The sequence below is a fragment of the Stegodyphus dumicola genome, chromosome 9 (assembly GCF_044657685.1).
Source record: "Stegodyphus dumicola isolate Sdum_Otavi_A_Nest chromosome 9, ASM4465768v1".
In the NCBI taxonomy this organism is placed as follows: Eukaryota; Metazoa; Arthropoda; class Arachnida; order Araneae; family Eresidae; genus Stegodyphus; species Stegodyphus dumicola.
Window position 1 is genome coordinate 126,994,268 of NC_140776.1, and position 211,475 is coordinate 127,205,742.

General features: G+C 33.0%; 1 protein-coding gene across 1 annotated transcript; it reads left to right on the plus strand.

The window, feature by feature from the left end:
• Nucleotides 1–6,841: 6,841 nt before the first annotated feature.
• LOC118204019 (uncharacterized) lies at nt 6,842–181,102 on the plus strand. Its single transcript, XM_085824543.1, has 4 exons — nt 6,842–7,146; nt 149,116–149,262; nt 172,531–172,731; nt 180,694–181,102. The coding sequence occupies exons 1-3, from the start codon at nt 7,074–7,076 to the stop codon at nt 172,683–172,685; spliced, it is 375 nt and encodes a 124-aa protein (XP_085680669.1). The 5' UTR covers nt 6,842–7,073; the 3' UTR covers nt 172,686–172,731; nt 180,694–181,102.
• The last annotated feature ends 30,373 nt before the right edge of the window (nt 181,103–211,475 follow it).

The window sequence follows — 211,475 nt, forward strand, 5'->3', positions numbered from 1 at the left end:
CGGCCGCACCAAATGCATATATATATATATATTTAAACAAATTTAAATTTAAATTTTAACAAACACATATAAAAGTAAAAAAGCAAATTTAAAGCCAAAATTAAATAAAAATGTGCAAACATATAAAAGATTTAATTCTCGAACTAATTTACAATATCATTTAAATTCAGAAGCATAAGCAAATCAAGTGCAAATCCAATCCATGAAAATAAATTACTAATTTAGCAAATTAAAATTAATCCAAACAATTTTTTAAAAATGCATAAGTGAATGACTGTTGAGTAGGCAGGAGACAGACTTATCAAGGAGAAGTTGCCTCCAAACTTAACTCTCCAATCATTCAATTCGTGTTTCGTCATTCATGCAGGCAAGGGTAAAAGTCAAAACCAAAAGTAAAAAGTGAAGAATGTCCAAAAAGAAATACCAATAAAGTGGTACCCTTAGAAATTAGCATTTAAGAATTAAAGTTCTAAAAGGAAAATACTAATGAAGTCTTTTGAGAAACAAGCAAGTAAAATCAAGTATTAAAGTAAACTTTTTTTTTAATTAAATTTTTAAAAAATTAATTTTTTATAAAAATAAAAAATAATCAAGAAACCAATGTATTTTAGAAACCCTTGTCTACAGAAACCTCCCCGACACGAATATGCATATTAATAAAAAGAAACTAAAAAAGAACTAAACATAATCCATATCAACCAATAAGAAACAAAAATAACTAATTTACAATTTTTAAAAAACAAATATATACTTAAAAATATAATTTCATATTTAGAAAATACTTAAATACTACATAAAATTTAAAAAAAAATACTTAAAGCAAGTAAATTGTAAGTTTTAATTCTAACTTACCTAGTATATGAGTGTTGGGGTCTGCAAAAGTGTTTTAAAACAGAAGTAAGTGTGTTCTTCAAATTAATTATATAGATGGCGCTTATGTAGGTAACGTTGAGTGTAAAGCTGCTATCTTTGTTATATTAAAAATTTTTTGCAAACATTAATTTTAAAATATATAAAAATAAATCTAGAAAAAATTAAATTAAAAATTAAAAATCCTAAAGGTATGTAATTATCAATTATTTAGTGAGTTAAGCCAATCAAGAGATTTAAGTGTTTGAAGTAAAATAAAGTTAAGTGGTATTGTGAATTAAAAAATGTAAACTGTTTGTAATGTGAAATGTGTGTTCTGTTGAAAAATTGTGTAAATATTGTAAAAAACGTTAAGTGAAAAATTTTTTGTGTAAAAATTGCAAATAATTAAAGTAATTAAGTAAAACTGAAATGTTTTAAAATTGAAGTTTTAAAGTAAAATTAAAAATGTCTAAAATTTTCCAAAATTTTTTGAAACGAAGTCCTTAAAAAACCTCTATAAAATTCCCAGAAATTTCACAAAAATTTCTTAAGGAAGTTAATTAAAAGTTATATTTAAGGAAAGAAAATATTAAAAGTTTAATGAACTTGATTTCAATTGGTAAATCATAACTTAACTAAATATTGGCTAAAGTATGGAAAATTAAAAGAAGAAGATTAAAATCTTCACTCAATTCGGGCTATAATTGAGACTTGCGAAAAGAGTTGGCTCTTTATTAGTAAAAGGAAAGAATCCAGTATTGATTAAATACACATATTTACAAATTTATTTACAATAAAAATACACAAGATAATTTCTTTACTCTTCTATATCCTTCAGTACCTTCCAGCTAAGGTTTAAGGTAATGTTATCATATCAAAAAGAGTCAAAAAATTATAAACCCACTCTGTTACTCGGCTCCGTGAGCTCAGTTTTTTTACTCTTGTATGTTGGTAAATTGTGGGTTTGTTTTACTTTAAAAATGGTTGAATTATGTTGCTCTTATCCTCTAATTGAGGTTTTTATGCCTTTAGTTAATCTGCATGCAATATTTGTAGAATTATCAACAATTTAAAAGTTGTTTAAGTGCGGCTAAGCCTAATTTTTTCACCATTACTGTCATATTTGTTTACATTTGAAACTTAGAAAAATAGTGAATTAAGTCAGCTTATGTCTCTTAAGTGGTATTTTGCCGACTGGGACCAAAAGTAAACTTTCAGTTTTGTGCACCGAAAAATATGCCTTTGTGCACGCTGGCCGAATTGCTTGTTTTTGCGTAAAAACTCTAATTTTAATTGTAAATTTTTAAAAATTGTTTTAACTGTATTTGGTATATTAAACTTTTCTATATTTTTCAAATTTTGAGTAAGATATTTTGAGGTTCTATGCATTTTTGCCTTGCGGCGAAGTGAGAACTGAATTAATTGAATGAAAACTATATCTCTAATGACATTCGAGGAAATAAGTTTAAATGGAAGGCAGCAAACATGCGTATAATGTAATATTCTGTGCAAGGAAGTCATGGGGTGTACACAACAGATTTGTTTTCATAACGAATGTAAAACTTTCACCAAATATAACTGTAGGAACAGGGAGACGACATTTAAAGTTGTATTTCGTTGTCTGTCGAAAATTAATTGTTTTTTAAAATTTGATGTTACAAAACATCAGTACTTTCCTCACTTAAAAATTTCCGTAAATGGAAGTTTTTGAAAATAAAGGCTGGATAAAAGCTTTTAACCTTAGTAAGGGGCAAGGGTATGTAAATATAGATAAATTATCTGATAAGAAATATGAAATGAAATTTAGAAAGCTAAGTTGCAGTATTCTTCATATTCTTTATTAAATTAAATATTGTCTTTGCAGAAATAGCCCAGGATTTTACTTTATAGTCCTTTTAAATAAATTTTAAAATTCACTTCTTTTAAAGTTTTTCTTCTTGTATTCCTGTATATATATATATATATATTAATATAGCTGATTGCAACAAAACAGGGAGATGCACAACTAGAAGTTATAATAGTTCCACATATAAAATTTCATAGTTTTATAACTAATCGTTTTTGAACTATGCGAAATACATACGTACATATCTACGAACAAACATGAAGGAAAATCCCCTTTGAATATGTTTATACGAATTTTGTACTTAGATAGGTAATTTTAGTAGAATTACGTAGGTCAGTCAAAAAATTTGCTGCTACTGCGTAAATCCAAATATCGAAAGATGCCATATGTACTTTTTATGTTTCCAGAGTGTAAATATACGTTATTTGTTTTTATGAATTTTAATAGTTTAGAATGATAATTTGACAATCGTAAAAATTCATTAAAGCCGAATCCTTTTGATTTTTAATTATTGAAAATAATATTATGATTTAGCTACGTACCAATAAAGAACCCTGCTTGTATTTTCTAGAATAGTTTTCTATAAAATTCTGTGAAAAAAGATCTGAATTTAGAAGGAATAAAATCTAAATATTTTTCTCAATAATCTGCATAGCAATTACTAATCTCTTAACGTCAAAAACCTTTTTCTAAACTAATACGTTAGTGACGTATTATACAAATACAAATGCTTCTCTCTTCAGTTTGCGCATGGACTCATCATCCTCGATCTTAATATCAAATTTCTCGGTCAATTTTTTGGTGTTTTCTTTTTTTGTAACGAGTATAACATCTTCCTGAATATAAATACATGGACTGGAGGAACCTGTAAAATGTTAGGTTTCATATTTCATACAATTTTTTTAAAATTGTAAAACACGAATCTTTGCGTCATTTAAAGCATTTTCATATTTGGAAGATTTTGCCTACGACCAACAGTTTCAAAAAGAAAGGCCAGTAAAGATTTTTGTGAACACAATGTAGAGAAACACACAGTTCAGGAAATAAAACTTCAAGATCTTTCCTAGAAAACCGTAAAAGTTTAAAGAAGAATGTTTCAAGATGCCGGAAGTTCCGAAGAAACTTAAGAAACTTCTGACAGATATATTGCCATTGTCTCTGTTACAAATTTCTCCTAATCTCCACGAATTTCAGAACTCTATGTTGGACCTCATATAACGAAGATGAGATTTCTAAAGCATTTAAGTTCTTTCAAACTCAGCGTGACCTTCCTACCAGGCATTTATGTCGACAATGGACGTCTCCAATTCACACATCAAGCTGACCTTTCTGTTGTTCAAAACTTTGAACTGTTTGCGCAACCAAGCATTTCTTTTCCTTGACATGCATTCAACATTTAAAATCCATAACGGAATGCGTGAAAAATTTCACAAAGACAAGCTTCTATGACACGGAATTTAGAGATTAACAACCGTTTGCAATAAATAAGCTTGAAGCGTGGCATATGGTGTTACACGCTAGATCAGACTGTATTAGAACACTACAAGTTAAATGACTGAACTGAGTTAAATAACACTTTCTTTGAAACTATATTTCATACTGATATTCTGAATTTACTGAATTCTGAGTTTTCATACTGATATTCTGAATATGAAATGTTCTCCGATGCTGTGGTAACATCACCATTTGATGAGTTTAATGAAAAGGATTTTAGTCAACTTACAAGGAATTATAGCCTTCCTTTGTTCGTGCTCTCATTGCGTAACTGACAGCATGTCTTTCTAAGCAATCGGAAGGTCTGTGGTTTGAATCTCTGCAAAGGCACTGCTGCTTTTGCACGGTCTGCTGTGTCTCAGCACAAAAACATAAAAGCTTTCCAGTAGCGTCCTATTAAAATGGCGTGGACGATTATTCATCACCTGTTGAACTTGGCCGAATGGATCTCGTTGTTCTCTCCCAGATCACCATTTTAATGGAGAAAAATATAAGGAACTAGGTGAATTCCTCTCCTTCCCTTTGCTTGGGCTTCACGCAGAATGAAGAGTCTTCATTTAGGGTAGGTTTTTCAAAATCTCAGGTATACAGTGATTTTACTCTTATTTTAATTCGAGCTGAATTGGGCAAAATTTTACCAAGCTGGAATAACACCGCAAAATAGTGAAGAACTAACATGACATATATAAAGTTTAGTGAAAACTGGTACTTGCCTTCTCATCGATTACGTCTTTTCAGCCCAAAGGGCTATTAGCCCAGAGGGGCTATTGATTTCGTATTAAAGGGCTATTAATTAATATAAGGCTTTTAATTCCGTTAGCCTAGAAGGGATATTAATTTCGTTTTGACATTTTGTTTTGATTCGCTAAAAACGCCGAATCACATTTTAAATTGTTGCCACCAAATATTACTGCCCTGTATTACATTGAAAGAAGTTAAATAATGAAGAATCTGAATAACTGTATCTATGTTCCTCGCACTGTGATAAAACGACAGTATCTAGAGCCATTAAAGTTTGAATAACGTACGTCTCCACCCGAATATGGGTATCTGGAATGCCTATTTTGGAATTTGTTTTATTATCTATATCATATTTTGTAAATCATTTATGAGTTTATGATTTAGAAACTCAATGATTTCAAAGCGAGCAATGGCAACAGTGTACGGAAAAAAAAGTATTTTTACCTCCAGCGCACGAGACCGTGCATCGGAAATTCTAAAGGTATGCTCTTTTAAATACTTTGTAATATTGCTGTTGAATTGAATTTTATGGTTTAAGTGCGAAAACCATGATATTTAATAAACAAAGGTAGCACACTAAACGTTAAAAAAAACGGCCTTTTGGGCGTAATATAAAATCTGAACACCTTCAGATTTCTTTCTTTCTTTCTTTTTTTTTTTTTTTTTTTGTTGTTGTTGTTTTGAAAATCAGCTTTCAAAAAATCACCATCCACTTTAGACGATTTCCTTTTCGTTTTAGACATACCCGAGAAAAGCTAACAGAGAGTTCACTTAAATTGTGATACAAAGGTTCTACACTGTTCTAAAGAGTAAACGAATATGGCGCCATCTGACAGTTTTAGAAAGAGTAACTTCAAAATTGAAACTGTGTAAAAATATTAATATTTATTTTTTTATATAAAAATTATAAATTCTTGCTTAGCATGTATGACTTCCACTGATATCTGAAATGCAACAATGGTGACATGAATTTCACGCAGTGGCAATACACTGCTTTAGAACATGCAAGTTTGTTGATTAAAATTGAAAGGTAAATTCAAGATTCGGACTTTGAGGTGCACATATCGGGTAAAGGAGCTTAATAGCTGTAGGTGTTATCTTTTTCCATAATGCGGGGAATATATATACATACTGATTCTTCATTATTTAATAAAGGAGATATTAAATTCAAAATGTTTATGACTGTACATTTATAAACAATCGTCACCATACATTTATTTATATAAAAGACTAATTAATGCAAAGATAATTTCTTTTAATGAAGAATTTTTAATTAAAAAATGTCTAATAATATTTATATAATTATTATTAAAAGCTTACATTTCTAATAACACTTACACAGTCCACAGCGAACAGGAATTAAAAAGGATAAAAAAATTACTTCCTGAAATGTATTGCCTTTGCAATTCTAGCAACTGCTCCTTTATCTAAAGAAGAATCGACGACTGGGCTCACTGAATTTTTACACGTCTTGGTATAGATAATGATAAGCAACAAAATGAAAATTTAATTAAACTTTGTATTATCTATAAAAATGGACTCTATCTCGTGCAAAAGAATAAAGATACAATAACAAGCGATGTTCCTCCTTAAATACTGATGGGTAAAAAAGTATTATTTATGCAATTGAGATATACTTCGGGCTAAAAAGGGATTAAGAGAATTGGCGTGTTAATGATGCCACAGAAGACGGCTCATAGAGAAATTTTTGAGGTCTTGTTTCGAAATTTAATTATTAATTGTTAAGAACAGTACTTTTAGAATCCTTCTGACGGGAAAGTCGTGGGTGTTGATTTGCATTCCGTCACCAGATGGCGGAGTTCCTCCTACCTGCACCTCTTGACCAATCGGACAACTGCGCTTCGCCCACTTTCACTAGCCTCGCACCTAAGAGCTTTTAACGGTAACCGAAAACTCCGGTCTCTTAAAGTTTCGCTCCCAGCGTTTGCGGTCCTCTCTGTTCTTAGTGCTTCCCGCATTCGTTACAATTCTAAAAGAATAACAGCAGACGATTTACTCTTTTCTCGTTAGAAAATAAAGTAATTCGAAGTGCTGTTTGGAACTAGTGAAATTACACTTCAGTTTTAGACGTAATTTCTGCTCATTTTCTTGCAGAAAAACAGAAGGTTGTCTTTAGAACATGCAGACTCGAAAGAAAAGTGGAATGGCTTGTTCTTTAGCCTTCTTTTTCTTAATTATCGTCCAGCTATCCGGTGAGTAGTTGTAGTTCTTAAAATTATTAATAAGTGTTAAGTACAATGTTCTGTCCCGCATGGCGATGCAAAACCTCACTCACATCACACAATAAAAATGTTATTATGAGACTGAAGGATTTCTTAACGAGAAATCGAGAACTTATTTATATACTGAAAATATATTCTTCTGTATTTAATATTATGTTTCCAAGATCAATTTTCTGCATTTCGGTCAATATATTATATAAATAAAAGGCAAGGAAGAAATTCAATAGAAACAACGCAATATAAAATGGATAATAAAACACACAAAGCATAGATACATACGATAGTATTAATATATAATAATGTGTAAACGTAGATCACATGGTAAATACATGCTTTGTAAAATTATTCCTATAGGAGCATTTCTGAAAATATCAGCTGTTTATCTCCATCCCCATTATTTAATAATGAAGAATCTATATGTATATAGGTTTTCATTATCTATATGTATATAGGTTTCAATGGAACCTAGAGATACTTCATTTTGAATATATATAGTCCTCCACCTGGACACGTGTACTTCGAAGCCCGGCAAGTTAACGAATTTAATGAATTTTTGTTTATCAAACTCAGATAATTAAAAGCAACAGCTGAGGATAAAAATGTTTTATTTCGGACAGTGTTGCCACTGTCCGAAATAAAACATTATAACATTTCAAAAATTTTGGAATACTTGAGTAAATTACAGAGAAATTAATGATGAAGGAATTGATAGATATGTAATGTTATAAGCAAATATCTAATACTGCGTGCTGTTTATATTTTTCCACATAATTAGAAATAATTCTACTCTATAAAAATATTTAAATTAATCTAATTGTTTAGAAATTAGAAAAGCAGTCGTTCGTTTAAAAATCTTGAACTTAATACATAGTACATCTACCTAACATCAGAATACATCCTTTTTATTATTATTAATAAATTCTATCACTTACCTCATTCTCTATCCCATTCATTCTCATTACAGATATTTCTTTCATACATCAAGTTTAGATGATTATCGGTTGATTCATTTTAAATTGTGATCGCTTTTTCGTCACCTCAACAGCATTATCTCTGTTTCAATATAAATAATGCAATAACATACAGTGTTCCAAAGGTTCTTAGCCTTTTTAAAAAATTAATTGTAAAAAAATATATAGGCTATAGAAATATGAAAACTGCAGCTTTTTCTGCGGAATTGAAAACATTTTTGAGATTTAGATCCACGTTACATAATGGAAAAACCGCGAAAACCAGTCATGCAGTCAGACCATTTGAATGGAATGGAAACCAGGTCGAACTACCGTGGTTAGCGGCTTTACCGCTCGGCCACTGGTGGGCTACTGAGAGAATAAGACTGCTAAATGTAATTATTAGACACGAATTCGAATCATATGGAATGGTCTGAAAGCACCTGGGTAAATCGTAGTGCTTTCGCCATGTTTGCCCACGAATACACTCTCCCTCTTAAGCAGAGATCTCACGTGTGTTTGGCGTATTTACTAAACAAAACATGTCTCATCATTTTGATAAATTTGGCAAGATTATCGAAGCGAAAAATTCTCCAATAGACAGATATGGAAAGATGGTTCATTCTCATTGACAATTCCGTTCCGAAATAGTACTTATTTTGAAATGTTCCCGGGAAAGGAGTTGTCAAAGACAAATTGCACATATTGCAGATGGAAAAATTATAGACCTCAACACAAAGTATGTGGGTATACGTCATTAATTCGTTCCCGATACTTAAATATATACTAGACCGGATGTATATCAAACGAGCTTTTCCAACAAGAAATAAAGAGAAAATAATTAATTCGTTCTTATGAAGAATTCCTGTTATTATAAAACTGTTAATACTAAAATATAAATGCCATGCATGAAATAGATACTGTATATAAATAAAATACTGTGCATATGTTGTGCATAAACTAAATACTGTTCGTAATATTGTACCTAAATGGAATACTATGCATAATATTGTACATAAGTGAAATATTTGTAGGATTTCATGTTAATTAACCAGTTATTATGATTTGAAATTTTATTTTAAGTTCTTTTTCCCGTAGTCCTCATTAGAATGCAAATTAGTTGTACAGTACTTAAGCCAAGGGTTCAAATGTTTTAGAATTAGAGCTGTAATATCAGTTGTAAGATTCTGTCCTGTGTACTTTTAAGTTACAGTTGAAGAATCTTAAGAACTGATCAGCGAATAATCGCTTGAATTCGTGAGATAGAGAGCAACACGTAAGAAGGGTGATATTACCCTTTATTATACCAATACAGTTTAACAGAACTCCATCTTGGATTTACAATAAAGCCGTCACTCGGGCTTGAACTTAAAAAACTAAGAACTAAAAACTTAACAAATCTTAACTAAAAAGATATAGCCGAAGCTATCAAGATTCTAACAGAGTTGGCCCCTTAATGCGGAATAACGGCGAAGCTATCAAGGGCCTAAAGTACGGCCGAGCATGATATTGGCTTAAGAGAGAACAGCCTAAGAAGGCGAACGCGCGCTAGTCAGAATCACTGGTTTTCTCTAATGAAGTCAGTAGAACTTCACGGTTAAATACTTATCCTCATTTGCATTGAAACGCGATTCTAAAACTACGTTCTGGGCGGAATTTGTAAGTTGAAATTTAGGAAGACAAGAAAGGAACTTCCTGAACTCAAAATTTAACTGTTAGATAAATTAACATAATCCTTATTCTGGTTTTGAGCCATTTTGCTAGATGACTTTAAAAGCTCGCCGTTAGTTATTTGAGCCGGCTTTAGAAAATTCTGTGTGTAGCCTCAGACTACGTTGCTTAATTTAAATTTTCAATTCAGTATTACTTTAAACACCCGCAAGTAGGAGAGTTGTATTTCGTAGTACTTGTGGTGCCTTCTCTTACTTTAGAAAGTTCAATGAAAAGGTTATTTAATATTAAAAACTTAAATATTAAAGACAGTCATCTTGATTCAGACTGAAGTCGTTTGATAATTCAGTAGGGTCTGAAGGACATTGATTTGAAATTTTATCAAGCAGAACCTAGATAAATGAAAAACTGTACATAAATGGTTTCTATTATCTAAATCAAAAACGATTTCTTACCCTGGCGTTATGTTTCTGATATTTATATGGTAATTCATTTCACCCTCTTTGTAAAGTTATCGGATTTAATAACGCTTTTGTTTTTCACAATCACATTTACCTTCGTTCTTGCCATAGAGTATGTAATAGTGTGTTTGTTTTCATAATCGTAGACACCATCGAACTTGGCATACGGTATGCAATAGCCAGGTTCCGGATACGCATGCTATTTTCGTATATTTAAAAAATCTATTATTTCATCGCCTTTAGGGATCCTAATAATGTCTTTCGTTGCTTGACTTTTATCATTAAGTTTCTTAAAAGTCACTATTAAAAAATTTACGAAACATATAGGAGAAATAGTACAAAATGAAGTGAAAATTCAGAGTGATAGCGCGGTTTATTTACTGAACAGTAGCTGAAGGCGTACTAACATTCACGGACTGTCGTAGCAATGTATTTAATAAGGTAGTAAAAGATAATGCGTGCAGTTGTGACTCATCAAATTCGAGTCATATTCTAAACAAATATCGTATAGCAAACAAAAATTTTCGCATCCAGACAGGATGCATATTAAGTTGAGCTTACTTCAAAGCGGACGTATACCGAAGTGCCACTGTTTATGCATAAAATCAGACAAATGAAACTGTTTTGAAATCAATACTGGTGTGAATGTGAACTAAAATTGAGTATCATTTAGACGCGGATTAGGAAGTAATCTTACAGTGAAATCGGGTAATGACGTGATTAAATATATTTTAGTTATTGTAGCAATAAATAGAAACTCATATGTATATTATTTATACTATTTTTTCATTATTAATGAAGAGCATGCTGTATGCAGTAAACTGTTAAATAAAAACATAACTGTACATTTAAAAGAAAAAATATTTAGTCTTCCAATGATATAGTGTAAAATAAGGCTTGAAGAGAACCTAGAATTGTCTTAGATTTTAAATAAAACTCTACAGATTTCGATTGCCAACTGATGTTAGATCCGTCTCCAGGAGCACAAATATACTTATATACTCGAAAAGGAGTAATCTGTGTGAGAAAAGAGATGATTTTGCTCCTGAAGAAGAGGAATATACATCAATTCGCCTTCGAAATGGCGTAATTTAATTTAGAACTTAGGATAATTTAAGCTTCTTTTTATAGATTAATTTTATAATGGTGTTTCTGTGCAAGAGTATAATAATTGCCGCAGTGAATTTTAAAGATATTTTGAGTAATTATAAATAAATTTCGAATAATTTTATTTCATATACTACGAAATTAGTCTTAATGCAGCATCTTATTTTTCTTTTTTATAGAAAAATTACATTTGAGATTCTTTTAATGGAACCACACACAACACCCCCTAATTTTCCCTACAAAGATATATGCACCAGTTTGATACTTTTAGGAAGAAATTGTGGTTTCGTCATCATATATTTCGACTGTGGTAATATTTTTAAACATGTAAAATTTATCTCTTACATCATTTAATTCACTAAACAAAGAACGAGTTAGATGGTTACACTTTAAAAAATAGTTGTCAGCACGTACTTTGAAGGCAAAAAACACTGGCATAAGGGATCAAAAAATATATTTAATGTAACAGTGACCAACAGGTACAGTTAGCGCATATACATATATTTCTGTAGAAAATTGTTCGCCGCGCGTGGTCCTATAAGGAAAAAGGCCCATCATACATTTAAGCAGGAAAAGAAGAAAAAGAATGTTGTTACAGAATTTTTTTTCTGTTAGGCCAATTAGAAATTTGTTGCAAATATTGACAAAACTTCTTAATCATATAGTACTGAAAGGAAGTGAAATAAACCAAGTGTTAGTGACTATGAACGTACATCTTGCATAAAAAAATAGGACAATTCTATATCTCCCGTTCTACTGGACCGATTGTCAAAATTTAACATGAGTTTCCCATGTCCCGAAAGCGCAATTTTGTCGTAAAGCGCTTTCTGGACTTTGCGCTTTTGGCGCTTTCGAGACATGGCGAAACGCAAGTTAAATTTCGACAATCGGTCCAGTAGAACGGGAGATATAGAACTGTTCCCCTTTTTGTTTTGTTCAATGTGTACATCATTTTCATAATCTAAGGTTACTTAAAGAATATCTTGGACGTCGAGAATTAGAGATTGCTTATCGAGTCCTCCACGGTAAATTTGAAGGCGGCCTTAATTTCATTGTAAATTAATTTCCTCTTGTTCATGTATCTTATGCTGTTCACATAAGAGACTGATGATAAATTCGAAATAAATTTGTACTGTGATTTAAGCTTGTTAGTTATTTTACAAAGAAATGTTTCAGCCTGCTCTTATAAATTCAAGGTTTAACAGCAGAATAGTTAAATATAGCTTAGAGTTCTACACCCGCGTAGCTCTCCTAGAGAACCATACTAAAACATACAATAATAGCACTGCATTTCCTCGAGATTCCCCCCCCCCAGCCTTCTGGCATTAGGTTTTAAAAATACAAAAAATATTCGCATCCCTTCCTTTATTCTGTATAATTTTCCCTCTGAGGGTTAATTTAATGGAAAATTGTATTCCCTTGATTATATTTATTTTATTCAATACAGTCAGTTTGCATTAGCATTTCATCAAATTTATATTTCCTTGAATTTATTATTTAAAACATATTGTGTGCGGATTCTTCGTTAAGCTATCTAGATTTGCCAGGTATTCTCACATTTAAGAAATGTTTCAAACATGTGATACAGCTAATTTTAGCCTTATCTACTGTTGATGCGTTTAATCTTTACCAGTTTGGGTGCTTCGTTCGCCTCCTTCTCTGCTTCATTTCTCCGCTATTCCTGTTGGGAACTTCGGTGAAGACTCATTCATGTAAGCTTCCTGTGCGTCTTTGCATAGTACCTGAGCAAAACCTGTTGCGCGCGACTCAATATCCGTCGGATATTGTAATGTTAACACTAATATGTGTTCTTATTAGAATGTAGGCTTCCTTTAAAGAAAAAATATTGTGATAGTTGCCAATAGTTTGTCCATGACTACTTTTCATTTGTTATGCTCTTACTATAACCGCGTTCTTCGGAAAATGAATTATTTGCATAACTTTCTCTTCTCGATTTTACGAACGATAAAATGCGTTTAAAAAAGAGAAAATACAGTATATAACAGAAGCGGCTAATTTTCAGTGCATAATTTGGAACCATGTCTCGTAAATTATGTTTCTTATACCTAACTTATACTAACCTTCTTATACCTTAAGAAAGATCTTATTATGAAAACATGGGTTCCTTCAAGATAATATCAACATGTTACTTCAAATTCTTTGCTCAAAGCTTTGCAAGTTAAAAAAACAGAAAAATGAATATTTGAGAGAACTATTATGTCCTTAAGCTTTAAGACTTAAAATTTTTACGATTATATTATGGGCTATGGACGTATATTCGAATCAGTTAAGTTCACCGAAAGTACTTTTTTGTTATGGTATTTATATTTTTGAACAAATCCTGAAGATATCCTCTAAAGCGGAATATAGCATTGAAGTGTTTTCAAAATTTTTCAACATCCGGATATCTCAGCATATAACTTCCACTATCCGAACTCCATTCATCCGGAACTACATTTATCCGAACTGCTTTTCTTTTGGGGACCATTTAAAGTTACAATTTTAATTTATTCCTGCTTTTTTAATTTTATCGTTGATTTAAACAATGCTAAAAGTTAAAGAGATAAAATAGATATTTTTCAGACGATATTACATCTAATTTTATCTAAATTACTTCTTTATGCTTATTAAAATAACTTATTGATATACCAATAAATATTTTATACATTCATCTCATTTAATTCAGTAGTATATCACTCCATATCAATCAGCAGATATGTGATTTTCAGGAATATGTTATATATATTTTGCAAAATACATATTTTATAAAAATAATAGAAAAAAATTAAGTATTAGGCGTACTGTTCCTTAGTTTCTTCTCAAATGACATCTTGGCTCAAAAATACGCTTCTTATCCCAAATTAAGCTAAGCATTTACGGTTGCGTTAAGCATTTAAGTTAAATCTTTCTCCACGTAAATAATTTTATTTTGCATTATGCTGTGTAACTGCATTTCGGTGTCTTCTGATTACTTTTTTATATATACGTCGCAATGTTTTGTCGACGGCGAAGTATTCATGACGGTGACATTTTCTTCAGCTTGAAGGAAAATTGGCGTTGTAATAAATTAGATTTTACTGTAAAATATTTTGTTGTAAATTTGCATTTCGCTTACACAAACTGACATTATATTGTGACCCACACTCTTAGACTTACTCTAAAAAATATAAAATAGAAAGGAAAGTGAGAGAAGTTCTTAAAGAAAATAACGGGAAAAAAATTCCTCAAACGAGTCAGCTTTTATCGTCGCAGCAGAAGGCTTGTTAATTATTTTTATGCTCGCGTTAAAGCTCGCAGTTTATGACTCACTCAATCTGATACAACCTTTTGTTTTTTTCTTTTTGTAATTTAAATTTTATTACTAAACATCGTTTTCTTCGTACTTATACCACATAAAATTCAACAGCAAAATTTAAATTAATTCTTTAAATTTTTCGATATTGTGCTACGTGTTTACCATACTTTTTTTTTAACTATCCGCTTATTATAGAAGTTATTAATCTCAAACCTCTGATTTTTCTCCTTATCACTTTTCAAATGTTGTAACTAAATGTATTATTTTCACAGAAATAATATAGAGGATATAAAACATGTATGGCAACAAAAATAAAAGAATATTCCACCAAATGTTATTGCCACGTATTATTTTTTAAAGGATGGTTGCTTCATGAAATGCTGTCATGAAATGCTTTTATCGAGAATTCTAAAGATAACCTATATAAAATATTTTTAACTTCTATGTGCTATATTGTTGCCATTTGGTGACGTTAAAATACTTAATTTTTTATACTGATTAACAAACTAACAATTTAAAAGTAATCAACGCAGTTTTTTATCCACTTCATTAATTACTAACTGGAGCCGTAAAGTTGCACAAGTTAGATTTATTAAAAGCATATTATATATATATATATATCTTTGGACTGTCTTTCTTCCTCTCAAAATCTAAAATCGTTGGCGAATGTCAGCCAGAACAACTTGTACTCCTCCATGCAGCAGATTCAGGTGACGTTCATAAATTAATTTTGTCACCAATTCATGATCTAAAGGCAAAACAATTGGATTTACGAAGTTTTCTTCACTTTCTCTTCGAATAATTTTTATTTTTAACCTAATCAATGTATCATTATCTAGAAAAACATTAAGGATTTTTAATTTTTTACCCGTTTCCTTTCCATTGAAAGCTTCCCTTTGAACAATTGTCATGAGTATCTTTACTGCTTTAGCCATTCTGGTCCCTTCCACCATTTCGATGTAAGGAGAAATTTTGGATAACAACCCTTTGGATGAAAGGTCCGCCGGATTATGACTGCCAGGACTATGTTTCCATGAATCCACTGAAGTGATACTTAGAATTTCCTTAACTCTATTTTTAACGAAAGTACCTAACTATAGGTTAGGGCTCCCACATTCTTGGGGCCGTTACCAAGAATTGTACCATATCGCATATAAAAAAATGTCTCGTATAACTCATAAAGGGCCCCATATCTCAGATAGCTTAGCATCTCGTGTGAAATCTAAATTCGGTCCTGGTATGGCAAGATTTTATGCTGCATCAATTAAAGATATGTTTTAAAAATTTTGTCAAATTGCTGTTGTTTTATGAGACATAAGTGAGAAGAAACTAATGGCTAATGATGAAGTTAAAAAACGTTTGTGTCAGCTGGATTGAGTCCAACAGCAGATAATTACAGGCTCAACAAACCACTCTAATGGTACTAAAATGATGATAAAGAAATAAAAGTAATTATTTAAATTAATTGAAATTATAAATTATGATATTTCATAACATGGCAAAAGAAATAAAATTTTGAAACATTTCGCAACCAACCAGATACTGTCCCCGAATAACGACCAAAACTTAAGTCCATCTATGTCGTAATATTCGACCTATCCAAAGAAAGCTGAAATAATTTTCTTTTTATTTCTTTATGTAGATTAGTTCAACATGATAAAGACACGAGGGCAATTCTAAAGGAAACTGTCTCTTATGTTACATATGGGAAAATCACGAAAACCAACCGTGCAGCCTACAGTTTGCTTAACCCGTGTGGAACTCATAGCATCCAGTGATCTTAACTACTTCATCACTAATTAAAGCACAATAACACGCCGAACAAATACTAATTCAGAAGTCAAACAACAAAATTATGTCATCCGACTAAACTAAAGTTAGCTTCATTTTAGTCTTATGTTTTCCGTGCTCTTCAAGATTGCTCCTCCAAACTATCCCTTGATGAAGAACTAAATTATTTAAAAGCAATAGCTATTGACAGGGGCTTTTCACCCAACATTATTAATCAAGCAGTTAAAAAATTCTCATCTCAACACACTAAAAGGCACACTCTTGTTTTAGGAGATTATAAAAATTCTGTTGTCATTCCCTTCTTTCCATCAATTAACTATAAAGTTGCACATATTTTGCAGAAATTTAACTCTCGGGTCGTTTAGTCTCCCATCAATAAAATTCCGAGTTCCAGACTCAGAGACCCCATTCCGGATATGAATTCCTGGGGTATTTATAGGATTCCTTGCCAGTGTGGTTTAATTTACATTGGCCAAACTAAGAGAGCCTTAAAATTTCGCGTCAAGGAACATGAGACATATGTTAGAAAAAGGAAACACAGAAGTCTTCTGTTGCTCAATATTGTTGGTCCGAAAATCACACTTTTTATTTTTCTGCTGCTAAAATTATTCAAAAAACATCTTCTATTGGAGAACTGGATTTTCTAGAGGCATTTCACATTCAAAAAAAAAATTTCTGTTCTAGTTAACGATCCTAATTCCAATCCATCTTTGCCTTCGGCCTTTAAAGAAATTATGTTTTAGTTCTGGTTTCACCAATAGATGGCGCCACTTGCTTATTCTTGTCCAGGCTTTCTTATCTTATCTAATCATTATTTCCTATCTTGTTCATTTACGGTTTTGCAGTTGAGGATGGTGATTCGGTAAAACCATCGAAACTAGTCCTGTGAAAATTTTGAAAATATAACGTAGCTGATTTTTGTTGTTTGACTTCTGAATTAGTACTCCACCACTGTCAAGCTAATTTAGCTTCAAGCTTGTTTATCAGGTTTAGCAGTATGGTCTTTAATTTACAAGTTAGGCTAGGTTAGATTTAGACAAAGCTGTAGTTTAAATAGCCTTGAATATCGTTGTAAACAAAGCCAAATATAAACCAGTTAGGAAAGAATCAGTAAATTTCAATTACATTAAAATACAAAGTTGAATTTGATTCATTAAATGATTTTACTTATCTCGGTTAAGAGTAGTTAGTTTCGAAACTGTATGGTCTAAAGTAAAAGTATGATAACTATGCAAACTGATGAAATATTTTATTAAAAGTATAGAGGGTAGGCTGGAATAATGATATTCGTACGTTAGAATATATATCGCTTTCGGAGGAAAGTTTACCAAATTATAAATAAAAATTTAAAACAAATAATACTTATAAAAACACAGAAATAAGCCCCCCAGAAATTCAAACAATTACCTATTTACTGTTATATGTCTTCCCTTTGAAACTGCTATTTTCCAATTATTTTAGGCTAAATTCAACAGAAATTTCGGGTTCTGTGTCCTGCAAAGTAGCATATGTTGGTAGCAAAATGTATAATTTAAAAAAATAATATTAAATGGAACACTTGTAGCTAACTACTAAACAATATGGAATACAGCAGTATTAGTATATTTATTCACATCCACATTTTAATTTCTTTCTTTCTTCTTCTCTTTTCTCAGAAGAAAAATTCCTCGCATTTCGTCCTGGACTTTGAAGATACATAATTAGTACTATTAGAGGGAAATTCAAGCTCGTAAACTCATTTCATATTATTATCCTGCAGGCACGTTAGGAACCAATGCAGTTTGCTTCTAACTTCAAGCGTTATATTATTTTATAAAGATAATCTTAACAGCGAGTCATGCGTGAAAAAGCAACTGTAGATACATCCTGACCTTGAAAGAAAAATAAAAAAAAGACATATAAAAACATAAATCTCTGTGTCTGGTACCCATGCGTTTGTTAAAAAAAGGTCATAATTTTGTATCTCCGTTACTTAAGTGTGAAAAGATCCAGATTTCTGTCATCCGTGCAGAAAATATCTGTAATGTAATCTGCGATATAAATTTTGTGTGGTGTCAAATTCTTTGCTGTTCTTGAATGCAGAGTAAACTCTTTACAGGCCCTGATTCCCAACAAGAAGATCCAGAAGACTCGCAAAAGAGAATATTTCTCTTAAATGAAGCAATAATAATTAGTATTAATACAGAGGAAAAAGAACAGTTTAGAAATCAATTTTTTTAAATCTAACGCCTAACAACTAACTAGAACAAAATTTTAGATAATGTTGTTCTGTCTTAACTGTGTAATACTGTTTACTCAAATTCCTTCAAACCCTATTATAAACTATCAAGCTAGTTATGTCTCGTCTATGTAAATATGACGAAATTCCGTGAAAGTTTTATGTGAATATTTTAATTGAACTCAAATTTAAACCGAAAGCGCCATTTGTGCGAATAATAAAATCTGTGCCACTTGAGGGTAGTAAAATAACATAAAGTTGAATTTAGAGATTAAAAGTATAGTAGCCGCTACACAAATTTCGCCTAATAAAGCTGGCTCAATTTTAATTGCGCGATTTAACATTGGTTAGTAAATGGCTAATGCCGCAAAATTAACTGTTAGATCTGGGCGGTAGTAAGTAAAGCTGCAAGCGTTGCTGCCAAAAAGCTATGTGCCTAAAGCATTCAAAACTCTATCCTTTTATACTCTTTAACTCATTTGCATCTTGATGATGGCTAACGGAAAGGAAAAGTTGTACAGTCAAAAGTTGTTAACCCGGACTCGTCGGGACTTCGGCGATTCCGGATTATCGATTTTTCCGGATTCTAGATCATCAGTTTAAATCTCGTAAGATGGCATGCAGAAATTATAAAATTAAAAATATGAAACCGTAATTTATGAAATAAAGAACAATTATGATCTAAAGGGTATTAAAATTTACAAAAAAAAAAGCTTAATATTTATTTGTTTACTTTATTAAACATTTCTTTCAATGTAAGTTGCTTCGTTTTATGTGATAATACTTTCTCTTTAATTCTATAAACAGACATAATTTCTTGTTTAGTTACAAAGTTCGGCTGTTCAAGTCCCGTTAATTGCTGTGCCGAGAATACCGATTAACTTGTCAATCGAAATTTTTTCGTTTTCACTAACCTCTCTATCACATTCTTCATGTCTTTATCCATTTTTTGCAGCAATTCCACTTTTTGTTTGATGAACATCGAAACATACTTTCGTTTTGTACGATCCTTTGGGAGCTCCAGAATCGGAAATTCTATTTGACATAATCGAAAGTTCAAGTTTACTTTTATAGTATTGCTCTTACAGTCTGCAAAAAATAATAAGCCGGATCCAATACGAAAATTTAGGAACAACGCAATCATCAACATTAACTGAAATCGATAATTAGATCATTTTAGCTTATACCGTCCGTTATACATAAAACGCGCACACGAAAACGTATTCTGCGCTTGCGCACACTCATATGCGCAGTCGTAAAAGGTCTTACGCGCACGCGTAAACGCCTATGCGCATGTGTCAATGCGGCGCATGCGCAGAAAGATTTTAGCTTTGAGGTCCGGATTATAGATCATTCCGAATTATGGGTGTCCGAATTAACGACTTTTGACTGTAGTAAAGATCTAAATCATAAAAAAATGTTTAACATAAAATATTTTATAATATTGACAAGCTCTTGATGAGTTACTATACAAGGTGTTTCAGCACAGCGGTTACAAACTGTTAAGAAAGCTAGAATACGAAGGGAAATCACATAGCAATGAGTGGTCGAAAAGCTTTCCTGGCGAGGTAGTGACAACAAAAAACACAAGAAAGGAAAGATACGAATAGGGTGAGAAAACATGTTTATTATGCTTAATGCAGCAGAAACCAAGAAAGAAGACTATAAACAGACAACAATCGTCATCAAAGACGTTCGAAATTACTACCCCGGGCCATGATGTAGGCCTCCCATCTCCAGTGCATGGAAAATCTGATGCTCTGGAAATAACAAGGCGTGTCCCGGAGTTCGCTATCAGTTGCCACGATGCGTGCAACAAATTTCTCAGCGCTGTTAATTGGAAATTCGTAGTGTCTTGACGTACCCTAATACGAAGTAGTCAAAGCAAGTCAGATTTGGCAATTTTGCTGGCTAATGCACTGGACATCCCTGCCAATCCAGTGTTGAAGATACTTTGCATTCAGGTGGAGACGCATATCAAGGCGCATGTGAGGGGGCTTCACCATGGAGAAACCATATAGCACAACATGTTTCCTCATCCTGTTCGTGTCCTTACTTTCTTGTGCTATGTGTCATCACTTCCACTTCAGGAAAGCATTTCTGATCATGCATTGCTATGTGATTTTCCATCGTCTAGTTGTAAATGGTAAAGTAAAGGTAATGGTATGTTATCTCTCCTAATGGTTTAATGGTATTTCTCCTGAAATTCTATAACCGCTATCCTGAAACATCCTGCATATATAAAAAATTATAACAAACACGTATGATGCTGCAGGGTTTCTGTTGTAACTGGAAACTAGAGTTAAAAATTCTGCAGACCTTACTAGACACTTAGCGAGTTATGGATACATCTTTAAAAAACTCACAAAATACGGAAATAGGTTAAAATAATCTTTCCTTATTTAATCTCAATGTAACAGAGCAGACACAACTTTTGCTACAGACTAAACGTCTATCGCTTGTGAATAGTTGAGTTAATATAAGAGCCAAATAAATCTAAACGTTGATAACGTAGTCTACACATTAAATACACTAAAAATAAACTATCTCAGATCTTTTGCCAATGCGTATTTATAACATCGTCTAGTGAGAATGCTAAAGTCAAAATATAAGTCTTTAGCAGAGCTGGCGAAATATACTAGCAGCGAAATGTGGTTGCCGAAGGAACTAATCTAAAGATCCAAAACCTTCAGCTTAAATACCCACAAAACTAATTTGCATTACAGTGGAGAATACGAAAAGGAGAAGCTATAGTAATGATTTAATCATAATGACTGGCTAATAAGCTTAAACTACTTAACAATGTGCTATAAAAATGAATAAATATTGTTCTAGAAAATCAAATAGATATTCTCGCAAGAAGTCACTTACCGCCCGTGAGGACTTTTTAATGATATTTTTTTTTAATATTTTATTTATTTTAGAAATTTTAGGATTACTTTCTTTTTACATTTAAGTAAATTTTGTACATACAAAACGAAGGCATGATGGGGAAAGAAATGAATTTAATGATATGTTTTAATTATTTTAATTTTGTAATAACATGGGATTACCTTTAAAACGGTTTAAAATCACAGTGAACTCATTTGAACGAAACATGTCTGTTGCCCTCATTAATCAACTTGGTTTAAGGCTTCAAAACGCTTTTCCGTTGACAAGTTCTGTTTGAAGCATGAAACAGACCAGGATTAACAAAATTTTCTTGTTTTGGGTTTTAATTGTATTTTTTCCCGATTTTTATAGTTTGAATGTAAATTTTATTTGGTATGTTTCTTAAATTTGTGTTTCACTAATTTAATTGTTTCACGAATATCGACCTTCAAATATTTTAACGGTATTATCTTTTTCATTTTAAGTTTTGCGTTCTTGAATAATTAAATTTAGCTGCACAATTTTCTGTATAAATTGTTTTTTCGTTTTCTAAATGCGTTTTAAATACTTTATATTTTGATGTATCTCTCTCCCCCCCTCTCTCTCTATATATATATATATTACGAAGGAGTAACTAACTACGAAGGAGACATAGAAATATCGAAGAAAATAAAGTTGTAATTGATTAATAATATACGTTGTTATTATTGTTGCGACCTAGCTCACCTGTCTGACAGTAACATTCGAAAAAAAACCCACGAAATTCATCATGAAAAGGAGTGCAAGATAGCGCCTGTCGTTTACAAGAACCTTACGTCCTTAAGGTCAAAGTCGTAAGCTTCATAGTCAAAGCCGTAAGCGAAAAATGTTCAAAGCGTCTTAAGACGTCCTTAACCTTACCTACAAGAACCTTACCTTATTACCTTAAATTCTTCCTTGTCGTTTATAAGAACCTTGATCACCATACAGGGGACAGTAGGACTTTGATCAATTCTGCCTCCAATTTTGAAGGAAAGCATTCCAGAGGGAACGGGTCCGAGGGTCTCCCAACTCTCTTCCTTTACAATTAACCTCTCGAGAGGACTTTCAGCTCGCCGCATATTTAGAGTGCCCCCATGCCATACAGATGCTATACATTTACAGAAAACCATGCCTTCTCATGGATTCAAACCAGAGCCATTCGAAACGGCAGTCAATGTCGCTAACCACTATCCTGGTTGGGCGGCATTAATAATAAATAAATACGAATAATGGATTAACTCAGTTATCCATCATGTGGATAAACTAATTGAAAATTAATTGGGTGGAATTAATATTAAATAAATATGAATAATAAGATTCATTCAGTTTTCAGTCACATTGGTAAATTATTTGAAAATTTAAATAAATGTAGAAAACAAAACAAAATATATTCGCATATCATTTCACTCCTTCAATGAAAATTGTTTCAGAACACAACCCATGTTTTGGGGACGACTGTTCTAATTTATTCAGTGCTTGAAATCTGCGTTTCCAGAAAGGAAGTTAGGCTGTTTTTTTAAGAAATGCAGATGCGCAGCTATACGCAAAAAGCTGGATTGTATAAACGTATGACAATCAGTTTCAAACGAGAAACTGATCTTCAGTTTGTTCTGCTTTCTTACCGTGCTGCACTGTTATGAAGATTTCTGTCTTTTCGGACAGCGGCAACGTTAGGAAGCGTTCCCCTGATATTATACATATTGTGCTAATTAAATAACGGTACATAATTAGAATAATATTAAAATTTCGCTAAATATTGTAATACTAAATATTCACTGAGATACAAATTTTATAAATGGTTTCCACCACGCACTTTGCGTTAAACTAAGCAGACAAAATGTGTTTCCAGAATGCAACGAATCTGAGAAGTTTTCAAACATTTTTGCTATTCCTTTTTTCCAGCAGAAGTACCTTTTGAACTTTTGCAGTACTCACTCACTTCTTACCATTTAACTCAAAGACTTCTATATAGAGCACCTGTACAGTAGCAACTATAGAATCGAAGAAAGCAGCTCTTTGAATCCGTATGCCCTTTGAATCGAAGAAAAGCAGCCCCTTGAATACATTTTTTTTATATTTATAAAAATTTAGAAAACTGAACTAAGTAAAATTTAAAACATGTATATGCATTAAAGCTTTTTCTCTGAAAGCTAACATAATTTAATTCTACTTTATATACGCAATAAAATTTCATAATGACAGGATGATTGATGTTTCATTCAATATGTCTTATTTTTCAACGAATGAGGAACTAACTTTGAATTTAGTACACAAATTTTTGAATTTTAAGGAACTGAAGTAGTGTCAAACTTTAGCGATATTAAAACGTATGAAGTGCTTCCTAGTAATGCGTCATTTTTAATAGAATTTCAATACCAAATATAAATTTACATATAGTTTTTCATACCTAGCAAGTTAGTGTGAAGCCTCCTTTTAATGCACACCCTGAGCTATTAGCTATAAAAACTTAACATTTCACTTCAGTTCATAACTAAATTTCGGCTGTAAATAATATTTTATAACAGAAACTAGAATTCATTTATTCATATATATATGGCGAACACCGTTGCTATTCGCTTATTTCCTCCCTTCGTTTTCAGCATACGATTTAGAAATTTGAAATTTATGGTAACAAAGTAAAATGCATTCACAGATAGGAAAGTATGCTATGTAAGTAAAAAGAAGATTTTTGAAACTGATATGTCCTTCGAAATACATTATATAATAATATTAATGTGTTTTTACGTGGGCTTTATAATATCTTATGTTATCATTTAAGTCGTCTTTTCAAAAATAGTGTGTAACGCGTCATTTTTCCCTTCCCGTTTTTCAAGCGATAAATTTAGTAAGAATGAGAGTAAAATCGGTAATAATTTCAGTATACAAATATAGCAGACCGTTTTAAAATTGTTTTAATCGAATTTTACGTTTATTGATTGCGTTCGTAAATGTAAACCTTCAAAATTCCCTCAAGCAGGCTCAAGCATTCAGTCAAGCATCCGTAGACATTCATCATGTGCTTTGCCATAATCGATCAAATAATAATAAAGAAACCTTAATTGGCCAGCGTTGCTAGGCGTTATTATACATTCATTAGCAATTCTGGAGCAAAATACACTATTACTATGCATTACACATTCCAGCATGGAAAGCAGAGAAAGTTATGTTATTTCAATATGGCAAAGCACACAAGGACTATCATCCTAACGGGAGGAATGCCTTCGAAAAACTACTCATATATACGTTACATACGAAGAAACCAAACTATGCAGTCAGCCCGTTCTCCTGCCTTCCAACCCGATTTGAAATACTAGCATTCAGCGGCCTTTACCACTCGGCCACTAATAGGAGCATAGTTAAATAAGAGCACAGCTAATCATATTGTAGTTTTGAAAGCTTTTATATTTACATTTTTTTCACAGATCAGTGCAACTGGCTGGGTGTTTCATATCGCAATGTGTACAATAAGACTCGAATTACTTAAGAAACGTGTTGCGTGTATCATTATGCAACTCGAATTTTACATAAGAAAAATTTGTAAATTATTTATGTTTTAACCATGATAATAATTATATACACTTCTGGCCATTAAAATTGCAACACCAGGAAGGAACTATCTGACAAACGTCAAAATCGCACGAAGAGAAAAAGTTGAGATATGCAAATGATTAGTATTTCAGCGCATTTAGACGATGCAGGAGGGAGAAACGACATATGAAGCACTGCATAAAACGAAAGTTGTGTAGTGGATTTCTCATTCGAAAAATGCATTGTAAAGTTGGAGTTTGCTCAGAATGTCGTGTTATGCCTCGCATAAGAAGAGGAAATGCTTACCAGCAAGTTTAGAAATTCATTAAAGGCAGGATAGTTGCCTATCGAAAGTGTATATTATCGTTCCATGATATCGCTGGTCGCACTGGTGGACATTCAGCCACTGATATGCAAATTTGGAATCAATGGTTTGCTGAGGATCATATTGAACGGCATGCAGGATCTCAACGCCCTTCCACGACTAACGCCAGAGAGGAAGACATATTGTGAGGTCCGCCCTGAAAAATCGTACGACCACATCACGGACCATTAGCCAGGAAATGGGCATGCTTGCAGCACGCCCAGTATCAACTCATAAGCAGCGTGGATTATCAGCAGGGTGATCATTGCTTCGGCTTCCCTTGATAATGCAGCACAGAGAGAGACGGCGACTCTGGTGCACCAAACGACAAAGCTGAGTACAGGAGAGGCAAAATGTTTCCTTTTAAACGAATCCTGGTTCTACGTGCAATATTCTGATTCTGATGGCAGTATACGTATCTGGAGTGTCCGAGGAGACCATACGTCGCCTGCTTGCATTCGATATCGGCATAGGGGCCCTGCCGACCTGGTGTGACGGTTTGGGCAGCCATTGGGTACACGACACGCACATCTCTAATTCGGATCGACGGTAATTAACCTTTTGAAGACGGGATGGCCATTATGGTGGCCATAGAGTACTCTCTTTGAAAAGACGGGGTTGTCCACTTTAGTGGCCATGTCTTTTTCCTCCATTTTCCAGGCTGAAAAGTGGGGTGAAATGTCAAATTTGACGTCCCTGGGGTTTTAACCACTTATCTCTTTCAAAGGTCTTCCTTTTGTGACATAGATGCACCCCTCTGAGAATCCATTAAACTACACACAAGAATCTTTGTTGCAAATAGGAGGTTATTTCTTAAAAGGGGGTAAGCATTCGGTTCAAGATTCCCCGTCCTTTGGTAGCATTTAGTGCTACCAAAGCCCCGGCCTCAAAAGGTTAACGCAATTGGGTACATTTCTAACATCTTACGTTCAGTCGTTGTGCCCTATCTTCGAGGCCACCAAACGCCATGTTCCAAAAAGATAACGCCGGATCACATGCTGCACGTCGGGTTCTGAAATTCCTCGATACACAGGGTAGCCCATTGCTGCCCATGCCTGCACGGTCTTCAGATCTGTCACCCATTGAAAGCATCTGGTCATGGGTTGCTGAGAAATCCTGTCCGCAACCCCTCTCCAGCTAATGCGGTTGATTAAGTGTGGCATAGACTTGAAGCAGCCTAGAATGAGTTTCCCATTTCCGTCCCATCCCAGTTTGACTCTATGGCTAATGGGGTAAGGGCCATTAAATTCGTTTTAGCAAAATATTTGCATTTTTGATACCTTTCGAATAAGAAGAGAAGCTGCAAGCAATAAGCAAAGAAACAGAAGCGAATTAACTATTCTCTAAAATCATTATTGGCTGAAAGCACACGTTAAGTTATTTTCGTCAGAGTTATGTAAAAGTCATGTGATATATATTAATTTAGAAATGTTCATTCGTCATTATGGATCATGGTCGAACTTGTCTAGGTCTTCCCGATATTAGATCCAGTGTCCTGAAACTGTTTTCACAAATTGCAGACAACACTGGGCGTTACCACAACACTGGGCGAAATTACTACAACACTGGGCGAACTCTCTAGACACATGCGTTTGTGATTGGTCTACCTCCAATTTGCCGGCAATTCTTCATCTCATTCCGTCATCCATACGTTCGCGGTTATTCATTTGACCTGACACCTAATGAAAGTTACCCAACTCTTGCGAGAAAGACGGTGATGTCGTGAAGAAATACAAACACACAAATGGCAAAAAACCTAGGCGCGCTTATAGACCGTCCACAATCACAGCTTCGTAGACATGCACGTGTACGCTTACGTATTCTATTCTGAACATTTACGTAGTTCTTCGGGAACATAATTAGTAATTTTGTTTCAATACATTTCGAAACAATAGACATAATTTGCAAATTCTTAATTTTACGTGCGAGTTTGGTTTTGCGAATAACAGTCGGTTTTGCTTTTGGAATTCAGTTTCAGGGTTAATAGGGTAGATACAAAACGAGCACTAATAGTGATAATAAGTGACTAAACTAACGAGATGAATATTATTAGATTCTAGGACATGCGGGTCAAGTAGACAAAACGTTTTTACGGAGTATTTATTTATAGCTAGTAGGTTTCAGTTTGAATCCTGCGCACTTACTTAACTGCGAATTTACGTAAAGTCGTGTATTATATTAAGTCTCAAAATACCTGTATCTACTTTTTCGTTAGTTTACTTTACTATTATTACTCTTATTATTTAAGTTTGTAAGAATTTAAAATGATGACCTGGAATTAGAGAAAACAGAAAGAACGCGTCAACTATTGAAAGGAAATGCTAAACTTTAAAATATATTGTTACGAATTTGGTATTTAAAAAGCAAATGTTAGTTCAATTATAAATTAAATGGTTTTATTTCTCGCGCAGTGCAGCACGTGACGAATATTAAAAGAAAGCTAAGCCGGAAAAATTAAAAATACAACAGCGCGTGCGTTAAATAAATAAATATCTCTTTTTGATTTTTAGAAAGTACTGGAAAATTCTAGCGCGTGATTTTAAAATCTTATAAAAGGAGGAAAACATCTCAGTTTGTAGTAGTTGCTTAGTTTGTTGTTGTTTAGAAAACTACTGTTGTTGATTGTAGCGAATTCGCGGATTAGCGTTCTTTAGCTGTTTTGAATTACGTTCTATTGGACATTTGAGTAGTTAAAAGAAAACTACTGTGAGATATTGTAATACTGCGTGATAATTTGAGAAAATTTAAGCATTTTTGTTGTGATAATAATAAATTTTTGTTCATTTTTCATCGGACATGTGCATTCATTTAGTAACGAATCCGTACGCACGCAACAATTTTTGGTGTCAGGAGTGGGATTTGAATGCCAATAACAAGAGCGATGGAAGAGCAGTTAAGGCAATTGATAACAGCCTTTGCCTCGTTTAAAGAAGAAATGAAAGAAGAGATGAAATCTAGCCAAGGAAAGATGGAAGGGGCCGTCAACTCTGTTAAGGACGAAATGAAAGCCGTTCAAGCTGGTCAAGAAAAGATTGAAGCAGGTCAAGAAGAAATGAAAAGAGAGATTACCTGCATAATAGAAAATAAATTTGAAGCTATGGAAGGCAGAATTGACACAGTTGAAAATAAAGTTGGACTAATTGAAGAAAGAGTTTCTTCGGTGAAAGAAGAAATAGAAGAAAGAGTTTCTTCTGTAAAAGAACATATAGAAGGGAGAGTTTCTGCTGTGGAGGAACGAATTGAAGGAAGAGTTTGTGCCGTCCAACACCAAATCGAACAACAAATTGATGAGAGAGTTTCTGATGTTGCCAAAGAAATGGAAACGTTAAAGAAATTCGTAGCGACGGCAGGGAGCAAGAATGATGATTTTAAATTCTTACCGATGCCTGCTCGTCCACCTCTGAATCTATCCACATATGATGGGAAGGCATCCTGGGAAGTGTATAAGACCCAATTTTCTATAGTTGCGGATGCGAATGGATGGGATTCCCAAGCTAAGGCCTGTCATCTCGCCGCTTCTCTGCGAGCAGACGCAGCGGATATACTGCAGACGCTTCCCGAAAACCAAAGACTTGACTTCGAAGCTCTATCCGGCGCATTGGAGCTGCACTTTGGCGAGAAGTGTTTAAAAGACTACAGCAGGCTCCAATTAAAATCTCGTCAACAGAAGCCTACCGAAACACTTCAGGAGCTCGCCACGGATGTTGAAAGGCTGTCCCACCTCGCCTTTTCGGAGTGCCCGACAGAAACAAGAGAAATCCTGTCGCTGCAATATTTCATCGACAGCATCCGAGATCCTGAAATACAGAAAGCTCTTCGAATGGCAGATGTAAAGGACATGAAAAGCGCTCTGTTGTACGCCATGAAGTTCGAGGCAGCCCAGCAAGCAACTAGTAGAGATCGCTACCCAGTTAGAGCTGTGCGAGTCCATGAGCCAGTGGATCAACTGATGGCTCGTTTAGATGATTTAGCCAGACAAGTCGACGCTTTGATACGGAGTAGGAGGGAGAAGAAAGTGGCTCTAAGGTGTTGGAGATGTGGTAGTGAAGGTCACCTAAGACGGAATTGCAGAGCACCCCAGGGTACGGAATATAAAGCAGATGATTTTACCAGACAAGTCAGTGGCTTGAGACGGAACATATGTGAAAAGAAACTAATTCTAAAATGCTGGAACTGCGGAGTTGAAGGCCACATACGAAGAAATTGCAGAACATCCCGAGGTACGGAAAATAAGACCATTTCCCAGCAACGACGCAGTAAACGAATTAGTGACCATATCGAGGAACGGAGGTTGTCAGATAATGAAAAACCTTGTTTTAAAGCGCTTAAAATTTATACAGTGAGTGGCAACAGTAACGGAATGTCCATTAATGGGAATATCGATGGAGTTCCTTGCGATATGTCATTGACACAGGAGCTAATGTTACCATCATTAGGAAAGATTTAGCTGAACAGTTTAAAGACAAACTTATTTGGACGCCATCCTGTGTTACCCTTCAGACTGCGTCTGGTGACAAGATCGAATAACTGGGAAGTTAAACGTAAACATCACGTTTGGAAATGCCGCCTACCATCACACGGCTTATGTGGCGGATATCACAGATCCATGCATACTCGGATTGGACTTTTTAAGGAAATACAATTTTTCCTTAGACTTCAAAAACAACAAACTGCTTTCAGCATCTGGTGACATGACTATCCATCCTCAGAAGAGATCCTCACTTGGAAATGCCGACGCCTTGTCCGAAAGACCCAGCTCGGGAAGCCGCCGAAATCATACCGGGGTCGAAAAGAAACGCAAGACTACCATCTATTCTCCATCTCAGAAGCTCTCCGGTCGAGACCTTCGTCTGCCTTGTGACCACGTGTTTGATCGCCATACGGATGCGCCTTCATCGCCTGAGGAACACATCCAAGACGCCCAGGCCCGGTTTGAGGGGATGCACCGTTCTGCACGAAAGCGAGTCAACTTGGCGACGGAGAAAATGAAGACCAGATGCGACACAAGAGCTACTAGACATAGATCCAACAAAGGAGACAAGGTGTGGTTGTGGAACCCGATTCAACGAAAAGGACTGAGTCCTAAATTACAGTCACCTTCGGATGGTCCATATACAGCGCTGAACACGAATGACGTCGTGGTTCGGATCCGTGAGTCTTCGAACTCTTACGACAGGTTAGCTCGTTACTATGGCCATAGTACATAATGTAAATAATTGTAAATAGTATTAGACCATGGTCCTTTTTGTTTATAAATGTGTATTTGATTTGATTTGTATTTAGTATTTGATTTGCATTTAGTATTTGATTTGTATTTAGTATTTGATTTGCATTTAGTATTTGTTTTATATTTAGTATTTGATAGCATTTGATTTGTTCAAGTTAGTTATTGCATTTATTGTTCATGTTGTTTGATATTGTAATGTAATGTTTATGCCTCAGTTGCATTTATGCCACAGTTGTAAGTTTAGCTTCCTATCCAGGGATTGTACTGCCCGGGACGTGCAGTCCTTTGGAAGGGGGCAGTGTTACGAATTTGGTATTTAAAAAGCAAATGTTAGTTCAATTATAAATTAAACGGTTTTATTTCTCGCGCAGTGCAGCGCGTGACGAATATTAAAAGAAAGCTAAGCCGGAAAAATTAAAAATACAAGAGCGCGTGCGTTAAATAAATAAATATCTCTTTTTGATTTTTAGAAAGTACTGGAAAATTCTAGCGCGTGATTTTAAAATCTTATAAAAGGAGGAAAACATCTCAGTTTGTAGTAGTTGCTTAGTTTGTTGTTGTTTAGAAAACTACTGTTGTTGATTGTAGCGAATTCGCGGATTAGCGTTCTTTAGCTGTTTTGAATTACGTTCTATTGGACATTTGAGTAGTTAAAAGAAAACTACTGTGAGATATTGTAATACTGCGTGATAATTTGAGAAAATTTAAGCATTTTTGTTGTGATAATAATAAATTTTTGTTCATTTTTCATCGGACTTGTGCATTCATTTAGTAACGAATCCGTACGCACGCAACAATATTTATAATGGAGAATCTGTGAATACCGGAAAATGTGCTTGAAACGATTAGAGAAGAAAGTGGAAATTTATTCAAGATCTAATTAAAAAAAACGGGAAGGTGCTAAGAAACAAAAGGAACCGGGAAATCACTGAAGGCCGAATAAGGACTTTTAAACCGTGTAAGTGGGTTAGATGTGGGCATACGTTTGCTACTGCTGATTGCAATGAAAACGGGAGTTGCAAAACTAGGTATTAAAGCAGTCCCACATACAAAATTTCCGCGTTCTATGGCTAATCGTTTCGCCACGAAAAATTCCATTTTGAATTCTTTTAATTTCATTTTACAATCCGTTTTCGAAAAAAGAATGGTTTATTATTAGAAATGGATATTTACGTTGCAATATGATACTCGAAATTCTTCAGGATTGTAATACCTTCTTTACTTCGTACCTGTAAATAAAAATGTCTTTCAGATTGTTAGACTTTGTTTTCAATAATATTTAATTTAATTGTCAGAAATTATAAGGAGTATCGAAAGCAGACTATAACTGCAATTTTAGAAGTTTTTTTCGAGAATTAATGAAGCACGAGTTGGTATATATGGATTCTTAAGTGGCTCAATTTCGAGAAAAGAAAACTAACAAGCCAAACATTTCAGAAATTTAGGTTAAGTCTGCTTGGTTTGAGATACTAAGCTCTGTACATTTGAGACAGTGGCTCTATTTATTTTGTGTCAGTTACAGTGAAGTTGCCATTATCCTAATGCTATTAGGGTTAAATTCCACAGAACATCTGGATATTCGGAAAATTGAATTAAGTGTTGCTTCACTTACACCTTCATACGGTAAAAAAGAAATTATAAATGATTCTGCATTGTAATATATGAATACATCATTTGTTAATTTTTTTACAGTTCAGTGTTAACTGATTTCTGTAGTATAAATTTTAGATGCTATGCTATTCAGACAAATATAACACACAATGTGAAAACACCTACCATTACATTTCAAATGCTGGTAATCTATTACGTCCTACAAAATAAATTAGAAGTGTTCATACATTATAATGTATTGCTACTTTATTAGCCCAAAGGGCGTTAGCCCAGAAGGGCTATTAATTTCATTTTGGCGTTTTGCGTTGGCTCACTATATAAGGTATTTCTCCCGCTTTCCAGCGTGCCTTCGTGGTGTAACAGTAGCACGCTCGGCCGGTATTCCAGAGGTCCGTGGCTCGATTCCCGGGGAAAGCGCTGCTAATTTTTCCTCTCTCCAAAAAAATACCTAATGTCTCTACAACTATAAATGTTGGTTCACGTTTCAAATTGTTGCCACCAAGTATTAGAGCACTGCATAATATTTAAAGAAATTAAATAATTAAGAATCTGCATAAATATATGTATGTTTCTGGCATTGTGATTAAACAATGGTACCTAGAGCCAACAAATTTTGAATAACGTACATTTCCACGCGAATATGGTTATCTGGAAGCCCAAATTTGGAATTTGTTTTATTATCTACTTCATATTTGTAAAACTGTAACGAAGTTTTGATTAACAAACTCAACGATTTCAAAGCGAGCAATGGCAACACTGTACGGGGGTAAATACCTCTGGCGCGCGAGACTGTGTGTCGGAAATTTTAAAGATGTGCTCATTTTAAAATTATTTTGCGATGCTGCCATTGAGCTGAATTTTATGTTTTAAGTGCGAATAACATGATATTTAATAAATAAAGGTAACACACAAAACGTTAAAAGAACGCCACTTTGAGCGTATTATTTTTTATTAGCTTTTATCAATTCAATTTTTATTCAGTTGGTTTCAGCAGAATCAAATTTATATCTGTAGACAAACATGACACACAATTGGTTACATACCATTATATTTCAGTTTCAAACTCTTTTTACTTACAGTTTACATTTTATTACCTAAATACTTGTTACTTTAGTTATTCTTTAGTATTAAATAAACTTAAACATATACACAAATTGATATTTATTCAATTTTATATTTTTAATGCCCACCATGTTTTAATACTTACGGAAAATTGATTAATTAGATGCATGAAGCTGACATTTTTATTAGGCTGTGTGATATATAAAATAAAACGGTGCTCTAAGTTTAATAAATCAAAATATAATCCATCAAATAACTATGTTTTGCAAGTTTCTAGTATCAGCATGCTGCCAAACGTCTGCATTTACAATGGATAACGACACTGTGTGAACATTACACAATTTTGTCTTCACATTCATTCCATCTTTTTGATGAACTACCACTTTCACAGTTGTTCTTTATTTCGAAGCATAAGACATAGGTTTTCTAGAGATAGTAGGTATTTTTGAAGTTGGAGACGTGAAAAATGAGCTATGCTCTCGCCGGGGCTCGAGCTTGGACCTCTCGAATATGCACCGAGTGTGCTGGCCATTACATCACGAAGGCATGCAGAAAGGAGGGACAGAATACCTTAGAGTTTCTGCCATGTGAAACTTCCAGCATGCATGTGTTTTGATTTTTAAAAATAGATCATAAACATACCCAAACGAAATTCGTTATGCCACTTAATGCAAACAAAGCTGAAAGCAGTTATTATTGCCAACAAGGGAAAAATAACATACATGTTGACGTTCTTACAGAAAGAAATAAAAGTGAGTTTATTTACTGAATGTGCACACAGAATCTGGAAAACAAATGTGTCTGATATTTAAATGCCCTTTAAAAGAATTTTAATGTCCGCATCTATAGCGAATTCCTTAGAAAACGCTTAAAATTGATAGCATTTGAAAAACCAAAATTGTACGTATATGACATTTCGAAATTGTGAAGAAAATTTGGGAATTTTAATGTCTTTTGTTCCAATAGGTAAGTAACAGTGTCTCTCACCAAGAAAAAGATTCATCGTAGACACTATGAATATTATGGTCATTCTTGAAGACAAATCCAATTAAAGCTATCGTATAACACGAATAATCAGATAGAATACCGGAAGTCGTAATGATACTCAATTAGAATGCAAGTTTAATCTCCATCGCTAGAAATCTGTCACGTAATCACCTGGCCTTGACACCACGGACAACAATAATATCACCAGACTAATTCAGACAGCAAATCGCTCCATCTTCAGCAAGAAAACCTGTGTCTTTCTTCAACAAGAAACGCAGGTGGGAAATATCTTCCCAGCTTTAAAATAGGTCAAATAGTATACTTTTTAAAAAACAATAACAATCCATTTCAGCTATTATCATATTGCTCTATGAACCTTGTCCTCGCTGCATAGAAAAATTTTGATCTTCTACCTAAAATTTTATATCAGTGAAATCTAAAGCGGCTTCCGCCTACACTGTGTTACTTTGCACATCATCCAATCCGATTTAAAAAAAATAGAAAAAAGCAATAAAATAAGCTAGATAATAATAATTGAGCATTACTTAGACATCCACTGTGCCTTTAATTCTCTTTGGTGACCATCAATGCTCCATATGTTTAAGGAAGCGAAAAGATAGCATATTTCTATTTAAGCACAAAGAACGGTTTTCGAAACTAACAAGTACCGTTATTATGAGCAATACTATAACAGACAGAAAACAAGAGACAAGCTGTCCTCTGCTAATGCGTTGCACCGATTATCTTTTTAACCTTACATTTAACAAAATAACTGTGGCCATAAAAATGGCCATTCTAAATAAACGTAGTTGCTTATGTGAAAGACATCATCCTTGCTGTTCATGTCATATTCAAGAAATCATGCAAGAGACCTGTGCAAACCCTAAAACAATGCAAACATAAAAACCAGAGATTTTCCTTCTAAAATCTTACAAAAATAAACAGTAACCAGAAAATGATACTAGAGAAATCAATAGACCAATGGTAACAAATATTAAGTCAAATCAAACTCTCGCATTTAAGCGTAAACGATCAAGTCTTCTGATAGCTCACCGTAACGACTAAAAGAATGATACAAAACCCCTTGTCAAGGAAATGTCATTGTATGCAGAGTTTAAACCCGGACAGAAATCTTCAGATTCAGGAACTAGTAGAGTTCTTATACTGTAATAGAGGAATTGACACAGAGTGATAGATTGGATACTGTTATATGCAGGAGTAAATATTCGGATCCCCTCCCCAGTACCCTCGAGGACGAAATAAAGAAGGTAAGTTTTTTCAATCAAAAGGTCTTTAAATATCAGCATTAAGGAAGAAAGGAATTATTCCACACCAGGCTTCATTTTCTCTTCTCAACCATTGAACTTTACATATCAACAGCCAAGAAGTAGTGATTTTTCAACAAATAAAATATCAGAGTCTTTCCTTTTATCACCAACATCAACCTTTTGGTAACCTCATACCGAAAATTAGTTTTCCTGTTTCAGCCAACCGTGGAGCAATCCTCAGCGGTTAAATTGTTTAGCGCCATATGTCAAAAGTGAAATGGTTACATCAAAGTGTTTTCCGTCTCCCATTCTTCTTTTGTATGATGTATTGCTTAGGACATTAAATGATTAGCATGGAGGTATTTCACGTGGGATATGTCATGCCTATGGGATACGCTATGCATCTTTTAAACTACAGACTATACATTTTCGGTGTCCAAGTAATCTGGAAAGTAAATCTAAGAAACAGATATCCTTTTCTTTACTTGGAATATTAATTACAGACATTTTCTAAAAGTCAGTGTTTTTGCCCAACTGTCTGTTTATCTGGTAAATGGATTGAATGTTCACGATGTTTCTCTGCGGATAAATACATTATCTGTATGAGCAGTTACCGGATACAAAACATAATAGTTACAAAGCAATGAAAGTCATGTTTTATGCTGCTAAGCTATAAAAGGTTACGATATAAAGTGCATTTTTGTTATGTCCCCAACTTTTGAAACTAAAGTTATTAATCAAATAATGTAGGGTAAAGCTTCCCATTATTATTACTAATATACATAATGCTAGTTGGACAAAAATTGAAGGAATGTGATATATGATTCCAGAAGGTATTTAATTTTTCAGGTAACCGGACAAATAAAAATCTTAAAGATAATGATTATCACGTGCGTCTTTTTTCAGTTTTTGCTTAACATTTTATAAGGTTCTAGTTTCCCCGTTTCCGGCGTACGCTATCCATCTTCTACGAAAGCGAAACTAAATGGCAGTTGATCATGGTTACACTGTAACCGCCGCGATGTTAACCATCATTATTCAGCTCAGAGCTATTACAGTGTTACCTGATCTGCATGAGAAAGTAATTCATACAGTTTCGCCGAACAGGAAACGAATCACAGATATCAATGACCTGTTATTTGGCTTGGTACGAAAAGCTAATTTCCATTTATGAATGATTGATCTGCATTTACCTTTTCGGTTTATATAATTCATTTCTCAAAATTACTAAAAGGTGGCAAATTGTTTCGTTGTTTTATTTAGTTATTAGAAAGATGATTAAAATATGGAATTCACTGCACGATTTTTGCGTTGCACAACAACTATAGAAATGTGGTAGTTAACTCATACTTTTCCCAGAAAATTGATACAGTAAACCATTGCCGAACGTGGGGATTACGTCACTAAGATACTGCGCGTACTGTAAAATCATATTCCGCAAAGTTACTTTTCTATGGAAAAATGTATTAGATATAATTCCGATAAGAAAGTATGTATAATATAAACAAACGTACATATTTTTGTAATTAAAAGGATAAAAACGAAACAATTATTAGCTTGAATGATTTTATTAACGTTGTGCGTGATAAAATTATGTTCTTGTTTTTTTAAGCTGTTTATTTTTGTTTGGAACATTTGCTTAGACTGATGCTCTCTTTAAAATTTTCGCGATAAGTAGCGTAGAGATTTTTGATACTACTCACGAAATATCCTCTTCTTTCCTTATTTGGATTAACCTTCATTGCAAAATCAAAATATTCCAGTGCCCCTTTTCCGTTTTGATAATTCATTTAACTTTGCGTAAGTTTAAGGCTCTTTATCTTCTTTATTATCAGTGTTTTCACGGTCGGTTTTTTTTATATATACTGTCCTCTTTTTTTTCCATATATATATATATATATATATATATATATATATATACTGTCCCTTTTTTGGGGGGGACGCCGATCTACTGGGGCGTTAGCATATTTGCCGGAAGACCCCACTGGTATAATTATTGTTATGGATTTAGTATTTAGTTTGCTATTTTTAGTAAAATTGTAATTTAATTATTTCATTTCCCCGTGCAATGCTGCGCGGAGTTTTAGAGAAAGCTACGCCGAAAAATTAAAAATACAGAAGCATGCGCACTTAATAAATAGATATATCGTAATTGTACTCTTTTGCTTTTCGCCAAGAAAATGCCAGAATGTTCTCGTGAACATTTTAAAAAGCTTATAAAAGCTGGAAGAAAATATCTGAGTTCAGTTGTTTACTTAGTTCTTGTTGTTGATTGTAGCGAATTCGCGGTGAGATCGGATTAACTTTCTCTGAATTAAGTTCTATTTAACGTTTTAGTAGTTCAAAATATAACTACTGTGGGATATTGTGATATTGTACGAATATCTCTTAGAAAAGTTTAGCATTTTGTTTTATTTCTTGGGATAATAAATTTTATTAACTTTTTATCGATTTGTGTATTCAATCCATTACGAATCCGTACGCACGCAACATTATTATGTATTTTACAATGCCTAGAATACACATCCTTAGAACAGAGTCACTGATGGATACATATGCACTCCAAGTGTCGTAAGTAGAGTAGGTGACTGAACAAGATAGTAACAGATTTCTGACAATGATCGAAAAGGCGGATGAGCAAATACAACAGTTGTAAATAAATAAATGCATGAATAAAATTTAAAAAAATTTTTTTTAACTGTCGACTGGTGTTATAACATCTTTCGATTCATCATTCGCCATTTCTGGAGTAATTCTGTAACTTACTCTTTTTTTCATGTCTAAAAAGCTTTTGCAGTTTTTATGATTTCCTTGCGTTGTTGTCACTCAACGGAAATCCTTTAAAATTGCTTTTAACTTCGAGCCAGAGCTGATGCCAGCAAGCATTTAATGTTGATGAATGAACGTTGAACCGCATATCAACAAAATTCTAGTATTGGATAAATTAAATGGAAACAATTAAGGTAATGCGTATATGCGAAATCGCTCTCCGAAAATCCATGCTGGGCAAGAGTTTATCAGGGGCGTAGCTAGAGGAGGGCAAAGGGGGACATCTGTCCCCGGGCGCAGAATCCAAAGGACGCCAAACTGATGTTACGACATTTTAGAATTAAATGTTTTCCATCCTTGGCAAGCAGTAGGGGGCGCGAAATCTTCAGTTGTCCCTGAGCGCTGAAAACCCTAGCTACGACTCTGGAGTTTACTGTATAATTATACATAAGAAATTGAAAATCCCGTGCACTGTGAAAATTTTTTAAGCTTTTTAAATTTTTTAAGTAATTATAAATAAATTACAGCACCGATAACTATCTGCCAAGGAAGAAATGTCTTCGGGGAGCACTTTCTAAGAAAACCTTAATTGTATTTTTATTATCCATGAGAGAAACCACAAATCAAAAACGCCCATGTAAATCTGCTCGTATAGCCGGCGCTAGAATTCTCCGCGAACTACCAAAATTTAGCCCTTGTATCTACTCAACCATTGATGGGCCGTCAGAAATTTAGTGAGAACATAATAAGAAAATACTATTTTAATAATAAAATATCTGTGTTTGAATATTACAGAGAATTGATCTCCAAAAGATTGAATCGTGCTGCTAAACTAATTTGTACAGTTCTTGTTTACAACTGCCTCGTAGTTTTTAAATGCAGCAGTTTGAAAGCAATACTATAACTTAATAACCTTTCACGGAGTACTGGTTCTGGCTTCACCACATTCTCAACGATTTCAGACTATGCAATTATTTTAAATGTGTAAGAAATAACCTTGAGAAATAGAAACATAATATCCCCATCATCTAGCAATATACAGTACTTTCCAATTTTGAAAATTTCTGAATGTAATAAAAATTTGTAATGTAGAAATTTAAAGTGAGGGAAACTTTTTATATTACTTTCGAAGAAAATTGCTTACATAATTAATCACTTGTTTAAATAACGTATTTTTTAATTCAAGTTGATTTGAGGCGGAAAAATTAACTATCTTCATTAATACTTTCAATAACAATCTGGAATAGGTAAGTAAGAAAATGAAATGTGAATGTCATTGAAACTTAATAACACTCCAGTGGTTCGTAATTCTAAAGCAAATTTTGGGAAAAGATGAAGATCATCAAGCGTGGTGGAAATATTCTGGCAAAAATTATCATATTTATTAACACCAGGTCAATTATTTAAAATATTACTCATGCTTTAATTTACTTAATTCTTGCCCGGCCTTTATTTTAGCAACCGTTGGTCGTAGACATGTCATTCCAGTTGCAAAAGTATTTTTAATGACGTAAATTCATGTTTTTATAGGTTTAAATTAGAAAACATAATTTTTTATAAAGTGCGAAATCTATATTTTAACATATTCCTCAGATCCCTATATTTATTTTTAAGAACGTTTTGTTATAAAAAAAAATTACATAATGTTTGACTTCCGTATATGACAAAAACCGACCGAAATAATTACTTTCAGAATCTGCGATATTTGATGTCATTTTGAATTTGCATTGAGAGATGCGTAAATAAATAGATCATAATAATTCTACACTGATGCTTTTCTCCTTAAATGTCATTCAACGATATTCTTTTGTAATGTACTAATGTTTTTATTTATAATTTTATTACATTTGGTATGCTAAAAGAATTTTCCCTCAAGTTATTTAAGTAAGTTGTTGCGCTATTCTTATGAAATAACTTGTTTGCTGAATTTGCACGTTCATAAACACATTTTAACTTCTGCCATACTTCCTTTGCATATTTACTAGGCAAAACATGGATAATTTGCAAATCTGAAATGTTTAGGCATATTAAAGCTTTACGGTCGTTTTTCAACCAAGTATCAGAAACAGTTTCTGGTTTTTCCTGGAATACAATAGAATACAACAGCTATACCTAAGTTGTTCTATTTTAAACTTCCAAGCTGAATAATTTTCACCGGTTAACTTCTCTAGCATATAAACTGATTCTTTTAGAATAGACACAATTATTCCTTTAAGCTTTGCAACTAGTTTTTTTCAACAACAATTTTAAATACTTTATGCCCCTGGAATCTTATCACATTTCAGTTCTAGAGTTTAAATTTTTAGAATCATTTGCACAAGGCATCATTCCACAAGTTTTCTCAAACTTATTAACTTAATCAGTCTTACATTCAACTGTTGTATTGTGCATTAGGGCTTAAGTACGTTTCCTCTGTTTAGCCCAGTTTTAATCAAAGAATCATAAGCCAAAAGGAAATTTTACTTTCAATAAGGCAACCAAATTTGAGTATAATGGCAGGCGCACACATTGGTTAAATTTGGTATAAATACTAATAACTGGTGCTGCAAGTGTTTAGCGCTCTTTAACGCTCGGTCGTAGTATATTTGCATTCCTGTGAAAGGGATAGTTAGTAGCAGTCGAAAATTATCCAGATATATGCAGAATATAACAGGAAAAATCATCTCAGTTTGAAAAGGGGTAGAAAATGGAATATGAAAGAGGAATGCGGAAATAAACTGAGTGCGAATATGAGAAGTTGTAATAACGGATATTTAAAAGAAACTACTTTGGATGTTTACAAGAATTATTCAAATGAATGACCGTCAGGTGCAAAATATGCAGCGCGTAGACTATGGAGTGATTAACATACAGGTTGGAAGGTACTAGGCATGTCACGTACTTCTGCAAAAAAAAGAAGGCTGCCAATTCTGGGGACAAAATCTTCAGGACAGTCAATCTGTGTCTGGTAAACAACACATCTCAGATCTTCCCAAACACCGAAATCGAAACAGTTTGTGTAAGTACTGTGATTAACCACGGATATTTACAAGAATAATAGCTTTTAATTTTCCACTTGTTTCGTATTTACTATTTTTGCGCGTTCACATTTCACACTCCACCTCGCACTACAGTAAGAAAATCGTTTGTTTTATCATATTTTATGAGCTCTTAAAGTTAAGACCTTATTCCTTGTTACACAACGAATATATATATGTGTGTGCATGTATTAACACCCCATGTGTGTATATGCATATATACCATATGTACAAGTGTCTTTATCCGGTTTTTATTTTCGCAACCTTTGGTCGTAGATATTTATTTCCTTTTACAGAAATGTTTTAGATGGAATCGCTGTATTGCATCTTCTGGTCTATCATCCTTGAAAATTGCAGATAGTAAATATGTGACTAAATCTGTCGGTTTCTTAGCCGTTGGTTGTATTTGAGAGAGAAGAGTAGTTGACCGATAGATCTTATTCGTAGCTACATTAAAAATTGATCCAAAAGAATATTTTGTATTTTCACAAAAGTTGCACCAAGAATTTTGCTTTGCTTCTTTTATTTGTCGCTTATAATTTGCATACGACTTTTTATAATGAACGAATAAAGCTTGACGTTCAAGGGAACGTCGTAGTTTGCGTAAAGCTGTTCTTTCTTTTTACAGTTTGTCTGTCCACCAGAGAGCCCTGGATCTATTGCGAAATGGTTTTCTTTTAAAGGATCGTTGACATGCTAATTGACATATATTTGTGAATTGATCATAAGCTTCATCGAGATCTGCTACAGTACGGCAGTTTTGAAAACATTGAGTGAGAGACTCTATATAGGGACTAAAATAAATTCAGACCACCAAATGATGTTTTAAAGCGCGTTTTCGTCAAAGTACTGACTGTAGTGCTTAAACTAAATGTTACTGCTACATGATCACTTAAACTAATATAATCTGAAGTCGCCCAATCTTGAATTAAAGTTGCAACTTTAGAATTGGCAAGTATAACATCCGGCCAACCCTGTGCCCTCACGGTGTTAAACGTTGGTGGAGTAGTTAAATTAACAATCAAAAGATGATTTGATTCAATGAAATCCAAACGAAATGCCGATCGAGAATCTTCATAGTCCCCAAGGGGGACTTGAGGCGTGGAAGCCTTCTCCAAGTATAATATATCTGAAGCAAAAATGCTTAATATAGTCGATTTCAAAAAGCAGTGTGTCTATGTCTTTACTTGGTGGAAAGCATATTGAGGCAATTCAGAAACTACCTTCCTCAGTGTCTAGTGCGATTGAAATGGTGTGTTCTGTAGCTTTCCAAACCACGGGGGGATAAGGGTCCAGTATACACTATTATAGCCAAATAATTTAATGAAAAGAAGATTTTACTATTTGAACCAGCTCCTATTAATAATGTTCTCTTGTGACATAAGGCTTTTAATAGAGACTGAAATCAGAACCTATTTCTAGTTGTCTATGGATCGTGTGGCTTGTTGCCATTGACGAACGCTGTAAATTACATTGTATAAATGTGAAGTTTTTAATGGTAAGTCTAGGGTGTATAGCTAGAACTGATTTGTCTTTGTCAGAAGTGGTATTCCTTTAAGTTCCTTTTTGTAGCTGGGACATTTTTTCGAGTTCGCAGGATGATGACAATCCAAGCTTGTGACACTAGTGTTGTTAAGATTTAGTACAGTTGATTTAGTACAGTTGATAGGGTTTATTGACAATTACTGACTGCAGTATTGTCTGAATGAGAGCACTCTCCAAATGCCGGAGACTCCTTGCAGTTGCGGTTTATAACAACGAGGAAGCTGGACGTATCTTCGGTACGGGCAGGAGTTAAATCCTATAAACAAACGACTTAGTGATCCGATTTTATGGTAGTAGTCCCGATCTACGTTTACTGTCCAATTGTTACAGTTGTCTGATCGATGAAGAGAAGTACGTGGATGGATGGCACTTTCCTTATCAAGTGGAGAGTGTGTTAGAAAATGCTGAGACTAAATCGTCAGCTGTGTAATTTGAGGGTACTTCGAAGACGATGACGATTGTTTCGCTAAGTGTCTTTGGTACTCTGATGTTGAAAGACTTATTTAAGGTTTGCTCAGATGCTATAGAGTCGTCCTTTAGTTTTATAAGATGCTCTTTGCACAGAGAATGAGAAGATCGTTGGAACGCGTAGACCTAATTTCTTCAAATGGAATACCTAATTTCTTAGGATTTAAACTAGACGGTAAATATTGTTGAATAAGTTTGGGACTGCTATCTTCTGATTTAGACGAAATAATAGGGAGTAATCGGAGGGTTTTTTCTTGGGTTGTATTGGTGACTTCTTACTTTTATGTCTATTCTGTTACTTCCGTGGGGCCCTTGCCGTTTATCTCTTCCACCTGTTCCCTTTGTTCGAAATCTCCTTCTTTCAAAGAATCAAGGTTTTGTCCTATGACTTGTGCAAAGGTGCGGTTGTCAAGTTGCTGCTTCAATTGAAGAATTTGTCCTTCCTGTCTTGCAATTAATAATTCTTGATCAGATGCAATATTAAAGATCTCCTTGGTATATGTTGTAGCTTGCTCATGGTCAACTAATTTTATCTTGGATCGAACTCGACACTCTATCCAAAACTGGTAAGTTGTAGTGTAAGAGATTGAATAGATTCCAGCCTAGAAGTTGTATTAGTCAGTCTGACTGGGCTAGTAGGCCTAGAGCTTTCTGTTAGAATAGATCTACTTGGGGAAACCTCTCGTGATCCCATTTAAAAATCTCGTAAGAAGTATAACTATTGATAAAGACTAAATGTAATAAATTCAAGTCAAGCTGGTTCCAGATGTAAACAATTTGCCTCCACGTTAGTGTTAGTTCACTTGGAATATTAAAATGATCACAGAACTTATAAATCACCGTGAAAGTAAAAACAAATCACCTAAAATTAAAGTTCTACGCGAAAACAGCAATTTAAGTCAACTGGCAAAAAGTCATCAGGTGGTGCAGAACCTAAGGCTTCAAACGTAAACAAACTGCCGCCACACTAAGCCTAACGCCTATTCCGCATATAAAATCCAAATATTTTTAAAAGTACACAAGCTGAAACCGCAATTTTTGATATGTAAGTATCAAAACTAGTATGAAATTCAATTAAATGAGCAAAAGGTATTTACACAGCATATGAAAATTATAATAAAAACAAACTCACTTTTAGTATGCAAATAAAGGCGGCCAAGAACACGGAAATAATAAACAATCTTCTTATCTGAATAAACACGCCTTGTAGATAGAAAATAGGCTTGAAACACACAATCGGAATAAAGATATTTTCAAAATACCGTACTTTAGCAAGCACAAATGATATAATTACTCAAATAGTTTAACTTTTCTAAGAGCTCTCAAAACACACAAGCATCATGGAGAGGTGAGAGGTCCAATGTATCATTTGTTACCGAGTAGCACATAGCCAGAACACAGAGTATTACAGTCTAGAGAGCGATCAGCTGGAACCGTCGTTCACCATTAGTCGTGCTCTGACTGACTGCTCGCAGGTACATTGATGACATTTCGCAGCCGTTCGTACTGCCTATGCTACTAGATAGTATACAGGTACCGTTTTCAAGCAAGAAGAACGCTCGACCACATATAGCACTACTTTCCTCACAATATCTTTGACTGGCCTGCGCGGTCTCCAGACCTGTTACCTATCGCTATGATGAGGAGGCACCTCGACCTTCCTTCGGACTTTACGTTGCCTAAGATCTTTTTATGGGCTGCACCAGAGAAATCCCCCCCCAAAAAAAACAGCCAAAAGCCCTAACAAAAAAAAAAAGTTAGAAAAACATAATAAAAAAGAAATCATAAAATGCAACTCAAAGGTAAGGTCTCTAGTTTCCCGCACTGATAAAAGAAAGCAGGAGGAAAACGAGCGTTATAAACTAAACCAAAAGAAATGAAAAACACTCAGAGCACTAATACAAACACGCACCCACATGAAAACTAACATATTATGTCTATTTTCTCTCTATATTGATCTGTTCTTGCCCTAATTTTCTCTGCAATACTTTTCACTGTTACACTATTGTAATTCAGTTTAAAATCCTTTGTCTGCTTCTTTTGTATCTCTACTGATAGCACACTCTTCAACAAAATGACGAGCGTAGTCAATTACATTGCACAACTTGCATTTGTTATTACGCTTTGACTACGCTTGAAGCTCAAACCTATTAAAATGATAAGGAAATCTTCCATGGCCGCTTATAATTTGATTAGCATCTATGCTTTATATAGATTGTGTTATTTCTTTTAATTTTAAAATTATGTAGAAAATATTTTACTTTTATAGAATCCTGCCATAACATATCCCAGTTCTTGAACAAATTATTTAGCATAATTCTCATTGAACATGTCTAGGATATGTTGGACAGGCAAATACAGCCGTGTACGTCCAAACGTACGGCTTTACAAATATATAATATACAGGCAAATATGCCCCAACATTGTGGCTAGTTGCTCCATTTATGGAACATTCTACCGCAGAGGGACATTGGCAACTTAATTGACTCCAGTGCCAAACCGAGTATTGGCTAGCGTAGCTGCCCCAGGGTGGCTTAACCGCTTTTTACTTTCTTTGTACTGCTTCACGTAAATAAAACGCTTTTTGCCCCAGTTTTTGTCATTTGTTTATCTACTTTAATACTATACTACTGCCGGGTTTCGCAGTTGTGGCTCAGATCTTTCTTGGCGCACATGGTTTTTCGCAACAGAGTATATGTAAACTAAATACTTTAAAACGAATACCAGAATTTAATTTCCTTTTATATCATTTCTATAGAATCGACAAATCTGAATTCGTTTTGATCTGCCCATTCATCGTCGCGATATTTAGCTATCAGTAAGCAATGGTTGTTATTCCTTGGAATGATAATTGAATATTGACTGCCGTGCGTTCCGGGATCAGTAAGAAGACATTTTCTAATCTTCTATTTGATTTTGTTCTTCGTCATCGTCAACAGTTCAAGAAAATAACAAGTGCATTTTTCGGCAAACTGCTCTCATTACGGGAGTTTTGAAATTCTGCAAGTTGTCATAAAAATCATTCTCTTTTATAGCTTCATAATACCATAATTTACTTTTTTACGAAAATCTATTCAGAACTCCAAGTAAAGTATTAGTTCTGGTTTATCTAATATATTTATATATATATATATATCTAATATATCGAAATCTAATATATTCTTCCCATTGATATAAAAGTCTTAAATACTAAAATTGAAGCGTTTTAGATTGTATTTTAATATGGGTTTTCATTTGAAAATGTAATGGGTTTCATATGAGTACCTCTTCCAGTTGTTCATTAAAAACTGTTATGTACTTCAAGGTAAAGTACTATTTCCGATTGCCTAGTTTTACCCAAACCTAATCAAATCTTAATATCAATACAGAAAATTTAAATACGAAAAACAGAAATTTATGGAAATTTAATATAAGAGTCATTGTGTGCGAAGATTATCGCCACAGATAGACGGAAAACATTAAAAAAATAATTAAAGTGCATTGGTTGGGACTCCATAATCGGGCTTGCTCTGAACTCTTTATCGAATTTTTGGACCGATATCATTACTTCTCTCACCTAAATATATTAGTTGGAGGGAGGTAAAAATGAATCAACTAAAGGTAGGTACTTATAATTACTGCAATTTAGTAAAATATCAGCGGTAAGGAAGAATGCACAACACTTTAAAGTTACTTAAACTAACCGAACTAGTGAAATAAAATAACAAAAACATTTTCATATACTCTTAAATAACGAAGTATAATTAACAAAACCCTTTCGATAAGTACCGTAGACAAGTATTACTGAAAGAAGTATTAAGTTTCGGAATGCAAATTTCTGAAAGGTAATTTTTATGTTTAACAGACTTTCATTCAGAAGCAATTATAATCATTTACAAGAATTATGTTCTAAAGTTCGAGATTTTGTATTTAGTGAAATTCAGATTTGTTAGACCTCTTCATTTTTTCTGTCCTCTTCTTTTTCAGGTAAAAGGCGTTTAAGTCGTATGCTTTTGCATATTAAAAAGGGAGTTCTTCTGTAAATGGCTGGTGCTTTTGTAGTCAGTATAGTGGTTAGTGCTAACTGGGCTGAGGTTCGAATCCGGGAGGCATGGATCTTTGTAAAATTATAGTGTCTGCGCGGCAGAGGAGCATTGAATATACATAGTGAGCATAAGTTTTACAATATTAGATTCACTTTTTGATTTGAGACCATGAATATACAGACCATGGACTACTTGTCTAATTTCTCATGAATAGCTTTTGTATTAAGAAGCTTGTATTTTAGAAGTAGAATTGAGTATATTGCATATTTTAGAAGTAATATTTTTCTTAGATAGCAAGCGAGCAGACCTCAAAGAATATTGAAATAAATAGTCGAATTCTTTTGCTCATATAGCACCATAATTTCAAAAACATATAACAAGGTCCACTACTATCTCATATATCATCGACACAGCCTACTAATTGGCAGATATTTGTTTCCAATCTTGAGTCAGAAAATCGTTAATTGATCTTTCCTATTGAATAGATCTATAAAGTGATATATGGTTTGGTTTGTTTGATTACGACAAAGCCCACGAAGGCTATATGACTAAGGGAAAGGGATGGATGCTTTCGTGGTGTAAAACCACAAAAATGCCCCTGCATCCAGCCCGCTCGTCTGGAATCAAAACCAGGTCAAACTTCTAGTGTTCAGTGACTCGGCCGCTAAAGTGCGTAACGTAAGTCAAAAGTGAAAAGCGTAAAAGTATAAATTTTAAGTAAAATGAGCTTTCGTTTTCGTTGCTCTATCATGAAAAATGATTGTGCCCATTTTTCGAAGACAGAGGAAAATGAAAAGAGAATTTTCGACTTGTTCTTCAGTCAAAGACAGTCAAAAGGAAATCAAACTGTAAAACTGACTACAAAAAATAACTTCAGTTTCTAAATCCACACTAATTAAATATTTCTTAAAATAAATCTTTGGAAAAATTAATATTGATCATGAAATGCTTAAATTGAAAATATTCTCTTTTCTTTCCGGCTATAAATGGTTCATTGAAACGTAAAATATATTTAAAAGTTTTATCTAACTAACTTACTGAAAATATCGCAGAAAACTTTCACTTTGTTGAAAAGCAAAAACTATCAGTTTGTAATCGATCACTTTAATATCACTTGTACAGTTTATATTTTTATTCTGTTTAATACGACATATAAGAAGGTTCAAGATAAATATGATACTATTCAACTTCCTCCACGTATATCATCAAATTGTTCATAATTCTTTCTTAGAAATCCTCTCCCCTCAAATATCTAACATTGCCCAAAACTTTCTACGTGAAAAACTTATTTCAAAATATTTCCTTTGATTCAAACTTTTTTCCAAATTTTCTCCGAACGATTTAGAAGTAATATTTTTCTTAGTTTTGGCCGGATACTTTTCGTATTCCATCATCATCTCACTTTGAGTATCACGTACAATAACAATAAGTTCTTAAGGTGTGTTTCCAATTTTATTTTCCAGTAAGCAGACGTATTGTGATCATGAAATAATGTCTCTTAAATGGCATTACTCGAATATCTTTGAAACTGAAATAGATATTTTTGAAATGAATACAAGCAACAGTTATTGACAAAATTGTTGAAAGAATGTTCTAACAATTTAAGTTCTGATTTTCTCACAATTGTCTAAACGAAAAGTTTTATACTGGTACTTAACATTAATAATTAATTAATTAATAAACCAGATTTCCATAAATTCAAAATCGTAGGAATTAGTCAAACGGTACGAAATATCACATCTTGAAAATGAATAAGAATTGTGAGATAGATACGGGACTCATTTGAATTTAAAAACTCATTATCGGAGATTAAGTTACGTCATGCTATATGCGATGTATATTTCATGCAAACTGATAAATGTAATCGAGCTTATATTTCTATCGGCCATTTTCGTACGCGTTCTTTTTATGATATGTCGAGTTCAAACGGTTTTTATAGATAAATCACAGTATTTGTTACCTTCAACTCAATTTTAAAATATCTTTTGTGGAATTTGCTAGCAATAGAAAAACAGCGGTAAATCATCTGCAGGAACACAAAATTCTGATGCAAACTCACTGACGGAAATAGTGAATAGCGTTTCGTAAATAACAGATGCGTATTGCCGAATTTATGCAATCTTCTAAATTTTTTTAAGCAAAACAGATCCTGTGTATGTGGACAGTAATGCCGAGGTTTTGCACAATGAGTCGGAAAAATCATCTGATTTTTTAAGCGAAAAAAATTTCTGTACACTTGGAGAAAAGAATATCGCAAAAAAATTACAGAAAGATTTGGAAATGAATGTAAATAATTTATTTTTTAATGTATTACAAAATTCTCATTTAACAACTAAAATTGGCATTTAAATTGCCAAACTATATTGACTTTTCATACACTGATCATGTTTGTCAACTTAGATAAAAATCGATAATTTGAGAATCTCTAAAATATGTCCCGCAAAAACCAACATGTACCTGATAAGTAGTTTTTACCTTTTCATCTGTAAAAAATCGCCGTATTTCCCCAAATTGGTTGCCGTTCTACGTAAATACCGCAAGGTTATCAAGAATATCTATATTAATTAAATTCAAAATTGAGAAATTATGTGTAATTAATTCTTTTAAGCCTAGTTTATATTTTTGATGCGCTCAGTTAGAACCGAGATATTTAACAGGTTTTCTATTTAAAGTAGAAATAAAAAGAATTTTTTTAATATTTTATTTCATTGTGTAATACTATCAGCACATGAAAATAATATTAAATACTCTTTATACGATTTTCCTTGTAAATAACAAAGGTTTTAAAATTTGATTGACGACTGTGTGAGCATCGCTGACGCTGACTCTATATGTCTACGACCAAAGGTTGCGAAAAAAGAAAGCCCAGGTAAAGACCTTGCGGACACGGTGCATATTGCTACAGTTATTTTTAACATTCTAACATACTTTTCCAGATAGTTCTTTAATCAGTTGTCACTCTAACTAGATGAAGCTCTTTCGTTTTAAGTATGCAGACATAAGCTTAGATATTGTGGCCTTTGATACATCAAAACGAATTGCTGTCTCAGTAACAGATACACCAGCCAGATAAATATCAGCAAATTCCAGCTTTTAAATTCCGATATTTATGCTCCGGTTTGTAATTTTTAATGTTTGAATTTGGAAATCATAATACCATTGAAGGTTCAAACTTCCCCCTTCATTATAGTTGATAAAATTCTAAAAATCAAGATTTCCAGTCAGAAGTGGCTTTAAATATAAAATGTTATACTCCCCAGTGTGTTGCAATTTCAATGACCAAATATTCAGTGTCCAAAAAGTTGCAATTTCAATGATCGTGTAATTGTCTAACAATGAGAATAGTAATTACAATAAGGCCAATCAGCCATCTTATTCAAGCACTGGGAATGAAGCCGAGTCAAAAGAAATGTCAAGTGTTGCCTTACTCATGCTATGGCTAGGTGTCATTTTATATGACAGAAAAGTTACTACGTAAGTGCTTAATTTAACCCAAAACGATATAACAGCATATTAAAGTCATAAATTTACCAGAACATATGGTCTCGAAATAATCCTGTCTCGGCACAAGCCTTTGAAAGAAATTTTCACTCGGAGATGTTGTTAAATATAGAGACTGCATGAAAGTGTCTCAGACTGTTTACGGTATAATTTGGATGACATCTTCGGTCGGATAGTATTATTTCGGCATAATTTTACCTATACTTGTTACTCGTACCCTGAAGAATTCTAGACAATCAACTCACATTCTAATCAGCCCACTGCCTGTTCGCAACATGCAATTTACTCCCACACTGTAGTTTTTAGCATTTGTAGGTGGCATTAATTTAGGCTTACTTCGAAGGATACGCTTTCTTATTAAATGTTACTAAATTTTAATGCTTTAAATTCATTCCGTTATGTAATTTAATTTGTCAGCAAACATTAAATGTAAATTCTGTACGTACATGCAGTAGAGATACAGTAGAGTACATATATGCGGATTAATAAAGCCAGATATATTTGAAAAGTCCGAATAATTGGCTTGTCGTTTTTTTTTCTGTAGACAAAGAAATATTAAATTTAATGGAAATGAAGGACAGTTATTTTTTAATTCTCATTTGTTTCAAATAGTAGTATGCAGTTCAGAAGAATAAAATTTATTGTTTCTTTTTAAACATATCATTAAACAAGCCAAAAAGAAAATACTTGTTTCCGGCAAAATTGAAGCATTATTATCGAAGAATATTATTTTATTTGCTTATGCATTTTTTCATTTCAAGTTAAAAAAATAATTAATTTTGCCCAACGTAATTGTTTATATGCAGTAACATGATGCTTATATTATGTAATTATATTTTATGACAGCTTATATTTAAATAAATTATTACAAAATGACTGACGGAAAGTAATAAATAGATACTATGGTTCTAGAAAAAGAGGAAGTAAATTATAATTTAAGGTCGAAAACAAGTATTTTATTACTTAAAGACTTTCTCTTATGCTTCAACTGGCAAAGAGATTTTGAAAGAAAACAGAACATATCCATATCATTAGTACTGTAATCGTAAAATGTACCTGTCAGTGATATTTGTTTACTGTCAGATATCTAGTACTGTATTATCTGCTGAATAGTGTTGCGTCTGTGTCGAAAGATATATTTACACTTTGGAAAGTTTTTGTTTTGTTTGTTTGTAGTCACGCATATATGAAAATTACCCTTTTATATTTTAAACAAATTTAATTGAGAATAAGGAATTTCAGAATAACGGGTATCTCCTAACCCAAAAGCGATAATTGTTTGGCCCATTTTAAAATTTTGCTTACATTTGTTGTTCGAGAAGAAAAGAAAGGAAATTTAAGTTGAATTATTATTTAAAGCTTAATTCGAGCAATGCATTGCATAAAAAGTTCATCACTCCCGTACATCGACTGAAGGCTAGTCTTTTTCTTGGCTGGTGATTCCGGCGGCCGCTAGGTGGCGCTCGTTGAGCCGTGGGGTTACAGACTTCCCCCTCTGGCTGGTAGGACGTCTCGGGGAAGAGCCAGAAATATGTTGGTTTGGTCTGCCTTGTCTGTTATACTCTATTACCTGGTTCGTTAGACTTCGATGACCATAATATATTTTTGTGCTTTTCATACTCTTCAAACGTCACTGAATCAGGATGATTCATTCATAATTTCATAGAATCAAGATGATGCCCTCCATACTTCATTGAATCGGGATGATTCTCTTCAAACTTCATTAAATCCCGATGATTCATCGCACAACACAGAATCAGGATGATACTCTTCAAACTTCACTGAATCAGGATGGGATTCATTCAAATATTTCTGAATCGGGATGATTCACTTCAAACTTCATTGAACCGGGATGATTCATCACACAACACAGAATCAGTATGAGTCTCTTCATACTTTATTGAATCAGGATGATTCACTCGAAACTCCATAGAATCAGGATGATCCTCTTCATACTTCATTGAATTGGGATGATTCACTCTAAACTTCCTGAATCGGGATGATTAACTTCAAACCTCATTGAATCAGGATGATTCATTACATGGGGTTGGATTTCTCCCTGGTTCCAAGCAGTTCTCTTGAATTTTTGCAATACGCGATTTAGTTGAGTACGCCGTTTTGTATGTAGATGTTTACCTTCGTCACTTCGAAGATTCATTCAAGTGGATGTTTCAAAACTTTAACTTAATTGGAAATTTATGTATTGTTTTGTCTACGTGCGTAATTAGCTCTTTGAATTGAATCACTTTCAAATTATCTGAGACGGGCAGACACAGTCCTGTGTTTAACACTTGCACATCCTTTTTTCTCGTTAGTCCCAAAAATGCATGTTATCGTAGTTCAATGTCCGTTGAAAAGTTCAATATTTGTTTAAAGAAAAATTATATGTTAAGAAATTTTAAGAATTAAAATTTTAATTACCCTTAACAATTACATAATATTTGAAAAACAACATCGAACAAGATCATTAATCTGAGATTACTTTGAAAACGAAACTAACATTTTACAAAGATTGGTACATTTGCCAATGGACAACAAATGCACAAATTGAGTAAACATAAAATCCCAAAAATAAAATTTAACTTTGATAAATCTTCTAGTAGTAATGCCTCTGATATATACAAAATCCTAAATGCTCTAAGAAATTGATTTTTGACGTTAGTTCTCTTTGAAAAACATAATTAGATATATAAGTTTTCCTCAAATATTTCGAAACAATAATTTATAATTTTTAACACACAATTCGAAAATGCAGCAAATATTAGAATGCATTTTCAGAATAATGGTAAATAAAACATTAATTGAAAAGAATTATTCTTATTGCATAAAAACAAAACAGTAGTGGCACAGTTTAAATAATATATTAGATAAAACCTTTTAAATCATTTCTATTTTCAAAGAGGATAAGAAAATATCCGTTAATATTATTCATAAAATAAAATAAAACAAAACATACAACTCATTAATTGATAGCAATACAGTTATAAAAATACTAAAAGAATAATGCACACCGGAAACATTTATCAATCAGAATAAAAATAATATTTTGTTACGTAAGCACTTTTCGTTCAGAACCGAAACGAAATTTTACTTGTGTTGACTTCTAATGAAAAGAAAATTAATCTTCATTTAGAACATAGAATTAAAACACGGGAAATTCAAATAAAAATCAATTACTTAAAACAATGTAAGACAATATAAATTCTTAAAGTGCAACATATCTAAAAGGAAATATCTAGAGCTTATATATAGTTTATATATGATTATGTTTCGTTTTCAACGACACATTTTATTCCATATCATTAAGTATTAATGACATTATAATTAGAATTTTATATTGTTTCAAGTGAAACTGTTATCTCTTTATTAAAGTAAATGCTTATTAAGTGAAAATCTTTTTCTTATTAAGTTAAATGCTTATCTGTTATCTTCGGGTGAAGATGAAACCATGCACTGTCCAAAATAGCCTTCGGGTGAAGATAAAAACGATACTTCGTCGTGCAGTTTCCAAATAATCTTCGCTGGAAGCAGTATACCTAAAACGGGGAAAAGAATATGAGTCGATGTTCTGGAATCTTGAACATGGTTTTCTTCTCAGCTGGATAAATCATTCGAGCCACACGTTGGGTAGCTAACTATAGCCAAAACTAACATAAACAAAAGACTCACTTGTCCTTTTAAATAGTTTTAATTAAATAAAACACAATTAAGATAAAACATTACAATTAAGGGCGTTATAATTATACATTTAAGTTACAAAGTAAATCTCGGGGAAAGAGTATGCTTAGTTCATGACTCCCGTACATCGGCTGAAGGCTAGTCTTTTTTTTTTTTTTTTTTTTTTGTTGTTGTTGTTTTTTATTAACCATTCTAACATAAGACTTAATTAAATAGCCATGACGGTCGCGACAATTAGCCGACAGGACATTTAACCAACATGTATATGTAGTTCACATGGACATTTAGCCGATACGGACATTTAGCCAACAGGACGCTTAGCTGACTCGGGATTTAGGAGTTAGACAATTCCCGGAATTCAAATCTTAATTTAATATGTTTCATATTAAAGCTTCATCTCGTGAATGTATATGTATATCTTTCTTATTACCTAACTCCTCAAGTGCATATTATTTATTATGTAATAGTAAGACATGTTGTGCTTGCAAAAGAATGCATTTTCCGAATTCGCTGACAAAACTGTGGAACACCGTAAAAGCATAAAATCGATTTCGAATAAATAAAGTATTACAGTAGAATCCAGCTATAATGAACCCCAAAATACCGAAAATTCGGTTCGCTATATCAGATCTTATGGGGGGGAAATTGTAAAATCTCACGAAGTACTTTAAAAGTGGATTGATGAATCCACACAGAAAAGTGATTATCACTGACATGTCTCCCAAAGATGCTAATAAAAACTTAAAAAATAATTAATTAAAAAATTAATTAAAAAAATAATTAAAATCATTATTACGTGCAATTACTAAATTTCTTTTTCGCTGTTTTTCAGTTTCATCATATGTTAATAATTTTACAAGAAACATTACTTGGCATAAAACACATTATTTAAACACCTCCCGTTACCACATTTCCATCTACAATACACATTTAAAGTTTTGAATAAGAATCAACCTTGAACGAAACACTGATTAGGAGATCAATCAAAAAACTCGAATGGAGTCAAAGAATTGATACAAGTTCCTTTTCTCAATGGATCATTGGTTCGATTTGTGACATAATAAGGTCTTTTGAGGTACAATTATCGCATATCCTAGTTTACCAAATATTGTGTGCCTTTTGTTTGTAACACACAGAAAGGTGGCGGAGGGGAATGAAAAAGCAACCTAGAGTTATTTTACGTTATTTTAATAACCTAAACACGATGAATTTAAAGATCAGTTACTTTTTAGTTGAAATTTGCAGAAATTCTGGGAAAAAGTTTGAAAAATGCAAAAACTAATACTTACGTCTTATCCCATCGACTGTTGGTGGAAATTTCGACAACGGTCATTAATCCTTACTGAAGAATTCTAAAAGACACAGTCATCCATAATTGGCGCTAAATCACGCTGCTTGGCCGGTCTACGGGATAGTACGTAAGTACCGAAAAGCTTATTTTTCATCCAAGATACCCATAACGTTTGTTATATAGATGGTTTTACATTTGGAAGTTCATTATAGCAGTATAATACTAAGCCTATGAGAATTAGGACGGAACCAAAAAGGTTGCTCATTATATCCGAGGGTTCATTATAAGGAGCATTTGACATACGTGGGCACTATAAGCGGGATGCCACCAAATTAAAATTTTAGTATTTTAAGCAAAGAACAGAATTTTAAGCTTACTATATGCAGAAACATATCAAGACTTTTCTCGGAACATTTATTAATTTTTGGCGCCAGAAAACACAAAAAGAAAGATTGTGTTTAAATTCGATAAAAAGATCATTATCGATGATCGAATGATTAGGAGATCGAATGATTAGGAGATCAATCAAAAAACTCGAATGGAGTCAAAGAATTGATACAAGTTCCTTTTCTCAATGGATCATTGGTTCACTTTGTGTGTTTAAATTCGATAAGGAGATCATTATCGATGATCGAATGATTAGGAGATCGAATGATTAGGAGATCAATCAAAAAACTCGAATGGAGTCAAAGAATTGATACAAGTTCCTTTTCTCAATGGATCATTGGTTCAATTTGTGACATAATAAAGTCTTTTGAGGTAGAAAGATTGTGTTTAAATTCGAAAGATTGTGTTTAAATTCGGTAAGAAAGATTGTGTTTAAATTCGATAAGGAGATCATTATCGATGATCGAATGATTAGGAGATCGAATGATTAGGAGATCAATCAAAAAACTCGAATGGAGTCAAAGAATTGATACAAGTTCCTTTTCTCAATGGATCATTGGTTCGATTTGTGACATAATAAGGTCTTTTGAGGTACAATTATCGCATATCCTGGTTTACCAAATATTGTGTGCCTTTTGTTTGTAACACACAGAAAGGTGGCGGAGGGGAATAAAAAAGCAACCTAGAGTTATTTTACGTTATTTTAATAACCTAAACACGATGAATTTAAAGATCAGTTACTTTTTAGTTGAAATTTGCAGAAATTCTGGGAAAAAGTTTGAAAAATGCAAAAACTAATACTTACGTCTTATCCCATCGACTGTTGGTGGAAATTTCGACAACGGTCATTAATCCTTACTGAAGAATTCTAAAAGACACAGTCATCCATAATTGGCGCTGAATCACGCTACTTGGCCGGTCTACGGGATAGTACGTAAATACCGAAAAGCTTCTTTTTCATCCAAGATATCCATAAAGTTTGTTAGATGGTTTTACATTTGGAAGTTCATTATAGCAATATAAAATAATACTAAGCCTATGAGAAATAGGACGTAACCAAAAAGGTTGCTCATTATATTCGAGGGTTCGTTATAAGGCGCATTTGACATAAGTGGGCACTATAAGCGGGATGCTACCGAATTAAAAGTTTAGCATTTTAAGCAAAGAAAAAAAATTAAGCTTACTATATGCAGAAACTTATCAAGACTTTTCTCGGAACATTTATTAATTTTTGGCGCCAGAAAACACGAAGAGAAAGATTGTGTTTAAATTCGATAAACGTAAAGCCTAAACATATTAACGGGAACACACAAAAAACATTCTTTGAGTCCGTAACTCAGAATACATTTCTTGCTTTGCTGAGAAAATATTATCTCTTGAGAACTATAACAACAAAACAGATAGTGTTTGATCGCTTGTTCTGTTTTCCTTCATATCTTATTAAGCGGTAAGAGGTCGACTCTAAAAATTTGGGGGGGGGGAGTGTATCAACAAAGGCGTTATGGGAAGAAAATGTTAACTTCCTTCTTTTCCAAGCATTGCAAGTTTATCTTTTGTTTTATTTCACGTCAGGGAAATATCATGAAGAATTTTGAATTACAAACGTATGTTTATTTAACTTTTACAATAATTATGAAAATAATGAAATGTAAACTAAAAACTGCAATTTGATTCTCGATATTTCCCTTATATTCTCAAAACGATATTTTCTTTCGCTTCAAAGTAAATTTTTTTTTAACATTTTAACTTGAATCCACTAGCCACAGACTTGATAATACTACTGAAAGTTTGCTATTCGCCATGTGTTGATTCCACCTGTTAAACAGATCAACTATTTACGTTTTCTCTATTTTATAACGCTAGTGCCAGTTAGTTAGGTTAGGTTATTTGAATATGGAAGAACTTATGAGGGCTGTCTATCTAAGGAAAAAGAAGCTTTCGTGTAGGACTTCCTAAGGAAAATTTTCTCGTATTGACGTTACACATGGGGAAAAAGCATTACATATATATTTATTTTTTTTTTTACAATAACTACTTTAGGTAGTTGGCCGCAGTAGCGACGAGTAACGAAAATAAATATATAACGTGAAATAAATATCTGATGAAAATAAATAAATTGTTTCAGTAGCATCAAAGAACAAGCATTCTAAATCCTAATCAAGGAAACGGATATTAATTTATCGCATCAACTTAATTGAAAGTGGAATTAATTACTTATGTGATATTCGATGCTTGTGTTTCCACGAGATTTATTTCAAACGAATGATATCCGTGTTATGTCATCAATCTAAAGAACTGCAGAAGTCGGAAGTGGATAATTAACGACTTAAAGGCAAATTGTTGTCATGTTGTCTACTGACGTTAAATCGGTTTTGGCGCTTCATCTACAAAGCTTATTTCATTGGAAGTTAAGACACATCTCTTGACACTTCTTTTTCTGAAAATGGAGTAATTTATTTATCGGATTTTAAGAGTGACATTAATCCGTTTCTGAGATAATTGAAATCGCGGAACACATTAGAGCTTTATTGGACCTTGTTAGAATTGCACAAAAGCGCAAACATTTGGAGCTGTAATTAAAATTGTTTACTCGTATAGTGTGTATATTATCTCATTTTGCGTGCATAATAAAAGAGTAATTATAATACAATGATTTATAGCTCGTCGCATTATGTAAGACGAGAATGCGCGTTGAATCCTAAACTCCAATAACTATTCGGTTATTTAGCTTGTTTTAATTAATTTAACTCATAGTGAAAATAAATATCATAAATCCCCTTGATCTTTTATTTACAGAATTTATCCGTCGAATAAAAGCTAGTATGATTCTCCAAGATATATAGATTATAGATATATATATTAGATCTAAGATATATAGATATAATAGATTTCTTGACAGACTGAAATTTGTGGTATTCAACGTAATGATTCTTTTGAAAATTTTAAAAGAAATTTTGCATGCAGTCAACTACTAGTTCCACACGTTTTTCTGTGATAAACTCCCTTTTAATTTGCTATTCTAAGCAGTAACACTTTTCTTTAAGGGATTTGACATTAACGTATCCCCACGTATTTCCTCAATTTCCTCTCTACTCAGTCCGAGGGGATGGATCATTCTAGTTTCTATTGCTTTAGTAGTCTTCGGTAGTAGGCATTCAGGCCGTTGTGAAATAGATAAATCCGTCAGCAGCGCGTAAGTGGTTAATATCTACAAACAAATCCCACTATATCGTATAAGGTTTATAATGAAAACCCGGAGATAACGACTGAACGTTTTCCTCCAGTCCCATTTCCTACAGGCTTAATATTATTTTATACGGCTATAGGGAATGTCCATTCTTAACCATGACTTTTATCTAAGTAATTCTTCGTGTAAAATTATTAATGAATAGCGAAGCCGAGAAAAAAACGAAAACAAAATTTAGTAATTGCAAGTAATGATAACTGTGTATTAATCCTTAAAATAAATAAGGAGATAATTTTAAATGACGTTTTATTAACACCTAAAAACAACATACAGGAAAAACAATCAAACGGAAAAAGGAATTACATTAAATAGTTGTTAAGTTCAGAGCGTGTATTCAAACAACCCTATCTCACTGCAGCTCGCGTACTTTGAACTGAGCAGTTTTTCTATATCGTCGGTAGAGCGCGTTGCCGACGGTATTCATTTGTTACAGTTGTAATTAACTTTTAATACTTTTTAAATTAATGCTATTAGTAACGTCTTTTGGAGATGTGACAATACGAATTATTCTTTCTGTGTAATTTATCAATCAATTTTTACTCTATTTTACGAAATGATTCATTTTTTTCTCTTTTCAAATTGTATATAGTGAATCACTGGACAGAATGTTTGGTGCTTTGAAATTCGCTATAGCAGGTTCGATTGTACTGTATTAATGAATCAGTTGTTATACCCATGGTGCAAAAAAACAGCAGTTTTAATATTTCCTTTTGTCATTAAAAGTAGTCATTTGAACAGCCATTGAAAATAGTCGAACGTTAACAGTAGTCGTTTTGCACCGCAGGTGTTTGCTGTAGATCTACTCACTAGGCTCATTTATTAATTTTCTGTCTATTGAAATTTCTGAGAAGAATGCTTGCTGGTGGTAATTTCTTCTTTGTGTCTAAGGACGGACAGAAATCTTCACCTTGTACCTATTCGTCAGGTAAGCAACAATTTTACGGTGGCGCAAACTTCTGTGTTTGTTTAAACAACTTTGAGGGCATTTTGAGATTTTGCGAATATTATATAAATATATGTATTACAGATTTTTCTGCTTTCTGACATTTAAGTGTATGTTGAATTATTTTACTTGTTTAATTCCTTTTAATACCTGCAGAAGTGTTGTTACTAAACGTAAAAACATGTTGTAGGACATATTCACGTTACATTGGTAAAGAAAATATAATGTAATGCCGCAAAACACCATTCAGTTAAATATGAATCTCGATTTCATACAGTGTTGTGATATCGATTATGGATGTACTGGCTTACGATTGCAGGTATAAGTTTAAAAACTTGAAATATAATGTGCCATTTAGCTACATGCTCGTTATTTATGGTATTATTTCATAGCTGGGAGACATCCTTTGGAAATATTTGTGCAAGTCCTTGGTGTAAAAGTTTGATGACATTTTTAGTGTAATCGTAGACTCCGAATTCTTAGAGAATTGTTAGTGTAAAATTTGCAAAAGCGATAATTGGAAATCTAATTTGCGAAACTTTCTCACTGCCCTTTGAATTTAGGCCGTTTTCTGCAATAAATTAACTCTATCTATTAGAAACACTAAAGCGAGAACTCACTAATAAATGCAACCATGCGTTTCTTTTCGTTAAAAATATGATTTCCGAGGCAGCTATCAGGAAAAATTATTTATGTTTACAAACAAAACTCAGTTATGTTAAAGCATTCAATTGTTCGGGATGCTAGATACTTCCTTCCGAATATTAACGGGTTAAAACATAAATTTCTAACAATATTCTTACCTTATGCATTAATGACTTATTTAGATTATTCACTTCATAACCAAAACTTCATTTAATACCCAGTAGCAATTTGACTTAACTTTTCCTCAACTCGACACTCTACGTTTATGTTGCTTGTCCTAAACTGTAAAACTCGGATTCTTCTACAACGCAGATGTTCTCTGAGGGCGTAATTCTTACAACCGGCGTTTGAAGAAGTTCATTACTCTTTGCAACATAGTATCTAAGGTACTGATGAAGGTGGTGGAACGACATCCTCGTGCACCACACATTCTTCTGATCGACGTTGGAAACTGCTCATTACACTTTTTTTCAACGTATATCTCTTGCAGATCAGGAAAAAAGAACTTAGATGTCTGTTATTCGCAAGTTCGAATGCTCTCATTCAGTCAAATATAAGAGATAATACTAGTATATTAATGGTCTCTAATTTGCATGGTTATGAGGATAATGAGATCGGTCATCCTGTAATTAGCTTTTTTATTATTATTACAGTTTTCTGGCGTTATCTGGTCAATTAAGTAATGAACAAATAATGCATTTTTTTTAACAAAATCCCTGAAGTTCATGTTCAGTTCTGTCCCAAGTTTTGAAAGTGAACAGTAGTTTATTATAGTGATCGTGCCATAGAAGACTTGCAATTACTAGCTGAAATGTAATAACAACATCAACAGTTCCACGGTCTGAAGCTCCAGAAATAAATTGCCTTGAGGAAATTAAACATCCGAAATAGAGCAAACTATAATATTTTCAAAATTATGCGAAAAGTTAAATCTTTTCGAAATGAGGATCTTTGAAAACGTCAGTCTAAATTTAAGGATGTAATTTATTTCTATCTTCAAAGGCTGTTTCACCGCAAAATTATATACAATTACATAAATTTGAGAATATTAATACTCTCTTTCATGCAAAATTGCTTTACATTTAAATTTAATAAAAGGTTTTAATTTTAATTATGTTCTTGATATAATTTTCGTTAAATGCAAATAAATAATATGTACATTTTGAAGAAGAAAATTAGTTTTCTGACAAAAGCCTCTCAATTTTAACATTTTAAACATGAAAATACTTGTTTAAACTTTTATTGAGGATCTAGGAACGAATTATAGCTGCACCTTGGTTCACGAACGTATTTTACAAACAAAATATATCTTGGATGACGAAAGAAGAAAAGAATAAAAAAAAAAAAGAAAAAAAAAAAAAACTTCAGAAAGACAGCAGCTACTTGATACTTTTGCAGAATAGGACTTCCCTTTCAAACAAAAACATTTTTTTTTTCCTTTTCTGCTTATGCCGTCAATTTTCCTTCGTAGAGAGACGGTAAAATTTAAATTGTCCCTACGTTTTTACACGTGTTTGGTTAATTTTGTGTTTAATATTGTGTATGTGATAAATGTAATGGATTTTTCTGTTTTTGCATTGCAAACTTACATACAAAGTACTGTTTTCTAAACAATCATTTGGGATTCGGGAAATCATTTTACATTAATTTCTGTACGGAAAATTGTTTCGGTTCATGGACTATCTTCAGGAACGAATTAAGCTTATGAACGAATCTTTCACTGTACTATATGTCTTCGAAATATTACCGTACTGTTTACTGCACTAATTATTGCAATTATTAATAATTGCGATATAACTGTATTAATACTGTTATAATTCTGATTAAATAAATAGGGTTTTTCTCACATTTCTAAAGACTTTTTAACTTGCTCTTAAGAAAAATAGCGAAAAACCCACTAAAGTTTTATGATAGATCTCTCTTCCTCAGGGGCAAAACAAAAATGTGTTTTAGTCCTAAATACTTACACCATTCGTCTTCAAAATTACAGCATTTATATCGATTCTCTGTTAATCTCTAAGTGTTTTTTCCCGGCGTTTTCTTTCAGATCGTATTTCACAGTAACTAGTTCTTTGCTTCTTTCAAGAATACAGCGTAAAATGATGAATTTGATGCTAAAAATGCGCGATTAATATCAGCAACAAGTCAAATAGAAGCAAAGCGCAATGCAATAAGAATGTCATTCACATATCTTCATATACACGTTTAACACACTCTTGAAAGAACATATCAAACATGTAAATATTTCTGAAAATTGTCTTTCTTTTGGCTTGAAAACTAAAGAGATAATTAAGTAAAATAGTTGATATAAAATACGGTAAAATCACATAAACATCTTATCCTAAATAGCAAAAATAATATCTCTGAAAAGCAAAATAACTGCAGACATGAAATTAACATAATTTTAAAAAAATCTCAGAATACGTATTGAATGTTATTGAATTTTCGTGTTTAAAATACTTCACATTTTTAATCATGAGAAGAAATAGCTCCTCAATATTTGTAATGAAAGGCTGGTAAATGCAATATCGAAGCGCAGCAATGTTGAAACAGCTAATCTTAATTAAATAGCAGTATTTAATGCAGAGGTTTGATAAATTTAGCAGATTTTAATTTCATTCAAAAAAAAAAAAGTAAAATCCATAGACTGGGTAAAAATATAAAGTTATAAAAACTACAGAGGAATTTGCTGTCCTTTTTATGATAAATCGCAATGAATAAATTTTCCCGCTTTATTAAATAATCTGATGTTAAATAAAGTGGGAGAACCAAATTATTTCTAAAATAAAGATCAAACTTTGAAAAGTTAACTTTTTTCTAGTATAAAAGATTTTTTTTTTAATTTCAGGAACTGATAGCAATTGATGAATGAGTCGTTTCATTTATTGCAGCGAAGCAACGGGTTAGTTTCTTCCATTTTGTAAGAAACTGTGTAGATAATGTAGAAAACAGCAAAGAGCATGATAATCAGTCTGTTGATTTTATAATACTTTTTATCATTAAATGCTGTATTTTCTAAATTGGGCAATTTTCATTCGGATTTATTTAATTTACTTTGCACTAGATCGAATATCTTCAATCAAATACTCTACAACTAAACAAGCTTAACATGAAATAAAAACATAAAAAATAGCGATATTCAAAGAAGAAACTTCAAATTTATATTGATTTTCTGTCTGATATCCAAAGTTTGGTACCTGCAAGGAATTTTGTGGAAACTTTCTAATCCAGATATACTGACAGTTAACTATTATAGTTTCAGACAGATATTTACCGTATTTTTTGGCCTACTTCATCCTTTTTTCTACTGCAAGATACTGAAAATTAAAAAAAATGTTCGTTTTATTTTTCCCTTTCCCATAAAGTTCGGAGAACAAGCTCCCCTAAATTTTAAAATGGATTCGTAAGCGTAGTGAATATTTTCGTGTTACGAATAACGACACACATTTTTGCAAATTACCTGCGATTGTCACTACAAACCTTTGCCTTTTAACTTTTGAACTTAATGCCAGCCTAATGCAAAAACAGACTCATATCAGCGGAGCAAACACGAATTGACATTTAGTGTAAACTTTCGCCGAGTCAGCTATTCATTCACCATCTCTAATTATTTATTGGTGGTTTGGGGCCTGAGAAATAGTAGAAGCAACAATAAGAATAGTTACGATTCTAGTGACAGGGAAGTAGAAATGAAGATATCTTATTAGATATTGGAACATTAATATTGCCTTGTAATGTTGTGTAGAATGTAGATTTATTTTAAGGATATAATCATGAACTGATCATAACAATAATTATCCATGAACACTTTTCATTTGTTATGATCTTACTGTAAACGAGTCCCGCAGAAATTTAGTGACTCTCATAACTTTAGATGGGAAATTATGAGACGATAAAGTAAGCAAAAAACAAAAAGTTTAAATGTGCGAGGAAACACAATATTTCAAATATTTGTAATTTGTTTAATTAATCATTAAATAGTTAAATTTAATTTAAACTAAACGTAAACAAATTATGAAATCTTCACAAGCGGACCAAAACTTGAGAATAGATAATGACAACATAGTCTGTTTCTCTCATTTATTAAATACTTCTTCGACGCACAAATAAAAATCCGTATATTTATATGTAAATAATCACAAATTTCCTAATTTCTAACTGCATATGAATACCCGACGGCATTTTGATTGTAGAAGTTTGTCGCCTTGGAGTGAAATTATTAGAAATCGTCTTCATCACGAATTGTAGATGCTCATCGTTCAATATATTTCTTTTCTTAGATACACTGATTTTCATGTGCGGAGAGAAACATCTCTGTATGAATATGCTTCCAAACAAAGCGCTCACTTTTATTATAAAAATTCCTGAATGGGAGTATTTATATTTTGGATAGGTACGAAAAACCGTTTATCAAATCTGTACGCTCAAAATCTTTGAATAAGAATTATATCACAGTGTAAACTAATTAGCTCCATTTGTGGATATTCTAAAATGTTACTCACGTTCGTTTATGATATGAAATTGGACTCTAAATCATTAAACATTTTCTTCAAATTATTGTATTAGTCATGCTAATTAATTTACGGAAAAAGATATTCGCAGGCCGTGCAAAATTGCTTCGGGGGCTTCAAGAGGATGGTTAGCGGCTAGTTAGAGATCGCTGTTTAGACCGTTTATAAAAACTCACCGATATTCATTTTCGAGAACTTAATACTATAAAATTTGCAACCTGGGATTTATTTAAATTAGACGGTAAAAAATTAGCTAAGGAGAAATGTATATTTATCTCAGCTATGCGGGATTGCAGTTATTTCATATGACAAAAATTAATCGTATGTAACTTTATGGCTATGAAAGTGATAAAAGTTAACTTTATTCAGAAAGCAGCCATTAACGCCGCTTGATGACAAGTCACATAATTAACTTCCTTGTTTTACAATGGTGTCCAACCAACAGCTAATCTCTAAGGTATTACTGAAATTTACGTTAAGGGTGAAATTATACGAAACATGCGACTTGGCGGTCAATTTCTACCACGTTTCGTATAATTTCACGCTGTGCATCTCCCAGATCATTGAACCTGAATACTTAGGTAAAATTAACATGGATTAACATTAAAACCTCAATGATGCTTTTCAAAAAGTTCATCGGGTCTAAGATTTTTGTACCGTGTATACAATTAAGCTGAAAAACGCACGAGAAATATAATGACTTTGTTTTGAATTTTTCAGGTAATAATTTTCGTTTGTATGAAGTTTGCTAGAAATATTTAGTACTTCGTTTTCTGTCAAACAACTAGTTATTGTTTTCGAGCAAACGTGTAACGACTAACTTTACTCATACCTGCATTTATCGATCAGACAGACATAATAATGTACGTCGCGAACTTAGAGTCTCCGGATATAATGCTCACCGTTTCAGCCAATGCTGCCCAGACGGGACAGCTATAAATGACGCCGACTAACATACATAAAGGTTTGGGTTCGAATCTTGGAGAAGGTATAGAGGTTTGTAAATGAATAGTACCCGTGCGGCATGGTTGCATTCAGAATATACAGAGATCTGGAAATCTTCGTGAGTGGTTTGGTGATAGGTAAAGAAGGATAGAAAACCCTCGGGCTTTGGTGCTGTGCTCCAAAATTAGGGCGAAATTGAGCAAAGTCTTACTATCACTTATATTGTTCTCAAGGACTTATGCCTCTCTTATATTGTTCTCAAAGCCAACGACAGACGTAATCTTGCATGCTTTACTACGATTAAATTTGTAGGCTTATCCTAATTACTTCAGAAAAATGGAATTAGCCAAATCAACAATATTTCAGCGAATAGAAACGGAATACAGTCAAGAACCCCGTCACACTATAATTGTATACTGTAATTTGTACAGTGATATTTTATACTGCTATATCTCAGTTCCAAAGATATGAAAATCAAATGTAACGAGCTGTATGAATATTCCTCGATTAAAACGTTTCTTATATTTTTCATACTTTTTTCGGAATGTCGGTATGTTTAAACGAAAACAATTAGTAATCTATAAAACCAACAACATCCAGTATGCTAGGATTCATATTCCAGTTATAAAGGAAAACATCTTTACGTTACTTTTTTTTATGTTCGTCGCCACATTTCTCTGTTTTCTAAACAAAGATTATGCGAGATAGGTCTGACACCCAATCTTAGGAGAGCGAGAATACAATAGTTATATTTTAGGACACGATACGCTGCATGGTGATCACTGAATTAAATAACATGAATGAGTTGTCTTATACCATTCAAGCTCTTTGACTACGTTGTTAGATAGAGCTCTATTAAAGGCTCATCTCTATGATGGAAATTTAAAATGTTCACTATTCGGGTTAAGGAAACTTAAGAGTTTGAGGTTATAAAGTTGATTCGTCTTTTAGGGAATAATTTTTTTTATCTTTATCGATTTGTTTAGTTTGAGTATAAATACGATTTAAATGAGGTTTCTGCATTCTTGTCTTTTGCAAATCACAGGATATTCTTCCCAAGGATTATTAATTTTTTTTGAAACCATAAATATGTAACGCAAAGGTAAATGATTCAGTAATTTGTCTTATTCGTTTTGATCTATATATAAAAATACTGCTTTCATATTTTTTATCAATAAAGTAATTTATACATGTGATAGTTATAAATATGTAAATCAAGAGAAGGAATTCTAGGCATCATTATTTCTCGAATTAGATTATTAGAGATTATTTGAGGATTAATTTAAAGATCATGGTATTTGTCCTAAGTATTTCAACATGTAAAGTTATTAACGTTCGTGAACACTGAAAAAAAAAAAAAAAAAAAAAAAAAAAAAGAATAACAAATTTAATAACTGCGCCAAATAATTATTGTAATTAAGACTTAAATTTTTAACTTAGATTTTTTTATTTACTTCTTTTAGTAAAGGCTAATCAGCTTTTTTTATTTACTTCTTTTAGTAAAGGCTAATCAGCTTTTTTTATTTACTTCTTTTAGTAAAGGCTAATCAGCTTTTTTTATTTACTTCTTTTAGTAAAGGCTAATCAGCTTTTTTTATTTACTTCTTTTAGTAAAGGCTAATCAGCTTTTTTTATTTACTTCTTTTAGTAAAGGCTAATCAGCTTTTTTTATTTACTTCTTTTAGTAAAGGCTAATCAGCTTTTTTTATTTACTTCTTTTAGTAAAGGCTAATCAGCTTTTTTTATTTACTTCTTTTAGTAAAGGCTAATCAGCTTTTTTTATTTACTTCTTTTAGTAAAGGCTAATCAGCTTTTTTTATTTACTTCTTTTAGTAAAGGCTAATCAGCTTTTTTTATTTACTTCTTTTAGTAAAGGCTAATCAGCTTTTTTTATTTACTTCTTTTAGTAAAGGCTAATCAGCTTTTTTTTTAAACTCAAAAGCGGCTGCTAGTCTCGAAATAGGATATTGCTTTGCCTCACTATAAACTGAGTATCACTTGTTAGATTGTTACCATTAAATATTATTGGTCGGTATTATTTTTTTAAAATTCAAATAATGAAGAATCTGCATGTATGTTTCTCGTATTATTAAAAGCGACTATACCTAGAGCCATCAAATTTCGAATAACGTAGTCTTCTTTCGAACATGGGCACTTAGAAACCCGAATTTTGAATTTATATTTTGTTTTACTATTTATTTCAAATTTTCAAAATTTTAATGAGTTTTTGATTAATAAAGCGTGATTAAATAAGTTATAAAGCTAGCAATGGCAACACGTTTCGAAACAAAATATTTTTATCTCCAACTTGCGCAGTTGTTGCCATTTGCAATATAATATATTTATCTTTCTATTTTAATTATTAAACTCGGCTCTATGAAAGCAATGTGTTGCCGCGGCCGGAAATAAAATACTTCTATCTTCCGCGCGCCAACGTGTCGTTATTGAATAAAGCCTAAGGTATTATCAAATTTAATCTGAAAGGTTACTGAGTAATAAATTAAACAATTTAAAAGTAATAAGCACAGTTCTTAAGAATATTTTTTCTGCATTTTAATGTGGTTGATGTAAATAAAGACGTAAATTTTAATTAAAAATATTCAATATTTTTATGGAATTACACAATCTGGACTCATTAAAATCAGTGGTAACTGTTTTAGGCAGCTAGCTGCTCGCGAGTCTGGTTTTTAAGGAAATAATATAGCGAATATAAAAATATGTATGGCAACCTCCAATACTCTACCCGGCATTCTAAAGATGTGATATTTTTAAGTATTCTGAGATTTTGCTGTTGAATTGAATTTTATGTGGAGTAAGTGTGAAGAATGTGATATTTAGTAAGTAAAGTACAAAAAGTTAATAATAAAAAAATAAAGTCTTTTGTTATCCACCTTACTATGAAAACTGAATATTGATAAGACGAAATGAAGAAAGACTGAAAAAATACAAAATTGTGTGCCAACACTTAATTTTTGTAATTTTTCTATTGAATAAGTGCGAAGAAAACGATTCTTAATAATAAAGCTGAAAAGACAACAACAACAAAAAAAAAATAGGCTAATAAGAGTGAATGTAACATCAGACTGGTAGACTACGAGCTCAGCGAGAGCGTTAAAAACCTTAACAAACCCTTTAGGGAGATTACTTGGGGGACTTTCGGGAGACTTTTGGGAGGCTGAAACCTTCCTTTTTTTTCCCTACTTTTAGGTGCGGTTCTTAGGTGGCTATGAACGTGTCTTTAATATACAATTTACTGTCTCATTACATTTAATAAATTTTTTCTCTCAAAAATATTTCTTCTCAAGAATTTTTAATTATCCGATCCATGAATAGCTTCAAAACAGAGTTCTCTACTTTAACTTCAAATTAAAGAAAATTTCTTAAAGAAGTTTTAAAAATATTAAAAATGTATTATAAATGAGCCAATCAAATCCTCTCTTCGTACATGCATCCTCGTGCTAGGATTTCGAATTAAACACTACGTCATATAAAGAGAGCTATGCAATTATATTATTAGTGACAATTTCTTCTATTTTTAAATGCAATTAATTTTGTCCCTTAGCTTAAAAAGTTTTAAAAAAGAAAAGGCTTGAGGAAACTAAGAATAAGATCGCAGTTAATGACTATTGAAATTTCACTTCTGAAAGAAATTTGAAGTGTAATCGCCTTACGGATACTTTCACGATCATTAAAACTTACCTATGTCTTTTTAATCTCCTTGACACATAAAATGACTCCATCACAAAAAGTAGCAAATGTCATTCTGCTAAGACATTATCGACTGCGAGCAGAGGAATTACTTTAGTTAAAACCTGCGGAAGAAATAATCTGTAGCTAAAAATACCGAACTTTAATAGATGTACATTCATTCTAATTCTGATCAAACACGGACAGGAAAAAGCTTTTAATATTTGTGTTAATTCTGAACATATCAGCAATTGTGTAAGCACCAAAAGAGGTAAAGATCCTTTTATTTGAATTGAAGTGTTGAAGAACGCATCAGTCGGCTCTTTAGTGTTTATTTATTTCAACGAAAGCATTGTGACAAGCACCGCTGAGGATGGCCCCAGACCCCGGTATATTTCCTGTTTCCGTGCGAAACATGCTACCAACTCAACAAATATCAACCGCTGTCTGTCAGACCACAGCCTCGGGGCCAGTTTGACAGATCAGGCGACATTTATTAAATCATGTAAACACATATTAAACCACATACACAGATTAAAACCTAAATAAGACAAAATGATATCATAAAATGAGCGAATACTAAATATAAATGCAGGATGTGCATATTAACGCAGAATATGCATAGGTTACAATGTGTGGAATATTTTAAATTTATAGCGGCGCTCGAGCCAATTGTTATGGCAACCCTTCTTTCTTGCTCAGAATGTCTTTTGACGACAGAGAGCAAGGCTGCTGATAGAATTTGAGTATCGTGAGCATATTATTTTGGCACATAAAATTGTTCATATGAATGTTTTCATTTTAGAGTGTAGTTACGGTTTTCTTATATATTGTACATAATTTTATACAATAAAAAATAAAAGGATTGTGAGGACTTCAGTTTTGAAGCCCGAGATATCATCACCATGTAATACGAATACTAGATAGGCATATATAATATTCAGGATACGTAAATACATAAACACTCTTACTACTAATTACAAATGAAAATACTAAACACAAATACGGAAAAAGGAATTCCACTTCGAATATTTTCGTTCACTAGGCATATTTTCTGGTACAGACATCTATTATAGCTTTTAATTTCTAAGCAGCTTTGTTATGTTTCAGGTTCCGAAACCATTATAACCAGAAACTATGTTTGGCTGTTTTTATGATATTTCCCAAATATGAGCAAGAGAGTGGTCTGGAAACGTGGTCTGGATGACCCTCCTCCCCACACTAGCAGATTCTATCTTCTCTGCGGTTAAAGCATCTTAGATAATCAAGAAACCACCCATGTCTCTAGATAAACTACGACAGATAATTGCTCATTGAATGAGGTTCCGGTGATACTTTGGGAAGAAACTTATAGACCACAAGTCCTCTGTTAGCCTGGTCCCATCGCTCTTGCCATTTAGAGGCTATTTTTGAAACGTCTGCCTCTTCAGGGATGCGATCCGCTTTGTTGGAACGTCTTTTAATGAATTCGCCGTTTATTTGGCAGGAGTGTCCGCTAACTCATTGACTGTAATACCTGTGTGAATAGGAATTCAACAAAGAATGTTTGTTCATGAGACTGGCATTTGCAAACAGGATGCTTCGAATGTTCTCTATTATTGGATTCCTGGAAATAATCCTGACGATCGCTACTAGGTTCCAGGCAAAATCGATGTAAATGTTCTAGACGGTTTCGTGATGCACGTGAAATTGTTGCTGACTAAGCAATGCTTGTCATTTACTTCTTCCAGGGGATGAAACACCTGAAAGTAAAAGGCAGTTAACCTATACGATTGATACCTGTATAGCCCAACATCAACTGTATTTTGGAAGTGTTCGCATACTCCACCTAATGTGGACAGAACGGGTAACAAAATCGCAGATCTCGAGTTATACGAAAGAAGGAATGCGAGATTAGCAATTAATCATTTTCAAACAATAAGCACCTCGAAGAGCAAATTTTTAATTTCGCATTTTTTTATTTATTTCATATTTTATACGAATTTAACGAATCTTTGTTTAACAAACTTAGTTACTTGAAAACGAGAGAAGGCAACACTTTTCGAAATCAAACATTTGTATCTTTAGCATGCCAGACCATTCGGCAAAACATAATATATTTATCTTTCAGTTAACCTACAAATTCGGCTGTTTGAAAAAAATGAGTAGCCACTACTTCAAATAAAATACCGATTATCTCTACTAACAAGCGTGCTGTCATTCAAATAAAATGTAAGATATTTAACATTCAAATTTATTCTTCCTGTTACTGAGTAGTAACTCAAGCGATTGAAATGCAACTAATGTAGTTCTTAAAATTATTTTTCTACTGTTTAATCACGTTGATTTTTTCATTTAAATCTAGTGTCTAATAAATAAAATTCTTATTAGATACATTAAATATATTTATGAAATGGTACTAGTTGGATTCGTTAAAATCTTTTAACACATTTGCCTTTTTTATGTTAACTCTTTTAGGCGGATGGCTGCTCCAGCGGCTACTTTGGCAAGAAATGATATATATATAATATAAAAAATGTATATATAATATAAAAATCAAGAAATGATATATATATAATATAAAAAATGTATATATAATATAAAAATCAAGAAATGATATATATATAATATAAAAAATGTATATATAATATAAAAATCAAGAAATGATATATATATAATATAAAAAATGTATAAAAACCAATAACACTGTATCGGTAATTCTAAAAAATTACTGTTTTTAAAAAATTTGTGATTTTTCTCTTGAACTGTATGTGGCATAATGGCGAAGAAAGCGAAGCCTATTAATAAACCTAAAAGGACAAAAACAACAACTGAGTTACTGTTAACAACAACTGTTAACAAGACTGAGTCCAAGAACAGACTGGTCACCTGCGATGCTCGGTGAAAGCATGAAAATTCTTAATAAATCCCCTGGTGCGACATTAAAATATGAATCTTTAAATATTTTCTTTCTTTTATTAATACTTTCCTCTTAGTCTTATCTCTTAAGGCATCCAACTACATTTCCATTATAATGTTTATTTGTTTTCTTTTTCTTCATTCGACATTTTTATTTGCATAGACAACACAGCTCAAGGCTTGTAAACCTGGATATAAATTAAGAAAATCTACTCAGTGAACTAGAAGTTTAGCTTATGATAGGACACAGCCATAAACCTCCAGGCAAATCTGCTAACGACTAGCGACAAAAAGGCATGTGATTGGTAATCGACATCGCCCACCTGACTTTCTTCGGCGACGTTGCTACTGACAGAAGAAATGGGGTAGATTGGAATTTCCATGAAAAGAACAAAATTTGTCACCAGATTAGGTGTATAGTTTCCAAGAAATTATTTAACAGAGAGAATGAGACAGAAAGATCAAAATTAGAATACCATAAGAAATCTTCGAACAAAGCAGGAAAGTACAAGGATATTGATACTGATAAATACATACTGTAATTACAATAATACATTAATTAAACTATACTCATAATGTTTGCACCTTATAAGTAATGTTAGACATTACTACAGTCTAGCTTTTAATCAACTGCCATTATATTTCAGAGATAATTGTCTGAAAGACTATAAAATGTGAATTTCACTTTTACGGAATGTTGAGTAATCAGGAGTCGACTGTTATGTTATAAAGACAAAATGAATTACTTTAAATTCATTCACTGCTGAACAGAAATTGTTTCATATGACATAACTATTAACATATCATTTTGTAGTTCTTTATTTCTCCTTTTTTTGAGTACCGGTGGAACATGAATCGTTTAGGTGATCTTTACGAGTATAAACGTATTTATGATATGTGAAATAAATTATTGTAATCTTGTTCTTGCTTGGAGAGCAAAAAGTGCGATGTCCTTTCCCGAATGTTTTAGATATTTTGCAAGAAAAGATGGCTTCTTATTTTCTTCTGATTAACCAGCCGCTTGCGTGACCAGGCACCTAGAATAACTATTAAGAATGTATTAAATGCTACTAAGAATTATTACGAATGGTATTAAGAATTATTATGATTTTAATCATTATAGGTAGAGTAATTTTATAAAATAGTTAATATTTCTGATTACACATCTCATTATTTAAATTCATTTTTACTTGAATCAATCAGATTAAAAAGTAGAAAAAAATCTTCTTCTTAAGAATAGCATTTATTGATTTTAAATCTCTTAGTTTGTTATATTACAGTAAACAGATTAAATTTGAAAGTTAAATATTGTATGCTTTGCGCAATGGCAACCTATGCTTGGAAGAAAAAAAGTATTTAATTTCAGGTAGTAGCAATTGGACGTTTTCTGAAATGGCATGCCAATTCTTTTTCTATATTTCGATTCTACGACTCAAATTATGCCTAAATATTAAACTTTGTAAAATTTGGTGAGAAATTAAAAAAACATATCTTGGCCCAATTTTTCAGTTTGCGCCAAGAATAATTCACTTGGAGAACGTCTTAATTTATAGCAACCTATTTTCCTTTCCTTTGTTTTATTGTAGACGACCGGAAAAAAGTCATCGTTCATACTTTCAAGTAAGTTTAACAAAGTGCGTAAACCACATTTGGCGTTATTATTGCTTATAACAAATATGCCAGATTTCGAAACGCGCCAATATGTAAATTCACTTATATCCTAGGAAATTTTGAATTAAAACTTTAATTTTTTGCAGGTATGCTTAGGAATACATTTGCCTTAAGATGATGGTAAACATTTTATAGGTTTTAATTCAAAATGTTTTTCGGAAAATTTATAAAAGTGATTTAAAAATATAAATTTAAAAAATAAAGCATAAAAAATGGGTGAATTTTATTTGGAATGAACCTAAATTTTGAAATGTGAAAGGAAGAAACAAAGGAATTCAATAAAAAAGGAGATATTAATAAATATATACAAGATTCAATTAACATGGAAGAGCTAAAGTTTCGAGAGCTAATTTTTTAAAAACTACTCGTGCGATTTTTACAACACTTAGCATTTTGGCATAGTCTGAGTCATAGAATCGAAATATGGAAAATAACTGATATGTTATTTCAGAAAAAGTCCGATTTTGTACCGTTTATTATTTGATTTGAGAGATCAAAATACCTATATTATAACAATGCTGTTTACAAATCTAATACATATACTAACTCGCGATTTCAAGACAGGAAAGACGCAAGTTGCATTTCGTCAATCGGGTCAGTAGAACGGAAGTTATAGAACTGCCCCATTCTTTTTGCTCTAGTGTATATATATACATAGATATGTATTCTTTGTAGAGATGGAGACAAAGTACTGCAGATGTATAGGTAAGACAGTTGTAAGAGAGATTTTCTTTAAATTATCATTCACCAGAGATAGAACTATATCCTTGAAATATTTCGCATGCGTTGCTTTAAAAATATAAATTCGTATATTTTACAATTCTCTGAATCATAGAAATGGCGAAAAATAATTCTCAATTCATACTCTGCGTTTCTACAATTGTCGTTAGCCTTTCGGTTTCCAGATGCTGTAGTGTGTACACCATTTTAAGTAGTCTTTTCAATTTTTTTCCTGTTGTGCAGGAAGGTTTTGAAAATGCGACTCATTTTAGCTAAAGGTCCTGCACAAAGGTATCCGTCCCTGTACGCAGATAGCCCTCGAGTATTTGCCATAGTTAAATAAACCAAACCAAAACCGTTTGAGCTATTTCAATGTAATCACATTTATTATTTCTCAGAATCATGTTAAGGGATCAAAGCATTTATAGGGGTTCTGAAAATTCTACTTTTAGTTACATACGATAAAGGATAATAATTAAATAATTTTTCTTTTACTTCTAGTGCCTTTATTTAAAAGTATTTAAAAAGGATTTTATATATTTTATTTTATACTTTTAATCTATAGAAAGGTAAATGATAAAAAATTACCATCTTTTAATATAATAATACTATGCCTTCTAATTATCACAGAAAAGAAATATACAATCTCATTTTTCTTTCAAAAACCTCCGATTTATCTGGAGGTATAAGATTACATAAAATTAATTTTAATTTCTCTTCGAAAATTTCTTTTAAGAGCCATGTACTGTAGGCAGCTCATATATCGATTTTGTAAAAATTGTCAGAGCGCAGCAAATTGGGTTAGAGATTCTTAACAATTTTAATTCAGAATATTAGTTTTACGATTAATTCGATTGTACAAAGATAGAAATTCTGCAATGATTAATTTGATCGCTAAGCGAAGATACTTGCGGAACATTCACAAAACATTGCTTCAATTTTATAATCAAAGTTTGAACGAAGCTGTAACGTATCATAAGTATTAAAATTATGTATGAGTTTAAAATGCAAACGTTTTTCGGGAATACGTCTGTAATTAATTTTAAAATTTAATATAAGCGGAATTGACAAATTAACAAATAAGAAAAGTTAAGTAAAACAATATAAAAAGGCAGGAGCTTAATACTAGAAATGTTCGTTGAATTCATAGATAAATGAGAAGACCTAACGATTATTATCTAGAAATTTACTTCTATAGTAAAATCACTGAAAGGCTTTTCACAAATATCGTCGAAAGAGACATTTATTTCATTGTTCCATTTCCTTTGCCTGTCACACGTTTAAAGTCTTGTCTCTATCATCATAGGTAATTCCTTATCATCCAGACAGAAATTCTGTAAAGATCGAACAAATATTAGTTTTAAATGATCAGCGGGAAATAATTAGTTCGAAAAATTCCGACACAAGAATCCACTTTTGCGATAAGTTTACAAGGCATTTTTTTTCTTCTTGCCGTTGTGTACACGTTTGATCCCGCAAACGCAGTTTTAAATCAGTGTTTGAAAATCTACAAACCATTTAAAAATAACAAAAGCCCAAGTTTTCCTCTATGTTTATTTGAAATGTCATTTAATCTCTAGACTTCTCTTCTTGATTCTCAAGAAATCCTTTCTTATTTCTTCGTGGAATGACTAAGTAGTTAAGGCCACTGAACACACTGTGATTCAATTGTGGGTCGAACTCTGGCGAATGATTGGCTGCATGGGTCATTTGGAAGATTTACGTATGTTTTAAAATTTATTTATTACGTCCTCTGCCATTAGGCACTACACGGAGACGAAAGGATGCCCAGTGGATATCTTTTTATGGAAAACTTTTTACGGGCATCTCGTATTCATGTTACACAAGGAGAAAGCCACAAAAATAAACATGCATTCCCTCTTTCGTCGGTGCTCAAATCCCGGAATGAGCTATCAGTGTTCAGTGGCTGTACTGCTAGGTCGCTGGTGAGTCTTTTCGTATGTTTAATTTGCCAAATTGCTTTAGAAATTCCTATACGAAGGCACTGTTCCCTTCTACAAATAACCCTCGTTTAGTTTGACATATTCAAATTATCTACTCAAAACTTCACTGTGAAACACTTTTTAACCAAACTTCATTCAGACTAACTTCTGTTAAGTTGTAAATGCTAAATATATGAAGTTAAATCAACAAGACCAAAAAAAACCAGCCAAAGGCCGAATGGAGGAAATCGATGAGCTCTGATACTTCGATCCGAGTTCAAATCCCGGCAAACGAATAGGCTACAGAAACGTTTTGGTGGCTTTCCTGAAATGTTACGTAAATATAAAGCAATTTCCTTCTTACTTGAGGCCCACCAGCGGCCGAGCGGTAAAGACGCTGAACACTGGTAGTTCGGTCCGAGGTTCGAATCCCGCGAACGGGCTGGCTGCATGGGCGTTTTCGTGGTTTTCCCCATGTGTAACGTGTATACGAGCCAGTTTCCCTTAGAAAGTCCTCCACGAAAGGCATCCCTCCCTTTAGGCAGATAGCCCTCGTGTGCTTTGCCATAATTAAATACACCACCACACCACACCTTCTTACTTGAAGGCATCTGCCCCTGTATGGCAAAATACGCGAAAGCTACTTGCCTGAGGGGACGGATACCTTCGTACCTTCGTAGATGATGTTTCTAAGTGATACTAGATCATATTCATGTTACATAGAGTAAACTACGGAAACCAACAATACCTTGTCCAGCTGAGAGTAGATTCAGACTTAGCTTAATACCAGATTATAGACAATACCAGATTATAGACGCCAATTGATCTGGCGTTAGAGTGGTACTGCTTCAGAAAATATATAGGAAAGAACCGTTATCCGACATGCAGTATAATGATATGTAACGGCACTATGATCAATAAACTCACGCTCCTGCATGTAATTGCAACTGGAACTAATGTTAGCCAAAGATACATTAACGATGTTCTGCTGCCTCATGTTCGCATGTTTTGTGCTGCTCTCGGTGATAAATTTGTTTTCATGGACGACAACGTAACATGTCATCGAACAGTCGCTGTTCCGAGAGTGTCTAGAAAGCGAGGATATTCAACGCCTTCTATGGTCAGCACGTTTTCCAGCTCTGAATCCCATTCAAACTGTTTGGGATATTCTGGGAAGGAGTCTTGCTAATTGACAATGCTCTCCAATAAACATGGACATCGTCAACCGTGTACTGACCAGGTAATGGGATAAATTACCCCAACAGCTGTTGGATAATATTGTGCTAGGTATGATAAGACGTGAGGAATCTTACATCCTCCTATCTTGAACTGAAATCTTACGCCAGAATGCTTGCGGACGGTAATTGCCACCTTTATGTATTCAGCAGAATATGACCATTTTGTCCTTTGTACACTTTTCAAAGACTTCTAGATGCCCAAGAGCATATAAATTGTGTTTATTATAATCTCTTAGTATTATGGTGTAATTTTATTTCACTTGGAATCCAAATACACTTACTTTATAACGCGTTATAGAGCCGTTTGTGGTTCGTCCTTAGCAATTGTCTACTGGTGTATTTAGTGTCTTACCAGCTTAAGGTTACTGAAAATACACGGCGAGCTAAAAGTTCTCTCAAGAGGTCAAGTGGCATGGGAAGAGGGGTGAGAGACTCTTGAATCACTCGCTCGAGGGTTCATTTTCAAAATTTTGACGAAAATGTGCAAAAGCATGTTGTCACCTATATGCTTCCTTCAGATGAAAGCTTTCCGGTCAAAAAAGGTATAATCCACCAGCTTCGTTGCAAGTATGAAATAATTGCATCACGTCTGTATCTGCGTAGAGAATACAGAACTTCTTTTTCCAAAACACATTGTAAAATGGATTCCAATTGGTTTTTTGGTGATTAAAAAGAAGCAAATTCCGCTCTGTTAAAGTATGTGCTATTAATATTTTCTAGCAGTTTAAGCATTCAGTTTTCTTCAAATTATCACGTACAGTAGTTTATAGAATATTTTTTGTCTAACAGTTCCTGAACTCCATAACTTGAATTTTCAGCAATGACTTCTTTTAACGGGTTCTTGTTTACACAGGATGGTTGCCCAGAAACGGCATCATCTTCGAGGCTAAAATTGCCGTGCTTCTCAAACACCCTTCAAACTGTGTTATCAAAAACAGCACTTTTTCCACATGTAGCATAAATTTTATGAGTAGTCTGACTAGTATCTTTTCCTGTGTTTAAAATAAAAGGTCATAATATGCCGAAAAGGAACTTTTGGTTTCTCTACATTTAGCATTGCATTGAAACAGAAATTACACCGTAACGCATCTAGAATCATGCAACGCAAGCAGGAAAGACCGCATTTAAACATCCGCTTCAATAAAGATTACTCTGTATTAGAAGTAACAAAATAATTAGAAGAAATCCCTCTTCAATTTGAAAAACTGCAGAACTGTTTGGATGATCCTATATTTTATTTATGAAACAAAAAAGGACAAGAATTGTCTAAACAAAAGCCAAAAAAAAATTCACTGAATAACCGATTTTAAAAGTCAGAAGCCAAGATAGTTTTTTGATTGACAGGGAATCATTGACGTATAATTTTTTCTGAAGGATAAGCAACAAATTCCGCCTTATACCATAATAGCAATGGCAATAAACTGACTTTAACTCCTTACGCCAGGAAAAGTTGGATCAGAGAAAACTCCCATAATGTAATTAATTACCACCAAGTAGTTAATTCAGTAGATTGCCGACCTACCAGCGACCAAGCGGTAAAGTCGCTGAACGGTCCGGTGTTCGAATCCCAGCGAATTCCCACGAGCGCTATACCATAATATAATAAACCAACCAAGAGACTGTTAGATTTACATATGAAGACTTTTTCCGTTCTGCCAATTTAAATCTTACCTTCAAGGTCAACCTCGTGAACTCATTTTGGGAAACATGAATAAGAACTTCGATTAAATTTAACTGAAAGAACATTCCTCTATGTTGACTTTTGTAAGACTTGCAAAAGTTCTGTTATTTATAACTGATATTGTTTCATAAGTGTGGCCTCGTAATTGGATTGAATGCATACAGAACCGATGATAGTTCTAAGAAATTTATTTTACCAATAGAAACAATTACATTTCTGAAATTTTCCGCAAAAGTGTGACAAAGCACAATCAGTAGTCACCATTTGAAACTGTTAAGAACGTTAAACACAATTGCAATGCAAAGCTCATCCAAACAACGAAGCCTACATGGATATCTCTGAATACTCGAAAATCAGGTCGAATATTTAAAAACTAAGAATTGACGTTCTCTTCTCTCTTATAGAGTTTTCCGCCGGGCGCCGAGAATTTTCCATGCTTATACCACTTCTCAAAATTACTGGGAGATTTATGTGGTTAACGTTACATATACAGTAAATTATTTAACTAAATTTTGCATTTTCTATTGCATCGAGAATTTGGGGAAAGAAACTTGGGAAAACACAGTTTTAACAAGATTTTTAACTCTTCTGCTTTCACTGATAAGAGATTTCCGGTTGGGGTGAGTATAGGTTTGCAGTTCGGCCTTCGCAGATGGTTTTGATTTGGCGATCTTTGGTGAGGCGTGAATTTGTGGTTAGTTTAACGCCTTGAAAAAATGAGAAATTTTACAGTGCGTAAGGCGGTGGTTGAAAAAAACTGGTTTTTTCACAATTTCTAGTGCTTGTTGGCAAAGGTGGCAGTCTCTTCATATCTAAAAGAAGTTGGAGGCGGGAATTTCGGTCTCTTTTGCTCTTACACTCTTGCTCTCCTTATCTAGCTGGGTTCCGGCTGTGTTATCTTCGTCGTTATAACGAGGGGCAATTCGCTCCCTCAGCCTTCAGCATGAAAATGCTTGATATCTCTGATCCTGTTCGGCGTAGAATAACTTTTAAGATGTAATATCCTGGTTCTTCCAAAAAACTGCGATTCCTCATCTTCGAGAAAATGGTAGCTAAAACATGAGCATAGGCCCACCAGCGGCCGAGAAGTAAAATCCGCTGAACACTGGTAGTTGGTCTGGGGTTCGAATCCCGGAGAACGGGCTGGCTGCACGGGCGTTTTCATGGTTTCCCCCACGTGTAGCGTGGATACGAGCCAAAATGATTATGAGAACAATATTTAAAATCTTTTCCTGATAATTCCGATCATCATGAAAGCGAGGCGGACGAGTTGCGTCTCCTGATTTTTCCGCCCATACCGGTTCTTGAAGAAGTTTACGACATGTGTGGCTTCCCCGTTCTTCTTTTGCGGTCCCATCTCATCCAAACTTTTGCCCAGTGTACCAACTACATCTTCGACTAGAAATTGGAAAATTCTTCCTGACTTTCCTTTGGGACTCAGTTTACTGGTTCCACCTATGATCTGCCGGCCGTATCGTCCTTCCAGTGATCGGAACGTCTCACGAGTGAGGACAGCTTGACAGTTTTTTTCCAGAGACCCAGCTATTAATTTGATAAGTACCATTTTATAATTTTAGAGCTGTTATGTATTAAGTTTCATCAAATAATAAGATTTCAGTCCAGTAAAGCTAAAATATTTTATATACAATTTAATGGCTGAATTGTCGTTTAAAAAATAACTAATTTAATCTATAGGATCCCGATACTTGATGCGTTTCAGCATTCCCGATTAGTGTTAATAGTTACAATTAACTAGGGAAAAGCTTGAATGTTAGGCAGACAGTAGGTGACCTTAATTTTTGCTAAATCTCTGTTTTTGATTTTATTTTTAATGTGCAATATGTTGGTTAATATTTTAGATTCTTCCTTCCATAAAATAATTTTAATATTTTAAATGATTTAAATGAACTAGATCAATAAATTTCATGCATTTCATTGGAGAACACTTGTATGTTTTATTTACTATGTAAACATGACTTTCACCGGTTTTAATTCGAAATAAGGGTTGTTCCATTTTTTACACAACGCGAAATGTTAAATTTAGGTTAGACGGAGGAAAATTTAATTTGTGTGTGGTGACTCTTAAAAGCACCACTACCAATTACACTACCAATTGCATTTATACAGGGACCAGAGCAAAATGTCGCCAAATGGTAGCCATTTGGCGAGATATACAGTAAAAATCCTTTCCTTATTTCAATATAATGGATATTGAATCTTGTAGCAAGAACAAAGCTAAATTTTCAGAATGAACAAAATACTTTTATTTCAATTTTAAAAACAGAACCAAAAAATAAACGCTGCAGCTCTTAACTATCAAAATTTTAAACTCTTAACTACTACAGTTAAAACTCTTACAACTATTAAAATACTAATAACGTAAACTCTCTAAACGAAATATATAAAAATCTTCCGAATCCTCTTCTTGTTGCCACACCGTAAAATGCAAGTTCTTGTCCTATTATTTATATTTCACGTTCTCTTTAAGTCACGATCTTTACAAGTCCCCCCACAAGAAGTACATTCGTCACCGTAGAGACAATGTTGCTCAGAGTTCATTGAGAGAGAAAGAGTTAACATCTAAACTTGACAAAGCATCAGCATTCCCATGTGAACTTCCTTTGCGGTATGTCACAGTCATGTTATACCGTTGTAACGCTAAGGCCCAACGAGACAGCTTAGCACCATGAGGGGCGCTTTGGGTCAAGTAGGTGAGGGGATTGTGATCAGGCACAATCTGCACCGAAAATCCATGTGTCAAATTTTTTCAAGGCTTCGATGACACAAACTGCTTCTCGTTCGAAGGTTGACCATCGTTGTTGACAGGGCGTTAGTTTCTTGCTGAAAAATGCTATGGGCATTTCTTTTATAAATGGCTTATCTTCATTATCATTCTCACCTATGGTAGGCAATCCTAGTAGCTGTTGTCCCTTATCATCTTTCTTCTCTTCTATCTTTTCAATGGCTTTGTCGAGTGGCTCATACCATTCATCAATTGTTTCAGCTTTATCAATTTCTTCAAATATGGGATTTCTGTGCTTGGTGAAAGTCCTATAAACTAAAAAAAAATCTCAGCAATTTTTTTCTTTTGCTTTTTCTAATAATTCTTCATCAACATGATGTTGATCGTCTACCTCGGGCTCGGGCTCTTCTATTAATTCAGCAATTCGTTCCGTTTCTTTCTCGGCTTCCAGTTCTTCGCTGTTATCCGAATAACTTTCTGTTCAATCTTCCATGTTTTCACCCTTGAACTTGAAAGGTTTCTGTGGTTTTCAGTTTCATTGTGGATGACATTTTCGTTTTCAGTTTCAACTTTTGTTGTATAATACACACTTTCTTTTTCATCTCCCATTTCAACAGTATCTATGCTGTCCTTATTGTACTTTTTGTTTCTATTATCATCCAGAATTAATTTCTTTTTCAGTAAATTGTAATAGTTCACTGTTATCTGCAAGTTTATTTTCAGTCTCAAGATCTGCAGCTTCCGTGTGATTTACATTTTCATTTTCAGTTACTAAGTCAGCTTTCACACTTTCCTTATGGATTATTAAGTCATTCTTTTTATCATCTACTTTTTCCTTCTCGTTTCCAATTTCAGCATTATATTCTTTCTCTTCTATGTTCTCATCATCAAGATTTACTTGAGTTTTATTATCATCTGCAATTATTTCTTTTTCAGCTGCAGTTTCAGCATCATCTGTATTTTCTGTTTTGGTTACTGGCTTCACCTGAGTTTCACTTTCATTGACAGTTTCTTTTTCAACTGGGATTTCAGTCTCACCCATAAATTCGTTTTTACTTTCAGGTGGAATAATTTCTACATCGGTTATTTTGCTGTCAATTAACTTTTCCTCTTTGAGTTCATCTTCTGTTTCTACCCTCTTAGTTTCTTTAGTTATAATTTCTTCTTTCTGTGCTTCCTGTTCAACAATTTTATCTTCTATCATTTCTGTTTTCTCTATTTCTGTAAAGGGCAGTTCTTTACAACTTTCACAGAATTTTTTAACATATTGCTTAATAGTAGGCCAAAAGAATGAGTACTTGATTCGTTGAATTGTCTTTTCCTCACCGAGGTGGCCGGTAAGAGGGATTTCATGTGCCATTCTTAGGACTTGCCTTCTTTTTTCTAAAGGTAACACAACTTGCTTAATATTTTCCCCACAGATATATTCGGAATGAAATAATATGCGATCATCGAAAGTATATGAATTTTGATTTTTATTTGCCCATTCAAAGCATTTTTTCAGAGTTTCGTCTTGTTCTTGATGTGTCTTGAATTCTAGTCTTACTCTGTTCGTTGTTTTCAGAGACTCTATGTTTTCTTGGGAAATCTGATTAACAACAGCCAAATTTGTAGTATTGTCTTCAACTGGTGAGGGTTCATCATCTGTCTCTTTGTACTCTAAGGGGGATGCATCCCAATGACGATCACAGTTCCACAGTTCGATATTTCCACAGAGTGTTTCATAAGCTGAAGAACTCAATAGCAAGTCGGTAACTAGCTTTTTTGAAACAGCACACGTAATAGACACTCTACCGTGAAAATCATCGTCAATTTTCATCTGGAAAATCTTTAGTGGAGTAATTTCGTTTTCACCAAAAGCAGAAGATATCTCTATTTTACTTTCTCCTTCGCAAGGTATGTTGTCAACCCATTTCTCACGGACTACTGAAATTTGTGCTCCCGTGTCTACGATTCCATTTAGAATAATATCTCCACATTTAACTTTGACAAGTTTTAATTCATCTATGTTTCTAGATACGTCCACTGATTTTGAGACAGGAATAGAGATCTTGGCAGTTAGCACTTCTGGTTTTTCTTTTTCTACAAGGGGTGCTTGTGTTTGTATTAAGTTGTTTTGTGCTGTTGCAGAAGAACCTCTTGGGATCCGATTTTTGGTACATAACTTAGATGTATGACCTTCTTTTCCACAATTACAGCAAGTTAGTTTGAAACTAGGCTTTTGTGGTTCGTCACTCTTACGGGATGGGTACACTCTTGGCGTGTTTTCAGCGGACAGCGATTTATTTCTGAAAGCTCTTTCTGGAAGTGGAGAATGAGGTTGCCATTTTTTATTAGTTCTGTCTGTTGATGGATTACCACCAGTCCGTTTTGAGGTATTACGAACACTGTCATATTCGTCAAGTTTATCAGCTAATTTGGTTGGAGAAATGAACTTCGCCCAGTCATCAAGAAGATGGTCTCTTACTTCATAGGGTACTCTTTTCTTAATTTGGTCAGTAATAATCAAGTCTTTTAACGCGGCAAAATTTGTGATTTCAAGACCATTGATCCATTCTTCAAAATAACTTGTAATTTCGTAACAAAAATCTCTCCATGATTTTTCAGCGCTCTTTTGGTGCATGAAAAATTTTTTTCTAAAGATTTCAGGATTTAATTTAAATCTCTTCAATAAAATGGCCTTAATGTACTCATAATCTTCAAAATTTTCTTTAGATTCCCTACCCATTAATTGAATGATTTCAGATGGCATTAAAGTCAATAAACATGAAACCCAATCTTTAGGATCAATCTTTGTCCTTTTAGCTTGTCTTTCAAATAAGGATAAATAAATCACAATATCATCGTGTCTTAAATTGAATTTGGGAATAAGCTTAATTAAATTAAAATTATGATGTCCATTTTCATTTGTTGGTGGAGTTTGTGTTAATCGAACACGAGATTCAATTTCGAGTTTCCTCAATTCAAACTCCATTTGCTCTCTTTTCTGCTGTGCTTCTAATTCTTCTTTCCTTCGCTGTTCCTCAATCTCTTCTTTCCTTCGCTGTTCCTCAAGCTCTTCTTTCCTTCGCTGTTCCTCAATCTCTTCTTTCTCCTTTCTTCGCTGTTCCTCAATCTCTTCTTTCTCCTTTCTTCGCTGTTCCTCTTCTTTTCTTTTCCTCTCTTCAATAATCGTTAAAAACACTTCTTTAGCAAATGCTTCATCATATGTATTACTTTGAATTATTTCATTTTTTATCGCCACGATTTTCATACTTGGATCTACTTGAATTTCTAATTCAGCAGCTAAAGCCAGCAAATCCTCTTTTTTCCCACGTCCCATAAAAGCCATGTCTCGATTTTATTCAGCCAATAGACTCTTAGTTTTATAAAAAAAAAACAATTTTTTTTCTCTTTTCTTTTTCTATTTAAATATAATTCACAATGAATTTAATTTTATTCGGCACGAAAATCAATCAGTGGAATAACTTAATGTGTTGTAGACCTACTCTGGCGAGTCAAACGAAATTACATTTGAACACTGGCGTATTCATTACTTTGACAAGTAAATAAACTAAGATTCCGGAATGAATAATCAACTTTTCATAATCTTAATTAATTATTTTACGTTTACAAGGTAAATTGAGGTCTCACCTGAGTTATTTTGGTTCGTAATTATATGCGGGGAAACCCCGATCCTGCCGACTGCGCCAGTAAAAATCCCTTCCTTATTTCAATATAATGCATATTGAATCTTGTAGCAAGAAGAAAGCTAAATTTTCAGAATGAACAAAATACTTTTATTTGAATTTTAAAAACAGAACCAAAAAATAAACGCTGCAGCTCTTAACTATCAAAATTGTAAACTCTTAACTACTACAGTTAAAACTCTTACAATTATTAAAATACTAATATCTTAAACTCTCTAAACAAAATATATAAACATCTTCCGAATCCTCTTCTTGTTGCCACACCGTAAAATGCAAGTTCTTGTCCTATTATTTATATTTCACGTTCTCTTTAAGTCACGATCTTTACATATACATTTCTCAATGTTAAATGGAACTGCTCTTGTAAGCTTATTGTTCCGGCGGAGCGTCGTTCTCCTGAGTAATTTCATGTTACATTATACGAGATGTATTATAGTTCTATGTATATCTGCAGTAAAATTATTTACATATATACGAAATTTGTAATAATGTAGTAGCCTTAAGTATTGTCTTCCAATTACGGTTTTTTAAGAATTCATTGCTGAAAGTTTGCATATGCTCTGCGTACATCAAAGCTTTAAATCAACTGCTATTTTGTTTACGCTTAAAGGAAAAAATATAATGGTGAATTTACTGAAACTTAACTAAGAGTTTAAGTTTATTTTAATTAACATGGTAGTTTTGCGTTAATTCTTTCCTGTTGCTTCTATTTCTTATGTCGTGCACATTAGAATGTAAAAAAGGGGCGATTTAAATAACGCTGGGGTTTGTGCTTTTTAGACGTCTAAGAATACTTATTAATCTTCTTGTGTTCTTTTTAAATCTATTTACGGTGCTGCATACATTTAAGTTTTTAGAAGCAAAGGTGATATTAGCCTCAAACCTCTCTTTTTTAGTCTGCATCACCTTTCAAATATTGCTGCCAATTTCTTTGCCATTATTAATTTTTCAAGAAATGATATAGCGAGTATAAAGATTTACACAGTAACACAAGTAAAAAGATATTGCCCTTAAATATTATTTCTATGTATTATTTTTAAAGGAATATAGTAACTGTAAAAAAATATATTTCAATGCAAATAAAAGGTTGTTTTCTCCCAACGAATGTTATCGCCATGCTTAAATTTTAAAGAAATAACATAGCTAATATAAAAAATATATGGCAACATTTAACACTTTATCAGGAATTATAAAGATACCCGACACAAAATAGTACTTTCAATTTCGACGCCACGATTTGTTGCCATTTGGGAAGCGTAAGATATTTAGTTTTTCTTTTAAATTTAATGTTCCTATTATTGATTAATAAACTAAACGATTTAAAATCGATAAATGCTGCTCTTTATCTCATTTATCAATTAGCAGCTGGACCCGTGAAAGAACACTAATTGGATTTATTAAAGTGTTTATATATATATTTTTTCTTTTTTACAGTAACAATTTTAGGCGGTTGGCTGCGGTAGCTTCTAACTGTTTAAAAAGTGAAGAGAACAACAAAACCGATTGCTAAAAAGTGAAATTCGAGCATAATAGGAAAACGCCCTTTTGCAGTAAAACGTGTAGGCAACACTTAACATTGTATCGGGAATTGTAAAGACTTTAAAAAATTTCCTGATTTTACTCTTGAGTTTTATGTGGTATAAGTTATGTGTGTTTAATGTTAAGTGATGTTTAATAATAAAAAAAGACAAAGTTTTATCAACAGGAGTAAATAAATTGCAAGTTCAATGAGAGCATAAAAATGTTTAATAGACCTCTGGAACTGAGTTAAAATCAGATTTCCTTTCAGATTTTGTTTCTTTATTGTTTCGCCTATAAGGGCTATCTGCCTCGGAACATGATTTTGTGTTATTGCACTTTTCATTCGAGTCTGTTGCCATTCGAAAGAAATTAAGATATTATTATTTCATATCTAATCTGTCTGTTATTAATTAACAAACTAAACCATTTAAAAGCAATAGATTCAGTTCTTAAGAATGTTATTTTTTTACTTTTTAATGGGATTATGCATTTAATTCATGATATATCCAATTAAAAACATTAAACATTTTTTTTTCAATTTTTAAGTATACAAAAGCTATACAACGTTCCAATATTAGTCTAAGCGCACATTCATCTAATATCCTATAACATGTTTACCTACTCCACCTGGTCCATCTCTATCTATAATCTCTGCTGACAACCATATTAAACTTTAAAAGAGACTTCTTGGGCTATAGTTAAAATCTAAATTCTTCCAAATTATTACTATTTTTTTAAAGAATTTACTTTGGTGAAACATGTAGCTCTGTGGAAATGATAAGCGTAAAATTAAATTAGGAACAGTTAAATAGGCAACTAAGTTTACAAAATCTTTGTTTACAATTCAACTACTACTATATTCATTGTTCTGGCGCGATCAATAATAAAACTACATCTAACGCAAAATACACACAGTGACAATACACTAACTGCGACGGCACTTCCATCCCCTGAAGATGGACTAGAGGGAATTCCATCTGCTTTCCAGATGATAAATACAGCAAGGATCAGTTGAGTTTGCATTGCGCTCGAATTTATGGATCGCACGAATACTATCTTATTCCTCAGTTAGCTAATTAGAACCCTAATGGCCGCAGGGTGATGATGATGCTAGAAATGGACTGGAAAAGCCGTTATCAAGGATTCTAAATCAGCTGACCAAGAACAAACATGTCATCAATAACGTATATCAATGATGTATCGATGGCTAATACTTCGATAGCATTAAACAAACTTCTGAAGGCATTTCTTTAGATGATTGTATTTGGAAAGATGCTAATTTAGGATACCGTCTACACCTTTCACCTTAAAGTGAAAAATATTGGTCCATTGTAAATTTCACTGTGACTGTAAAGTTTATATTTTCACTGTGAAGTTTATATTATCAAGTTTCAATCCATATTGATGGTTCCCGAATCAGTTTCGACTAATTTTGCTTGAGATCTGTACGCACAGAAAGAAGAAAACATTGTTTATTCCTAAAAGGATTGTAAAATGGATTCAAAAAAATTTTTTTCGTGACGTTTGCACGTACGTAAGTACATATGTATCTTGAATAACACAAAATAACACAATCTGTAGAATGCTGAAATTTTGTATATGGGACAGCTATACATCTAATTCTGAATGTATCTATCTATCTGTACCCTTTATTTTCACAATCGTTCGTTGTAGTCATATGCTTCCAATTAAAGAAGAGGTTTAAATGACGGAAATATTCATGTTTTGGCAATGCCAAATTTAAAAAAAAAATCTGAAAGGTTTCGGATTTTAAATCAAAAAAGTTTTTTTTAACATTTTGTGTGTTACCTTTATTCATTAAATATCATATTCACTTAAAACATAAATTTCACTTCAATACCTCAAAATAACTTTAAATTGAGCATATCTTTAGAATTTCCGATACACAGACTCACGCGCTGGAGATAAAAAAAAAAAATTTCTGTACAACGTTGCCATTACTTGCTTTAAAATTCTTGAGTTTGTTAATCAGAAATTCGTTAAAGTGTTACAAAATATGAAATCGATCATAAACCAAATTCCAAATTTCGAATTTGGCCTTCCACATGCCCGTATTCGCAGTAGGATTACGTCATTCAAAATTCAATGACTCTATGTACCGTTGTTTTATCACAATGCGAGAAACACACATACATTTATGCAGATTTTTCATTATTTAATTTCTTCAAATATACTGCAGGACTCTAACATTTGGTGGCAACAGTTTGAAAAGTGAAACGGACATTTATAGAGAACCAACGCAAAATCGCAAAACGAAAACAACAGTCCTTAAGGGACAAAGCCCATTTGGAGTAAAAATCACTTTGTTCAAATAATGAAATCTAACTTTTAATGTTGTCTCTTGGCTCCTATACTTACATTTGGGAAAGTTTCATATTTGCTATAAAAAATAAAAATACAAAATTGACTCCCGTACGGCAAAAACTGGACCGGGATATTTAATTTCAAATTGCAGTTTTTGGTGTCATTTTTAACTTGCCTTCAGGGATCATTTAATTAAGTTAGAATAATTAAGTTCAATAAGTTTAAATGAAAAGCAGCAAAAGATGCACATAATTTAATAGGCCGTACGAGGAAGTCATGCGATGTCCACATCAGATATTTTTATATTTGAGTATTATATTGCTGTATTGGTTTTAGTTATACTTCTAATATTGAACTAAGCAACTGGTATACTAGACTGACTTTTCCAGCATTGATAGAAATCTTTAGAAGCCCAGATTTGGAATTTGTTTTATTATCTATTTCATATTTTGTAAAACTTTAACGAATTTTTGATTAACAAACTCAACGATTTCAAAGCCAGCAATGGCAACACTGTACGAAAAAAAAAACATTTTTATCTCCAGCGCGCGAGACTGTGTATCGGAAATTCTAAAGATATGGTCGTTTTAAAATTATCTTGCGATATTGCTGTTGAACGGAATTTTATGGTTTAAGTGCGAAGAACATAGCAGTAATAAATAAAGGTAACACACAAAACGTTAAAAAAGTCCCTTTGGGCGTAATGTCAAATCTGAAAGCTTTTAGACTTTTTTGTTGCTATTTTTCGTTTTTTTACTTATTTATTTTGAAGATGGAGGGGTATTTACGTGTAGTCGCAACCACCTTAGCAGAAGTCACCATTTTTTCAGATGAGCCAAACTCTGTCAGCTATGTGTGTAATCATTGTCAGCTATGCGTGTAAGCATTTGAGAAGAATAAAGAAAATGCTTTTCTAACTCACTTCTGGTAACAATAGAAATGTCAAGACACACTTGCGTCAACTATATTAATCACGTGATATTATGATATCCCATGATCCTCTTGTTCTATTTGTTTCTGTATGAGCTTGTATTAACACTAATGTATTTGTCGCTCATATTATTTTAGTTGCAGTAGAATAAATATGTTACAATTGTTTAAATCTGCATCGTATTATATCCTTCATAACACCTCTTAAGTTTCGGAGTTTTAACAGAGCTACTGAGTGCACAAAAGGTAAGCTGAATTTGCCATATTTATTCTTCATGGATTATTGAGACTGATATCGTTATAGTACATTCTCAAACTAAAATTTAAACTGTGCATATAATATATAAACTTTCTGAAACTGCAAAGTAAGAAGTAATAATGGCAAAGTCAAATCTTAAAGATTGTATGCAAATAACGAAACTGAATTACGAAAATTACGCTACTTGGAAATTCAAGATTTAGTTGCTTTTAATGCGTGATGTGATTGGTTAGATAATCTTCTTTATTCTGCCCCACCATCTAAACCTGATGATGAATATTTAAAGAGGGATAAACACGCACGAGCTATAATAAGTCTATGCATTGACGACTGTCAGATTATTTATGATGAAACGACTACCGCCGGTACATGGCAGAAATCAAAGTCGGTCCACGAGCGCTCCAATTTGAGCAGCAAATTATATCTTCTGAGAAAATTATATTCAATAAAAATGGCAGAACACGGTGATATGATCGCACACATCACTCATATGATGGACTTAGTCGAAAGACTGAAAGCTATCGGTAAGAACATTCCGGATCAGCATGTAGCCGCACTTTTGTTAGTTTCGATTTCCGAATCGTACAATAATCTCATAACTGCCATTGAAGCTAGAGAGGAAACTCTTATAACTACAGATCTTGTAAAAATGAAACTCACTGACGAGCACAACAGAAGATTAGAACAACAAGCAGATCGAAGTTCTAATTCAAGAACCACGTTTAAATCTGCATTAAATGCAAGAAACTATGGTAATAATAGACAAAAGAAATTTTGTACCTTTTGTAAATGTAGTGGTCATTATAAACAAACTGTAATATTTTTTGCCTTAATTAAATTCTCTAAGGGAACGAACTTCTCTGACTTTTTTTAAGAGAAACAGAGCTTTTATTCACTTCAGTTTAATCTTTTAAAATGCTGAAATTTCAGTTGACATCTAAACTTAACAATAAACTTAGATGCTTCATACTCCTCTCCAGAATTGAGATTTCGTGGTTCACTCTTTTTTGGGGAAATTACTGGGGATTGAAATAATCTGGTATTTTTTTTAAAGTATGTAGTACCTTCGGTAGATGAAGCACTATAAAAAAATTATAAACTTGGAGATCAGTGGTTGCTGAGCTATTTATTTATTTATTATTATTACTTTTATTTGCGATTCCCCCGATCAAGCAGATTTCGGTATAGTGAAGTTCATAGTACACAACATTTCTCAAAATAAGTTCGAAAATTTTATAAGAACAGTTATCATACCATTGATATAAAAGTTCTCTAAATATAAAATGTAACTGTCATACAGTTTGTGTAGACTCCTTCCAGTCAGTAATATATTCATTATTCTTAAAAAGAGTAAACAAGGTAAACTTTATGTCCAAAGTTCCTGGATACATTGTGGCATTGTAGATTTTAATTAACCAATTTTTCTTTTAATTTGCAGCTTTGCATTAGGCCCCATTTCGTCACTTACTCATTTATTGCAGGGAATTACGCAAATGCGATTGACAATGGTTAAGTGTAAAGTTAGGAAAATAATTTATAATTATATATATTATTATTATATAGTTCTTATATTGGCTAACATTTGCTTCCCGATATTTGCAAATTTTAAATTCCTTTTCATAGATCTTGTACTAAATACTGAAACGTAGTCGTCATTTCTTTACAATACATTATTTTTTTTCTAATTTAAGCCTTGCTGTAGCAAAATAAATATCATCAAAATATTCCTCGTAATTTATTCAAAAAGTGGGATCAGTAACAATGCAATCGGTGTAATACTAATCAGTAACTCAAATAATAATTCGGGAATTCGAAAATTTTGTTCGTTTGTTTTAGGAGACTATGCTTTTTGCCATAACAAGAATTAGCGTCTGCACTTGCAAATCATTACTTTCTTAGCAGAATAAAGTGATATTCACTTATCTAATGTGAACATGACAAGACGCTACAAATTAACTACAATCTCTGTTAAAAATTTAATCATTCATAATTTTTAAGGTAATAAAAGTATTCGATTATCCAAGAAATTCTTGGATAGCAATTATTTTTGGTATTCTAAAACAATGTAAATAGCATGGAACTTTTAAAAATGCACTGAAGTCCAAGCTAAAACACGTTCCAAGCTAAAACCAAGGAATCGGAGACTTATCAAGAGAAAAATCAGATAAGTCTGAAGCTATAATTCTTGCATATTAATTATTTTTGGTATTCTAAAACGATGGAAATAGCATGAAAATGTTACAAATGCACTGAATTCCAAGCTAAAACCAAGGAATCGGAGACTTATCAAGTGAAAAATAAGATAAGACTGAAACTTTAATGCTGTAAAGTTTGCAATGGATTTAGAGGAACGATTTGCAATGACGATTAAGCTTGAAACTGTTAGAAGATTCGTTAGAGGACAAGATACAATGGACGATCAGGAAGAAAAAAATTCTTCGGCAAGAAGAAAACAAGTGGAATACCCACAGCGTTCGCAAAATCCATGGTTAGCAAAGCTTTATCATACTGAAATAATGTTTCAGACGACTCAGATTTAATTTACTTGAATGTGATGGGATTTAACAGACTTGGGCAAATATGAATTACTGTGTAGTGAAAGTCAAATGAAGAACTGAATTTAAAACCCTATGGCCTACTGTTAAACACAAGAGTGAAGTCATAATGGTTTAAGGATGTTTCGGTACCTCTTAGATGAAAAATTTAGTTTTACAGAAAATAATGTGGATGAATATAAATATATAAAATTTTTTAATGAAAGCATGGAAGCTTCTGCAAGAAAACTTTCAAGTTCTGTTAGGATAAAGATCCTGAACATGCAGTCCTTAAATGTTCGTTAATGTTCTTAAGTCAAATGAAAACACCTCCATATTTGTTCATTATATCGTATGGAACATGTATGGAGTGAATTAGAGAAAAGAATAAGGAAATATGCTATTTATTTGAATTCTCTACTAAAAATAAATTCTAGCTAACGCATATCCAACAAAAAATGCATCTTCCATTATTTTCATATTTTTTATTAAATAAAAACAAAATATTTATTTAAAGTGTTCGATTACTTAAGTGATTTCTTTTTCAGAACTTTCGAAATAAATTAATTATCAAAAATATTTTGAATTTTTTCTAAATATTTGAAAGTTTTAGATAAGATGCTAGGTAGCGTATGTGAAAGAAAAATATTTAGTAGCTGGTATTTTCAAATAAAATTGAAAACCGCAAGTGTCCGACAACAAATGTGAGATACTGAGAATATGCACTTGTGTGCAAAATTAAGAGAATTTTTCAAATTTTGGGTATTTTTAATAAAGTATTAAACCAATAGTACTAATTATGCCATCGCAGAATTGTGTAAATATTCAGAGCTGAATATGTAAGCGTAATGTGCATGTCTATAGCGCTGTGATTATGCAGGAGGATATGAGAACAGAACGGATTTTCAGCGAATTGTGTGCTCGTACTCCTTCATGACACCTTAACTCTATGTAAAGTTTCATCTCGCCATTTCCTTCTGAGAAATATCCTGGAGTTGAAAAATACTTTGCTACAGGTGTGAGGTCGACTGCTATAGTTACGCATCATCTCTCTCCAGTCCACTATATCGTCACGCTGCGCAACTTGTCTGGCTGTGAGATAATATTATACCCATATTAGACTCATTTTTCGTTCACTATCACAACCTGAAATTTGGACATCATTGCACTGTTAGCTTTACTGATAAAATTGCCTACATAAAATGACTTTTGAACGGTACATCCCTTCCTTTGTTACAAATGTGTATTCATACCAAATTTCATTAAATTTTGACCATTAGTTTTTGAGATAATCGATATAATGTGAAAATTCTCTTAATTCTGCAGACGAGTGTATATGTAACAAGGGTAGCCTAAGCATAAATCTGCATAAAACGAAACTGGAAAACTGAGCAAAGCTTTAGGGAACATGGAAAAAAGTATCGATTTCAAAAATAAACCTTCCATTGACAGCATTAGGAAACTAACCGAGAGAGCATTTTAAAATAATTTATGATGCTGATATTTTTATTTCTTGCTCTTCTAAAAGTTTAAGAAAGCCTTCACGTACATCTCCAGAGAATTTTCATCGTACAGCACTCTTCGATTTACAATGATTAAATTTCGATTAAATCCCAATGAATTCTAATCTTTAAATGATATTTTATAGCTCTGACGATCAAGAACTTCCTTTTAGATAATGATCGCATGCATTTAATTAAGATCTGTACGCAAGCGTTGTGCCATTTCTTCAGAATTCTCAGAAGCTAAAGTTGCTGATTTTTCTAAGAAAGCTTTTATTTCCGGTTACTTGTAGGATTGCAAAAAATAGAGCTAATGAAGTAACAGAAAATCCTGAAAGTTCTGCGTTAGCACAACAAAAACAAAATTTATATGAAATTTATTGAAATTACGAAATTTTATTGAATCACATAGGCACCATTTTGTTCTATGACATTTTGCCATTTCTCTGACAGCTGGAAAATTCCTCCTTTAAACTGTCATTAGGTATATTCATAAAATTATCGAAAAGTTCTTTGAGTGCCTATAGAGAGGTAAACTCTAAGCCGTTCACAGAATATCGAAGCTATCTGAAAAGAATTATCATGACGTAAGACTACACCTCGATCATTTGGCCACTTTGTTTCGATTTCTGCATTTAGAATGTCATTTATAAATACTATTCCTTCAAATTTATCTTTTGACTTAGTTCCAAATTTCATAGTACATATAATTCCTTTGTAGCCTCACCATATATTAAGAATTACCTTTTTTGGGATGGAGCTCTTTCTGGATATCACTGAATGAGGTTCTTTTGGATTATTCCATGATTTTTTTTGTAATGTTTCTGCTTAGTATCCATTTCTCAAATCCACTGATAACCCTCTTCAAGAAATAAACTCCTTTATTTTTTTTTCAGCAAAGAATCATATGTTATTACTTTAACACAGCAGAAAACGCTCGGGTAAGCATTTTCTTCTGTATTAATTCAGGGAGTATCCATACATCATAGTAGCTTATATACTGAGTCTTCTTCAATTGATAAGGTATAACACTTTGACCATATACATCACAAATTTTATGAGCATTTAAAATAAAAGAGCATAACATGACGAACATGAATTTCTGGTTTCTCCATTCTTACCATTACACTGAAACAAAAATTACGCCACATCACATAGTAGAATTATGCAACCTGAGAAGAAAACCGTATTTTAACATTTGCCTCGATCAGTATCTCTTCTTATCGGCAGTAATAAAGTAATTAGAAGAAAACGTACTTCGGCTTAAAAAAAACCACAGAAATTTCCGGATTACCCAATAATATATTTCTTTCAGTAAGAAGACGTTTATCATTCTATTTGACGATTTGGCAATAAAACAGAACTTTAAAATTAATAAGTAGGTTACGCAAATCATATTTGATAATCATAATTTACTTAATCATGCTGTAAGAATCCTAAGTTTTACTAACGTTTATTTTATTTTAAATCTTTACTATCACTTCTTATTTTCTACTTCCGGTCAGAATTAAAAGCTTTTAACTTATTTATGCAAATTTGTCTTGCTAACGCCAAGTACTTAAGTTGTGGCTTTTTGCCAAGCAAGAGAGAGGAAGGAGTTATTAGAAGCAGGCCGCTTGCCATAGTAGTTTTACTCGGTTGCTGGTTGCCTTCAAGGCCAGAGGTTTAATCCTCGTGATAATTTTTAACGTATGGTAGTTTTAGCAGCTCTCTGTACTACATACGGCTTTTTGTTAATTAACGGCCAATCTTGGAGTTAGGCACTTGTTTATTAATCCAAAGTTAGTTTAGTTAGAGTTTTAGTTAATATTTTTATATTCTTACGTTCAGACCACAAGTGGTTGGTCTCTGTATTCCGAAGTCCGGAAATCTCTGTAAAGATAGAAAAATAAAGGGTTTCGTATACCCTTCCTGTGTGTATTGTCTGCTTCACAATTTATCGAACATAGCTTGAGTAAGCTCCCTGTTCCGAGTCAGGACAGTTAATGTTTCCAAAGCAAGTAAAGAGGAATAGAGTCCTGATAATGCTTCTTAGTTTATTCCGTTTTCGAGTGTTACATATTTCTATGTTCAGCAAGTTCATGGAGAAGATTTATAATTATTATTTAGTCGCTTTCTAGATAACATCCGTACTAGCCTCTGCGCTTCTGATACTCCAATAATAGAACAAATTTTCTCTTCTTTCCCTTTTCTCTCTGTTTATATCTATTTACCTATTTATTCTGGATGAGTGTTCCATCGAGTCGCATTGAATTGGGTTCCATCGAGTCGCATTGAATTGGATATATTATTATGAATAAAGGTTACTTGGTATACAAGATATGCCTTTTCCTACCAAGGTCAACCATCGTGGTGACGTTTACATCCTTGATTCGTTTCTATTAGTGCTGTTCAGATGCGTTCCAGTGTCGTTCCCAATCAACAAATGAATTGATTTTGATTGACATCTCTGATACGATGATGTCACCATTTTGAGAGTCAGAAAAAGAAAGAACGGACTTGAAAGAGAATTAGCTTGTCTATTTATTGATTTCGCCTCGAATTATCGGAAGCCTTATTTCCATGAAACCATATTGAAAAGACAAATTTTCAGAGACACACGTTTGGAAATCTCCAAAACAAGGTAGTTGCAGTGTTACGGAAATTTGTTTCTGATGAAAAGAAACCTAATTCCTTGGGCATATGCCCTTTGCTGAATAGGGTACACTATTAGTCGCATTGAATAGGATGTACTATCAATTAGTAATCAAGGTTACTTCAACGAGGTATGCCTTTCTCTATCAAGGTCAATCATCATGGGGATGTTTGCAATCTTGGTTCATTTCTATTAGTGCTGTACAGATGCCTTCCAGTGTCGCTCTCCAAATCAATGAATGAACTGACTTACGGATATTTGTTTCTGATGAAAGAAACCTAATATTCCTTGCGCATATGCTCTTTGCTAAAAATAGAAATTGGCCTGAATGGTCGAAAATTGCCTTAACTCCACTGACATTTTAACACGAACTACGCCATCTGAAATGATGTCTCACCTCATACAGAATAAGCGGAATTCCTGTAAAAGTTGAACTCAAATATTGCAGAGTTCACGCATGTAAAATGAATTTTACTCCCATGTTTCGAGCATTTATTTCCTATTCCTTGAATGCGCTCCAACACCACTTCATCCGCTGAAACGCATTATATCTGTCACCGATGACACACTGTACCTGCCGCGTTATAAATTTTAGTTTGCCACCCTAGCTGAAGTACCCGTCGTTACCCGGGATTTGAGCAGCGTGAAGATTCTTCATTTATGGGGGATGGAGGGGTAAATTTTTTGAATGCAATTTACTTAAAATAACAATGCGTATAAACATTCAAGAAAATTCTATATATTATAAAACATTAAAAAATGTATTTATTAATTTACTTGGAATTATTTTGTTATCAATTTGTATAAAAGAAATACATATAAACGTGAGGAAAATTCATTTTTATAAACTCTTTCCGATGGCCACACTTCAGCAATTGTTATTAATAATGCCTCAAACATCAACTATAGCTTCCTTTCCGTGAATGAACAGTTTAAAATATAGTTGACAGTGAAAACTTGCTATATTGGCACACTGCAATTACGAAAAATCTGTTGGATCGTTTACCATTTGTTTCTTGTTAATGTGGAAACACGCCAAATAAACTTTCTTAACAAGGCCGCTACAGGAGACAAGTACTACCCTACTTCTATTTGCCTAAGAGGAGAAATGAATTGGTGACTGATATTTTTAAGGGAAATTTGCTTATGTTTACGTTACACATGGGAAAAAACCCATAAAAAACTCAAAAGATAGTCCGTTCTCCGGATCTGAAATCGGGTCGAACTAACAAAGTTCAGCTGTCCTATTCGGTCAGCCACTTCTGTGCCTATAAACTCTTAAGAATACCTTCCACAATTGCTGTCAGTACTTTAGCAACCTGTCACTTATTACATAGTCACCTCAATGAATATGCATTATATATAGTTATGAGTATTTTATAATTTCAGAGCTAATGAAACATATTACAAGACACAGCCTTCTTTTCATAAATCAAATAAATGAATGCTCACTTTTATGAATAATGATTTTTTCATCCCATGCGAAGCAAGGCTGAATATGAAACAAAGAAGATGGAAACAACCGGATTTCAGCAAAACAGTATTAAGGATGTTCTCACTACAAACTAAAGAAACAAAAACGCACTTTGCTTTTATTTTAAAATGGCATCTCTTTCAAACAACTTGTCCCATAGAATTCGGACATAAAAATCTCTCAGAAGAAACAAAAAAAGGACCAAAAATACCTCTCATCCTTTCACAAAAGCGAAAGATTATTGCACCTCTTATTTTATTATCTACTTCGGGACGGAAAAGGATTGACGCGATTGCGTTCGAAGAAGCGAGGCATAAACAAGATTCGAAAAGAAGGCGTACTCTCAAAAATATGACAATAATTTCCGTACGTGAAAGCATTCGGCGAAGGAAATCGAAAAGTTTTCCTTCGAAACTTTAGGATGGAATATGAGCTCTCGCCGACGATGGAATAAAATAGTTATATGCATGTTTTTCTATATACGCACTAGGATTATTACTGTATAACTGCTCAGTTATTTCATAATAAAATGCTAGAAATGTTTCATAAATTTTAAATAAAAATTATACATAAAATTATGTATCATTAATTATTAGAACCAGCATAGTAATTTTATTGCAAGGTGAGGGGTAACTTGGGAAACAGTCATCATATAGTTAGTGAAATTTTGTAAGAATTTCGTGTGTAATCGCAGCTTATAAGATTTCTGCTACGAATTTATAGAAAATTTGCTCATAAAAGGATTTTGACTAACAATTTCAAAATAGTTTCTTCATTAATAGAATTAATTTATAATAATAAATTCGCAATGAACACTTTATCCAGATTAAAAACATTTTTCTCCTGAATTTAATTCCTCCTCTTAGGCAGATATTCTTCCGAGCTTTGCCATAATCGAATAACCTCACTATTATTAGTTCAAAGGGGGAATTTGCCCAGAAGGACTATAATTTCGTTTTGGCATTTTGCAGTGGTTCACTATAAATGTCGGTTCACGTTTCAAATTGTTGCCACCAAATATTAGAGTTCTCTATTATAATTTTAAAAAAATTAAATAATGAAGAATCTGAATAAATCTATGTATTTTCCTGGCATTGTTATAAAACAACGGTACTTAGAGCCATCCAATTTTGAATAACGTACGTTTCCACCCGAATATGGGCATCTGGGAGCCCAAATATGGAATTTGAAATTTGTTTTATTATCGACTTCTTATTTTGTAACATTTCAACGAATTGTTGATTAACAAACTCAACGATTTCAAAGCGAGCAATGGCAACACTGTACGAGAAAAAAACGTTAGCTCCAGCGTGCGACACTGTGTATCGGAAATTCTAAAGATAGGCTCATTTTAAAATTATTTTGCGATATTGCTGATGAACTGAATTTTATGATTTAAATTCAAAACCCATGACATTTAATAAATAAAGGCAGCACACAAAGCGTTAAAAAACGCACCTTTGAGCGTAATGTAAAATCTGAAAACTTTCAGATTTTGTTTTTCTTTCTGAAGTCTGTTAGCACCTATAAAATATATTTTATTTATAAAGTACTTAACCTATTAAGTAAACGAATAAAATTGGGTTCTGTGCACGGGTAAATTTATTTCGTCTTGCAATACTACGATGCAATAAACTTTACTGTAAATAATTTTCTAGAGTTTTGATTCAAACGTTGTCTCCAAATGCTCTTTTAATTTTGATGTTATATTATTATCGTTGGTATAATGCTTTATTCGGTGCTTTTCTGAGAACTGCACTCATATTTACAATTCCTTTCCATTTACGTTGAACATTTATTTTCATCATACCGGGTTAAATTCGCAAAACTGCATGAGAATAAAAAATAGTATAATCCATTTAATAATCTCGATGCCATGCTTTGCATAACCAAAAATGTTTCGCATTCAGTACAAGTATTTTAAATGAAGAATATTATGGCGCGTTCTGCACCATTTAACTGCACCTAACAGCTATTTTTAACTGCAAAACTATTTTTAACCGCCACGAATTAGCACACGAATATTCCAAAAATAATCGTTCCAGATTATTTATGGACTCAATGAATAAATTCAAATCACGTGCCTTCCATAACAAAATGAGTTTACCATACCCTATGCACACTTTTTTCTCACGAGCAGTTGTTTTTCCTTCTAAACCATTCCTTTCATATTTTTATTCTAAAAGCAAAGAATGTGCTCTTAAGCTCTTAACAGCGGTTTTCATAGAAAACTTACTTCAACCTTTCCAAAAAAAGAAAAAAATAACCTTTCATCTCGTTCTGTTTGCAAATATTTGTTTTGAATGTAAAGCGTTAAAACATTTGAATAGAAATGATATTAGATGTTTGCAGTGGCTTTACAACGATGATGGAAAAAATTCAGACATTTTTTACGGAAAGATAATCTGTTATACGTTTATCAGAGAACTGTAAAACTTCAATAATATTAAATAATACAAACATGTTTTTAACACATGTTTTAAATGGATAAATTACGCAAACGGGATTTATTTGTTAATTTTATGAATCCTACAAGCGCAAGATTGATAACATACAGTAACTCGCATTTTTTTCGGACACTTGCAGAATTCTTGCAGAATGACTTTATTTTTTTATATATACTACTGATCCTCTGTTTTAAAACATGTTTCGTGAAAAAACATTATTCAAAATGTTTTTGGTAAAAATAATATTTTATTCAAAAAATTCTGAAAATGAACTTGCGACATTGTATTCGACATTGTGAATGAACAGTATATGTGTAATAGAAACATAAAAATAACGAGACATCCAATATTTCGTTGGGTATATTTTAGCTAAAATTACACTTTTCTTGCGCTTTAGTATGGATTGAAGTAATCTTTTCGTATAAGAATGTTCCATTTTGTTCCATTTCTCCGTAAGAATTGATTTTAGTATAGAGTTTTCGATGAAATTTCTTGTTTCCTTATTCTTGTCTCCACCTTATTCGAAATATGTTCCATAAGCTTTGAAACCTCAAAATTTGGAGAAGTTTTGATTGCTTCAGAACAGTTTCATAACAACCACAAGCAGACACTTAGCTACTTAACTATGTATTTAAGATTGTTATCCTGACAGAATTTGAAACATACTTTACATTAAGCTTTCTTGGAGATTATTTTCTCTGATTTTCATTATCCTAATCCCTATTATTTCGACCAACACAAATTTCTCATTCCAAAAGCAGAGAAATGTCCCCAAACCATTATGCCTTTACCGCCTTACGTAACATTAGGCAGTAAATTTTCCGAATTCTATTCTTATTTCGAATTTTGCAAATATTAATTCGCCTATCGGACTCGAATACTCTGACTTTTCCGTAAATATAATATTGTTCCAATAAGATAAAACTTTGCCTTATTATAGATTTTGCGAATGCCAGGTATATTTTCTGTATTTTCCTGTTGACGAAGAATTTTTTTCCTAACTGATCGCCCATCGTATTCATGTGCCCTAAATGACTCCTCAAAAAACTTCACGTTTAACTTCTATTAAAACCGTTCTTGTAAATGAAATGAACGTTTTTCAGTATTAAGTTTTGTGTTTTGTTTGATTTTTATAGAATATACCTGCGATTCCTTGGTGTTAGTTTGGAATGTGATCCAGACTTCAGTGAACTTTCAACATTTCCACACAATTTCCATCATTTTAGTATATCAAAGATAGTTAAACACTTTATATCAAGGATTTGGTTACTGTTTCCAATACATTTACCATTTTTAAAAAGATGAATTATGAAATTTCTAGCAAAACTTGTCGTTGATTTGTAATATATTTTGCTGAACTGCTAGAAACTTCTAAATGCAGATGACGTATTTCATTTAAAAGAAAAATTAGCAACAAGAAAAACTGTCTATCAATACATTTCAACAAACCTTGGAATTATTACGTGAGTTACTGATTAACACATTTTGGATATTTTATTACAAGGAATATCTTGATGATATTTAGTTTACAACGGACAAGGCTTAAAACAGAGAAAATATATCAAATTAGAAAAGCATATGAAGTCTGCGTTTCGATGTTTAGTAGAAGATCTATACAAATAAATTTCAAAAATGCAGGTGTCCCAAAATAAATGTGAGTCACTCTATGTATGCACGTACCTCGCACTGTAAAAAAATCGAAAATATCTAGAACAACCAAAATTTGAACATAGCTAGTCCTCCACCCTATCACATGCACTTCGAAGTCGGAATTTCGTAGTTCGATTTTTCTTATTGATTTTATATTTCATATAAATTTAATTATTTTTTGACTATCGAACAGACTGATATAGAAGCGAGCAGTAGAAACACTGCTGGAAATAATACATTCTTTCTTTCGGCGCGCCAGACTATTGCCTTCTAGCAAAATGTAATGCATTTATCTTAACCACCAAAATCGGCTATTTAAAAGCGATTATTTTATTGCGACTGATTGAAGTAAATTATTTTTATCTTCCAGTTGCCATTGTGTTATCATTCAGTAAAGTATAAGGTATTTAACTTTACTTTACTGAATACTTTACTTTACTAACTAAACTTTACTTTACTAAATTTAATCGGTCTGCTATGGAATAAAAATCTAAGTGATTTGAGAGGAGAAAAACGCAGATATTCAGGGGTTTTTTTTCATTTATTTCACAAGGTGTTTAAATGAAAATATCAAATATGTTAGAAAACTTATGTTACATGTATTCATTAAAATCATTATATATATATGGGGAAGGATTGATGATAAGCATAACTACAACTCATGAAGTTAAACTAGGATTTATTTATTTACATTAGAATGAAAAGAAAAGTAAAAAGAATAATGGTCAAAACATTTTGGACACGTTTGTCCTCACTATCGTTCACGTCTCATCTCATCTGACCACACCCTAATCTAGATGGCGCTCTTACGTAATCGTAGTTACAGTTACAGTTCCCACATACATACATACATATATATATATATATATATATATATATACATTTCATTAATTATTCTAGGCGGTTGGCCGCCCATGCGGCTAGTTAAAAAAAGGCTGATGTGAACATTACATAACTCCCTAGTACGCCTATAAAATTAAATATATTTTATACTATATTTCATATAAATTATACGCATTTTTTTCATTTATATCTTGCATTTTATTTAAACTTTATTGGATTGAAATTAAATGTACTTCGCCGATAGCGCATAAATCACAATAGAATAAATGCACTATTTAAAATTCACTATATTTGTTTACCATAGCGACACTCTGACACTAGGTTCACTTAACAGCGTTACATTCTTATTCATTTTATATCTTGGATCTTGGATTATAGCTTTATTGCTGGCTTTTAGCTAACAGGAGCTCTTACGAATATATTAAATTCATTTTATAACTCAGAATGACAAAATTTATATCATCTGAAGAATTATCTAATAGTTGCCATAAGTTCTATTCAAATACTATAATGAATCTTAAACGATGTATAAAAAAGTTCAATGTTGAATTCAAGTACTATAATAAAGCTAGAACGATGTATGAAAGAAATTAAGCAAACAAAACGGAAGAAACAGCTTTTTACAGACGATTCAGTATTTCTCATTCAATTAATTCAGTTCTCACTTTCCGACAGGGCAAAAATACATAGAAACTCAAAATATCTATATTAAAAATTACGAAGTAAATCTTAAACACTTATTTCCTTGAATAAATTATGGATTAAACATGATTTAATTCGCAATAATAAAAGAAGGCGTTATCTTTGTTGTTGCGAAGCTTAGTTTCTCTAGATTGGCAACAAATCCGCTATTTTTTCAAGTTTGAAATGTAAACGAACATGCCCGCTATCGAAAAAGTTATTAGGCTTAGCCGCACTTAAAGAAATTTTAAATTGTTGATAACTCCACAAATATTGCAAGCAGATTTACTAAAGGTATAAAAACCTTAACCAGAAGATAAGAACAACATAATTCAACCATTTTAAAAGCAAAAAATGCACAATTTACAAACATATAAGGCTAAACAAACAGCGCACTGAGCCGAGTAACAGAGTGGATATATGTATACAGATATTTATATATTTTGGTGAGGCCGATTGCAACCAAAATACGAGGTGCACATCTACATGTTATAACAGTCCTACATACAAAATTTCAATGTTCTGAGGCTATTCGTTTTTGAGTTATGCGAGATACGTACGTACGTACAGACGTCATGAAAAATTCTTTTAAGAATTTATTTTAAATCAGTTTTATAATTTTTTTGGGGGGGAAAGAGTCCTTTATTCTGTCTTTACGTACAGATGTCACGCAAACACATCGTTAAATTGCATTCGATAGCGGTCAAAATGGATATTTTCATTGAAATATGATACCCGAAATGTTTGGCGATTACAATACTTCTTTTTTACTTCGTACAAGGAAGTAAAAAGGATGTGCACAACTATATGTTACAGCAGTCCTATATACAAGATTTGAACGTTTTCGGCTAATCGTTTTTGAGTTACGCTAGATATATACCTATGTACGTAGGTACAGACATCGCACAGAGTCTATTTTAAATCCATTTGACATTCCGGTTTTGAAAATATGTCCTTTATTTTGTCTGTATGTACAGATTCCACGCAAAAAAATCGTGCAGATGGATTCGGATACTGTCAAATTGGATATTTCCGTTGAAATATGATACCCGAAGCTTTTCGCGATTACAATACTTCGTACAAATAAAAGTGTAGGCTAAACATATAGTTATTGAAAAGTGTCAAGTAACCAATATTATTGAAATTTGATATAATTGTTACATTATTCGTTTATCTTCTTTAAAGGAACGTAAGTTAGCAACCGACCATTTAAAGTATGTATAGCCATGCATATGTTTTTATATGACTTGTATAATATAATAGCATGTGAAATTAAACTGAAATTAAACCATAAAAATAATTAATGAAATTTTTATAAATAATGTATTTCCTTGAAGATATGAAAATAAGTTTACGATTTTTCCAGTTCGTGAAGAGAAAATAAATTTTCATTTTAAAGGCAAAGGCAATTAAATTAAGCAGGCAAAAAGTAGTATTTAACTGAGGGTATTATTCCGTACGTCTGTAGTATTCAATAGTAACATAACAGCAGTCGTTATTTTCTGCATTGAGAATGGTTATTGCGTCAAATTTAGAAGAAAAAGTATCGAGCAGTGTTTGGGGTAACAAAATTTGCTAAGAGAAAACTACCACTATTAAAAATAAAAATCTCCTATTTGACATCATATATTAAATAAAAGCATTAATAGAAAATCGAAAGAGAATACGCTATGTTTACTATCTATGCATATAATGATTTTACACTTCATTAAGATCAAAATGAAAAAACATTCTCTGTTGCATAATGGGAAATAATTCTGATTTCGAATTTGTACTTTTTAGCGAACTTTCTAACGTGTTATTTAAATATTTCTTAATAAAAAGCAAATGTGAAACATTTCACTGTCAGATTTTTAAATCCTTAGGATTAACTCCATACTAATATCAAATAACTGAATGAAAGAATAGTAAAATGCGGTATTTTCGTCTGCGAATTTCGAATGCTGTCGTACTCTATTCAGGAATGTTTCCCCCCAAAAAAGGAAAAAAAGTAAATTGGGGAGGATTTCAGTAACGTATTTTGTATACAGCTTTCAACGCTGTAATTCTATACATAAACTTATTCTACAACCTTTCTAACAAACAGCTTTAAAAAAAATTAAGAAATTTTGAGACGATATATCTAATCCTTTTACTTAATCTGATGAAGCCATGAAAGTAAAAAATGTAAAAGTAGGGTTTTAGATCTAAATAAACATTTATTTGGAAACATTTTTCTCAAAATAAATACATATACTTATATATATATATATATATATATATATATATATATATATAAGTATATGTATTTATTTTGAAAATGGTATATATATATATACCATTTTCAAAAAAGTCCTTAACTAACCTTTGTTTTCATAACAGGTGACGTGCATATTTACTGTCACTTAGAAAAATGTTTTAAAGAGCTCGAATATTTATGTTTTGGCATTTTTAAGATTTAAACAAATAATTTTTATTAAAATTAATAAATCTAGTTTTTGATACGTTCCTCCGATCCCCATACTTATGTTTAGAAAAATGTTGTACTATTTATTATGTAATAAATAAAAATAAAAGACAAAATGTTTGACTGCCGTACGAGAGAAATCTATAATTAATATATATTCATTTCATTCCGAGATATTTAATTTAAAAATTTGGGATATATGATGTCAGATCCACTTTGCGTTGAGGGGTCGATTAAGAAATAAATTCAAATAATTCGAGATTGATTCCTTCCGTTCAATGATATTCTTTGACAATTTACTGGTGTTTTTAACTTATAATCTTGGTACATTGAAAAAAGGAAAGAATTTTCATATGAATAATTTTTAGTTTTACAGACTCTAAAAATGCATTCCTGGGAAAATTAAGAAAATTTGCATATTATGTCAAAATTCTGAAAACTAAAGGTCATATTTTAATGAAATTTATTGTGAATACTCATTTATAACAAACAAAGAGATGTAATTCAAAAGTCATTTACGCATGATTATCAGTAAAGCTAATAGTGGTGTCCAGAATCCACATTGTGATATCGAACAGAAAATGAGTGTAATACAAGGTATGATTCCCTCTTACAACCAGTCAGGTCGTGTAGTGTTACACCATGCTGGACAGGAACTTTTTGAGGAGTTCCTGTGGCAGTTGATCCCACTCACACAAGGCAGCTTTTAGTTCCGGGATGTTCTCAGAGAGGAATGACGGTAAGAAATTCTCCTTGCAAGAGCGTTTAGGTCAGAAGATGTGACTGAATAATCCATGCAGCGAATATCTTCACTAGGTAATCGTCGACCATCTGAATCCTATTTAGACGAGCATTGTCTCCATAAACAGGAACCCAGGATCAACTGCTCCCCTGAAAAGTCGAACATAGGGCTCTAAGATCTCACCCCTATATCTCATAGCAATCAGGGAGCCTTTGTCAAAAAAAGCTGGAGTGTGGGTCCGTCTAACATAATGCCTCTCAAACCTTTACACCTGTATCACCGTAATGATCCCTTTCTCTGATGAGGGAAGAACGGTATCGTGTAGTAAAATCTAAGAATCAGAGAATCTAAGAATCAGTGTCCAGGCTGAATCTCGACTTATCTGTAAAAAGGACCGTGGTCCACTGACGTCTGGGCCAAAGCGCATGTAGTCTGCACCATGTTAAACCCGCTCTTTTGCTTGCTGATGTAAACTGTTCTCAAACAGCGGGTGTTCTGACATACAGCCTTATTTTATGAAGTGTTCGAAAGTGCAAAATAACGATTCTCGTTCGTCGTTGTCATACTTGGGATTCATACTTGTTTTATGTCAGTGTTCTTTTCGTTCGTCATTTGTTTCGTTCGGTATATCTTCGTGATTTATGATATAGTATAATAACAAATATGAAACGAACTGATGTAAAGTCGGGTCATACATAACAAAGAAATTGTGCAACGGTAACTATTATTATAACTTCTGTTAACAGATAAACTAACAGCCCTTGTCCTATCCTTTCTGGGTAATATCAAAATAATTCACTGAGATCAGAAGTTTATCTAAATTTAAGACATCACTAAGAGAAGATTAAACATTACTAGTGCTTAACTGAAGCTTATGCTTCTGTAGAATTATCACAGACAGAATTACGACTGGAAGCACTCAGTGAGGAACAGAGATCGTTCCTGAGCTGTTACAGTTAATGAATATGAGAGCTCGCCCAGGAATTAAGTGGTGCTACTAAATTACTTGCTGGTGTAAACTAGTCCAGATGTCTCATCACGACATCGTTTGGTTGATTTTGCTCGTTGAAAGCAATGTTTTGTTTTATACATTATTTTTAACCAGAAACATTTACTGTTGAATTTATGGATTTTGGTCAATTGACATTCCGTTCTTTAGAAATCTCATTTATAGCGCAGACAATACTCGCAATTATTTGTGTTATTAAATGAGGAAGATTCTGAACGCATATATGTGTCTGTGTGTTTTCCTCGTATTGTGAATAAAAACGACGACACAACCACCGAATTTTTAATACGCGAAATGCTCCGAAAAATATGGGCACTTCGAAGTTCAGAAATTTTAATGTCGAAATTGTTTTTATTTGCTTTATATACGATACTTATTTAATAAATTTTTCCTTAACAAACTCAGTGATTTGAAAGCGAGTAGTGGCAACACTGATCGAAATAAAATATTTTTATTTCCATTTAGAAACAAATTTAATCTGTCTATTACTGTGTTACAAACTAAGAGATTTAAGCGCAATAGACACAGTTTACAAGAATATTTTTTTTACATTTTAATCTGAATGATTTAGATAAAAATGCAATAAAATCATAAAATGTTTAATTACAAATATTAAATTTCATGTAATCCCATTAGTGGGACTCAATAAAATCATTATAAATTGTTTCGTTTTCATGATAAATGTTTTAGATGGCCGAGCAAGTCAAAATATAACAATATAACACAATTCGAAATAAGTATTATATACAAGTTTGCAGATCAGTGACACAAAGAAATAGTTAAGGTTAAAGATAAATTGGGGACTTCACAAAATTTATTAAATATCTGAGAATTTTTAAAAAGTTACCAAATTGCATCAAATTGTCCATCAACACGCTGCAGCATTAATAAGGTAGTTTGTCAATTACGGAAGTCTTTTTCAAATAAAAGTGTTTAAAACCTAAAAAACAATGAGTAAACACTTAGATGTATCTGGTTGTAACGAAAGTTTTCTGCAAAAACATTCTTAATAAAGTTATAAAAAAACATAAAAAGCAATATCTTTAGTGCAGGCAATAATCACCACCCAAATCTACGGTTTTTGCCAACATTTTGGGAGTTTTTCAAAGCCTTTGGCCCAGAAACTTGGTGGCGTGAATCCAAAAACAGATCAACCTAATTTCGGACGTTCTGAGCACAATGGAAGATAGCATCAGCAAGATGTAGCTACAGGTGTGAGAAAAGGTAGAAGTCCGAAGGGATAACGTCGGGGGCTATATGGTGGGTCTGGCAAAAGATTCCATTCGAGACGGTATAGAGTCCAGCCGGTGAATGCAGACACATGTGTTCTGCACTTTCATTATCTTGATGGAATATTACCTTTTTGCACTGGAACTCAGTTCGACGTTTTTCCTTGACAGCAGAGTCAACATGGACTAGCATCTCTCTGTCGAGGGTTTTACCTTTTCCCAGATACTCTTTATGGATAATACCACCGCAATCCCTCCAGATAAGAAGCATTATTTTTTGTAGTCAAATTACGCTTTGCTATGCTGCCGATAGGCTCCCCGGGCGCAGACCAACCCACGTTTTGGCCTGTGTTGTTGAAATAAATCCACTTTTCATTCCAAGTGACGATTTGGTCCAGAATTTTGTCCTTCCGTTGATATTCAAGCAGAATAGCGCAGGCCCAAAAACGTCTGTCCTTATCTGCTTGAGTCGGCTCCCGCGGCACCCAGCGATTGAAATTTTACGTCCTGTTAATGAGATGCATAGCGAGACTAATGGACATGGCACTATCGTCTGACTACTTAGCAAGCTCTAGAGTGGTTGCATAGAGATCTTTCACAATTTCTCGTAGGCGGGCCTCATCAACATCAGTAGGCCGGGCAGAGCACTCTGCTTCTTGAATGTCTTGGTCCTTGTTTTTGATCTTTCGGTACCAAACCTCCAGAGTGTCGTATGATACAACATTAGTGTCTAAAGCTGTACAAATGATTTCGTGATATTCTATATCTGACTTTTGCAACAGAACTGTAAGTAAATGATGGTTCTAATCTGGTAGCATGATAGTTCCATTTCAGACACCTTGTATTTAATGATAAAGATTTTTTTTACAAATTTCACAACAAAGTGTTCTAAAGCTAGTCTTTCTCCTTCAAATGTCAAAAATCCTTTAATTAAATATTTTTTGTGCAGAGCATATTTGCGGTGGCGGGAAACTTTCGTTAAAACCTGATCTGTGAAGTAAAGTTTTGCAATCGTAATATTCTTATTAGATTAAGATTTCAAAAGCAGTACTGGGTAACTTCACTGATCAGAATTAACTGTGACTGCAACCTTCCATAGAATATGAGCATGGGAAGCCCTAATTTGAAATTAAAATATATTCTATTATGGATTTCATATTTTGTAACACTTCAACGAATTTTTGATTAACAAACTCGACGATTTCAAAGCGAGCAATGGCAACATTGAACGAAAAAAAAAAAAACCTTTATCTCCAGCGTGCGAGACTGTGTATCGGAAATTCTAAAGACATGCTCAATTTAAAATTATATTGCGATATTACTCTTGAACTGAATTTTATGGTTTAAGTGCGAAGAACACGATATTTAATAAATAAAGGTAACACACAAAATGTTTAAAAAACGCGCCTTTGGACGTAATGTAAAATCTGAAACCTTTCAGATTTTCTTTTCTGTTTCTGCAAGCAAACTTAAATCTATCTAACTATATCTACACATTTATCTATATTATCTACATTTATCTATCTCTGTATAAAATGCTTCAAACTTCATAGTGTATGAATAAAATCATACCCTACACTAAAAACAATTTTTATTTACTATTTTGTGTGCAAATAATGAAAAGGAATTTATGGCCAGTCTCTTTTACAAAATAATATGTATTGGTATCCATGTACATTTTTTCCTCGCATTGTTGAAATGATTTTAAATCGCTTCATTTGTCGATCATTACACATAAATTAAATATCAAATTTAAATAGCTGACGTTTCGCTTAATGGCAACATACTGGCTCATGCGGAATATCAAAATATATTATTACGAGCTGTGGCAACATATCTCTTTGAATATTCGGTTTTGCTGATTACATTTGGAAATTAACTATGTTACATTGTGCCGAATAGCAACACACTGGTGAAATGAAGTTAAAAATATTTCATTTCGGAGTAGTGCCTATATATTTCTTTTCAACCGCTAGTGTCTGCTAATCAAATCCATTCTATCCTTGCAAAATGCAATAAATTCAGACAAAATTTGAAATAAATTAGAAGTAAAATTTGAAATTCGGTTTTGAGCTGCACATGTTCAAATAGAAGATTAGTTTGTTGAAAATTTGGTAAATTTAGGTGAAATACAAAATAAATAAAAACGTTTAATAAATAAATAATATTTAAATAATAAACAATATTTTCAATAAAATATATGACAATACGTTTTAAAATAATGTAGTTTTTTAAACGTATTAAAAACCACTAACTAGGTTTTCTAATAGTAAAAAATTATTCCTTTTAATCACAACAAAGAATTATGTTTTTTAATAACAGTATTTTTCCACAATTTAGCTAAAATATTAATAGGCTAATTTTGGAAGTCCGAGAGATGAAAAATTAGCAACTGCCTTCGCAGGGAGTCGAACCACAGACCTCTAAAATACCGGCCCAGCGTGCAGAGCCACTACACCACGAAGGCACGCTAGTAAAGCGGGAGAAATACCTTAGAAGATATTTAAATAAATTTGAATGTAATGATTAGCATATGTGTTTTGTATCTATACTGTAAGTTTTGCTGCTCATATTACAGCTCTTTTACTTTTTACTTCCTTGTACGAAGTAAAAAGGAAGTATTGGAATCGCGAAAAATTTTAGGTATCATTATTTCAACAAAAATATCCATTTTGACGGCTATCGAATGCAATTTAACAATGTTTTTGCGTGACATCTGTACGTAAGGACAGAATAAAGGACTCTTTTCCCCAAAAAAATTATAAACCTGATTTGAAATGAATTCCGAAATGAATTATTCATGGCGTCAGTGCGTAAGTACGTAAGTACGTATAAATGTATGTATGCATCTCGCATAACTTAAAAACGTGTAGCCTCAGATTGTTGAAATTTTGTATATAGGAATGCTATAGCATGTAGATGTGCATCTCCTATTTTGGTTGCAATCGGCCGCACCAAAAGTATATAAATATATGCATATATATATATATATATATATATATCCACTCCATTACTCAGCTAAGTGATCTCTATTTCTTTATTTCTTTTAAATTATTTTATTACATGTTTGTAAAGTGGGCATTTTTTGCATTAAAAAGGATTGAATTATATTTTTCTTATCTTTCGGATAAGGATTTTATGCCTTTATTAAATCTGCATACAACATTTGTAGAATTATTTCAACAGTTCAAAAGTTGTTTAAGTGCGGCTAAACCTAATCATTTTTACTATGGCAGCTATGCTTGTCTACATTTGAAACTTAGTAGAATACTGGATTTGTTCCTAATCTAGAGAAACTAAGTTTCTCAATAACAAAGGTAACGCCTTCTTTTATTATTGCACATTAAATCATATTTACTCCATACTGGAATTTATTCTAGGGAAAAAGTGTTTAAGATTTAGTTAGTACTTTATAATATTGTTGCGTGCGTACGGGTTCGTTATGAAATGAATGCACAAGTCCGATGAAAAATAAACAAAAATTTATTATTATCACAACAAAAATGCTTAAATTTTTTCAAATTATCATGCAGTATTACAATATCTCACAGTAGTTATCTTTCAACTACTCAAATGTCCAATAGAACGTAATTCAAAACAGCTAAAGAAGGCTAATCCGCGAATTCGTTACAATCAACAAGAGCAGTTTTCTAAACAACAACAAACTTAGCAACTACTACAAACTGAGATGTTTTCCTCCTTTTATAAGCTTTTAAAATCACGCGCTAGAATTTTCCAGTACTTTCTCGAAATCAAAAAGAGATATTTATTTATTTAATGCACGCGCTCTTGTATTTTCAATTTTCCGGCTTAGCTTTCTTTTAATATTCGTCACGCGCTGCACTGCGCGAGAAATAAAACCATTTAATTTATAATTGAACTAACATTAGCTTTTTAAATACCAAATTCGTAATACTGCCTCCTTCCCAAGGACTGCACGTCCCGGGCAGTACAATCCCTGGACAGGAAGCTAAACTTACAACTGTGGCATAAATAAGCATAAGCATTACATTACAATAATAAACAACATGAACAATAAATGCAATATATAAAACAAATCAAATGCTATCAAATACAAATCAAATACTAAATGCAAATCAAATACTAAATACAAATCAAATACTAAGTACAAATCAAATCAAAGACACATTTAAAAACAAAATGGACCATGGTCTTATACTATTTACAATTATTTACATTATGTACTATGGCCATAGTAATGAGCTAACCTGTCGTAATGACCGACTTAAGGTTTAGAGTTCGAAGACTTACGGAGACGTCATTCAGTCTGTTCCGCACTGTACATGGACCATCCGAAGGTGACTGTAGTTTAGGACTGAGACCTTTTCGTTGAATCGGGTTCCACAACCTCACCTTGTCTCCTTCGTTGGATCTATGTCCAGTAGCTCTCGTGTTGTATCTGGTCTTCACTTTCTCCGTCGCCAAGTTCACTCGCTTTCGTGCGAAGCGGGGCATCACTTCAAAACGGGCCTGGACATCTTGGATGTGTTCCTCAGGCGATGAAGGCGCATCCGTACGGCGATCAAACTGGCGGTCACAAGGCAGACGAAGGTCTCGACCAAAGAGCATCTGGGCTGGAGAAGAGCTGGTAGTCTTGCGTTTCTTTTCGACCCTAGTATGATTTCGGCAGCTTCCCAAGCTGGATCTTTCGGACAAGGCGTCGGCATTTCCAGGCGAGGATCCTTTTTGAGGATGGATAGTCATGCCATCAGATGCTGAAAGCAGTTTGTTGTTTTTCAAGTCTAAGGAAAAATTGTATTTCCTTAGAAAGTCCAATCCGAGTATGCATGGATCTGTGATATCCGCCACATAGGCTGTGTGATGGTAGGCGGCACTTCCAAACGTGATGCTTACGTTTAACTTCCCAGTTATATCGATCTTATCACCAGACGCAGTCTGAAGAGTAACACAGGATGGCGTCCAAATAAGTTTATCTTTAAACTGTTCAGCTAAATCTTTCCTAATGATGGTAACATTAGCTCCTGTGTCAATGATCATATTGCAAGGAACTCCATCGATATTCCCATTAATGGACAGTCCGTTACTGTTGCCCCTCACTGTATAAATTTTAAGCGCTTTAAAACAAGGTTTTTCATTATCTGGCAACCTCCGTTCCTGGATATGGTCACTAATTTGTTTACTGCGTCGTTGCTGGGAAATGGTCTTATTTTCCGTACCTCGGGGTGTTTTGCAGTTTCTTCGTATGTGGCCTTCAACTCCGCAGTTCCAGCACTTTAGAACTAGTTTCTTTTCACTTCTGTTCCGTCTCAAGCCACTGACTTGTCCGGTAAAATCATCTGCTTTATATTCCGTACCCTGGGGCGTTCTGCAATTCCGTCTTAGGTGACCTTCACTACCACATCTCCAACATCTTAGAGCCACTTTCTTCTCACTCCTACTCCGTATCAAATCGTCGACTTGTCTGGCTAAATCATCTAAACGAGCCATCACTTGATCCACTGGCTCATGGACTCGCACAGCTCTAACTGGGTAGCGATCTCTACTAGTTGCTTGCTGGGCTGCCTCGAACTTCATGGCGTACAACAGAGCTCTTTTTATGTCCTTTACATCTGCCATTAGAAGAGCTTTCTGTATTTCAGGATCCCGGATGCCGTCGCTGAAATATTGCAGCGACAGGATTTCTCTTGTTTCTGTCGGGCACTCCGAAAAGGCGTGATGTGACAGCCTTTCAACATCCGTGGCGAGCTCCTGAAGTGTTTCGGTGGGCTTCTGCTGACGGGATTTTAGTTGAAGCCTGCTGTAGTCTTTCAAACACTTTTCACCAAAGCGCAGCTCCAATGCGCCGGATAGAGCTTCAAAGTCTAGTCTCTGGTTTTCGGGAAGCTTCTGCAGGATATCCGCTGCATCTGCTCTCAGAGAAGCGACGAGATAACAGGCCTTAGCTTGGGAATCCTATCCATTCGCATCCGCAACGATAGAAAACTGGGTCTTATACACTTCCCAGGATGTCTTCCCATCATATGTGGATAGCTTCAGAGATGGACGAGTAGGCATCGGTAAGAAGTTAAAATCATCACTCTTGCTTTCTGCCGTCGCTACGAATTTCTTTAAAGTATCCATTTCTTTGGCAACTACAGAAACTCTCTCATCAATTTGTTGTTCGATTTGGTGTTGGACGGCACAAACTCTTCCTTCAATTCGTTTCTCCACAGCAGAAACTCTCCCTTCTATATGTTCTTTTACAGAAGAAACTGTTTCTTATATTTCTTCTTTCATCGAAGAAATTCTTTCTTCAATTTGATCTTTTACGGAAGAAACGTTTTCTTCAATTTGTCCAACTTTATTTTCAACTGCGTCAATTCTGCCTTCCATAGCTTCAAATTTATTTTCTATTATGCAAGTAATTTCTCTTTTCATTTCTCCTTGACCAGCTTGAACGGCTTTCATTTCGTCCTTAAAGGAGTTGACGGCCCCTTCCATTTTTCCTTGGCTAGATTTCATCTCCTCTTTCATTCTTCTTTAAACGAGGCAAAGGCTGTTATCAATTGCCTTAACTTCTCTTCCATCGCTCTTGTTATTGGCATTCAAACCCCACTCCTGACACCAAAATTGTTGCGTGCGTACGGGTTCGTTATGAAATGAATGCACAAGTCCGATGAAAAATAAACAAAAATTTATTATTATCACAACAAAAATGCTTAAATTTTTTCAAATTATCATGCAGTATTACAATATCTCACAGTAGTTATCTTTCAACTACTCAAATGTCCAATAGAACGTAATTCAAAACAGCTAAAGAAGGCTAATCCGCGAATTTGTTACAATCAACAAGAGCAGTTTTCTAAACAACAACAAACTAAGCAACTACTACAAACTGAGATGTTTTCCTCCTTTTATAAGCTTTTAAAATCACGCGCTAGAATTTTCCAGTACTTTCTCGAAATCAAAAAGAGATATTTATTTATTTAATGCACGCGCTCTTGTATTTTCAATTTTCCGGCTTAGCTTTCTTTTAATATTCGTCACGCGCTGCACTGCGCGAGAAATAAAACCATTTAATTTATAATTGAACTAACATTAGCTTTTTAAATACCAAATTCGTAACATTGCCTCCTTCCCAAGGACTGCACGTCCCGGGCAGTACAATCCCTGGACAGGAAGCTAAACTTACAACTGTGGCATAAATAAGCATAAGCATTACATTACAATAATAAACAACATGAACAATAAATGCAATATATAAAACAAATCAAATGCTATCAAATACAAATCAAATACTAAATGCAAATCAAATACTAAATACAAATCAAATACTAAGTACAAATCAAATCAAAGACACATTTAAAAACAAAATGGACCATGGTCTTATACCATGGTCCTCTGTGCGATATGCATCTTATTCTTGAAAGCAAATGTTAACGTGGTACAAATATTAATATACTGGTCAAAACTCTTAGAAGTTGTATACTAGCAATAAAGTGACGATACCTGATATTATAAAACGAATGAGATGTAACGCTGTTAAGTGGACCTAGCGCCAGAGTGTCGCTATAGTTAACAAATATAGTGAATTTTAACGAGTGCATTTATTCTATTGTGGTTTATGCGCTATCGAGTGAGTAGACACATCATTTCTGGTGTACACATCAGATTTTTTAGTATTTTGATTTTAGCGGGATGTTTTCTATAATAGTGTGATTTCAGTGTACTCTTAATAATAATTATTATTATTATTGGTTTTACGGTTTGGATTGTGGTCATATACTAGCCACTTGCACGACTATACTCTTAAAATAATTATTATAAAAAAGAACAAAATATATTTAATGATTTTTAATGAATGCGGCTAATATAATTTCACGGGTTCAGCTAGTAATTTATAATAACTGGAAAACAAACTGAGTATATTTCTTTTAAATTCTTTAATTTGTTAATTAATAACAGAATAAATTTAAAAGGAAACTTAAATATCTTACTCTTTTGCTGAACGACAGTACAGTGCCACATGGAAGATAAAAATATTTTAATTCCGATACTGGTAACACATTTCTTTTAAATATCTGTGTTCATTGAGGAAATTTGAAAGAAAAATATTTTGAGTTTTACCAACTGGCAACACACTTCTTCGACATCGAAGTTTTCTGATTCAGTTTGAAATAGTTTTGATTTACCAAATGGCAACACAAAGTTTTTAAGTAACTGAGTTTGTTAATAAAAAGTTCATTAATTTCAGCTAAAAGCGAAATAAATAGAAAACAACCGCGAAATTAAAAATTTGGGCTTCGAAGGACACATTTTTTTGGGTGGAAAACTATGCCTAATCAAAATTCGGTGGCTGAAGATGCCGTCGTTTTTTTCACAGTACGAGGATTATACATACATACGTACAAAATCTTCATTATTTAATAGTAAAGAAGAGATAACTATTTTAGGTGCGCAAGCGTGTAATGTTTGAACATGCCCTCTGCCTAATAATATCACCGCATACAATCTTCCAAGCGACTTTGGAAACTGTCCATTATTGTAACATATCGCGTGGTATATTGGCGACGGCAGCTATGATAAGGTCCTTCATTTTCGATATTACGTTGCTATAAAAGTTTCTGCAATTTTGAAATTAGTATACAAACGGCTCGTGTACTACCATCCTTAGGGGTTATAGTGACGCAAGGATGTCTTAGGTGATTAATTGTATGAACGATTTAATTAAAACTGTGCAGCAGACATCTGATTAATCCCGACTCAACTTATCCGGACAATCAGTTATCTAAATTGCTAGTTCTTCTTTCTAGAGAGATTAAACTTGCTGTTACTTTATTTCCGTATTTTAAAATTTTTTCATTGATTTAAATGTAAAGCAGAAAAGAATGTTATTATGACTTTTCATCATCGTTAACTTATAGATTACTAGAAAAACGTAAGTTCGGCAATAAAAAAAGGCGAATCGTTCAAAAAAATTTCAGAAATGAGAATTACTCATTTATTCCTCAAAATAAATAAATAAATATATAAATGTGAAATGAATGGAAAAACGAATATGAGAAGATTTAGATTTTAACGTCGTACCAGAGAGTATCGTCTTTTGACTGCCCTCGCAATTTACCAATCAGCTCTTGGACGTACTTCTGTTAGCAAATTTTTTTTTTTTTTTGTCTTTTTTAACAATATTATTAAACACAGTTTTTAGCCTCTATGCAACAAAAATATTTACTAAAACCCCCAAATTTTTAAACGTAGCATATTTTTTTAATTTCTGATAGACTGTAAAGTGTTGCCATGCATTTTTAGTCTTGCCCAGAAGGACTATAAATTTCGTTTTAGCGTTTTGCGTTGATTCACTACAAGCATTGTTTCATTTTTCATATTGTTGCCACCAAATATTATCGCCCTGTTCTATATTTAAAGAAATGAAATAATGAAGAATCTGCATAAAAATGTATGTATGTTTCTCGCATTGTGATAAAATAACGGTACCTAGAACCATCAAATTTTGAATAACGTAATCTTCCTGCGAATATGAGCATCTGGAAGCCCTAATTTGAAATTTGGAATTTGTTTTATTATCGATTTCATATTTTGTAAATCTTTAACGAATTTTTGACTAACAAATCAAGGTTTTCAAAGCGAGCAATGGCAACGTTGTACAGAAAAAAACATTTTTATCTCCAGCGTGCGAGACTCTGTATCGGAAATTCTAAACCTATGTTCATTTTATAATTGTTTAGCGATATTGCTCTTGAACTGAATTTTATGCTTTAAGGGCGAAGAATATGATATTTACATAATAAATAAAGGTAACACACAAAATGTTAGAAAAGCGCCACTTTGGATGGGATATAAAAATTTGAAATTTTTCATTTTTTTTTCTATTTTTTTCGGTTTTTATCAGTTTATCATGTCAATATTCAATTTTCTTACCAAAACTGCATTCGCAACATTTTTTTTTTTAAATTTTATGATTAATCATGACATTTTTCACACTTATGTCACATAAATTTGAACAGCAAAATCACAAAACTTTTAAAATGAGTATGTGATTAGAACTCCTAATACGGCACTAAAGTGTTACCATTAATTTATTTTTCAGTCTTCTTAATAATGTTCAATTTTCTTAGATGACATACCCGGTTTTGTTTTCATCTTTGTTTTTTTTTGGGGGGAGGGCGATATTTTTATTTTCGAAACATCATTCTCGCACTGACTCTACATAAACTTTGACGAAAAAATCAAAAAATATTTAGAAATAGCATACCTTTAGAATTCAAGACAGAAAGTGTTATCGTACTCTTTTTTATATTCCCGACAATTTTCTTTAAAAATAATATGTGGCGATAGCTTTTGGTATCAACATCCTTTTATTAGTGTTGTTATACATTTTGTTTCAATGCCCGTAATATTATTATTTTAACCCTTTCAGCGGCAAGGCCGTATATTTACAGCCTAGAATATTTTTTGATATCTTTAAAAACGTATATATACGTGCATATTTAAAATATGTCAAAGAAATTGAGGCAATATATGAAAAGTACACAAATCCAGGTATGAAATATTAGGAGAGTTTTTACATTAAAATCAAAAAAATAACTTGTTCTCATAGTAGTTTTGGGAAATTTGTGCTTTCTTAGCAAAAACCCTGGCCGCTCAGAGGGAAATAATAAGTGACGATAACAATAGGTGTCAAATCCTTTTATTAGTGTTACCGTACATTTTGTTTTTATATTCGCGATATTATTTCTTTAGAAATAATACATGGAGATAACATTAGGTGTCAACATCCTTTTATCAGTGTTGCCATACATTTTGTTTTATATTCGCGATATTATTAAAAAATAATACATGCATACATAAATAATACATTAATATACAATTAAAAATAATACATAATAATACATACCCACTTAATCGCTGTGGGCCTCGGATCGGTTCATTTTCCTTCTTTAACTCTTTGTTGCATACAAATAATCGAGATGGGAAATTGATGGGAAAAGAGAAGATAGAGACTAGCAGCACGTCTGCTGTTAATAAGGATATGAAAAATATAAATAGCTGTTTCTGTAATCAAATTAAAAAACTGCATATAGGATATAATGCGAAATCCATACGAAAGAGTACGAGAAGGTATGAAAAAAGATTAATTACATGATTCAATCAGTCATTGCAACTAGTTGTTCTTCTATTGCTTCTTCCTTGGAATACGGGTAAAATGGCGTTTACGAAATAATCAAGCGTAGTTTAGTGTTACAATTCTTGCAGCCAAATACTGCTTTTCAATACATTTTTCCCATATCATACCCTTTTGTAACATTTTTTGCATTTAAAAACTACTTGCAATCAGGATTGACGCAGGGCCGGTGCAACCGCTGTAGCCGCACTGAATGGCGGAAATTAGGGAAGGCAAAATTTTTAGAAGAACTGATAATCAAAATTTAAAGATAGCAAAATTTTTGAAATTTAGGGATGGTACTTCGTAGCAAAATTTTTATAATTTAGAGAGACACCAGGCGACAGAATCTGATACTCTCAGAGGTTACATTAGTCGGCAAAATGCTTACGTCAGTCTGCCAATAATTTCTGTCCTGCCGCTTAATCGCTGTGGGCCTCGAATTGGTACACTTTGCTTCTTTAATCCTTTGTTGCATACAAATAATCGAAAGAAGTTAAACGAAAATGTGTTTATTTTTCTACTTAAAATAACCTTAGTAATAATAAAAAAAATAATTTTATTCAAATTTCGTTTTAAATAATTGCTACAGTTTGTTCATTACAGTGGACAGCATGCATATACATACTTGCATACAAAATCTCTTCCCAACGATCTACGATCATTGCATTTGAAATCATTTCTGGCCTTGTTTGCAGTGATCATTACCATCTTCTAAATGGTAAATCTACAACTGACATGTACATGCAGATCCATCAAAATACCTTCATTTCGTCGACTGTGACTGAATTCATTTGGCTACGATTTTGTAACCTGCACCTATAGGATTCAAATGTCAAATGTTCTAGAAATTCCTTGCCAAACATAAACATTTCCAGTGGTGTTTTGGCTTGATAAGCAGTACATTTGGGTTTCAATTCACTCTTTTCGGTAGATCTTTATCTACCCACTCCACAATTTTCTCAAACTGACATTTAAAATAAAATGTCTAAAATTACAAATTATGAATAAAAAATGGCAGTATAAGAAAATGTAAGGAATATTATACATTTTTTACTATGAGAAATTGTACTAACTTGGAAACAGAAGTAGCAGCCATTTTCGAAATAGCAGTGCCTTACTTAGTGATGCTATACAGCCATCTATGATCGACAGTTGAAAGTTCTAATAATATAGAATGAATGAACACAGGAACGGAATCTGTTAAGGCATTTACAGAAGAATAAACAAATTTAAACTTTTGTCTACTAAAGTGGACAGGATGCAACAAAGGGTTAAATAACAAACATTAGGCGCAACTACTGTAAAACGTCTGCGTTTTCTGTCATCCTGCATGAATATTATAATATTTATACTACTTATGTTAGTCAAATATAAATCCTCTTGTGCAAACTCTTTATTTTGACAACTATTTGCATTTTATGGCGAATCACACTGATAAAAATTTACGATCTCTAAGTTGACCTCTGTATTTAGGAAACGATACTAAATAATCTCGCGCTTCTTCTCCAGTTTGTGATACGATTGAGCTAGATGAGCGAGATATATGGCACGGGCTAGTGTAGTAGTAGTACGTGTAGGAGGGAGCGGACCGCCACAGGCCTTTGATCAGGTGTAGCCTAAGAAAAACCTAGGTTTTTAAGTACATGTACCTACATGTAAGAATATAATAAGGAGGGAGCTAAAAAGTGGTCTTCGTTGAAAATGTTAAAGTTTATTGCTGAAATTAAAGAATCAGTACCAAACTTACATTTTGGCAGAGTCTTTTTCAATTGTTTCTTATGAGAGAAACGATTCAAATGTGGAATAGATTGAAAGCTATCTTCGATCAAGAAAATGAGCCAATACTTGATGATTAACAATCCCTTCAGTTGAAAAGGAGGTAGACGAAACTATTCATTTTGATGAAGATATAAAAGATTTTTCAGTAATGAGAGCTCGCAAAAAATAGTTTTAACATTTTTACTGACAGAAAAGTTTGCAAAAAAATTTTAAACATAAAATCCCGCAGATTATTCAGCTTTTCTAAATGTTTAATCTCCTAGATGTACGTTTCTTCTTCTTTAAAAATAAATTTCTTATTTTCCAAATCATTATATATCTTTACTTTTAATTATATAAATGTTAATTATATGCTTGGGTTGACGTTTCGTGTTGTGGTCATTCCAATAAGGGGGACATTCCAAAAAGATGATTTCCCCTCTGGCCTCAAAAGCCATATACTTGCCACTGGGAGGAAATCACAGACACCAAAGTACATGCAAACATCAAGCAACTCGCTTGGTTAAGAGTGTAACGCAAATTAAGCAATTTTACCTTTGACTACCTATTTTTCAGTTATTTTCATTCAAAAGGTTCTTAAGCAATATTGAGCAAGGATTGTAAAATGGGTTCAAAAAGGACTTCTTCTTGATTTCCGTACTTATGTACGCATCACGTATAACACAAAACCAATTAGCCGTAGGACCTTGAAATTTTGTATATGGAACTCCTCTGATATCTAGTTGTGCAACTTCCTTTTATTGCAATTGGTAGTACCAAAAGTATATATATATATATATATACATATGTTTAATGTATAGTCTAGTCTCTCAGCAGCCCATGAGCAGATAATTTCAATGGGTAACAGATCTAGAGATCGTGCACACCAGGGCAGCAATCGAATAACCTGGCGTATCGAGGAAGCACAGAACACGATGTGCACAGAACGAGTCCTCGAAGATAGGGCTCAACCACTGGACGTAAGATGTCAGAAATGTATCGATATGCATTCTAATTACCGTCGATCCGAACTAGAAATGTTCATATAGGGTACCAAATGGTTACCCGAATCATCACACCAAGTGCAGAGCCCCTATGCTGATATCGAATGTAAGCAGGCAACGTGCAGTCTCTTCGGAACCTCCAGACCTGTATACGGCCATCAGAATACTTGCACGTAGAACCGAAATCCGTCTAAAAAGACGATATTGTCCCCACTCCTGTATCCAGCTTTGTCGTTCCGCGTAGCAGAGTCGCCGTTTCACTCTGTTCTGCATTGTCAAAGTAATGGTCGCCGTGCTGATAGTCCACACTGCTGCAAACGTCCACGCACCGTACCAGCGGATACTGGGTGTGATGCAAACATGCCGATTTCCTGACTAATGGTCCGTGATGTGGTTGTATTTTTTTGCAGGGCTAACATCATAAACTATCTGTCCTCTCGGGCGTTAGTCATGTGAGGGCGTTAAGATCCTGCATGCCGTTCAGTATGACCCTCTTCAACCTATTGATTCTATATTCACATGACAGTGGTTGGATGTCGACAGTTTGCTGGTAAGCATTTCTTCTTATTATTTGAGGCAAAACATGATATTCTGAGCAAACTCTGACAATCCAAACCGCTTTCTGAATGAGAAATCCACTACACAGCTTTTCTTTTATGCAGTGCTTTAGATGTAGTTCCTCTCTCCTGCGTCGTTCCAATGCACTGAAATACTAATCATTTGCACCCCCCAACCTCTTCTTCCTTTCAAGTTATTTTGACGTTCGTCACATCATTCCTTCCTAGTGTTGAAATTTATGTCCAGCAGTGTACATTATTTTTAATACAGCTTAAAAGTGTTATAAAAGTAAAATAATATGTTTGGATTTTAGGTTTTAAGACATAACTCTTTTTACGCATCTATTAGTTTTAATTCCATAAACCGAGATTTACACTGCGTAAGACATTTAGGGATTGAATCAGCCAGCAAAATTAATGGTCGCCTTCTAGAAATCATTAACTTTTCGAAACCAAGAAATGAGATAAACCAACTATGCCTTCGCCAGGATTCTAATCACGCATCTTTCAATTGCTATCTGAGCAGAAGAATGAACCTAACAACAGTGTTTATGAAGGGACTAAGAAGAGACTCTTGTAACTGAATAATGTCTATTATTAGAATGTTAAAAGCAAGGCCATCCTGGCTTTAACATGCCCGCAAAGAGCAGATTTAGATCCAAGCCGAGAGGGGATAGTTACTGGTGTTAGTACTGTAGTGGTCTGTACTGTACTGTAGTTAGTACTGTTATGCTATAGTGCGAATGACATCAGCAATCTGTGACCCGCGGATAACAGAGTGACCTATTTCATAATTTCGCACAAGTTCCGAAAATAAAGTATAATATCAAATATTTTCACACATAAAATCTATTTTAAGTAAGAGCATGAACACCTTAACTAAATTAACTACGAAAATTCGTATGCTTAAATTCGTCCTAAGACCGTCTTAAGATCTATAAGCCAGACTTGACTAAACTGACGTCACAAGTTCAGTATCAGGGGGAAACCCTGATATCGAAGATAAAAGTAAATATCAGTTATATTCGTTTTTATTATAAGTATAACTATAATTTTAATTTTTATGTTTAAAGTTAAAAGCGTTTTGTAATTATTTTCTCAATAAAATGTATCTTATTATTCACCAATAAAGACTGTTCTAAAAATTTTGATAATGAATTATTGCTTAAATCATTGATGTTCTATGTTGGACTACAGACAGTATATGATGTCCATGTAAGGTATATTATAGACTATTGACAATAAACAGCTGATAAACTACAGATTAAAAACTGCTGACTGTTAATGGAACGTCGATGAATTTTTGGCAAACTTTGTTCAATTGGATTCTTCTGATGGACAAGTTACTTATTCTATGATAAACCCTATTTTAATTCTATTTGATGACATATTTATTGATTCTGTGAAATATTTTCTATATATGAAATATTTATTGATTATATCATTGTATTAATTCACACTGGATATTGAACATTATAATGAATGGGCTATTGACCAATTACTATGGACTGTCTATGATTGATTAATTATAGATGATCATCATTGGTCTACGATGACCATAGACGATCTACGATAACCATAGATGGACTATAGACTATCTATAATGATTACAAATAAATATATACATGCTATGATATAAGTATTAATGAATTAATAATCATTAGTGGGCTATTGCCAAACTCTATTCGAATGAACTACTAACTAATTCTATTTGCAAATACTATTTTAATGGACTTAGTTTAATGGACAATTGATAAATACATTTTAGTGGACTAGTCCAATGGACAATTGATATTCTAATGCACCATGACAATACTAATTCTAGTCACTGGATTACTAACTAATTCTGCTATTTATTTATTATATAACTATTTATGAAATACTGGCGCGAATTTTATAGACTAATGACTACTTTTTAATCTATAAATATTGTATACAATAGCTCTAAAATATTTTATTGATTTATAAATTTTGCTGAGCTGATATTCAAATTCCGTATAGATATTTTATAATATGGACCTGGTGCGAACTCAGTATTAATATATGGTCTTTTATAGTCATCAACTGGACGTGATAACAACGATAGCAAGGACGAAATCGTTCGATAATTACTTATTAAGTTTCTACAAAATATGTATTATTATGCTCCAAGGATTCTTTAAGAAATATGCATTTTACATAAATATAGATCTTGAATATACCATTAAATTATAAATTACGGTAATATGAAAATCCCCAAGCATCAGATTTTACTTGGTCTGTCATTTATACGCCTGCGAATAATATGGATTCAAAACGAAGGCACGTAAATGTAAACCAACTAAGAAAGGGCATAATATGAAATGGAAACAAATTCAAGACAAAGGTGAAAAAAATTTTATTTTAAAATAAAATTTTAAAAAATCTGAAAGTTTTCAGATTTATATTACGTCCAAAGGGGCGTTTTTTTAACGTTTTGTGTGTTACCTTTATTTATTAAATATTAAATATCATGTTCTTTGCACTTAAACAATAAAATTCAGTTCAGCAGCAATATCGCAAAACAATTTTAAAATGAGCATAGAATTTCCGATACACAGTTCCGCTCGCTGGAGATAAAAAGGTTTTTTCCCCCGTAGAGTGTTGCTATTGCTCGCTTTTAAATCATCGAGTTTGTTAATCAGAAATTCATTTTATAATATTAAATATAAATAATATATAATATATTTAATAATACTAAATATAAAAATTAATGCATATTTTGTAAAATAAGTTTTACAAACTATGAAATAGATAAAAGAACGAATTCCGAATTCCAAATTTGGACTTCCAGATGCCCATATTCGGGTGGAAGCGTACGTTATTCAAAATTGGATGGCTCTATGTATTCTTTTATCACTATGCGAGAAATATACATACATTTATGCCGTCTTCATTATTTAACTTCTTTAAATATAATACAGGGCGATAATATTTGGTCGCAACAATTTGAAAAGTGAATCGGACATTTATAGTGAACCAACGCAAAATGCCAAAACGAAAGTAATAGTCCTGCAGGGCAAATTGACCCTTTGGACTAATAATGCTCTTAAATTATACTTCGTGGTATTCATGAATAATATCGAAGCAATATAATTAACTAAATATTTAGGATTCCGTGAATTTTTCAGACGATTTCCTGTTTTAAATTTAATTTTTTTAAGTTCTTAGCCATTTCTTCAGCTATAAGAGTCCGTATTTTTTCAGATTTTTAGTATGATAGATAACACGTTTATTTCATTTATCAGAATGGCAACTAGTCTGTTAAATATTATGTGCTACTGTGAATATAATGCCATTTAAATGGGGACAAAAGGCTACTGTTTCACTCTTTATTAAATTGTTTTGTGGTGATTTTTCAACAGTACTAACATTCAAACTCACCCATGATTTTTCTCGAATAACTTCTCAAAAAACTTTTTTTCCTGTCTCGTCTAAAAGTAATCCGATTGGATTTAATCTTCGCTACCCGGAATATAGATTTATGTACAACATAGATCAGAGAATTCTTTTTGTCCATCTTCCGTAAATGGAAGCCTGTTCACGTGAATTTTTCGTTCAATATAACTAAAAATAAACCAGAATATTTATGTAAATGGGCTTCCCTTTTGTTTTCCTTAAATCCCCATAATAAAGCCATAGAAGAGAAATATACTTCCATTGTTTTGATTTTTGAACTTCGCTGTATTCTTTTCCTACTTATAGTTTATCAACGATTTTCAAAAGACTAAAATTTATTTTGCAAAAGAACAGCGTGAATTTCATTCTTGAAATCAGAAATTTAAAAAACCATCAAACTATCTGCATAAATTTGCATCTAGTTTTGCCCTTTGATTCTAGAAAAATATTTTAATTTAGGAGCTGAATTAAGTACCTTTTTATTAAATCCATTACATCTTTATTACATGTGATTCTTAACATTTTTAAATTGCCCTTTAATTCAAATTAAAATAGTCAAAGAAAAATATATATAACGTAAGTATTTATGAAGTTAAAAACTTATTTAAATAATTACATTAGAGGCAAACTTTAATAGTATTACTAAAACATAAGTATCTTCTTTTAAATCTCTCAATTTTAAGAGCAATATTGGGCATTAGGTTAAAAACAAATTTAAAATTGCATACTTCATGGGATACCAACACTACACAGAAGTTGTAGTTTACTAAGTTGCATATGATTAAATGACTGAATAGCAGTTATGTACCATAATGTAAAGCGAAGACAAAAAAAAATTGGGAAGACTAAAGCACAGAAGTTTTTAACATCAGTAATCAGAGTAAGTTGTCTTGGTTTGCTTTTACATTTAAACACATTGAGTGAATTATCAATGCAAATAAAAAATGAATGACGCCTAAGAGGAGGAATGTATTCTTATAGGGATTTGTGAAGGTACTTGGCTCGTATTCACATTATCCATGACGAAACGTATAATAATAATTTTTAATACGTCTATTATGCAGTATTTACTGATATTGTCATGAGAATAAACGGAGAATATTACACAGTGTACAACAGTTCTGAGAGGAAAGTTTAAATGAAACGAATGTGGGTACATTTGAAAAAACATATGAATAGACATACTAATTTTACTTCATTCTATATTTCAAAGAAGTCAGTGCATAATATTAATTTCATTAACATTATTTTCCCACCTGGATCATGTGCATTCTTATGCCCCCACGTATTATACGTCGCTGTCATAAATGAAGAACTTATAAATGATAGGCAGACGCCTTAGGGCCAGGTGGCAGGTAACTGAAGACAGGGATACCTGATGTCTGATAGGGATAAGCAAGTAATAATTATCCCACGTTATTCACTATCTATAGATATCACCTACTCCCGTCAAGCCCCTCGGGATTATCTGTGTTGAGTATATTTACAACAGATTCAATTTTTATATAGAGGTGGCAGCCATTCTGCAACTAGTTCTTTATGTTAACAGAGTAATATTCAATAACATACATATAAAAATAAGATTGATATACAATGCGCACAGTATATAGCATATAACGTACACAATACACTTACAGCATAATTAAATAAATATAATAAAAAAACACTTAAAACACAACTAAACGAACCTAGTGGGGGGAATATATGAGTAAATAACGCAGTACGTTTTACGTGAGTTGCCATCTTGGAGAGCTTTTTAAGGACAATTGGATCATATACATGTTACACACTCGGATAACCACGAAAACGCTCATGCAGCCAAACGATTCTTCGAGATTTGAACCCCGGACAGAACTACCAGTACTCAGAGACGCTCGGCTACAGGGTGAGCCATAAGGTAATTCTACTGTAAATAATGCATATATATATATATATTCCGTTGAGCCACCCAGACAGGAAAGTGGTGACTCTGACTGTCGAAGTACCCGGGTTCGAATCCCAGAGAACGCTTGGATGTAATTAGTACGTCTCTTCATGGAAGGCAACGGTGGTCTACCTATTAGGTGCCCATAAAAGTTTAGCGTCCGCCATTAGGGGAAAATTATTCCCTTCATTACTACAGCGATGTCAAACTGGCAGCCCACATGCTGCAGCCGAAGCAATTATATACTATATGGGAATATATTTCCCGCAAATTAATTAGCATTATTATGATAGATATTATAACATACGTTTGAATAAAAATTTAAAATATTAGTGATATGTGTACAATTTTACATTATTTTCTTTGCAATTAAAAGCAAACGAGAGTAACGCCTCAGAAAATCTACAAACGGAACTTATTAATTTACACTGTAGTATTGTAGAGACATTAGGATTTTTTGGAAACAGGCAAGATAAAAAATTAGCAAAGCCTTCGCCGGGAATACAACCACGGACATCTCAATTACGCGCTGAGTGTGCAGACCACCACACCACGAAGGTACGCCAAGAAAGAGGGAGAAATACCTTATAGTATAAATCTTATTTAAATATTTAAATATTATGTACATAAACTAAGAGTACTTGTCAATGACAAATATTCTCAGTTACGAATTTTTGAAACACGAATAATTGCTTCGTTAGAGAGTACATTGATATATATGAAACATAAGTTGTGTGAATTTTCATGCAGCTGAAAACTAAGAAACAACGTCTATAAGAAAAGAACCAGATTAGCTAATGAGCATCTACAATTCGTGATGAAGATGATTTCCAGTAATTTTTCTCCAGGATTACAAACTCAGTCGAAATCCTAAAAACGCCATGAAGTGTTGTAATTGAAAGTTGCAGTAAGAAACAGAGAATTTTATGATTATTTACTCTCAAATATATGTATTTTTTCTATATAGGTAAAGAAACATTTTATTAAATAATGAGTGTAGGTTGTCATCATTTATTCTCAACCTTTGTCCCACTAGGAAAGTTTTTGTAATTTTTTTTTTTTTTAATTGCTCAACCCTTGGCGGCACAGTGTGTCCGGTCTGGACATATTTAAAAATTTCCTTCTGTACGCACAGAAACGTTGGATGAAAAAGGATTTATAGGCTACTATAGGTTACTCTGAACCTTCTTTATTTATAATAGATGCAGCTCAACACAAACCAGTCCATATATTTTAACCATGTTTAGTTTTCTAAGACCCTCATTTTTCAAAGAAATCTAGATTTTTTTAGGGTATAAAAGAAATTTTTTGAAAAGAAATTTCTATGTTATTTTTTGGCTGTATGCTAGTCTCCTTATTCTATATTAGTTTTAAATTTTTACCTTGAAATTATGCCTAAAATCAAATGGGAAACCCTAGCTGTGCCCAGACCGGGCTCACCGATAATCTAGGACAACTGAGAGTCTGTATTCTTTGTTTCAACGCATCTCATCCGTCAGTTTATTGACAGCAATGCTCGTTTCAGCACTCATTTCGAAGCTGTATTCAATCAGTGTGCCCACTTTGGGCACACTCACAGAATTAAACGATAAGTGCTATCTTCACAAAATGTAACTTGTGTACTCCTCTAGACCTAATTAGGCTGCCTACCTTTCTTTTATCAAAACTCCAACTTTAAAAGATAGCGTGCCGGAAAGGGTTAAGCTATATAGTGGTTAAATCAACATATTAGAATTATTTGGAACTAGCAGAAGTACCCGATGACAATTATTAAATAGAGAGTAATATATCTAACAACAGAGAGAACGATGCCGCTGTAATATTTCTCTAATAACAATGCAAAAAATGCAATTCACAGTCATACATTTTTCATTCTGATGCGATATGAACCCACATGCAAAATCTCGAGAGAAAAATAAACTAATTCTCTCTCATTATATCAGCAACAATGGCACGCATTTTTTAATGATTTCTTCTTTCTAATCAAATGGTCATAAAAGCTCAAGTTCCATCCAATATTTCATCTATATTCAATTTTAGTTGATTAAATGTTGTAGATACATTAGGTATTTTTTGAAAAAGCCGGATAGATGAAAATTTAGCAATCGCCTTCGCCGGGAATCGAACCACGGACCTCTGAAATACCGGCTCAGTGTGCTGACCACTACACCACGAAGGCACGCTAGGAAGGCTGGAGAAATACCTTATAATGTGGCAAAAGATTGATCATAATTGATCAGAAAACAATGACGCTAACAAACAAACACGCAAACAGACATTCCTCTTTACATATAGAAAGAGTTTGCAAAACTTACAAATTTTTTATTAACAAACTCTACTATTTGAAAGCGAGCAGTAGCAAAAATTTTCGAAAACAAGCATTTTTATCTCCAACTCGCCAGACTGTTATTCGAAAAAATGAGTGGGAAAATTAGTGTTTTTAGAGTTTTAAATTAATATCTCGGCTGATTAAAGTCGTACAACACGTGGGAACAAGCGAAATGGCTAGCCAAGAATTTTTGGAATTGGGAATAATGTATTTAATTTTTATCAATGCTATTTTTATTTCACTGTAAAACTTCGAAAATTTTTATTAACAAACTCTACGATTTGAAAGCGATCAGTGGCAACACTTCTCGAAATAAAGCAGAATTTTATCTCCAGCGTTGCGAGACTCTTGCCACTCGCAAAAAATGAGGGCGAAATTAGCGTTTTCAGAATTTTTAATTAATATCTCTGATTTTATCTTTTTTTGGGGGGGAGGAAAGTGGCCGTCGACCTTTCTCAACACCGAGAAAATAATTATAGAAAGTTTTTTGACGATAGCTATAGTAATGACTGAGTTAATCGCGAACAAACACATATGCCTTCTTCTTTTTATATATAGATAGATGTCTGTCTGAAAATTTATTCTTTAGCTGTCAATACATTTGAATTACGAGGTTTAACCAACCGAATTTTCTTGCAGGTACTAATTTTCAATTTTTCAGAAAAAAAAATAAATATTAATTAATATTCTTGCTTTGTTACATTATTATTATAACTTATGTATGTTGTCATAAAATTTAGTAAATGAAATTTAAGACCTAGTCAAAACATTTTGTTCAAATTATTCGTTCAAAAAATTCGTTCAAGGAAGTTCATTCGTTTCATTAAAAAAAATTCGGCCCTTCGGATCGTGAATCAGATATTTGATGCACATACAATTAGAATTGACCGTACACCACTATGTGTTAATAAAGAAAGATTTTCTTAAATTCTCTGAGTGCAGGGTTTACTAAGAAATAGTGGGAACTTTAAATTTCAAGCTTTCTTGTGAGAAAAATAAATTTTAATAGCTAAAGAATAAAACAGTTAAGACGAAACCTAGAGCAAAAAAAATAATTGATATGCACATAGCATGAGTTCCTTCAACGGCCTACTAAATTATATATATATATTTGGCTGCACTTCATTCAAACTCATTTCCTCGAACTGTTTTAACTTAATTAATCGATCATTCAAGGCAAGTTGAAAATGACATCAAAAACTGAAAATTCTGAAATTAAATATTCCGGTCAATTTTTGTCGTACGGGAATCAAACATTTTATAGTTTCATGATTTCATAATATGTGATCGGGAAATCGCGCTGAAATTTAGATTTCATCATTTATCGAAAATATTTTTTTAAATCGACATTACCAAAGCACGAACATTTTAGTCACTTAAAAGACTTCTGTAACTGGACTAACGACTGAGAAAATAAAGGCCGGATAAGGAAATGTGTATGTATGAATTATATTTGGTATTGCTGATTGCAATAAAAAAGGGATGTGCACAACTAGGCATTATAGCTGCCCCATATACAAAATTTCAACGTTCTATAGCTAATAATTTTTGACAAAAAAAATCATTTTGTATTCATATTACAATCCGTTTTGGAAAAAAGAGTCGTTTATTGTGCCAATTCGATCAGAAGTCACGCAAAAAAGTAGTCAAAATGGTTCTGGGAACGCTCAAAATGGACATTTTCCTTCAAATATGATATCGATTTTTTTTTGTGATTGCAATACTTCCTTTACATCGTACATTGAAATAAAAGGTGAGAAACTTATTAGTGACTACACTTTCGTCGGTGCTCTGTCTAAATATCAAAGCACATTGCTGTTTCATTAGTTTTTTGTTTACCATTTGCAGTTACAAGAAAAAAGTACAAATATATAATTATTATAATCAATAAATTTATTATTAGTTTACTGGGTACAGAAAGTATACTTTCATAAAAACATTTAATGATTTTAATAATAAACCGAAAAACATTATTATACTTATTAAATTAATCGTTCCAGTCCAACATTTCTAGACTTTAGATGCAACAGAATTTACACAATGATCTATACGGTAGACTGCGCCTCATTTTCGTATAACAAATGCATTTAATTACATTCCGATAAGACCATGACAGAAGGAATGTTTTAAAGCATGCACAAAAGCATTTGCTTAGCAATTAGACATGGAGGTGACGTAAAAATTAGTTTATTTTTGTTTAGACTTTCTCAATTATATTTGTATTGTTTTGGTATGCTATATATAGTATTATTTATCATACATTGGTAATACTATTTATTACGCATTGGTAGCTCAAAGACAAATTCTTTTACTTTATTTTCATTGAATAATTCGATAAAAGGAAGCACAATGATCGTTCTGTAGCACTCGACATGTGTATTAATCCACGAAATAAATCACGAAAGGAAGCTTAAAATGATATTATAACAATATATAAGATAGAATGAAAGGATCAAATGTAATGCATACTTAAAGGTTTTCTTGAGAATTATTGGCACGAACCTAGCTAAGTATGAGAACTGAACGAATTTAAAAATAAAGCAACCAAATTTTAAAAAAAATTACTAAGAACTGTGTTTATCAAAATCGTTTAGTTTGTTAATTATTAACAGAAAAAATAAAATTGAATGTTAAATATATTAATGCTTCACCGAAAAGCAATACGCAAGTGCGTGGAGGTAAAGGTATTTCATTTTCGGCTGTGGCTTTTAAATTGCGAATGACATTGATTTTAAAAATAGCAGAGTTCGTTGATTAAATTTGAAAATGAGTAACTTATACTTTTCTAGACGGCAACATACTGGTGCACGTGTGCACGTATCCGGGTGCAGGATTACGTGTTTTCCACTCGAACGAGTGGAGGACTACGTGTGTCCACCCGTTCGGGTGGAGAAGTAGTTCCACCGGAGGATTCAGACCCGTTCGGGTGGAGGACTACATGTGTTCCACCCGTGTTTCGAAGGTCAAATTCATTGCTGATGCTATTTCACTCCTCCACTTTCATTGCTTAGAATTTCTGAAGTTTTCTGTCGAAACAACATCGGAAATGGTGTAACATATTTTCCTTTCATAAAAGACATAAAAAAACCTGTCCCAAGTTCCACCACTCATATTTTCGAAATCTGAAGACAAATTCTTCTACGAGTTTTAGCCCTCAGGATAATGTTTTGATAAAGTTTTATTTCTTTTTGTTTGTTTATTTCTTTTAATTTATGCACTGAGTTTCCTCATTTGTTTACTATGCTAACAAGTTACAGTTTTTTCTAGTTAAACACTGAAGCACTTAAGCACTGAAGCACTCCATCTTACTAGAGAAAATGAAACTAAATCCAGAATATGTTCAAAAGTATTAGTCTGATTTTCAAGTAGCTTTATTTTTGTAATTATCTGACACAGAATGACATACAAATATGTATGCATACATGTTTGTAGGCTTGTCGCATTGCAGAAAGCACAAAGACACTTAAAATCACACAGTTTTGTACACATGGACCATTTGTACCTTGAAACATGAATTCTGTACCTGGAATACGGTTTATATTTATTTTGTGCTTCGTGGGAACTTAATGAAATTTTCATTGATAAACTAAACTATTTGTAAATCATAATCACAGTAATTCAACTCTGTTAACATTAATGACTAACGAAATTACATTAGCTGGATTCATTCAACTCATCATATGGTCTTTTTTTAGCCTAATTATCCGCTTGCGCCTGTTATAATTTAGGTACTTAGACAGCCAATTAATAGAGTTATTATGAAAAGGAATATATATGCAGTATTTTAGATGCGCAGTTAGAGAGATAGATGCAAAACAGTAAGTTGCAGACGTGGTCATTTCTAAACACAACTTTATTCTATGACTAGCAGCTACGCGGCCAGCCTTCGTCTGGCATTTAAATGTACCGGAAAATGCCTAAAGGGAACACCAAACGTTAAATTTTTAAACTGCACATTTTACTCTTCAGAACAACTTTATCAAGAAAGTAAAAGCACAAATTTCAATAAAAATGTGTTACATACAAAAGGATATAATGAAATAAGCAATATCCCTTAATACAAATATTAATTATCCTAATAAATAAATTAACTAACTTCCCGTTGTCTTCTCTCGATAAACGTCCAGTATCCAAGAAAAACATTAAATTTAAAAACTACACAGAACTATTTCCCTCATTTTTCCTAGTGGCAACAGTGCTGATATCAGCAAAAAAAGCAACAGTGTTATATTAGCATCAATGGTTTGTTGTTGAATTGTTGCTGTTGAATAATCGATTTGATGTAATTTCATCAAAACATAAAATAAAAGAAACATTCATTCGAATTTTGAAAAACTCGCTTTGAGGTGCACTGACTCTTGTCCAGGTGCATCTATGTACTAACTTTCGTAGCCCTGGGTCTATTAGCTTACGCGCAGCACGAACGAAAGACATACACACAGACAAACTCGTCCTTTTTATATAGAGAGATAATTCGCATCAAATCACTTTTGGTAGACAAGGCATCGTAGTTAAACACAATAATTGTTATGTACACTGGGTTTTAAAAGTATGCCGTAGGCATCTATGACAGAAAGGAATAGCAGCACGGTGTTGGCAGAGCAGAAGTTAAAAGAGGAATGACGTAATTCTTTTGCAAAGAGTATTTATACTATGTACGATGAATAAGTACAACTAATCTGTGATTGGTTAATTTTTGGTTGTTATGTATCATAAAAAGATCTCGAATTTGTGCGAACAGATGAATTTAGCGGGTTGGAAAGAACACCAAATTCAGAATAGTTAATTTTAAGATCGCCAATCGTTTCTTAGCGCAGCCATCGTATTATATATATATATATATATAATGATTTTAATGAATACAGATAATGTAATTTCATGATTCTAGTTAGTAATTAATAATAATTGAAATGAATCTTCATTTATTGCTGATAAATTCATGAATTTGTTAATCTATAACAGAACGAAGTTGAAAAGAAATTTAAATATCTTACGCTTTGCGGATTAACAACACATTGTAGAAAGTTAGATAAAGTGTAATTGAAGTGGAAGAAAATATATGTTAATTCGGGCACGCAATATATTTCTTTTAAATCGCCAAATTCGCTAAATAAATTTGAAAGGAAAGTATATTGCATTTTGCCGAGTAGCAATACACTTCTTTTATATCGCTGAAATTTTAATCATAAATTCGTTAACTTCTCATAAAATATGAAATAAATGAAAACGAAATTCGAAATTCAAAACACGGACTCCCCCGAGGTGAACATAGGCGAGTGAAAGACTATGCGCATTCAGAATCTATGCCCATTCAATATCTAGTTCGCCATTGTTAGACTGTCATTCTTCCCCCTACTTCATTCTCAAACTCGAAAAATAAATATACACTTATTTAAATTTACATTAGTTTTAAAGTACTAATGTGCAACATTTACGTAACTTTGCGATTTGGGCCGTAATTCCACAAAATATCAACTGGGAGACCATAAAGTTCATACTATGAAGGCAGAATATAGTAATTAAAAGGCGAGGAATGTATAGTAGCAGAAAACTGAATACGACCTATGCAGTACGGAACGAAGAGGTAAAAGTTTTATTGACAGAATGACACTATCAGGTTCCATGTTCCGCCTTACTTGCTTTGGGAACATGCAAAGACCTGACTCAGAACAGGGAGCTTACTAAAGCTATGTTCAATAAATGTGGGAAGTAGACAAGATACACAGGAAGGGTATACGAAACCCTTTATTTTTCACTCCTTACAATAATTTCCGGACTTCGAAATACAGAGACCAACCACTTGTGGTCTGAACGTAAGAATATAAAAAAATATTAACTAAAATCTAACTTAACTTTGGAATAATAAACAAGGCCCTACGTGGAAGATTGGCCTTATATTAACAGGAAGCCGTATGTAGTACAGAGAACTGTTAACACTACAATACGTTTAAAATTATCAAGAGGATTAAACCTCTGGCCTGGAAGGCAACCAGCAACCGAGTAAAACAACTATAGCAAGCGGCCTGCTTCTAATAACTCCTTCCTCTCTCTTGCTTGGCAAAAAGCCACAACTTAAGTACTTGGCGTTAGCAAGACAAATTTGCATAAATAAGTTAAAGCTTTTAATTCTGGCCGGAAGTAGAAAATAAGAAGTGATAGTAAAGATTTAAAATAAAATAAACGTTAGTAAAACTTAGGATCCTTACATACTTCCCGCCAGAGTTAATTAGTTTGAAACTGAGGTCTAAAACGACCTTGTTGAAAACTTTTAGCTCTAGAATCTAACGCGAGGCCAATCTTTTACAAACATTTCTCACTAGAAACTAGAAATTTGAAAAAAAAATTTGTTTTTACATTATCAGCTCCATGGACAATTACTTTTCATCTGTACTGCATCTAAACAGGAGCTTTTAGTTGAAATCTGGTTCCTTCCACAGATCTGGAAGGAAAACTAGTTTAATGAAATGTTACACAATGAAATGGCAAGTAACATGAATATTTATTTTTCTCTTAACATTCTTATTTCATTCATGACTTTATTTTAATTATCTCTCCCCGTGCTCTCTGACATGTGTTGTAAAAGAAAACACCAAACACGAATGTGTTTATGTATACGTGTTCAACACTGCCTCCTACAATCAAAACACTAACGTGTTAAAATTCAACATAACAAGACTACGTAACACACCTTAACTTCATCTCTAAACCCTGAGGTACTATTCTGAAAGTGGCTAACTCTGAAGTGTAGCGTCGGAGAGCCTAACTACATTCATTCAACCTTTAACACATATTCACAATACTTTTCTCTTTTTTTTTTTTCAGTCACACGAATAAGTTTCAAATTTTTGGCATTTCTTTCACTTTTACCATATCACAGTATTTCTTAACATTTAACATAACAGTTCACACTGTATATAAGGACATATTAACATGCTGTTAATTTTACGCAATTTAAAACATACATTAGTAGTACATTGTTAACTTCTATTCCTTTCCAAGCAAGTGCCAATTCTTCTACATTGAAATACTACATTTCAAAAGTCTTTCAGTTAAAACTTCTTTTCCTGCCAGAATCTTTTAAATAAAATTTTATACAATAATTTTACAATATTCAAGTATTTACACATTCCTATTATACATCAACTTTAGCTTTACTCGCGAGTAATTGAAAAACATAATACCAAAATAGGTAACAACTCATTTCTCGCCTTTTTGGCGATAAAGGTAGACCTCACATGAGGTAAAACGTCTTGAAATCTGCCACTTGCAGTAAGAATGAAAGATTAACTTAAGTTTGCAAAGTAACATAAAATTTTACTTATCTTTGTGATATTCGGACATTTTTTCTCTGCCCAGTCCTGGAAGGTAAGGAAGATTCGTGTTTGATTTATCCTCCTTCTTGTACGGGCTCGCTCTTCAGTTCCTTCCTCTAGGAGCTTTCTTTTCCCTCCAGTTCGGTCACCCTTGAATACCTTCTTTTTCGCCTCTGCCTGTGGTCTTGGCCGTTTGATGGCCGCTGGTCTTGGCGGAACCGGGACACTTTTATCTCGTTCCTGCTTGGATTCGTTGCTGGCCGTTCAAATTTTCCTTGTATCTTTTCCTCCGCCGCTGATGGTCCTTCCGCAATTCGGCGACATTTGCTGCGTAGAGTCCTGTCCGATGAGTAGATCTTCTGTTTGGGAGCCGGGTTATAGTTGCCGTTATTTCTCCTGGCTCTCTTTGCATTCGTCGTACTTCTCCCTTCTTCATTCTGGGGGTGGTCGTGCGCTCTCTTTTGTGGTCGGTGGACCGGCTTCTTTTTCTTCTTACCTTCAATTTTCCAACGGGAAAACTTTCTTTTCAATTGCTCCTGCCTCCTAATGGCTTGTCCTTGTGCTTGTCGTTGTTCCACCTCTGGAGCTTGTGCCTGCAGTGCCTACCGTGCCGGATCCTGCAAAAGATCTTTAAATATTTGCATTTTATTACGGTCATAGTATGGTTTTATTTGGTCAATGTTTGCGGAGCATGTTTCACTATTCCTGGCTTTTAACACCACTACAGCGTGAGTTATTTTTTCTATGACATATGGTCCTTCAAATCGTGGAAAAATTTGGCGGTTTTATCTTCTGGTGCTGAAGAAAGTGAATGCTTAATTTTTAATACGTCATCTCCTACTTTATAAGTTACTCCACGTCGTTTCATATCATAATAGAGCTTCTGTTGTTTTCTTTGTGCTACTTTAGTGTTCTTTTTTGCTTCTTTAATTAATTTTTCTATATCACCCATCTTAAATTCTGGGGCTCTTTGTTGAACATAAAATAATTTATCTAACGGCGTTATAATCTTTCTGCCTAAAAATAACTCAGCAGGAGTTTTGCCCGTAGTATCATGTTTTGCGGTCCTAAGGGCGAAAGCAAATTCATTGACATAGTTTTTATGAAAATTTTTAACATAACTACGGATAATTTTCACTATATTTCTATTGACCCGTTCCGCTATATTTGATTGCGGCCGATACGGGACCATTTTTAAATGACGTATGCCCAGTTTTTTGCACATGTCTTGAAATATATTACTTAAAAAATTGAGGACCATTATCCGATATAACTTTTAGGGGCGCCCCGCATTTTAAAATATATTTATTTAAAATAGAATCAGTGACTAATTTCGCGGAGGCTCGTTTTAAGGAAACAATTTCGGTCCACTTACTAAAATGATCAACCATAACAAGGAGATAGCGACTTTTATTTAACTGACTTTTTGGGAAAGGGTCCAATAAATCGATGCCAATTATTTCATTTGGAAAATCGGATTTAATACTATTTAGAAACCCGGCCGGGCGGAAATTAATATAATTAACTGCTTGACATGTTGGGCAGGACTGGACATACGCCCTTGTTAACTATTGCAGTTCAGGAAAGTAGACTGCCTCGCGTACGCGTTGGATAGTTTTTCGAATACCAGCATGAGAAGCTAAAGGGCTGTCATGGAGCTCCTGCAGGATATTTAATCTAAGACTAGCTGGGATAACAGGTCGAAATTCGTTGTTGGAATTCGTATTTTTTGTATAAAATAATAGACCATCTATTAGTTCGTAATGGGCCGCCCTATTTCTTATCGCCACAATATCTTGGTGGCTAAAATTTTCAGGATCCTTTAAATACTCATAAATATTTCCAAACTCAGGATTCTTACCCAGTTCGGTTATTACAGTTTCTCGGGAATTTATTGTACATGCTGTGAGCATTGCCACCTTTACAGTATTACCTTCTTCATCTATTTTTATTCTGGATAGGGCATCTGCTACGATATTTTCCTTTCCGGGGGTATGCTTGATTACCAGATTATATTCTTGTAGCTTGAGTGCCCGTCTTATTAACCTTGGGGATAAGTTTTACCCTGAGTACAATCTAGTTACCGCCGCGTGATCAGAGTACACTGTTATTGGCGCCTTTCCAAAATAGAATCGGAACTTTTGCACTGCTAACAGAACTGCAAGTGCCTCTCTCTCGGTCGCGGAATAGTTTCTTTGTGTTTGATTTAAAGTTCGACTAAAAAATGCCACGGGCTGCTGATTTTGCGAAAGTACCGCTCCTACCGCATAATCCGAAGCATCCGCTGAAATTTCTAAATTCTCATCCTTTTCAGGAAATTTCAACACAGGGGCTTGCGTTAATGCTTGCTTTAATTTTTCGAAAGCACTATTGGCTTCGGCCGTGAACGAGAATCTTGCCTTTTTCCTTTTTAATTTTAACAATGGTTCAGCAATAGCTGCAAAATCGTTTATAAAGGACCTATAATATGAACAAAGTCCTAGAAAAGAAGAGAGCTTCTTCGCCGTATTTGGCGGCGGATACTTTTGCACAGCGATTATTTTTGATTCGTCTGTCTCGATTTCTTTCTGAGATATTTTGTAACCTAAATATTTTAATTCAGGGGCTGCAAATTTGCACTTTTCGACATTAACTTTTAGACCGGCCTCATTTAATAATGAAAACACCTGTCTTAAATCCTGTACATGTTGGTCCAGATTATCACTAGTAATAATGATATCGTCTAAATAGATAAATGTGGACTTTCCAAGAACAGGCCTTAGCACCATGTCCATACATCGCTGAAATGTTGCCGGTGCCCCTGAAAGGCCAAACGGCATACGCAGGAATGCATAAGTACCAGACTTGGTTATAAAAGCAGTCTTAGGTACGTCCTCCGGTCTAAACCTTATTTGAAAATAACCAGTCGTTAAGTCTAAAGTCGTCATATATTTGGTAGACGTTATGTTCCTTAGAATTTCTTCAATAATAGGTAACGGATATACCGGATATTTAGTTATGGAGTTTAATTTACGATAGTCAATCGCGAAACGCCACCTTTTTGGATGTGTTAATGGATAGTCATTGTTTTTCTTACTTAAAACCACCGGGCTAGCATAACTACTTGAGATGGGCGTTATGATCTTTTTACGTAGCATATCGCTAATGTGCCATTCTATAATTTTTTCTTTATTCTTATCATACCAGTATGCTTTGTGGCGAACTGGCATTGAATCTCCGGTGTCAATACTATGGTTAGTAACTTGAGTAAATCCTGGAATATCACTAAATAATGAAGCAAATTCACTTACCACTTGTCGGATTCTTTGTTGCTCTTCCTTAGGCAGGTGGTTAAGGTTTAACATTGGCGGTTCCGTTTTTTCTTCTCGAACTGGTTTCATCGTCAGCTTAAGGATCGCTTCATTAAAATCCAGCATTGCTTCTGCCTCTGAAAGACAATCTATTCCTAAGATGATATGTGCTTGCAGATTCTTTACTATAAAAAACATAATTTTTACTTGTTCGTCCTTGATACGAATGTATAGCGGTAATTTACCTATGCACTTACATCTTTCTCCTTGCGCAGCTAACACTGTCGTATTATCCGAATTATATATGCGGTATTTCCGAAAATACTTCCTAAAAAAATCTTCTGCCACACAGGAACACTGCGCGCCTGTATCCAGGAGTGCGGTGGCTGGGATGTTATTCACCAACACTTCAATCTTCGGAAGAGTCAAATTTTTCACCATTACTGTATTTAACTTGAAGGAAGAGGGGTTTTCTTGGCCTTCGGATTTCCGCACCCTCCCGTCAGCAGAAATCCGTTTTAGTTTAAATCTTTTTTTCTTTCCATGCTTTCCTTTTTTTTTCCACTGGCCTTGAGACGTTCTTCCTGGATTGCTATTGAACTGTCGATGTTCGCCGGCTGTTTTTGGATGCTCGGGTTTCCTTGCCCACTGATTCGCTTTGCTTCCGTAGCCGTGTGCTTGACTTTTCTGTGGTCTTGGCTCACCAAATTGGTTTCGTTGTTGATATTGGCGTCTTCTTTCAATGTTCGCCGTTCTTCTACTTTCAAACTGGATTGCTAGCTCAAATAACTTTTCCAGTGTAGTCGGATTCCTTAATTCAATAAAGTCTTGTACTTGGGGAAGTAACCTCGGCAAAATCACTTGAATTATCTCAGGATCCGGACGGTTTCCATACAAGAGTTTGAAGACGTGAATTTTTCTTAAAATAAAGCTTGAGAGATTTTCAATTGGTTTCTGGTATATGCTGAAAAGTTCCGCTTCTAATTTCGCACGATCCCTTACGACAGGGAAGGCTTTTACTAAGGCAGTCTTGAAATTTTCGTTAAGTATAGGTGGGACTTCCCGCTTGACCCAAGAGACTTCTGCCTATACATTACATACCCCTCAAAGCGCTAGTAGCTAAGGTGACTTTCTGGAACTCGTGCACGGGATACATCATGAAGTGGTCCTCCAATTTTTCCAAAAAACTGGTTACCTGTGAGTTTCCATTAAATGTTGCTTCTGGTTTCATCGAAGCGCGCATGGTCTGGACGATGTAACCAAATCCTTCCAGGGCGGCAGCTGGCATTTCTGGATTCTGAGCCGCTTCTGCAGGCAGCACAGGTTCTTCTTGAAACTCGGCCATGGTTATTCTTCTTCGTCGGGCGCCACTATCAGGTTCAATGTTTCTCCTTACTTGCTTTGGGAACATGCAAAGACCTCACTCGGAACAGGGAGCTTACTAAAGCTATGTTCAATAAATGTGGGAAGTAGACAAGATACGCAGGAAGGGTATACGAAACCCTTTATTTTTCACTCTTTACAATAATTTCCGGACTTCGGAATACAGAGACCAACCACTTGTGGTCTAAACGTAAGAATATAAAAAAATATTAACTAAAATCTAACTTAACTTTGGAATAATAAACAAGGCCCTACGTGGAAGATTGGCCTTATATTAACAGGAAGCCGTATGTAGTACAGAGAACTGTTAACACTACAATACGTTTAAAATTATCAAGAGGATTAAACCTCTGGCCTGGAAGGCAACCAGCAACCGAGTAAAACTGCTAAGGCAACCAGCCTGCTTCTACTAACTCCTTCCTCTCTCTCGCTTGGCAAAAAGCCACAACTTAAGTACTTGGCGTTAGCAAGACAAATTTGCATAAATAAGTTAAAGCTTTTAATTCTGGCCGGAAGTAGAAAATAAGAAGTGATAGTAAAGATTTAAAATAAAATAAACGTTAGTAAAACTTAAGATCCTTATAACACATACAAAAAACTGTCTTTTCAAACGGAAGAACAACAGACCAAATGTCCTTAATGAGGGATATTACCTCCCGTAACTGCAAAGGTTGCGTTGCACCGTCTTTTGAACTCAGTGCCAAATTAACTAATAATTTAGGCTAAAATTTCCCATTCTTAAAGAAACATAAGTTCTAATTGTCTGGTGTTCTCCGGAGGTTACGATCGTGCCGACAGGCTTCTTCCTAAACTACGCGACGCATGCGTAGTGGGATTTAAATCAGGGCAGCACGCTTGCCATTCCATTCTGTGCATATATTCACTTCTTAGGAGTTCCTCAACAGTATGAGTCATGTGCGGCCTTGCATTGTCATCCATAAAAAATAGTCGGCATCAATGGCACCTCAGAAAAGACGCACGTGGGTAGGATAACTTCCTCATAGGAATGATTTTCGGTAAATGAATCTCTATCAAAATATAGAGCGCCTTCCACCCATTCATCATAATGCCTCTCCTGCAAGCATACCAGGACCACCCCAACGATATTTCCCCTGATGCTGGTAGCATAAAAGCACGTCCCTACCTCTCTCCATAATAAATGGTGCCGAGAATCGTTTGTTAGATTGAAACGACTCTCATCGGCAAAGAGGACATGATTCCATTTATAAGGTGTCCAGTCCTTGTGATCTCTACACTAGTATAAACGGTGCCACCAATGGGCTCTGTCAATGGTATGTAGTGTTCAGTAACGAGGCGAACAGGCCACCTTTATGCAGTCGTCTGGCAGCAGTAAACAAGGACGCCTGTCTTCAGTCTGCTGTGTGCATCCACTAAGCAATGCTATACCTGTCGTTTGGACAACTTTCCAAGCTGATGAAGCAACACTTTTATCAATTCTAAATTCTTGGTAGACAGACGTCAAACTACTCTCCTCTTCAAGCTTGCCAATCCATCTACCACATGCAAAGGAGTCCTGATGTTTTTTTGTAGCCATACGGCAAGTGAAATCTAACTTTCCCCTGCAGACGAATGCCTGAAAATGCGTCTTCTTCTTAAATTACCTTTCAATACACACTCTGAGTCCTTCACTTTGTGTGCCGTGACGTATCTTCTAACGTCATGGTCCTAATAGTTGCATGTGCATTACCTTTCTACAGAGTTGACATCTCAGTTTACTGGCCGTTAAACGCCTTGTATGTTGAGAAATTAATTTGTTGCTTATGTTTTGCACACTAGCGCGAATTAAACAAGGTAAGGAATAGAAAATAATTATAAATAAAAAAATTTGAGGAAACGTATTTCTTATATTCATAAAATAAAACTAAATGCTTAACAAGTAAATAAAAGGCTGATTATATGCCTTCCCCCTTGAAACTACGAGTATATAAAGTCGCCCTCGTTGAGAAACCCTGCTCTAGATGGAGCCGTTTTTTCAAAATTCAATTAAATTTGAAAGACAAATATATTGCATTTTTGCCGAATTACTGGTTTAGCCGTACACTTGTTCATACCGAGGATTTTTCTAATTAAAATTGAAACATCAATACCTTGCGTTCTGCACAGCGGCAATACAAAGTTTCTAAATCGCTGAGTCTTTAATCTCCGTTTTACTATGACGTGAGGAACATGCATACATACAAACAGACGTATTCTCTAATATTTAATAAAAAAGATAATTATTTTAGGTGGTGCGCCGCGCAAGAAACTAATGCATAAATTGAAAAAATTGAGAATAGTAAAGTTCCTTTAACTACATGAAGCACATCTGGATGAAAAAACAAAAAGTTACCGTGCTCGCCGCAGCATATTTTTTATGACTGTTTTCTTAGCAGATTTAATGGGTCTTTTTTGTGGTCACATTGGGTGCCGAATTAACCTTTAGGATATTTAAAATAAAAATGGCACAGCGTAAGACTCACGTAATTAGAAAACTAAAAGAGAACAAAAGTTCGTGAAATACACTGCAGATGATTCAATATCAAGGGGAAAACTTTGCTAAGAGCCCGATTCTTTGGCATTATTGAAATAACTAACATATGCTAAAGTGGAAAGTGCTGATTTTATCTAGTCAAGGAAACTATCGCTTAAACTGTTTATTCATTGAAGTCGAAAATTGCATTTTCCTGCACCGCTTTACAAATTGAATTCGCAATTCTTACAATTTCAGAATTTATTACAATGGATCATTGAGCTGGTGTTATGCAGCCCAATATTACACAGCTAGTGTTATATATTGTGCTAAACAGCAGGAAATTCGCATTCAGTTTAGGGAATTCGAAATTGATTAGCGTTCTGATATTTTGCAGCCAGCTCCTATTCCTATTCCGTGTAATTACCTTCACATACATATTTTTTTTTTTCAGTTAAGGAAATCAATTTGTTATACATCCCACAGAAATAAAAAAAATCTGACGTGAATACCATATGACTTCGTTACATGGTCTATTAAATTATACAAAATTTTTGCTGATCTTCATTTAAACTGATTTTTTCGAATTATTCTTACTCAAATAACCGATCCTTCGAAGGCAAGTAGAAGACGATATCAAAAATTGCAACTTTCTAAATTAAATACTCCAGTCAATTTTTGTCGCATGGGAGTCCGTATATTTTTTTCATAACGAGTACAAAACTTTCCCAAGTATAATTATAGGAACCACGAGACTGCATTAAAGGTTAAATTTCATTCTTTGTCCAAAATTCATTTTCTTTAAATCTGACATTACCAAAGCATGAATAGTTTCTACATTTACAACACTTACTAGAAGTATATGAATGGAAGTAACTGGAAGTATATGACTACGCACAACGATTGCTGAAATACGATTGCATCGATTGTGGTAAGAATTTTTAAGCCGGCTAAGGGGCTGGGTTACTTTTGGTAAGGCCGATTGCAATAAAAACGGGGCTGTACAACTAGATGTTATAGCAGTACCATAAACTAAATTTCAAAATTCTATAGCTAATCGTTTTTGATTATGCAAGCTACATACGTACGTATGGTTAGACGGACGTCACCAGAAGGTCCATTTTAAATCTCTTTTACAATCCTTCTTGGAATAAAAAAGTCCTTTATTCTGTCCGTACGTACAGATGTCTCCCCAAAAGAATAATCAAAATAGATTCTGGAACGATAAAAATGTACATTTCCGTTGAAATCTGATAACCGAATTTTTTCGCGATTAAAATACTTCCTTTGTTTTTTGTTTTTTACAACGGAATAAAAAGTCGTTGAAATAAAAAAGCATCAATATCAGTTCTTGATACCTTTCGAACTTCGAAGGAAATCTTGAAGATCAGATTGTAATACTTTTGAACTAATTAACTATATTTTAATTTATTTTGTTGCTTTTCAGATGGGCATCGAATTTCCCGAGACACAGAATCAGCAATGGAAGAAATGTCAAACCTTTTCCGTTCTATGTTTCCCCTGGTGCCGAAGCAGACGCAGTATTTCTGGAAGACGCATCAATTGGGCAGTGCAACGGTGCAGCAGAGAACGTGTGAGTAAACGCAATTATTTCTTTCTTATCTGAAATTATTTGTAATATGGCAGATACCTTGCTGAAAATCCGACCACGCATCGTCGTTTGCTTTATAGAAAAACATCTATGGATTTCCGAAGATGCAAGCACGAGACCCCATTCTTTAAGGAATATTCGGCATTAATTACATATTCTACATTATATATAATCAAGAGATAAAAAGTAATTATAATAATAAAAGTAGTAAACTGGCCAAAAGGAATAATATAAACGGAAGGAAAAAAACAGCATAAGAAAATAATTATAAGTTAAAAATTCTTGGGTCTTTTTCAGGAAGCAACCGGAACATTTTCAACAAAGCCATGTTTCTGAATTACATCCAGATAACTATTAAGTTAAATGATTAAAAATAAACTAACTAAAAGTATATTAAAATAATATTGCAAAGTTTTAAAATTTTTTGTAATATTGAAAGGTCATTGAAAAATGTTAATAAAAGTTAAGATTCAAAAATATTATTAATTAATCATAAAAATATAATCCCCACCGACGCGGTCCTAAATAAAGTATACAATGTAAAAAATTAAACAGTATAAAATTAGGAACTAGAAATGTAATTAGGCAACAATGTGGTTAAGTCAAAATTTCAGGAAAAGGAACCAAATATTTTTACAACGTAATTTACCTAAAAGTAATGCAAATAAGTGTCGTACAATATCAGTTTTGAATACATGAATGAGGAAATAGAGGGAAAAACAAAATTAAGAACAAAAGGCGATTAAGTCTGAATTTGATATATGGAGATAAATGCAATTAAAATATAATCCAGTAGGAAGTAAACCTGATTTAAGTATAAAATCAAAATCATAGTTTAAAAAAATTCGAAAGGCTTTCAGATTTTATATTACTCCGAAAATGGCGTTTTTTTACGTTTCGTGTGTTACCTTTATTTATTAAATATCATGTTCTTCCTACTTAAACCCCTCAATTCAACAGTAATATTATAAAACATTTAGAATCAGCAAAGCGGCATATCTTTAGAATTCCCGATACGGTTTTGCGCGCTGAAGATAGATAAAAATGTTTTTTTTTTCATGCAATATCGTCATGGCTCTCTTTGAAATCGTTGAGTTTGTTAATCACCAAATCATCGTTGAGTTTGTTATTTTTCGTTAACATTTTACAAAATTTGAAATAGATAATAAAAAAATTCGAAATTCAAAATTGGAAATAAAAAAGGAAATAGAAAAATTCAACAGATTAAAACTTTCCTTACATCCAGCTAAAGTTTGCAGCAGGAGACTGCATGGTAAGGAGGGATGTGGAAATGGGATGTGGTAAGGAGGGAGTTGAGTTGAAACGTTGTAAAAAAAGAAAGCGGTGGGGAGTGTAATTGCAATGTTTAAAATTTTTAATTTTATTACAGAAATTAATTTTTTTAAATGCTAAAATGTAGAAAAGTAAAAATTAAATTAAATTGAAAATATTTTGGAAATTTTGCATTTAAAAAAATGTCTTGCTTGATAAATTTTTAATTTTTTATATTAAAATTTTAAATGGTGCGGAAAATGAGTAGAACGGAAAAATTTAAAAGAAGAAATTAAATTTTAAATATGAGTCTACTGAATTTTTATAATTTTAAAATATTAAGTTACTTGTATGAAAGGAAGTGTATAAAAAAATGTTCTGAAAAGGAAATTAGTAAGTAGCAGCAAAATGTCTTCACCTGTTTGGCTTATAATGCAGCTAGAATAGAATAGGCATTTGTTAGTAACATAGATAAAGAGGCTAATTACATATTTACATGGGATATTTGCAGTTTGTTAAGCATAAAGTAAATACCTTCAATTCGGTTTAAATGCTTTCTGTAATACGTAACAAGAAAAATTAAAACAAACTAATGTGCAGTTTTTGCAGTTGCAAATTCATAAAATTAAGAGAAATTTCATTCTTAATAAATCTAATTATGAGATTTTGAATTTCCTGATGAAGTATTGATAAATGATTTCCTTCTACATCATATGTTAAACAGTTACAGTTTTAGACATATTTGAATTCATTTGTGTTAGTTTATTGGTATGAAAGTTAAAAATTCTTCTTTCATCAAAAAGTTCAATTTTTTACAGTGAGAATTTTTAGGCCAAGGTAATCGATTTCGTTATTATTGGTATTGCTTTTATTAAATTTTAATATATTAGTGGCTCCAATTAACCAAAAATTATTCAAAGGTTATATATGTCCCTAAAAGTTAGGTTATATATGCATCTAATAGTATAATAGCATTTTTCTAATACTTGCGCTATAGCTGCAAAGTAAGATAATAATAATTTATTTACTAAATAAATATTGATTATATTATCTAATATAAATTTAGTAGAATGCATCAAAATGAGGTAACCCAGTAGTAGGAAATTTAATTCCGAAAATTGTTTTTTAAAAAGAACTTGAATGTAAATCATGAAAAAAAATTTTTTTAAAGAGGACTTGAATTAAATCATGGAAAAGGTTTTGAAAGGTATTTAAATTTAAATCATGAATTCAAACTTTAAAAACAACAAAAATTCAAACTTTGAAAAAGAAAATTAATAAACCAAGTAATTATCGTCATTGATAGGAAATTAGTTAACTTTTCAAGGGGAACAAGCCAACTCCCGTTCAATGAAAAATAATTAATAAATGCGAAGGTGTTTCGTCTTTTACTCAAGTAAGAATGAAGATGCCAATCTGCCAAATTTAGTTAAGGTCAAAATTGTAGTTCTGCTAAGTTACTGGGTTTTTAAAAAACTAGAGACATTAAAGCCAAATTAGATTACCAAAGAACTCATTCTAAATGTAGCATTTTCGCCAAGACAATAGATTCTTTAGAAATTTTGAGTTTGGCATCTTCATTCTTACTTGAGGAAAAGACGGAACACCTTCGCATTTATAAATTATTGTTCATTGAACGGTATAAGGTATTTCTCCCACTTTTCTAGCGTGCCTTCGTGGTGTAACGGTAGCACGCTGGGCTGGTATTTCAGAGGTCCGTGGTTCAATTCCCGGCGAAGGCGGTTGCTAATTTTTCATCTCTCTGGCTTCCAAAAAATGCTAATGTCTCTACAACGGGAGTTGGTTTGTTCCCCTTGAAAAGCCAACTAATTTCTGATCAATGACGATAATTACTTGGTTTATTAATTTCCTTTTTCAAAGTTTGAATTTTTGTTGTTTTCAAAGTTTGAATTCATGATTTAAATTCAAATACCTTTAAAAATCTTTTTCATGATTTAATTCAAGTCCCCATTAAAAATTTTTTTTTTCATGATTTACATTCAAGTTCCTTTTAAAAAACAATTTTCGGAATTAAATTTCATACTCCTCAATTTGATACATTCTACTAAATTTATGTTGGGAGATAATATAATCAATATTTCTTTAGTAAATAAATTATATATATATATATATATATATATGTGTGTGTGTGTGTGTGTGTGTGTGTGTAATGATTCCAAATGTGTAAATGAAAACAGTGGAACTTTTAACAGCTTACGATGTTGCGTAAATGACGGAGAGGACCGTAGTGGCTTGAAGGTGACTGAGTGGAAAAGCATGATGGCGCAATTTAGTCCAACATATTTTGTAAATTCACACTCTTTATTTTTTACGCATATCAAATCATCCTTTTTTCATACAAGATGTTTCTTAATTATATCTGAATACAGTAAGTTGCATTTTGAAGTACGACGTCATTTTAAGCAAGTAAGCGGCAGCAGCATACATAAAAAGCATCTTGCCGGCAGGAGAGCTTGTGCGGAAAAAAAGGGAAGAGTTATAGTACTTTCAGAGGAAGAAGGGTGGGAGTCTGAAAAGTTTCAGTTCAGAGTTTTGGTTTACAATTAATTTCATTGAAGAAGAGGTATCTGCATTGAAACATTACGTAAGATAGAAAAATCTAGAACATGTGAGAAGAGATGAATTTAGGGGCAGATTACCAAATTAAGAATGTTAATTTTGAGGTCACCAATTAATTTTTTGAAACAGCTATGATATTTTGTTATATCTTACATATATACATATATGTATATAATATTTAAATGGTGGTCATAAAGAAACTTCCACGATATATAAAACTCTAGCGGCCTATCCGCGCATCAGATGGAAATGAAATTTCAGATATTTTATTTGAAGTATGCGCTCGAGATTATGATGATTTAAAATGTTACAGTTACAATAAAAACATTTCGAAATCTTTGAATGGCAACACCGACCTTTTTCCTACACAAATTGATAAGCGCATAGAAAAACCATAAATGACGTTGGAAGGATACACGTATGACTAAAATTGCCGTAAAACATTTGCAAAGAATAGCATTGTAAGAGACGATTGACAACACAGATAGGAAGTGATCTGACGCACTTTTCAGAATAGAAGCATTAACCGCAGAATACCATGTTCAAGTCATTGCTTGCAGAAAATTTACAAGCGCTGTGGGAAGATTGTTTCTTAAATCAGTAATTCGCTCATGCTAATAAGACGATGCTTAAAAGGAAACAACAAGGTGAACTGATAAAGCTTTTTTATCTGAACACCCCTCGGGGTCGACGTTGAGAACTCTGCGAAGCTATTGTCTAGGATCTGAACCTAGGCAGTCTCGGCCACGGGGGTATCACATTTATGAACTTGGTGGTTCTGAAGGCCCTGAGAAAGGTCACTTATTGGCCGGCCTCAGGGTCTGGCATGTTCTGAGCGGTTGGATACGTAGCCAGGGGTCTTCCCCCCGGTTTGCTGGGTAACGGCCTTCTGCGACAGGCTCTCCCATGCGACTGGCAGGTAGCAATTGACGACCTGGAGATCAAAGTATTTCCAGGTGGTGCGCCACCCCTTGGAGGGGTACTGGTGGAGGTTGAATCTCCACGACGTGCCCCAAGGGGAGTGGACCCGTAGTGTGATATTTGATTCACGGAACGGGGAACGCCCAAATGTTGCTGTTGTTGTTTTATCTACACAGGGAAAATGTTACTGAATCAGTGCGAGTTTACGGGAGAAATTATAAGCTAAAAGGAAGCGCATGTTCCGTAAGCTGTACGTGATTTGGTAAAAGACTTTGAAGAAAATAGATACACATGTGATAGATCGCGATCCGAACAACCATACGTTCGTGATCAAGTTGTAGGAGTGCATGATACAGTTACTGCGGGTGCATTGCATACTGCAAGAAGTGCTGTTCTCAGTTTGGATGTTGTCCTTTGTTCTGTGGATTTCTTTCATCGATTCCAACGCATCCAAATGTTGCAACCTGGAGACGAGTAACAGCGTATCGATTTTGTGAATTTTCCCCATCAGATACGACAAAGATAGTAGGTGACCGCTGTGGTTATTATGGACAGATGTGGTTATTATGGCATTTCTCATTAAAATTAAAAGAGCTCATTCGTCATCCCAGGAATTGTGTTCACTGGGATGACGAATATACTCATGACGTGGGACCAGTTCCTTCACACGAGTTCACAAGTGTCTGATGATCAAGAATGTTGCAGAATTACATAATTCCTGAACTGCAGCCGCGAAATGGTTTTAATGACATTGTTTGGATACAACATGCTCCTCCATGCCTGTCACATATATTCGGCAAGTGTTACAACAGCACTTTGGATATACAACCATTTCCCGTAACTTTGCAATTTCGTGACCACGACGATCCCCCGACTTTGATAGATTTCTGGTTCTGAGGTTATCTGAAATCTAAGGTGTGCACATGAAATTCATTTTTTTAAGTCATTACAATCTCGAGCGCATGTTTTCAAATCACAGCATCTGAAATTTCATTTCGATTGATTGAGCAGAAAGGCCGTTAGTGTTTAATTATCGTTAAATATTTTATGGCCACCCTGTACCAGCTTATAGAATAATTCAAGAATTTAACCAGGTCGCCGTTAGGAAAATCGTAAACATTTCGTGCTATTTTTCGCATCGAAAGGTAAACTTTTTGTGTCTAAAACTGGGTTCAGAATATTTCTTTCCCCCTTTCACCACCTGTGAAAGCCTATTTAGAAGTTCTGTTCAAATCAGATTGAACAGCGTACCTGTCACACTGAAGGATGGTGAATAACGACCCCCTAAGAAGCAACATAAAACACAAAGACTGGTGTAATCTTTAGAGCAGATATTTTTCCCTTTGCACCCACCCCACTTCCATTTCCTGCACCTAACCCCAAATCTATTGCAATGTAAATGTAATTTTTAATTGTCAAGAAAAAGCTTTATATAACGTAAAAATAAGGGCATTAGCTAGTATTTGAAATATCCTTGAATTTTGTTTTATTGTTTTCTTGATGGCCTGTAACAAAAGAGAAGAATTGAATCGTTAAGAATTGAAAGGATAGCATTCAAATCCCTTTGTCCGTTAATAGAAAAGAAGAAAGCCGTTGTGGATCCCATAAGATATGTTGAGGGGGTAGCTTGTCAAAGAAAGTGTCCCCATCCTTTACTTTCCTGAAACAGCCCCGCTGTGATCCTAATGCAACACCGCTGAGAAGATAAGTAACCCATCAATCACCCCTTTTGATTTTCGACTCATTCTGTGGGGGTTGGAAAAACGTCGCTGCGTCGTATGTGTCTCGGGGGTTACGGTTCAGACCAAATTTCACCCCGACGAGAGTCTGCCGACGCTAACGGATGACGATGCCTTTTCTGTGAACGTATTTCTCTCGGGGCAAACGGTGAACTGGTTAAATAAAGTGCAAAATAAATTAAAAACCCAAATATGCGCTGTGAGCAACAATAATTAAGTTGCAATATTTTTTAATTCAAAACATGAACGAAATTAATTCAAAAACTTACTCACTAACTGGATATATACTGCATTTATATATGCATACATATATAAATGTATAAAAATATTATGCGTTACTTATACAACATTCTTTGTATGTAAATGTCTGCCGCATCATTGCTAAGAATTCTGTATGTATGTAAGGAAACATGTATACAAATTTTTCCTTAAGCATGCTTCCCTAGAATTCTTTCTGCTTAATTTTTATTCTTTTTGATATTTTTAGCTTTACTTAATGCTGTATTAATTTTTATTGAAGACATTCTTCTTGTCTGTCATAAAATAGAAATCTGGTTTTGTGTATTTTGGTTTTTGCAAACTGTATTGATGGAATGATGGGAGCAACGCTTCAATTGATTCTCTTCTTAATCTATTCTTCTGTTAAGTGAATTAAAATTGCATTTTCTGTATGGGATAAAATAAATTATTTAAACTGTATCCTTCTTGTAGTTTCTTTTCTCATCATTAAAATTGCATTATTCGTATATTTTCTGAGTTGTCAGAAAAAGAGCATTTAACTGAAGAACATATGCCGTCCTTATAAGGGCAATGAGTTCTTAATCAGTTTTTCTTGCTGACGATTTAATGATTAAATCGTGATTTTCTACAAGCGAGTTGTTGATAATTTAGTCTCAGAAGCGACAACTTCTTTCATCTTCGGTTACGCTTTCATTTTCTGGCTTAAGGTTCTCAAAATATATGATTATTTAATTATCTTAGACGGTATGATATTATTCCTGGTGTTTTATATTCCTTCAGTCTATCTGGCAATTAGATTCCTCCGAATCAGGGTTAGTCATTGTATGAAATACAAAGGGAAATTATGCATTTTTTAAAACGATTTCGATAAATACACTGGTGGACAAAATTAAGAGATGGAAAACATTTTCCCGCATTTCTCTTAAAATATTACACAAAACCTGGACTGTTGGTTGCCATAAAATGTCACTGTGGAACTGGTGTCACAGATATTAGTTTACGTACTCCTGTGGGCGTCGCTACCCCAGCATGAAATACAAAAGTCCGCGTCCAGGTGCTCAGGTCATTTCGCTCTGCAACACAGAAGTGATATTTATCGTCTTTCCTCAATAATCTTGTCATTTTCTGCTGTTTTATGTGAAAGGAGTACACATCATAACTTAGACGAAGGTATGAGATGGAGAATAGTGGGTAGGCTTAAGGCAGGGCAGTCCCAAGCTCAATTTGCATGAGAACTGGATGTAACGCCAAGTGTCTTATCTAATTTGTGGAGTCAGTTTAAAAACAACGAGACAGTGTCCAGAAAACTAGGGTAATGATGCCCGAGAGCCCACAATGACCAATGACTACCGGCATTTGGTACTTTCAGAGAAGCACCAGATTACGTGCACAGTCACACAATTGTCTCGTAACCTTACTATTACCACAGGAACATCATTTTGAAGGAATACAATTGCCAGAAGGCTTCTTAGACAGGATTATATGCCAGAAAGCTCGCTATTTGAATTTCACTCCCTCCCTTCCACGAAAGAGAGCGTTTACCAATGGCGCATACAACACCAACGCTGAGTACCTTTTTATTGGGCTAATTCTGTCTTCTTGGATGAATCCAAATTCAGTCTATAACCTGATTGATTCTCGGGGATTATTGATACAGAGGGAACCTGGAATCCAATACCATCCCAGCAACATCTTGGAAACGGACCAGTATGGTGATGGTCTAGGTAGGGATCATACAAGATGCCCGCACACAGCTCAATATGTTTGACACTAACATCCTAACATTGAACATCCTAACACTGAAAATAATATGTCTGAAAACGATGCGATGGTCAGAAGATCCGGTTTTTTTTCTTCTGCGTGAGACTAATATATTAAAACATATGTTTTAAATAAGTATAGAAAATTCTTTAATTAATACAGTTTTTATCCTTGTTTTAAAAGAAGAAGAATTGCTCGTTTAATAATCTGTAAATTTCAATATTTTACATGCAATACATTTTTAAATTCTAAGCTGTTAAAATCATGGACGTTAAAGAGTTGAAATAAATTGAACTATTATAGACAATTCGCGAAAAAGGCAGAAATTAAGTAAAACAATTCCTACAAGCTTCATTTGAAATGTTTGTTTTTTCACTCTACTGAATGGTCTGAACAACAGAATCATAATTTTTAACTTGTTTATTAAAGGAGGGTATGTACTAAAAGGTGTTCAAACATTGAATTATAAAAGTCTAATTCGAGTTTTGAAGCTTTTGTTTCCCCAGATTGCATTATGATTGAAAACAGTCTTTGTACAAACTTTAAGCTCAATGGTTTATTAGGAAGTAGTTTTACAGTCTACGACAAAATTCCTACCATAATGAAACACTATGAGTAAACTAAGTAAAAGCTTACAAAAATATCGTTTATCTTCTATTGTATTAGCATTTCTGTTAATATAAAAAACCTGCATCAATATTTTGTCAAAAACGTAGCTTCGCAGCTTAAAAAATAAACGGAACTCATATTGAGGACAAATATAATGCATGAATTCCTGGTTTTTCATTTTAGACAAGACAAGTACAATTCGATTTTCGAGGACGGCCGAGAGGGAGGAAAGATAACAAAGTTATCTCTTTGCTGTTTTCAACTTAACAGTTTCTATCTTCTATTTTTAACGTCTTTCAGTGTTGAAAATTACTATTAGGCCTTTTTTTCATGATTTTAGAATGACGTTTTATATTTAGTATATGCTTTTTAACATCAGAAAGGCTATTAATTTCGAAACACACTTTTTGTCCGAATCATTTCCAGTTTGTTGCCACAAAATGTTATCGCGATTATAAATATATAAAAATTTAAATAATGAAGAATCTGTATATATGTATGACCTTCATATTGTGAAAAAACACTGCGAGCATGAACAATGATGACACCTAGAGCCACCGAATTCTTAATATGCGTAGTCCTCCACTGAAATATGAGCAAATCAAAGCTTAAATGCTTTAGTTTCGAATTTGGTTTTTATTTATTTCATACTTTGTACGAATTTAATAAATTTTTGTTTGAAATTTTCAGAGATTTTTAAAGCATGCAGTGGCAACACAGCTCGAAAGAAAACACTGCTGCCATTCGGCAAAATATATAAGATATTTGACTTTCAATTTATTCCACAAATTCGGTTATTCAAAAGCAATGCGTTGCCACTGTCTCAAATAAAATACTTATTATCTCCACGCATCAGCGTGTTGACAATCAGTAAAAATAAGATAATTTAACATTCTAATTTAATCAATCTGCACTGGGTAGCAGGCCAAGCGACTAAAAAAATAATAAACGCAATTCTTAAAAATATTTTCTTTTTAATCTCATTGACTTAAATAAAAATGCATTAAAATATTTAAATATATTAAATATTTTTATGAAATAACACTATGTAGGTGATTAAATTCTCTATATACTTTTCTTTTTTATCGTAACTCTTTTAGGCGGCTGGCCGCGTTTTAGTTTTCAAAGAAATAAAACAGCGAATATGAAAAAAATTATGGCAACACCTGACACTCTATTGTAAATTCTAATGATACATTTTTTTTTTAATATTTTGATATTTTTCTCTTCAGTTTTATACGGACTAAATGTTAAGAAAGAAATTTTAATAATAAAGCTAAAAAGACAAAAAAAGTTTAATTATTAGGAGTGAGTTCAAGAGCATATTGGTAAGCTGTGAAGCTCAGCGAGAGCTTAAAAGTCCCTAACAAATCCTCTGATGCGACGTTAAAATGTGGTACCTTTCCGATTTTCTTTCTCCTTTTTCTTCTCTGTTCTCTTTTTTATTTTAATAAATAAAAAGGTTTTTTTTTAACTAAATTAAATATTTTTCTCTAAATACCCATGAAAACGTACATAAATCCTAATAATAATGATACAAAAGAGAAATTGCAATTTATATTTAAATTATGTATGAAATCTGAAGATATGAATCTGCATGAAATTTCTGCTCATTGCATTTTATACTTCAAACGTATTGATAGTTAAATACTAAATTTTCAGACTGCTTTAACCAATAAATTCCTTACTTTAAAATTTTAAATTAAAAATAAACAAATTACGAATACTTTCTAAATGAAAAAAAACTTGAACATAAATAACTACAAGCATCACCTTTCTTTTATTTATTGAAGTTTTCTTTGACGCATATAGAAAAAATATTCATTTGTGAGTAAATTATTATGTACTTCTATTTCTCACACTACAGCTTTCAGCTACAATATCGCATGGCGATTCGATTTCGATAAAGTTTGTAACCTTGGAGAAAAATTGCTAAAAACTATTTCTGTCAGGAATTATAGATGTTCATCGATCAGCCTTGTTCTTGCTTTATTTTTTTTTAATTTTTAACTGCCAATAAAAAGCTGTTGACATGTAAAAGTATTGCCAAACAAAATTATTCTTATAAAAATTCGTAACTGAGAGTATTTATTTATCTTTTGAAAAATACGAAAAGCATTATTCAAATCTGTACCTTTAAATCTTTGAATAAGATTATATCACAATATAAATTAATAAGCTTTATTTGTAGATTTTCTGGACCGTTACTCACGTTGATTTCAAGAGGTAATGAAAGTAATTTAAAACTGGACTCAAAACTATTCAATCTTGCTTCGATAAATAATGCCATAATAATGCTAATATAATTACGAGAAATGTGTTTAATGCCAGCGCTAAATTGCCATGGGATTTGAAAATTTGAAGACACTGCCTCAAATGATAATTTATAAAAGCTACTAATAAAACATTGTTAACTTTAATTTAAACAAACGACAACTATACCCGTCAACAATTACGTAACAAATCAGATTTTATATCCAGAAAATGACAAAAAACTTTCTAACTAGAATCTTATTGAAGTCGTGAAGATATCGTTAATTTAAATATCGAATGTTTATAATTGAAAATATATTTAATAAAAAATGTAGTTTATTTTAAAAATGATATCTGTTTTTTATATGGAATACACCAAATTATACTGCCCGATATTCTGCACTTTCAAAACACTAGTATATGTTTTTAAAGAACTGAGAAGATAATACCTTTTACAACATCGTTTTTTCTATTGTTTACATCAACATTTTCCAGGATTTTTTAATTAACTAATTTTGTTTTGTTTCGTTATTGAAAGGAAAAAATATTACGGACTGCACGAGAAGCATTACATTAACGTTTACTACCTTTTACAGGTAAAAGCATGCTTACAATTCTAAATCAGTACCATATAGCTTCTTGTGGATAAACGTAACAGTATTTTGATATACGTATGCATACAACATTTGTGTTTTTTGATATCTCTATAAATTTGTTGTATTTTCAAGCACTTTTTTGCGTCAATATAATTAACCTATTGTACCCAATATTTCGACTCTGTTTTTTTAGATACAGTATTCCTAAATAATACCTCCCTCCCATGAATCCTTCTCGTGCGCAACTTATGAAAAATGTCATTACATCAAATTTTCAATAATTTCAAATTTTCTCCTGCAAGTGAGTGCCGAAACTGAATTTTATTTTAGCACTAATTTGTTTCAGCTCTTTTATTTTAGCACCTTTCTGTTAGCATCTTTATATACTCGTATAACTTTTCAAATATAAAAATTCTGCCACTAAATGTTTTCGATATGCATTATTTTTAAAGAAATGATAGAGAAACTATAAAAACTGTGTGGCAGCGTATAAGAATAGTCTATGGGAATTCTAAAGATATGCTGCTTTTAGATATTTTGGAATTTTTTGTGGAATTTTATGTTGCGCAACGTAGAACGTTTTCGTAGTTTGTTTACTTTTAGTTTATGTGAATTTTATATGCAAAGCCAATCATGTTCAGTAGATAAAGTTAAAAAGGCAAAAGGTTAACACTAAAAAGACAAAAGAAATTGTATAAGTTACTTACAAGAAAATTGAACATGCATGCTATGATGAATTGAGAAAACATTACATAAAATCATAAAATATATCGCAACTCTAAACACTGTATCGAGAATTCTAAAGCAGTGCGTTCCCACAAGACAAAGCATAAGGTATTCATGTTTTGAATATAATCAGAAAAATGAACGATATAAAAGAAATCTATTGCCAATCGGCAAAGATCGAAGTTTCGAAGGTAATCGAAGAATTCAGCCATTTAAAATAAATATGTTGCTACTGCCCGATATTAAATATTTTTGTCGTTCACGAGCTAGTTTGTTGTCGTTCGGCGAAGCATAAGATATTTAGTTCTTCGTTCCCATTTAATCAGTATTTTATTGCTTAAGAAATTAAGCAATTTAAAAGTAATAAACATAGTTCTTTACATTTCCTATTACTAATTATCAGCTGGACCCATGAAATGGCACTAGTTAGATTTATTAAAAGCTTTATATATTTTTTATGATAATTATTGAACTTGCCTGCTGCGCCAGCGGTTATTTATTTGAAAAGTGAAAGGAGAGAACAAAAAGGAGGTTTGAGAACAATAGCTCTTGATTATCCTTATGAATCCATTTTACAATCCTTTGGAATAAAGAATCCTTTATTCTATCTGTAAGTACAGGTACAGGTATCTGTAAGCACAGTGATCACGCAAAAAAATAGTCAAAATGAATTCAGGATCGACCGAACCGCGTGAGTCCGTTGAAATCTGGTAACCGAAATTTTTGGCGATTGCAATACCTGCTTTACTTCGTACAAAAAAGTAAAAAGTGAATAAAGCACCAGAAAATCTATAAATGGAGGTAATTAATTTATAAAGTGAGACAAACATTTTATGAAGTTATGCAAATTTTATGAAGATGGAGATTTGATTATTAATTATTAGTCAAAACGTAAGTAACCTCAGTTACGAATTTTTACACTAATAATAATTCTTTTTAGAGGGATATATTTCTATGTAAGCAGATTTTTTTTCACAGTTGAAAATTAATTTAATAAGGAAAGAAGCCAATTCACCGATGAGCATCTAAAGCCTGTGATGAAGATTTCTAATAATATTTCTTGAAGACTACAACTTTTTCAGAATCAAAACGCCTGCAAGTGTCAAGTTGTAATAAGAAATAAAGAATTTTATAATTATTTGCATAGATATTTTTTTTTAATTTATGCTAATAGTTACGTTTATATTTAAAAATTTTAACAATAAAGGAAAAGATTACGTTGCCTTTATTTATTCTCAAGACTTTTCCCATTTGGAAATTTTCTCCGAAAACACAGAAAGTTTTCGTAATTTGTTAATTTTTAGTTTAATTTAAAGTAATTTTTTAATAATTAATTAAACACATTAGAATTAATTGAAGTAAATTTCTGTCTGAATATGTAATATTAACTGTTAATATGTTTAATTAGAATTTAAAAAGAATTTTTTCAGTTTTCAATCCATTTGAATTACAAAGTGTAACTAATATAAATGTCTTACATGTATGAAACTTTATATATAAGAAAATAAATATGAATTTTAGTTTTTCCCTTTGCATTATTATTAATATGCTTATGCATATTTTTATAAATATTCAATGGGCCACCGCATTAAATGTCGTTCGTGACTGCGCCATCGATGTTGTCCGCCATCAGCGTTAACTACGAAATTGAATTTTCTGTAATGTTGGTTTCTTCTCACATATCATTTATGTAATGGAAAGATACATTTACAGGTATAATTTGAAACAATCCCTAAGAAGACTAGAGATTTAGGAACTGATGAGTATAAAATCATCCTAGGTAAAAAAATTGGACAAATTTAACATTTCTAAATGTTAACTCTGTAAGAAATATAAAACTAAACCTACATCAGAATACTATTTAATTAGTTTCTCTTTCCTTCATTCTGCTGCTAAAAGTTTTTTTTAAGTCTATTTTATAAAAATTTGCTTTGGCCCTCCTCATACACACTTGTACTGTTTGTTCAGAGAATTGATTTTAACAGCTAAAAATTCTCTTGAACTCAATAAAACGATCAGGTTCCTTACTTTTATTTTGAGTACTTACATTTAATAACATTCCAAAATCTTTTGATTCTCCTAGCTTGGGATACGTTCGGAAAATATTCGATTTAATCAGTTTTCGGGTTACTCAAATAATTGACAATAAATCTCAAAGTAGCTTATAGCTAAGTCTGGCCAAAACTTATTTTTTGGTGTTGTTTGATGGAAATAATCAAACCTTTAAAGAAATATGTATAGTTTTTAAAGCTTTCCACAGCATTATTTTCCTTGCTTTTTTATCTTGAAATGTACATGATGAGAACAGTAAAATGCTGAATGAAGATAGAGTTTCTTTTCGCTTACGGACAGAATTACATCTTTAAAAGTCTTAATGTTTTTTTTATTTCTTTGGAGCCGACTTTTAAATTCTGATCTCGCTTAATCTGGTAATAATTTTCCTTAACAATTTTTAAAAAGTTGCAAGATAGCAATTTCTGGTTTCTTGTCAAATTGCCGTTTAATCGATCTTAAGAAAAAAAACAAATTTAACTTGCTTCCATTTCGGAATCTTTTTTAAAACTTTTGATTGCTATCAACATTGTCGTGTTCTTATATTATTTTTAAATTGCAAACAATGATTGCTTTTCATATCTGTTTTTGTAACGTTTAAAAACAGAAGACTTTTCTTCTTTTGTAATCACAACTTTAAAAAACCAAACTATTTCACTTTTAATAACTTTTATTTCAAGTCAAGTGTAATAGTTATATTTATAGCATAACCATTTCGTTAAAAGTAGCTTTTACCTCACGATAGATTTGAATCTTTGAAGTAACAGGGTAGACGTAGTTATGGGATTTAGAAATGATACAAAAAGTGTCGCTGTAGGGCGAAATCAGTCCACAGTTCGAGCTAAATTAGATTTTCAGTTCATATGAAAATTCGATTTCATGTATAGTTCTCACCCGGACTAATCATGTCGCGCGTAGATATCACAGAAGTTTGTTGGCACATTACGGAAACGAGTTTCTATTTACATTTTCTCGTTAGTATTTTAACTATTAGGTTTAACATACTCAAAATAATTTTCTCCTATTATTATTATTATTTTTTTTTTTTGATCAGAGTGCAGAATAAGAAATTTATTTTGGAAACGACTCTTAAAATAGATGGCTCGAAGGTTATGGAAATGCGCAATTCAACGAAAAATATTCATATTAACAAATTTGGGTCTAGTCTTTGGGTATTTTCTGGTAACATACAACTTTGACTCTATGTCGAAAACGAAATAATCTTTAAAAATAAGTACTACAGAAGAAAGGTTTAAATAAACTTTTTATTTAAACTAAATTAAAGCAGATTCACGCACTGTGCTCCCAATTAATCACCACTTGTGGCTAATTAATTAACAGAAAATAAGAATGTAAAATGCACACTAAAAATAGATAACGATTGCTTCTTAGGTTAACTATTGCTAAATCGACTGCACACAGCAAAGCCGAGCCGAGAAATATCACCATAAACTGAAAGGTGTCGATCATCGATTAGAGAGCTAGTTTCAAACTCCCAGCATAAACATCGGAACTAAGTCCGATACTATTCTTTTTGAACTCTTGAATAGCAGCTTAAATACAGCTTCAGAAACACTTTTAAATTTAAATACTGCGTCAGAAAAAAATTTACATTCCGGCAGGAAACTAAAATCAGGAGGGACAGGAAAATCAAACTAAAACTAATTGGTTAAAATAAAATAAATCCTTGCACAAATTGTACAGCTGTGTTCAATCAGAGTTATTCCATTTCAAAGAAAAGTACTTCTAATGTACTAAATTTGAAAGGAATAAAGTCTCTATCTGAATATAAAAACGGAAAAATCTGATGTGGACACTGCATGACTTCTTTCAACGGCTTATTGAATTCTACACACTTTTTACTGCACTTCATTTAAATTTTTTCCCGAAATATTCGAATTTAAGAAACCAGTCCCTGCAGGTAAGTTGAAAATAACATCAAAAATTGCAAATTTCGAAATGAAATATCTCGGTTCAATTTTGTCGTACGGGAGTCAAATTTCTTACAATTTTATATTTTCATAACGAGTATAAAATTTTCCCGTACATAAGTATAGGAATCAGAGATCGCATTAAATTTAGATTTCGTTTTTTTCTAAAAAATTAATTTTTTTAAAAATTTGAACATTGCTAAAACAGGAATATTTTTGTCATTTAAAACACTTCTGTAATTGGAAGTGTATGACTATGACCAACGACTACGAAAATATAAGCAGTGTAAGGACCTTTAGGCCGAATAAGGGAGTGGATATACATTATACATACATACACATATATATTTGTATATATATATATCTTAAAAAGACGTAGCAATCTTGATGATGGCGTAGAACGTAGATCTATACTGAAGGGGAAACTTGGCAGACGAGTAAGATTCAATATTCCTTTTTACTTCAATTGACATTTCTGGCCAAAATTTACATAACACTCTAATCGTGCCGATTCAAGAACATTTACATTTTTATACTTTTACGAAAAGAAGGGAGCAGAGAGAAATAGCGAAGGCTATTTCTATAAGTAGGCTTACCAAGAGAAGGTTTTGCTTTATGTTGCTTATTAAAAGAGAGGTTTCAGTTCTCGAAATTTTGAATTGAGGTTCCGAATTTGCTACATCATCAGCGTTACGCAAGCCATTTGACATAGATTTATCTGTAAATGACGTAGTCCAGGAAAAGGCATTACTATTTTTATAATAGAGAGGAAATACCCAAATTAAAAATGAGAAATCAAGAGGCTATTTTTTAAATTAAACTATAAAGCCGATTTATGTTTTTTGTCTTACATAACCCTTCCCTTCAAAGAGAAATGGCTTGGAGACAGAAAAGCCTTTTTAGAAGAAGGTATAAAGCATTCGAGAAACAAGGGAAATACAGTTGTGAAAAAAATACATAATATCTTGATATAAATAATTTTTTAGGTAACAAAATGTTGTGGATATCATTTTAACAATAAATGAAAATTGAAAAATCTACTGAAATTTTGAATGTCTGCATGTTCATTTTTCTGTAAAAATACTGTAAGAAATGTCCTAATGTTTTCAAAAAATACCTGCAAAAGTTCTCAGTTCTTTAAAAACTTTGCTTGAATTCGTGGTGGCCTGCACGCTGGGTGCGTATTCCACAGGTCCGCGGATCGATTCCCGGTGAAGGCGGTTGCTCACTTTTCGTCTTTCCTGCTTCCAAAATTACCTAATGTCTCTACAGAATATCATAACTATAATATTTTTCAGTTCTTGGCTTCAAAGTCTTTCGTAAAAATTATTTCTCTCAATATACAGCCAAACATTTCTTTTACCTATTTATGAAATTTGTGTTAAAATTAATTATTTAACACTTGTAAAATAATCCACATCTTTTTAATTGTACAGCAACATAAAATTGAACTTAATAAACATATAAAAGTAACAAAATTTAGTAATATAACAAAATAAACGTTGATAAAAAAAGAGCAGTTCCTCACAAAGTGAATCAGCGTTACATCTTATTGATGGCTGTGGGATGCTTAAATGCAATAGAAACTAAAAAACTTCGGTCCTTAAAATTGGTAACTGGCTGTCAATATTGCGTAATTTTCAATTTATAAGTTACGGCCATAAAAATCTGCAAAATAATTTGAATAAAAAAAATATACAAAGATTAAAAGTTAAGATGCATAATTTGTATATTCAAGTTTTTTTTTAAATTTTTTAAATAAAATTTTACACTGCCTTAAAATTATAATATATGGACCGCATAAGTTTGTGAATATAAAAAAAAATAAATAAACTTTTTAATTATATCTGTTAAGAGAAGGCTTTTAAAACTTTTCAGATATAAGAATTTTAAACACATTTATTAATTACTTTAAAAAATTACAAGAAATTTCAAAATATTACAATGTAAATTAGAAACATTATTTGAAATATTCTACTAAAATTATGTTTTCTATTGTTATCGATATTTCTAATTTACTTATTTTGAACAAACTGGAAGGTCCCTAACTTTCTCTCAATACAGACATATCCATCTTATGGGCAAATCTACATTAACAAACTGATATATGCATTTACACCAACGGTTAAAATGATTCTCCAGGCAGTTGCTTCTGAATTGCCGAAATAAATAAGGCCTCTGTTCTTCATTTAAATGCCACCGACCTTTTTGATCTTCACTGGAACATTCCATTTATAAAAAAATAAACTTTATTCTATAAGAAATATAATAATTATATATTAAAAAATTATAAGATGGCAGCCTTCAGCGTTTATATTCACTTCAGTCTTACGGTAATCAGAGAATTCTTAGAATTAAAATTTTAAAACAATAATTCCATTGTTAAATAATTCAGAATTCAAAATATTAATTCAAAGGTATTTAAACATTAATACAAATACATATCAATTAAGTTAATAACCTTCTCTAAATAAAATCTTAGAAACTCTTTAATTTGTCAAACCAAATTTGCAAAATTCGAATTTCTAATACCATATAATTTTTAATCTTTCACTAATGCTATACATTTAATCCAATACAAGAAATAACACTATGTGTTCAAATATCAAAATAATAATTTTATTGCGAGTTTTTCTATTCTGTAAAATATTTTGAGTTACATTCATGAATGACCAAATGAACTATTTCATGACTAAAAAAAAATATTTGGTGTAAACTATGATAACAATATTCAAAACATTAAAAATGCATTACGAAATAACATTAAAAATATTCACAAAATTCACGCATTCAAAACCATTTAAAAGTACTAAATTGTCATCTTTTCATTCGTTGAACAATAATTTTATGTTTTTTTTTAAATCCACAATCAAATTGCAGAGACTTAAACCAAAATTTAAATGCAAAATATAGAGTCCGCAGTATATTTAATAATTTCGTTTCATTAGGAAAAGTGGAAGTACAAATTTTAATTTTCTGTCGCATTTACTTGAAGCATGTTAAACTCAGATCGATGACCTTGAACCACACTATAACCCTGGATCTCTTAAGTGTTAAATCACTGATGATTTAAAACACACTTTTTTCTTTTAAATATTGTTGAGGTGGCCGAAATAAATTCTATGTTTCATTTTCACTAAGGGTCAGAACTTATGAACTTCTAGATAAAGAAGCACATTTATTTGCCTTTTGTAGATATTTTATCGAAATTCAGTTAAAGAATAAATGTTCCATTGAGATTAGTAGTACGTGATCCAATCCTACCAACTAATTTTGATGAAAATGACGTAGTAATGTTGATGGCGTAGAACGTAGATCCGTATTGAGGAGGAAACGTGTCATCCGAGTAAGATTAAATATTCAACTTTGTTTCAATTTACATTTGTGGCCACAACTCAACTGACACTGTAATCGTGCCTGTTAAAGAACATTTACATTTTGATACTATAGTTATGTGAAGAGAGCACAGAGAATTAGACACTTAATAGGAAGAGATGTGAAAGTAAGGAGCGCAGCTGTCCAGTGTGGAGGCTCATCGAGATAAGGTTTTGGTTCAGGTTGCTTACTAAGAGAAAAGTTTCAGTTCTCGAAATTTTGATTTCAGGTTCCGAATTAGCTACGACGTGAGCGTTAACGCAACCCATGTGACATAGATTGATAATGACGTTTTCAGAAAAAGGCACTACTACTATTTCAGAATAAAGAGGAACTGCCTAAAGTAAAAAGGAGGAATAAAGAGGCTATTGTTAAATTAAATTACAAAGCCGATTTACATATTTTAATCTTATATATATATGAAATGTAATTTCTCATACATCATTTGTTTTGTGCAGCTGGGGCAACAGGAATGAGACAAATTTTGGAATATAAAGTGGTAGGTTTATTTTAGCATCCATCTCACAAGCGTTCTAATCGTACCTTGAACAGAAGCCCTACTTATACATATGTGTGCGTCACGAGGCTCCTCCAATCAGCGATATTAATTGAAATCACGAGGTGACGCTATCCTCTCATCAGGAGTGTTCTAAAGGACTTTATGTAATATGACAGATTTATGAGTTTGGCAATTTGGCGGGCGCCAACAGGTTAATATATTTTATACTAAAGAAAGGATTTCGCCAAAATATAGGAACAGGGATGCAATTTAGGTAGAGAATCGCCAACACATTATTAAGCAATATTATTAGGATTTAATTTAATCAATTGATTTAAAAATATCATTACATATATATATATATCAGTAAAGACATAACGTAAGGAATTTAGAACCAATTTTTCAAAGACCAAAATTTGAAATACATAAGTAACAAATTTCATAAAATACAGTAAATGCAAAAAAGAATTTAATCAATGTTAAAACTAAAATTTTTAAACAAGTAATAACCTAATTTTAAAAAAACAATGAAATTTAAAAAAAAGAACGATTTTTTGCTAATTGAAGGCCATTTCATAAAAGATTCCGCATTTGAATAATTCTTTTAAAAGAAATTCATTGCTGTTATCGCAGAAATTGGAAAATTGGTTTATCTAACTTTTTTGGCTCATATTTAAAAAGATATTTATGTCAATATTATCTGGAACTATTTTTAACTATCAAAAGTATATGAACTCATAAAATATGTGCTAAATTATGCTGAACATCTAAAGTACATTTTAAGAATTTAAATGTTAGTTATATATATATATAAGGATTACTACTATGATTGCTGATAATTAATTAATAGCGATTAATTAATACATGTTTCTCTAAAAGAAGAGGCTAGTTAGACGGCAATATATGCTGTGAAAATTGAGGGTGCATTAGGCAGTGGACTATATCACACCTAGGTAAGAATTAGTAACCAGTGTAACAAGAATTTATTAAACATAAAAAAGGTTCAAAAATCCATAAACATTCCAAATATTTATGAAAATCAAACTAATATATATAAGAGTACAGTTTATTTAGAAAAGAATCGTAAAAACGTAAATATTTTCGCATGGGAGAGTTAGTCCAATGTGACAATGATAGATGTTCTTGTACAATATCGATGATAAGGATCTAGTTAGAATAGTAAAGAAAAGCATTTATTTACATCGAAATAATCGTTTTATTTCTATAATTCAGGGTACCAGATCAACAGATTTCCAGTAGATAATTTATTGGAATTACCTGATTTGGAACTGGAATTCAAAATGATAACTAAAACTGGAATTATCGGTTAATGTTAAAAGAAATTTATTTAACAATTAATTCATTCTAATTACTGGATTTGGAATTAAAATAACATGAAACTTAAAACTGGAATTAAAATTGAATTACCTGATTGGGATTGAAATTGGAATTACTTGATTGGAATTAGATGAAACCAATGTCAGTCTAAAATTTAATATTTAGCTGTCAACACGTCTGAATTGCGAAGTATAACTAATAGAAATTTCTAGCCTTTAGACTTCAGCTAGAAAATTCATCAGTTTGGGATCACTGTTTTATATTTTACTGCATAAATGTTGTTATCTAAATACTAATTTTACTGCCCATGTTTGGATTAGCAACTAGTTTGAAGAATGCTATATTGTCTGTTATTATTAAAATCTCCAGAAAGTTTCTAATAGTATTGTTGCGTGCGTACGGGTTCGTTACGAAATGAATGCACAAGTCCGATAAAAAAAAATGAAGAAAATTTATTATTATCACAACAAATATGATTAAATGTCCTCAAATAATCGTGCAGTATCACAATATATCACAGTAGTTATCTTCTAACTACTAAACGTTCAATATCACTTAATTCAAAACAGCTAAAGAAAGCTAATCCGCGAATTCGCTACAGTCAACAAGAGCAGTTTTCTAGACAAACAACAAACTAAGTAACTAACTCGAACTGAGAGGTTTTCCTCCTTTTATAAGATTTTAAAATCAAAAAGAGATATTTTTTAAATGTTACATGCACTCGCTCTTGTATTTTCAATTTTCCGGCTTAGCTTTCTTTTAATATTCGTCACGCGCTGCACTGCGCGGGAAATAAAACCATTTAATTTATAATTGAACTAACATTAGCTTTTTAAATACCAAATTCGTAACAGTATTTTTGCACAGTTTCTCTGATATTTGTTGTAAATAGAATAGACATTCTGAATATTTTGAGGTATGAACTAAACAAAAGCATTAACTACCCAAGTGCAAACTTTCGATTTGATCCATCAGCTATTCTTTGCGGTCAACGAATAATAAATACCACACAGTCTTTTAGTTTTATACATTTTTGGAATGAAGGTATTACGGAAGTTTCCATCGGTTGATGTTAAAGTAAAAATTTTTTCAATGCATATGGTGTCGATGATTGAAGATCATTAATTCACACACACACATGCACGCAAACTCATGTTCACCTCTCTCTCACAAGCAAGAAGAAAGAGGAATGTATATTATTAACAGAATTTTCAATACAGCAAATGAAGCTTTCTTGCTACGCATTAAATTAAAACGCGAAACTTAAATCTATGCGTTGAACATCTTGGACACTACCTATTTCTGTTTCTTTCTAAATTTGAAAAATTCTAATATTTTCCGCTATTGTTTTCCCACAGCGCCGGTCTTCGATTCGCAAGAGGAAGTGGTGCAGCCTTCAGGAGTCGTTCCTTGGCGTCTACAAATCGACTTCCGGAAGAGAGGACCCGACTGCATGAGGAAGTGCATTACCCAGGGTGTTCTGCACCCGGTCCAATGTCATTCCCTTTGCTGAAGATCCCTCTTTCTTTCTAGGTCGGCGGAACATTCCAAAGCGCGATGTAAGATCCATTTTATTCTTGTGACGTTTTTTTATATCGCTGTCTTCCCTTTTCTTTTGATTTTTCAGTATTTAATTCCCAATTCCATAGAAATATTGATTTATTCAGACCTATTCTGGGAAGGGATGACAACAGTCCAGTTCTTGGAAAGGATGCAAAAAGTCCGAAAGTCATTACAACTGAATGGTTTCAATATAACGGGTGGCCATAATTAAACTGACAGTGCTCATAGTGTTCTGTAGAGCGATCTATTTGCGAGAATGACGCCACATTTTGTAGGAAGATTAAACAAGACGGGGGACGAAGGATTCCGGGAAAAAAAAAATTAGTTCCAAAAGTCACCGCCAGGGGAATATTTGGCGCTGTGTAATAGAAAATAGAGTGTTAACAAATGCAAATTAATACGGGATAAAATTACCTTTTATTATGTACATTTTCTGATTTAGTTCAAGTGCAATATGGCAACACTTTTAAAAAAGCGTAACATCTACATAAACACCGATAGTTTCGTGATCGGCAATATCACGTACGCAGAAGAGGCAAGCAGAAGAAGAAGTTCTTTATTCAAATTTCACGTTACATCCATTCGCAAGTGCCAACTTCTTGGGTTTTAAAAGGCAATATGTTATGTTTCGAATCAATCGGATTGAAAGTTTATGTGCAATATCTCCTTCTTTAGTCGAGCGTGCGTTACTGGTCAAATTCTTTTACCTCAACCAGTGCAACGCGTCAGCCGCTCTTCGTGCTTTTAGTACGCACAAAAAAATGCGTAACGGTCCTGTGTCAGTTAATGGGCTAAAAGCAATGGTTACGACGTTTGAGAAAACAGGTTCTCTGAAGGTTCCGTCAAGCAGAGGACGAAAACCTGTACCACAGGATACAATCGAAGCAGTTGCCACGGCGATTGTCGACAGAGGACCAGACAATATTGCTGCCACCTCTAGCGCTCTTGGAGTAGCTCGGAATATGGATATGCCTTACAATACGGTATGGAAAATCTTACGAAAGATTATCAACTTCTATCCGTACAAGATCAGCCGTGTACAGGAGTTACTGTACCCCGACCATGATAAGCAATTGACTTTTGCTCTCACCTTTTTTGCCAGAATGGAGATGGATGATGCTTGGCCGTGGAAAATCTTATGGGGAGACGAGGCCCTTTTACCTGAATGGAACTGTGAATACCCAGAACTGCCGAATTTGGGATGACAAACCACCACATGCAGTCACAGCAATTCCCTTACATTCACCAAAGGTAACTGTTTGGTGTGGGTTCACAGCGGAATTTATCGTAGGTCCATTCTTCTATGAGAACATTACCCCGACAGGACCCGGAAACCTGTTCTGTTACCGGAGAGAAATATCGCCACATGTTGAACAGCTTTGTCATTCCGGCACTTCAGCAAAGACAATGGCTAGGGAAATCATTTTCATGCAAGATAGAGCCCCTCCACACGTTGCTGTAAGGGTACAACAGATGCTACGACAGAAACTCATAACAGAAAGAGTCATTAGCCGCTACTTTCCAACTGCATAGCCACCTCGGTCGCCTAATCTTACCCCATGCGACTTCTGGCTATGGGGTTACCTTAAGTCCAAGGTCTATCAAGGAGTGGTCCAGGACCTGGCTACGTTGAAGGATAAAATATCACGGACTGTACGGGAGATTCCTGCAGACATGTTACTTTCTGCTGTTGTGCATACAGTGCACAGACTGCAATATGTGGTCCACAACAACGGCAGCCACATTGAACCTCATTTGAATGCAAAATAAAAGGTAATTTCCGTATTGATTTGCATTTGCGTCAACCATTTGAAACTCTCCAATGGAAACTACTATGCTGCCAACTCTTGCCAACACATGGCGCAACCACCACAAACTATCATGAAATTTATATAGTTATGACGACAGCTTTTTTGCAAGGAAAGTAAATGCGCAAGCGTAATGGCTTATAAAATATTTTTCCAAGCTCTGGTTTTGTGTACGGAAGCTGAGAGCTTCATAAATTCAAAAACCGTAGGCTTGAATTTAAAAGGTTGATTTAAAAAATTGTAAAACTAAAGACTTCATACATTCAAAGAAAGAAGAAAAAATCTATTTTTCTGTGGGTATTAAAACTGCCTATTGAAATGACGTATTCTCGCGTTTACAAAATATTTTCATTCATGGTAAACATGTAGTCCGAGATGTTTGGAATAAAGTATAAAATACAATTTTCATTTCGCTCATTTAAGATTATGAAAATACTAACTCGCAGCAGTTTTGGAAACTATAGATCCATTTCATGACCGCAGCACGGTGGGGAAAAAAGCTCAATTAAATGGCAGAATTAATGACAAAAAGAAGTTTTTGATAGCACAAATTTTTGAAAACGATCATTGAAAGAATAAAAGAAAATCAAATGATTTTGCACAAAAATGCTAAGGAAGTTCTAAAATTTTAAAGTAACTATTTCTTTCATTTATAAATATTTTAATGACTTTTTCCTAGCAACTAGTGTGTTAATATAATTCGGTTTTCATAAAAAATAGTCTTCAACAATTTAAAAATGTATTTAAAAAATTTTAAATTTTACGCTTGTATAAATTTTTATATAAATCATTAAAAACATCCATTCCCAGATAAAAGAAATTTGTAATCTTTCGTATCCTCAAAATATAAATTGTGATTTTTTTTCGAGATTTGTGCTCCTAGAACATATGTTTGGTGTTAAAAATATTTTTATTAATCACATTAATGCTTCAAATATTCATAAAACTTACCTACCTGCTGGAAATATTTTTAATTAAAAGTATTTTAATTATTTTAGCTTGATACATAATTATAAAAGAAAAATAAGGGTTTTAATTATTAAAGAACAGTGTTTATTGCTTTAAATCTTTTCTTTAAAAGTTTCTTTAAATCTTTAAATATTTCATCCTGTTAAAACGTTAGTGACAGATTAAATCTAAATAATGAACTAAATTCGTTATGCTTTGATGAACAGCAGCATCATTAGTAATTCCTAAAGCAGCGCATAAAACAAATATCTTAACGGTTCTGTCAAGAAAATCACTTGCCAAGTCACGTGTACGCTAATTGGCACGATACAAAAACTTAATACGACAGACTAAGAAATTTACAAGATTCCGGTAAGATGTCTCTTAGCAACGTGCAAATTAGTATTTTCAGTTTATTTAAAATTCAAAACGCGATTTTGTAAACGCGATAATACGTCTTTTTAATAGGTAGTTTTAATACCTATTTTAAATAAACTGAAAAACCTTGGATTCACATCTGATTTTCTCGCGGATTGACATTATTATTGTTGACAAAAGTATACGAATTTCAGTTTTTTATTGTGATAAACTTATTCTGAGTTACAAATAAAGTTTCTACGTACAATTACATTATAATTATCAAAACCCTCGAGCGATCGAAGACATAAAAACAAATTTCTATGCACTCTATATGCTTTACCACCCTCCCAAATTTAGGATGCTGAGGATACTTACCTAAACTGGATTAGTTTATTGAATTACTGCAAAAGCATTTAGAAACTAATCATCTTCTATACGGAGGTTTCCGAATAGAATATTTTAAAGTAAACTGCTTCATATGTTGTACACGAGAAAAATCACTAAATTCTCATAAACTGGATTAGTTTATTAAATTACTGCAAAAGCATTTAGAAACTAATCATCTTCTATACGGAGGTTTCCTAATAGAATATTTTAAAGTAAACTGCTTCATATGTTGTACACGAGAAAAATCACTAAATTCTCATATAAGTTAGCACCGAAAGACAAAATTCTAATGTTCCATGATTAGTATGTAATGAAATCTGATCAGCTTCAACTACATTTGAATAAATACTAAATTAAGATCAGTAATTCTTTAAATAGTAGTATTATTCCTGTAACTTGAATATAGAACCGTAAATCATTTGTTAACTTTAGAATGTAGCACATTTTTGTTATACTTTCCTTTAGCATGGCCAACAGTCGAAAATTAGCATTATACAAAGAAACAAAAGTGTTTGATATTTTTAATGAGTTCAGGTATTGTTATTTCATAAAACAATTTAATATTTCTCATTAGACATGCCACGATTTAAAGGCCTTTTTATTTAAATCCATCAGTTTAAAAAGCAGTAAACTGTATTCTTAGGAACTTCGTTTATTGCTTTTAAATCCCTTAATTAATTAATCATCAAAAGACAGATTAAATTTGAAAATTAAAACACCTTACGCTTTACTGAATGGCAATAGGGTGACACTTAGAAGATGAAAGCATTTTGTTTCGGGCAGTGGCAACACATTGCTTTCGAAGCCGAGTTTGTTGAATAAGACTGAAAGATAAATTTATTATATTTTTCTGATTGGCAAACATCTGGAGCGCTAAAGATAAATGTGTTTAATTTAGAACGATGTTGCCACTGCTTGATTTAAACTACAGAGGTTTTTATCAAAAATTCATTAAATTCGTACAAAATGTGAAATAAATAAAAAGCAAATTCTTATTCAGAATTGGGTGGCTCTAAGTAATATCATTATTGATGATGTAAGGAACATACCTACATACATATTTTTATTATGTAATAATAGAGAAAAGCTGCGAATTCGAAACAAAATTCTAGTTTTGAACTAAAAAGTTAAACATAAATGACACACTGAAATAACTTGCAAAATGTAATGAAAATTCCTTCTGAAAATGTTTCCGTTTATGTTCTCTTGCATCTCCAATGAAATCTGATCATTTTGTATATTATTTTTATCTGAAATATGTACGGTTTCCCCAAAAGAAGTTTGCAGCTTCATATCTTATACATAAAAGAGCCTATGGCAAATAATACTTAACTTATTTTTAGAACACACGGCAAGTATCAATTTCTTTTCTCTGTAAATAGTTTGTCATCTTGATGCCTCGACGAATATATTGGTTTCATAGCGTAAGTGCTGTAATTCCATTCTTTATGAAAGTGGAATATACGCGTCGAAGTTTAAAGATACATTTAGCTCGTTAATGCATTATTAAATCATGCCACAATAATAAGTTTAATCATAGAATACGTCCTTTCTTTCAGAGAAACAACTGTAAAGTACTCTCTTTCTCCTTACCGTATAGCTTTTCAGTGTAGGTGAAATGTCAGTGAACTTTGCAGGTATACGTTGAAAAGATAAATATATATGCAATACCTGTATCATTTAGTTTTTCCAAGTAATGCAATGGTACGTTTTTAAGTACGATTTATTGCCTTGTCTCGATGAAGATTTATTTTTTTGATAATTATTGGTGTAAAGAAATGCAATTTTCAATTTTTTCTGCAAATACCAGACGCAAAACTTTCCATTGGTAATATGTTCGTTTGTTTAACAATTTTTCCACTCTTCTTATTTATTAATTTCTCACTGTAAGATAATCATGTGACAATCATAAACCAATCACTGAAACATTCTTTGCAATAATGGAACCAGATTTGTACATATTATCTCTTCATTTTCGATACTTTTCTTGTTACAGTCATTTAGGTAAATCCGAGCTTCATCAAGGGTCTCAATGTATTTTCATTTACCTCCTGGTAAATAATTTTCATACAGGGTCCTACAAATTGTTCTGTGTCGAGCCATGTACCTCGGTAAAAGTTGTTGAACATTAAGTCTTTTAGCTTTTCAAAGCTGTAAATCTTGGTTTATTATTTTAGTTATTGTTGTTTTAGATGTATATAAGGACTCTGCAACTGATTTCTGCATCGGCGGACTTTTTCTGGTTACCATTGATTCAACTTTAAAAACATTAGAAGCAATATAAACTGTTTCGAAAATTTGTTTGGAGTCTCCTTTCCATGTAAACGTAACAAATGACGGTTTTCCCCTTTCCGATTAATAATGTTGCTTATTTTTCCCCTTTCAGATTCCTGCAACCAAATTTTGTACATTTTTTCTCCATGTTTAAAAAAATTGACCTCTTCTTTTACATTCGTTCATATGTATAGTTACAATTCTTGCTAGACAGGATAAAGGGGCAAGGGTAAAAACACTGTTTATACACGATGGTGCATCCTATATCAATTCTAAATAATTTTGAAAACTATATCCATTGATAATATATCACTCATATAAACATGAACACCCTACAAAAACACTCCAGGTACACTGGCTTAAAACCTCCCTCTCGAACACCCTACAGAAATCATCTAAAGTTTATATAAATAAATATAAAATTTGAAATAATTTATATTTTTCTTTTTACTATACGTAACATTTTGGATAAACAATTGACGTTCTATTTTCTGTATAAAACAATCGTCTTCAAATCTTTTCCTTCGTTCTATATAAATAACATTACTTATATTACCGCCTCAAATTTCGAGATCCCTAAGCTGATTTTGCAATGAGAGATTAGAAAGTATTTTGCTTTGGAAAATGCCAAAACAGCCTCTTTATTTTTTACATAATATTGTTACGGATTTTGTATTTAGTTAGCTATTTTTAGTAGAATTATAATTAAAATTGTTTTATTTCCCCGCAATGCAGCGCATGACGAGTTTTAAGAGAAAGCTAAGTAAAAAGTAAAGTAAAAATACAAGAACACGTGCATTTAATAAATAGATATCTCGTAATTTATATTTAAATTGAGTAAATGTAACTGCGTGTTAGCTATAACTGTAATTCTACTCTTTTCCTTTCCAGAAAGCTCGAGAAAATAGAAATTACCAGAACCTGGCGTTTTGTTACATTTCTTGTGATAAGAACAAATTTTGTGTCGCCCAGACGGTATAAAGGTTAGAGGATACCAAAGGGCCCAGGTTCGAATCGCGGAGAAGGCATGGATGTAAAATTGTCTTTCCCTTCATAGGAGGTAACGGTGGCTGCCTGTTAGGTCCCTCCACAATAAACTGGTCACCACTTCTGGCCAATACCGTTATAGGCAAGTGCCCGCCATTTGTAAAAAAAGAGAGAGAGAGAGAGAGAGAGAGAACAAATTTTGTTGACCTATTATCGGACATGTGCATACGAACCCGTACGCACACAACAATATATTAAGAATTTATTAAATCTTTGATTGCAGCAAACAGTCACTTTATCTCTCTCTGTAAATGTTGAAAATTTATTTTTGTGTTCTGTTAATTTCATGTAACTGCTTGATCAAAATCCTTCAAAAAATTATTATCCAATAACCGCTGTATTTGTTGAACCAGCTTATAACATTTAATGCATAAACAAATATATTGGGTTTTTGTCGAATGGAAATACATTTTTGTTTCACATCGGTGAGTTTTCTGATTAAATTTGAATAATAAATTTTGTACGCTTTGCCGAGTGGCCACAGGAAGCTTTTCAGTATCTAAGCTTTTAATTAAATGCTCCTTAAATTCGCACAAAATATAGAATAAACGAAAAAAAATTCAAAATTCGGGCTTCGAGGTGCACATGTTCCGGTGGAGGATTGTATGTGTTGTAAATATAGTGGCTCTAAATGTAGCCACTTTTTCACAATAGGACAATCATACAAAAAGACAAACTCTGCGTTATTTAACAATAGAGATTTGATGAAAGACAGTACAGCCTACAACAAGCGAGTTGGCAGCGCAGAAACGAGAGAGAATCCAGCATGTGATGCGTCTAAAATACATTCCCGTTCAGAATGACATTTTTTATTCGTTAAGATAGAGTGTCAGTTTCTAAATTTGAAATTATTATTGGTTGTAGTATTATGTCAGTATCTTCATCATTAGCGTTATGTAAGAATCACGCGAATAGAATTGATTATGAAATAACGCAGTTTAGAGGCATTTATTATAAGCAATTACTTTTTTTTAGAATGGAAAGTTGGAATTGATATATAACCAATTAAAAATGTACTTTTGAAGCACTATTGGAAATTAAAGTTATAATTTTAATATACGTATTTTTATCTTACATAATATACGTATATTTATATATGCTTTTTTCATCCTTAACGTCTGTCTTTTATTTCAGTTCTTAAAAACCATATACCAGCGATTGCTGTGGCATCTCTTTCAAACACGGATTCCGAGACCAGATTCCTATGACGTCACAGGACATCGAGGCTGCTTCAAAGATGCCATACGACTCTTGCAAATACCTCATAACCCTCCTCGGACGCACGCGTTTAAACATTAATTTTCCTTCATGAAAATGTGATCCCTGTCATTTATAGAAGTTTAAAACTTTGGAAAAATGACTTGCTCAGTGTCAAAATACCGATAAAAACCGGTCCATGTATCCAGTCTGTCACGGTAGCCTGTAAACTGCATATTTATTCTGTATGAAAAATTCTACAATTGTTCTAAAGCGTTAGGTGACTTCCTGTACAAAAAAACAAAAAAAAATTTAGATTATTAAACATTGTGATGTGTTCTTGTTCTGTTTATTGTCGTTGCTTTCTTCGTTGCAAAGAAATTTTAATATTATGTCATGATTTCACTTTGAATAAATAATAGAGTTAAACTGAATCACAGATAATCATTTCTGACAAAGTTGAATTTTAACACAGAGGGGGTAGGGGAAGAAAAGGAAAAAAATAATCTGAAAGGATTTAGATTTGTAAATAGGATTGATAGAGGTTCATTAAAGGATTTTTCAACGTCTTTATGCTCTCGCTCAGCATTGCTTGTTACCAGTCTGCTCTTGGATTCATTCCTGCGCCAACACAATTATTTTTCTCTTTTTAGCTTTATTATTTAACGTCGCTTACGGCCTTACGCCACACGAAATTCAAGAGCAAAATCATAAAATATTTAAAAGTAGCATACCTTTAAAGTTCTCGATAGACTATTAGAAGTTGCCATACATTTCTTTTTTTATATATATATTCGCTATATTATTTCTTTGAAAACTGGCCCCCCGAAGCGGCCATTCGCCTAAAGAAGTTATCATAAAAAAACGTATACAATGATTTTAACGAATCCATCTAGTACCATTTCATCAAAATATTTAATATTTCTAATCAGGTATCTCGTAACAGAAGGGTTTAGTTTGAAATTTAAATATCTTATGTTTCACTGAGCTGCAATACTCTGGTGCGTGAAGATAATATGTATTCTATTTGAGACAGTGATAACGCATTTCTTCCAGATTGCCGAATTTGTGGATTAAAGAATGAAAGATAAATATCATTTTGCAGAATTGCAAGCGTCTGGGGCACTGAAGATAAAAATGTTTTATTTCGAATAATGCTGTCATTTCTCTCTTTCAAATCACTCGGTTTGTTAACAAAAATTCATTAAATATGTACAAAATACGAAATTAACCAAAATAAATTCTATATTTGGGCTTCTGGTATCCATGCTCGATTGGAAGACAACGTGTATCAAAATTTCGGTGGCTCTTGGTGCATTCGTTTTTCCACAATGCGAGAAACATTCATACATACAGATTCTTTATTGTATGATTTCTTTGAAATAATACATCTGATTGACATTAGTGGCTAGAATTTGAACAGTTATTCGGACACAAAAGTAATATGAACAGAGCGTGAGCTTTGAAATTTCTGATGCTAGAAAAAACTGAATTTTTTAATAGTCAAGAATATTTATGCAAGAAGAGAAAGGATAATTGACTTTTGTCAGCTCATATGGCCTAAATTAGCTACTTAAGATTATGAAACATGGTATGAACTGCGGCTTTAAAAATTCGGAACTTTCTTAAATTCAAATAAAAAGTGTTTCTCCTCAAAAACATTACCTCATTAAAGAAATGCTTCATTTTTTTCCGAGTCAAAGACGAAGCGCATCATCTTTTTCGAGTTTAATAACTCGTTTCCCTGAAATGTACAGAAAAAGTTTCAATTTTAGGAAATTTATTTCTACTCACATCAAATAAATGAAATACCATTAATGTGTAATTGCTTAAAAATCGATTTAATTCTTAATGTGAATAAAGTGTACTTAATACTCTTAATGTGTGCTTAAATACGGGAAATAGAAACTTTTAGATGCTTGATATAATAATTATTTTGGATGCAAAATTGGTTACGCATATGCAGACACATAAATAGACATCTTTGTAAAAATAGTCGAAACATGTTGTGGGAACCCTAATTTGGGTTTATTCACTGAAAACTCACTACCGAACTTTTGAACACAGCTTCTGAACATCACCTTCATTATATATATATATGTGTGTGTGTGTGTAAGGACAGTGAGCTTGAGAAACACAATGGCCAAAAAAATGCAAGGATTAGAAGCACTGCATCGGGAAGAAAAAGCCTTCCCGCATTCAAATTTCCAAAGCGTTTGGAGAAAATGAAAGCAGCGTTCAAGAAGAAGAAACTATGTCGTATGCAAATTTCCAGCGCGTGCAGGGAAAATAAAAGCAGTGGTTGAGACGAAGAAAGTCTTCTTGTGTACAAATTTCCCATGCGTATGGGGAACAGCGAGCAAGTATTCATTTGTAGATATTGCAGAATTCGCAGGTGTTAATGTCGCAAAAAAGCATGTCAGATTGCAGGAACGAGGAATATGCGGATATGCAACTGATTTAGGTGTCAGCTGATGGCAAAAGACGCCGAGCACAAACATATACCAAAAGCAATATCTGAGAAGGCACTTTCCGCATACCACCTTCACGAAACATCGATCGGCGGCTGTGGAAGACGGAATCATTCCAAATAATGAGGCGTAATGCAGGGCAAGAACAAAGTATGCGCACATCTGAAACAGAAACCGAATATTGCAACGGTTTGCCATTTTCCCATCTACCGATATATGATCGGTTGCAGCTGAACTATGTATTTGGCATAAAATAGTGCGAAAGGTTCTGCGCACCTTATAAACATGCACCCCTTATAAGTGCAAAAGATTCAACTCCTAGATGATGCCGATTACCCCCTTCGAGTATAATTAGTACGCTGGATGTTTGATGCCACACAGAATGAATCACAATTTCCCGCCACTGTTTTATTCTCAAATAGACTAATTTAGGTAAGGAAGCGTGATCAAGATGTGCAATGAGTGCATGTAGTCGTCCGAATCCCCGCAGCTCTGTCTCATGAAAAGTACAACCGAAATTCCGTACTTAACACCTGAGCAGGGATTCTCGGAAATCATCCATCTGTTGGGACCGTACCTTCTGCCCGAATACTTCAATGGCACAAATTAACTTGCTTTCCTGCAGCGCCCCCTCCCGGATTTGGTGCAGGGAATACTGGCTACTGTGGGCTAGAACTTGTCGATCATACACCGGCACTTTTTGCGATTGTGGTGCGTAATCATTCCGATGCTATATATCTCGGGAGGTAGATTAGACGTGGCGGACCGGTTGGTTGGCCTACAACCTCCCCGGACCCCAATTCCTTGGATTTCTTCTTCTAGGGCAGTGATAGCGAACCTATGGTACGCGTGCCGCAGTCGGTACGCAAAGCCTCATCAGCCGGCACGCGACTAAAATATTGCTTCCTTAGTCAATAATCACAAGAAAATGATACTATAAAATTTAAATAAGAGTGTAATAATTAAATAATTCAAATAATAATGTAATAATTTAAATAAGTCTGTTCTTTAACGTTTTACTTACTTACTTATCGCATAATGCCACTGGCATAGGGCCTAAGCCTAGATATAAGATATTCATATATCGTCATGGAAATCATATACATATTTATTGACCCATTTTATGACGTTTCAGTTGTTTGGGTCAATCATATTAGTTGTGACATGGCAAAGAATAAGCCAAAGTTGCAGCAGCTAATGTTTGCTAAACGAATTCAAATTTATTGCAGACTACCGGTGAGTTGTAATACTTTCATTGTTGAATAGACTCCAGTTTTCAGATCTAAGCATTTTGAGGTAACTTATGAATAATTCTAATTTAATATCTTGAATGGAAGGTACAAATATAATGAAAAAACATGCAATTTGGTAATATAGCAAAACACGAAAGCCTAGTAGGAAAACCAAGCATATGCACTCAGCCAAAATAAACTCAATAAAGCTGAAAAGGATCATATGAAGTCTAAAGTTAGAAGTTTAGCAAAGAGATGTCCGGGTTAACAGTTACTCCTGTCCCCTTTTCATATTTGAATCTGCCGCCATAGATCGTTGATTCGTGAAAATCCAATTTCTTACTATTGGCTAATAATGTTACCTCCTTTTAGTATATGATAGATTTATATTTAATGCTTTATTTTTAAGTTTTTTTCTTTTCTATACCCCATGTCTTGGATCCTCACAAATGACTCCAGCAAAAAGGCAAAATTCGATATTGATAGTGGAAGATCATTTCAAGAGAGCTGGACAGAATCATTTAGTGTTATTGAACACAAGAGAAAAAAGTGTTGCGTGTCGCACATCTAGTGTCAGACGGCACTTTAACACCAACCAAAGATTGTTGCCGAGCTTGATGAAGCTGAACGTAAGGTGTTTATTGAAGGAAAATTGAGGAATTATAATTACCAGAAAGTTGGTTTTTGCAATTATCTTTCTAAAACAAACTATCTAACAAAGGCCAGTTTTCAAATTTTACTGTGCCTGGCAAAACATGGTAAGAAGTTTTGGGCACGCGGCCCCAAAAAGGTTCGGCACCACTGTTATAGGGCCACCTTGAAATGGGTTGTTTATCAAACGCTTGATGCTACACTGTTGAATCTGATGACACAGATCTTCATCGCTTCCTTTTCGAATGCAACTTCGAACAATTCTTATAAAAATACCTCGTCGACACCATTGTGACGTTGAACTGTGATGCACTGCTTTACGTCTAATAAACGTTTTCCTACTTATTTTTGGCCTTTTTTGTTCCACTCGAACTACTTTTGTGACTTTCCCTTCATAACTACTTTCGTGACTTTGCCTCACTAAATGCGTTTTGTCTATGGCAATTTTCCATCCTCTTAATGTCTACTATCATCCCTCTGTATTTGTCGATTGAATTCGGCAACACCCTGTATAGGTTGGCGGAAGATAACGAACTATACTTGCTTGGGTGAAAAACCTAAATAGAACAAAAATGATTTCAACTAATATATTTATAACACGAGTGAAATGATACTATTTGTAACACTAGCGGAATGATCCGAAAGTGACATGGTTTGCTCGAGTGACATTAAGATCATATTTTTATTTTAATGGTTAATTTAATTTGTTTTATATACATGATATTAACCAGATGGATTACTTAATTAACACAAAACTAAATAAAATGTGTCACAAAAGATGCTGGAAATGTCTACCATGCTTTTGAATAAACAAACCCACAGGATGACATATATTTCCTGCCCTCCCTTTGTCTGTTGCTGCCTACGATATCACATGTGGCTGTTCATAATGTTTCTCTATGTAAAGGGTTGGCAACTAAGTAATTGCGGATTTCACTCATAGATGGCTTCAGTTGAATTTTTAGGGTTGCAGACGTAGTACAAATGTAAAACACATTTTGTTATTTGATAGTTGGCAATTCAGCTGTCAATCAGTAAAAAAAGTTTTTTACCGGTTGCGTAGTTTTCGTTTAGCGTTCGTTGAAGAATGAAAAATCAAAAAGAACATTTTCGTCATATTTTACTTTTTTATTTCCGCAAAGGGAAAAACGCATCGCAAGCTCATAAGAAGTTATGAGCTGTTTATGGTGACGAAGCCTTAAAAGAACGGCAGTGTCAAAATTGGTTTGCCAAATTTCGTTCTGGTGATTTTTCACTCAAAGATGAAAAACGCTCTGGTCGTCCAGTTGAAGTTGATGACGATCTAATCAAAGCAATAATCGATTCGGATCATCACAGTACAACACGTGAGATTGCAGAGAAGCTTCATGTATCACATATATGCACTGAAAATCACTTAAAACAACTTTGCTATGTTCAAAAACTCGATACATGGGTTCCTCACGAACCGAAAGAAACGCATTTAACGCAACGCATTAACAGCTGCGATTTGCTAAAGAAACGTAATGAAAATGATCCACTTTTAAAACGACTGATAACTGGCGATGAAAAATGGGTTGTTTACAACAATATCAAGCGGAAAAGATCGTGGAGCAGGCCAGGTGAATCAACTCAAACAACATCAAAAGCTGATATTCATCAAAAGAAGGTTTTGTTATCATTTTGGTGGGATTACAAAGGAATTGTCTACTTTGAACTCTTACCACCCAACCGAACGATCAATTCTGATGTCTACATTGAACAACTAACGAAATTAAACTATGCAGTTGAAGCAAAGCGGCCCGAATTGACAAATCGAAAAGGTGTTGTATTCCATCATGACAATGCCCACACATCTTTGGTCACTCGGCAAAAATTATTGGAGCTTGGTTGGGATGTCTTGCCACATCCACCATATAGTCCTGACCTTGCACCATCTGATTACTTTTCGTTTCGATGTTTACAAAACTCCTTGAATGGTAAAAATTTCAATAATGATGATGATGTCAAATCGTACCTGATTCAGTTTTTTGCTAATAAAAACCAGAAGTTTTATGAACGTGGGATTATGATGCTGCCTGAAAGATGGCAAAAGATCATTGATCAAAATGGGCAATACATTACAGAATAAAGTTATTTAGTTTCATGAAAAAATTTTCTTTGATTTTCTAAAAAAATTCGCAATTACTTAGTTGCCAACCCAATATCTTTAAGCTTCTAAAGCTCATATCTTACATACGAATTTGAAATGCAATACGAAACTTTTGTTACAAATGCTTTTTCTAATAACTAATTTAAATGGCTGATAAAAACCTCACCTACACGCATATACGTAACTTGTATGATGCTGAGCAAAACATTCAGCTGAATGCCGTTTTTCGCGTAAATTGACCAGATAGAAAGAAATAAGGTTCGGGAAATCTAGTGACAGAACATTCCTGGAAAAAGGATCACTTAAAACGTTGTGTTCAGAAAGGAATTAAAGGGATTGTTGTTCATTCTAACAACAGTTCATCATAGCTAATATTTCCGGAGACTCATGGCGCACTGATAGTTCTTTCTTCACATTTCTTTTTTATTGTGTTTGATGGTCTGCCTTCTAAAGCACATGAGTGTTTCACCGAAAGTCAAGAACATTTATATTATATGGTAAGACTTATAGGCGTTTTCTCTTGTAATAATAAAGAAAGATTTTCAAAATTTATTTATTTTTCATTTATCAAAATTTGAAATTTTCAGCACTTCAACTCGACGAAAAATACATTTTTAAAAACATTATAACTCCCGCCTTCCTAGCGTGCCTTCGTGTTGTAATGGTTCTGCACGCTGGGCCGGTATTCCAGAGGTACGTGGTTCGATTCTCGGGAAAGGCGATTGCTCATTTTTCATCTTGCCTGCTTCCAAAAAATACCTAATGTATCTACAACTTATAATGTTATCCCCCTCTTAATTACCATAATTTTACACTAAAATGTCTGCTTTTAGGATTTTCGGTTTCGCCATGGAATACATTTAAGTAAATGTTCCTTCGAACTTAAATTTCTGAAATGTGTTTTTGTAGCTAAAAGAAGTAAATCTGAAAAAACATGCTTCTGGATGATCTTGTTGACATAAATAAACATACGTAATCAGAAAAAATATTTGATAATCCTCAGTTAAAATTTATTTTAAAGAAAGCTCTTAAAAATTGTCTCCTCCCTATTGAAATGATTGCCTGGTTTATAAATTTGTATCGGATTAAAGAGATAGAAGCCATAAAAGTAGTTTTAAATACGTTACTTTCTATTTTTAAAAAACATAATTTTCATATTATGTGTACATTTATTTTCATTCATTTTTATATAGCCATGGGAAAGCGTAATTTATAGCCTAAAAACAAAAATAGGATTCTGCAGGATAGGTTGAGAAAATCTAAAAGTGAAAGACCTAAGCGTGGTATTTTAGCGGCTATCGGTAAAGAATACGATGTAGCGGCCAAAACTGTGTCTAGTATATGATAACGAGCTAAACGCTGCTATGGCAGAGAAAAATGCACTACAGTTGAGGCAAAAAATAAAGGGACCCGTCAATAGCTCAGTAAAACTCATAATTAAATAAATCACTTTATACAAGAACTCAAAAATGGACTGTATATGAAAATTTATTAATTACTCAAAAAGCCGCATAGTTCTTTCACATCTCTCGGCGGCGTCTCAGAGCACCCTCAAAACTCAAATCAAAATGGCCGCAAGGTGGAGCTATAAAGAACACACCGCCCGACCTTGAATGTTACATTCAACAATTTTAAATTTTTCACAAATATAGCATTACAATACAATCTAATTACAATAATAACAGTAATACTCAAAACTTGATAATTAACTACAAATAAAATTTAAGTAACTGAAACTTTTTCATCAACAAAAGGCAAAGGTACAATTTTTGTCCTTGGCCTTTTATAAATTCCACTTTTATCTTTAAGTGTCACAACTCGAATAATATTATCTTGTCCTGGATGGGTTTTAATTATTCGTGTTAAATGCCACTTTAAAGGAGAGTGAATTATTCGAATCTTTTACTAAACCTAAATCTCATTCCCTCATTTCTACCTTTCCTTTATACCATTTAGGTCTATTTAAAATTTGTCTAAATATTCAGATGACCGTTTTTTCCAAAACTTTTGATTTAATTTCTGAACCATTTGCCATATAGTCAACCGATTTATAGGAATCTCTGTAAAATTAGGTTCAGGCAATACAATTAAAGATGAGCCAATAAGAAAGTGAGCAGGTGTCGATTCCTCAACATCATTTGGATCATTTGAAATGGGACAAAGAGGGCGAGAATTAAGTACAGATTCAATTTGAACAGTAGAGTAAAAAATTCTTCATAAGTTAGAATTGTTTTTCCCACCACACGTTTCAAGTGATATTTAAGGAATTTCACACTAGCTTCCCATAAACCTCCAAAGTGAGGAGTAGAGTGAGGATTAAAATGCGAATGTATACTCTCAGTAGCTAAATAAATTTTAATTTCTTCCTTACCTTTATCTTTAAATAAAGATTTTAGGTCGTAGATTTTCACAGGTGCATCACTTTCTTTTTTCCACAGGTTTCGTTGCAAGCATCTCTGTGCAGGATTAATTTCAATCATTCTATTTATTCTTCTAATGTCTGCCGTAAATGCGAATGAATACTTTCGAAATCTAAGCATAATTGGAAAGAGATCATCTTGAATAACCCCTCCATTACGTTGTAAAGAATTTAGCGAAATTCTATTTGATGTTAAACATGATGCATAAACACTGTTCTCAATTTAGCTGTTGTTTTCTGAGGCCGGTATGTACCATGATGTGGCATATAGTACACTACTCTATGCTCGTCTTTCTCTTTAACCTCAGTCATATGCCCTAGCTTTCCATACTCTTTTAAAAAATCCTGATACAGACTTAAATATTCAGGGTCTTTAACTAATCTTTTCCATAGACAATTTAATCTCTCAAGGGCAAAATCTTTTGAATTTCCTAAGCAAATAGGATCTTCCTTTAGTGGCATTGTTACAATGTATCTCCTTTCTTCATTCCGCTTATGAGTTTGTACATAGTGTTCTTCACATATTGCTGTTCCTTTATTTTTTGAAATGGCCGTTTCAACATTATCTATTTCCCAAATTTTCTCATTGTTTGTTTTAACTCCAAACTATCTGTAATAAGTCCACAATGTAATTTACTTTCCCCTTTAGCAGGAAGAGTCTCACTCACAATATTGCCAAAACTACTATTCTGTAATCTCAAATTTGAATCTTGAAGGGAAATTTGACCTGGTTTAAACTCATAGAAATGTTCTGCACCTATAAGAAATTCAGTTGGACCTGGCTCAAAAGAATTGTCATCTGCTAAATTGATGCCACATAAAGATGAAACATTAATTTCAAGAGGCCTAGAGGGCGTATATTCTGTTATTTTAGGAACCACCAAAAAGTGTTAACTTAAATCGAAACTCTCGTCTCTATTTAAAATAGTAGCACTAACTCTAGATTTTATATTCAAAAACAAATTATTTATTCCTGAAATAGAAATGCTAGTCTTTTCTCCCATTAATTGAAGAAAATCTGCTAACCTTCTGCTCATAAAATTTGAACTGGCACCGACATCTAACAAACCTCTAACTTTAAAAAAGTTACCCGATGCATCTTTAATTAAACAAACAAAAGTGCTGAATAAGACAACTTTTAACTCATTTGCGAGATTGCACGTTGTTGAGAATAAATTTTGATCAGTACTCGCTTTAGCTTGCAGAAGTTCAAATGATGGAGCCGAAGCGTTCAAATTCGAAGGAATATTTTTATTTTCATGACTCACCCCCTGCGAAACCACATCTTTGTTTATTTTTTGTTCGCAAGGAAAATGAAGAGTCATGTGATGTGTCTTTTTACAAATACCGCAACTGAATTTATTGCTGAAATCAATCCCGTTTTGATTTTCTAAACAATTGAAACATGTTTCAATTTCATTAGCTTAACTCTATCCTTAACTGTCATGTTTTTATAAACAGGGCATTTGTACAAAGGATGAATTTCATTGCATGATAAAATACATTTCGAATATTTTACGTCAGTTAGAAAAACCTTTGACACATTTTTAGGGTAACTGCTTTTATTAAATCAGCCTAGAATTATTTATTACAGGTTTACCTTTTGATGTATAATATAAATATATCTCCTTAGCCAATTTTACAGGTTTAAACCAAGAATTTCCTTGTCTTACGTTTATAAAACACATAACCTATTTATCAAGTGTTTGACATATTTTATCAAAGACCATTAATTGTTTTAATGTTTCAAAGTCGTTTACCTTTCTCAATTTCAAATAATAATCCCAACTCGTAGTTAATCTAGACGCGAACTGCACATAAGTTTCATTCGTCATTCGTTGTGTCTTCCTAAAATTTTCTAAACAAATTTGGGGGGGATGGTTCGAATTATCTTAGCACTATTTCTTTAATCTTCGAATAATCTCCTAATTCGTAGTCTTTAATGTATGTAATAACATTTGTGGCTTTTTCCTCCAACAGATTTAGAAGATTTTCCGATTTAAATTTCTCTGGAACACTTTTATAAATGAACGCTGTTTCTAAAGGTGAAAAGAAATAACCCCAATCTTCCGGTCTAATTGGAATTTTAGTTGTTAATGTGCGTATACGTTTAATAAGAGTGTCAAGAGATTCTACATTTTCTCTTTTCTCATCTTCCATGAGGTTTTCACTCTGATTCTGCTCACAACTTCGCTAGTTCTAGTTCCGATTTCGCTCGTTCCGTTTCCAATTTCTCTTCGAGCAATCGGCTATTGTCACTTTTCCTTTCGTCGATAATATTATTAGCCATACCTTCAACTAATACAGGATCCTTCTTATAGCTTTCACTGTTTTTAATTATATCAGTTAAATCTGATATAGTTTTTGCTTCTGAAATGTCTAAATTCAGTTCTACAGCAATACGCTGATAATCTTCTTTTTTTGCACTTTTAAACATTTTGAAACTACTTTTACAGCCACAATTATTACAATTAAGGCCACGTATGTTCTATTTAAGTTCTACACACGTTTTCTCCCATAACGCTTGTCTTTCAAATTTGACACATTCTACACAATTTGATACACCCGTTTTCACTACCTGTATAACTCCAGCTAGTTAAGGACCAACAATGGGCCCGTCAATAGCTTAGTAAACCTCATAATTAAATAAATCACTTTACACAAGAACTCAAAAATGGACTGTAAATGAAAATTTATTAATTACTCAAAAAGCCACATAGTTATTTCACATCTCTCGGCGGCGTCTCAGAACACCCTCAAAACGCAAATCAAAATGGCCACAAGGTGGCGTTATAAACAAACATCAGTGCCATCTCTTTCGAACACAAAATGTTATACATGTTTTCACAGATGCCGCCTCTGGCGTCAATAGGGCATAACAGTCATCGATGCAAAAGACGTGAAGAGGTTTTGGAAAAAATCATGAAGGTTTCGTTGCCCAAACATGCTTCATTAAGAAGCCTTGTTGCTACAATAGAAGAACCACTGCCAGTGATGCAGAAAATAAATAACGTATGGTTGAAGTGTGTTTCAAGTACCATAAACCAGAATTGACAACACTGAATAAGAACTGAATAAAAACACATAAAAAGGCAGGGATTCGTTCTCAAGAGATGATTCATCAATTCATTAACTGTGCCAGAAAATCCATTAATGTTGCCCATGAAGCAATACATAATTTAGAAAATTAAATAGCGTGTAATATATACAGCACCGCTTGTTAACTTCCGCTCCAAATACCAAACTAATAATTAAAACTTAAAGTTAAAATTAAACTATTTGGCCTGTTTGAAATTTAGTTTTGAATTTGTTGTAAAAATATATTTATAACATACTTGATGAAATTTTCAACTTTTACAAACCGTTGCTTCCTCCGTGTTTGTTTTATATTGTTCGTTAACAGTTTCTCAGTAATATATTCTCAATTTTGTAAAACTGCTGACAGCTTTTTTAACCTTTTTCAAGACGGGATAGCCATTATAGTGGCCATAGAGTCCTTTGAAAAGACGGGGTTGTCCACTTTAGTGGCCATGTCTTTTTTCCCCATTTTCCAAGCTGAAAAGTGTGGTCAAATGTCAAATTTGATGTCCGTGAGGTTTTAACCACTTATCTCTTTCAAAGGTCTTTTTTTTGCGACATAGATGCACCCCTCTGAGAATCCATTAAACTACGCACAAGAATCTTTGTTGCAAATAGGAGGGGATTTCTTAAAGGGGGAAAGCATTCGGTTCAAGATTCCCCGCCCTTTGGTATCTTTTACTGCTACCAAAGCCCGGCCTCAAAAGGTTAATCAGCATCCTTCAACTCAAGAGTTTTTATCAGAATTTACAGTGCTTTTCTCGACTGATTTTGACATGTCACCACTGTTTTCTGTATCACTTTTACTGTCAGTTTCTGCAGTTCTTCTGACACTCTCATCGTTAATTTTTATACTCTTTGTCTCAATATTGTTGTCAACTGACACATATTCTTAGCTTGATTCCTCATAATTTCTTTCACTAATTGCCTGAAACATTAGCTATAGTTTGCATTTCCTCTGAAGCTTCTTCTAGGTAAAAAACACTATTTAAAAAAGTTTTTAAGCGTTCTAGAGACTAACGCCTGCATAGATAGATCTACTTACTTATCTCTTTCGAAGTGTTTACATTTTTGCAAGATTCAATTCTGTTTATCATTTTGTGAATATTTTTCTCGATTGATATTTGAAAAAATTTATAATAAACTAGTCTAAAAATTAACGTTATAATTTGCATTTTCAGAAAGACATACTAATGCATTTTAGAAAGAGATCAGATATGTGTGTGCTTCACAGTTATCTAATTAGTAAAACTTCATTTTTTAATTCGCTGTCCCATTTCAAAAGAAAAGCATTAAAAATAGTACCTGTCATCCGTGAGATTGAATTGCTATGGAAAGCTAGAAGTAAATTCGTGGTGCCTTTGAAATACTGAGGTTTCTTCCTTTTTTTAATAGCCAATGCTATCTTTTGAACTATTGTGTCCATACTGCACCATATTAAACGCAGTAATTCGTTCCTTCAGCTTCTTAACCAGCTGTTGTTTCCCTTTTAAATATATATGTTTGTTTTGGTTATACATAATGTGTGGCTTCTATTCATTTTGAGCCTAAGCAAAACGTCTTTTATCCAGTTATCAGTCGTATAATGATCTACCTTTTCCTTCTCATCGTGCAGTTTTCGATGAACGATGTTGTATTTCTCTCTTTCCAATTTGTGAGCCATCTGTCAGCTGATACAAAATTATCTGTTTGCATTTTAGAGACTTTCGTGACGGCTGTACAAATAGGAATATTTTTTTATTTCTTTGCTTAAAACCATTCTGGCACAGAAGTTTCAATTTACAGAAGTTCATCTCCATTTCTCGTCTTTTTTTAGCTTCCTTGAGACATTTGTATTGCTTATTAGTTCTTCATCATTCATAATTCTTTGTTCAAGTAAACTAGACAATGCTGTTTAGAAAATATCCTGTTTAAATGCAGTTTCTCTGTGACTGTGGCTGAATTTACCAATAACATAATATTTAATTAACAATACCAATAATTTAACATTATTTTTTTAAAATTATCTTTTTCTTTCAGGCTTAAGTTTTTCTGCTTAGTCATTTTTAACATGTTACAATTAAGCTCACAGCAAATTTAAAAAAATCCTGCTTATACTGATTTATTTAACTTCAGAACTGACGTTTTTATCCAGAAAAAACACTGCACTTTGACAGTTTATTTAATTTTCCATTTCGTGATTACTGGCATGACCTACAGTTCTTTTTTATTGTGTGTGTGTGTGTTCTTAGTTATCATTCCCCTTGCATTCAAAGACTGTTAATGTATGGTAATGCTAAGAAGCATTTCATTAACATTTTCTAGAATTTTCTGTGAACATAATGTGTCTGTCAGAAATTAAAATTTTTGAAGGGGAAAATATTAAAAGATCAGATGCAGAATTTTCACTTCACATCCTATCAGCTGGCATCAGCTGGCAATGAAAAAAGAACATACATTCATTTACATTGCTCTAGAGGATTTCTTTTAACCTAAAGATGTAGAGTTTCATTTATTTTTCCTAATAGTATTTTAGTTTGTGAGCCTTTTCTGTCTTATCTTATTCCCCTCGCATTTCCTCAGCAAGACGTAAATTAGGTAGAGTGAAATAATATATTTAAATGGATGTAGCTAGGTGTTTAGTCAGAGCATGATTTCGCTATCGTGAGCGCACGTTGCTAGTTCTTCCAGGTGCTAACCTTGAATATCGGCTTCGCATTATTGCCGCCGAATTATTATCCTGCCGGTGCAATTTCTCAGTCTGGTGGATTAAATTGAATTGTACAGCGTTGCGCTTCTCTTTATTTTAGTGTTACATTTTCTATTAAGTTTCTCACCGCAAGTGGTCGGTGATCGTAAATAGGTAAGTCCGTGCCGTCTTTAAACTATTGTGTTCAATAAAAGGGTCTTTTACACCCTTTCCATGGTTTTGTTCAACTTCAAGCCTATGCGAGAATTCGCAAATAGTAACACTTAGGTAGCTTTAGTTACATTTTATGTTAGCGAAAGGAACTAGATCTCACAAAGATAATAAATTACGTCCCTCTGAAGTCCATTGCAGACAGAAAGCTTTGAAAACAATGTGACTCACAGATAAAAAAAAAACGGGGGAACATCGAAAAATTTCTTTTAAACACTTTTTATTGAAACTTGAACATACACGAACTGCAAATAGGCGACTGCCCACCTATAAACTGCTTTGATGGGTATAAATAGAATACTCTGGCACTGAAGAATCAATCTGTTACCAATCTAAGATTTATAAACGGCAGAGATGATTTTAATAAGCCGAGAATTTTCCTTTCGAAAAGTATGCATTTGTTTTGGCTGTTGAAAATCTGAACGTGAAAAGCGGTTGATTTTATTAATCAGTGACTATTACACTTACAGTGCCACTGTAAAGTACACCCACTTACAGTGCCACTGTAAAAAATAAAAGTCAAATAAATTATTAATATACTCATATAGCTGTATTTTTCTTAATAAAGTATACTTGAAATTAGTGACAGAACAGGAAAAATACATTGTTATTAAAAATGAAATAATCATTTAAATACAAACAATTTATGCTAGGACAATCAACTCGATATGGAAAATGTATTTAAAAAAGGAAGACGTATGACTGTCTTAAATTACATACTTTACCTTAATTTTCTAACATTGGATACTTCCAACCTAACCATGTTATGCATTTGGGGAATTAGCAATGTTCATTTTAACTTTTTTAATGAAAATGTTTTAAAAAATTATTTTCGAAAGCTTTGCTCTTGCCCTTTTTTCTTCTTTCTTTTCTTTCGTTTTCAGAGAAAAATTGGAGTCAGGAATGGTCGAAATATTGTGACAACAAATCCTCTTTTTCCTCTTTAATACAGAACAGATGACATAATGATGAATGACATCAGCAAGTAATTATTAAATTCTATCAGTTTTTAAAATGTTTAGAAATGACTTCAAAGCGTTTAATTCATCCTTCTTATATATTTTAAACCTACATTTATAAAGGGTAAATTCCTTTGAATGTCAAATTTATTAAACACATCCATACTATCCAGAAGTCATCCCATATTTTTGTACAAAAATAAACTTTCATCTTTTAGAGAAAAGTCTGGAATCCTCTGCTGCCAAGCACAAAGTGATAAAACAATTTTCCATAGCTTTATTCAGAAGATACCTGAAAGTTTCTACAATACGATAGTAGATTCGGAATATGATTCCATTTTCTACCTAAGATTTATTTCATTTTTTCCGCTTCCTTTTATCACATGTCAGTCTGTTTATAGACCTGTGTTTTTCATTTGCAGTGTGTCTGGATCCGCTTGCTTTACGCGTAGCAAATCTGCAGTATACCGTAGCTTTCATACGCATAGAGCAGACTAGAAAAAAAATGCATTTTTCTTTTAGGGCATCGAATTCATTTTAAAACTTATATCTTCAATTTAAAAAAAAAATATATCGGCTGCTTCAAGACTAGGAAGAAAAACAGTTCCCGTGACGAGATTTTTGTCAGTCATCTAAAGAAGGATGTGAAATATATCCTCCAGTTTCGCCCGAACAACTTTGGCAAATTGACTATCAGTATTTTTATCAATTTCATTAGCACTTAGACAAGACGTTTTTTCAGCTGTAAAGAATAATTCATATTTTTCCATCAACATAAGATTTTCATACCATTCCGAAAGAATAAATTTGCACGAATTTCCCACTTTATCACCATCTGAAGGGGCATTTCGATTCACATTTCCGCTAAATGTTATTTTTCAAACGAAATAGTGAAATTTGCTACCAATCCACACAAAAATCTTTTATTTGTTTTCAGAATTGTAACATTGTTATGAGAACTATTCTGAACTGTAACACTGTTCATCAGCTATTTAAATGTAATAATATTCAATAGTTTAATACTTTTCCGCAGTGACTACAAAAGAAAATTAAAAAGGAAAAAAATTCTGAGAACTAGTACATAGTGATAATATTTGGTTGCAAAAGTTTGAAAAGTGAATCGACGCAAAATGCCGTTTTGAAATTAATAGTCTTTCTGGACTAACGCCCTTTGGGCTAAAAATTAAAAAATATCAAAGATTTCAGATTTTATCATTTTTCCAAAAGGATTTGTTAAGATTTGTACCTTCTCGCTGAGCTTTCAATCTACCGGTATGCTGTTGCTCTCCTTCTTGCTAAACCTTTTATTATTAAGCATCGTTTTTTCACACTTACACCATATAATGTTAAAGAGCAAAATCACAAAAATTTTAAAAGCAGCATGGTATACATTTCTCTCTCTCTCTCTCTTTTCAGTTCATCATATTGTTGTGTTCTACAGGCTCGTGGATTTGAAGTAATTAATTATACACTTTATCAAGAATCAATATACAATTCATTCGCAAGAACTGTTACACAGAGCAATTCGAAAGACACATTTACAGTTGTCGAAAAACCACGACGAACTCGCTGAAACAATTAGAAACACAGCCTTCAGGCTGTAACGGTGAAGACAGCTTCACAACAAAGCACTAAAATACAGCTCTCAACTCGGTCGATCACTCTCAAGCTAATCTCTGAAGTCAAAACACTCTTACTTTCTTCGCCTACAGGCAAGGTTATCCAGCCTATAGGCGGAGATATATATATATCTTTAACCTACCTTTAACAATACCACCGAAAAAACAAACCGCTAAAAACAAATGCTTTCTAGAATGTCCTCGCTCCGTCTAGGGCTATCTCAAATTTTGTCGTCATATGTCGCCAAATATGTAATTATGCTTCAAATCTAGCAACCCTGCCTTTCGAAGCTATCTCACTGCATCTGGGCATTTCGCAAAAATATGAATGTTCAGTTTTCTTCGTAAGATGGTTTACAAAACTTCTTTTTGTCATTTTATTATTAACATTTTGTGTGTTAATTTTATTTATTAAATATCACGTTCTTCGCATTTAACGTCGTGTAAAATTAACTTCAATAGCAAAATTCGCAAAACACATAAAACAATATACCTTAAAAATTTCGACAGAAAGCTGGAGATAAAAATGTTTTTTCCCTTACAATGTTGCCACTGCTCGCTTTAAATCGTTGAGTTTTAATAAAAAAATTCATTAAAATTTTACAAAATATAAAATATATAATAATTAAAAAATGTAAAAACTAAAGGTATAATAATAAAAAATTAAAAAAAAATCTGAAAGCTTTCATATTTTACATTGCGTCCAGAGGAGCGTTTTTGTTAACGTTTTGTGTGTTATCTTTATTTATTAAATATCATGTTCTTAGCACTTAAACCATAAAATTCAATTCAACAGCAATATCGCAAAATAATTTTAAAATGAGCATATCTCTCTCTAGAATTCCCGGCACACATTCTCGCGCGCTGGAAATTAATCCCCCCCGTATACAATGTTGCCATTCTTTAATGTCTGACAAAATATGAAATAGATAACAAAACAAATTTTAGATTCCAAATTACGGCTTCCAGATGCCCATATTCGGTGGAGGATTACCTTATTCAAAATTGGATGGCTCTAGGTACCGTTGTTTTATCACATATATTTATGCAGATTCTTCATTATTTATTTTTTAATAAAATACAGGGTTGTAATGTACGGTGGCAACAGTTTGGAAAATGAATTAACACAAAAAGTGAATCGACGCAAAATGACAAAACGAAATTAGTCCTTTTGAGCTAACGCTCCTTTGAGCTAAAAATATGTAACGTAATTCTATAAAAATATTGAATATACAAAACGAATATTCTTAAGAACTGTGTCTACAGCTTAGTTTGTTATTCCACAACAGCTAGATTTAATTTGAAAGTTAAATATCTTACATTTTGCTGAATGGCAACAGATTTGAACGAAAAGTGAAACTGAGCATTTCGACGAAGCAAATGAAGTAATTCGACGCGAAATCGCGTTTCGATAATAATAGTCCTTTTGCTACTTTGGTAGACGGTTGCACGGATTTTTGGCGATTTACTTTGGCGCCGTTTTTACAATGGTCAGCCATTTTGAAAAACGCTGTTTTTACGTATTTTGTGTATTCGAAACTTTAAAATCATAAATATCGTTAAAAATAATGGATTAATTTTTTGTTTAAAATGTTGTTTTTTAAGATAGCAGGCAAATGTAAACAAATACATTCACTACGAATACAAAATACTAAAGTAAGGTTAAATTATTACTTTCATATAGCAACGAAATAGAATAAAAACACCGCTATAAAAACATTACGCCAACGTTTAATTGGATTAAAATATTACTTAAATTGAATATCGAATTAAAAACCATCATACCAACGCTTAAAAGAATTAAAATATTACTTAAATTCAAATACTTTAAAATAAGTAAATAAGAACGCTTCGTACACTAGAGCTAAAATGACAGCAGTTAGAAGTTTACTGCCGGTAAAAAAGGCGAAATGTCTAATTCTTTTTTTAACCGTTAGAGCAGTTATTTCTTCCACCGTGACCACAGTACCATTATAGGGCCGTCCTCAAAATCGTTTTAACGATCTTCATTAACGATTATAACCACATTTCTCGCATTTCGTTGAGGAAGGAATTAGCGAGGTTTCCTCCAAATCATAAATTTTCTCTGTTCCTTGTGACAATTTATAAATAAATCTTTGATTAGGAAAGCCAGGTTGACCAAAATAAGGTCTGGAAGGACAATTTTTTTTTATTCCAATACCAATAATTCTTGGTACTTATCAATAACAACATTAATCTTTGAAAAAGGACATATCTGTTTGCTATGAAATCTAAGGAATATGAAGAGATGAATAATAAAATTTAAAAATGGCGCGGTAATGCACAAATATTCAGGAACCAATCAGGGAGCTGATTACATCACGTAAAGAATTAAAATTATTTAAATAATCAAACATAATAAAATCATTTTTCAAAAAAAATTGCTAAATTAAATTGTATTTTAATATTTAACAACCATAAATAATAAATTTATAGATATTAAAACCAATAACTTTTAAAGTAAGGTGACGTCATCATCCACAACATAAGATTAAATAAAGTATCATAAACAATAAAATTTTTATTTCAAATTAAATTTCAAAATTAAATGCAAAATTAAATTCATTTTTTAATATTTAGAAGCCATAAATAATATTTAAAACATGGAATTTATACATAATAAAACGCATTATTTTTTTAATAAAATGACAACAAAGTATCAGTTACCATAAATAACTTGTCCAGCAAATGGGTTTACAAGTCGTATCGCTCGCCAAAATCTGTGCAACCGTCTACCAAAGTAGCACCAATATTTTTATAACATAAAGCTTTTATTTAAAACTGGTAAAATAATTAATGATCTAAAAGTAAAAAAATAATTTAACATATAATTTAATGAGATCAAGTTCTAATTAAAAAATTCTTTTTACAGAATTTATCTTATAAATTTATCTTATTAAATACACCATACACACCATCTTCATTATTATATCGCAAACAATAAAAGCTAGGAACGCTCTTAAAAAATTATAAAAATAGTGGCCTTATACATTTAACCATATAATTTATTTAATAGATTTTGTTATTTATGAGCCCATGCTTTTATTGTTCGTGTTACAGAATTGTAAATAACTTCTGTAAAGAGAATCTTTCAACGTCTTGCTCCCATTAAACTACGTGGTAAATTATTTTTCTGCTTTTAGTTCATTAATTATTTTACTAGTTTTAAGTGAAAGCCTATTTTAGAGAAGACATTAAAATTCTGAGATTTTTTTGTTTGTTTGCCCATTAAAAGAATATACATGCGAAAAATTGTTTAAATATAAAATCTTAAAAAATCTAAATCGAATCGAGTCGATCTGGTATTCACGTACATGCATGGAAAACCATGAAACATTCATACAGCTAATCTGCTCAACGGAATTTGAAACCAAGTCGAACTACCAGTATTCAATGGTCTCACTTGGTCACTTGTAACTGGACTTATAGAAAAACAAAAATAATTTATGTGTAATAAAAGCATTCATTAATATTAAAAAATAAATATACTTTATAGATGGAAAAAACTCAACGGGTATTTTGTATTAAGGCATGTAACACACAACGCTAGAAACATCTTTAATTAACTACTGTATTGCAACATATATTAAACTAATAGTTCAGTATATTATACTTTAAATACATTTTAAATTGTTTTAGTTGTCCACATTTTTTTAAAAAAATACGTAAAGCTATAAATTATTTTCATCTCAGCTTGTTAAGTAACTATAATCATAATCCTAAAAGTAAATTAAAAGCTTTATGTGGCAGCACTCTAGAGGCTTCAAATGTTAACTCTCTGGAAACAATAATCAAATGTCAGCATTTTACGTTATTTACAAACGGAATGAAGGTTAAATTAAAGATCTTATATCCTTTGAGATGGCAATACTTGCCAGTACGTGTGTATGATCACTACTTTTAGTAGTGTAACATTACTTACGACTTACAAGCTGGAAACACTCCACTGCAGATGTTTACAGAGTCAATTGAAGTAATTCATTTATATAGAAACTTCTTGGTGAAATCAGCGTGAACTTAAGTTTGGCTTCTGTGTAATTTCTTTTAGTCTTTACTGCCATTTATAACATGATGCTTTCTGATAAAGTAACTGATCTACTGATTTCTTTCCCATTTTTAAACAGAACGATGAGCGTTTGAGAATATATTCATTTACCTGCCATAAGTATTATTCATAAGCATGCACAAAATTTATATCACCTGAAGAAATCTAATCGTTGCCATATGTTCTACTCATAAAAAAAGAAATAAGAAAGTCTTAAAAAACTTAATACTTTCTTATTTCTTTATTATACAAACAAACAAAAAAAGAAACAGTTTTTCACTGACGATTCTCATGCAATTAATGAAGTTCTCACTTCGCGAGAAGGCAAAAATACATAAAAACTCAAAATATCTATATTAAAAACTACGAAGCAAATCTTAAACACTTATTTCCTCAAATAAATTCCAGAATGGATTAAGCATGATTTAATTCGCAATAATAAATCAAGGCGAAGCTTAGTTCTTGTTACGAAGCTTAGTTTCTCTAGATTGGCAAAAATCCACTATTCTGCTAAGTTTCAAATGTAAACAAACGTAGCCGCCATGTTAAAAATACTTAGGCTCAGACACACTTAAACAACTTTTAAATTGTTGATAATTCTATAAATATTGCATGCAGATTTACTTTTACTTTTTTAAAGCAAAAAGTGCACGATTTACAAACATATAAGAATAACGAAACTCAGCTCACAGAGCCGAGTAACAGAGTGGATATATACATATATTTATATATTTTGGGTGAGACCGATCGCAACCAAAATACGAGGTGCACATATGCATGTTATAGCAGTCCTACATACAAAATTTGAACGTTCTGTTGGCTACTCGTTTTTGAATTAAGCGAGATACGCACGCACGTACAGACGTCACGAAAAATTCTCTTGAGAATTCACTTTAAATCAGTTTTATAATTTTTTTGGGGGCAAAAGAGTCCTTTATTCTGTCTTTATGTGCAGATGTCACACAAAAACATCCTTAAATTGCATTGGATAGCCGTCAAAATGGATATTTTCGTTGAAATATGACACCTGAAATTTTTCGCGATTACAATACTTCCTTTTTACTTCGTACAAGCAAGTAAAAACGTTTTACCGCATCTTTTCAACACCACACAGTTTTTTTTCCCAAATGAATACATACAGGCTGTCCATAAATACTTACCCTCATTGCGAAATATAATAACTCATAATGGTGCATATATATCGCAAAAAGACATGCATTTAACCTCAAATGCACAAATTTTCAAAGTTTATTATGTTTTGAAAACGTGTAAATAACTTCCATGCATGCACGCTTGATAGCAAGCAAAATATCCAACAAGTACCCAATTTCACGCTACACGCTTTTCTTGACATACTGCCTCCCTATATTTTCTTTGGAGGTATGTTAAATACATTGTTTACCACAACATAGTTCCTGATCCTGTGACCTTGCGATACATGTGGCGTGGTCAATAAAATGTTACAGAATTTTTATCTCAAGAATGGTGGCATGAACTGCAAATTATAGAGGTCATAAATAGTAATTTATACCTTTGCTTGTCTTAAAAAATTCACTTTTTTAATTGTTTTTAATAACAAAATAAAATATATTTGCTAAACTAACCCTCACCACTATATGTTTCCATAAAAAGTATAATTCAAGAATAACAATAATTTTTATTGCATTATTCAGATTTTTCATGACAGGGAAAGGAAATTTCATTAGTGGAAGGAGCCAAATGATTTTGTAAGGGAAAGAATGTAACATGATGTGATGTGTAAAATAGTAATGAAATGTAAAGGTATTAAAAATTTGAAAGCATTTAGAAGAGCGAGATTGGAAAATTAATATCATTAAGTAAACAAGAAAAATTATTAATGATGTGAAAGTGTTCAAAAGAACCCAGTTGATTAAATGAAGAAGCTTTATGGATAATTTTTGAAGCTCTCACATTAAGATGTAATTTAGTGACGCCGTACTTAGCTAAAAAAATTCTTTTTTTCTTTCGAAATTTCATTCATTTTCATCCCTGACGAGAAATTTCAGCGCTTTATCAATTTCGCCAATATACACCAAACAGCACGATACATAGTACATACATAGACCTTATAAGAGATAGACTAACCCAGTGCGCGGAGCGTGCGTCGCCCACATGTCCGCAAGAAAGAGTAGGGACGATCTGGCTTACAGAAACCTATGGCGTTTGTATAACATAACTGTTTTTAATTATTAAATGTGATACGTTGTATAAGTGATGAAAGTCGCAGTTTTTGCAAACAAGATTTAATATATCTCATTAAAGCATTTTTTATTGCATTTTGCGCATTTTTTCAAGCGTAATTCTTGTATAAATTTCTTTACTTTCGTAAAACGGTAAAAATTCTAAACGCAAAACTTATGAACTTATTTTTGTGTACAAATAAAGTAAAATTAAATAATACTGATAGCATATGATGCTTTGAAACAAATAAGGTAAAATTAAACAAGATCTGATAATTTTCTTTGATTTTATGAGTATTTTCAGGCAGTAGTTTTTAAAATTATTATAACATAACAAGACGATCATTTATTTGATTATATCATCATTAATTATTAACATTACAAGATGATTATTTATTTTAGTAATTCATAAAATTCGGAGCATAAGCTTTTTTGAGTGTAATGAGGGAAAAAAAGATAAACCCTGGAAGCTCTCAGCAATATAATTTTATATTACGCCCAAAGGAGCGTTTTTGTAACGTTTTGCGTGTTACCTTTATTTATTAAACATCATGTTCTTCGCGAGTAAACCACATAAAATTCAATTCAAGAACAATATCACAAAATATTTGAAAATGACATATCTTTAGAATTACCGCGTTGGAGATAAAAATGTTATTGTCTGTACAGCGTTGCCATTGCTCGCTTTGAACTCGTTGAGTTTGTTAATCAAAACTTCGTTAAAGTTACAAAATATGAAATGGATTAAAACAAATTCGAAATTAGGCTGTGCAGGTGCCCCATGTTCGGGTGGAGGATTACGTTATTCAAAATTTTATGGTTCTAAATTCTGTTGTTTTTTTCACAGTGCGAGAGAAACATACATGCATTCATGCAGATTCTTCATTATTTAATTTCTTAAAATATAATACAGGGCGATAATATTTTGTGGCAACAGTTTGCAAAGTGAAACGGACATTTATAGTGAAACAAAGCAAAATGCCGTTTCAAACCTAATAGCTTTTCTGAGCTGCCGCCTCTTTGGGCTAATAAAATAAATCAATAATATATAAGAAAATTTATGCAGAACTAGACATAAATTTAAAAAATAATCACTATAAAATACTAGCACAATTAATTATTACAGTTAAATACAATTTTTAACATTATAATAAATGCATAAAAGTTATTAAAGTGTTAAAAGTGTTAATCACTATGATGTATCATGAAATATTATTGAAATAAAACTTTTTTGTAGAATATTATGCTATAATATTCAGATATAATTTTAAAAAAGCAGTACAAATAAGAATTTTAAGCAAAAACTTTCAAAAATTCATTTTTTCAATTTTAGTATTTTTTACTTATTTATACCAATAAAAAGCATAAAAATTGTAAGAGAAAATTGTTTGTTTGAATTTTTCTATTAATTCAGATTTAAAATATTATTTTTTAAAAGAAGGAGATACAAATTTCCTTACAGCATAGGAAAACCTAAACAAATATCCAGACCTGAAAGGATGCAACAGCTTTATAATTATTTAGAACATTAATTATGCCTGATAAACATGCTAAATTTTTATAAATCAATCTCAGTTTCAAAAATAAAAATATCTAAAAATTCTATTTTGTGAAATGAGGTGCTATCACCAGCTTTTTCTTGAAAATAATACTCGCTGCATAGTCTTCCGGATGTAGGCAAGGTGACAGCCGGCAATACGCCAAGGCAAGTTAAATTAACACAATAATTAAAAGTATACATGAGATCTTTAAGAATCGAAAAATGAATTTAATTTTATTGATAGTGAAAAAATAACTTAAATATTGAACTTATGGAGAAGTCGAGAAATTTTGTAATTGATAGTAAGTTTGAATAATTATTGGGTACGTGTCAGCTAAACGTTACTGTCGGCTTTCTGTCCTGTGGACTAAATGTGTTGACAGTTAAGTGTCCCGTAGCTAAATGTCTTGACGGCTAACTCTCTGTGTCAGCAAAATGTCCTGTCGGCTAAATGTCCTGTCGGCTAAGTGTCCTTGTCGGCTAAGGGTCTTATCGGCTAACTGTCCGTGTCTGCTAAATGACCTGTCGGTTAAGTGTCCCTGTCGGCTAAATCTCCTGTCGGCTAAGTGTCCGTGTCGGCTAAGTGTCCGTGTCAGTTAAATGTCCTGTCGGCTAAATGTCTTGTCGGCTAAGTGTCACTGTCGGCTAAATGTCCTGTCGGCTAAATGTCCATGTCGGCTAAGTGTCCCTGTCGGCTAAATGTCTTGTCGGCTAACTGGTGTCGGTTAAGTGTCCTGTCGGCTAAGTGTCCGCGACCGTTTGAAAACAGACGTATACCGATGTACCACTGTACTTAAAAAGGACATCGTTAAGCCAATAAAACAATAGATATAGGGATTTTAAGCGAATAAAACAACTGGTATTTTGGGCACCTTTAAATTATTGAACAATGATAAATCTAGAACATAAAGTGGTTGTGGCATGACAAGGATAAATTCCTAATCAAAGAGCGAATTCATAAGCTTCTTAATGTCATTTGATAAAAATGCGACATCACGTCAAATAGTATAACAGATTCTTTAACTGTTGTAAAAGTAAGCTTTTACACTGCCACTTCCATGAAATAATCGTCATCGCTTAGCGCGAAAGCATAAAGTCTGACCGAACCGGTTTTGTGATACAATATTTCCATCGAGAGCTGCAAAGGACGAGGCATTTTTTCATCTCGTCTCCCCGGCCACTTCTTTTGCTCACGTTGAAGGCAGTGAGTTCCTCGTCGACATCTCCTTCAAATTCCAATTTTTCTACTAAAGCATCATGTGTGAATAAGTAAAAGAATATAACTAACTATAGCTAAGTCTTCACAGCTTTATTTTCATGAAAATGAGATGATTTACTAACGATGTATTCGGCCAGCTTCATATATCGTTCATTATATGCTATGGATGATCTGCTGCATTTGTAATGCCAAAATGTCATGTTGGCTAAAAATATTCCACGTGATTTAAAGAACATTTTCGTCGACATGATTTGGAAACGTAGTTTAGTGTTGTTATAAATAATTAGTGAGGATGCTTACAGATCTCCTAGTGTGCATGTGCACACGCGAGAACACTAGCCATAAAGAACGATCTATATATGCTTTTCTGTTATTCTCTTATGAGCGATAATTTTGGTGTAACGATAAAATGATTTGTACACTTACTCAAGAAATTAGAAAATTCAGAGAATAGCGACTGAAAAATAAAAATAACAAAATATGCAAAAGCATTTTCTTGTGTGATCTTAAGTAAAGAAATGGCACTATACAGGTAATTGGCATGTTTAAATATTATTGAATATTATAGTCGATAATTTTAATATTTTAACAATTGAGTTATAGCCCTAACAACGCATCGAGATATATTTCTAGTGGAAATACTTTTGCTTATTTAGCACATTGAATACACTTTAAATAATCATTCGTGGAGACGATATCTTCTATGTTAAAATTAACTTTTACCATACGTAATATGTGGCCACCGTATCCACAACAACTCTGTTGTTTGCATTACGACATGAACTACGTTGCCTCGCATGATATCGCCTCTTATACTTTTTATACAGAGTACACTAACGTCTTCTAACAACTAAATTCAATTATTACAAGTTTTCAAACACGTAACATTATTTTTTCGAGAATGCTTTTGAGAAAGGATGGTATTTTTTTAATTTTATGCCGGAAATGTAAGAATAAAGTTTTGAAACTAACTAATATAATTATTTCTGATACGAAAAAAGACTAAAGCTAAGAAAAATGTAGATTTCGCAAACGATATTAACTGCATTACATTAAACTGCTGTTACTGTAACAGATTATTAAGCTTGTAATGTAAACCGACTAACGTCAACATACGTCATGATCTGATGATTATCGTTAAGATAGTCTAAGAGCTACTTCTCAAATGAGCTTAAGTGTCTAGATTTTACTCAGACGTGTTTTTTATTTCAATAAATATGTCTCAGACTACGCTGTTTCAATCACAGCGAGCAGATGGAAATGATTAGCAAAGCGGCCGTGTAAGAAATGAGTTTACAAATGCTCGTAAAATAACGTTTATTAAGATAAATCCTAGGTTAAGTACTAACGTCATACGTCTAAGGACTACAGAAAACAAGCAGAGGAAATATTGCCTTTCACACAGCTTAAAATAAGATTAATCTTTCGAGGCATTGCAAAGAGATTTTCATGAAGAAATACTGAAATACCTCGATTAAAAATAAAGTCTATATTTTCTGTTGCGAAGATGTGATCCTTTCTGATTAAACATAAATTTATCATTAAATATTTTGGCAAGCCAAAATGTTTGCTAATCGTAGAATGAAAATTAATTTCCTATTGGATATTATTTCAGAGTATGACAGTGATGCCTAAAAACGTAAATAGACTGAGTAAGTGAAGTGTTGATTAGATTATTAAGTTCCCTGAAACTTTACTCGACGTATTACAGTTTAACCTCGCCTTTATGAAATTCAACGGACCAAAAATTTGGTTCACTCTATCCCTTCTAATAAGAACATAATGGATCATCTCACAAAATAGTGTTAAACTTGATTGAAGAAATACACAGAAAGATTAATTAGCATCGTCACTTCCTTAAAAAATAGTAACTTTTTTTTATTTAAAAACGAGTATTAAAAATTAGTTTCAATTTATGTAATAAAAATGTTTGCGTAATAAAAATGTTTTCATTGATTTTCATTTTAACCGTAATTAATTACTTGGCATTAAAATCATGCTTTACACCCGTCTCCGAAATTACACATTTAAACTAAAAAAAAAAAAAAAACAGTGGCGCAGCAGCCCTGCAATGCCTCGAAATCTGCTTTCTTGACCTTGGGCCCCGGGCTGCGTCAGCATATGCCCTGGACAAGTGGTCAGCTTGTCGTAGGACACCCCGGTGTTTAGTCCCCAAGCGAACTTGGTACTCGCATGGAACTTGGACCTGTGGTGCAGGTGCGCGATGCGCTAGTCACTGTGCCACGGGGACTAAAATACACATTTACCACTATGAATAAGCATCAGTTTTGAAAAATGTCCTAACTGAAACCTCATTAAAAGAACTAGAATGCAATCAAAGAACCGATTGAAGCTCTCTTTCCCAATGGATAAATGATTATTTGAATCTCCTTAAAATGCCCTAAGATATGTTTAGTAATGTCTGGTTTTTCAAGAATTAAGCCCTAAATTTTTTGGCTACACCTGACTCGCACAGCCCTTTTTTACTTCTTCTACGAAGTAAACGAAGTATTGTGATCCTGAAAAATTTTGGATATCATATTTCAACGAAAATTTTAATCACTCCTGAATCCAATTAGAACTTTTTTTTTTTTCCCGTGAGGTGCTTTTTTTTTGGGGGGACACAAGTATGTAACAAATATATACGCACGAAAGATTAGCCGCAAAGCAATGAAATTTTGTTTACGCGATGGCATCATCATTTGCATCTCATTCACTCCCTCCCCAAAAAAGAGCGTTTACAATGGTGCATATATTACCAACGCTGGACACAGCTTCAGTAGGCTAATGTTCTCTTCACGGATGAGTCTAGATTTAATCTACAACTTAATTCTGATTATTGATATCGAGAGAACCTGAGACCGGATACTATGCCAGAAACATTATACACAGGGCCCAATATGGTGGTGGAGGAGTGATGGTCTGGGCAAAGATCGTGAAAGATACCCGTACACCCCTTCATGTGTTTGACACTGGTTCCTTGAACGCCCAGAGGTACAGGCAAGAGATCCTAGAGCCTTATATTCAACTTTTTCAGGGGTACAGTTGGCCATGAGTTCATTTTTATGGACGACAATACACGACCACAAAGGGCCACCTGGTTGATGACTAACTGGAAAGTTAGGATATTCACCGAATGGATTGGACACACAAATCTTCTGACCTTAATCCTATTGAACATGCTTGGGATGCTCTTGGAATGGCTATTGAAATACGCCAAACCGCACCCAAAACCATTTAGGAGTACAAACCTGCTCTGATGGAGAAGTGGGGGTGGGGTCTGATGGAATTTGCTATAATTATCCGGAATGAAGTTTTCTTTTTTTAATCCTATAAGTACAGGTTTGAAGCAAGGCTTTTACATGTGCATCCATCTAAAACGTATTATGTACCGCCGTGCTTTTCAAACTACGCAGTTTCCGTCCCGAATGAAATTCCGGGGGAGATACCCCAAGTGCAGTCCGAGGTTCTCTCACACTCTTTTCCTCCCTGACCAACCTTTCGGAGAGGATTTCGACATACCGTCTATTATGAATGTCTATTATGAATGCCATATTATGAATGTCTATTATGAACTATGACAAAACCTAAACGAACATCTAAGCCACGAGTGACAAGAAGACTGGAATAACAACGCAACAGAGGAGGGAGTCTGGTACACCCACCAGTTCTTCACAAAAATCAGCACAGAAATGTGTTGTAATGTATGTACTCAACAGTTTGTATCATGTCATGTAACTTCGCCTAAGTTTATGTTATTATCCTCCTATGTTTAATAGTAACAATTCAACAGATTTTTCAGTGCCCAAAACAAAAAGTTTACTTTTGGACCATTCGGCAAAAAGACACTATAGCTTGTGCACAAACTGACTTAATTCACTGCTCTTATAAGTGTTTCAAATGCAAATAAATGGCGGATTCGTTAGGCTTAGTACCACTTTAACTTTTAAATTGTTGATAATTCTACAATTATTACATGCAGACTGTTTCATAAACAAATGGTGACATATTGTGCTTTCATTTTAAACGCTTGCAGAATTTGGTAGCAATAGAAAAAAAACTGCGGTAAAATTTCAGCTGAAATACAAATTTCGTCGCAAAATACTTAAAGGAAGTAACAAGGAGGGGCATTTGGTAGATACCCTGTGTTGCCAAGGTTTGCACAATGCCTAGTATTTGAAATTCTCTGATTTTTTTTAAAGAAAGCAGATAACTGCACACTTAGAGAGAACAA

Bases quoted from the DNA above. Each gene is read 5' to 3' on its own strand.
- LOC118204019 (XM_085824543.1), top strand. From the start codon at position 7,074: ATGCAGACTCGAAAGAAAAGTGGAATGGCTTGTTCTTTAGCCTTCTTT. The intron at 7,147-149,115 runs GTGAGTAGTTGT...GTTGCTTTTCAG, and splicing joins AATTATCGTCCAGCTATCCG to ATGGGCATCGAATTTCCCGA. The intron at 149,263-172,530 runs GTGAGTAAACGC...GTTTTCCCACAG, and splicing joins AACGGTGCAGCAGAGAACGT to CGCCGGTCTTCGATTCGCAA.